General features: G+C 42.9%; 2 protein-coding genes and 1 pseudogene across 6 annotated transcripts; 1 reads left to right on the forward strand and 2 right to left on the reverse strand.

Moving 5' to 3' along the window:
- Positions 1-3,846: 3,846 nt before the first annotated feature.
- On the reverse strand, positions 3,847-123,459 carry LOC106565843 (prickle-like protein 2). Of its 5 annotated transcripts, XM_045691772.1 has the most exons (11): positions 123,269-123,459; positions 122,547-122,633; positions 76,488-76,592; positions 76,169-76,263; positions 15,224-15,407; positions 10,527-10,640; positions 10,233-10,370; positions 9,322-9,525; positions 8,410-8,596; positions 6,378-7,238; positions 3,847-5,363 (listed from the first exon to the last, which is right to left on the reverse strand). In XM_045691772.1, the coding sequence occupies exons 5-11, from the start codon at positions 15,353-15,355 to the stop codon at positions 4,441-4,443; spliced, it is 2,559 nt and encodes an 852-aa protein (XP_045547728.1). In that variant the 5' UTR covers positions 15,356-15,407; positions 76,169-76,263; positions 76,488-76,592; positions 122,547-122,633; positions 123,269-123,459; the 3' UTR covers positions 3,847-4,440. The 5 variants fall into 5 exon arrangements, with proteins under 5 accessions (XP_045547728.1, XP_013988904.1, XP_013988902.1 ...); XM_014133429.2 differs by lacking the exons at positions 76,169-76,263; positions 76,488-76,592; XM_014133427.2 differs by lacking the exons at positions 76,169-76,263; positions 76,488-76,592; positions 122,547-122,633; positions 123,269-123,459 and adding exons at positions 34,085-34,287; positions 34,382-34,577.
- A 33,504-nt stretch (positions 123,460-156,963) lies between these two features.
- LOC123725658 (piggyBac transposable element-derived protein 4-like) lies at positions 156,964-179,447 on the forward strand (annotated as a pseudogene).
- A 31,422-nt stretch (positions 179,448-210,869) lies between these two features.
- Positions 210,870-253,223, reverse strand: adamts9 (ADAM metallopeptidase with thrombospondin type 1 motif, 9). The gene is made up of 28 exons (XM_014133425.2): positions 252,832-253,223; positions 252,164-252,561; positions 249,686-249,848; positions 243,810-244,105; positions 243,175-243,258; positions 242,925-243,049; positions 242,443-242,483; positions 242,137-242,242; positions 241,241-241,387; positions 240,688-240,829; positions 240,181-240,285; positions 238,869-239,014; positions 238,525-238,706; positions 238,101-238,237; positions 237,372-237,489; positions 235,745-235,840; positions 230,717-230,883; positions 230,471-230,600; positions 225,452-225,578; positions 225,117-225,327; positions 224,863-225,030; positions 223,940-224,104; positions 222,341-222,460; positions 219,083-219,190; positions 218,817-218,984; positions 217,049-217,324; positions 215,798-215,959; positions 210,870-215,504 (listed from the first exon to the last, which is right to left on the reverse strand). Exons 1-28 carry the CDS (start codon positions 252,929-252,931, stop codon positions 215,316-215,318), a joined length of 4,377 nt encoding a protein of 1,458 aa, XP_013988900.1. The 5' UTR covers positions 252,932-253,223; the 3' UTR covers positions 210,870-215,315.
- Between the last annotated feature and the right edge of the window lie 35,135 nt (positions 253,224-288,358).

Below are 288,358 nucleotides of genomic sequence, written 5' to 3' on the forward strand. Positions count from 1 at the left end.
AAGGATTTTATAGAATAGCATGTCATATCACTTAACCCGGCATAGCCAAAGACGCGACAGCTGATAGCCTTCCATCTGGCCACTACCCATGATGTGCATACCTCCCAGTTAACCAAGACAGAGCTTAGTGTTCCCAGAACAGTCTCTGACACACTACAATAGAAAGATGTGTTCTGTGTTAACCGCTGGACAACGTGGTAGTTTTATTCAGTCATGGTCATGATACAGGAACAGCCTCTGGATTTCAGACTCTCTCTGTGTTTCATCCTATGAATCCCTGTCTGCTAACTTCAGCGTCATCACATGACTGAGTTCTGTGCATGCCTGGGCCAATGGAATGTCAGGAACATTAGTTAATTGGCAGTCACATGCTACAGACTTTCTATTTAGAATCATCTGAATGCTCTTCATGAGCCCTAAACTGGCCACGAGAGACAGTCAGTCAGAAGGACAAACAGATAAATTCAGCAAAAAAAGAAACGGCCCTTTTTCAGGACCTTGTCTTTCAAAGATAATTTGTAAAAATCCAAATAACTTCACAGATCTTCACTGTAAAGGGTTTAAACACTGTTTCCCATGCTTGTTCAATGAACCTTAAACAATTAATGAACATGCACCTGTGGAACGGTCGTTAAGACACTAACTGCTTACAGACGGTAGGCAATTAAGGTCACAGTTATGAAAACTTAAGACACTAAAAAGGCCTTTCTACTGACTGAAAAACACCAAAAGAAAGTTGCCCAGGGTCCCTGCTCATCTGCGTGAACATGCCTTAGGCATGCTGCAAGGAGGCATGAGGACTGCAGATGTGGCCAGGACAATAAATTGCAATGTCCGTACTGTGAGACGCCTAAGACAGCGCTACAGGGAGACGGGACGGACAGTTGATTGTCCTCGCAGTGGCAGACCACGTGTAACAACACCTGCACAGGATCGGTACATCCGAACATCACACCTGCGGGACAGGTACAGGATGGCAATAACAACTGCCCGAGGTACACCATGAACGCACAATCCCTCCATCAGTGCTCAGACTGTCAGCAATAGCCTGAAAGATGCTGGACTGAGGGGTTGTAGGCCTGTTGTAAGGCAGGTCCTCACCAGACATCACCGGCAACAACGTTGCCTATGGGCACAAACCCACCGTCACTGGATCAGACAGGATTGGCAAAAAGTGCTCTTCACTGACGAGTCGCGGTTTTGTCTCACCAGAGGTGATGGTCAGATTTGCGTTTATTGTCGAAGGAATGAGAGTTACATCGAGGCCTGTACTCTGGAGTGGGATCGATTTGGAGGTGGAGGGTCCGTCATGGTCTGGGGCGGTGTGTCACAGCATCATCGGACTGAGCTTGTTGTCATTGCAGGAAATCTCAATGCTGTGCGTTACAGGGAAGACAACCTCCTCATGTGGTACCCTTCCTGCAGGCTCATCCTTCCAGCATGACAATGCCACCAGCCATACTGCTCGTTTTGTGCGTGATTTCCTGCAAGACAGGGATGTCAGTGTTCTAACATGGCCAGTGAAGAGCCCGGATCTCAATCCCATTGAGCACGTCTGGGACCTGTTGGATCAGAGGGTGAGGGCTAGGGCCATTCCCCCCAGAAATGTCCGGGAACTTGCAGGTGCCTTGGTGGAAGAGTAGGGTAACATCTCATAGCAAGAACTGGCAAATCTAGTGCAGTCCATGAGGAGGATATGCACTGCAGTACTTAATGCAGCTGGTGGCCACACCAGATACTGACTGTTACTTTTGACCCCCCCTTTGTTCAGGGACACATTATTCAATTTCTGTTAGTCACATGTCTGTGGAACTTGTTCAGTTTATGTCCCAGGTTTTGAATCTTGTTATGTTCATACAAATATGTACACATGTTAAGTTTCCTGAAAATAAACGCAGTTGACAGTGAGAGGACTTTTCTTTTTTTGCTGAGTTTATAACACACATGCCTTTGTTAGCAGTCTCCTCAGTAACAGGTGGTCAATCACACTTCTTTTCACTCTGTTGACCTGCAGCAGTTTAGATTCATTTGAAATATGTGATCGTCATTAGCTTAGGCATGATCAACTCCATTCTGCAATTAAAATGGAAATTGAAAGACAAGCTGTTTTCAGGTTGGCATGCTTTGAATGTTACATACTTCGACACATTCAGTGCTTTTCACAAGCCCCATACAAACTCCATATGACAAACACAAGTATAGAAGTATTCAAACCACATTCCCATAAGAATGTACTGTGTAAATACATGGACCACAACATTCAGTGAGACAAATAACAAAGATGCTATTACCAGAGGGTAGCCTAGTGGTTAGAGCGTTGGGCCAATAACGGAAATGTTGCTGGATCAAATCCCCGAGCTGACATGGTAAAAATCTGTCGTTCTGCCTGAGCAAGGCAGTTAACCCGCCGTTCACTGGGTGCCATGGACATTGATTAAGGCAGCGCACCTCTCTGATTCAGAGGGGTTGGGTTAAATGCGGAAAACGCATTGCTCTTGAACACATTCAGTTGGACAACTGACTAGGTATCCCCCTTTCCCAGAGCCATATATGGGATGTTTGTTCTCTCCTGTGTAATCTTCCTGGAGTCAGCTGGCCCCCAGTGGACCAGACCACTGTCCTGCATCAACACAACTCAGGGATTATCTACTCCTCTACGGTGCAGCCCAGAAAGCATTTGGCTTACAATCTGTGGTGCCTCTCATCTCAGCTTTAATTAAGCACATGGAAAAGACACTTGCTCTCAGTGACACACCATTGACACACACTGACTGCACAACCCCTCTGTCCTTGGGTAAAGGCCTGCAGGGATGAGAAGATATGTAAACGAAATGAATAAATATATTTGTTGGGTTGATGAAGTAAGGCTGTGTGCTCTGATGAGTTTTGAAACAGTGTTCCGTTAGATTAATACACAGATGACTGGTGACAAAAGAGGGGGTTGTTTTTTCCACTACTCATTTCTTTGGTGACAATGTGCATCTCTGCGGGTATGACTTAATGGCAGTGGCCTAGGGGCTCAGTAAAACAGCTGTTTTGGTCATAACAGTCAACAAAATGAGAACTCCTTTCTCGCCCTTTGTTATTTGACCACAGCAAGACATAAGAACAATGAAAGACATGGCCTCTAAAGGAATCTACATAAACACATACTAATGGCCCCAACATGTCAGTAGCATTGGTCTTCAATCACTTTTAATCTAGAGAGTGTAGTTAAATACCTAGTTTTGAGACCTGCAGCAGAAGGGAGGGTGTGGAGTGGACACAGATTACGAGGGCCCGAGACCTAGCTAGCGTAATCCTCTGACCACGCTGACACAATCCAATTTATTGCCCTGATACTTCACCTTTCAAACACAAACTTAACCTTGATCTCTTGTCTAAGTGTAAATGTAGAAAACGGGAGAATTAAACGACAAGAGAGAAGTAAACTACTCCTGTCATTTTGGATGTAAAGGTTGTATTAAGTGAGGAGATAGCTTGTGAGTTACAAACTGCGCTTCACTGAAGACCATATGAATCCCATCAGCATAGCTTTTAATGCGTTAATCCATGGAGCTGTATCAGCAGCACATAACTTATCTGGGTTTATGATTAGCTCAGCTAGAGCTCACAGACATCTGTTTGCAAACAGTGCCGCAAAGGCCCATTAATCACAATATTTGTAACACTTGACATGACCTCATGGGGGTAATGACATTTACGGAGAGGTGACTTTTTAATCAGTGCTTTTGCCATGTTCTCATTCATTTTAGCATTGAGCAGATGGTGAGCGTGACTGTTCAGTGGTAGACATAGCTTCACATGAACCCACCAGTCTCCAGTGAGGGAACGGACACCTGTCAATCTCTCTCTGAAATGCTATTTTATTCCAATGCAGGACAACATCAGTACATTAACAGGCATGCGGTTTCTATTTCTACATTATAGATATTCAATACATAAATGATTCTATACAAAATATAAAAATATGTGGGACATCATTTACATACTATTTACATTACTTCCTTAATTTAGTGAATTAATTAATTTAGTTATATACAGCCTATAAACTTGAGTATAATGGTATACACCTAAATCACATTGCATGAAATAGCTGGACCTTACTAAACTGACTGTACCTTACTGTTGCTGAATGGAAATTACATTATTATTACGATTGCACATTGTCTTTGATAAACATGGTGACAGACAAGCAGAACGCAGAGTGAGAGTCAGAGAAATATAATCAGTACTCAGGATAACTTATTCTGAAACATTAAATGGATAAACATGCAAAACATGCTGTCAACGGTTTACCCAACTGCATATCAAACATTGTCAACCTCACAATACTCAACTTCAGAGGTGTGTCTGTTTTCTTTTCTGAACAGATGAACTATGTTAGTGTATACTGGGGAGGGAGGGCACATTCTCTTGACTCTTGCCATGTGGCGAATGTTAAGAGATTATGCAATTCTTGCTTTTCCGGCGTTTCCGGGTGTGCAGCTGTCCCCCTCTGCCGCTCATTTGGTGCGTTCCACCCACCCCCGTGGAGCTGTACTTGTGGAGGAGCTCCTGACTGCTCAGGTACCTGAGCTGCACGGGCCTGGGGATGGGCTCTCCCAGGAAGTAGCCCTCGTCCTCTGACTCAGACGATGAAGAGCAGGTGGAGCACCACTCGTCCTCATCCTCATAGTCGTCCCAGGAGTAGGGCCCGGCGAGGCGGCGGTGGGCACCCGGGTTCTGCAGGGTGAGGTCAGAGGTGGTGCGAGGGCACTGCCTGAATGGCTCTGGCCCCCTGTACCTCCCCCTTGCACCCCCAAACAGGTCCCTGGTGCCCCGGGGAGGGGGGAATTGGTCATAGTCCTCTCTGACTCTCAGCTGGGGCCTCTCCCTGCGCTCAGCGGCCAGGTGCAGGGCATTCTCCGAGCGGGAGCGTCTGGAGCGACGGGACCGGTGGTGGTGGTGTCTACGGCGCTGAGGAATGTCTTCAGGGGCAGCCATGCCCAGGCCCTCTCCTTGTCTCCGGGTGCGCTCGCTGATGGGCGGGAGGCGTGCAGCATTAGCGCTGCTCACCAGGCTGACCCTGTCCTCCTCCTGGTAGGTGAAGCCGGGGGGCAAGCGGCCCATCCCCATGCCCAGGCCTGGGGGCTCACAGTACTGCAGAGGATACTGCACCTGCACCGGGGGCTCCAGATCCATGTAGGGCTGGCCTGAGGTCAGGCTGCGCAGAGACTCAGAACTGTGGAACTGGACAGAGGAGTTGAGGGTGCCCATGTTGCTCTTCTCTGACACGTTCATGCCAGAGTCTTTGCTCAGGTCGGGCATGGAGAAACGAGACAGGTGCTCCTGGCGCTTCCCTCCTCCGTCTGCTGACGTTCCTTCAGAGAGAGAACAGAGGGATTAGTCAGTGGTCAACTTCATCAGTTGTCCTCATTATGATCATTAGGAGTGTGCTGACATTGCTATACTCGTATTCCTAATCGTATCCGTAAGTTGACAGTTGATAGTCGGATCGGATGGTACTCGTGATAGGAAAAACGGAAGTGTTTAATATACCCAAATAGATGTGGACAAAATACCTCCTTGCATGTTCTCACTGCAAGAAAGCTGCAGATTAGGAGCAGTGCGCAGAGGGGTGGGTGTGTGTGTGTCCTCAACTTGCAGTGGGCAGCCAAGTTTGCTGTCACTCAGTCAGAATGTGCATTAGCATTTCATATTTTACCCTACCCTTGCCCCACTTGTTAGATATTATGCACATTGATAGCTTGATAGCAAACGTCTTCGCCATGTGATTTATCATAGTAGCAGCAGAAATCTAAATGATCAGACTGAAAACATGTGAGAAAAAGTGATCGAGGGAAATTATGGAGCGAGTGGATGGAGAAATACAGCTTCACTCTATCCAAATCAGAGCAGCAGAATCAATGTACCGCCCGCCCTTCTCTTTACAGACAGGAAAACTAGCCAGTTGAGTTATTTAGAGCATGCACATGACTGACTCAAAGAGAGTACCGTATGGTTTAGAAACTCTGTGTTTGACTGACATGAGAAAGATGCTTGTTGGCATATTTTTTGTCTCCTGATCACCGATAATGACAAAAAATACTTGAATCATAATCGTATCCAGAAAATTGCCCATATTCGTTACGACACTCAATTTGTCGGACTAATTGGCACTCCCCTGAATATCATTACTACATCAAGAGAGTAGTAGGTTATAGCCATTGATATAATAGACATTACACTCTTATGTGAACGATAGTTGTTTCGTTAGCCCCAGATGGGTTGCAGTATTCTGTGAGAAATAAAATGTCCTGAGCAGTAAAATATATTGCTTCAAATATAATCACATGAATTCATCTTCACATGATGGTGAATTTTGAATGAGTTACCTGTAGCGTTGGACAGGGTGAGTGACTCCATAGAACCCCTGGGTGTCTGCTCTAGGGGAGTGAGCTGCTCCGTGAAGCTAAGTGCACTGATGGGGTTCCTGCTGCGCCCCATCTGGGGAGGCCCCACCTCCCTGTCCCTCTGGTTCTCCCTCTGGAACACATGCAGACTGACTGAACGCTTGTCAGAGAAGCCATTGTGGGCTGAGGAGCTGTGGGGTACGTCAATGCTTTGCTGGGGTTTCAGTTTGGGGGGGTAGTAGTTGACTGAGTCCTTGTGGAACCAGTTCTCATTCATAGAGTGGCCCTTCACGGCTGAGATGAGCGGCCTCTTGGGGACACCCGTCTCCTTGGACCTGGGGTTTGGTTGGCTGCCCTGCCCGGGGGAGGTAGAGTTATAAGCAGTCCTGACGTTGCATTGGCTGAGCAGCTGGAGTGGAGTGGGTGTTGCTGTGTGGTCTGATCGGCCCTCGTAGGGGTACGTGTCGCCTCCCTGTCCCTGGCTTTGCCATGCAGGCGGCTCACGGGTCAGACTGGGCGTCTGGCTGGACAGACTCAGCAGGTCCATCTGTAAGGAGAGAGGGTCCACCTCGCCCGAAAACCTCCCCGCCTGACCCCCGTTCTTCCCAGCCTTGGAGCTGCGGTGGGGCTCTCGAGTGGAGCGTGTGCTCTGGAAGGCGGAGTCTGAGGAGTCTGACCCGTTAGGCTCACCTCCAAGGCTGCAGGAGCGTGAGCAGAAGATTTGTCCCTGTTTGGGCAGGAAGGGGCGACCTAGGAGGGAGCACTTACAGCGGGCACAGCAGAAACAGCCCTCTGTGGCGTGCCAGTGCTGCCCGTCATACGTCATCTGGCCCTGGTCAATGCCTGCGGGAGAGAGCGGAAAGACTTGTTAGCATATAAGCCAAAATGTCCATGAAAAGGTCCCAATACATTTTACTATTTTGCTCTGTAATGCTTAGGGTCAATGCTTGCAACAGAAAACCCTCAAGACTAATCATTGCAGAAATACTGTTGCTGGGGAATGTGAAAGAGAAAGTGCTACAAGCAGCTAGGCAAATTGAGGCTAATCAAATACAAAACATGAGCTAAATATTCTAGAGGGAGAACTCATATCCGAATCAAAAGAAAACGATATCATCCCTAAACTGGAATTCTTTTAAGTAAAAACTGCAGTAGGAAATTATAAGTAAACTTGAGTGAACAAAGGCCTTGGGGCTACGACACCTAGCTGAGTTTAGGGTAAACTCATGTACCATGCCTGGCACTGTATAAACACATTGCATTTTAAGTATGTTTGGAATTGCCGGGGAGAATGGTCCTAGGCTAATGGCTGCCATCTGGTTTCAACATGTTTTCTGATGGTTTCAATTTATAATCAGTTTTACTCAAATACTTTCTTTATCCTGTATAACAAATAATTACAGAGCTGCATGTCTGTCTGTTGAGGGCCATGCCAGACCACAGCTGGGGATCCTGTTGAGGGATAAGCCAGCAGCTCTCTGGACTGAGAGGCACACAGAGCTTGCACTGGGCCAATTGGTGATACGGTGCTGGGTTTACCCTCCGAAATAAACAGTTTTCCTACTCAGAACAGGTTTGGTTAACCTACAGAAAATGATCTTGTGAAAATGTGTGAAACATGTATCTGCTGAATACATTTGAAATTGTATTGATTTCACCCACTGATCTTTTTCCCCTTTTTTGAAAAAGGTCTTAAGTTTCACATAGTCTGTATTTAAGGACAATATGGTATCTGCATGCCAGTGTTGCATTAAGTCCTACCCACGGTTACTCTCAGCTAAAAGCAGATAATCTCTGCACCGTTGCAAATTTCTCCCTAAAATGTTTCCCCAAGCTAAATCCAGGTCATTCCTCTGTTCTCTATTACCATTACATAAATCCTTCAGCTGAAATAGCGTCAGTGAAATGGTCTAGCTTTGCGTATGCCAGTGCTCTAGCGCTCAAGAGTAGGGTTCATGTATTGGACCTAGGACCCTGTGTTGGCTCTGATGGATGGGTTGGGTGTGTGGCATACCAATGTGCTCCCCACAGGAGTCACAGTACTCTGCATAGAGGGACTCAAAACAGCTGCAGCAGTAGGGCCGGCCCTCCTTCATGATGTACCGCTGGCCGCCCAGCACCGTCTCACACTCGAAACAGCAGAAGTGCTTCATGTGCCAGTGCCTGCCCTCTGCCTCCGTGCACTCGTCCGCAAAGATGATCTACAGACGGAGAGAGGGAAGAGGGATGGGGAAGGTATCATTTATCATGCTGCTTTTTCTCTGAGGCAAGGCCCTGCTCACCCAATTACAGAGAATGACAGGACAAAGACATCAAGGCCTCGCTGCCTGCTGCTGTAGACCTCTCCCTCCCGCATACTGACAGACACTGTATTACACCACTTTTGCAATCCACTCTTTGGGATCATGTGTATGGAGATCTAATTGAAAACAATGCTTAATTATTCCCATATTATAGCAGTGTATTTCAAGACAACACCATATAGGTCTCTTCTGTTTACCCATCTCTAAATCATCTATTGTGTTTTGCATGGCAGTTTTAAAAAAATGTTTTTTTATTTAACCTTTATTTAACTAGGCAAGTCAGATAAGAACAAATTCTTATTTACAATGATGGCCTACCCCGGCCAAATCCTAACCCAGACGACGCTGGGCCAATTGTGCGCCGCTCTATGGGACTCCCAATCATGGCCGGTTGTGATACAGCCTGGAATCGAACCAGGGTCTGTAGTGATACCTCTAGCACTGAGATGAAGTGCCTTAGACCGCTGCACCACTCGGGAGCCCAGTTAGTGTCATAGTATTCAATATAATATTTGCTTGGAAGGCCTATGAAAGGTTTAGTATCAGAGAGGATTGTGACTGCGTGGGTATACTGTATGTGTGTTTGTTTGCCGGTGGGTGTGTTTAGCGGGGTCTGCTCTCACTTCGTCACAGGCGGAGCAGCGTGGTTTGAGTCTCTCTGCGTGGTGCCGACCACAGTAGATCTTCCCTTCCTGGTAGAAGTAGATGAGGTCCACCAGCAGCTCATCACACATGCTGCACACGAAGCAGCCAGGGTGCCAACACACGCCGTGGCCCGCCCGCGACGCAAACACTGCAATGTCACCTCCGTTTATCTGCCCCCCACACTGAGAGACGGTCAGAGACAAAGATGGGGGAGGAGAGAGATGGGGGAGGGGAGAAAAAAGGGAGGAGGGAGAGGATAGGCAGGGGAGAGGAAGATTAGAGGAGAAGAAAGGTACAGGGAGTGGGAATGAGTGGGGGTAGACAGTGAGAGATGGTAGGGAGAAGAGAAAGGAGGAGATGGAGATGGAGTGAAGGAGACAGAGTGACAAAGAGAGAACGGTCAGGGAGTGCAGCAGAGATTTAGAGGGGTGGGAGAAAGAGGGAGAGGAGAAAGTTACAATCAGGTTATCTAACAGTCGGGGAAACACAAGACCCTCAAGTCTACCATTGGTGAAAGACAGGGTCATGACTTGAATGTGAGGCTCCATTATATGAGCTGCTTTTAAATGTCAGCTGAGCTCTTCACGTGGTGAATCACAATAAAAGTGAGAAATGTCACTGGGTACTTAAGATTCTGTCAGATTCTACCACAAAAGAGATGTGCATGTCCTTCACCTTCATAGTTATTTCCTTTGATAACCTGCTAAAGTTTTTTTCTTTCTTGTGAGAGATCCCTCATAGTGATGTGACTATACATGTATTTCTATCTCATCTCACCAACGATGGCCACCGATGTGTAATGTCTACCAAATGACTGTCCTGCCTCTGCCCTAGTCATCATGTGAGTGCCTGTGTGTGCACCAGTCCAGTCTCGCAGGAGTCAGTGTACCTGCTCACAGATCACTCCGGTCATCGTCACAGGAAACGGTCTCACACTGCCGCGGCCCAGATTCTCTCGTTTCCGTTGGTTACTGAAGAGTTTGAGCTCCCCCTTCTCCTCATCGTCCAGAGTGTTACAGTAACGTACCTGGAAAACACACACAGATTGTTCAAAAAATGGCAGCAGAGAAACACAAACTCTGTAGTTTGTTGTAATTAGAGACACACGTTACAATGTCACAGTGACAAATGACCCCTTTCCAACGTCTGTGTATCCGGGGGCCCGTGGGACAGGGGGTCTCACCTCATTGTCGTGGGGGGGCAGCTGATGGAGGAGCTGTTTGATGCGGTGCTTCTCTCCTGGGCTGTTTACATAGGGCACCTTGTCCTCAGGCAGGGAACTGTAGTAGTGATGAACCTGACGGGAGAGAAACACACTGGTCAGGCCACCACTACGGTCAGCTGTCAGAGCAGCTAACCCATCGCTGCAGCTGTACACAGCCCATCTGTAAATAACCCTTCCAACCAACTACCTACCTTATCACCATATTTGTTTTTCATTTTCTGCTCTTTTGCACACCAGTATTTCTACTTGCACATCCTCATCTGCACATCTATCACTCCAGTGTAAATTGCTAAATTGTAATTATTTCACCACTATGGCCTATTTATTGCCTTACCTCCTTACTTCATTTGTACACACTGTATATAGACTTTTTCTATTGTGTTATTGACTGTACGTTTGTTTATTCCATGTGTAACTCTGTGTTGTTTTTGTCGCTCTGCTTTGCTTTACCTTGGCCAGGTCACAGTTGTAAATGAGAACTTGTTCTCAACTGGCCTATCTGGTTAAATAAAGGTGAAATAAAAAAAATAAAAAAATACCAGTGACATGGTTCAAAGATTAGCCTACAAGTAGCAAATTAACATATTTTGGAATCATGTAGGCTATTTGAGAAAGGAGAACATTTAAATCTGCAGTGTGACCCTAACCCTACCACAAGAACACACATACATGCAGTACATACACACAAGGACACACACACATTTACAATCACTTTGATTTATGACCCTCCAATGCAGTATTAATGGAATCTGGCCTTTTACTCCCTCCCCGCATGTTGACAAGAGAATGCAATGCATTACCCCTCGCCATCACACACACACACACACACACACACACACACACACACACACACACACACACACACACACACACACACACACACACACACACACACACACACACACACACACACACACACACACACACACACACACACACACACAGCATGAATGAACAGTGTTTGTGTCAGACAGAGGATTAATACTAATCCCACTATTCAAAATGACTGCTACATTCTTTACATTATGCCGGCCAACAATGAACGTCATTTTGGTGAAATGTATTACAGTCTTTCCATTATAGAGTAACAGGGGGGCAGAACAGAATGGGGGCCAACGGTCTTCAATTGCGGTGATGTCAGGAGCATCGAGCACCAGAGGATGGAGCAAAAGAAGGCAAAAGAGAGAGAGCGAGAGAGAAGGGGGCCAGAGATACAGGAGAGGCAATCTATATGTGCTGAACACAAAGTCACAGGCAAGCCCATTTTAATAGCCTATCTACCCAATAAATTGATCTTTGGACTGGAACCTATCAGCTTTGTCCTTGGGTGCGGTACAAAGGGCCTGCTACCACAACAATAAGGATAGCCCTGTAAGAAAGTCTTCTGCATTTATTAAATACAAATATATACACTACCGTTCAAAAGTTGGGTCACTTAGAAATGTCCTTGTTTTTGAAAGAGAAGCAATTTTTTTGTCCATTAAAATAACATCAGATTGATCAGAAATACAGTGTAGACATTGTTAATGTTGTAAATGACTATTGTAGCAAGAAATGGCAGATTTTTTATGGAATATCTACATAGGCGTACAGGCGCCCATTATCAGCAACCATCACTCCTGTGTTCCAATGGCACGTTGTGTTAGCTAATCCAAGTTTATCATTTTAAAAGGCTAATTAATCATTAGAAAACCCTTTAGCAATTATGTTAGCACAGCTGAAAACGTTTTTTTTTAAATTTATTTATTAAAGAAGCAATAAAATTGGCCTTCTTTAGACTAGTTGAGTATCTGGAGCATCAGCACTTGTGGGTTCGATTACAGGCTCAAAATGGCCAGAAACAAAGAACTTTCTTCTGAAACTCGTCAGTCTATTCTTGTTCTGAGAAATGAAGGCTATTCCATGCGAGAAATTGCCATGAAACTGAAGACCTCGTACAACGCTGTGTGCTTGACTTGGAGTCAACATGGGCCAGCATCCCCGTGGACCTCTTTTGGTACCTTGTAGTCCATGCCCCAACAAATTGAGGCTGTTCTGAGGGCAAAAGGGGTTGAAATTCAATATTAGGAAGATGTTCTTAATGCTTGGTACATTCAGCGTATGTATGTATGAATGAATGAATGAATGAATGAATGAATGAATGAATGAATGAATGAATGGTGTGTGTGTGTGTGTGTGTGTGTGTGTGTGTGTGTGTGCATGTATATATAGCCTCTGGATTATCTATAATCTCTGATGTCGAAATGAATACCCAAACCCACTACAACATGTTCTATGACAGCTGGAAATAGTCTGTGACTCTTGGAAATAAAACGAGGTGCATGTTTATTGTGGGTTAGTCTTTTAACTTTTATGCATGTCCAGGGTGAAAAGTCCCCCTTTTATAAGTTTGTTCTGCTTTAAGTGCGACTCAATTCCTCTGGTTGTGTTTTGGTTGGCTTGGCTCGTGTCGGCAAGGGACAGGGAATCACAGAAGCGGCTCAGGCATCCTTGCATATTTCATGAAACAACAACTGTGGTCAAGCACTGATAAATCACTGAACACACAGACACACACCCACGGAGACTAAGCCCTGAGAAATCACTGAACACACGTCCAACAACAACAACTGGCCTATACACTCGAGGCCCAACACACACACTGTGGTAGAGATGTGTGGAGCAGGACACACACCCACACTCCCCAGAGCCAGTTAGGAGGAGCAGATTAGGATAATAATAGTAATCAGGGGCATGGAAACTAAATGTACTCAGATTAAATCTGCTTTCCAATTGTACAGAGAATGTATTACTTTTAAAGTGTAAATCAAATGGCAGGGTTTTGGGGTTTATTTTGGAAACCAACAGAACAGAGTCCTCCCCACACACCTGTTTTTCATCGCTGTTCACTGGCAAGACTGCCAGGGTTTAGGACACAATCAAAGACCAGTCCTGAAACATGCAACAGTGAGTGTTTATTGGACATACCATACTTTAACAAAACACCATTGCAACAGCCCATCACGCATGGGTAGGAAGGAAGGACTGGTAAAGAACAAGAAGGCCCGCACACTGTTAAAGCTCCCAAATCGCCACTTTATTGACAACAATATGATCCGAAACGGATCTTCGTCAGGTCAAGACGGAAGGACTGCCATTCCAAAGTACAATGAACGGTAACAGGCTGCCATTTCCTTCAACGTGAGTGAAGACATTGTCTTTATAGCTACAAAAACAATGAAATAGTCAAAGCTTTTTGGTTTAATTTCCTCTTGGATGAGCAAGCAGATTCTTCCTCGTCTCTTGTGACACAAGGTAAAAGCAACAGGAGACAGACTGCCTTTCCAACAGCAGAGAGACATCAGTAACGGCTGCTTAGTAACATATTTGGCCTGAACTTCCCTGTATCCTGGCAATGTCCTGACATTTTATTAGCTCTGACATCAAGGGAGAGAGTGTATATTGGCTGGACCTTCCTGAGGCCAGACCCAATAACTTCTCAGCACAGTCAATAATGGCAGTCTTATAAAAATAAGAATAAATATGAACATGTCTCTTGTAGTTGAAATGCAGTCGAGATTCCTTCAGTTTCAAATTACCAATACAATTTAGCTACATACATGAATCCAGGCATTCACATCATTGCAGAGCAAGGGGAGAACATGTTTAGTTATCCCGGAAACACTGTTTGATGGAATGGTTCCCACAGTCTTTGTGGAAAATATGTTACAGAATGGTGACTTGACACCAGTTGAGAGTGAATAGGATGCTCCTCTTCCTGACAGAGCAGTGGGACTGGGTCCCTGAGGAGAAACCTAAACCTATAGCTCAGATTCTACAGATTAACTGGTATTCATCATCTCTCTCTCTCTCTGTGACTGGGCAGGGCTGGGGTTGGGCGTTGAAAACATATTTCTATGACTCGACTGACTTGAATGTCAGGTTGGGAAAAGCTAAACCGTATACCTGGACACTCAATGTACAAATGTAACCAGCAGTAAATCCTGTAAAATATAGCCTATTCCCTCAATGCAAAGCCAATCCTATAACTGCAACACGCCCAGTCTTATTGCCCTACTGCTTTAGAAATCTATCAGTCAGTCTATCCTTGCCGTCTCCATTTTGGCAGGCTGGTGTTGAGCTGCTTTTAAAGGGGGGCATAATTGACTGGAGGTCACATGTGACCATTGGGGATGAAAAATGGCGGTGCTCAGCCTTGGGCGACTGAAATGGGAGACTAGTTAACAGAGTATTGACCACCCGATTGCACAAGCAATAAGGCTTCCTTTCAGTTCATCAAGAAAATGAAACTCACACCTATAAAAGGTTTTATTGTCCAATAACAAGCACACACACACACACGCACACCTTCGGTACACAAGAGCCTTGTAAAGATGGTTTCTTGGACGCTCACAGGGCATGTAATATATTTCTGCATATCCCAGCTTAACAGAGTCAACAACGGGCTTGTGAAATCACGAGTAAACAGTTTGCAAGCAGAATTAATGAGATATTCATTCAACCACTGGCATCATATAATCCTTGTAAACCTATCAGCTTACTTGAACACCACACACGCAATATAAGATGGCAAGTTCAACTTTAATCCAACACAGAGGAGATGGAATAGTGAAAGCAAACCGGTGTGTGTGTGGGCGTGCGTGCGTCTATCATACCTGTTCAGGTTTGAGCCCCGGGGGCACCCATGCGTACTCCTCCAGTGCGCAGCCTGAGTCGTCATCTGAGGTGGAGTTCCTCTGGAAGTCGTACATCAGCTTAGTGATGGTCTTCTCCATCTCCAGAGGCATGGCCGTCACCACATGCTCCTCACAGCGGCACTTACAGTGGACACAGATGTTCCTACAGGACACAGGGACAAAGCAGAAGTCAGTTATCAAAGCTTACAGTGGACACAGATGTTCCTACAGGACACAGGGACAAAGCAGAAGTCAGTTATCAAAGCTTACAGTGGACACAGATCTTTCTACAGGACACAGCGACAGCGAGCTGAGGTCAGTGATAAGATACCAAAGCTAACATTGAGTGGACATGTCTTTTCTTCAGGAAGAATAACAGTGAGAAACTGTTATCCATAGTCAAAGCTTAGTGATATAAAACACTTTCAGCAACCAACCAGGACTTATGCCTTGTACGTATGGCAAAATGTGGGTTGAGTTCAGACCTCTCTCGATGTCCATATTTGTTTTGAGGGGTTTCCATTGCAAAGCAACAAAGCACGTGAAATCTAATCTCCATGGCAACAAAGCACGTGAAATCTAATCTCCATGGCAATAAAGCATGTGAAATCTAAACTCCACACAGTTCAAGGGTCAGGGTTCACATGTTTTACCAAGAGAGCAGGATCTCAGAGACATTCTAGCTCCCACAATCCTCTAGGTAACGCCAGTGAGGACATAATGACAAACAGGTTAGGGAAATGATTCGCCGAGCTACTGACAGTGATGGAAAGCAGTACTGTAAATACACATTTCTCCTCCTGTCTTTACAAGGTTAGCGTCAAGCTGTTTCAGATGCTCAGACAGGATAAAAATCTGTTCTCATTAATCAAGAACCATGCAACAGATTAACACACCCACACAAGGTATCCGTTTGTTCGCATACAGAACAAGGATTGCAAATGTTTGTAAGAGTGTGGCGATTCCGTTTTTATGTCCTTTCCAATTTAGGTATAGTACATGTGACTAGAGCCTTTTTTCACCCTCACCCTTTAAAACAGAATAAACTAAAGTTGTGAACTAGGCTACACACACACACACACACACACACACACACACACACACAGTGAAACTCTGTCCAGGCAGCAGACCCTGTAACCATTGGACAGAGGGAGGCCCGCGGGTCATATCCACTGACTTCTGCTGCCCCTCAGGCAGCCAATCAAAAACAAATCAAAAGTTTATTGGTCACGTACACAGTTTAGCAGATGTTATAGCGGGTGCAAGGAAATGCTTGTTACTAGCTCCTAACAATGCAGTGAAATGTCAAATAATTACACAAATAATCACACACACACAAAATAAAATTACAAATTATTTTTTATCAAGAAATGTTGTAACTAATCCAATTAACAAGCCAAATAGCACAGTAACAGTAATCCAAATGCAGCCTATACGTATATACACCAGATGAACCTACACAAGATATACTAAGAATGATATGTACAGGAGTAGATATATTAGAGTGAGCTATGTCAAGAATCCAGTATATAAATAAATATGCGGTGTGAATAAACGGTGTAACTAAAACAGTAGAAATATTACAATGAGCAATGTCAAGAATTATTTCTCGACATATTTAAATACACAGTACAAAACACCATGGCAAAATGGTTAGAATTGCAGGAAATGAGCTTCCGGAACAGAGTCTGGAATATAAATGTGTGTAAATGGTGTATAGCAGTGGCGGTTGGTGCCGTTTAAGATGAGGGAGGATGATTTTTTTTAATGAACATGGCCTTTTTTCTATTACAGCACATTGGATGACTGTCATTCATATTTCTTCACCCTGTTCAATGTAACATCGATAGGTTTAAGCTACTACATGATACTAAACATTTTCCTATACCCATCATGATGTTGCTATAGCCTAGCCTATAAAATGAAAGTTTACAACGTAGGGGCACAAATCAAGATACATTTTTTTGTAATCAAGGTGACAGACAGTGACACATTCAATACCACCTTGCACACTATTGCCTGCATCTAGCTAATCTAGGGTGTAATTAGTCCAACAGTTGCAAATGAGAGTTTCTATTGGACAAATTCAGGTATGTTTATCCCCTTCGTTCCGTTTAAGAATCATTTTTCTACAGAATCGGTGGAAGGAATACACCCATGATCACCACAAACACAGTTCACTTTCATAGCAGCCTCATACAAACAGCACGATAATTTGCTTGTTGTATAATTCATTCTCGCACCTTCTCATCCTCTCACCTTTTCCCTTTGCTTGCGTACTTCAGTGCACAATACAACAGCTGTCTGTGCCCAGGCAAAAAAAAAACAAGCCAAACCTTCATACCATAACCGCTAACTGCTACACACAGCCAACATCGTTGTAACTAGAGGTCAACCGATTATGATTTTTCAATGCCGATACCAATTATTGGAGGACCCGAAAAAACCGCCGATGCCGATTAAATCGGCCGATTTATATATTTGTAATAATGACAATTACAACAATACTGAATAAACACTTTTATTTTAACTTAATATAATAGATAAATAAAATCGGCTTAGTCTAAAATAAATAATGAAACGTATCATTTTGTTTAAATAATGCAAAAACACAGTGTTGGAGAAGAAAGTAAAAGTGCAATATGTGCCATGTAAAAAAGCTAACGTTTAAGTTCCTTGCTCAGAACACACAGTTGAAGTCGGAAGTTTACATACACTTAGGTTGGAGTCATTAAAACTCATTTTTCAACCACTCCACAAATTTCTTGTTAACAAACTATAGTTTTGGCAAGTTGGTTAGGACATCTACTTTGTGAATGACACAAGTAATTGTTCCAACAATTGTTTAAAGACAGATTATTTCACTGTATCACAATTCCAGTGGGTCAGAAATGTACATACACTAAGTTGACTGTGCCTTTAAACAGCTTGGAAAATTCCAGAAAATTATGCCATGGCTTTAGAAGCTTCTGATAGGCTAATTGACATCATTTGAGTCAATTGGAGGTGTACCTGTGGATGTATTTCAAGGCATACCTTCAAACTCAGTGCCTCTACTTGACATCATGGGAAAATCAAAAGAAATCAGCCAAGACCTCAGAAAAAAAATTGTAGACCTCCACAAGTCTGGTTTATCATTGGGAGCAATTTCCAAATGCCTGAAGGTACCACGTTCATCTGTACAAACAATAGTACGCAAGTATAAACACCATGGGACCAGCCGTCATACTGCTCAGGAAGGAGACACATTCTGTACTTTGGTGCAAAAAGTGCAAATCAATCCCAGAACAACAGCAAAGGACCTTGTGAAGATGCTGGAAGAAACAGGTACAAAGGTATCTATATCCAAAGTAAAACGAGTCAAATATGGACATAACCTGAAAGGCCGCTCAGCAAGAAAGAAGCCACTGCTCCAAAACCGCCATAAAAAAGCCAGACTATGGTTTGCAACTGCACATGGGGACAAAGATCGTACTTTTTGGAGAAATGTCCTCTGGTCTGATGAAATAAAAATAGAATTGTTTGGCCATAATGACCATCGTTATGTTTGGAGGAAAAAGGGGGAGGCTTTCAAGCCAAAGAACTCCATCCCAACCATAAAGCATGGGGGTGGCAGCATCATGTTGTGGGGGTGCTTTGCTGCAGGAGGGACTGGTGCACTTCACAAAATAGATGGCATCATGAGGGATGAAAATTGTGGATATATTGAAGCAACATTACAAGACATCGGTCAGGAAGTTAAAGCTTGGTCGCAAATGGGTCTTCCAAATGGACAATGACCCCAAGCATACTTCCACAGTTGTGACAAAATGGCTTAAGGACAACAAAGTCAAGGTATTGGAGTGGCCATTACAAAGCCCTGACCTCAATCCTATAGAAAATGTGTGGGCAGAACTGAAAAAGCGTGTGCGAGCAAGGAGGCCTAGAAACCTGACTCAGTTACACCAGCTCTGTCAGGAGGAATGGGCCGCAATTCACCCAACTTATTGTGGGAAGCTTGTGGAAGGCTACCCAAAACATTTGACCCAAGTTAAACAATTTAAAGGCAATGCTACCAAATACTAATTGAGTGCATGTAAATCTCTCTCTCTTGCTCTCAGTTCATACTGCAAGAGCTCTGATAGGTTGGAGGACGTCCTCCATAAGTTGTCATGACTCCAGTGTAAGTCTATGGAAGGGGGCAAGAACCATGAGCTTCCTAGATTTTGTATTGAAGTCAATGTACACGGAGGAGGATGGAAGCTAGCTGTCCTCTGGCTACACCATGGTTCTACCCCAGAGAGCGCTGTTGAGGCTACTGTAGACTTTCATTGCAAAACAGTGTGTTTTAATCAATCATTTGGCGAGTCAATACTTTGTAGAAACACCTTTGGCAGCGATTACAGCTGTGACACCTTGTGGGTGAGTCTCTAAGAGCTTTCCACACCTAGATTGTGCAACTTTTTCCCATTTTTCTTTTCAAATTCTTCAAGCTCTGGCAAATTAGTTCCTAATCATTGCTAGACAACCATTTTCAGGTTTTTCCATAGATTTCAAAGTAGATTTAAGTAAAAACTAACTCAGCCACTAAGGAACATTCACTGTCTTTTTGGTAAGCAACTCCAGTGTTGATTTGGCTTTGTGTTTTAGGGTATTGTCCTGTTGAAAGGTGAATTCATCTCCCAGTGTCTGGTGGAAAGCAGACTGAACCTTGGCTCCATTCCATTTATTTTTTAAGTCGATTACAAGCATACCCATAACATAATGCAGCCATCACTATGTTTGAAAATATGGAGAGTAGTACTCAGTAATGTGCTGTATTGTTTTTTTTGCAGTATTACTTAAGTTCTTTGTTGCAAACAGGATGTATGTTTTGGAATATTTTTATTCTGTACATGCTTTCTTCCTTTCACTCTGTCATTTAGGTTAGTATTGTGGAGTAACTACAATGTTGTTGATCCATCCACAGTTTTCTTCTATCACAACAATTAAACTATGATACTGTTTTAAAGTCACCATTGGCCTAATGGTGAAATCCCTGAGAGGTGTCCTTCCTCTTCGTCGAGTTAGGAAGGATGCCTGTATCTTTGTAGTGACTGGGAACATTGATACACCATCCAAAGTATAATTAATAACTTCATCATGCTCAAAGGGATATTCAATGTAAGATGTTTTTACTTGTACCCATCTACCAAAAGGTGCCCTTTTGAAAGGCATTGGAAAATCTCCCTGGTCTTTGTGGTTGAATCTGTATTCACTGCTGGACTTTACTGAGGGACTTTACAGATAATTGTGTGTGGGGTACAGAAATGAGGTAGTCATTGAAAAATCATATGTTAAACATTATTATTGCACACGGAGTGGGTCCATGCAACGTATTATGTGACTTGTTAAGCACATTTTTACTCTTGAAATTATTTAGGATTGCCATAAAAGGGGTTGATTACTTATTGACTCAAGACATTTCAGCTTTTAATTTGTAAATTACCCCTTGACATTATGGGGTATTGTGTGTAGGCCATTGACACAAAATCTAACATTTTAAATTCAGGCAGTAACTGTCACGTTCGTCATAAAGATGGGACCAAGGCGCAGCTGGAATGTGTATGCTCATCTTCTTTATTGTGAAGAAAACCAAAATAAATACTTAAACAAAAACAACGAGGCAAAACAGTCCAGAAAGGCACACAGCTACACAAGGAACAACTACCCACAAAAACCCATGAAAAAACACCCCTACTAAATAGGACCTTCAATTAGAGGCAACGAGGAACAGCTGCCTCCAATTGAAGGTCAACCCAATAAACTACACATAGAAATAGAAAGACTAGAATGAACATAGAAATATACTAACATAGAACATTAACCACAAACGCCAAAACACATAAAACAAACACCCCCTGCCACGTCCTGACCAAACTACAATAACAAATAAACCCTTTACTGGTCAGGACGTGACAGTAACACAACAAAATGTGGAAAAAGTCAAAGGGTGTGAATCCTTTCTGAAGGCAATACAGTATATACTAGAATACAATATATACATATAAAGTGGGTAAAACAGTATGTAAATATTATTCAAGTGACCAGTGTCCAATGACTATGTACATAGGGCAGCAGTCTCTAAGGTGCAGAGTAGAGTACCGGGTGGTATCCGGCTAGTGACATGTCTAAGGTTCAGGGCAGGGTACTCCATCCCATTACACAGACTAACGCCCGGTGGGCAGCACAGGATAAGGAACAGGGCTTAGACTTCTTTGACGGAAAGAAAGAGACAGAGAGACTCTTACATGCAAACCTCACCGGCCACGTTGCGTGTGTGAGCGTTGCAAAATACATTTACACAAGTTATTCAATCCTTTCTCCCACACCGCTCGCGCACCTGAACGAGTGTCTGTGTAGCCAAGCCCTAAAATAGAACTTGATTATGCAAGTCCCCTCCTTATTGGATATCAGGAAGATACAAACCCACATGGATGCTTGAAAGACAAACGAGGAGAGCAACAGCTAGCTGGCTAAATGTCCATGAATGTTTCATGAATGTTTCAACCTGCCCCCAAATTAATATAATTAGTTAACAGTTGGTTTTGATATTTTAACCTGCGTGTCACATACAGTGCTTGATCTGGACTGAAATAGGGACTGGTATTCATTTTGGATGCCAGTATTGTTTACATGTAGGTGCATGAGCTCCACAATACTTTTGAGCTAATGTTCTATAAAAGGAATAGGAGCTCAAGCAGTAGAAAGTTGAGGTGCCGGTACTCAGCTCCGGTGAGCACCTGTCCAAGTCAAGCACTGGTTAAATAAACTAGTGATGCATGGCTGGGGACCACTAAATAAATCTGTGCTTCTTCACTACCCTTGGGCAAGGGCAATCTACCTGATCTCCTGGAGGCGATTGGCTTCTGCATGAATATTAAATCAACATATGAATGAATACTGAAATGCCAAGACAACTCATCTATGAATATTGATGGAGGCGGTAAGTAGTACATGGAGCCAGGCCTTGGTTTGCAGACTAAGTCATCAGCTCTCTGACAACCAGCCCGTCCGTACAGGAGGGGAGAATTAAACAGCCCATCCTAGCGGTAGGACACCTAGCCTGGGGCTACAGAGTCCTCTCATTACAATACAGCAGTTCTCCATCATTACTAATGGATGTGGGATTAAGAGGAGACACATGTACGTACACACACCGTACAAAAAAATCGAGTTGTTTCAACTAATTATTATTAATTTACTGATTCCAGTCTTTTTAGTTTCCTCAACTTTTCAATCAAAGTGTTTATTTTTTATTTTGATTGAACATTAAAACATACAATCAACTTGCAGTGAACATTTACATTACATTCAGTCATCAAACAGACTCCCTTCCAGAGCGACCCACAGAAGCAACCAGGGTCAACGCCCTGCCCAAGGGCACGTTTACAGATCTCCCACAAGGTCAAAACATGGACCCGAACCAACCACCTATCCGCCACATAAATCATAACAGCAAGGCCAACTGAATACGTTTGAGCGCATGTATGGCACTATTTACAAAGTAAATCTTAGTTCTGTTAAAAGTACACTCAAGCAAAACAATTGTATTTATCATAGTGATTAGGGATTAACATTAACGCAGAGTAACATGCCCCACTAACATTAGACAACTATACAGAAAACCTTTAAATTGCTGAAATAAGTCAATCAAATCAATAGTCAGTTAAACTGATAATTGACACAGACATGGTGGCGAAGCAGGAAGATCCCAGGTGAGGACGTGTTGAATATTAATTACTGTATACATGCACAATGTAATCATGCTGGTCAAATATGTAAGTTGAAAACATTGTATGTCAAAGCACCGTCTATGTGTGTAACTTGTTCCACAGCCATTTTTTTGTGAAGACACCCAAATAATAATATCTAGTTGAATGAACATATATTTTTTTATTTCACCTTTATTTAACCAGGTAGGCAAGTTGAGAACAAGTTCTCATTTACAATTGCGACCTGGCCAAGATTGTCACGCCCTGACCAGGTGAACTCGGGTATATTGGGTCAGGGTGTGTCAGGTTAGGTATTTTTCATTGGTTTGTGTTTGGTTTACGTTTTAGCCTTGTGTAGGCTCTAGGTGGGTTTATTTCTATGTTGGGTTCTGTCGATTCCCAATCAGAGACAGCTGTCGCTAATTGTCTCTGATTGGGATCACATTTAAGTTGCTGTTTTCCCCACGCTGTTTGTGGGGTGTTGTCTCTTTGTTTGAGCACGTAACGTATCTGCATTTTTCTTGATTTTGTGTACATGTTTAATTCCAGTGTGTTGAATAAACATGTGTTCGCTCCCAGCTGCGTTTTGGTCCGCTTCCTCGTCACCAGGCGATGCACGTTACAAAGATAAAGCAAGGAATTTGACACATACAACAACACAGAGTTACACATGGAGTAAAACAAACATACAGTCAATAATATAGTAGAAAAATAAGTCTATATACAAAGTGAGCAAATGAGGTGAGATAAGGGAGGTAAAGGCAAAAAAGGCCATGGTGGCGAAGTAAATACAATATAGCAAGTAAAACACTGGAATGGTAGATTTGCAGTGGAAGATAGTGCAAAGTAGAAATATAAATAATGGGGTGCAAAGGAGCAAAGTAAATAAATAAATAAATACAGTAGGGGAAGAGGTAGTTGTTTGGGCTAAATTATAGATGGGCTATGTACAGGTGCAGTAATCTGTGAGCTGCTCTGACAGCTGGTGCTTAAAGCTAGTGAGGGAGATAAGTGTTTCGAGGTATGAGATTTTTGTAGTTCGTTTCAGTCATTGGCAGCAGAGAACTGGAAGGAGAGGCGGCCGAAGGAGGAATTGGCTTTGGGGGTGACCAGAGAGATATACCTGCTGGAGCGCGTGCTACAGGTGGGTGCTGCTATGGTGACCAGCGAGCTGAGATAAGGGGGAACTTTACCTAGCAGGGTCTTGCAGATGACCTGGAGCCAGTGGGTTTGGCGACGAGTATGAAGCGAGGGCCAGCCAACGAGAGCGTACAGGTCGCAGTGGTGGGTAGTATATGGGTTTTGGTGATAGACTGCATCCAATTTATTGAGTAGGGTATTGGAGGCTATTTTGTAAATGCATAGCCGAAGTCGAGGATCAGTAGGATGGTCAGTTTTACGAGGGTATGTTTGGCAGCATGAGTGAAAGATGCTTTGTTGCGATGTAGGAAGTCAATTCTAAATTTAACTTTGGATTGGAGATGTTTGATGTGAGTCTGGAAGGAGAGTTTACAGTCAAACCAGACACCTAGGTATTTGTAGTTGTCCACATATTCTAAGTCAGTACCGTCCAGAGTAGTGATGCTGGACGGGCGGGCAGGTGCAGGCAGCGAAACGGTTGAAGAGCATGCATTTAGTTTTACTTGTATTTAAGAGCAGTTGGAGGCCACGGAAGGAGAGTTGTATGGCATTGAAGCTCGTCTGGAGGGTAGTTAACACAGTGTCCAAAGAAGGGCCAGAAGTATACAGAATGGTGTCGTCTCCGTAAAGGTGGATCAGAGACTCACCAGCAGCAAGAGCGGCACCATTGATGTATACAGAGAAGAGAGTCGGCCCAAGAATTGAACCCTGTGGCACACCCATAGAGACTGCCAGTGGCCCGGACAACAGGCCCTCCGATTTGACACACTGAACTCTATCAGAGAAGTAGTTGGTGAACCAGGCGAGGCAATCATTTGAGAAACCAAGGCTGTTGAGTCTGCTGATGAGGATGTGGTGATTGACAGAGTCGAAAGCCTTGGCCATGTCAATGAATACAGCTACACAGTATTGTTTCTTATTGATGGCAGTTAAGATATCGTTTAGGACCTTGAGCGTGGCTGAGGTGCACCCATGACCAGCTCTGTAACCAGATTGCATAGCAGAGAAGGTGCGGTGGGATTTGAAACGGTCGGTAATCTGTTTATTAACTTGGCTTTCGAAGACTTTAGAGAGGCAGGGTAGGATAGATATAGGTCTGTAGCAGTTTGGGTCAAGAGTGTCCCCCCCTTTGAAGAGTGGGATGTCCGCAGCTGCTTTCCAATCTTTGGGAACCTCAGACGACACGAAAGAGAGGTTGAACAGGCTAGTAATAGGGGTTGCAACAATTTCGGCAGATAATTTTAGAAAGAAAGGGTCCAGATTGTCTAGCCTGGCTGATTTGTAGGGGTCCAGATTTTGCAGCTCTTTCAGAACATCAGCTGACTGGATTTGGGAGAAGGAGAAATGGGGAAGGCTTGGGCGAGTTGCTGTGGGGGGTGCAGTGCTGTTGACCGGGGTAGGGGTAGCCAGGTGGAAAGCATGGCCAGCCGTAGAAAAATGCTAATTGAAATTCTCAATTATAGTGGATTTATCGGTGGTGACAGAGTTTCCTATCCTCAGTGCAGTAGGCAGCTGGGAGGAGGTGCTCTTATTCTCCAAGGACTTTACAGTGTCCCAGAACTTTTTTGAGTTTGTGTTGCAGGAAGTAAATTTCTGCTTGAAAAAGCTAGCCTTGGCTTTTCTAACTGCCTGTGTATATTGGTTTCTAACTTCCCTGAAAAGTTACATATGAAGGGGGCTGTTCGATGCTAATGCAGAACACCACAGGATGTTTTTGTGTTGGTTAAGGGCAGTCAGGTCTGGAGAGAACCAATGACTATATCTGTTCCTGGTTCTAAATTTCTTGAATGGGGCACGCTTATTTAAGATGGTGAGGAAGGCATTTAAAAAAAATAACCAGGCATCCTCTACTGAAGGGATGAGGTCAATATCCTTCCAGGATACCCAGGCCAGGTCGAGTAGAAAGGCCTGCTCGCTGAAGTGTTTCAGGGAGCGTTTGACAGTGATGAGTGGAGGTCGTTAGATCGCTGACCCATTACGGATGCAGGCAATGAGGCAGTGATCGCTGAGATCTTGGTTGAAAACAGCAGAGGTGTATTTAGAGGGCAAGTTGGTTAGGATGATATCTATGAGGTTGCCCGTGTTTACGGATTTGGGGTGGTACCGGGTAGGTTCATTGATAATTTGTGTGAGATTGAGGGCATCATGCTTAGATTGTAGGATGGCTGGGGTGTTAACTTGTTATGGATAGGGGGCAGTATTTTCACGGCCGGATAAAAAATGTACCCGATTTAATCTGATTATTACTCCTGCCCAGAAACTAGAATATGCATATAATTATTAGCTTTGGATAGAAAACACTCCAACGTTTATAAAACTGTTTGAATGGTGTCTGTGAGTATAACAGAACTCATTTGGCAGGCCAAAACCTGAGAAGATTCCAAACAGGAAGCGCCCTCTCTGATCATTTCTTGGCCTTCTTTGTCATCTCTATCCAAAACAGGGGATCTCTGCTGTAACGTGACATTTTCTAACGCTCCCATAGGCTCTCAGAAGGCGCCAGAACGTTGAATGATGACTTTGCAGGCCATGGCTGAAAAACAGTAGCGCATTTGGTAAGTGGTCGATCTGAGAACAATGAGACTGGCGCGCGCGTGCACGAGACGACTCCATGTTGACATTTTCAGTCTTTGAACGAAAACAACGACTCCCGGTCGGAATATTATCGCTTTTTTTACGAGAAAAATCGCATAAAAATTGATTTTAAACAGCGTTTGACATGCTTCGAAGTACGGGAATGGAATATTTTGAATTTTTTTGTCACGAAGGGCGCCGGGCGCGTCACCCTTCGTTACCCTTCGGATAGTGTCTTGAACGCACAACAAAACGCCGCTATTTGGATATAACTATGGATTATTTGGAACCAAACCAACATTTGTTATTGAAGTAGAAGTCCTGGGAGTGCATTCTGACGAAGAACAGCAAAGGTAAGTGAGTACCAAACTTGGTGGGTGTCAAAATAGCTAGCCCGTGATGGCGAGCTATCTACTCAAAATATTGCAAAATGTGCTTTCACCGAAAAGCTATTTTAAAATCGGACACCGCGATTGCATAAAGGAGTTCTGTATCTATAATTCTTAAAATAATTGTTATGTTTTTTGTGAACGTTTATCGTGAGTAATTTAGTAAATTCACCGGAAGTGTTCGGTGGGAATGCTAGTTCTGAACGTCACATGCTAATGTAAAAAGCTGGTTTTTGATATAAATATGAATTTGATTGAACAAAACATGCATGTATTGTATAACATAATGTCCTATGAGTGTCATCTGATGAAGATCATCAAAGGTTAGTGCTGCATTTAGCTGTGGTTTTGTTTTTTGTGACATTATATGCTAGCTTGAAAAATGGGTGTCTGATTATTTCTGGCTGGGTACTCTGCTGACATAATCTAATGTTTTGCTTTCGCTGTAAAGCCTTTTTGAAATCGGACAGTGTGGTTAGATAAAGGAGAGTATTGTCTTTAAAATGGTGTAAAATAGTCATATGTTTGAAAAATTGAAGTTTTCGGATTTTCGAGGAGTTTGCATTTCGCGCCACGCCCATCATTGGATATTGGAGCAGGTGTTCCGCTAGCGGAACGTCTAGATGTAAGAGGTTATTCAGCATGTCCCAGTTTAGGTCACCTAGCAGCACGAGCTCTGAAGATAGATGGGGGGCAATCAGTCCACATATGGTGTCCAGAGCACAGCTGGGGGCAGAGGGTGGTCTATAGCAGGCGGCAACAGTGAGAGACTTATTTTTAGAAAAGTAGAAGTTCAAATTATTTGGGTACAGACCTGGATAGTAGGACAGAACTCTGCAGGCTATCTCTGCAGTAGATTGCAACACCGCCCCCTTTGGCCGTTCTATCTTGTCTGAAAATGTTGTAGTTAGGGATGGAGATTTCAGAGTTTTTGGTGGTCTTCCTAAGCCAGGATTCAGACACGGCTAGGACATCCGGGTTGGCAGAGTGTGCTAAAGCAGTGAATAAAACAAATTTAGGGAGGAGGCTTCTAATGTTAACATGCATGAAACCAAGGCTATTACGGTTACAGAAGTCATCAAAAGAGAGCGCCTGGGGAATAGGAGTGGAGCTAGGCCCTGCAGGGTCTGGATTCACCTCTACATCGCCAGAGGAACAGAGGAGGAGTAGGATAAGGGTACGGCTAAAAGCTATGAGAATTGGTCATCTAGGATGTCCGGAACAGAGAGTAAAAGGAGCAGGTTTCTGGGGGCGATAAAATAGCTTCAAGGTATAATGTACAGACAAAGGTATGGTAGGATGTGAATACAGTGGAGGTAAACCTAGGCATTGAGTGATGATGAGAAAGATATTGTCTCTAGAAACATCATTGAAACCAGGTGATGTCATCGCATGTGTGGGTGGTGGAACTGAGAGGTTGGATAAGGTATAATGAGCAGGGCTAGAGGCTCTACAGTGAAATAAGCCAATAAACACTAACCAGAAGAGCAATGGAGAAGGCATATTGACATTAACTTCTTTGGGATAGGGGGCAGTATTTTCACGGCCGGATACAAAACGTACCCTATTTAATCTGGTTACTACTCCTGCCCAGAAACTAGAATAAGCATATAAAAACACTCTAAAGTTTCTAAAACTGTTTGAATGGTGTCTGTGAGTATAACAGAACTCATATGGCAGGCCAAAACCTGAGAAGATTCCATGCAGGAAGTGCCCTGTCTGACAATTTGTTGTCCTTCTGTTGGATCTCTATCGACATTACAGCATCTGTACTGTAACGTGACACTTTATAAGGCTTCCATTGGCTCTTTAAAGCCGCCAGAAAGTGGAATGGGGTGTCTGCTGTCTCTGGGCAAAGTACAGCAGCAGAGTTTGTAAGTGGTCAGCCTAGGGACAGTGAGACTGGAGATGCGCGGTCATGAGACTTCTCCATTTTTTTCTTTCAGTCTTTGAATGAATACAGCGTTGCCAGCATTTGACATTCTTCTAAGTACAGTAATGGAATATTTAGAATTTTTGGGTCACGAAATGCGCTCGTGCGTCACCCTTCGGCTAGTGACCTGAACGCACGAACAAAACGGAGGTATTTGGATATAACTATGGATTATTTGGAACCAAAACAGCATTTGTTGTTGAAGTAGAAGTCCTGGGAGTGCATTCTGACGAAGAACAGCAAAGGTAATCCAATTTTTCTAATAGTAATTCTGAGTTTAGTGAGCCCCAAACTTGGTGGGTGTCAAATTAGCTAGCCTGTGATGGCCGAGCTATGTACTCAGAATATTGCAAAATGTGCTTTCGCCGAAAAGCTATTTTAAAATCTGACACCGCGATTGCATAAAGGAGTTCTGTATCTATAATTTAAAAAATAATTGTTATGTATTTTGTCAACGTTTATCTTGAGTAATTTAGTAAATTCACCGGATGTTTTCGGTGGGTATGCTAGTTCTGAACATCACATGCTAATGTAAAAAGCTGTGTTTTGATATAAATATGAACTTGATTGAACAAAACATGCATGTATTGTATAACATAATGTCCTAGGAGTGTCATCTGATGAAGATCAAAGGTTAGTGCTGCATTTAGCTGTGGTTTGGGTTTATGTGACATATATGCTTGCTTGGAAAATGGCTGTGTGATTATTTGTGTCTATGTACTCTCCTAACATAATCTAATGTTTTGCTTTCGCTGTAAAGCCTTTTGGAAATCGGACAACGTGGTTCGATTCAGGAGAAGTGTATCTATAAAATGGTGTAAAATAGTCCTATGTTTGAGAACTTTGAATTATGACATTTTGTGGTTTTAAATTTGGCGCTTTGATTTCTCACTGGCTGTTGAATAGTGTGGGACGATTTCGTCCCACCTCCCCTAGAGAGGTTAAGGAGAGGCATGCTTGGCCAGGTTATCAAAAGGGTCCAGTGAGTAGTGAGGTCGGTTGCGGTCACGGCGATTCAGACAGCTAGCCGGGCCATGCGTAGCAAGTTGGCAGAAGATGGTCTGTTATTAGCCACCTTGTGCGTTTCCGTCAGTAGATTAGTGGGGTTCCGTGTGGTAGAGGGGACCAATCCAATTGGCAAAATAGTTATAGTTATAGTGGCCCAAGAAAATTGGCCGATAGACCTATTCAGATAGCAGCCGATAAGACAGCTAATGATTAGCTGGCTGCAGATGGGCGTTCAGGTTACGTCGCGACGGAGGGGCCAGTTGGATAACTCCCTCGGGCAGATAACGTCGGTAGTCCAGTGTGAAGGCCCGATGGGGCTCCGCATCGGCAGTAAAATGGGTCCGGATAGGTGACTGTAGCCCAGGAGTGGCTGATGGAACTCTTCAGCTGGCTAGCTCCGGAATAATTGATGTTAGCTCCGGGACCAACGTTAGCCAATAGTCACTCGGATAGCAGCTAGCTAGCTGCAAGATCCACGTGTAAATGTCCAGAGCTTGCGGCAGAAATCCGGGGATATGGAGAGAAAATAGGTCCGGTATGCTCTGGTCTGAGTCGCGTTGTACAAAACTGGCAATAGCTTTTCGAGCTAAGGGATAGCTGATGACCGCCAACCGTGTTTAGCTGAGTTCTAACATTAGCTAGTGAACTGGCTAACTTCTGGCTAGTTTCTGTTGTGGATTTCAGATTTGAGGTAAATACTAGTTTTTTTTAAATTGGTGAGGCGGGTTGCAGGAGAATGTTTTGAAGTTGAGTTTTTAGAGAGAAAAAAATATAAAAAGATATGTGAAGAAAAGATGTAAATATATATATACGGGCCACGACAAGACGAGGACAAAGGATGTCTGACTGCTATGCCATCTTGGATTAGAAATGTGAGTCAAGTTGAGCAAACACATCATTTTAAGTTAACTTAATTTATGCTGAAGTTCTCTCAAGTTGCAGTTTGTGCCAACTAAAAATGTTAAGTTCAGGTAACACTTTGACCGAAAAGTAGAACCAGTGGAACCAGTTACTTAATAATTTTACAGTATGCACATATATGCACACACACACAAACATACGTTAGAACACAGGAGAGAGGGTACAAAAACATGACAAATAAAATAGAAAAAAACATTACACACACATCTCCCACTACTTTTCATGCTAGGGGCTCAGTCTGCCTTTGGATGGAGAACAGGCATGGAGATAGGGGTTTAAATATAGCCTGGAGGAGTACATTGGGCATGGAAGAGAGTGTTTCACACTGCATTCCTGGTTAGAGTAGAGTGTCTCTGTTTTAAAATGATACAGACAGAGACCTTACAAACACCAACCCAATTGTTCTCATTGTCTTTGAACTGGACATGGGAGCACGAGGGTTGAGTCCCGTGGGACCCGTGAGCCTGTCTCTCTCCAGATGTATGGGGCCATCATCCAGTGATTCACCTTCCAAACATCTGATCTCCCTGCATCAGGATTGGCAGAGATATGCCCAGGGCCTAAGCCCCTGATTTACAACAAGGTGCACATCACTGGGATTTCTATTCTGAAACACTACCCCATGTTACACTGGTCATCTACATGACTTCAATACAAGTCAAGTACTTAACTAACGCCTTCTAAAAAAAACTCCACAAAGTAAAAGGTAGGGAAATGAAGTAAATTAAGTAGACTGGCCTTTCCTCTCCTGGGGCAGATAAAGCCTTCCATGGCCAGAGCAGAACACTGCAGGAAGCTTCTAATGACTGGAAGGTATCTGAGTGGACAGTAATCCCTGAGACTGTGATGTAAGCAGACAATCATTCACCACCACAGTGTTAATCATTGCATTGCTCCTCTACATCACCCTGGCAACAGCCAAGTTAAACAGCTACAGTCTGACACACTGCACAGTCAGTCAGTAGACACACCAACCGTAAAGACTCTGTCCACTGGTGAACCTAACGCCCAAGAAATGACTGACCCACACACAGACAAGTTCTTACTAGACTAGAGATACCTATTGTTTTGTTTTCAGTATTACTCACCACTGTGGAACTCTTAATAGCCACCTATGGACTGGTACAAATCCTCTGCCAACTCAGGGACATCTCAAGAGGTTGGGTTGAGTGGTGGTGCCATTCATTTAACTAACCCAATATTAACAGGTTCATTTGCCATAGGGCAAGGTGTCATCCAGGCTCTTAAACACCTCCTCTAAAGTGTTCATCACATCCACAACCCTTGCCTTCCTGAAAAACAGCCATGGAGCTGAGTGGGCTTGATGTGGTATCCGAAAGGAACCCCATTCCAGACTAATTCCAGAGCAGCTCCCAGAACCGCTGCTGCTTTTCCGTGTCATCATTCCAGACAGCATGTTTAAATGGCAGCTCAGAGGAGAGGAGAAGGAGAGAAGAGGTTCAGAGGAACAGCTGGAGGCAGGCAGCAGCCACATTTCTATTATTTCTGCTTCTTTTGTTTTCTCTGGACAGGCAGGGAAAATAGGGGAACAGATTATTTCTCTATTTTTTTTAAATGCCTTTTGTTCTGAGATCAGATGGGCATTTAGTCTTAATTTGTCCTAATTTGGTAATTTATTGAAGCAGACATGTTCAGCTTTAATCAGTGTTAAACTGGATTGCACTACATACCAAAGAGGAATCAAACAAAAAAAGGTGTTTATTAGTAGCTAATTACTGGCGACTCAATCCAATATGTTCAATCTAATGGAGATTAGGCCTGCACCCACCTACTGCAATAAATAAGTATTGTCCAACACACACACTCCATAAGATATACATTGACTGGACACTTTATCGCAGAATGTACTTCATCTCACGACACTGCATCTTTATGGAATTTGGAAAGGTTTAGTGTCAGAAGTGCAGGAAGTGAGAGAGGACTAGATATTTATGTAACATCTAACTGAGGATGGCAGCTTTATACCAGATGATCATGTTACTTATTCATAAGTGTTACTTGTTCGGTAACTGCTACTGGGACAGATGCATGGTATGTCACATGGGGGCAGGTTTTCAGGCTCCTGAGACCTCAGTCCCTATATGGAACAGTAGCTATGCTGTTCTCATGAGATATTGTCTAACTGTCATTGGGGAACCGATCTGTGCAAACGATCAGCAAGTTTGAAATGCTGACAAACACAACTAGTCTAAACATGGCTTAAAACAGTGGACCAGATTAAACAATTTCATGGTGTTGAAAGGGGATGGTCAAAAACCGACCTGACATTATTTTGCACATCAAGACTGATAAAATGGTTGGTTGCCTATGAGCCGAGGCTACCTGTAGTCTAAATGTCTGTTTCAGAGCAATGCAGCCTGATATCTCCATTACCCCTGGAGTCTCGGGCCAGCTGCTGGAGTGTCCCATTATTCATTATTCCCCCAAATCCGTTCATATGCTAATCCCAAATGACCTATCCTGACTCAATCAATCCCGCGGCCGGCCAGGTCCAGACCATAGAGGCAACACAACAAAGACTAATCCCACTGAAAAAAACTAGTTAGCTTGACCGCCGCGCCACGAAGAGTAGAAAGAGAAAATGGATAACAACACATCCATTACAGAGGATAGCCTATGAGTCAGTAAGGTGAAGATTAGTGAGACTATTAGTGCAACTATTGCGTGCGAGCAAAAATAATGTAACGTTCAAATAAAAAAAAATATTACAGAATAATCAGTGTAATTGCTTAGTAGTTGCAATGTAAATATGTTTGCCTAGTTCTAAATCATGAATAGGCCTACCTAGTCGTTCAAATACATTTCAACTCATACCTCATTGATGTTGATAGGGTTGAGTTTAAATCGAGCACACCACGAATGAGCCACATAGGCTACATTGTAGCACACATCTTGCAGTCAGGAAATATCAAACCCCTTTTAAACACGACCTTTCAACGGCAGTAAAAGTTCACTCAAACTGGCAATGTTGAGTAAACTTAGCCACAGTTTAAACCCTGAAATAGATCCTGTCTTGATGGTCCGGACACAACAGCGCGCAAAGATAGCCGTGTCAGCTGTGTAAATAACAGATTGATACAAAATAACGGAGCCCAAACGGTAAAATGTAGTCAATGCTTACCTTATTACCAAGTAGGTGTGAGGGAGAGCATGGCTATGCACCCGGTGATAATAGCTTTCAACCACACTTTCCTCATTGCAAGCCTTTTCATAGTCTACTATTCCTGCGACACTGCACTCTCACTCTCTGGTCAGTGCGAAGGCGCAATCTGTTCCTCTAGGCTACTGTCCTCTTCGCTCTGCGAGCCTTTTTGTCAAGCTGTTCTGCAAACACATTCACCAAGCGCAAGGATTGGTAAAGCGACACAAAACCCAATAAGCGGTTAAACACAAATACCCCTACATTTAGTCCACCTACATTGAGATAATGCAATAGCCTTAACTTCGTAGGTTACGTTTCGATCGAATCCAAAACAATAATTTACGGAGGCAGCAACAGAAAGCTAGAAAGTTGAAAAACGATCCATAGGGACTCCTTTACTGTATGCGCTTAAGGAGCGCTGAGCAGGGGACTTGCTCGCGCTGAGTGACTGGCTGAATAACGGAGGAGCCTGTCCTTGCCAGGACCACCGCCCCTCCCCTCCCGAATGCTAATGACCATCCGTGATGTCAGCAAGTCACCGTCCCAACACTGGTATAATTAGTGGCGTGAATAACTGGTGTTTTGGAGTCATTTGCATGCAAATTAAACAATTTCCCTGAATCAACTGCCCCAGGTCAGCCAGCTAGAGAGCGAGAAAGGGAATAGAAGGACCGTGCGGTATTGGAGGGATTGCCAAAGACTCCAGCCACCCTAGTCATAAGACTTCTCTCTGCTACTGCACGGCAAGCAGTACCGGAGCGCCAAGTCTAGGTCCAAAAGCCTTCTAACAACTTCTACCCCCCAAGCCATAAGACTCCTAAACAGCTAACCAAACGGCTACCCAGACTATTTGCATTGCCCCCCCCCCCTTCCATTTTTACACTGCTGCTACTCTCTGTTTATTATATATGCAGTCATTTTACCTCTACCTGCATGTACATATGACCTCAATTACCTTGACTAACTGGTGGCCCGCACATTGACTCTGTACCGCTAGTGTTAGAGCATTGGACTAGTAACTGAAAGGTTGCAAGTTTGAATCCCTGAGCTGACAAGGTACAAATCTGTCGTTCTGCCCCTGAACAAGGCAGTTAACCCACTGTTCCTAGGCTGTCATTGAAAATAAGAATGTGTTCTTAACTGACTTGCCTAGTTAAATAAAATTACAATTAAAAACCACAGAGGTGAACAATAGCTTTCACCTTTCAGCTCTTCCACAACAGTGAGCATGAGGGAATGGAGACAGGCAAGACAGTTATTGAACACTAGGCAATTGGAACATAGTTTTGTGACAAAACAATTCATATTGACCTTGTACTTCCATCATAAAACAACTTCCAAATGTAGAACCATTGACATACAGTATAAGCCTATCAGTTGTCAGAACTATAAACTGGGTCCTAGGGGTCTGTCGGTTTGGGACCAACATGAATAGTTACACTTTTGGAATGAAATCAGTGTGTCAAGTTGCAAACCAAAATATTAATTTGACTTAAGGATGTACTCTCTAACTTTTGTATAATTTCACTCAGTAGTTTTGAAAGTGGTGCTCACAAGCCAAAAGTGGTACCCGTTTTTTTGTGTAATTGTGTATCCAATTGTGTACTACGTCATCCATTTAGTGTGATATGTTACGAGTTTTGCCATTTATATTATATCATACACATTTAGCAATTTGTGTGATATGTTCCAAATCCAATTTGTGCTATATGTTTCAAATTGGTTAGGCTTTAGATCCCGGAGTGCATCTTTAACTATGGAAAGTCAATCAACATGAATTCTTCCATTTCGGATGTGATTTGGTATTGATCGGTTTATTTGTGGACTCAACCTGCAATTAAAAGTGACTAAATAAACAGGCTGATTGTTTTCTACTAGATTCATTCTATCTTGGCTATTTTGGTTAGTTGTAATTTACAAACACTTGCATGGCTCTAAGCCTGTAATGCCATCTGAGCTCCTTTCCAGAATCAGTGTTAGGAGTGTTTAACAATGTCTGACTGCTGCTGCTAATTTGCTTATTTGTCTTGCATTGAATGTGGTTGATTTCAAAGGGGAAACGGTGCAATGAGGGGGAGTTCATAATTAAATCAAGATGTGTTTATTTTTCCTCAAAAGCCTCTGCACTGCTTTAGCCAAGAGCCAAAAAGGAAAGTTAAAAAAACAAAACAACAGAACTCTTTGAAACAGTGGTTGAACGCTGTATAAACAGTTTGTGAAGCTGGTAAAACCAGCCGGTGGCTCTGAACGACCTCCACAGTTTGAGGAAAACGCAGTCTTCTTTCTGTTCTCCTTTACCTCCTTGAGTCAGCCTACAGCTTTTGCTCCCAATGCTGTGTCTGGCTTGGATTCCCTCTTCACACGTGGCAGACCGCTTCTCCCTGGTCTGCACGTCTTTTAGCCCCACACACAAGAGTATCAATTACCCCTCATCCTGAACTTAAGGCCTTTCCACATGATTTTATGAGGAACTGTAAGTGACAGCGTCCCCACTCCTCATAGCCGCAGAATGGATCAGCTGGTCTGGGGACTGTTGCTAACTTCATATGGGCTCTCCACTTTCTCAATAAACTTATCCAGGGCCTGTAACTGCTTTAATGCTCTAATAAAAATATGAGGCCAGCTTGGGGAACATGCCACAGATAACATTTACTTTACTGTAGGCATGCAGTGCCTCTGCATGGTCATTTTAGTCGAGGAGTACAGGTTTACTCCCTTCCAAAGCATGTAGGATCAAAGCACAAGATGAACGATAGTGTATACTTACTGCCCCGAGGGATGAACAAGCCATGTCAAATATGTTTTATAGTTGCACTTCCTGAGAGGATCTTATCATACACCAATATTATATAAACCTTACCAAGGAACGAACTAAAGTAACAACGAAAAGAATCTGTCACTATAGGAAAGAGCAATGGATCCAATGGCCTGAGTTGACCCACAATTTCATGTAACACCACCCTCTTCTCTCCTTTCATGTGGGAAATGGTGATGATGACTATCACTGAGTCAACACCAAGGCAGCTGAATCTCACCCCAACAGCTGATCACTAAGGAGAGAAGAGAGAGCAAGAGAGAAGAGAGATAGAGAAAAGAGATTGAGAGAGAGAAGGAGAGAGGGAGAGAGAGAGCAAGAGGAGAAAGAAAATAGAGAGAGAGAGAGAGCAACAGAGAGAGCAAGAGAGAGAGAGAAATAAAGAAAGAACATTCATTTTCTGGTGTGTATAGATAACTACATTCCTTTTTAGTGACTGGGCTGGGCTTGCATCAAAGCAGTTGGGACCAACAAGCAAGTTAGATTGATCCAACTTCCTTTCCCCCAGACTAGACATATTTACAGCCTCAGATAGGGATTTAGGGGGTTGGAGTAATTCCCCAAATCTCTGCTACCGCTTTTAGAAGTCTCTTCCAGCGGGTTTACCCATGTACTCTGTCCTTAGAGTAGAGGGTCTGAGGCTGTGGATGGATACAAAGCTCAAGAGCACTTCTACAATAGTGTTCACAGCAGATAAGTGACTATTACACACTCCATGTTGAATGTTAAATGGATTAATTCTACACGGTTTGAGGGGTGTAATTGTATTTTTATAGGGGGAGAGAAAAGTTTAGCCAGTTTGTTGAAATTCTAATTTTCTTGGGGGTTCGTTAACTGCTCTCCTCTCCATCTGTCTAGTGGCCCTGCTATAGCCAGGCTGTGGAAGTCATTAGGCCACAGGGAGAGAGTGTGTTGTCCTGCTCCAACTCCATTCATGGTGGGGCCCTCGGCTCTGGAGTGATCTTGAGGAGAGGCTCCTGATGGGTAGGCTATTTCTGCCCCTGCTGGCCCACTTAAAACAAGAGGTCTTCAGCATGGAGAAACGTGTAGCTAGGGCCCCATCCATCTCAAGCCACAGGAAGCCTAGCTTTCAGGGGCTGTGGAGCACGTTCCTCAGTCCACAGTACTCTACTCTACCCCTGTCTCTCTGTGAGTTTTCCCAGTCCTACATGCGGATTCTGATTGAAAACATAACTGGGTCACACTTTCCTCTGGTTGAAAAAGGGGTGGGACTTAATAAAGGTATGCGTAGATGCACAGGGAAATGTCGACTGATAAACATGAAAAATGTAGAAAGAAATGGTTTTACATCAACGTGAAATAGGAAAATTAAAAAAGGCCTCTTCAGTGAACCACCTGCTGTCTAAACCTCCCACACCAAACATCCAAGGGCAGTTTCATGACTAAGCTCCCATTCATCCACCAGCGGGAGGAATAATCCATAGTCATGTCGGCCATGTGGGTGTCAGTACCTCAATGGATGATCGCTCCCATTCAGTCAGACTGCAGGGTTCTGGAACACCACACAGAGTTCTATTCTAGAACTCTCTCCTCCTTAGAGCTCCGCAGCCCTCTGCATTCTCCCTGCAGTCGCCACAGTTGCCATGCGGAGGAGTGACCAGATGTTCATTAATAAAGGATATGATCACCCTCATTAGGGTGACCACAGCAGTGCAACAACACCAGCAGCTTGATACATTATTGCCTCATTCGGTTTGAGCGCATTACACCACACAATACCCATAGTGGACAGTATACTAAAGCCTCAGACATACTCTACAACACCACAGCCAGGTATGCAGAACAACAGTACATGCTGATAATGCATACAACTTGAGAGAAATAGAAGATGCAAAATTGAACACAATATGTGGTCTAGGACAGAGACGTAGACTTGTTTTCATGTTGAACATCAATAGAGAGAGAGTAAAAATCCTCAGGTCGGTCGGCCCAGTGATTTAAACACAGCCGTGTGATTATCTTCTTCTATTTAAGCCAATCACTTGGGTAGTGCTCCAGTTTCTCCAGAGGCTCCTGTAACGGTTTAAACTTGAGCCATCCAAACTTTTAGTTAAATAAACCCTTGCTCAAGTATGCCATGTTTAAATATTTAGTTTGAGAAAGACTGGCTGGAAGGAGAGAAGGATCAGTCAAACAGTGGTGGGTCTGATTGAGTGGTTCTGTCTGTCCATTCTAGTCCAGGACCAGGAGGGAGCACAGTGCTCTGCTTATGTCCACTTACAGCTCCGTTTGATTTGCAATTTGTTATCAACACAATTCAAGGACATGGCAGAACATTCCTCAGACAACTGTCTAGAAGAGACTTTTCCTCCTTGTTGCACGAATAAGAAAATGGAGTAGACTAAGAAAACAGAACATAAGTCATGCTTACTAAGCTTTTACAAATTACATTTTAAATCTGTCAGATGTAATTTGTGCCAAACTTAGGACGACAAGTAGCAATTAATGTGTACTGGCAAAAAATACCAAAAACGTCTCTTGCTTTCACTCACTTTTATTTTCTGAACCTTTATTTAACTAGGCAAGTCAGTTAAGAACAAATTCTTATTTACAATGACGGCTTACAACTCATGCAACAGCAGCCACACACACACACACAGTCTGGTAAATGTATCAGGGTTAGGGATCAGGGAGGGCGTGAATCAGAGCCCAGGATGGACTGATATAGCTTCCTGTTACAGGAGTGAGAGTGCGAGAGAGAGAGACCTAGAGAAAACCAGGATGCTCTTTTATTCATCTGTAGGAAGAAATATTACCATTAGCTCATGCTTTAAATACCTCTGCGATTTGCAACAGAGAATAGCACCTTTGAAAAATCTGATCAGTCCTTTCAGCCTGCAACATGCCTATTACAAACACCAAGCTCCAGTCAGTTTGATCGGTTGCTGTTGTCAAAATATGATTGGTTAGAAGCTTTCATACAGGCCCATATCTTGCAGCATTAGTAGAGCCAGTCTGCTACCGTCAAGCCCATCTTAACTCTATGTAGACCTACACAGGAATAGGAAAACAGACCGGCTTACTCACCAATCCATTTCCACCCTCCCCCTTTCACCTCAATAACCCTAAAGCGTTTCACTTACATAACTATCTCACAGGGGAATTATGCTTTTAGTACTACAGGCTATTTTGGATTAAAATTCATTTAATTGATGAGGTTTTTCAGAATAAAGTAAAAGCGAAGGTGTGTAGAGTCAGGATTGAATAGAGTTGTCTGATATGAACAGATGGCATTGGAGAAGGAGAAAAGGGGGATTTAATACACTGAATCTGATTTCAGAGCTTATCTAAGTGGCCAATAGAAATATAAAGCAGATTATTTCCTGACCACACAACAGAGGTTCTGTGAGGGGTGTCCTCATCCAATCAACAGTGTTTCATCTCAACCCACCCTGAAATAAAACAACCACCCATCCAATTCACCAACTACAAAAACAACCCCAGTTCACTTTGGTCAGGCCATTTATTCCACCCAAGGTCCATTTCATTATCAGATTCCCTGCAACGAGCTGTGATGACACACGCTCCATGTCGATATGACCACCGCTGCTTTCTCCACAGGGGCTGTCTTGCCCAGCTCCGGTGGCAATTATGGATTGGTAACTGAAGAGGGATTGGCATTCTAGGATCAATAGAGTATGTGTCAGGGTAGGGCTTTATCCAGATTTTCATACCACTTCCATACAATACCGGGGTATACGATATTAACGAATGTGCAAACAGGGGGTGCTATTTCACACACACACACACACACACACACACACACACAGTTAAAGTTGGAAGTTTACATACATGTTAGCTAAATACATTTAAACTGAGTTTTTCACAATTCCTGACATTTAATCCTAGTAAAAACTCCCTGTTTTAGGTCAGTCAGGATCACCACTTTATTTTAAGAATGTGAAATGTCAGAATAATAGTAGAGAGAATGATTTATTTCAGCTTTTATTTCTTTCATCACATTCCCAGTGGGTCAGAAGTTTACATACACTCAATTAGTATTTGGTAGCATTGCCTTTAAATTGTTTAACTTGGGTCAAATGTTTCGGGTAGCCTTCCACAAGCTTCCCACAATAAGTTGGGTGAATTCTGTCCCATTCCTCCTGACAGAGCTGGTGTAACTGAGTCAGGTTTGTAGGCCTCCTTGCTCACACACGCCTTTTCAGTTCTGCCCACACATTTTCTATAGGATTGAGGTCAGGGCTTTGTGATGGACACTCCAATACCTTGACTTTGTTGTCCTTAAGCCATTTTGCCACAACTGTGGAAGTATGCTTTGGGTCATTGTCCATTTGGAAGACCCATTTGCGACCAAGCTTTAACTTCCTGACTGATGTCTTGAGATGTTGCTTCAATATATCGACATAATTTTCAGTCCTCATGATGTCATCTATTTTGTGAAGTGCACCAGTCCCTCCTGCAGCAAAGCACCCCCACAACATGATGCTGCCACTCCCGTGCTTCATGGTTGGGATGGTTTCTTCGGCTTGCAAGCCTCCCACTTTTTCCTCCAAACATAACGATGGTCATTATAGCCAAACAGTTCTATTATTGTTTCATCAGACCAAAGTACATTTCTCCAAAAAGTACAATCTTTGTCCCCATGTGCAGTTGCAAACTGTAGTCAGGCTTTTTTATGGCGGTTTTGTAGCAGTGGCTTCTTCCTTGCTGAGCGGTCATTCAGGTTATGTCGATATAGGACTCATTTTACTGTGGATATAGATACTTTTGTACCCGTTTCCTCCAGCATCTTCACAAGGTCCTTTGCTGTTGATCTGGGATTGATTTGTACTTTTCGCACCAAAGTACGTTCATCTCTAGGAGACAGAATGCGCCTCCTTCCTGAGCGGTATGACGGCTGCGTGGTCCCATGGTGTTTATACTTGCGTACTATTGTTTGTACAGATGAACGTGGTACCTTCAGGTGTTTGGAAATTGCTCCCAAGGATGAACCAGACTTGTGGGGGTCTACCATTTTTCTTCTGAGGTCTTGGCTGATTTCTTTAGATTTTCCCATGATGTTAAGCATAGAGGCACTGAGTTTGAAGGTAGGCCTTGAAATACATCCACAGGTACACCTCCAATTGACTCAAATGATGTCAATTAGCCTATCAGAAGCTTCTAAAGCCATAATTTTCTGGATTTTGCAAGCTGTTTCAAGGTACAGTCAACTGAGTGTATGTAAACTTCTGAACCACTGGAATTGTGATACAATGAATTATAAGTGAATTATCTGTTGGTAAACAATTGTTGGAAAATGACTTGTGTTATGCACAAAGTAGATGTCCTAACCGACTTGCCAAAACTATAGTTTGTTTAAAAGAAATTTGTGGAGTGGTTGAAAAAGTCGTTTTAATGACTCCAACCTAAGTGTATGTTAACTTCCAACTTCAACTGTACACATGCACACGCACACACAAAACTATTTAGGCATTAGGGATCTTGATCCAGGAGGGGATTGAATGTCTCTGCTGTAACCAACAAGCTTGATCTTGACATCTAGCCACTTAGCTAGCAAGTTAGCAAACCAAATGCATAGCTGGAGCCCTGAGGTGGATATAATTTAGTTCACATCTAAGATTTCTAATACTTCTATACTTATAGTTATAAGCAGTGCCCCCCCCCGGAGCCCCCACCCCAAATATCTATATACATATATATATATTTTTTAAAGATTTTTGTATTTCAGAATATCCCAGTATAAGGTATAAACAGTATATTGCCCAAGCCTAGTATGTGTTATGTTGAGACTCAGGGCGTTAGCAACGCAAGGACTGATTGGAGAAGGGCTGAGATAGAACTAAGAAATAGATGACTCATTCAGCATCCACGTGTACTGTGTAATCATGAAAACTCAGCAGAACACACAAATACACGCACGCACACTCACACTCGAACAGTTGCAGACAATGCCTCTAACTTTTGTTGGATTAAGACACTCAGGAGCCCCTCCACCACCTTCCACAGAGCAGAAGACTGCAGTTACTGCTACTCTTCCATCTGTCTTTCCCTGCTACTCACTGTAGCTTCTATTACTTCCCCTTGTGTAGACTTTGGCCCATTAGAAATCAGTGAGAGAGCAACACCCTGAGAGTAACTAAATGACCCAGGCACAAGGCTGTTTATATCATCCCGGCCTGCCATTCGCCCCTGTTTATTTGAACTGCGAACACCACCATCCATGTGTGTGTGGAGGGGGAAGGCAAGGTCGGCTATTCTAAAGCATATCCTGTGTCCTGCCCCTTTCACACTCCTCCACGCTCTTAGCACGCTTTTCACAGCGCGTTTATCTCCCAGCAGGCGCCGGCGCTCCTTTGCTTCTCCAGGCACAGATAGTCCTCTGTGTGCCCAGCCAGGGTTGCACGGCAGAGAGAGAACAAACACCCCCCTGCCTTCCTGAAGCCACAGAGCACTGTGACCCACATATGGGTAGCACTCTTTCAGCTTTTGACCACTGCCTGCTAGGCCCTCTCCAGCTCCCTCCACTGCACAATGCCAGTGACTATGCATGGAGATTACTCAAAGCAGCCCCTGTGATGGAGACTGGAGGAATAGTGGGTTTGGGATGGGGTTGGTTGGTTGGTAACAGTGCCTAGGGGTAGGGGAGGATGAGAGAGTGTATTGTCAATGAACCCACTGTTTTAATCCACAGCCTGGAAGGACTGTGCCACCAAGCCAGATACTGTGAAATCTCAAAGAACACGCATGCGCACACACAAATAAATAGATGTCTGTACAATACTGAGTTAACTTTACGTAGTTTACTTTTTGTGGGTGTGAATGTACTAAGATGTAAAATAGCAGACATTTAGCTAGGCTGACATTTCTGAAGGACTGGTGGGCTGTGATTTTGCTGCTTACGGTTGCCATTTCTGACTCCCAACTATCCATGTGTGGGTTTCTCTAAAATAGCAACACATACATCAACGGCAAGAAATAGACTGTTCAGTATGATGTGGGAATATTGACCAGGAAAATCAGATAGCAATGCTGTCACATTTTACATAAGCCTACGTTATGAATCTAATGTTTCAAGCTCCACCCATTCTCAGTTACACGCTAGTTTTACACAGTGTATATGTGCAATCGTTAGAAAAATATAACCTAGCGAGTGAATGTCAGTTGAGGTCTGTTTTAGGTTCATGTGATTTTCCTTCTGAAGACTTCAATCATCTTTAGATCTCCCCTAAAGGCCCTTTGACCCTTTCAACTTGTTGACCATTTACTTGCGGGTGGAATGTTTAACTACTGCAAATGATTCCTTCTCACCTCTGTTGCTATGCCTAGCATCTGCAGCTCCCACCAGTCACTTTATACAGAAACACACTCACATACACACAATCAGAAATAAAACATACACATGACCAGCTGAGAATATTACGAATTTCCATCAGCTTCACTACACATATCATTTGTTTTCTTATTGTGCAATGCTTTTCTAGAAGAGCTTGGGATAAACTACAAAATAAGAACATTTAATGGATTGGAATTGGACACGGCAGTCTGATTTCAAAAAGCCCCTTTTACATTACGGGAAAATCAGCCTGAATTCCAAATCCAATTGAATGAATCCTTGTATTGAATTGAAGAAAAATGTGCTTGGTGCCGGCTCTGGTATGTAGGCCAGTGTACTAGTGGGCAGAGTAAAGCCTGCTGCTATGATACAGGCTGCAGTGCTACTGGTCTGCCAGCCAGAAGACAGCGCTGCCTGGAGTCCAGTTGAATCACCCTCAGCCTGCCCACCCAGCTTTAAAGAGGACGAGGAGGACAGAGAAAACAGACTGCGAGAGAAACTGCGAGAGGGAGAGAGAGAGAGAGACAGCGAGAGGGAGAGAGAGAGACTGCGAGAGGGAGAGAGAGAGAGAGAGAGAGAGACATACAGAGGGAACTAATGAGAGAGAGAAGAGAGAGAGTTAGCGAGAGAGGGGGAGAGGGAAAGCGAGAGGGGAAGAGGGAAAGAGAGTGAGTTGAAGAGAAAAAGCAGTGGAAGAGAAGTCATTCATCTGACATGGTGCCACCAGGAGTTGGGATTTGGCTGGCTACAAGTAATTAGAATACATTTTCCCATCGAGTTTCTCATCACATTATTGAAACCTTCCTTTGACAGATCATTCTGGTTTTCTCATTATAAGACTTCTGTATGTCCCCTACTGCTTTGAGAGGGAGGCCAATCATCTACACAGTGACACCAGGGGCTGGAGGGGTGAGGTCACTGACACGGACCAACCAATGAGAGTTCCTCTCTGTCTCACAGTGCATCATAAGTACAAAAAAAAAAAAAACGTCCTAAAACCCTTGGCCATCACTAAATCACCACCCTCAGTCAAAATGACTTCCTGTCGGCCCTGGGGCCCTCTGCTGTGCTGACACCTCCAGGTAGAGAGTAAGGAAAGCTTTGGACTATGTACAGACTCAGTGAGCATAGCCTTGCTATTGAGAGAGGCCGCCGTAGGCAGACCATAGGCAGACCTGGCTCTCAAGAGAAGACAGGCTATGTGCACAGTGCCCACAAAATGAGGTGGAAACTGAATCGCACTTCCTAACCTCCTGCCAAATGTGTGACCATATTAGAGACACATATTTCCCTCAGATTACACAGACCAACAAAGATTTTGAAAACAAATCCAATTCTGATTAACTCCCATATCTATTGGGTGAATTACCACAGTGTTGTCACAAGAAAATGTCAACCAGTGAAGAACAAACACCACTGTAAATACAGCCAATATTTAAGTTTATTTATTTTCCCTTCGGTACTTTAACTATTTGCACATCGTTTTAACACTGTTAAATGAAAATCCAAGATGGCGTAGCAGTCAGATGTCTTTGTCCTGTCGTGTCGTGTCCCTTGTATATATCTTTTTCTATCTTTTTCTTCACATATCTTTTTAAAATATTTTCCTAAACCTCAACTTCTAAATACTCTCCTGCAACCCGCCTCACCCAATGTGGCGTGGATCTGTTTTTCTTTTCTAAAGTATTTCTATTTTCTTCGGATCTGGAATCCCTCAACTGAAGCTAGCCAGCTAACTACCTACCAGCTATCAGTCAGCAAACCACTGCTAGCGGTCATCAACTAACCTTTAGCTCGGAAAGCTCTCGCCAGTTCGTACAACGTGACTCAAACCAGAGCATAACGGCTAGGGCTCTTGGGCTACCACTGAAGCCCACTCCTGGGCTACAATATCCAGACCCCTTCTACTGCCGGTACGGGGCACGAAACCCCGCCGATCCTCTACGACTGGAATACTGACATAATCTGCCTGAGGATTCCAACAGGCCCCTCAGGTGCGGCGTCCGCTGAAGGCCCATTCTGCTAACCGCGGCCTGCTAGCTACCTAGAGCTACTAATCCACAACTGGTCTATCGACGTCACTGCACGAAGAGGCAAAAACAGACTTACTTCCATCGCAACGTCCCCCAAAGGCCCTTCTGCTAACTTGCTAGCCCCGGTCTACTAACTGCTAGCTTGCTTGCCCCGGTCTGCTAACTGCTAGCTTGCTTGTCCCGGTCTGCTAACTGCTAGCTTGCTTGCCCCGGTCTGCTAGCTGCTTGCTTGCTAACCCGGTCTGCTAACTGCTAGCTTGCTAGCCCCGGTCTGCTAACTGCTAGCTTGTTAGCCCCAGCCTACTAACTGCTAGCTTGTTAGCACCGGCCTGCTAACTGTCTGAATCGCCATGTCCCCAGCCAGCCCAACCACTCACTGGACCCATATGTTCACTTGGCTAAGCATGCCTCTCTCTAATATCAATATGCCTCGTCCATTACTGTCTTATTTCACTGTATAGCCTCTAACCCTGCTCAATATGCCTTAACCAACCATGTTGTTCCACCTCCTACATATGCGATGACATCACCTGGTTTAAAGGTCTCTAGAGACTATATCTCTCTCATCATTACTCAATGCCTAGGTTTACCTCCAATGTACTCACATCTTACCTTACGTTTGTCTGTACACTATGCCTTGAATCTATGCTATCGTTCCCAGAAACCTGCGCCTTTTACTCTCTGTTCCGAACGTGCTAGACGGCCAGTTCGTATAGCCTTTAGCCGTACCCTTATCCTACTTCTCCTCTGTTCCTCTGATGATGTAGAGGTTAATCCAGGTCCTGCAGTGCCTAGCTCCACTCCCACTCCCCAGGTGCTGTCATTTGTTGACTTCTGTAACCGTAAAAGCCTTGGTTTCATGCATGTTAACATTAGAAGCCTACTCCCTAAGTTTGTTTTACTCACTGCTTTAGCACACTCTGCCAACCCGGATGTTTTAGTCATGTCTGAATCCTGGCTTAGAAAAACCACCAAAAACCCTGAAATCTCCATCCCTAACTACAACATTTTCCGCCAAGATAGAACTGCCAAAGGGGGCGGTGTTGCAATCTACTGCAAAGATAACCTGCAGAGTTCTGTCTTACTATCCAGGTCTGTACCCAAACAATTCTACTACAGCTTCTACTTCTAAAAATTCACCTTTCCAGAAACAAGTCTCTCACTGTTGCCGCTTGCTATAGACCACCCTCTGCCCCCAGCTGTGCCCTCAACACCAAATTATCAATGAACCAACCAGGTACAACCCCAAATCTGTAAACACGGGCACCCTCATAGATATCATCCTAACTAACTCGCCCTCCAAATACACCTCTGCTGTTTTCAATCAAAATCTCAGCAATCACTGCCTCATTGCCTGCATCCGTAATGGGTCTGCGACCAAATGACCACCCATCATCACTGTCAAACGCTCCCTAAAACACTTCTGCGAGCAGGCCTTTCTAATCGACCTGGCCGGGGTATCCGGGAATGACATTGACCTCATCCCGTCAGATATAGTCCTAGATATAGTCCTTGGTTCACTCCAGACCTGTCTGCCCTTGACCAGCACAAAAACATCCTGTGGCGTTCTGCATTAGCATCGAATAGCCCCCGTGATATGCAACTTTTCAGGGAAGTTAGGAACAAATATACACAGGCAGTTAGGAAAGCTAAGACTAGCTTTTTCAAACAGAAATTTGCATCCTGTAGTACAAACTCAAAAAAGTTCTGTGACACTGTAAAGTCCTTGGAGAATACGAGCACCTCCTCACCGCTGCCCACTGCTCTGAGGCTAGGAAACACTGTTACCACCGATAAATCCACTATAATTGAGAATTTCAATAAGCATTTCTCTATGGCTGGCCATACTTTCCACCTGGCTACCCCTACCGCGGTCAACTGCTCGGCACCCTCCACAACAACCCGCCAAAGCCCCCACCATTTTTCCTTCACCCAAATCCAGATAGCTGATGTTCTGAAAGAGCTGCAAAATCTGGACCATACAAATCAGCCGGGCTAGACAATCTGGACCCTCTCTTTCTAAAATTATCTGCCAAAATTGTTGCAACCCCTATTACTAGCCTGTTCAACCTCTCTTTCGTATTGTCTGAGATTCCCAAAGATTGGAAAGCTGCCGCGGTCATCCCCCTCTTCAAAGGGGGTGACACTCTAGACCCAAACTGCTACAGACCTATATCTATCCTACCCAGTCTTTCTAAGGTCTTCGAAAGCCAAGTCAACAAACAGATTAGGGACCATTTAGAATCCCACCGCACCTTCTCTGCTATGCAATCTGGTTACAGAGCTGGTCATGGGTGCACCTCAGCCACGCTCAAGGTCCTAAACGACATCATAACCGCCATCAATAAGAGACATTACTGTGCAGCCGTATTCATCGACCTGGCCAAGGCTTTCGACACTGTCACTCACCACATTCTTATTGGCAGACTCGACAGCCTTGGTTTCTCAAATGATTGCCTCGCCTGGTTTACCAACTACGTCTCTGATAGAGTTCAGTGTGTCAAATCGGAGGGCCTGTTGTCCGGACCTCTGGCAGTCTCTATGGGGGTGCCACAGGGTTCAATTCTCGGGCCGACTCTCTTCTCTGTATAGATCAATGATGTCGCTCTTGCTGCTGGTGATTCTCTGATCCACCTCTACGCAGACGACACCATTCTGTATACTTCTGGCCCCTCTTTGGACACTGTGTTAACTAACCTCCAGACGAGCTTCAATGCCATACAACTCTCCTTCCGTGGCCTCCAACTGCTCTTAAATGCAAGTAAAACTAAATGCATGCTATTCAATCGATCACTGCCCGCACCTGCCCGCCCGTCCAGCATCACTACTCTGGACGGCTCTGACTAAGAATACGTGGACAACTACAAATACCTAGGTGTCTGGTTAGACTGTAAACTCTCCTTCCAGACTCACATTAAGCATCTCCAATCCAAAATTAAATCTAGAATTGGCTTCCTACATCGCAACAAAGCATCCTTCACTCATGCTGCCGAACATACCCTCCTAAAACTGACCATCCTACCGATCCTCGACTTCGGCAATGTCATCTATAAAATAGCCTCCAACACTCTACTCAACAAATTGGATGCAGTCTACCACAGTTCCATCCGTTTTGTCACCAAAGCCCCATATACTACCCACCACTGCGACCTGTACGCTCTCGTTGGTTGGCACTCACTGGCCCTCGCTTCATACTCAGGTATATCTCACTTGTCACCCCCAAAGCCAATTCCTCCTTCGGTCGCCTTTCCTTCCAGTTCTCTGCTGCCAATGACTGGAACGAACTGCAAAAGTCACTGAAGCTGGAGACTCAAATCTCCCTCACTAGCTTTAAGCACCAGCTGTCAGAGCAGCTCACAGATCACTGCACCTGTACATAGCCCATCTGTAAACAGCCCATCTATCTACCTCATCCCCATACTGTATTTATTTATTTATTTATATTGCTCCTTTGCACCCCAGTATCTCTACTTCGACACTCATCTTCTCCACATCTACCATTCCAGTGTTTAATTGCTATATTGTAATTACTTCGCCACCATGGCCTATTTATTGCCTTAACTCCCTTATCTTACCTCATTTGTATATAGACTTTTTTGTTTTCTTTTTTCTACTGTATTATTGACTGTATGTTTTGTTTATTTCATGTGTAACTCAGTGTTGTTGTCTGTGTCGAATTGCTATGCTTTATCTTGACCAGGTCGCAGTTGCAAATGAGAACTTGTTCTCAACTAGCCTACCTGGTTAAATAAAGGTGAAATAAAAAACTAATAATATTTTATTGTTTATTTCACTTTTGTTCATTTCACTTGCTTTGGCAATGTAAACATATGGTTGCCATGCCAATAAAGCCCTTTGAATTGAATTGAGATTATACCTGGCATTAATGTGCCCTTTGATCAGAGGTATATTAGTATTCAGCTGGCCTGACCAAGCCTGGTCCCTCTGTGTCCCCTAAGGCCACGGACCTGATCAGCCCACTGTTTCATCTCACCTTAAACTCTATTGATTACTCATAAAACGCAGAGCCTTTAGTCTTTCATGTGGACATAGGGGAGGACGTCCATTTCCTTAACCATTTCCAATCAATACAGTGAGGGAAAAAAGTATTTAATCCCCTGCTTATTTTGTATGTTTGCCCACTGACAAAGAAATTATCACTCTATCATTTTAATGGTAGGTTTATTTGAACAGTGAGCGACAGAATAACAACAAAGAAATCCAGAAAAACGCATGTCAAAAATGTTATAAAAATGATTTGCATTTTAATGAGGGAAATAAGTATTTGACCCCCTCTCAATCAGAAAGATTTCCACTATTTGTGAATTTATGTAATGTGATTTTAAACTGTTTAATGAAGGAAACTCCAATTCCCTTTGGAGTTTAACTAAGTCATAGGCCCATCCATGAGCACAGACATTGATCTAGCGTCATGGGACAGCCCTTTCCTACTCTTCTGGATATAACCCCCACCTGGGAAATTTCCCTTGAGACCAGCTTACCTCGATTACAGAGAGGGCTAAGGTTTGAGTAGAGACCATGCATTCCTCATTGCTGAATTCTTAACCATACCACGTGGTTAAACTCTGAGACTATCGATCCGACAGAATAAGAGCTGCTCTTCGATACTAATTACTAGTCTGCAGCTAGAAATTATGTACCCGTGAATGCGAGGACCGACAACCGCCGAAACATCTATCTATAAGGACATTTCTGAATGGGACTCTGAAGTACCCATTCTAACCACGAAAGACAGGCTGATGAACTTACAACAGAAAGAAGGACGATTCCAACAGAGTTCACGACGACACACTGAGCGTAAATATATATATTGATTGCAATTATTCCCGAATGAGTGAGCGTTCATGTGAGAAGGATTAGCATTTCAATTGTTATAATTATCAACCGTGTAGTGTCTTTTGTCTTTCGCGCCCTTCTCAGTCCCTTTGTCTACCAAGCCGCCATGTCGGTTTCACCCACTAGGGCACATCCCCTATCATTTCCTTGTAACCATATCTACTTTGTTTGGTATGTTTATGCATTTCTGTGATTATTTAGTTAGTTAATAAATAAATGATTGAGACAATTGATGTATGGATGATTAATAGTGAAGACTGGGTTCGTGCAGATAACCAACAACTTCCGACATTTGGAATGAGACTAACGTGAGGTAAAGAATAATTATTTAATTAGAAGACTAATTGATCAGATATTAAAATATCTGAAAAGTTGTATTAGGAAAATTATAACTTTGCAATCTGAATATTTTCCTTGGTGCCCCGACTTCCTAGTTAATTACCTTTACATGATTAGAATAATCACGTAATAATAATTACAGAGAATTGATTTGACAAAATAACAGTCTTCATTTTAATGATGCCAAAGACACGACAGCCCCCTGACAACCCCTCCCCCTACACCCACTGAAGACAAACACAAACCACAGATTGTACTCCTTATGAACTATATAGAAGAAAATACATTTTTTCCCAAACACACAGTGTCTAAACTCTGGTGTCCAAACACCCAGCGCGCCCTAGACCTTCTGTCTGAGGACCAACTAGGGTCACCCAGCCACGTAATGCACACAAACAACTTGAGAGCACAGCAGGAAACGGTGGCCACAGCACTCAAGGGAATGATTGAAAAATCTTGTTCTACTTTCCCCAACGCACAAGTGGTTATCCACCCTGCTACCATGAAAAGTCTTCCACCCTGCTACCATACAGCAGGTAAACGCAAGTATTTCCCGTGACTGTGCCTCAAAACCAAATGTTTACCTGGCCCACCACTCTACCCTGGACTTGAACAGCATTTACGACCAGGTCCACCTATACAAGGCAGCAGTGCCCACCTTCGCTAGCACCCTAAAGGACATCGCCTACCTACATCCAGACCACAGCACCGCATCGCAACCAATCAATACCCCCCCAAACCAACCATGTCCACACCCCATATAGGCCCCCTCAGATCAGACCTATGCTGCTCCTGCCCACCCCATTCCCCCCACTCCTGTAAAGAGGGCCTCAACATGAAAGTCACACATACGACCAGGCAGTGAGCAGGCAAACAGGCCCAACCCCCACTTTTATACTAGCTCAAGCCAATGGCATGTACCAGATGCTCTGCAGGCTCTGCTCACACTTACTGGTATGAGGCCAAACCACACGATTAACAACATTGGACACTTTATGAAACGCAAAGCCTTCACTATCTCATCCTGGAATATCCAAGGCCTGAGGTCATCTGCCTTTAGGCCAAAGAGCAGGAACCTGGACTTCACCAAAGAAATCAGAAATACAGACATTGTCATCCTACAAGAAACATGGTATAGAGGAGATGGACCCACTAGTTGCCCTCTAGGTTACAGAGAGCTGGTAGTCCCATTCACCAAACTACCAGGTGTGAAACAGGGAAGGGACTCAGGGGGTATGCTAATTTGGTATAGAGCAGACCTAACTCACTATTAAATTAGTCAAAACAAGAACATTTTACATTTGGTTAGAAATTCTCAACAGAGAAAAATGTCTTCCTGTGTGCTAGCTATATCCCCCCACTAGAATCCCCATACGTTGCCTAGTTAAATAAAAGGTTACATTTAAAAAATATATATAATAATAATAATGAAGACAGCTTCTCCATCCTGGAGGGGGAAATCAATCATTTCCAGACCCAGGGACATGTACTAGTCTGTGGCGACCTAAATGCCAGAACTGGACAAGAACCTGACACCCTCTGCACCCAAGGGGACAAACACCTACCTGAAGGTGACAGCATTCCCTCCCCTATATGCCCCACTAGAAACAACTACGACAACATTTGATTTGATTTGAATCAACAAAAACGGGTCACAACTCCTGCAGCTCTGTCGCACGCTGGGTATAGTCAATGGTATGCTTCGAGGGGACTCCTATGGTAGGTAGACCTATAGCTCATCTCTTGGCAGTAGTACTGTAGACTACTTTATCACTGACCTCAACACAGAGTCTTTCAAAGCGTTCACAGTGAGCCCACCGACACCCCTATCAGATCACAGCAAAATCATGGTCTACTTGAACAGAGCAATACTCAATAATGAGGCATCAAAGCCAAAGGAACTGAATAATATTAAGACAGGAAGGAAAGTAGTGTGGAAACCTACTAAAAACAATTAGGCAACAACAAATTCAATCCTTTTTAGATAACTTCCTGGACAAAATGTTTCACTGTAACAGTGAAGGTGTAAACCTAAATATATTTGACCTCTCAGCTTCCCTATCAAATAAAAAAATGTAAAGCAGAAAACCTAAGAAAATGAACAACAATGAAAAATGGTTCAATGAAGAATGCAAAAAAACCTAAGAAAGAAATTGAGAAGCCTATCCAACCAAAAACATAGAGACCCAGAAAACCTGAGCCTACACCTTCACTATGGTGAATCACTAAAACAATACAGAAATACACTACGGAAAAAGGGGGAACAGCACGTCAGAAATCAGCTCAATGTAGTTGAAGAATCCATAGACTCTAACCACTTCTGGGAAAATTGGAAAACACTAAACAAACAACAACATAAAGAGTTCTATCTAAAACAGAGATGTATGGATAAACCACTTTTCCAATCTTTTTGGCCCTATAACAAAGAACAAACAGCAAAAACATATACATGATCAAATACAAATCTTAGAATCAACTATTAAAGACTACCAGAACCCACTGGATTCTCCAATTACATTCAATGAACTACAGGACAAAATACAAACCCTCCAACCTAAATAAGGCCTGTGGTGTTGATGGTATCCTAAATGAAATGATAACATATACAGACCACACATTCCAATTGGCTATACTTAAAAACTCTTTAACGTCATCCTTAGCTCTGGCATCTTCCCCAATGTTTGGAACCAAGGACTGATCACCCCAATCCACAAAAGTGGAGACAAATTTGACCCCAATAACTACCGTGGAATATGCGTCAACAGCAACCTTGGGAAAATTCTCTGCATTATCATTAACAGCAGACTCATACATTTCCTGAGCGAAAACAATATACTGAGCAAATGTCAAATTGGCTTTTTACCAAATTACCGTACGACAGACCACATATTCCCCCTGCACACAATGAAACAAACCAAAACAAAAGCAAAGTCTTTTCATGCTTTGTTGATTTCAAAAAAACTTTTGACTCAATTTGGCATGAGCGTCTGCTATACAAATTGAAGGAAAGTGGTGTTGGGGGAAAAACATATGACATTATAAAATCCATGTACACAAACAACAAGTGTGTGGTTAAAATTGGCAAAAAACACACAATTTCCTTCCACAGGGCCATGGGGTGTGACAGGGATGCAGCTTAAGCCCCACCCTCTTCAACATTCATATCAACGAATTGGCGAAGGCACCAGAACAGTCTGCAGCACCTGGCCTCACCCTACTAGAATCTAAAGTCAAATGTCTACTGTTTGCTGAGGATCTGGTGCTGCTGTCCTGAACCAAGGAGGGCCTACAGCAGCACCTAGATGTTTTGCACAGATTCTGTCAGACCTGGGACCTGATAGTAAATCACAGTAAGACAAAAATAATGGTGTTACAAAAAAGGTCAATTTGCCAGGACCACAAATACAAATTCAATCTAGACACCGTTGCCCTAGAGCACACAAGAAATGATACATACCTCGGCCTAAATATTAGCACCACAGGTAACTTCCACAAAGTTGTTAACAAGGCAAGAAGGGCTTCTATGCCATCAAAAGGAACATAAAATTCAACATACCAATTAGGATCTGGCAAAACATACTTGAATCAGTTATAGAACCCATTTCCCTTTATGGTTGTGAGGTCTGGGGTCCGATCACCAAGCAAGAATTCACAAAATGGGACCAACACCAAATTGAGACTCTGCATTCAAAATATGCAAAAATATCCTCTGTGTACAATGTAAAACACCAAATAATGCATGTAGAGCAGAATTAGGCCGATACCCACTAATTATCAAAATCCAGAAAAGAGTCGTTAAATTCTTCAACCACCTAAAAGGGAGCGATTCACAAACCTTCCATAACAAAGCCATCACCTACAGAGAGATAGACTTGGAGAAGAGTCCCCTAAGCAAGCTGGTCCTGGGGCTCTGTTCACAAAACCAGGACAGCAACACAATTAGACCCAACCAAATCACGAGAAAACAAAAATATAATTACTTGGAAAGAATCAACAAAAAAACTGAGCAAACTAGAATGCTATTTGGCCCTAAACAGAGAGTACAGAGTGGAATAATACCTGACCACTGTGACTGACCCAAACTTAAGAAAAGCTTTGACTATGTACAGACTCAGTGAGCATAGCCTTGCTATTGAGAAAGGCCGCCATAGGCAGACCTGGCTCTCAAGAGAAGACAGGCTACAGTATGTGCACACTGCCCACAAAATGAGGTGGAAACTGAGCTGCACTTCCTAACCTCCTGCCAAATGTGTGACCATATTAGAGACACATATTTTCCTCAGATTACACAGACCCACAAAGACTTCAAAAACAAACCCAATTTTGAAAAACTCCCATATCTATTGGGTGAAATACCACAGTGTGCCTTCACAGCAGCGAGACGTGTGATACCTCTTGCCACAAAAGGGCAATCAGTGAAGAACAACCACCATTGTAAATACAACCCATACTTAAGTTGATTTATTTTCCCTTTGTACTTTAAGTATTTGCACATAATGACATTTGAAATGTCTTTGTTATTTTGGAACTTTTGTGAGTGTAATCTTTTGTTGTTGTTAATTTCACATTTGCTTATTATCTATTTCACTTGTTTTGGCAATGTAAACATATGTTTCCCATGCCAATAAAGCCCTTAAATTGAATTGAACGAGAGAGCGAGACAGAGAGCGAGACAGAGAGCGAGAAAGAGAGCGAGAAAGAGAGCGAGAGAGAGCGAGAGAGAGCGAGAGCAAGAGCGAGAGAGAGACTGAGAGAAACCAACCAAGCAGGGATTCCATAACAAGCCCCTTCACACTCCCAGCATTCTCAGCTGCAAATTACCATTTTAGAGCAGAGGGGTGAAATGTGGCACCCCCTTGGCTGGCAAGCTGGGTAAACTTTATAGATCCTGTGTCGAACCACAAACACATCTCTTAAACTTGGGGAAACCCTCCATGGGCTCACTAACTCAGCACAAAACGAGCAGTATGGCTGGTGGCATTGTCATGCTGGAGGGTCATATAAGGATGAGCCTGCAGGAAGGGTACCACATGAGGGAGGAGGATGTCTTCCCTGTAACGCACAGCGTTGAGATTGCAGGCAATGACAACAAGCTCAGTCCAATGATGCTGTGACACACCGCCCCAGACCATGACGGACCCTCCACCTCCAAATCGATCCCGCTCCAGAGTACAGGCCTCGGTGTAACGCTTATTCCTTCGACGATAAACGTGAATCAGACCATCACCCATGCTGAGACAAAACCGCGACTCGTCAGTGAAGAGCACTTTTTGCCAGTCCTGTCTGATCCAGCGACGGTGGGTTTGTGCCCATAGGCGATGTTGTTGCCGGTGATGTCTGGTGAGGACCTGCCTTACAACAGGCCTACAAGCCCTCAGTCCAGCCTCTCTCAGCCTATTGCGGACAGTCTGAGCACTGATGGAGGGATTGTGCGTTCCTGTTGTAACTCGGGGAGTTGTTGTTGCCATCCTGTACCTGTCCCGCAGGTGTGATGTTCGGATGTACCGATCCTGTGCAGGTATTGTTAACACGTGGTCTGTCACTGCGAGAACGATCAGCTGTCCGTCCTGTCTCCCTGTATCGCTGTCTTAGGCATCTCACAGTACAGACATTGCAATTTAATGCCCTGGCCACATCTGCAATCCTCATGCCTCCTTGCAGCATGCCTAAGGCACGTTCACGCAGATGAGCAGGGACCCTGGGCATCTTTCTTTTGGTGTTTTTCAAAGTCAGTAGAAAGGCCTCTTTCGTGTCCTAAGTCTTCATAACTGTGACCTTAATTTCCTTCCATCTGTAAGCAGTTAGTGTCTTAACGACCGTTCCACAGGTGCATGTTCATTAATTGTTTATGGTTCATTGAACAAGCATTGGAAACAGTGTTTAAACCCTTTACAATGAAGATCTGTAAAGTTATTTGGATTTTTATGAATTATCTTTGAAAGACAGGGTCCTGAAAAAGGGACGTTTCTTTTTTTGCTGAGTTTATGTACATATTGTAAATAAAATAAAAACACAGACAAAGCCAAAGTAAACTTTATGGACTACAAGGACAATTTGTATGGACAGACCTAAGAAACGCACCGATGATCAAAAGTCACGATAACCTACAGTATATGATAGGAAGCCAAGTTCAATGTGTCACATACAGGCAGTCAAAGAAGTCAATGACATTGATTAACTTTCAACTTAAAACAGACAGCATTATTTTCTGTAAACCTCACTCTCAACCAATGTTCCCTCAAAAAAATGTTGGGCAAGGAGCAAATTTCAGGTCTGCTGAGCGCAAACTTGAACATTGTGAAAATTCTGTGCAACTTCCAGCGCGCGTTTACTGTGAACACTGAGGCTGTACCTGCTTTAAGTTACAGTTTTAATAGTGGCCATGTAGGCTACTGTGGCTATTTGGTCATAATGTAGGCCTATCGGAGTGGCCTACCATCAAAAACAATGGAGAAAATGCATCCCATAACATTTTAAAATGTAAATAGCTGTTCTATCATTCAGCCTACAGTAGCAGCTAATGTTACATGTTCAATTTAGGCCTACATTCCATGAAAAATGTGAAAAAAAGCAGGGCTTGCCATTAACCTGTTTATCCACTTGTCCTTCAGACAAGAAGGTGACTGAAAATGTTTTTACGCTGTTTGATGCAAAATAAAATACATTCTTATTCCCATACCATTATTATATAGAATCAGACAAATTATGCTAAACTCTGCCTATTGGCTACTTATCTTATTCAAGTCGGTCTCAAAATATAACACTTTCCCTTTAAGAGACAAAAAAGCTCTTTACCTGACTCACTTTTCAAAGATATCTAGAAATGTATACGTTTTGTGCTCCTGTAGGAAGCCATCACTCCCCTATTACTGACTACAAATGCTCTATAACAGGGCTAATAACTCACAAACCAGCAAAGGATATGAACAACATGTGTACGTGTCTACATGCAGCTCTCGCTTTGATTTCAAAACAACTGCATCTACTCACAACCGCTCATGCTGTAAACACAGTCCAGTTTAAAGTAAATGGCACAGATCCATATATGGCAAAGGTCTATTTGCATATAGCCCTTGTAAAAATGGTTGGCTGGTATGTGACCACCCGTCTGAGCGGACAGCTGTGAATGCCCTCACCCGAAAGTACAATTATACTGACTGTGATTTGGGTTCTGACCCTCCACAGGATGTCTGGTAAGAACAATGCTGTTGCTTCTCTTTTCAGGGTTTTTACTTAATTTTCCTCTTCACCAACACACATACACACTTTTGTCATATAACATGAATCTTGACAGGGAGTGAATCTTGGTGGAATAGTACTTATGATAATTCAAATGAATTCTGTTTATTTTGATGCACGCACCACATTCAGATATTCTTGTTACTGTCCACAATAAAAATTGTCCTCAGAAATGTGCATCTTCTTTCTTCCGATAACACTCTGGCCTGAGTGGGTGGGTGCAGAGTCCAGGTGCGCCTTTCCAAGCGCTCTGATTGGTTGGGAATGGCAGGGCTATGATGGCTGAGGGATAACTAAGGTAGGCTGAACAGCCAAACTAATGGGACTCAAGGGAAACTGAAGGGACTGTGAGGGAAAGCTAGGTAGAGAGGAGGGGAGCAGGATGTTTTTTTTTATAGGCCTACTGCATCTCTGATAGTTAATGCCACACCGGTCTGTGTAGACTTGAGTATGGCTGAGAAGTGCATGTCAATGCAATAGAATCCTACTCTGATGTGTTCTGCCTACAATAAAATCTCTTGCATATTTTTTTTTGGTTTCAGTATGTTGCATTGAAAGTGGCTAATATTACGTTGATTCGATCACAATTGCCACAGTAAAGGGAAACTTTGCCAGTGTTAACAGTGCAAGCATATAGATACACTTTCCTTCTCATTCATTACTGCTGCACTGCTTATTGTAGCGCTGAGTGGAAATTGGAAGAACGCGCATTTTATGGCTTATAAAAGTGTTGAATACAAAGTGTTGATGGCAACAGTTCGCCTAACTGGTTCACAGGGCAGTTGAATCGGGTGTACCTACCACCAAGAAATAGGAACACAATTTTCTTTACATAAATGGTTGGCGATCGACTAGAAATGCCTTGGAGATCGACCAGTCGATCGCAATCGAACGGTTGGTGACCACTGCTCCAGAAAGTTGAGTGAAATTCAATCTCGTGCTTCTTTCATTTGGCTAATATTTTTGCGCGGCAATCCTGGGGAGCTGGCGTGCGCTCGCAGCTTAGAGGGAACCCCAGTCTGTGTTTAGTGCAGTTGCTCCTCTGGGGCCATGTCTAGTGTGCAGGGGTTTAGTGGTGCCTGGAGAAGTGGGTATAGTTTCTTTTTGCCCAAAATCCTAAACAGCCTGCCTGACGAAGGCGCCACGTGTGAAAAATTGTTATTTTCAGGTTCAATCTTAATATCACACTTTTGTTATAGAAAAAAATTAAGAAAATGGATGTTCTAAGTCCACAGCAGTGCTTAAACCATATCAGGAAACAATGAGGTATGGGATTTTTTATTTTTATTCAGTTGAGCGCCTAGCAAGAGACCATTTGGCTAGTGGTGTTTCTGTACTGTACAACAATGTATTTGACTAAAACGTAATAATTTCAAACCTTGCTGACATTTGTATACAATGACACATCTCTCTATTATGTGTGGGAATACTTTGGAACAGCTTTCCAAAATTAAAATCACTTTGTGCTGGTTTCTACAATCTTTTATGTCCAACAATTAATTGTTTTTTTCTTTTTTAAATTATTATAATTATTATATATTATTATTATAATTAGATTTTTTTTTGCTCAGAAAACTTAGGGGGGCAAATAAATTCACCCATGGCCACCAGTTGGAGCTGGTGTAGTACGTGTTGGCAGAGTTTGCAAAACAAATACCCCCCCCAACTGATACAAACCAACATGATATTATTATGTCAGGTAGGCCTACTTTGTAATCAACATTTAATTGGGAAGTTTTTTGTGGAAAGCCTTTAGAAATGTTCATTTAAACAGTGCATGATGACTGAACTGCCCATCACAAATAGCTTACTAACCAAGAATCCGGACCACACTTTTCAATACCTGGTTTACTTACCCATTGTTGCCTTAGTTAGCATTTACTGGTAGATCTCATAAGTTGAAACGTCTTTCCTACCTACCCTACCAGCTACCGATGTCGTTTTTCTGTGAGCTGCTCCATATGCGACAACCAGATGAGAGCAGCATGCTCTTGCTGCCTGACAGATGATATACTGCTGAAACTAGACTGTGTGCATTTCACATTAATATATTTCATGTGCTTTGCATTTGTGTAGACTACTTTGTGCATCATTTCTTTATTGTTCTACATAATTGATACAGTGTGTACCTAGAGCGACAGGTAGCTTAGTGGTTAGAGCATTGGGCCAGTAACCCAAACGTCACTGGTTGAAATACCTGCGCTGACAAGGTGAAAAATCTGTTGATGTGCCCTTGAGCAAGGCACTTCGCTCTAATTTGCTCCAGGGGCTCCATACTACTATCGCTGGCCCTGTCAAACAACACATTTCACGGCAACTATCCAGTGTATGTGAAAATAAATCATGATTATATATTTTACTACACTACTTTGATACGCATCAGTAGGGATTAAGAAGTGAGTATACGCAAAGCTCACTGAAAAAAATGTGTATACGTCATATACCTGCTAGTGTGTGTGTAGTCGGTCTCTAACCAGCCACTGGTTGGCCTGTGAGGTGAGCCCACCACATCTGGTGTCCCTGTGGTGGGTGGAACCAGACCACAGTCCACGGTTCAGCCAAACCTCAGCCCAGGACATACTGTAACTACAGCACAACACACACCCAGAGGGACAGTCACTGATGGGTGACAGGTGTAGGCTGGGCTTAGAGAAAGTCCTATCCCACAGCAATAGGGGTAGGGGGATTCAAAGAGATGCATCATACTGTGTATCAACTACATTTGCATTTGAGTCATTTAGCAGACGCTCTTATCCAGAGCGACTTACAGTAGTGAGTGCATACATTTGCGTACTGTTTCACACTGATACTATTTTGTGCTGATTGTACATACAAATTGCACAGATAAAAATAAAGTTGTCCTCCATAGAATATGGACGTTGAAGGGTTAAAGAAAATCAACAAAATACAGGGAGAGAAAGCAGAAGTGTGGATATGAGACTAAGGGGCTGGGCTTTCCTGGTACCCACATCAAGGTCAGGTATTTCTGCTGTGTCCTTGAGAAAAGCTCTCTACCTCCGAATGTACCCAGCTGAATACATATGGCCAGCTAAAGCACTACATCAACCATAATGTACCATAACAACCAAGCAAATGCCCGTGGACTAAACAGCCCATAAATCAGTCTAATAAAACAGTGCAAGAATCAGAATGTGACGGGATCGATGCAGTGTGGTATGGACTAAGGGAGGGTAATTAGGTGGTGATTCATTCTGTGTCTCAGTGGTGATTCATTCTCTTTCATTGTCTGATCCCTGTATCACACTGAGAGGCAGCTAATTGCCTGGAGGTGACATTAACACCCAGCAGTGACTCACCACTGTCACTGTGTCCTGCCTGTCTTCCCATTTGAAGGCTCTCTCTCTGTGACAGGGACATACACAGCAGCTTGACAGGGACAGCTTTTACTGTACCAGTGTCACACCACACAAATGTGATGAGAAATGACTGAGAACATTACAATGAACTTTAGAGAACAAAAACTCAGCAGCACAAAAGGGATGGTGTGGATGATAGTGTCTGTTTTTTTGTTCTTACTTAGAAGAGGAGGCTTTGGCTGTGTGATACAATAATACAACACACACCCATGTTGTAGCATCTTTGTGTTGTGGACAGACGTTCCGCTAGCGGAACCCCTAGCCAACAGCCAATGGAATCGCGAAATACAAAAACAACTAAAATACCACAATTCAATTTTCTCAAACAATCAACTATTTTACACCATTTTAAAGATAAGACTCTTGTTAATCAAACCACATTGTCCGATTTCAAAAAGGCTTTACAGCGAAAGCAAAACATTAGATTATGTTAGGAGAGTACATAGACCAAAATAACCACACAGCCATTTTCCAAGCAAGCATATATGTAAATAAAACCCAAAACACAGCTAAATGAAGCACTAACCTTTGATGATCTTCATCAGATGACACTCCTAGGACATTATGTTATACAATACATGTATGTTTTGTTCAATCAAGTTCATATTTATATCCAAAAACAGCTTTTTACATTGGCGCGTGATGTTCAGAAAATGTATTCCCACCAAAAACTTCCGGTGAATTTACAAAAATACTCATCATAAACGTTGACAAAATACATAACAATTATTTTAAGAATTATAGATACAGAACTTCTTTATGCAATCGCTGTGTCAGATTTTAAAATAGCTTTTCGGCGAAAGCACATTTTTCAATATTCTGAGTACATAGCTCAGCCATCACGGCAATTCAGACACCTGCCAAGTTCGGGGCAAACTAAACTCAGAATTAGTATTAGAAATATTGTATTACCTCTGCTGATCTTCGTCAAAATACACTCCCAGGACTGCTACTTCCACAAGAAATTTAGTTTTTGTTCCAAATAATCCATATTTATGTCCAAATACCTCGAAAGCGCATTTCGAGACACAAAAAGTCAAAATCTTCCATTACCGTACTTAGAAGCATGTCAAACGCTGTTTAAAATCAATTTTTTTATGGTATTTTTATCATAAAACTGCAATAATATTCCAACCGGATAATAGTGTATTCATTCAAGGAGAAAAAGAAAAAACAGGGTGCTCGCAGGAACGCTCATATCCAATCCCTTTGTCCTCAGGCAGACCACTCAGAAACTGAGCTACTATACTCTGCCCAGAGACAGGAGAAGGCTCAATCCACTTTCTGAAGGCTTTAGACAGCCAATGGAAGCCTTAGAAAGTGCAACATAACCCCACAGATACTGTAGTTTCGATAGAGAATCAAAAGAAGAACTACAATTCTCAAACTTTCCACATCCTGCTTGGAATTTTCTCAGGTTTTTGCCTGCCATATGAGTTATGTTATACTCACAGACACCATTCAAACAGTTTTAGAAACTTCAGAGTGTTTTCTATCCAAATCTACTAATAATATGCATATTCTTGTTTCTGGGCAAGAGTAGTAACCAGTTTAAATCGGGTACGTTTTTTCATCCGGCCGTGAAAATACTTCCCCCTATCCTAAACAGGTTATGTGGAATGTGACAGATTTGGGTTATGTGAGATTTGGGGGAGGTGTGTGTGTGTGTGTGAGTGAGAGAATAGAGCAGATGATTACACGACATGACAAAGCCTGGAACATGATTTAAGGCGAGGCATCACATTAACGTGGTTCCAGCTCAGTGTCCTTCGTTAGGAAGGGAATAGTCCTGTCCGCAGACCAGCAGGGAACCACACAGTTCTGACACACAGCGATGACACTGGGGACAGGCATAATCACCTGCAAATGGAAGACCTTTATTCTGGGAAAAACAGCTGAGCGACAAAATAAGAAAACCGATGGGGCACATTTTCAACATATTGACTTGTAGCCAAACAGAATCACGCTGTGCTATTGCCGTCTCTTAGGGGGGTCAGCCATTGTGTACTGCTGGTTGCACATGATTGATTTCTTTGCTGTGGCACACCAAAAGGTTCCCCCAACCGCTTAAGAAGTGATTCACAAACAGAAAGAGAGGTTACTGGGTATATCGGTCTGTGTTTGCGTGTAGGGGGAAAGATGGTTTTGCGGTCGAAGCGATTCATTAATAGCATAAATGTGTTTTCTATTTTCTCTGAGTGTTTGTGGGCGGAACAGTTTTCAGCCTCATGCAGTGCTGTCTGTGGGGGGTGGGGGACGTCCACCGATGACATCAGAGCTCAGGCAGGAAGGAATTTTAAAGACCAACACTCAAAACCAAACCCAACCCACACTCCCTATAGCCCCCCCTCCCATCTCCATGGCAAAAAAAGTTTTTACCTCCCGACACACACTCACACACACACCTAAACCAATGTGCAGGAAGTTTTTTCGACCACCACAACGGCAAAGGGGTGTTTCAGAGAGCGACACGTTTGAGGTCATTGTCCAGATTCAAAGGAGGGCCTCTCTTTACGTGCTGTTTTATGACGCAGACACAGACAGACACCACAGGGTCGTCGTGGCTACAGTCTCCATGGGGTCAGAGATGGGGGAGAGGAAAAGCTATTTTTCACCACACACTAACATTGAACCAGAGCAAACAGTGGTCTCTCCCTGGGACCCGATGTAAAGGAAAGGCAGTTACTACTTCACAGCTTCATGTCACCTCATATTTCTTAGTGGTGGCTGATGTGGAAGTTGGAAATAAATACATTTGCAATACAACATCCGGAAAATTTTAAATAATGATATTGGCAGCTTTCCTATTTTATGTTCTTCAGGCTGTGGGAATTTCCAGGGGTGTTGTTCAGCTGTGTAATGTGTTTTTCCCAAATACAACATACAGTAAGAGATCAAATAATGGGGCTCAATCTGCCAAACACACCCACATGCAACACACACACACACACACACACACACACACACACACACACACACACACACACACACACACACACACACACACACACACACACTTAGTTCTGAAAGTCATCAGAATTCTCCCTAAACAGATCCAGTTCTTCCAATTAGGCTGCTTGCAGGTCTGTGGGCCCCTCTGGAGCCCCAGTGAAGCGTGGAACATTAATAATGGGTCTGGAGACAGGCCTTATCACTAGCTCTGCAGCACCAGCCAACCTCAATTACCTCATAAATGCTTAGCAAGTCCAGCAAAACAATACCGCAGGGGCGAGCAAGGCCACACTCACTGCACACACACACATGTACACACACACATGCACGCACAGGCACACACACACACACACACACCTCCCAAAAACAACAGTTTCAGCACTATTCACTAATAGGCTTTTAATACTCCGGTTGGGAAGTTCAGATCAAAGATACTTTGAGTTATGAGACTGATTGAGAATTTTAAATATAAAGAATAGGAACATAGACAGGATATTATGCTGCAATATAACAAACGCATCAAGTGCAGAAATATGTGCAAATATGTGACAGATTATGGTGGAATTGCTTTAGTGAGAAGACGAGGGATTGGGGTTGTAATTTATGTGTGTACATGCATCTGCTGTGTATTGTATGTGCATTTTTGTCTGTGTGTGTATACTCTGCCCTGTTATTCATTTCACACTGGACCCTCTAGTGTTTGATGGACAGGCAGTCTTCCCACAAGTGTGTGGACTGTGTAGGAAAGTGTTGAGCTCAGACACATTATAATTATCCTCAGCCTCACCAGTTCTTAACACGGTCACACAAACATTGACCTTTACAATGCCAGCCATCTCTCGCTTCTTTCTTTCTTGGTCCATCTCTCTTTTTCTACGGTATGCACTGTTTCTTTCTTTCACTTTATGTCAGTCTCTTTCTTGGTTTCTATATGCTTCCCCCTTTTCTTTGATTATCTCCATCTCTTTTTCTACATCTCTCTCGTTTGTTTTTTTCTCTCTCTCCCCATTTCTCCCTCTCAACACACGGAAACATACATCAACCACACACTGTATGCATCCTCCATTATGCATCCTCCATTACCCAGCCAGTATCTTAGGCCGATCTGGCTCTGTGTAACGTAGCAGCATATTGGGCTGAAGACAGAGGTTCAAGTGTGTAATAACCTTCCCCTGCATTCCACCCTTCTGTCCTAAACCCCGCCCACTCAGGATTTGGGAAAACAATTAGGAGGAGAGACGGATCACAGACTTCTTTAAATGACCCCATGAAACCATTTTCCTTGTCCCCGAAGTGGAGAGGAGAGGGGAAATGGAGAGCAAGAGAATTAGAGAGTGAGAGAGAGACTGCTGAATGCTAAAGGCTGAGTTCACCAGGCTGGAGCTTGTTTGTGTTGCTCTACTTCAGGGATGGGCAACAGGTGACCATGTAGCCCCCATTTGTAGGAACTCAGTCAGGGTCTCAACTTACTGTTGAGTTAGAATACAATATTTTATTGTCAAATACACTGTATAGATGCAGTGAATAGGGCCCCCAAAAGGCCAGGGCTGGCTCTGTGTGGCTGTGGGTACCGTGGACCCTCATGATGATTTCAGATTTCTTGTGGCCTCCACCTCCATCAAAGTTGCCTATCCCTGGTCTACTTCATGGTGAGTCAAAGCACATATACCCCCATCATCTCTACACTCTTAGAAAAAGGGTTCTGCGGCTGTCCCCATAGGATAACTGTTTTTGGTTCCACGTAGTGCCCTTTTTGGTTCCAGGTAGAACTATTTTGGGTTCCATGTGGAACCCTCTGTGGAAAGGGTTCTACATGGAATCCAAAAGGGTTCTACCTGGGACCAAAAGGGTTCTACCTGGGACCAAAAGGGGTTCTTTAAAGGTTTCTCCTATGGGGACAGCCGAAGAACCCTTTTTGGTTCGAGACAGCACCTTTTTTTCTATGAGTGTACCGCCATCACCACTATGACCCCCATCACGATAAGGCAGGTCATAGCCTGGTTCTGCTGGGCCTCGGCTACACGTGGATGGCTGGGCTGGGCTAGAGACACTTCTAGAGATATTTGAAAACAGACCCATATTGAACATGCTACCAAAGAACACATAGTCAATCTACAGTACTGGATCCCTCGCACAGTCACATAAATTTACTATCTTGCCATTGCTAAACATGGCAAGTTAGAGTAAAACTGTTTTACCCACACTGTGGTATCAGAAGGAAATAACTCAAATAACTAAAAGGTAGAGTGTTGCTGGGTGTATCCATACTATAACAGGTCTGCTCCTAAAGGCTTCAGATAGATGAAAGTCAGGGGAAGTCACAAACTGGGAGCTGCTTAGTGCTCTCTGGTGCATGTGGGGAAATGAGGTCATTCCTCAGCAGGAACAAACTCATATTCAGGTGCCCTACAGGGAACAGGGAAGCCTATGGGAATGCCGTATGCATGTAATGTATGTGTGTTTACAACTATATGCCAAGAATGGTTAGCATTCTGGGTGAGGACCACTTTATACCCTGAGTCCCTGCCATATATCTCTTAGAGGGGTGCAGTGGCATGGAGGGTGGGTGGCTAGGTGGTTGATGAGGTGGCAGGGTGAGAGAGACCCTGAATCGTGCACCAGCTAGGCATGTAGGAGTGGGCATGGCCCGGACTGCTGGCTGCCTGCTCCATATGGTCTTTACATTAGTGGCACACTGGGAAAAATCACACCAACACTGCACACTCCTCACTAATGTATGTAGGACACACAAAAAACACACGTACAGATGTATGATCTTAATTTGAGCAAGTTTGCTACAGCAGGAAAAGAATCCTGCAGCAACAGGAAATGTGAATTATTATGTGGATTATAACTAATGGACGTTTTTTGTAGGGGCTGATACAGTTTTTGTTATGGCAAATCAAGTCTGAAATTTTAAAGTGTAAATTACAAACTTTAGAAGCCTTTCTAAACATCTAATACATTACAAGTTTGCATTTCCTTCTGTGATGAACAATTCTCAGCAAAAAAGTGATCAAATTAAGATCCTATATCTGAATGCACATGTATACATACATGTACTGTAAACACACATGCACACACACATTATCCTTGTGCTACTTTCCAGTGAAAGTTTCTCCTCTCCCCTTTTCCACTGGGATGAAAGTGAGAAAGCCTCGGCCCACACAGTCACTGCAAACCTAAAATCTCCTCCCTCTAAATCAAATCAAATCAAAATGTATTTTCTGCGTACACAGTTTAGCAGATTTTATAGCGGCTGCAGCGAAATGCTTGTTACTAGCTCCTAACAATGCAGTGAAATGTCAAACAAGTGCACAAATAAATAAATAAAGAACATCAGGACAAATCCAATGAACAACCCAAATCGCACTACACAACCACTACAAAAAGTTCCTCTGACTCAAACATGTTCAGGCCTTCTATGGAATAGATGACAGAATGCCATTATGTTAAAGGAAAAGGCTCCAACAATAGGAGGTAAGAAGACAGAGACGCTTTGTGTCAATCAAGTGACACGTGCAGGCTAAGAGACAGATCCCATGTAACAGCAGCCACACACACACACACACACACACACACACACACACACACACACACACACACACACACACACACACACACACACACACACACACACACCTCCTGCAGCTCCTCATCCTAAGGAAGGCAGAGGGCCATGTCTCCCAACACGTCAGTGCTGTGTTGGCATCGTGACCTGGGTCCAGATAGGCAACTTAATTAACAAACACTCCCCCCATCCCATCACACACACCCTGGCCCAAACCATACTGATTGACACTGGCGTATGGAATTCACAGGAGGGTTCTATTTCTGGGGCTAGGTGCTGACACTAAGGGTTACACCTTCACTAGCCAAACGGCCACACCTCAGGTGCAGGAGAAAGGTTTGCTTTGGCTGCTGCGTGAGGTTTTCATGCTTTAATCTCATAGAACGCTGCTGACTCTCTGTCTCATCGTCTATCATGATATTATCTATCATCTGGTCTTTTAAAAATTCTCTTGCTTCCTTTCTCTTTATTTCTTCTCTCTCCCTCTCCCAATCCCTCCCTCTGTCTCTCTTTCTCGATCCCTCTCTCCCATACACACTGTTGTTATTTCACTGTCATCTTACAAAAATGCCTTACTAACGTTTTTTGCACACTTAAGATTCATTGTTATACATCTTGAGGATTAACAGAATAACATCTCAGTGAGAAAGTGCCACAACAAGCCACAGAAGAACCCCCATTGTTTCCTCCAGAGAGGTATTAACATGTGTTCTCTTCCATCATTCCCTTTGAAAAAACCACACTACCTTCGACATCACAGCACTGTCTAGGGTTGCAAAGGTACCAAAGTTACCGGAATCATCAGTAAATACTTGAATAACTTTTAAAGATGCACTGCGCAGAAATTGTTCCGCCATTTCCTGGTTGCAAAAATTCTAATAGTTCTCCTAATTTCAGTTTATGTGACAAAACATGCAAGTCTAGTGTAGAGAATCATTGTACCATCTAAATCGCTGTGAAATACACTTTCCATAAGCAAAAATATTGCATTTTCAGCTGTTTGAAGCTGGCTTAGAAAACAAAGTAAAAGAAGCAAAAACTTAAGCACGGGAAGCATAGAAATAGTGCACATAAAATAGATCTACAGCTTCTTAGACTTGCTTTCAATAAGAATGACAGATCTATAACTCAAATTTCGATGTGAATTTTGTCAGGTCACCCAAAAAGTTATATTGCAGCTTTAAAAAAATGTATTTATATAAAAGTATTATTTTTTTTTTTTATATCCATATTGTCCATTAGTTTTAGTAGATCTGGTTCTAGAGAAAATAGCCCAATGAATGAAAAAAGCATCTAATCAACAATTACATTATTTTCAATTACTTCTGCAACTCATCCAACTAATTACTTTTTTTTCACAAATGCCACCAGTTTGACGCCAAAACATTGACTACAAATACATATTGACAAGCAAAAACAATATAAAGGATATTCATGCTGAAACCCTCATATTAAGCACCAAAGGTATTCAATTAGTTGATCATGTTTTACAGCTTTTTCATTCAATTTTTTATTTTAAAATCATCTTATTTAATTATTTAATATATTTTACATGTGATAAGGCCAGAGATAATTACAGACACCTGTGATAATCTAAGGTACACAAAAAGGGTCACTAGATGTTTTGTGATAGATTACATAAAATCCTTGAAAGATACCAGAATTCTGGTAGTTTACTGGTAAAGTTTCCAGTAAAATACCCTCCCTTTGCAACCCTAGCCCTGTCACACTGAACAATGGCCTGCACAAAGTAACCCACCCTGCCAGGGCCAGGTAGGACTCACCCTGTATATGAGCCACACGCGCCGCACGTGATCCCGTGTGGCTCAGTTGGTAAAGCATGGTGTTTGCAACGCCAGGGTTGTGGGTTCGATTCCCATGGGGGACCAGTATGGGGGGAAAAAAATGTATGAAATGTATGCATTCACTACTGTAAGTTGCTCTGGATAAGAGTGTCTGCTAAATGACAAAATAAAATAAAATGTAAATATATATGGAGAGAATCAGAGCACACTTGATGCAGATGAGAGCTGTGTGTGTCTGTATGTGTTTCTCCATGGCGTGATACAGCGAGGCCTGCTCTGTGCGAAGGCTGCAGTTTTCTCCAGCCAGAGGGAGACGAGCACAGATACTTCATTATGGCCTCATTTATCACCCATGGGACATGTTGGCAGCGCTCCTCACTCCCACTCTCTCTCCTTTTCTACTTACCTCCCTCCCTAAATCTTTGTCCCTCTTTCTTTCTTCTCCCTCGCATACTTAACTCCCTATTTCTCCCCTTTAATGTAGTTACTTCCCTCCACCTATCCGGTCTTTTGGCTGTGGGGACGGAAGGTAGACTAGCGGTTAAGAGTGTTGGGTCAGTAACCGAAAGGCTGCTGGTTTGAATCCCCGAGTCGGCAAGGTGTAGAAATCTGTTGTTCTGCCCTTGAGCAAGGCAGTTAACCCCCAACAACAACTGCTTCCTGGGTGCCGATGACATGGATGTTGATTAAGGCAGCCTCCCACACCTTTCTGATTCAGGGTGGTTGGGTTAAATATGGAAGACACATTTTGGCTGAATACATTCAGCTGTGCAACTGACTAAGTATCTCCTATTCCTCTTTCTGTCTCTAAATGCCTCTCCTAGCTCCCACAACGTTCCCCCTCTCTGTTAACCCAATAATCCTAAACCTGTCAGGCTGTTTTCACTCCGGCACTCCCCCATTTCCTCCTCCTCCTGCTGCTCTCCGTGCCAGTGGGTGCCCTCTGCACTCTGCTTGCCTCATCTGTCCTCTGTGAGCATCGCGTGACAATTGGGAAATATGGGGAGTCACTGATGCATGTTCAGTGTGTGTGTGTGTGTATTGGAAGCCTGAGGGTGGTATCATTGGCACCTGGTGACGTCCACAAACTCATGCGTCCTGTGGGTGACACGTGGAAGAGGGATGGGGAGCACAGTGAGCATCAACAGCACCTGGTGGGTGGCACTCTGAAGTCTGTGCTTTCCTGGATCTCCAGTCTTCTGTGCATGTATATATACACACCTTAAGGAACGTTGCACACTGAAGCCATCTGCAATGCAGTCAGTGCACAGAGACCTGGGTGTCTACAGAGCCCCAAGTTCTGCCTCCATATAAACCAACCATCTCATAAAAACCCTGCCTCCCACCCACACCTTTTACCTCCCCCCTCCTCCCAAGAGCCCTGCTTGTAAGCTTTAGGACCACAGGGGTGGCAACCACCACTACCTGCAATAACATATGGATGGCATTCTGTCCAATTAGGGCTCAGTCGCTCTAGATGAACATCATTAGTCCCTCTGGTCCTGTATTTAACTTAGGGAAGCTTGACATTATAAACAGAAGATAAAAGGAGAAATATAACGACCGTAACGAGCCTGGGTCTGCTGTGATGCTGCTTCTCCTAAGAGACAGATGCAACTTCCCAGGATCCGTAGCAGCAGAGTTAAATGCCTAGGGGTTGCTACTCCACAGTGCTGTCATAAAGTGTGTTGTGGCGTGGCTGATCGCAATTTGACCTTCTGGTAAAGAAGCAAGCCCCACTTAACGTGACATCTGAATTCATGGCATGCTATTTTCCTCCCTCCTCTCAACAGAGCCCTGACCCACTGCTCTTTGGCATGTGGTGTGTGCTATATAGAAACCTTTAAAACAGCCATGTCTGATGCGTGTTGATGTCAGACAGCAAAGCCAATGGTAGAAAATTAATAGAACTCCTTTACATTCTCTGAAGACAGAAAATAGAACTCCTTTACACATTTGTTCCCGAATGAAACCAAGTGGCTCTCTCTCTGACACTGGTCACACTGACAGTTATTTTGTAAACATGGATTGCATCTCCGCAGTCCCACAGCTCTAGCTAGCTAACCACCACCATGTTCCAGGCCAGATAGGGAAAGGAAGATATACGCCATGCCTTTGGGATTTGCTCAATGTGACCTGACATATGACACAACAACATTAACACATGACCCCAGGACTCATTTGCCCAAAGCATTCTGCTAAAGCAGGCCTGTCACAGTCTGACAAATGAGCACCCATCATCCAGTCATTCCAGGTTATAGGCCAATCTGTGTGGAATCAAGACAGAAATAGGAAATGCAGATGCTTGAAATATTCTAGGAGCAGAATCACAACCACCAAACTGTTCATTTAGTCTACTTTCCAATGTAAACTGGTGAGCGTTAGGAGTGGTGTGCTTGGCAACTAGTATTCTGTCCCCTAAGCAAACATGACGGAAACACAAAGAATGATGGTTGGGAGTTAAACCCAATTAACAGAGCTTTAACACAATGGCTCAGTTGTGTGTCTCATCTTTTCATTAACTCAAGCAGAGAGATCAGAGGCTGCTCTCTCTCCAATGAAACTCCAATCTAGCCTTTCATGTTCTCTAATGAACCCACGGTCAGGAGTAAGGCCTTACCAAATTAACGATTTACAAACCACTTTCACCAGAATGTAAAGAGATGGCTGATGGAGATAGCTAAATATCTGCATCATCTAAGGCTTCTTCAATGACTGATTATCTACACTATCGCTCAGACAAAGAGAGATCATTTGTGGGTGTGTGCGCGCATGCGTGAGTTTGTGAGTGAGTGAGTCTGTGCGTGCCCGCATATGCGTGAGCAATGCAGTCTATCAACTAGCAGTCTATCTAAGTCACAACAGACGGACGTGACCATCCTCTGTAGAAAAGGCAGCACTGGCAGATTTCAGTTTCATCTCTGTCAGCACAACTATAAAGACGTTTCAGTCAACAAGGTAGAAGTAGAGGGGATGAAGGTCTTGAGTTCTGAGCCAACCATCTCACATTTACATTCCCCTGGGGGGAAATCTGCTAAGACTATTCTGTATGAAAGAAGCCCTCAGCAGAGAAAGCCCTATTGTAATGGCATTGGAGCTAGTTGGATTTGACATGATTTCCATGAGATTTTATGATAGTGTGTTTAATTCTATGAAACATAGTCTGGTTTAGCGAGGAAACAATCTGAAAATGAGAGGACTGGGTGAGTAGAGGGAATAGAAAAATGTGTTCTGGTTAGATCCATGACAGAGAGATGAGAGGAGAGGGGTGGTTTGGATGGCACATAGACAGAGGGTCTCACTCTCTTTATCCCTCCTTTCTTTCTCTCCCACTTTTCCTTCTGTGCCTCCACTCCTTTCCCCTCAATCTGGCCTCATCGTTTCAGTATCCCTTCTTTCTTTCTCCTTCCCCCCCCATCTCTCACTCAGCCCTCTCTCTCTGCACCTCACTCTTATCCCTCTCATTCAGCGCCTCCCTTGTCCTCTCCCACCCCATACCCCCAGCCTCTTTACATTTATCTCTCCCTCACTCCCCCTCTTCCACCCTCTCAAATCAAATTCAAGCTGCTTTATCCTCTCTCTCTCCCCCCTCTCTAGAGTTGTTGAAGGAAGGCCTTGTGTTTGACAGACAGGTCCAGAGTGCAGTCACCTCCCTGGCCTGTGCTATCAGATGGCAGGCTTGGAAGTACTGAGTGGCAGGCTGGTTAGTCAGCCCGCTTTCTTGGCTCTCTGGCAGATTCAAGTGTGGTGGGTGTCGAGCCAAATACTGGAGACAAAGATACTTTTGGCTTACCACACAAAGAAAATCTAATAAAACTTATGTTGGACATGTGTAATATAAACATACTAAATGTCACTCAGATGCAATTATTTGAAATTCCGTGTATAGATGGAATGAATTTGTTCATGTTGATGTTGGCGCACGCTTCTCTATTTTCCCCAGTTACAAGATGTAGGCCTACACTGTGACATCACCACAGAGGCAGTCTGCATTGTGAGCTCACTGAGGGGTCCCCGGCTCTGTTTCCATATCAATGTCGCTCATGTCGCCATTGTTCAAACTCTTGTCAGTGGACAGTTGACTGGCGTGATATTTGGTTATGTTGTTATACTAGAACAGGAAGAGCTACAACAGTAACAGACTCAAGATGGATGATTGGCAGCATTAAACCAAAGTGTCTGAGATTAAATATGATTAAAGATTAAATCTCCCCGCTGGTCTGACTCATGGCGAGCTGTGCCCGGGACATTGATCAGTATACAGCATTAGAGCAGGAAATGGGGCTGGCAGCACACCCACTCTTTAAATCAATGGGCACACTCACCACCTGGAGAGCCTCTAAAGATCAACACACCACATCCATCCAGCCCATTGTCTTTCACTCTCTCTCCCTCCTTTAATCTTCCCCTCCTCTGCACTCAGCAGAGCCCTCTTCCTGGGGGTATTGTATTGAAAGGAGGCTGTTTGTCCTGGGTCTGTGTGGATTGATGCAGTCAGCACTAGCCTTCAGTGTGTAGCTCTAAGTAAAGGTTCAAATGGCCAGTTGGAACCCAAAATGGGATTAACTTTCCAAGATTCCTATCTAGCTGACAGTTTTACATCTGCCCCAGTTGATACCACTTTCAATCAAAATATCTGTTCTATTTTTCCTGGTTTAACCACTGGCTCTAAATCAGTCAACATGGAGACCATTTTGGGGACAGAAAGGGCGTGTTCAGGAAGCCACAGCCTGTTATGTGTCAAACCCTATTCTTCTCCCTACTAGGCCTGCGCCAGCCACTCACACCCGGGTGCCATAAACATTGAGTGCAGCACATCTATGTGGAATGTACCTCGCGATTTATAGACACTCACACAGCCAATAAAGACGGCCGACCCAGCAGTGTATATCTCAGATATAAACTGTACTTTAACTTGTCATATCTGACATGATTTGAAGCATAACACACACCAAAAGCTTTTGATATAAATGCCTAGACTACCCTGATATTCACAGCCAACTACACACAACCTTAACGCACAACCCTAATACACTCACACACCTTGTCCACATTGCTGAGACAATAGTCTGCTCCCTGTCCCTGCTCTAGCCCCATATAAGTGGAGTTAAAAATAAAAGAGGAAGGTATGTCACACAGCTGTGAGATGCAGGGAGATTTGTGTGCTGTCAGTCCACTTAAATCACAACAGCTGAGATGACAGGAGACTGCTTTTACACTGCCTTTTCCCTTCTCTCCCTCTCTTTTTCTCTTTCTTCCCGCTGTTTCCTCCTTTTTTTTGCCTCCCTTTTTTTTACTGTATTCCCCCTTTCACTCTTTTCCAGCTCTCACTCTAAAGATAAAGCTACCCACTCCCAACACCTTACCTGGCAGGCTCTACAGAGCAGTGCTAAGAGAATGAAAGGACATGCTTCAAAAGATGTTTACATCACACATGTCACAAGCCTTTCATACATGACTGTAACACACACACACACACACACAAAATCTGAATCCCACAAAATGTCATGACAACAAAAGGCTTATAGAGACACAGACATGTATTTCCAAATAACCTAAAATACCAGTTGTGCACACATTTGCCTAAAGAAACACAAGTCAGTCAATCACTAAAGGTATTAGACATAACAGAGAGAAAAGCTAGGAAACTAACATGAGTGTATCCAGGCAGAGATTCCATGGCTGTCAGTTTGTGTGTGTGTGTGTGTGTGAAATGGCATGTTTGCTACAGTGTTGAATTAATATGTAAAAGTTACTCACCACTTCCCCTCCAGCTGGCTGAGCAGTGCAGGGACTGGGGATCATACAGTCAAATGACAGAGGCTCTCAGAGGATAATCACTGCAGCACGATAGCCTGAAGAAAACACTTTTAACGTTTATGTAATTGAAAAAGTCTGTTCCTCTCTCAGATGAGCAACCGGGAGAGAAGGGTGAGAGAGAGAGACTGACATGGAGATGATTGCCTTGTGTGTTGCTGACCTGAAGGGGAAGACTTCACTAGACTGCAACCAGTGGATCAACCATATGGATGCATGGAGTGAGAGGAGGAGGGAGAGAGAGAAGGAAAGAGCTGCTCACCAGAGGAATGTTATCAGGGCTGATCACCAAGCTAGGAGCTGAGCAGGCAGGCTCCTTAGCCAGGACCCCCAGTTAGCATGGAGGTTAGATTGCCACAGTGGAAAGCTAGGGAAAAGAGGATGAATCAACATGTTGTGCAATATAAAAGGACCTTAGAAGGTTAACTTCAGGTTTGATTGTGGTATGTTAGACTCTCCTCTACCTACTGAAAAGACTGCAGCGGTAGCAGAGTGGAGAAACTGGGTACTGCTACTGCCAGCATCTTTTCACTCGAATCCACCTCTACTTCCACACATCTGCCTGCACAGTACTGAACTGGATGGAAACATCTGCTATAATACTTTCTGTAGAGCCAGATCTTATGTGATGTTCAGCTAGTAACGCTCTATTGGTTTAACTAAAGAGAGCTACAGTTGAAGTCGGAAGTTTACATACACTTAGGTTGGAGTCATTAAAACTCGTTTTTCAACAAATCCACAAAATTCTTGTTAGCAAACTATAGTTTTGGCAAGTCGGTTAGGACATCTACATTGTGCATGACACAAGTCATTTTTCCAACAATTGTTTACACACAGAGTATTTCACTTATAACTCACTGTATCACAATTCCAGTGGGTCAGAAGTTTATATACACTAAGTTGACTGTGCCTTTAAACAGCTTGGAAAATTACAGAAAATTAGGTCATGGCTATAGAAGCTTCTGATAAGCTAATTGACATAATTTGAGTCAATTGGAGGTGTACCTGTGGATGTATTTCAAGGCCTACCTTCAAACTCAGTGCCTCTTTGCTTAACATCATGGGAAAATCAAAAGAAATCAGCCAAGACCTCAGAAAAAAAATTGTAGACCTCCACAAGTTTGGTTCATCCTTGGGAGCAATTTCCAAATGCCTGAAGGTACCACGTTCAGCTGTACAAACAATAGTATGCAAGTATTAACACCATGGCCATCATATCGCTCAGGAAGGAGACGCGTCCTTTCTCCTAGAGATAAACATACTTTGGTGCGAAAAGTGCAAATCAATCCCAGAACAACAGTAAAGGACCCTGTGAAGATGCTGGAGGAAACAGGTACAAAAGTATCTATATCCACAGTAAAATGAGTCCTATATCGACATAACCTGAAAGGGCGCTCAGCAAGGAAGAAGTCACCATAAAAAAGACAGACTACGGCTTGCAACTGCACATGGTGACAAAGATCGTACTTTTGGAGAAATGTCCTCTGGTCTGAGGAAGCAAAAATACAACTGTTTGGCAATAATGACCATTGTTATGTTTGGAGGATAAAGGGGGAGGCTTGCAAGCTGAAGAACACCATCCCAACTGTGAAGGACAGGGGTGGCAACATCATGTTGTGGGGGTGCTTTGCTGCAGGAGGGACAGGTGCACTTCACAAAATAAATGGCAGCATGAGGAATGAAAATTATGTGGATATATTGAAGCAACATCTCAAGACATCAGTCAGGAAGTTAAAGCTTGGTCGCAAATTGGTCTTCCAAATGGACAATGAACCCAAGCATACTTCCAAAGTTGTGGCAAAATGGCTTAAGGACAACAAAGTCAAGGAATTGGAGTGACCATTACAAAGCCCTGACCTCAATCCTATAGAACATTTGTGGGCAGAACTGAAAAAGCGTGTGTGAGCAAGGAGGCCTACAAACCTGACTCAGTTTCACCAGCTCTGTCAGGAGGAATGGGCCAAAATTCACCCAACTTATTGTGGGAAGCTTGTGGAAGGCTACCCGAAACTTTTGACCCAAGTTAAACAATTTAAAGGCGATGCTACCAAATTCTAATTGAGTGTATGTAAACTTCTGACCCACCGGGAATGTGATGAAAGAAATAAAGGCTGAAATAAATCACTCTCTACTATTATTCTGACATTTCACATTCTTAAAATAAAGTGGTGATTCTAACTGACCTAAGACAGGGAATTTTTACGAGGATTAAATGTCAGGAATTGTGAAAAACTGAGTTTAAATGTATTTGGCTAAGGTGTATGTAAACTTCCGACTTCAACTGTACATACATCTTAAATGGAGTGTAACCTCACCTTACCATAGGCCTCTCCATGCCAAACCTAAACATCTTCTCTCCCCAAACTGCCCCCTCTTCCGCCACCCCCTCTCCCCATGCCAATCACATGACCAATAAATATAGGAACAGGACCTGTAGAGCATGTGAGTACAGGTTAAAGCAGAGCCTTTTATCAGTAGAGCCAGAGTGAGGTTTCTGGACCTGTCAGTAGTGTGCTGTGGGTAGAATATGATTGGTTCTACAGCAGCGCTCTACACTGTACAACTACTGTGATTCATTCCCATAAATCCATATGGATTTCTGTGGTGGAGGACAAGGAATCACGCCAGGAGAGTAACACGCACTCATACCTGACAACTAGTGCCAGTGTTCTCTTTACGACTATTATCACCCTCATGTGCGGGCGCACACGCACACAGAGTATGATGCCAGGGTGAACAGCGATGAACATTCCCCAGCGACATGTGTGTATGCCACTTAACATTAATGTACTGTATATTAGCCCAGTACTAGGCAACAAGCCACACTCACCCTCAATAAATGTCTCAGATGTTGCTATTTTTTGCTACTATGGAGAGCTGCCTGCTAGAGTGGATCATAATTTATGCATGACACTGAGAAATACCTAATGTCCAAAACAAGCTTAGGATCACTAGTAAAGACTCAATTTTGGAAAATACTGGCAGCTGTGTTGATGTCTTAACTGGTGTTCGTAATATAGTCGAGCCACACGATAGTATGCATTGGTTGAAGCTCAATGTTAAATTCAATTCTCCCTGCCATCATATCTAAGCCAATATAACATCAATGTGGAATTCGCAAATCAACTTGACTGGAGGTACACAACACTCTCCCCACCTCTCGTGATGATCCGTCCGGCCTTTACCGAGAGCCACTACACCAGATTTTTTTTGTTTCCCGAACCTAGCTCAAATTCTAGACGTTGGATTAAAACATGGCTACAGCACTCATACAGTGACCAGTAATTAGACTTAGATCCATTGGACTGAATAAGTTTGTAGGTGCAACAGTTTTTATTAAATTCACAATTTACCGCTATCACGTGCACATTTCTGCCCAATATAAACCAACGATGTGCTACCTTCTTGTAGCATTTCTGACAACGCTAACATCTTTTCAGCCGGATCTTATAATTCTAAAACTGGGTATAACTCAGTTGCTGCGCAGCTAGCAGTAAAAGGCTAGCAGCTGTAGATAGATAGCTCAAATCAAATTTTATTGGTCACATGCATCGAATACAACAGGTATAGACATTACAATGAAATGCTTACTTACGAGCCCCTAACCCCTAAATACGGATAAGAATAAGAGATAAAAGTAACAAGTAATTAAAGAGTAGCAGTAAAATAACAATAGCGAGACTATATACAGGGGGGTACCGGTACAGAATCAATGTGCGGGGGCACCGGTTAGTTGAGGTAATATGTACATGTAGGTAGCGTTATTAAAGTGACTATGCATAGATGACAACAGAGAGTTGCAGTGGTGTAAAGTGGGCCAAGGGGGGCACTGCAAATAGTCTGGGTAGCCATTTGACTAGATGTTCAGGAGTCTTATGGCTTGGGGGTAGAAGCTGTTTAATAGCCTCTTGGACCTAGACTTGGCGTTCCGGTACCGATTGCCGTGCGGTAGCAGAGAGAACAGTCTATGACTAGGGTCCTGGATGGCAGGAAGCTTGGCCCCAGTGTTGTACTATGGCCAAGCTAACACCAGTTGGATGTGAAGCAGAAGGTAGCTAGCTAGGTATATTTTGCTATGGAAAGTTTTTCATGTGGCTTTCAGAAAACTGCTGACCTGGACACTTGCGTGTAGTCAGGGCACAAACAAATAAGCTCATGAATGTCCTTGGCTGAAGTTATAGCCAGTTATATACACCAAACTCTGGGAAAACTGTCACACTTCAAATTTATAATACATGCACACAGCAGAACAGATGTGTCGCTGTTAGAAGATCCAGAGCAAATTCAGTCCCTTACCATGTGCATTAATTCAGTACGCTCCTTCCTTCCTCAACACAATTTTTTCTTGTCATTATAATCCAAATTTGCACTGACTGATCAACACAGTGTCAAGTTACTTTACAATGTCTTCCCAAAAAGCATCCACAAAGCATCCAGGTAAAACAACATCATAATGATCTGGGGTTCTTTTCGCAATCTGTGCACAGTCAATAGAAAATGTCATGACTGATAACTTGGTTAGCTATGTAATAAAATGAAACCATTTTCAACACATCAACTGTTTGACTATTTGGTTTTTAACCAAGCAAGAGAAAAATGTACTCAGTACTGATTGAATGTTAACAAAAACATTGTCATCGCCAGACTGTCATCATCAGACTGTCCGTTTAATTAGTGTCAAGTTGACCCTCTATAATGGTTAGCTTCACAGCCCTGGGATTTGAAGGTCCTGTGTTTGCCTACCGGAGGGGATATTTTGACCCCCTCCCCACCTCCATTTCCCGATACACACACCAACGTTGTGTGCTTATTGTTATTTACTTGGTGTCTCTTAAAAGAGCCTTTGGGTTCGTTGGGCATCATTGAGTGGCAAGGGTCAGAGAGTGTGATGTGTACTAGTACTATTGTGGCGTCTTGCTACCATGGAGGAGAGAACAGTGGAGAGACCAGTTCTCAAACTCTCAAGGAAGTGGTCGTTGTCCTCATCTGTCAGATGCACGCCATCCCTACGGTACAAATGCACGTGATAAGTTGTACAGGTTGTAAATGTTTCTCCTTTTCAGGCACCACCTTCTGTCATTTGAGAAGCATGACATTTGTCAAGCGGGCCTATGTGGAGCTGACAAATGACTTACGCTTATTCACATGCACACTATCAGTAGTACTTATGCATGTTCTATTCCAAACCTGTGAGTACTCCCATCTGTTTGTTATATTTATACTACCATTTATAAATGTGGGAATGTGTGCTCTTTTACTGGAGTTAGACAGCAGTGTACAGCATTACTGAGAACGTTTGCAGCTAAAGGATTTAGAGCACCTATCCATTGTCAGATTTGTAAGTACGTATTCTTAAAAGTGTTTTGTACTTGTCTAATGACTTTGTATTTTACAGGTGCTTCTCAGCAGTTTGTCATTTGTTTGTTTTAGGAGTTACCAAATTGCTATTGACTAGCCACAGGGTTATACAGGCTTTTTTGTTCAAGCCCAGTGCTACCAGACCTGATTCTACTAACTGTTCATCAAGACCTCAGCTGTTCATCGAGAATCAGGTTTGTTAAAACTGGGCATGAACAAGAAAGCCTGCATAACCCTGGAGCTCTTCAAGACCAATTGTGGCCATCCTTGAATTCTATGTATAAAGTTTACTATATCTGATGAATATACGTTTGATTGTAAATTGTACAATTTTATACTAATTCACTATTGTTTACAGGTAATGTAGTACTAGGCGTTTCTTCAGTAAACTTTAAAGTACATTTCCATGTAAATAGTTAATGGGTAGATGATTATTTTGTGTATTTTACTGGAGCTTTCTTGATTGTCTTGTTAAGAGATCAGGGAACAAATGTCCAGTTTACTCCATATTGGCGTAAATGGATTTCAGTTTTTTCACTTCCCTCTGGAAAAACAGCTGTCAATATTGAATAAATACAAATAACTACATTATTTCTGTTGCCATTTGTCATTATTGTGTACTTTTACTTTACTTGTATTGCTTTGTTTAGCTGTATTATAATGTTGTATAATCACCTTCAGATGTAAAAACCATGGAAATGAAAAACAAAAAACTACGTTGGTCTGAAAAAGAAAATTCAGATGAGCACCACAATGCGTACTTCACCCATGCTCTACCAACACACAGCTTTGACCTACTACAGTAGCTATGTTGGTCTATTGTACTTCCAACAATGTGTAGGCAGATTGCTTAGGATTCAAACAGCTGAATTCATACTCTTCAGAGGGATAACTGACAATAGTGTCCTGCGATTAAAATAACACACACACACAAATGTTTTTGGGGTCACTTAGAATTGTCCTTCTTTTTGAAAGAAAAGCACATTTTCTGTCCATTAAAATAACATAAAATTGATCAGAAATATAGTGCAGACATTGTTAATGTTGTAAATTACTATTGTAGCTGGAAACCGCAGATTTTTTTATGGAATATCTACATAGGCGTACAGAGGCCTATTATCAGCAACTATCACTCCTGTGTTCCAATGGCACGTTGTGTTAGCTAATCCAAGTTTATCATTTTAAAAGGCTAATTGATCATTAGAAAACCCTTTTGCAATTATGTTAGCACAAAAACAAAGACATTTCTAAGTGACCCCAAACATTTGAACGGTATATATCATTAGGCTGTATGTATTTTTAGATATAGGCCGATTGTAAATGTGTATTATTGTAGCGTCATCATCTTTATTGCAAAAATAAATACAAATACCAGTGTTGTAGCACTTGAGACCAGTCTTGGTCTTGGGTCTGGTCTTGAAACCACATTGAGTGTCTCGGTCTTGTTTCGGTGTCGGATACATTTTTACTTGGTCTTGAGTCGGTCTCGGAAAGGGAGGACTCGTCATTTCTTCTAAAGACCAGCGGAGTAAAACAGACTCAGAATTATCAGCTTCCACTCAGTCAGCGCATAAAACCGCTTCGCCAGGCCAAATATATACACTCCATTCCTGAAACATGAACATTTTACTGCAGTGGGCTAAATCAGGATCACACAGAGGTATTCTTGGTAGTCTTAAACAAATATACTAAGAAACAAAAGTACAGTATACACCTCACACACATGGTTATGGGCTTAAAAAAACTAGACACCTGTACCATATCAGATATAGAGTTGACATTCATTCAATTTTGAGTTTGAATCCCAAAATTGCACTTATATATATATATATATATATCACATAATACTGAAATATAATAACACTGTTTGACAAACACCAGATTTTTTGTTGTTGTATATAAATATAATCTTTACTAATTATGCAAGTATGTAAATGTTAATTACATAAAGTAACAATGTTTATTACAGCAACAGGGTAAAGGACGGCAGGCAGGCTCAGGGTCAGGGGCAGGCAGAGCGGTCAGGCGGGTGGGCTCAGGGTCAGGACAGGCAAGGGGCAAAACCAGGAGGACGGGAAAAGAGAGACTGGGGAAAAGCAGGAGCTGATACAAAAAACGCTGATGACTTGACAAACAAGACAAACTGGCAGACAAACAGAGAACACCGGTATAAATACACAGGGGATAATGGGGAAGATGGGCGACCACTGGAGGGGGGTGGAGACAATCATAAAGACAGGTGAAACCGATCAGGGTGTGACACATGCAAGTTATTTTCAAAGATAAAAAAACTATTCCACCAACACTCTTGCTGTTGAAAGTTATTCTTACAAAGGGAGAAGCTAACAAATTAGCAACAACATTCTCTTCGATTCACCTGCTGGAGCCGCTGCAAACTAGCCTACAACAAAAGCTAGGGGATAATGGGGATGTCTAGACCGTGGGGAAACTACTGCTCACTATTGCGCAGTGTTTTTACGTTTTTGTGAAAACAGTCCCACCCATTTCAAGTCAAAAAGTGACTGGTTGATTACACTGTCACTCAAAAATGTTCCCTTAATATAGTTGAATGGCAGATGCCTTCTATCTAGCTTCTGAAGAGATTAAAATCAGAACATCATTGAAAAGAATAATAATAATAATATTTTATAAATCCTTAACCCTTCTCTGATGGCATAGAAGGCCCTCATTGTTCCCCACTGTGTTTGGGTTAGTAATAATTTGTAGACTGTCTCTATGTGCCCTCGGCTTACATTTGTTTTACACCATTCTGAATGTCTAAAGAATCCATACATTGTTCTGAAATATGAACACAGAAATACTGGATATTTTGAACTCTGTTATGGTGGCAATTTGACAAAATTGCCACCATGAATTGGACATTTTTCTGGTCTCGGATCCCTCGTCCGCCTCCCGGTCTGGACTCGGTCTCACCCCCCTCTGGTCTTGGTCTTGACTCTGACTAGATTTGCTCCGGTCTTGGATCGGTCTCGAACACAACACTAACAAATACACACATAACTTTAAGCTGCTACATAGTCATATGACAGAGGTAATGAACTGTCCATTGTTCAGCACAGCAATTGATAAAACAGGACCATGTTTGAAAAATATTACTCTGGTAAGCTAATGGTTACAGAAATGAGGAATGCAGAGAGGCTTTATAGACCTCTATATCTTTATGAGTGACTGTGTCAAATACACCACCTCCTGTTATGTTGGGTACCTACTGACCCAAAAATGTGTTATGAAAAATATGTATTTTTCAATTACATGTATTGTTAAAATAAATATTTAAGGAAATACAGGCAGGCACCACATTACTACAAGACAAAACAGCTCATTCAATCAAGCCTGATGGTGTTGTAAGTATAAAATTAAAGCTTGCTTTCATATAATAAAAAAAAAAGCTTGAGATGGTAGTGGGAGTGGGGTAATGTCTTAGTGTGGGGTGGGAAGAATGCTATACATTACCTTGTATCTGGTATAAATCACATTATTGTTGGAGAATCTCCTCTAAGAGTATGAATTAGGCTGTTTGAGAAGGTTTGAATCCTAAGCAACATGCCTACACATTGTTGGAAGTACAATAGACTGTAGGCTGGAAAACCTTGGTAGAGCATGGGTGAAGTACGCATTGTGTTGCTCATGTGAATTTCAGAACAATGCCTACTTCTCACTGAAAACATATTTTTTTGCTTTTAATTGCAACAAGGTTAGTGTATGTGGTCATGCAGAGGAAATGCTAAAGACGTGACTCTCCCCTCCTCCACCACATCCCTCCATCACCCATCCCCCTGCCCACAGAGAGGTTAACTCGTTGTCTGCCCCTCAGGACTAAATTAAGTGATCAATCAATTGCACAGTCTCACTGAGAAAGGGGAACATGGGCCAACAGCACACACATACTGTAGAGTGGTAGAGGCAGCTAACTGCCCAAGTGAAAGGAGAGTGTGTGTTTATCACAAGCTGTTCTGAGATACTCATGCGCAATCTGCCTTATAAGGGGACTTGAAAAAAAGACATGACTATCTATTATAAAATGCAAAAATAAACAGCATGGTACAATGTAATGCAAATTATAAAAAATGTCACAGACTACTCATGAAGAGTCTTTGATATACCCATAGTGCACCAAAGAATTGTGGGTTGGCAACTTGGCAAAGGTAATCAATGGTGACAGAAGAAATGTAGAGCTGGTACAAGATAGTTAGTGCCTACATATCTGAATCAATAGTGAAAAGAGAGAGCAAAGACGAATATAATACAATAACACGGCTGTAGCTATTAAAGCCATCTCTCACCTCCACAAAGTAAATGTGTCACGCAGAAAATGGGCTTTGACATCTCATACACCTAACAGAGAATAATCATGATTAAGAACTCTGCATCCGTCTCTTGCTGGGAATCTGCTTTCTTCTCTGATTCTGAAGCCATTAGAGAGACAGCTGGCAGACAGAGTGACATGGTACAATAGAGTATCAAAAGAACCCCAATCCTTCAGCCTACAGTATAAGCATGAGTCTAGACCGTAGTAGAGTATTAGGAGCTCATATAGAGCACAATCCTGTCTGAGACTATCCTGATGCAGAGCCTAACCACAGCAAGGAGTGTGCTAAGGATGGAAGCTCTGATCCAGGCTATCCACACTGGGCCAATTATGGGCTCGGACTGTCAGCTCACTGGCACATTACCATGCCTAGGTTAGCCTTTCAGACCCCAGAGGAGAGGCCTAAGGCGTCCTCATGCTTCCCATCCGAAACATTTAGAGCATATATTATGAAAACATTGTGACGTTTTTGTTCCTTTAGGTCTCCGGCAAGGTTTGTTTCGGCTGTTTGTGCACACAATTTCTTTGCTAAGGCAAGCCCAAGTTTGGTAACTGAAGTCTACGCCCCTTTGTCAGTGATTGATCAACAGTAGGGATTCTTCAATTAAGTGTTTGTTCGTTTGTTTTCATGCAAATGTTTTCACTTAAGAAATACTGCACCAAACATCTTAGTTAGATGTAAAATTGTGCGACTAAGACCTCCTTGGCAAAAACAACAAAATGAATTATCTTAGGTTAGTTCTGAGAGACAAAAAGTACTATTGCTGCTTTTTCCTTGTATATTCAAGGGAAAGTCTTTTAAGGGAGTAGGCGTGGCACAGACGTACACTTCGCCTAGCCATTCTGCATTCTCCTAGTACGCCTTTAGACCACAGGCTGACCGTCAGCCAAGATAGAGAGAGAGGGGTGAGGTGAAGAAAGGAGAGGAGAGAGAGACCAATCCCCTCCTCTCTGCACTGCCCTGGCAGTGAGCCCTTTGGCAGGCCCTCTGGTATCCATTGCGTCTGGGTAATACTGGGGGTGGAAGGCAATGCGGGAGGGTGCTGAAAGTCAGCCAAAATGTCAGATGAGGAGAGAGCAAGGTTAAACCAACACTGAAACTTTGGAACAAGTTTCATGCAATCCACTGAGAGACACAAAGAGAGAGAGATAAAGAGAGATATAGAGAGAGACAGAGAGAGAGAGAGATAAAGAGAGATAAAGAGAGATAAAGAGAGATATAGAGAGAGATAGAGCGAGATGGGGAGACTGAGATCTACAATATGACTGCAGAACAAAGTTAGCCGAGGTCAGAGAGAAGACAGATGTCTCTGACAGCTGTTTCCGATCTGTTTATTTTCAGAACGAAGGGAGATGAGAGAGGTTGAAATGACAGAGGTCAACCTGGGGAAACTCCACACTAGAACCCCTGAGGTAAAGAGTCATACTGTATATAGATAAACCACTGTATGTAAAGGCGATAAGTCCGCCCTGTAGTGCAGGGCTCAAGGGGTTAAAGTCCTCTGAGTTCCAGTGGTGTTCCTGCCACTTAGTTTCACAATGCCCAGCTGTTTGCCTCTCCAGAAAGCCAATGAAAATGCCAGGCTGCGGTTTAGACGTTCCAGAACACAGACTCCGGGGACTGGGATCAGAGCTGGGGATCAAGCCACTGCTACAGAAGGCTCAAGTCCATCCTCTCATCCCTCCCTCCACCCTTCTTAGTCTCCTCCGTCCATCTACTCCTCCTCTCCAGACATGTCCTCTCTCCAGGGATAGTTGGACGCGCGCACACACACAGTCTGTGACAGTAAAGAGGCAGCCTCTGTCCCAGACTTGTCAGTCAGTGTGTCTTTATTAACCACTGGCCGACTGAGCCACTCCCCTCCCGACAGAGAAAGAGAGCTCACAGTACACACAATCTAATGAGGTATACACAGTAATCGCCACACCTGTCAATCACACTCAGCACAGAGGCGGGGAGTCGCATAGAGAAATCAGTGTCTGTTTAAAACAATATAACGAACTGGTCGATTCTGGGGACCGTGTGCATTGTAGCAGTGATTGTTATTATGTTGATGAAAGTTTATCATTTTGTCATTTCAGTTAGTGGAGGAGACAGAGAGAGTGATAGAGAGAGATTGAGGGAGCCTTGACCTCATCCTAACCTTACTCCATAAACAGACAGTGATGATACAGCCTGGGTGTCTCATCTCATGCCCCCTGTCTACTGGCCACACGTTTCACTGGAAAGGATAGGTCAAAGCTATTCCAGATGGATAGCTCCATAACTATGTAGATGAAGCTCCAGAATACTGTTCTCTCAAGTGTAGCACTCTTTCAGATCTGTGGTCACCAAAGGAAATTAAAAGTCCTGTTAGAACCCTGATCTATCCATCGAGTTGGGAGTGTTCTCCCCACAGTGAACAGGAGGGGAGAGGGTCATGGGGCTGGGACTCCTGAGTCAGTTCCCGGCAGCCAGCAGCATCTGTAAGTCGTCCTCGGCGGGAGGGAGATACTGACTGCAGAACCACAGAATGCAGTCAGCCAGTCAGTCAGCCAGCCCATCACGGCTGAGCTACAGCTCTAGACCTCTGCTGCCACTGATTATAGACCGTCCATCTGCTACACATTCACAGGGTGGGCATTGAGCATGATCCATTTACTGCCTCATCTCTGCTGCATCCTTTAATGTACATCATGGGATTCAGTCAGAGAGGTTGTTAGAGACAGTGGCTCTCAGAAGGTCTTCAACCACACTGAGGTCAGATCCAGAGACACATAATCTAGCTACCCCTCCCTAACCTCTCTAACCTACAGCAGTGAATGGGTTATGCACTAAGTAAGCAAACTCTAGTTAGTGTGTTTGGATTATCTCTCTCTGTGTTAAGGGGGATGATGACGGTAAGTCTTCTATGAACAATGCTCTAATAATGTACACGTCTCCACTGAGAGTCATGATGAAAGGACAAGGATAAGAGGCCTCTGAAAGGTCACAAATCAACAAGACCCACTGGGAGAACGACCAAGCTTATTTCACTGGAGTGGGGCGGCAATAAAATACAGAATATGGAAAGATGATTTTTGCTTATGTGTCTTCCACACATTTGAGATGCCTTAGTTTGGCAGCCAGAGAGCGTGTGATGAGCTGTGGTAAAGACCACTGCCTCGCGAATCCTAACAATGTATTTTCTTCTGAAGTCCTGGGGGTATAAACAACACATGAAATGCTTTTTTGCTCATCAGCAAGCACATCTGAGAACAGCCAAACCAAACTCTCCAAACCCCATCTACAATGATGCAAAACACATGCTCCCTCCTTCCCTTCCTCCTCTCATCTAAAACACATTGCCTCCCTCAAAAGTGGCCCGAACAAATGCAAGTGGTCGCGACCATAAACAGTCCCATATAAAATTCTCTTAACATGAATTTCACAATGTGGCAGCAGGGCCAGTGGCTCTCTCATCCAGGATCACCAGAGTGTACCCAGACCCACGCGTGGCCCCAGCCCAACGACAGCTTCGCCTCTCTACAACCCCCCCCCCCCCGGTCACTGGGGAGCGGCACTGTGTGACACGATGACACTATCAATCAGCAGATATTGGCTCTATTGACAGTGTCCAGAAGAGTCCCTGATGTTACCACTCACTCTTCCTCTCATCCTCCTTCATGCTTCTCTCCCTAAACATTTCATCCTCTATCTTTGTCTCCACATCTTTCTCTTTTCATTTTCACATCATCTCTCCCTTCCTCACATCCTCACATGCTCAGTCTATAGAGCCTGTCTACTAACCCAATCAGACAGCACAAAATGATACTTTCCTTGGGGGCCACTGTGTATCTTATAAATATTTAATTTACTATGATTCACTTTCTGTGCATGCATAATGCACAGGTTAGCATTCTTTGTCATGAATCTTGTTCTTGAGGCAGCTCTGCAGAGTGGTCACAAGCTGGCACAGTCACAAAGTCATAAAATCTCATTTCAAACCTAACCTTAACCACACTGCTAACCCTAACGCCTAACCCTAACCTTAACTACACTGCTAACCCTAATGCCTAACCCTAACCTTAACCACACTGTTAACCCTAATGCCTAACCCTAACCTTAAATACATTTTTACAATGTAGCCAATTTTGACTTTGCAGCTGGCCTAACTAAGGGGAAAATCGCTCAGTTCTGCCTCCAGGACAAGACTCATGACAATAAAATGTCAACCTGCGCATAATGCAGTGACTGTTTAAAGAAGAGGGTATCAAATTAGGGAAAATAAGAAGCTAAAAAAAATAGAAAATGAGATCACAGTAGGCCGGTAAGGACAAAAAACCCTAGAAAAAAAAACAGATCTCTCTTTTGACAGAGAACTGCTAAGATGTAAGCAATGAGGGAGAGCCATTAGTGAGGCTAAAAGCTGAACTGGACAGGAAGCAGAGGGCGAAATTACACTCCAGAGGAAGACAGAGCCGTTTTACACACTATCAGAAGGATGGAAAAAGGCAATAAGCTCCCTGACAGCAACGTGTAAACTTCATGAAGCCAGTGTCAGCTCCTCTCCCAGTTACGCATGAGCAATTTTTATCTCTCCAAAAAGCACGGTCCTCCTCACGCCTATCATACTGCTCCCCGCCACCCCTCCGCACAGAACAGAGAAATACCGGTGAAGCATTTACATGTGCCACATGGGATGGCTAGAATCCAATTTCACACAGACAGATGTCATATATCAGACTCTCCAAGGAAGCCAAACATCCTTTCAGCCGAACATCCTTTTCTTTGAGAGAGAGAACAAACAGACGGAGAAAAGGAGTTAGGGAGAGAGCTAGAGCAAGGCCATAGACCTTCCCTCTGGTCTTTGGGGCAGGCATGTAGGAGAGGAACAAAGGGATGATCAGTGGGCCCTGGAAAGCAGGCGCTCAAAGGCTACCTTTGTCTGTGAAGTGAGGAGCAGGACAGCAGGCCCCAACACACATGAACGTAAAAAAGAACACAAAGCGGAGACCTCGGAATTATTTAATAATAAGCAATAGCAGCATCAACAGGGTGGGGTCACTTCATTGTAATGTGACCTGGCTACTGTAGCCATCTATCCCTCTTTCACAATTACACCAGCCAGCCAACCAGCCCCTTCTCCCTACAATTCAATCACTTCTCCAATGAAAGGCTATTAAATTGCTATTTTACTTTCTGGCGTATTTAAAGAACTTGGCACAATAAGTGGTTGTCAGATCAGCTATTACGATGTGATGGTGCTGACCTGTACAAGTCAGTTTGAAAGGAGAGGGCTGGATGGAAGATGGAATAGGAATATGTGTAATCAATTGAAGAGCTGGTCCTCAAAGACATGAGGGATTTGACTGGCTGCGGAACAAAAATCTGCTCTACATGACTACATAACCATTAACACCAAAACAATAGGATGTATTTTGTTTAATGATGTATACTATGTAGTCTAATATTTCAAGACAAATATTCGATACAGGAAACAAAAACAATATCACTATCTCATTATGCATGCACACTGTAGGTACACTCGTATAAGGACCCTCTCAAATAGGCGCCCATATCTGTAATGTCTGTCTTATATGTCAGCTGTGGGATGACAGACAGCAGGCGAGACACCACCAAGTGAGCTGACGTGAGGCATCTCTCTATGGACCTGGGGGATAGTGATCGCTCACGCACGAACGAACGCACGCATGCAAGCACACACATGCCACTCTCTCCCACTTTCCCTCAGTGCTGGTGTGTCCTATCTGGGTCCAGGTCTGGCTGTTCATGGTTCAGGGGTTCTAACTCTCTCAGATGAGCTGCTGATTCCCTAGTGGCAGAAAAATCTTATTAAAAAGTATAATCTGTTATCACCACCCTGGTGAAGGTTGAACGTGGGGAGAAACAAATTCAGGGAATGATTCATTTTAGATTTGGAATTCTGCCTCTCTGGCTAGGTCCTTCTACAGTACAGTATGTGCTGGTAGCACAGTGCGTACTGAAGCTATCCAAAAACTACAAAAACATGTGAGGGGAGCAAGATACATTTCTGGAGACAGAAAAGGTGAGTCAAACAAGTGAAAATCCAGAGGGAGAGAAAATAATATTAGGTAGGATTATCCTTACTTTACTTTCTCATCTCCAGATCACTCCATCTTCTCACTCACTCTAATTCCCTCTGTCTTTCCTTCTCTCTTACCCACACATCACTTGTTTAACCCTTAATGTCTTGAGGAAGGCTGTAGTGATCTAGCTGATAAACGAATGGACCTCTGTGTCTAATCATTTTCACCCTAACATTAGGACTAGGTCTGCCCGATCAGACCCTACAGAGCCTTATAAAAGTACACAGAGCATCTGATGTTTGAACATTGGATAAAAGTTTAAACACACAGACAGAGAGAGACAGAGAGAGAGGGAGGCAGGGATGAAACAAAGCTTTGTCCTGCCCTAAGGGAGTTTTACATATGACTTGAATGATTTGATGATTGGAAAAATGGATGAGTGGAATGAATAGTTCATTAGATATTTATATTGTTCTGCACATTCATGGAAGCTAAAAATACAGTATCAGGTGACGGAAAACACTACCGTCTTATCTCGCTTCTCCTTTTGTGCTGTTTAGATCACAGACTAGTCTTTTCTCCACATCTTGACAGTTTATACTGTACACACCAGACAAGTGATACTGCTGAAACCCACAATGTAGCACAAAGTATAGCTATCTTGGAAGATAAATCTATGCTTTCTCATGTTAAATACTGCATCTGTTTTCTGCCTGCCTGATGAGTATGAATGGACAGGAGCAGACAGGAGTGGTGAAAAGGGATGAGCGAGAGGGGGCACATGGGGTCAGGTTAGATAGCTGTCATTGTACTGTTCCTGATTCCTGAATCACGTCTGTACCATGGAAACAAGCATTCAGCATAGATTCACCGCTCTGCCTCATTCCTTCTCAGGCTCAATGTCTTCCCTGCCTCCTTCTTGCTCCAGGGTTCCATACTGCGATCAAAACAGTCAAATTTGTGACTGTTTGATTGGCAGTGCGATACACATCGACGTACAGGAGAGGTTTTGGAAAACCTCTGGGCCAGCCGCCAGTGAAAAAAATATTGTAATAATGCAATTTTTAATATAGGCTATATAATTGAATATAAAAAAAAAAGATGGATCCCCGAAGCTGTTCGTTCATTTTGTTGATTATTTATCACACGCGCTGCACATATATAGCCTATAGAAATGATAATAGACAGAGAGCTCGCTGCTCTCAAACAGCTGGTTGTTGCGTGGAGTGAAGACCGACAGCGGTAAGGATAGGGAAGCGGTAGAAATGATGTTCCAAGTTATGATATATACCAGTAAATGCTAAGGCAAGAATGGGTATGCAAAACAGGTATTTAAAAAGTTCAAAGTCACAGTTGAATATTTGCGATGTGCGAGGTCATCATGGAAAAACCTACCTTGAAAATCAGACATTTCCTCTAGGCGTTTCCATCCATAAAAAGTAATTGAAGTTACAGCACCTTCAGAATGTATTCACACCCATTGACTTTTTCCACATTTTGTTACAGCCCGAATTTAAAATGGATTGAATTGAGATTTGTTGGTCACTGGCATACAAGCAATACCTCATCATTATGTTTTTAGGCATTTTTACAAATTAATAAAAATGAAAAGCTGAAATGACTAGATTCAAAAAGTATTCAACCTCTTTGTTATTTTAAGCCTAACTACATTGAGGAGTAAAATGTGCTTATTAACAAGTCATAATAAGTTGCATGGACTCACATTGTATGCAATAATAGTGTTTAACATGATTTTTGAATGACTACCTCATCTCTGTACCCCACACATACAATTATCTGTAAGTTCCCTCAGTCGAACAGTGAATTTCAAACACAGATTCAACCACGAAGACCAGGGAGGTTTTCCAATGTCTCACAAAGACGGACATCTATCGGTGGATGAAAAGGTTAAAAAAACAAAACAGACATTGAATATCCCTTTGAGCAGGGTGAAGTTATTGATTACACTTTGGATGGTGTATCAATATACCCAGTCACTACAAAGATACAGGCGTCCTTCCTAACTCAATTGCCTTAGAGGATGGAAACCCCACAGGGATTTCACCATGAGGCCAATGGTGACACAGTTACATAGTTTAATGGCTGTGACAGGAGAAAGCTGAGGATGGATGAACAACATTGTAGTTACTCAACAATACTAATCTAATTGACAGAGTAAAAACAAGGAAGCTTGTACAGAATAAAAATATTCCAAAACATACATCCTGTTTGCAACAAGGCACTAAAGTAATACTGCAAAGAAATTGGCAAAGAAATTCACTTTTGTGGTATGTTTGGGGCAAATAAAACACATTACTGAGTACCACTCTCCATATTTTCAAGTATAGTGGTGGCTGCATAATGTTATGGGTATGCTTGTAATTGTTAAGGACTGGGGAGTTTTTCAGGATAAAAAAGAAACAGAATGGAGCTAAACACAGGAAAAATCCTAGGAAAAAATCTGGTTCAGTCTGCTTTCCACCAGACACTTGGAGGTGAATTCACTTTTCAGCAGGACAATAACCTAAAACACAAGGCCAAATCAACATTGAAGTTGCTTACCAAGAAGGCAGTGAATGTTCCTGAGTGGCCGAGTTACAGTTTAACCTGTTTAGGATAGGGGGCAGTATTTTCACGGCCGGATAAAAAACGTACCCGATTTAACCTGGTTATTACTCCTGCCCAGAAACGAGAATATGCATATAATTGTTTGATTGGAATAGAAAACGCCCTAAAGTTTCTAAAACTGTTTGAATGGTGTCTGTGAGTATAACAGAACTCATATGGCAGGCCAAAACCTGAGAAGATTGCATACAGGAAGTGCCCTCTCTGACCATTTCTTGGCCTTCTATAGCCTCTTTATGGAAAATAGAGGATCTCTGCTGTAACGTGACATTTTCTAAGGCTCCCATAGGCTCTCAGAAGGCGCCAGAACGGGGAATGATGACTCTGCAGTCCCTGAGCGAAAAACAGTAGCGCATGTGGATAGTGGTCGATCTGAGAACAATGAAACGGGCGCACGCGTGCACGTGAAGAGTCCATTTTACATTTTCAGTCTTTGAACGAAAACGACGTCTCCCGGTCGGAATATTATCGCTATTTTATGAGAAAAATCGCATAAAAATGGATTTTAAACAGCGTTTGACATGCTTCGAAGTACGGGAATGGAATATTTTGAAATTTTTTGTCACGATACGCGCCGGCGCGTCACCCTACGGATAGTGTCTTGAACGCAAGAACAAAACGCCGCTATTTGGATATAACTATGGATTATTTGGAACCAAAACAACATTGGGTGTAAACTAGAAGTCCTGGGAGTGCATTCTGACGAAGAACAGCAAAGGTAATCCAATTTTTCTTATAGTAAATCTGAGTTTGGTGAGTGCCAAACTTGGTGGGTGTCAAAATAGCTAGCCATGATGGCCGGGCTATCTACTCAGAATATTGCAAAATGTGTTTTCACCGAAAAGTTATTTTAAAATCTGACATTGCATAAAGGAGTTCTGTATCTATAATTCTTAAAATAATTGTTATGTTTTTTGTGAACGTTTATCGTGAGTAATTTAGTAAATTCACTGGAAGTTTCGGTGGGTATGCTAGTTCTGAACGTCACATGCTAATGTAAAAAGCTGTTTTTTGATATAAATATGAACTTGATTGAACAAAACATGCATGTATTGTATAACATAATGTCCTAGGAGTGTCATCTGATGAAGATCAAAGGTTAGTGCTGCATTTAGCTGTGGTTTTGGTTTTTGTGACATTATATATGTTAGCTTGAAAAATGGGTGTGTGATTATTTCTGGCTGGGTACTCTCCTGACATAATCTAATGTTTTGCTTTCGTTGTAAAGCCTTTTTGAAATCGGACAATGTGGTTAGATAAAGGAGAGTCTTGTCTTTAAAATGGTTTAAAATAGTGATATGTTTGAAAAATGGAAGTTTTGGGATTTTTGAGGAGTTTGTATTCATTCAAAGGCTGAAAGAAAAAAATGGAGAATTCTCATGAATGCGCATCTCCAGTGTCACTGGTTCCCAGCCTGACCACTCACAAACTCTCCTGCTGTTCTTCGCCCAGAGACAGGAGACACGTCATTCCCCTTTCTGGCGCCTTCTGAGAGCAAATGGAAGCCTTAGAAAATGTCATGTTACAGCAGAGATGCTGTATTTTCGATAGAGATGCAACAGAAGGACAAGAAATTGTCAGACAGGGCACTTCCTGTATGGAATCTTCTCAGGTTTTGGCCTGCCATATGAGTTCTGTTATACTCACAGACACCATTCAAACAGTTTTAGAAACTTTAGAGTGTTTACTATCCAAATCTACTAATTATATGCATATTTTCGTTTCTGGGCAAGAGTAGTAACCAGTTTAAATCGGGTACGTTTTTTATCCGGCCGTGCAAATACTGCCCCTTAGCCCCAACAGGTTGTTGTGGACTTAGAACATCCACTTCAGTTGTTTTCTTTTTTTTTTATGTGATTTTGAGAGCGAAAACCTGAAAAAAACGTGGGGAACAGTCCTTCTCCCCACCTTCTGCATTTTGGTGTCAGTATAATATTTTCAAATTCTGCCCTTTTCGCAGAAAAGAACACATGGCACTTTAAATTCTGCAATAAAATATTTTGAACTTTATTTTAACAGTGTATTTTCTTTGCTGTCACATTAAACCTATCCAAATAGGGCATGCTAATTTAAAATATGGCTAGTCATTATTAGACTGGTTCTGTTTGGAATGCATGCACATTACGGGACATAGGCCAGTTCATTATCAATTACAGATGTTTTTGTAAAAAAATTGTTGAGATCAAATCATGTGCTGATGCAACAAACTGAATAAGTTGGTAGCAGCAGTGCCACCAGTGGAAAAAGTTAGTGTAGAAACCCTGCCTTGCTCCCTCTCTCGGCCTCTCTTTCTCCCCCTCACAGACCTTCTTTCTCACCTTCACTCTCTTAATCTGCCCATCTCTGCTAACCCCTGGCTATACTCTCTATCTGAACAGAAATCATCAATAGACATAGCTATTTGGCCCCACATTTCACACACAAAGGAAGGATGACACTTTATTGAAAGTCTATTTCAGAGCTCAGACAGCCATAGACTGATGTCACAGGCCAAGTACCGCAGCACAGCTCTCTCTAAACAGTAGTCCATGATGACACAAAGTTACAGACTAATAAACTCTTAAATACGATGGCCCCATTTCACAAAATACACTAGCACTGCATATTTTTCACCTGAAAAAAGCCTGCCTCGTTCCTAAAAAATATAAACATTTTGGGAAATGGGAGCTCATTAGCTGGAAGTGAACTTGGCTTTCTTTTTGCACTACAAAGGTTAGCAACTAGCAGATGCAAATCAATGTGAGCGAGAGATAAACAGAAAGGGGGCACAACTTCAAAGTGTTGGCCTGGTGAGATAATGATTCCTTCTGTTGATCATGCAACAGGTCATCATAAATACCCCTTCCCATGGAGACTTACCCAGACTCTGCTGTAAGCAGCCAATTTACACACATAAATGTGCATATAGACACACACACGGAAGCGCAAACACGAATGCATGCACACGCACACACACCAGCAAAGCCAATCTTTTCTTCAGGAAGTAGCTAAAGTTAAGGGTTAAGGTTGCGAAATATCCAGAGCACCAGCTTTTCAAACTTTCAACGATGATTTAGGTTCTGCTCCCTTGGACCTGCAGTCAGAGTCCATTTCCTTCAGTTCAAAGCCGACTGACTGTGGCAGTGCGGTGGGTTCTGTTCTTGACAGACTGCATCTCCTCTGAGCCAGGTGGACTAATTAAAGATGACATTAAATAAAGCTAACACCGTCCACTTGGCATCTGCCTCTTACCTAGATCACACCCAGCCTCCCTGTTTCACCAGCCTCACCCAGGCTATCTGCCCTGTTTCTCCCAGGTTTCACACCGGGCTGCCTGCTCTCACACTCCAGGCAGCCCATCGGACCAGAGAGGAAGCTCAGAGCGGGAAATGGCTGATGCAGCCCACCTGGGTCATTACACCCAATATAATCAGTTTATGACTGGTGAAGGAGAACAGCCAACCTACACTGTACTTACACTCACACCAACATTGTGTTAACACAAATACACAGTCCATGTGGTGGAGCCGTTTTATATTAGCCACTTGGAAGGTAAACTTTTACAGAAGTGAGGGGTGCACACCGTTGGCTTATGCTGCTGCTCACAAACCCTGCCAGAGCAGCAGCATATGGGAGATACATTAGTCGCAACACAAATCACTAAGTAGTTCAGTCTGTTGAGCAGAGCTCGTGGCTTCGATGCTCCTTAACTCCTGGATTTGAACAATGCTGACGTCGGAGAAAGCTCTGTATACATCCCCAGACTGTACCCTTCATATCCTTCACTGTGTCCTAATGAGGTTTTAGGACAGAGGTATTAGGAATGGACTAGTTTTTCATTCATTACCATCTCTGTGAGAGCTTGGAAAGATCCACAAGGCTGGGCCTGCCAAAATGCAAAAAAAATAAAGTTAGCCTGACTTCCAGCTCGGCGCATTGTGTGCATTTGTGATACTAGTGCGTGTGTGTGTGTGCGCGTGTGTGTGTGTGTGTGTGTGTGTGTGTGTGTGTGTGATGGCACAGGAGTGGAACTCTGAAAAGCACATAGCATATCCAACACTATAAGGCCCATGCAGTGCAGAAGCCTGCCAGAGAATCTCTTTCACGACACCTTAACCTTTCTCCACAGAACCCCCTAGGAAAGATGTTATCCAACCATTTTGGAATAAAACAAGGTTGAGATGTGTTAGATGTAGAAAATCTTTCCCAGTATGATAAATCTCTATGTAGAAATGTCTCCCTCAGTCAAAGTATGAAAAGTACTATTCAGTCTGCCTCTAATGGATTCAAATGTTTTCTACTTAAAATAACCACAGAGAACAAGTTAACTAAGACCCCACTAATCCACCAACAATAAGACCAAGAATGCGGCTCGTAATGACCTCCTTCCATCTGATGTGAGTCAAACACACACTGCTCAGGCTCAGTGGGGAAAGAGCGAGCATGGCTACATGAATGTGTCTGATTGGCCATTGAGTAGGTCTGGACCTGGACTGGGCTGTAGAGGCATCTGATTGGTATTAGTAAGCAGAGCGATGCCTGGTCTTGATATGAGTGTGCTGTCATTAGACTGGGAAGTGAAGGCCACAGGGCGCTGGACAGGGGCTCACTGTAGGGTCCTACAGCCTCATACTGACTTCTGATTACTGAACTTGGTAGCCATTACCCAGCAGGCCAACGAGACGATTGTCAATTACAAATCGAAATAGGTAATGACTTTTCAAACATGTCAAATGGCTTAGGCCTATGTAAAATGATCTGTTGTCCTGCAAGCTATCCGTTAAGAGCATGCAGAGACTGAATGAAGTCCGTTTCCACCATGATTTCAGATAACTAATAATTTCTCCCAAACACAACACAACACTAAACATCACATCCTACATCCATTGCTACAGTGTGTGTCTACTTTGAAACCTGAGTATGTGCCCCCCCCTCCAAACACACACTCACACCAAAATAGCTTCCACATGTGGACCTTTGACTAGTGCTTGACCCTATTAACCCAAAACAAGGCCTACTAATGACACCTCACTCCTGGTCCCAGCTCAGCTGATTCACTGACTGATAGTCACACACTGACGGACAGACAGAGACAGCCAGTCAGACGGGGCCTATCAGAGCTGGTTCCTCATCCGCTCTATGTTGACCAGGAGGAGGTCAAACAACAGATGGTGGGCAAAGGATTACTGCAAACTCTGTCACAGTCGAGTTTAACCTGTTGGGTCTAGGGGGCAGCATTTGCACGTCTGGATAAAAAAAATGTACCCGATTTAATCTGGTTACTAATCCTACCCAGTAACTAGAATATGCATATACTTATTATATATGGATAGAAAACACTCTAAAGTTTCCAAAACTGTTTGAATGGTGTCTGTGAGTATAACAGAACTCATTTGGCAGGCAAAACCCTGAGACATTTTCTGACAGGAAGTGGATACCTGATGTGTTGTATTGATTTTAAACCTATCCCATTGAAAAACACAGGGGTTTAGGAATATTTTGGCACTTCCTATTGCTTCCACTAGATGTCACCAGCCTTTACAAAGTGTTTTGAGTCTTCTGGAGGGAGATCTGACCGAACAAGAGCCATGGAACGGTGATGTCCCATTAGACACCTGGCGCTACTTCATGTTGGGTACCCTCGTTCCAATACGTTATAAAAGGCTATGCATTCGTCCACCTTGAATATTATTCATGTTCTGGTTAAAAAAGGCCCTAATGATTTATGCTATACAACGTTTGACATGTTTGAACGAACGGAAATATATTTTTTCCCCTCGTTCATGACGAGAAGTCCGGCTGGCTTACATCATGTGCTAACGAGACGGAGATTTTTGGACATAAATGATGAGCTTTTTTGAACAAAACTACATTCGTTATGGACCTGTGATACCTGGAAGTGACATCTGATGAAGAGAATCAAAGGTAATGGATTATTTACATAGTATTTTCGATTTTAGATCTCCCCAACATGACGTCTAGTCTGTATCGCAACGCGTATTTTTCTGGGCACAGTGCTCAGATTATTGCAAAGTGTGATTTCCCAGTAAGGTTATTTTTAAATCTGGCAAGTTGATTGCGTTCAAAAGATGTAAATCTATAATTCTTTAAATGACAATATAATATTTTACCAATGTTTTCTAATTTTAATTATTTAATTTGTGACGCTGACTTGACTGCCGGTTATTGGAGGGAAACGATTTCCTCAACATCAATGCCATAGTAAAACGCTGTTTTTGTATATAAATATGAACTTGATAGAACTAAAAATGCATGCATTGTCTAACATAATGTCCTAGGAGTGTCATCTGATGGAGATTGTAAAAGGTTAGTGTATCATTTTAGCTGGTTTTATGGTTTTGGTGACCCTGTCTTTGACTTGACAAAACATTACACACAACTCTTGTAAATGTACTGTCCTAACATACTCTAAATTTATGCTTTCGCCGTAAAACCTTTTTGAAATCGTAAAACGTGGTTAGATTAAGGAGATGTTTATCTTTCAAATGGTGTAACATAGTTGTATTTTTGAAAAATTTGAATTTTGACATTTATTTGGATTCAAATTTGCCGCTCTTGAAATGCACCTGCTGTTGATGGAGTGCACCACAGGTGGCACGCTAGCGTCCCACCTAGCCCCAAGAGGTTAAGTTAAGCACAGCTCTCCAGCGCAATCACCAAGCTACTCATGCATTATTGAACTATATGCAACCTAGTATGTGCGTGTGCGCATGTGTAGAGAGAGAAAGGCAAAATCTGAAGAGTGACTAGTAAAAGAAACCCACCCAAATACAATGAAGAACTCTCTTCATGTAACCTTTTGTTTAGAGGACCCTAATCATACACTCATGTTCAAAAAACAAGGATCTGGGATCAGCAGAGGCTTATCACCTATACATATGATTTCAAATCATAACCAAACACCAAATCTGATCTACCCAAGCTATGGAACCCCTTATTACACAACGAAAAGCCTGAAAATCTACCTCAGAGATTTCAGAAAAAAATTAATTTGTAGCTCTTTAAGATTACAAATATTTTGATCCCCCTCAATTGGAGAGCATTATCACACCAGGAAGGAAGGGAGGCACAGGGAGGGAGAAGCCTTTGAACAGGGGAGAGGGGGGAATCATGGCGAGTCTGAAAATAGCCTGATAATCTGTGGTCTGACACAGAAGGCGTCTGATGTAGCGGGTGGATCCACAGCTCTGAACTCAGAGGAGAGAGAGGCCTCTTCAGAAAGACATCAATTCCAGGGTGCAGAGAGCATAGATATCCAACAGTCTCCGCTGGCTTGATCAACAGCACTAGAGGCTTGACTATAAACACACACAGGCCACCACAACAACCTGGCTTGCTGAGAATTATACCCAGGTCAATCAATACAAACGTCAGACTGAAGGATGTACAAATGAATAGCTCCCACCCAGGTATTGTGCAAGTACAAAAGGCCTCAACAATAGGTGGGTGAAAAGCTAGGAAACAACCTTTTAGGAATAGAGGAGTCAATTATTACACTTTTGTAATGGTTTTGAAATCAACATTGTCATACGCCCCATAATTTTGAACTAAGGTGCTAGGTAACAGAAAAACACAGACCAAACCATTCTAACAAGGTGGTATGGGAGCAAAAGCTATGTGTAGGAACATTTTGTTTCTTTTTACTTTTGTAATAGCTGCCATGACGCAGTACTGTGTCTTTGAAATCCCAGCGGTTCTTAGCCAAGCACACTGACTTCACTGACTTCACTGACTGGCTTGGCTAAAGACCCTAAAGATCACTTACAGCTGTCTGCCTGAACACAAACCCCTGAGAAGCCCCTCTGAAATAATATTATGATTGTGGCCCTTCGGGGCCCATTTCCAATACAGAAGGACTGTGGTATATTGGTCTCTCCCTCATTATTAGAACCTACTGGAGTTCACAGGTGCTGGCTGCTCCAAATCCAATTCTAGCAGGCCAGGCCTGATGACTGTCTCAGTGATGAGGGTGCCTGTACTGGGCCAGGGTGTAAAGACAGACTCTTTGTCTTTGGGCGGAAAGCCTGTCCACCGACCACTCAATTGTCTCACACCATTAAAATCAGCCGCGACAGTCCATCGCCTCGGGGTAATATATGCACTGGTTTCTTCTATGGCTAAGCCAATGAGGCGTGCACACATATACAGTTGAAGTCGGAAGTTTACATACACCTTCGCCAAATACATTTAAACTCAGTTTTTCACAATTCCTGACATTTAATCCTAGTAAATATCCCACTGTTTTAGGTCAATTAGAATCACCACTTTATTTTAAGAATGTGAAATGTCAGAATAATAGTAGAGATTCATTTATTTCAGCTTTATTTCTTTCATCACATTCCCAGTGGGTCAGAAGTTTACATACACTCAATTCGTATTTGGTAGCATTGCCTTTAAATTGTTTAACTTGGGTCAAACGTTTCAGGTAGCCTTCCACAAGCTTCCCACAATAAGTTGGGTGAATTTTGGCCCATTCCTCCTGACAGAGCTGGTGTAACTGAGACAGGTTTGTAAGGCCTCCTTGCTCGCACACGCTTTTTCAGTTCTGTCTACAAATGTTCTATAGGATTGAGGTCAGGGCTTTGTGATGGCCACTCCAATACCTTGACTTTGTTGTCCCAAAGCCATTTTGCCACAACTTTGGAAGTATGCTTGGGGTCATTGTCCATTTGGAACCCATTTGCGACCAAGCTTTAACTTCTTGACTGATGTCCTGAGATGTTGCTTCAATATATCCACATAATTTTTCATTCCTCATGATGCCATCTATTTTGTGAAGTGCACCAGTCCCTCCTGCAGCAAAGCCTGATGTTGCCACCCCTGTGCTTCACGGTTGGGATGGTGTTCTTCAGTTTGCAAGCATCCCACTTTTTCCTCCAAACATAAAGATGGTCATTATAGCCAAAAAGTTATATTTTTGTTACCTCAGACAAGAGGCAATTTCTCCAAAAAGTACAATCTTTGTCCCCATGTGCAGTTGCAAACCGTGGTCTGGCCTTTTTATGGCGGTTTTGGAGCAGTGGCTTCTTCCTTGCTGAGCGGCCCTTCAGCTTATGTCGATATAGGACTCGTTTAACTGTGGATATAGATACTTTTGAACCCGTTTCCTCCAGCATCTTCACAAGGTCCTTTGCTGTTGTTCTGGGATTGATTTGCACTTTTTGCACCAAAGTACCTTCATCTCTAGGAGACAGAATGCGTCTCCTTCCTGAGCAGCATGATGGCTGCGTGGTCCCATGGTGTTTATACTTGCGTACTATTGTTTGTACAGATGAACATGGTACCTTCAGGCGTTTGGAAATTGCTCCCAAGGATGAACCAGACTTGTGGAGGTCTACAATTTTTTTCTGAGGTCTTGGCTGATTTCTTTAGATTTTCCCATGATATCAAGCAAAGAGGCACTGAGTTTGATGGTAGGCCTTGAAATGCATCCACAGGCACACCTCCAATTGACTCAAATGATGTCAATTAGCCTATCAGAAGCTTCTAAAGCCATGACATCATTTTCTGGAATTTTCCAAGCTGTTTAAAGGCACAGTGAACTTAGTGTATATAAACTTCTAACCCACTGGAAATGTGATACAGTGAATTATAAGTGAAATAATCTGTCTGAAAACAATTGTTGGAAAAATTACTTGTGTCATGCACAAAGTAGATGTCCTAACCGACTTGCCAAAACTATAGTTTGTTAACAAGAAATTTGTGGAGTGGTTGAAAAACATGTAAACTTCCGACTTCAACTGTACACGCACACACACACACACACACAAAAGCCATCGTTTTTAAAGACTCCGTTGACTGACAAATATTGATCCTTGTTAGTAAAAGAAGGAATTGTCACAGTGAGTCACAGTAGAAGAGAAGGCCGGGGTTTATTCCATTCAAAACCTGCACCTTCTGGCCTATAGGCACTAACAAAGTGCACACACACACGCACATATACACATTAAACATTCTTCTTGTAGTCCAAATGCATTATTCACTGTAAAAGGGTTGAGCATTTACAATTCAAACAGGGCAGAGGCTGAGTCTGCATTGAGAGAGGCTGTGGCTCCAATCTACATACAGGACGTGCCTGACTTACCAGATGAAGAGAAGGTGAGAGACCCAGAGAAGAAGAGGGAGGGGAGGGAGATAGAGGAACAGGAAGCAAGAGAGAGAGAGGAAGAGGAGGGGAGGGATAGTGAGCAAGAGAGATTGAAATAGAAGGGAGCGAGAAATCATCTTTTGCTCGTGGTCTGCATAACTGAGGCTTCACATGATATGATGTCTGTCACATGATGTCCCTCGCTGACGTAGGCGGAGGCTGAGGCCTTAACAGTCACTAGCCGATTTCTCTGCTACCCTTACAAACCTGGACCCCTGGAACAAAGACACAGTCTCTGTGTATGTGTATGTGTGTGTGTGTGTGTGTGTGTGTGTGTGTGTGTGTGTCTACTGGGACATTGCAGTCTCAGCCATCAGTTGATTGAGATGAATTTATTTTAGATGTAATAATAAAAGGTCAACTTTGAGACACAGATAAGGCCACTGTTTCTCTCAGGAGGACCAGCTTCACATTTACACAACACAGACATTCATGCCCAGGCCAACAGTCCCTACAGGCCAGACAGACTCTCTGGGGCTCCCATAGACATCCATCAAAACACACTGAATTGGACCATATGAATGGATAGATACACAAGCTGACAGAAGACCTGTGTCAACCATCAACTCTTTAACAATTAAGATATGGAAACCCCCTCCTAATATGGAGGAACACACACACAAACCTTTGGACGTCCTTCTGTCATAGGACGAGATCAGTCATTGAGCACCTGCTCACACCCCCAGCCTGTACAGATGTAAGATCTTCATTTGAGCCAGTTTGCTGCAGGAAAATAATCCTGCAGCAACAGGAAATGTGAATTATTATGTGGATTATAATCAATGGACATTTTTGTAGGGGTTGATTCCTTTTTCATAAGGGAAAATCAAGTCTGAAATTTCATAATGGGAAAATACAAACTTCAGAAGCCTTTTTAAACCTCAAATACACTAGAAGTTCTCCTGCAACAGGCAGATCAAATTAATATTAACATCTGTACCCCACCCTATGATGACACACACATGCCACCGAAACCCCACCTGTCAGAGTGACAAAGAGAACACCTCGGACAGGAGTGGAGCAGGACGATGTCAGACCCCATGCCTATCCTTCTCCAATATACAGACACCTCTTCTGCCAACACAACCCATAATGACCCTACATTTAAACATAGAACTTTCACTCTTTTGTGTCCATCTGGAGTGAAAGGAAATATTTTGGACCGCTCAGCCCAGAGTGGATTCCAGTGCAGGAACATTTACACATGCATCATTGCTCTGTATCCAGAGTCATCATAGTCAGCCTCCCTAGTAAAACACATTAGGAGACAAGCAAACAGAGATTCTGATTCAAACCAGATGGCCAGATGCAGCAACAGAGCTTGGTGAACTGCACTGTGAAACCCATACGGGCCGGCTGAGGTTAAGTCACCGTTTATAGGTGATGTTTCTCAACACGACATGACAGTGACATGACAGTGGATTCCCAAGTCATAGGTCACAAAATGCCTTTTTATGGCTAAGGCGTCACCCCTGTTACCTAAACAGTTTACATTTTACTCAGCATACTTGTATACAGCATTCATTATATGTCTATTTGGCTTCAATCAGCAGACATTAAAGAGGCAAAAAGAGGAAGAGGAGGATTTGAGTAAATAAATAAATAAGACCAGGCCTGCTCGTTAGAATCAAACGAGAAAGAAATTACACCCCAAAAAGACTGTTAAATATGTGAGCCTTTGATCTCTGCCCTAAATGAGCAAGATCCAGTCTACAGAAAGGAATGTGTGCGTGATGATATAGACTGAGGCTTGCTTTACAGAGAGGGGTTTAACTGAGGTAAAGCTAACCTAACTCTAAAAGTATGCAGCACAGAGCCGTGACTCACGAGCACAGACCCAGAGACCAGGGAACTATTAGTCTGAACATTCAGCAGTCTAGGTGTTGACAGCTTGAGGAAACACTTCACCTCTACCGTATAGAAGAAAGTCTGATGAAGATTTAGTGGAAAGGTAGAGACATTTTGAATAACAAGGTTTAAACTAGCGTAAAGCACAAATAAGTGTCAATGCTTTTCATACTGTATCGTGCAGTAAAATATTGTCAGTATCATTCGGTATTTGTTTGTTATAACATTGGATTTTTACTGTATGATCAGGAGAATGGAGATCGGGATGGTTTTCCAATACTTTACTGAACAGAACGCCATGTTCGTCACTTGCTTTGTAGCTGAAGTAGTTATCGTGAAGCATACCACTGGATTATAGGTACACTAGACAACTATGGAACATTCACAACATTGCATGTGTCTGACAGGATCCAGCCTGGTGAAATGTAAACAGAGTCCCCCTGGCTTGGCCTGCCTCTCTGTCCACTGTCCTGTGTGTGAGAAGACCACAGAGCAGAGGATTATGGAGGGGAAATGGATGTTAGTTAAAAGCTGACCTCTGACATTGATACAACAGTCTTTTGATTCGCTGGATCAGGGTGTTCTGTTCTCTGGTGTGGGCTTTAAATGCAAGCTGTCACTTAAATAAAGTCATTATCTAGGTTTTGTCTGAGCGTCAACTCGATAAAGAGGGTAAATCCCTCCCCAATGTGATTCTGTATGGTTTGTTCTATTCGTGACAGAATGCCAAACAGACAGTTGTCAGATTGTTGGTTTGTTTGAAACTGCCAAAAGCATAGAAAGTGCTGTTCCACATTAGTGACACCACATCAGGATCCTGCGAGAGTGTGGTTTGAGAGTGATGATTTCACACCTACCATGTGTAATCCCTCCTCCATAATGTGCAATGATGTCTCAGTCCCCAGTGAGCCTGCAGTATTCTCCTGGTTAACTTTAACACATGACAACCTGCATATTCACCACATCACTCTCCTGGGTCAGTGGCAGTGTGGTGGTACTGAACTTACAATAACCTGTGATGCCATGGACTGATAGATTCTGGTCGTTAGATATGACATCTTGTGAATAGTCAAAGCTAATTTGAACACTTTCAACTTCAAACTGAGTGAAAGAAGAACGCTCCCTGCTAGCTCAAACTACAAGGATATCAGGTTGAGAGATAAATCACTGAGTGGCCTAAACATGAAAAATGGCCTTGACTTGTTAGTTATATAGTCTCCTATTTCACAAGACACAAGGTCCTAAACTTTTCAATTGCAAGGCATACTTTATGAGTTCAATAACTCTATGTGACTCTGCTACACTGAGACAGTCCAGACAAACTGTGGGTCATTTATTTACATACCAAACTATCAACCCCTCAACAGACCAATAAAGGGTCTGCTTTTCATTGTTAGATATTATTGCACTGTTGGAGCTAGGAACACAAGCATTTTGCTACACCCGCAAAAACATCTGCTATATGTGTGTATGGGACCAATCAAATTTGATTTGATTTGATTCTGCAGAGTCAATGACACATTTTAGGAGGGTGCCCTTACCTGATGTCAATTACTTGAAATGAAACATACACTATCCCTCACAAAGTGCTTCATTCTTAGAACTGTCTGGCTTATCTTAAAAAAGAAGGTCAAGGTTCGTTGAAGCTTATCTACATGAACTCAATCCAAGTTCCTCACTCAGCCTCAACTTTACAGCAATGCAGTGAGCTGGACCAAGCTAACGCTGAACAGCAAAACTGAGCTGTTCTCAGACGTGTAGTATGACTAAGCAGATGAATAGAACAAAACAAGGTCACTGGAGTCCAAAGCCAATTCAATTCACAAAATAGCTATTTTTCCTCTCTCTCCTACTGACTTCCTTCCTCTAGCTGTTAATCTGGTTGTGTTGTAAAGGCCCTGCCTGTTGGCTCTCTGACCATTGTCACCCTAATAATGGTAATGGCTATGTTATTCTGGGCTGGCCAGTTGTCAAGGCACCAACAGACACCAGCAGTCACTCACACACATCTACTTGGCAATTAGTCAATTTACACAAATAAACGTGTCCCTACAGAGAGAGCATCTGTGTTGTATTCAGATATGCAGTGCTATACGGAGTTGCTGGCGCAAGAGTTCTGGTTTCTTGTGCAATAATTCTCCTCTAGGAATGGAGGATTTAATAGGGTGATATTGGTAAGGCCTACTAAATGAACCCCACATGATGCTCATTCTGAAATATTCTTAGCGCTGCCTCCCATCTCCCTCTCGCTACCGCAGGCACACATGCACGTACACACACAGCCTTTTAGACATGTTACATCCATGAACATGGTGTAGAATAGTCTTAAAAGTTTCATGTTTTCTCAAGTTTCAGGTAGAAGACCATTACAGTGCCCAGTGGTGCCATTACTATCAAACGGAGTTACACTGGTTACACTATTCTTGTGGGAACCTAAAATCCCCAAATGGTCCCCACAAAGATAGTCAAATTCTCCCTTGTGGGGACATTTCCCACACCCCCATGAGGGAAAAAGGCTATTTTAAGCTTAGGGGTTAGGTTGTTATGTTTAGGGTTACAATTAGGATTAGGGGTTAGTGGTTAGGTTTAGGGGTTAAGGTAGGGTTATGGTTAGGGTAAATAGGTTTAGGGTTACGGGTTAAGGTAGGGTTATGGGTAGGGTAAATAGGTTTAGGGTTAGGGGTTAAGGTTAGGGTAAATAGGTTTAGGGTTAGGGGTTAAGGTAAGAGTTATGGTTAGGGTAAATAGATTTAGGGTTAGGGTAAATAGAATTTTGAATGTGTGTTTGTGTGTGAGGTTGTGAAGGAGAGGATGTGCGTATTTGTGTTGGGGTGTTCAGGATCTCTGGAAGCCGTACGTTGTCCCTTCTCTGATCACAGGAAGCTGGCAGTGCCTCAGACCTCCTATTAGAGGCAACTTCCTGACCTCTCCCTCTCCTTTCAGATGGATTGATAAGCAGAGTCCAGAAGGGCAGAGCGGCTACTCTTTCATCTGTGAAACACAGGGCTCACTAGCATCTTCTATTAATAGACACACACACACAAAGTATGGACACTTAAACACCTCAATATGCATAGCCAAGAGAAAAAGGCTTCTGTACGCACAGAATAGAATCTTTGGGACATCATAAAATGTTGACCGGTGATGAAGGATCTTTCTGGTCTCTATAATAATCCTCCTCTGTTTTGTTGTTGAGCTTTGACGATATCTGCGACTGCGTCACTCATGGATTCTGCTGTGTGCTTTGAGTCATTGTGAGCTGTGGATGTGATGGGGACCAAAATAACACTTCGCCCACTCCTCAGATGATGCAGAATACGCAATATGAAAAGCCTGAGCATGAGGGAATAGATGCAACACAGCCCGCAAGACATCTTGGGCCAGATACAAGCAAACCTACACACCAGAACATGTTCATTTTATCTTATAAACATTCATTTATTACACCACTTCAAATATGATTTAACATTTAAACAATGTGATATACCACTGTGTTGGTTAGATTGAATTCTACCTTGGTCATGCTTGCAGCTCAATATGCTACTAAAGGCAACCAATATCCAGTCAGTTGACTAAATCAATAAACCAATCAAATACATTAACACTGACTGTTGTGTCATCAAATCCATTTTTTGTGACTAAACAAATGAATACTGCTCCAATGGGATTCAGTAACATAATGAAAATAGGAAATGCCATAATTTTCCATCCCAGAGGGAAACATTTAAGTGAAAGTGTGAAAATGTCTATTGTTTTGTCATTTAGCCACCTGACTTGGGCCACTCTTCTGATTTGTTTGTTATGTTGATTATATACACACATTATATGGATACATTTTTTTTTTAAATAGAATCGACAGTGAGAAACTAACTTTCTGGCCATATTGATGATGAAAATGCCAGGCGATAACATCAGATACAAACACTGACCTCTGCTGGTGACTCTGGGCTAGAGCTGAAATCTATCCTAATACTTTAAATAACAACTAGGTGGTGTAACAGCAAACTCATCATCCTGCATAAAAGGACTCATCTGAGTTCACCAGCGCAGAGTAAGGGGACTGTAGATGAACAGAAGGTAAAAGTTAGACTGCTGAACATGCCAATAGTCACGGGAAGTGGAGAGGGGCTGGTAATTAGGTGAGGGGACAGAGATGAAGTTGGATACACCAGACACACAGCTGTGGCGGTATCTTAGCCAGTGTGTGTGACAGTGTGTCAGCGCTGGCCTCTGACCCTGGCCTAAGGGACACAGAGGTAATGACTGCATCTCCTGATGTTAACGGGAAAGAACATGTAAAGTGACATGAATGAACAGTGCAAACACTAACAAGTGTTGGCGGGTGGAAATTGTTGGCTGTGGTACATAGTGAAGTCAGTGTGGGGCTGACGGCTGCGAGACTCCCCCCTTTATTCCAGGTGACAGTTCATTAAGCCAGGATCAGCACCAGTGGAGATGCAGGCTGAATAAGTCCTCTAGATTCTAAAGCAGAGAAGAACACTGCCTTCATGGTTAGAAATTACTGGGGATGGAGCTCTCAGGCAAATCCAGGGTTTATTCACATCAAGGGGGAGAGTGCATTGATCCATTTATTTTCCTAATTTCTGAGTGGAACAAACATGTAAACAGCAACCACAAGGTCTACGAGCACTCGTAAGCAGCGACCCGCTGTAGTTCGACGTAATATTCCACTTCGCTACATTACAACGGCTTGATTTGTTTGATCTGAGCAATGCTACCTAGCTAGCTACATAGTCGTCTTTGATCATGTAAGATAATTGTGGTAGTTGAGTAATTAGTTATATCTACCACTCGTTAGCTAGCCAGCCATCGAGGTTAGCTAGCCAGCTATTTCCGTCCCCCGCGACGCCATTTTTCCTAACCTAGCCAACTATTACCGACGAGCAGCATTGTTGAAACTAAATACAATACAAGGAACGTCTTGATTAGTGTTATGTTAGCTAGCTAGCTACAAAGTTGCTTTGTATCATGACAAGGTGTAGTACTGAAACTACCGAGGTTACCTAGCCAGCTACACGTTCAAAGTCAACAACGCAGCCACTGCTAGCTAGCCTACTCCACCAGCCAGCAGTACTGTATCATTTTAGTCAATAACATTTTTGCAACGTAAGCTTAACTTCCTGAACATTCGAGACGTGTAGTCCACTTGTCACTCCAATCTCATTTGCATTAGCGTAGCCTCTTCTGTAGCTTGTCTACTATGTGTCCGCCTATCCCTGTTCTCTCTCCTCTGCACAGGCCATACAAACGCTCCACACCGCGTGGCCGCTGCCGCTCTAACCTGGTGGTCCCAGCGCGCACGACCCACGTGGAGTTCCAGGTCTCCGGCAGCCTCTGGAACTGCCGGTCTGCGGCCAACAAGGCTGAGTTCATCTCAGCCTATGCTACCCTCCAGTCCCTAGACTTCCTGGCGCTGACGGAAACATGGATCACCACAGATAACACTGCTACTCCTACTGCTCTCTCCTCGTCTGACTACGTGTTCTCGCATACCCCTAGAGCATCGAGCCAGCGGGGTGGTGGCACTGGAATCCTCATCTCTCCCAAGTGGACATTCTCTCTTTCTCCCCTGACCCATCTGTCTATCTCCTCATTTGAATTCCATGCTGTCACAGTTACCAGCCCTTTCAAGCTTAACATCCTTATCATTTATCGCCCTCCAGGTTCCCTTGGAGAGTTCATCAATGAGCTTGACGCCTTGATAAGTTCCTTTCCTGAGGATGGCTCACCTCTCACAGTTCTGGGTGACTTTAACCTCCCCACGTCTACCTTCGACTCATTCCTCTCTGCCTCCTTCTTTCCACTCCTCTCCTCTTTCGACCTCACCCTCTCACCTTCCCCCCCTACTCACAAGGCAGGCAATACGCTTGACCTCATCTTTACTAGATGCTGTTCTTCCACTAATCTCATTGCAACTCCCCTCCAAGTCTCCGACCACTACCTTGTATCCTTTTCCCTCTCGCTCTCATCCAACACTTCTCACTCTCCCCCTACTCGGATGGTATTGCGCCGTCCCAACCTTCGCTCTCTCTCTCCCGCTACTCTCTCCTCTTCCATCCTATCATCTCTTCCCTCTGCTCAAACCTTCTCCAACCTATCTCCCGATTCTGCCTCCTCAACCCTCCTCTCCTCCCTCTCTGCATCCTTTGATTTCCTCTGTCCCCTATCCTCCAGGCCGGCTCGGTCCTCCCCTCCTGCTCCGTGGCTCGACGACTCACTGCGAGCTCACAGAACAGGGCTCCGGGCAGCCGAGCGGAAATGGAGGAAAACTCGCCTCCCCTGCGGACCTGGCATCCTTTCACTCCCTCCTCTCTACATTTTCCTCTTCTGTCTCTGCTGCTAAAGCCACCTTCTACCACTCTAAACTCCAAGCATCTGCCTCTAACCCTAGGAAGCTCTTTGCTACCTTCTCCTCCCTCCTTAATCCTCCTCCCCTCCCCCCTCCTCCCTCTCTGCGGATGACTTCGTCAACCATTTTGAAAAGAAGGTTGACGACATCCGATCCTCGTTGCTAAGTCAAACGACACTGCTGGTCCTGCTCACACTGCCCTACCCTGTGCTTTGACCTCTTTCTCCCCTCTCTCTCCAGATGAACTCTCGCGTCTTGTGACGGCCGGCCGCCCAACAACCTGCCCACTTGACCCTATCCCTCCTCTCTTCTCCAGACCATTTCCGGAGACCTTCTCCCCTACCTCACCTCGCTCATCAACGCATCCTTGACCGCTGGCTACGTCCCTTCCGTCTTCAAGAGAGCGAGAGTTGCACCCCCTTCTGAAAAAAACCTACACTCGATCCCTCCGATGTCAACAACTACAGGCCAGTATCCCTTCTTTCCTTTCTCTCCAAAACTCTTGAACGCGCCGTGCTTGGCCAGCTCTCTTGCTATCTCTCTCAGAATGACCTTCTTGATCCTAATCAGTCAGGTTTCAAGACTGGGCATTCAACTGAGACTGCTCTTCTCTGTGTCACGGAGGCTCTCCGCACTGCTAAAGCTAACTCTCTCTCCTCTGCTCTCATCCTTCTAGACCTATCTGCTGCCTTTGATACCGTGAACCATCAGATCCTCCTCTCCACCCTCTCCGAGCTGGGCATCTCCGGCACCGCGCACGCTTGGATTGCGTCCTACCTGACAGGTCGCTCCTACCAGGTGGCGTGGCGAGATTCTGTCTCCGCACCACGTGCTCTCACCACTGGTGTCCCCCAGGGCTCTGTTCTTGGCCCACTCCTATTCTCGCTATACACCAAGTCACTTGGCTCTGTCATATCCTCACATGGTCTCTCATATCATTGCTATGCAGACGACACACAATTAATCTTCTCCTTTCCCCCTTCTGACAACCAGGTGGCGAATCGCATCTCTGCATGTCTGGCAGACATATCAGTGTGGATGACGGATCACCACCTCAAGCTGAACCTCGGCAAGACGGAGCTGCTCTTCCTCCCGGGGAAGGACTGCCCGTTCCATGATCTCGCCATCACGGTTGACAACTCCCTTGTGTCCTCCTCCCAGAGTGCTAAGAGCCTTGGCGTGACCCTGGACAACACCCTGTCGTTTCTCCACCAACATCAAGGCGGTGACCCGATCCTGTAGGTTCATGCTCTACAACATTCGCAGAGTACGACCCTGCCTCACACAGGAAGCGGCGCAGGTCCTAATCCAGGCACTTGTCATCTCCCGTCTGGATTACTGCAACTCGCTGTTGGCTGGGCTCCCTGCCTGTGCCATTAAACCCCTACAACTCATCCAGAACGCCGCAGCCCGTCTGGTGTTCAACCTTCCCAAGTTCTCTCACGTCACCCCGCTCCTCCGCTCTCTCCACTGGCTTCCAGTCGGAAGCTCCGACGCATCCGCTAGCAGTCGAAAACAAGCAGGGTTTGTATGCAAAACGAACAAAATCACGAGGACGAATGTTTTCCTACAGGAATGTAAAGTTACACTAACAATGACAGTCAAAGTTACAAATTGATTCAGAATACCAAATGCACTTCTCCAGACATTGGGATTCACTTGCCCTCTCCCTCTCTCCTACATACTGTAGATAAGCTGGTCTACATCACTATCTAGTGAGTCTGACTTCATCCTCTTCTCCAGTCTCTCTCTGGGTCAAAGAGGGATTTTGTGATGCCTATCTGTCTCTGTCCAATACCCAGAGTGCTTGGCACCTGTTCAGTATGACCTCTAATAACAGTATAGGAAAATAGATGGGGATACCCCCAGTCTGGCACAAGATTACGATATGTTTTCGTTCAGGAATCAGCTGTGGAACACACACAGTGCCATGAGGACCATCTCTCCTGGTTGTTAAAAACATGATGTAATTGCAGATCACTATTAAGAAATGATAACACAATAATAAAAGCTAGGTGACTGTTCCATTTTTAAACATCCATATTTGATATCTATCGCTGCAAATTAATTGCCCTTTAGGACAAAGGATATGTACTCCAGTCTAGTCTGTATGAGACATGTTCGCCTCCCTGTGGAAAAACAAAAGCGTTTCAGCACTGAGACAGTAAACACAAACAACTAAGTGAAGGTGGAGAACAAGGCTCCTCAGAGCTTAAAACAAGATTTAGTCCCATAGAATCAGAAAACGAGGAAAGTTACCCCCAACACTGAATAAAAGGTTTTGAAGGTCCCAGAATGAAAAGCACCTACTCAAAATGCAAGTCATCACAATGCCGAGTCAACACAAAGAGAGCCTGTTTTGGCTTGTGACTTCTGGGCTCTCTGATTATGTGGGTTTTCTGGCACTGGCACACGGCCACTCCACAGCGTCAAAGTCAGGGTAGAGAGACGACTTATGTTGTCTGCCCGGGCCAAGACTTTAATCAACAGCACTTCAATTTGGCTTTATGGCTGTTTAGAGAACAAGATGCAAGTAGATGGGTTGTAGGAATGTGAAGCCTTATACACTACCACAATTATAGTATAGTTAAAATTTGCACAGCATACACTAATGACTTCAAATATTGAATTAATGTTAGGGAGTAAACATTATTTATAATAAGGGTTACATGGATGGCCCTCCCATCAGCAAAATATATTGGACCTAAACCCTCCCTGAACGCTTGAAAAAAACTAAACAAGTGACCCTCCTTTATACCCTAAATAATAATTAAAACAAAGTGGATAGCAGAAAACAAGTCTACCGTTTACCCACACTTCTTGGACAGAACTGAGCCTTAGATATACAGTTTTATAAACTGTTCTTCATCCTGTAAGCATTACATGGCAACGCAGGAATTTTGATAGTGCACAGGGCTGCGGGCCAGAAGGTTGTGGGTTTGCAGACCACTGTGGACAAGAATAGGGGTGGAAAGATAACATTTACAGTAAAAACATTGTATGAATCTATCATCGTATTGCAGGTCCGAGAAAAAATTGCCTTTTATAAACATTTGATGCAATTCTACATAATTTTTCACATTAGCGGAATATTATTTTAACACCACACAAATTACTGAAATTACAGGCTAAGGAATGGACAGATAGCTAGGCCTATGTGTTCATCTTACCATATTTGTCCAATGGCAAATTAGTGTGTCTTGTTCGCCACGAAACTGTCCCTGTTGGCAAATAATTAAATTGAGACGTCATTAGGAATCTGATGATGGTACCAATGCAGAAACATTAAACTTTAATTTCTGGCTACTCTTCTTCCGTGGCTTAACCCAACGAGAGATCACAAGTGTTTCCCTAAAAGCTGTCTGGGTTTTAGGGCTGTCCCCAATTGGTCTAAATTTTAAATCATGTCTTAAATTTAAAAAAAAATCTATTTAACTAGGCAAGTCAGTTAAGAACATTTTTTTTTTACAATGTCATATAGACACACCCTATGTGTTTACATTACAGCCTTATTCTAAAATAGACTAAATAAAAAAACAAAAACAGAAATTCCATATTTACATAAGTATTCAGCCTCTTTGCTATGAGACTTTGAAATTGAGCTCAGGTGCATCCTGTTTCCATTGATCATCCTTGAGATGTTTCTTCAACTTGGAGTCCACCTGTGGTAAATTAAATTAATTGACATGATTTGGAAAGGCAAACACCTGTCTATATAAGGTCCCACAGTTGACAGGAATTGTCCGTAGAACCCGAGACTGGATTGTGTCGAGGCACAGATCTGTGAAGGGTACCAAAACATTTCCGCAGCATTGACTGTCCGCCAGAACACAGTGGCCTGGATCATTCTTAAATGGGAGAAGTTTGGAACCACCAAGACTCTTCCTAGAGCTGGCCGCCCGACCAAACTGAGCAATTGGGGGAGAAGGGCCTTCGTCAGGTAGGTGACCAAGAACCCAATGGTCACTCTGACAGAGCTCCAGAGTTCCTCTGTGGAGATGGGAGAACCTTCCAGAAGGGCAACCATCTCTGCTGCACTCCACCAATCAGATTCTCTGGTCTGATGAAACCAAGATTAAATTCTTTGGCCTGATTGCCAAGCATCACATCTAGAGGAAACCTGGCACCATCCCTATGGTGAAGCATGGTGGTGGCAGCATCATGCTGTGGGGTTGTTTTTTAGTGGCAGGGACTGGGAGACTATTCGGGATTGAGGCAAAGACAAACGGAGCAAAGTATAAAGAGATCCTTGATGAAAACCTGCTCCAGAGCGCTCAGGACCTCAGACTGGGGTGAAGGTTCACCCTCCAACAGGACAACGACCCTATGCACACAGCCAAAACAATGCAGGAGTGGTTTCGGGAGAAGTCTATGAATGTCCTTGAGTGGCCCAGCCAGAGCCCGGACATGAACCCGATCTAACATATCTGGAGAGACCTAAAAATAGCTGTGCAGCAACGCCCCCTCCAACCTGACAGAGATTGAGAGAATCTGCAGAGAAGAATGGCAGAAACTCCCCAAATACAGGTGTGCCAAGCTTGTAGCGTCATACCCAAGAAGACTCTAAGCTGTAATTGCTGCCAAAGGTGCTTCAACAAAGTACTGAATAAAGGGTTTGAATACTTTTGTAAATGTGATATTTCTGGTTTTTATTTTTAATAAATTAGCAAACATTTCTGCTTTGTCATTATGGGGTGTAGATAATAAAAAAATATGTTTTAGAATAAGGCTTTAACCTAACAAAATGTGGAAAAAGTCAAGGCACTGTATGCATTGAGCTTGTCTGATGCTTTATGCTCACTGTTTGATGAAATAACACTCAAATGACTCAAGAGGGAGCCAGAGATCAAGATCATATTTATTTTTTTACCTGACCCGACTATCCTCTTGCTCCTACTGGTTTTCGCAGATTCTGCCTTACTCTCCTGAAGTTGCCGGTAATAGGCTACATGAGGAGTCAGCAAACTTTCATGTGTAATGCCAATTTATCTTACCATTTCTACCGATCTGCGTGCCAGTTATGGTTTTCATATGTACATTTCTAGAACGGTTTAATTTCATTATTATAATAAAGTCTTCGTATCTCAAAATCACTGTCACGTGGTTAATCAAAATTCAATCTAAACAAACCTAAAAAGTAACTTCTATTTCCATTGCTAACTATGTATAGTTATACACGGCCTGTCTGCAACGAACTTGAAACACTGTATCAAGTTGGGTCTGGCCTGAAGCTTCTTGCAACATTGTATAACATATTTTGGGCCCTCAGAGTTACCTGAGCCAGTGAGCTTGCGTAAGGGATAAGAAGTAATCAGGTAGGCCTATTTTATGACGTTTCCACTAGGTCACAACACAGTCATCAGATTACCATAGTACAAATAAGAATACAAACACATCCGTCATGTAATCGTTAGCTTAAATGATGACACCCTTGTAACAGAAGACACACACACAAATTTCATCTCCCTGAGCAGCGTTCAGCATCTGTTACAGAGGTGTCATAGATAGCAGCATCATTACTACATGGATCTCATCCAGACTCAAGATATAATTTCCCCTCTCCAGGTAGACAAACACAGAAAGACCATAAAGAGCAGCGCTTACAACACAATATTTCAATATGACTGGGGATCAAAAGGAGAGCGCTGGATAGGAGAGACACTGAACTAATAAAACAGGCTCTTATCTGGGGAGGGGTCCTTCCACAATGACCTCTGTTCGCGTCACATGGGGTGACTTTTAGATGCAGCTAACTCTGGCTCATCTCAACTTTTAAACATGCCACTCCATTGGAATTCACGAGCCGTCTGATTGGCCCTCGGTGTCTCAGCGGGCTACCACATGCTTCCCTGTTTCCGTGACCACCATATCTAATGGAAAGTTTAAAAAAAATGAATTACAGCCAATCAAAGACAGCCTCTCCCTCTTGAGCCCATAGAGAAGCTTTCAGAGAAGCAACTGATCTTGACCCAGCCTTTGATGCAGAGAGAGACAGAGAGTAAGAGAGTAAGAGAGTGAGTAAGAGAGATAGAAAGGGAGGGGAAAAAGAGGGAGGATAGGCTCCCAAACCTGTCAGTGGATCTGTAAAGGTCAAACTATGATTAATTTCAGGGTTAAAGAGTTCTCTGGGTTTGTATTATTGCTGAGCAAAAACCCTTCGGCGCTGTCAAAACACAGGCGTTTAAAATTGGATCCTCTTAAACGACAAAGACAAAACATTAAATTTACACAATAAAAAGCCGCCACAACATCTCATTTGCCTCCTGACCTAAATGAGTGTTACCACGCGGCACAGATGTTGCTGCTTTCCACTTCAAAGGACACAGGGAGTGGAGTGGAGGAGATAGGGATTTGGTCCAATAATTACCAGTAAACCTCTTCAGGGCTTTCACTGGAGGTTGGCATCTATCTCCATGCCAATACTGAGACTACAGAGAAGAGAGGAATCATGGTAAATCCAACAGGCCTATTGTGTGGTGGTGGCCACCAGGTTCCCCCCCCCCCCCTCCTCGCCTTCGTAGTGCTGTGGCCTCTTCGGAACTAAAACGAGAGGGTCCTTTTTAAAGGGGCATTCATATGTCAAACCAGGCTGACAGTTTTATTTGACTGGGCTACTTGTTAACATGATGAATAGCAAGGTGGGTCTGTGTTATGCAGATCAGATCGGGTTACTGTGAGGACAGACGTCAGTGGGCTTTCAGGGCGCTCACTGAGGCCGGGTTAAAACTCAAACCCAAACACCCTCCATATCCCCTCTCCTCTGATTTTACTCCAACTTGGGTTTCAGCTTAGGCCAGTGGTGCATATAAGAGCAGGCTTTTTCCAAACAGTACTGCTAACCTACTGTACCATGTGAATTAAGGTACGGGCAAGAAGAAATTACTGCAAATGGGAACATTTTCCAGGAGTCACAGTAAAATTACTATAACCTGCCCTTGTGTTAACTACTGGTCAAGTGTTAACATTCAAGCACCATTATCATTGGCAGGGGTGCGCCAACATGCCTTGGCAGTGTTAGGTGAGTTATTGAACGCAGCTGTAAAACACACCGTGGAGAGTTAAGTGAGTCACACGATCAGGCTGATCAGATATCTGCTCTCACACAGTGCTCATGTTAATAAGCTCTGTAATGAGTCTCATTAGCACAAAGAAAATCAATCAAGCCAACGGCTAGCATTAATAATTCAAAGGAGCGCGTTGTGCAAGTTAAATCCACTCCTGTCTTCCCCTATCCTAACCTACCCTGCCTAGAGCTGCCAACTCTGGTTACACAGCTACACTGGCTCTCTGACACACTTGCAGTAGGGTTAGTAATGTGCAGCTACTCTTCATCAGAATATATTGGCATTATTGAAATGATGGACAGATTGAATTGTTCTGAAGCCAGAGGCAAATCAAACTAAGCCCCTGAATCAATACAACTAGGCATACAGCAGTCTATTCCTCCTGTAGTCTATTCCTCCTGTAGTCTATTCCTCCTGTAGTCTATTCATAAGACTGTAGTTCACAGTAACCCATAATATATTACTGTTTGCATACATTGCTTTTCTGAGAACAAATCATGTTATACAAAAGTGACACATTTTTATTGGAGTTTTCCTTTAGTCAATCTTTTTCAGAAGCCAGACTGAATGTGATTGGTTGGATGAAAGCTGAACAGTGGTCGGTGAAGAATCTGGTCAGTAGTAGACCTGAGTCATTTAAAATGGATGGCACTTGACTGGGCCTTCAATAGGGCATGAATGGGACCAGCCAACACAATAAAACCACTGCGGAAGAGTAGGCATAAAACTCCAGGACACCAGCTTAGCGGAAGCTTCTTTATAGCACGGAAGAAGGAAAGAAGAAAAAAACTGGCGCAAACTCTTCCTGAAATCTCAAGCTCCTGAATATTTAGAAAAGCGTCAATATTTTTGAGAATTCTGGAGATACACACGTTAAATTGTAGGGAATGGTAAGGGGGTGTGCATCTCAGCGCTTACTTAGCCCAGTCCTTTTTACTGTTAGTTATTCATTTCTGAGAGTTCAACCCAGTTCTTAAATGGCCTGGCTTTCCCAACCTCCTTGGCTTTCCTCCAGACTCACACAGTGCATGTCATCAAAGAGGGTGCTGTTGTGGAACTATGTCTGACATCAGCAACACTGGCTGTTTTAAGGCTGTTATAGAGAACCAGATTTAGATGTATTTATTTTATTTTAATAGCCCAGTCCCATCCCACATACACCATGACCATCATCAATAATTCCTCAGGGAGACAATTCAAGGTCTGATTTTGGCAGTCTTGCAGGTCCCTGTGTTGACTTAGTAGTTTTGTCACTCTTAGTTAATAAACAGCAGGGTTATATAGTAGCCTAGCTACAGTACTGTATATACTATGTACGCACCTGCCTTCTCCGATTACCTAATATCCAACACTGAGGTCAGCTAAAGTCCACATTCAAAATAAACCACCCATATCTATATCAATCGGCATGAAAACATGCTTTGCTGAGAACCAGAGAGGAAGAGACTGGTTGGAGTGTTTTCTTTTAGGAAGGAACAAAGGAGTTCAGTGATGTTTGTAGCCATAAAGTTCCCCCGTACTGTTCTAGCTTCTACACACAAAGCAGAGTTTTCAAGGCCGTCTGTAAGAAACGTCTGCTGTTGGGTTGGTTTGTCGGGAAAAGGTTTACTTTTATTGTGGCACTGCGAACACAGGCAACTAAAGGCACATTCCAGAGGTTGGCTGTTGCCCTGTAATAGTTTACAGAATGGAGACCTCTCTCATTGTGGACCCTCTTTTACAGACAGACCAGGCTTGGCCTTCATTAGGGCTGCTTACATTGCTGATAGAGAGGACGTGTCACAAAGAGAGATGTCTACTTTTTCTTCCAAGAAATGAAACCATCATGTAGAGGTAAATGTTATTGCTTTCAATAATCGATGAGTGCCCTGATTTAACACTGAATAGAGCTTTTGCTTGTCACACCCAGTTTTAGTAATAACTCTTGTAATACACTTTGCACACACACAGTTCAACTATTTTAAACAGTTCTGGAAAATTCATGTTGTCTTAATATATAGCCTCATAGTGAATCATACCTAAACACAATACAGCTTATAAGTGCGGCATATAAAAGACTACCCAACGCTCATTCCTTTCACTCTAAAACAAATACAAGTGGAGAGTGTGTGTAGAATGACTGCTTAAAATATCCCATACTGCATGAATGGCTTTCTTAAAGTCAACTTATGTTAGGGCACACAGATCATGAACAATGCCTTGCTGACTCTGATATGCATGGCTGAGTCCATTAAAAACCTTAACACATGAGGGCTTCAGTAACCCACAGGTGTCCTCCAGACCAGTGTTCTAGCAGAGAAGGAAGTATCCAATGGCTCAAACTGGAATAGAGATATGGTCTATACTATTCAAGAGCAGTATGTATTCAGAGTTTCCTCAGGATGTTTTCTCAAACAAGGAGCAAGCACTATTCCACCTTACCAACTACCACCACTGAATCTTTTAACTGATACTGACTGAAGTTTTTGGCAGGGAGGGAGTAGAGAGACGCCCTGCAAAAGTAAGGGTAAGTGTATAAAGAGAGAAGGAGACAGAAAGAGGGTCCCTACCTCCATTGGTGCAAAGTGAAGCCTGGTCACTGGTCTCCAACACACGTTACACAGCTGTTCACTCTCTGATTCCTCAAGGGTGTTCAGCTAGTGACAGAGAGAAGAACCAATCTATGATACCTCCTTGTATCACACATCTCTTCCTCAAACACATACAGTATGCTGTCTCTCACATGACAACAATTCACATTGGGACAGAGTAGGTTTACAGATGATCTCGAAAGGGATCGGAATATTGAGACATTACAATGACATAAATCCAGGTGCATTAGGCCTACTCCCGTATATGACCTGGGCCAAATTCCCCCAAAATATCACTGATAAAGAGAAAATATGTTGAAAAAAAGTTAGATTTCTGTGCCTCTTTCTATGAGTTCATAAATACAGAAGTCTCTAGGAAAGGTTTGACAAAGTATGCGTATTGGCGTAGAATACAAACCAACTATTCATCAACGGGCCAATTAATGTGAATTAATTCGTCTTTGATTTGTACTGGTGGATGCGTTATCTTTCCCGAGCAGATGTAAGTTCCCCAGGGAAACGGCGCAAAGAGGAATGCACTGCTTTGCCGATTGAGAAACACAGTCCACAGACTGCATTTACACAGCACAGTGTTTGTGGAAACTGGTAACTACACTGATGCCGTTGTCATGCAACATTGTTTTACTACATTTCTGCAAAAACGTGAGATCCTATGAAAAACGACAACTTGCATCACTCACCGTTCTACTGGACGCTCTCTTCTTGGAGCTGCGAGTGAACACGCCAGTCTTGTTCCGGGACAGTGGGATGAGAACGGAGACCAATAAAGCAAAAGGTACACTTGAAGAGCGTCCGCGCACCTTCGTAAACAAATCGTGGCGCTCGACTTTCCTCAAACAAACAGAGAGCCCTGCCCTCGCGTTTCATTCATCAATGAAGAAGCGCGGTTTCCGGATACTCCAGCTCTACCTTATTGCCTCCTATAGAAGTCGCAAATTCCGCAGACTATATTAATCTTGACAGCTAAATATTGCAAGTAACACTTTACACTGTCGTTATTAATTACATTTCTAAAAGTAAAGTGTTATCCATACTCACTACGTTCATTAGGCTACATAGAATCAAAATATAAGTGACATTACAAGTGAGTTGTCAGAGAGTATTTTTCTATTATATAGGCCTACTGTTGGAAAACTTTGACATTGCCTTTGAATCCATCATGAGTTTTCCTATGCTAATGTTTTACCATCAGACTGTAACCAAGCCAACCCAAGAAACTCCCCTTTTCAAACACAGAACTGAGGACTCACTTTACTGTATTCTCTCCAAGTCACATTTGGTCAGAAATTATACATTTTACCCCCATTTGTTTGATGAAGTGTCCAACTTTTTCCTCCCACTCTGGAATTTCCCATTTCAATTTCCTGTGAGGTATAGCAGGCAAGGTTGGCTCTTCAACAAGTGCTTGCCATTTACCACCAGAGAAAAGCTTTGCCGCATTACCAAGACAGACAGGCGGACAGACTCAATGCACTCAAGAGAGCTTTGAGTCCCAAGGCCTTTCCTCTCAAAGGAGAATTCTTCACAGAGAGCAGAGCCACGTTAAGAATATCTCTGCAATAATCTCCATGCTCAGGGCTCTATTCACTTTACTGGGCAATTTATTTCTCTTACAATTCATTCAAAGGATGGTATTACTGCCTAATATATTATACAACTCCTTGAATTCCCTCTTGGCTTTTCTCTACCTTCAACATGCTCATGTACCACTCAATTTACTACATTTCTATGTGCTTAGCTTGGTCACTTCCCACAATGTTCAGACATCTGTTTTCAACACTTTTGAATCTGGAACAAGGTTGCACTACTATGAAGAAGCAGCACTGAGGCACAGATGATAAAATAAAGATAGTCAGCGCTGTCTACTGTTTCTGGGTGAAAGCTTTGACCTTCAGACCTCCCCACACCTGTGGACTAAAACATCCACAATGTTCCACATCAGCAGGCTCTATACAGACAGAGAGACATCGAAAGAGAGAGAGAAAGAGGGGGTGAGAGATTGAGTGAGAGAGAGTCCTGCAGAGGAATAACTTAACCCCTGTCTCACGCACGCACGCACGCACGCACGCACGCACGCACACACACACACACACACACACACACACACACACACACACACAGGCTAATGAAACCTAGTGTCAGTTCAAAGCTGTGTGTAATTACCCAGGGTAGTGGTGATGGTGGTGGGGGCTGTTCTACAAGGTGTTTTATCTGCCGCTGGGTTTATGATAATCCTGATGTCATCTAAAAACAGGGTTGAGGATCATCATGGCTGAGGTGTCTAATAGTAGCCACCTGTATATTCTTCAAAAAGACACATGGACAAGTATTATACCAATGGTCACAAATTATTAGGGCTATGTTTCAAATCAAAGGAAAATCATATTTTTTCCCCCATACTTATTTTTCCCAGGGCATGCCATGAATTTTTACCTCACAATTTTCAGTGTTCAGAAATAAAATGTCCTTAGGATAAAGGGCACATGTGTTGGGAATGTACAGTAGAGCCCCAGGACCTATAAGGACTGAGGTCACTGCTTTAACCTGTGTGGGAAGATCTGGGAATATGTCTGATTTGAGCACACACAGGCCAGACGTAGACAGACGTAGACAGACACAGATGCAAGCACAGGTACAGATACAGACACAGACAACCATACACCCCCCCACACCTGATTTTACACGATGGTTAGATATAAACTGTAGTTCAAAATAAAAAATACAAACATGGAATAAGAATAGAAATTCATTCTAAATATTCACTCCAGTACAAGATGATGATATGAAACCGTGTAATCTATACTTAATACACACAAAACACATATTCCACACTGACAGGGGACTCCAACCACTCCCAGCCTTAAATGTGCTCTAAAAAAATATGAACATGCCGTCAGCACAGCTCCACGAGGTTAGATGAAGGAAACAGCTAAACTTGCTCTACTGCATAATTCAGAGGTAACTCTCTCTGCACTGCTGCAGGGGGAAATGTCAAAGCTTTCCAATGGAATACTGCATACTAAGGTGGCTTTAGTAGCAAACACACAAAGGGGTTTTCTGTCTGTTACCACTTCGTTAGCATGGCACAGGGCTCTGGTTGGTGATACAGGGTGCAGTGACGCTGAACTCGCCCGAAGGGGAGGAGGCAACAGTTCAGGTGGGACACTGCGGCTGCTCTAACCCTGGGCTAAACACTTTACCTGGATAACTATATCAACCCACTTATTTAGCAGTCTGTTCCAGATTGAGTATTGCCAGAGGATATGAGTGAGCATGTGAACAGCGGTTGTGTATGAATTGCTGATAAGGTTAGATTGAGCTCAAGTCAAAACATATGAGCACCTCATATAACTACTCATGAAAACAGATTCCATGTGATAAGGATGCAAATAAAACAGTAGATAAGTGTCCACTGAGAGATTGTAACTCATAAGCATATTAGAAAGTGATTGGAGAAACAAGTTCACCTATTTAAAAAATGACCCAGTTTACCTTGTAGGTGTCAGAGTAGTTGTTCGATCTTCTCCTTTTGACAGTGATAATTGAAGTTGGAGCTGTGAATGACAGTGGGATCCTAGCACCTGGGCTCCGTAGACTTACAGGTTGTTAAACAGAACATGCCTACGTGAGGAGGGATCCATGGAGATGGTAAACAGTAACCATACCAGGTGAGTTGGAGGGTGCGCACGCACACACACACACACACACACACACGCACGCACGCACGCACGCACGCACGCACACACACACACACACACACACTCATTCTACTGGCAGAGGTGTCGTTCTAAGCAACATAGCTACACATGCTTTTAAAACAATCAATAAAATGCTCATAACCATTACAGGTAAAGTAATCTATTTTTGTGGCATCATGTTAGTGCTGAACCAATGACCATAACATATTACAGAGGACCTACTTCCTACATTGGAAAACATGAGATTGAATGGGCTGTTTAATTTAACCTGAGGTCTGGGGGAATGTCCATACGTCTGGTCAATGTGGGCTGCTACAGTACATTGGATGTTATCTCTCTGAGGAATGATACTCTGCCAAAGACCAGTGGTTTTGTTTAGATAATGACATGGTCAGGGAACCATCCTTGTATGTTAGACCCACAACATACCTACAGAAGTGGCACATCACAAACTGTCTGGACACTAAAACAAATGGTTTCATTTTATTACATTGAGTGCAATATCTACTGTAGGCTACTGTCGTGTCTTTGGCATCATTAAAAGTGAAGTCTGTTATTTTATCAAATCAATTCTCTGTAATTATTTTTATGTGATTAAACTAATCATGTAAATGTAATTCACTAGGAAGTCGGGTCACCAAGGAAAATATTCAGATTACAAAGTTATAATTTTCCTAATATAACTCTTCAGATATTTTAATATCTGATCAATTAGTCTTCTAATTAATGAATTATTCTTTACCTCACGTTAGTCTCATTCCAAACGTCGTAAATTGTTGGTTATCTGCACGAACCCAGCCTTTACTATGAATCATCCATACACTAATTGTCTTAATCATTTATTTACTAACTAACTAAATAATCACAGAAATGCATAAACTGTCACGTCCTGACCAGTATTAGGGATTATTTGTAATTGTAGTTTGGTCAGGACGTGGCAGAGGGTATTTGTTTTATGTGGTCCGGGGGTTATGTGTAGTGTAGAGGGGTGTTATATTTATGTGTTCCGGGGTTTGGGTGTATGTTCTGGTTTTTGGTTGTCTAGGGGTTTTCCGGTTTGTGTATTTCTTTGTTGTCTGTGTGGCTCTCGATCAGGAACAGCTGTACTTCGTTGTTCCTGATTGAGAGTCATATATTAGGAGCTTGTTTTCACCTGGGGTTTTGTGGGTAGTTGATTTTGCACTGCTAGTTGTCATAGCCTGCAAAACTGTCTCCTGTCGTGTTTTCTGCATTTCTTGTTTTTTTTCCCATGTTCACTTTATCTAATAAAATATAAAGATGAGCATTCATATTCCCGCTGCGCCTTGGTCATCTCTACATTACGACTACGGTGACATAAACAAACAACACAGTAGATATGTTACTAAGAAAATGATAGGGGAGGTTCCCTAGTGGGCTAAGCCGATATGACGGCTTGGTGGACAAAGGGAAGTGCGTGTGGACTGAGAACATGCGGGAAAGACAAAAGAAATCACTATACAGTTGATAATTATATTAATTGAAATGCTAATCCTTTGCCCATGAACGCTCACTCATTCAGGAATAATTGCAATCAATATATATTTACGCCCAGTGTGTCGTCGTGATTTCTGTTGGAATCCGGTCCTTCTGCGGAGAGTCAGTTCATCATCTCTCTCTGCTTCCCTGAAGATCAAAGTCTTTCGTGGTTAGAATGGATACTTCAGAGTACCATTCAGAAATGTTCTCATAGAATAGATCTTTCGGCGGTTGTCTGTCTTGGCATCCCAGGTTGACATTATTTCTAGCTGCAGACTAGTAATTAGTATCTAAGATTTGCTCTTATTCTGTAGGGATCGATAGTCTCAGAGTTTAACCATTTCCACCCGTGTAGCCAATGCTCCACGTGGTATGGTTAAGAATTCAACAACCATTGCACCCTTAGCTTACACTGAGGTTTTTGTGGTCTGAAGAACATTTCCTCAAGAGGGGTTTTTATTTGTAACACTAGGAAAGGGCGGTTCATGACGCCAGATCATGTCTGTGCTCACGGGGGCGGGCCAATGACTTAGTTAAACTTTAAAGGGAATACAATTCTCTCACATTAAAGGTTTAACATCACATGACATCATTTCACAAATTGTTTCATCTTTACTCATTCATTTTATACAATAATTAGATGCAAACCTCATGATTTAGAAATGTACACATTCAGAGATATAGTTATGTGTGTTTCCTGTCCTCTCTGAGATCACCAAATGAAACACACTCATCATACCAGTTCCTTAAGTGTCCACGGACCATTCCCACAAGTGGACATTTTGTTTCAAATTCCCATTATGGAGATTTAGGAGTTTGCCATGTGAAATCCTTTGTCCTCTCTGTATCGTTCTTTCTGCATGGCCTGGGGGAGAGAGTCTCCGCCAGGAATTCATGGCCTGAGATAACAGAACCTGGGTGTAGGAGAAAGTGAGAGAGAGAGGGGGATGCCACGATCTACACTCAGAAAGGGCCACATCATGACACTACCTACCAAGAATAATTTCCCTGTGAGCATGAAATCTGTCATGTCATTTCAACAGCTCTGTTGAAACACAAGGTATTGTGGCATGGCACTGTCAGATCCTTCTGCTTGGTAGAATGATGACTTTCTCTCTCCCTCTTTCCCTCCTCACTTCTATGCTACTGTAGAAACTCTCTTGCATTTAATAGAGCCCGCTGGATCTGTTGACAACTAACAGCTACAGTGAGGGAAAAAGGTATTTGATCCCCTGCTGATTTTGTACGTTTGCCCACTGACAAAGAAATGATCAGTCTATAATTTTAATGGTAGGTTTATTTGAACAGTGAGAGACAGAATAACAACAAAAAATCCAGAAAAACGCATGTCAAAAATGTTATAAAATGATTTGCATTTTAATGAGGGAAATAAGTATTTAACCCCTCTGCAAAACATGACTTAGTACTTGTTGGCAAAACCCTTGTTGGCTATCACAGAGGTCAGATGTTTCTTGTAGTTAGCCACCACATTTGCACACAGCTCAGGAGGGATTTTGTCCCACTATTCTTTGCAGATCTTCTCTAAGACATTAAGGTTTCGAGGCTGACGTTTGGCAACTCGAACCTTCAGCTCCCTCCACAGATTTTCTATGGGATTAAGGTCTGGAGACTGGCTAGGCCACTCAAGGACCTTAATGTGCTTCTTCTTGAGCCACTCCTTTGTTGCCTTCGCCCCTTTGTTGCCTTCGCCATGTGTTTTGTGTCATTGTCATGCTGGAATACCCATCCATGACCCATTTTCAATGCCCTGGCTGAGGGAAGGAGGTTCTCATCCAAGATTTGACGGTACATGGCCCCGTCCATCGTCCCTTTGATGCGGTGAAGTTGTCATGTCCCCTTAGCAGAAAAACACCCCCAATGCATAATGTTTCCACCTCCATGTTTGACGGTGGGGATGGTGTTGTTGGGGTCATAGGCAGCATTCCTCCTCCTCCAAACACGGCGAGTTGAGTTGATGCCAAAGAGCTCCATTTTGGTCTCATCTGACCACAACACTTTCACCCAGTTGTCCTCTGAATCATTCAGATGTTCATTGGCAAACTTCAGACGGGCATGTATATGTGCTTTCTTGAGCAGGGGGACCTTGCGGGCGCTGCAGGATTTCAGTCCACGGCGTAGTGTGTTACCAATTGTTTTCTTGGTGACTATGGTCCCAGCTGCCTTGAGATCATTAACAAGGTCCTCCTGTGTAGTTCTAGGCTGATTCCTCACCGTTCTCATGATCATTGCAACTCCACGAGGTGAGATCTTGCATGGAGCCCCAGGCCGAGGGAGATTGACAGTTCTTTTGTGTTTCTTCCATTTGCGAATAATCGCACCAACTGTTGTCACCTTCTCACCAAGCTGCTTGGCGATGGTCTTGTAGCCCATTCCAGCCTTGTGTAGGTCTACAATCTTGTCCCTGATATCCTTGGAGAGCTCTTTGGTCTTGGCCATGGTGGAGAGTTTGGAATCTGATTGATTGATTGCTTCTGTGGACAGGTGTCTTTTATACAGGTAACAAGCTGAGATTAGGAGCACTCCCTTTAAGAGTGTGCTCCTAATCTCAGCTCGTTACCTGTATAAAAGACACCTGGGAGCTAGAAATCTTTCTGATTGAGAGGGGGTCAAATACTTTTTTCCCTCATTAAAATGCAAATCAATTTATAACATTTTTGACATGTGTTTTTCTGGATTTTTTTGTTGTTATTCTGTCTCACTGTTCAAATAAACCTACCATTGAAATTATAGACTGATCATTTCTTTGTCAGTCGGCAAACATACAAAATCAGCAGGGGATCAAATACTTTTTTCCCTCACTGTAAAAGAATCCACAAGCTCCCTACATTACACCTGAGATTTGGTGTATTGTTGGCTTGTACAAATTAGATGGAGCCTCAGCACACAACTTATTTGAATGCATTTTCATGGCACCCCATGGTCATAGCATTGGCTTTGTATTCCCAAGTCCCTTTCATGTATGGTTAGTAAGCTACAGTATGACAGACAGTCAACAGCACATGGTCACTGTACTGCACATCTTAGAAAAACCTACCAACCAGTAATTACACCTGGAGGACCAGGTGAGTGTCTAGAGCAGACCCCCATAGACAAACAAAGATGGGGGGGAGGGTTCATAGAAACATATGCACAGCGTAAATCTGTTCTTTATGGTATGGCGGGGAAAGTGCAATAATGTTAAAGTGACCATCATGAAAGCAATGAGCGCTTTATGGCAGAGGCATGTCTTCTCTCTTGTCTATTCATAGCAAGATCATAGCTATTATTACTGCTATTATTATGTGTTATTATGTTTCTATTATTTCTCTATTTTCTTTCTCTCTGCATTGTTAGGAAGGATCATGAGTAAACATTTCACCGTTGTTCTACACCTATTGTTTACTAAGCATGTGACAAATAACATTTGATTTGATATTAGACTTCATAGTGTGATACATCAAGGTTTGTGTATGAAAATTATGTATTAGCGTAAGATGTGCTCATAGACAAGGATGGGCTGTGTCAGTCATTTTATTTCCTCTGATTCTATTATCTCATCTCATACATAATTCAGACATTTCATATCGCAGCATTAAAACTATTTCACATATTATGCAGACATGACACACATATAAATATAAACATCTGCTGGGTGAAATGGTTTGCCTGGACCATCTTATAAAGAGGTATGTTTTCTTTAGGGCATAACTGCGTTACAATAATTTATGATTTAAGCCTATGTACATTGAAAAGAATAATAAATACTATCACAACTTAAGCAAATTAAACAAATGCATGTATATCATTTTTTATTATAATACTTTTAAGTTAATTTAAAACTACCAAAAACGTAAACAATGTGGCACATGTGGAATAAGATATATAAATTGTTACATAAATATACTGCATATTGTTAAAATAATCAGTTCATTTTAAAAACCTGAGAATACATGTAGAATCTGGATCGTCAGATATTAACAGTCAGACTAAAGAATCAATCTCTTCTGACTGGAAGATTTGGACAATAAAACATTTAACATTAACATTGAACATTTGAATTTAATTAAATAGGAACTAATAAGATTTTTTTTAACTCAATTTGAATGGCTATCAGATATAATGGTGTGGAATTCCTATTTAGCTGAAGGTTAGATGGAAACATGACGAAGTATAGGTGCACCGTCATGAAAATATCCTGCTGATATTCTCAAGGTATCATTTATAAAAAGGCTAATATGGCAAGTATGGCTTCGTCCTCAAAATCTGTCCCTCAATTATTATTGTTTTTCTTATTTTTGTCATTCATTTTCTATAAAAATCTATCAAAAATCTGATGGAAGGCATAGGTCACATAAGCAAACACCTTCAAACAGAAAGTAACCTGATTGTGAAAACACCCATATGAACACTGGAATGACAACATATCCATAACATCATATGGAAATAGAGAATTATGGAAATAAATCTGGATAGACTGTTGAAAGGAAATTAAATAAAGGATGAGAAACAAATGGAAGTTGTTTGAGTGGAGGTACAGTACAGTAAGCAGCTCCTACAGGCAGCATTTGGATAACTAAGACGTTTAAGGCATCAACTCTCTCAGTTGAGACCTCAACTTTAAAAGGATAGCTATATCTTTAACCTACTCTCTCCCATTCTTCTCTGCATCTGGCTCACCTCAGGGTTGTTCCTCTGTGGTAGTAACACCTGGCTGAGTCTGCGTCCGCAGCAGCTGCCTGTGATAGCCTCGGCAGCACCAGATCAGCCTGTCTTGCTATGCTTCACTACACCGCCTTTGTGCCAAAGCCGTGCAGGGCTGTCTCCCCCATTTGGAAGGGCACATGACTAATGTACCATCCTACTGCTCACTGCTGGTGACTGTGTGTGCTGCTTTAGACCAGGTAATTAGACCAGCCTAAATGGCCATTACATGAACTACAGCACAGGTAGGAACATAGCACTTACTACACTGCTCCATAAACACTCAGCCACTTAACTAGCTTGGACAGTGACACCACAGAGCATAGGAAAAACAGGGCTGAAGGATGCAGAGACTGTAATACAGCTAAGAGTGTAAGAGAGAGAGTATACACAAAGTGTGTACACATTCATACACATACCCAAAACTGACAGTCTTCTTCTGCCTCATTAGAGAAAGAAGAGCCAGGCCGTAACACTGCCATAATATGAGAGAAAAAACACTGCAAGAAACACAAAGCAGCTACAGTACACAGGACTGAATATGATGATTCATATTTCTAAGGCACATTTCTTTTGTTCTAGTGCCTTCAATCTCAACTCTTGACCTCGAAGCCAGTTCGACTGCGTTTTTTCATTGTTCCCCTCTAATCAGGGACTGATTTAAACCTGCGACACCAGGTGTGTGCAATTAGTTATCAAGTAGAACAGAAAACCAGCAGGCTCCGGACCTCGTAGGGTAAGAGTTGAATACCCCTGTTGTAGTGTATTGTGAAGGGATGTGGATAGGTACACAGTAAATACAGTACACTGTGTGGTGTTTGTTGGAGAAAAAAAAAAACACAATTCTAAAATGATCTTACAATGTAAAAATAAATATTGAGTATATTGTATAATAAATAAGTCATTTACCATGTTATGTACAGTACTTACACCTGTTATATTGACATATTTACACATTGGAGGGAATAGAGGTCATTTGGAGGATGGAACCCTCGTTACTTTAGCACCACTGAGAGGTTGGATATCTTGGCTTGAAGAGCAGCTGAAGAGAGCTGTGAAGAAAGGGAGTGATGCCAATACAGAGGGATGCCAAAACCACATACACTTAGAAAAAAAGGTGGTATCTAGAACCAAAAAGGGTTCTTAGGCTGTCCCCATAGAATAACCTTTTGAAGAACCCTATTTGTTTCAGGTAGAACCCTTTTGGTTCCAGGTAGAACCATTTTGTGTTCCATGCAGGGGCGAAAATCTGATATCAACTTTGGAGGGGACAATTACATTACATTTTCTCAAGAGCAATTCCTGAGGGGGACACCAAAAGTAGTGCTGTAACACATAGCCTACATTGTAATATGGTAAATGTATATTGAGGAACCAAAGAAATAAGGTTTGCCGTACTCCTAACTACCGGTACCCAAAACTACACAACTAATCACAACAGCAATACCATTGCCTTTGACAAATCTTAGTTCAGTCACCAGTTTAAGTTGAGAGTGGGGGTATCCATGGCATTTTCCAATTATGTTCCTATTTTACAAGTCAAAAAAATTGAGAACCTTTCATAATGTTGCCAAACAAAAACTCGACAAACTTACCTGAGACTCCCTGTCTCTGCCAGTCTGTCCCTGTATATCTGTCCCCAACTCTGCTGTCTGTGTGCCATCTGTTGCCTGCTCTGCCTAATGACATCATTGTGAAACATTTCCATTAGAATTGAATTTCTTTCTTATGAACATTTTATCAACTAGTCTTTGAGATATTAGGCTACTAGGGTTCTTACTTTGCGTTTTGGTGTACTGAAAAATACTCTGATGTCCGTCTTTTATTTTTCTGCCATTTTTCTACCTGGCTGGCTGGCTACACACACACACAGTGTGTAGGTTATTTACAGTAGGAGATGGGCTTCTATCATCTTATCTTTTATCATTCTATTTGGGCTTCGATCTAAAAGGTAGCTAGCAAATGTGAAACGGATTAAAATGACAAGAGTTGACAGCTGTATGAGTTCACCATTTACACAACATATGCTGCAACCTTTTGTAATTTTAATAGTTTGTTTCATATTGGCTGGCTTCCAACAATAGCTGAATTTGCAAAGCTAGCGAGCACCAATTCCGTTTCAGTGGTGTTTGCTATAATCTTTGCTACCCGGGTTAAATAAAGGTGAAATAAAATAAATAAATAAAAGTTCCCTTGCGACAATTTAGCTTTTGCAACGAGACCATTAAATATATTTAAGACAATGGTAGAAGAGAGTGTAGTTCTGTTCAGTTTGGACTTCAGTTTATCGCTAACCTTATCACAGGGACTTTGAAGCACTAACTTACATCATCTGCATGCTGATCTTGGAATAAATTGACGATAGCAAAGTTTCCATCTTTGACGAGGCCACATAAATTGAATAATTACTAGCTAGCTTAATAGTTAATATTTGCCCGCTAGCTCTGCATATTCAGCTAGTGTGTGTGCACGATTGACTGGATTAACCTCACGTCAGTTACGTTCATTGAGTGCCTTTCAGACAGTGGATACCACCCCTCTGTTACCTTGCCAACTAAGGAACTGGCAGTGGATCAAACCATTGTGAGGCAAAAGGTGGGGGGGGGGTCGCAATCTTTTGAAACTTAAAAACGCGCTATTAAGTGTCTATAATCAGCACAATTGCTTTCACTGTGTATTATTAATATTATTTAAATTACATAGTTATGTTTCAGTGATATATTGGGGGGGACAAATCATATTTTTCCCAGGATGGGGGGGTCGTGTCCCCCCCGTCCCCCCCCGGGATTTCCGCCCCTGGTTCCATGTAGAACCTTTTCCACAGAGGGAGCCCAAAGGGTTATTACCTGGAACCAAGAAGGGTTTTACCTGTTGCCCAAAAGGGTTCTCCTATGGGGTGAGCCGGTAAAACCCTTTTGGAAACCTTTTTTCTAAGAGTGTACTATGGATACAAACACAATACAGGTGACATGTTTCATGCTTGGATGGAAATAGTGGTACATATAATAATAGATTGGAGAGATAAAACATTATATAACATTATATATATTTCTAAAGAATAGTTAGTAATATACACACAGTTAAACGGTCAGTTTAGGCCACTGTGATGAGCAGACCAGAGCCAGAAGACGGAGTGCATTTCCCACAGTAACCCCGACACATTCATGTTACTCTGCTTCCATCCTGTGGACAAACAAGGAACAATGTTTACACTGCTATAATAAACAGGATACAGCATAGTTTAGTAACAGTAACACAAATCATGATGTATCCACTCATCTACCATGCCATCTCTTTTACAACTGGCCATGAGAAGAAAAAAACCCTGTTGAAGGTGGTTTTAGGCTCTGGCCTTTTGTGAGGCTCTCTGTCACAACGTTATAAAGGTATTAAACCAAACTGTAAAATGGGGCCGCTGAATGAATTACATATACACTACCGGTCCAAAGTTTTAGAACACCTACTCATTCAAGGGTTTTTCTTAATTTTTACTATTTTCTACATTGTACAATAATAGTGACGACATCAAAACTATGAAATAACACATATGGAATCATGTAGTAACCAAAAAAGTGTTAAACAAATCAAAATATATTTTATATTTCAGATTCTTCAAATAGCCACCCTTTGCCTTGATGACAGCTTTGCACACTCTTGGCATTCTCTCAACCAGCTTCACCTGGAATGCTTTTCCAACAGTCTTGAAGGAGTTCCCACATATGCTGAGCACTTGTTGGCTGCTTTTCCTTCACTCTGCGGTCCGACTCATCTCAAACCATCTCAATTTGGTTGAGGTCGGGGGATTGTGGAGGCCAGGTCATCTGATGCAACACTCCATCACTCTCCTTCTTGGTAAAATAGCTCTTACACAGCCTGGAGGTGTGTTGGGTCATTGTCCTGTTGAAAAACAAATGATAGTCCCACTAAGCTGAAACTAGATGGGATGGCGTATCACTGCAGAATGCTGTGGTAGCCATGCTGGTTAGGTGTGCCTTAAATTCTAAATAAATCACAGACAGTGTCACCAGCAAAGCACCTCCATACCATAACATCTCCTCCTCCATGCTTTACGGTGGGAAATACACATGCGGAGATCATCCATTCACCCACACCGCGTCTCACAAAGACACGGCGGTTGGAACCAAAAATCTCAAATTTGGACTCCAGACCAAAGGACAAATTTCCACCGGTCTAATGTCCATTGTTCATGTTTCTTGGCCCAAGCAAGTCTCTTCTTCTTATTGGTGTCCTATAGTAGTGGTTTCTTTGCAGCAATTCGACCATGAAGTCCTGATTCAGGCAGTCTCCTCTGAACAGTTGATGTTGATGACTTGAACTCTGTGAAGCATTTATTTGTGCTACAATTTCTGAGGCTGGTAACTCTATTGAACTTATCCTTCGCAGCAGAGGTGATTCTGGGTCATCCATTGCTGTGGCGGTCCTCATGAGAGACAGTTTCATCATAGCGCTTGATGGTTTTTGCGACTGCACTTGAAGAAACTTGAAATGTTCTGTATTGACTGACCTTCATGTCTTAAAGTAACGGTGGACTGTTGTTTCTCTTTGCTTATTTGAGCTGTTCTTGCCATAATATAGACTTGGTCTTTTACCAAATAGGGCTATCTTCTGTATAACCCCCCCATAAATTAACTTTTAAGAAGGCACACATGTTCATTGAAATGCATTCCAGGTGACTACCTCATGAAGCTTGTTGAGAGAATGCCAAGTGTGTGCAAAGCTGTCATCAAGGCAAACAGTGGCTATTTGAAGAATCTCAGATATAAACTGTATTTTGATTTGTTACATTTTTTTTAGTTTACTACATGATTCCATGTGTTTTTTCATAGTTTTGATGTCTTCACTATTATTCTACAACGTAGAAAATAGTAAAATAATGAAAAACCCTTGAATGAGTAGATGTTCTAAGGTAGAGTAAATGCACAGTAATCTTATAGCATTTGCATAAGCAATGATGTGGAACACTTTCAGCTTAATACACAGGATAATAAAATGCAACAGAAATCTATCCCACGGAATGAAAGGAGTGGCACCTCCTCTGTAGTTTGACAACACTTATTGTGAGTGCCCTCCACCGCACTTGACTTAAAACAACCGGTATTCAGTTAACCAGCCTTGAGTGTCCAGAGCTCCACTGGCTTTGAGTCAGATTCAGTGTCCTCAGCCTGATCTCCATTACAAAACCAGGAGGGCCCACTTCACCGTGCAGCTGCCCAATAAGGCTCCGGTCTCTCCAGGCACTTAAGGCACCAGAGGATTCTGGGATACAGAGCCCACTTGGGCCAATGCCCAGAGCAGAGAACCCTCTGGAGCCAAGAGGGAGGGAGGGAGGGAGGGAGGGAAGGAAGGAAGGAAGGAAGGAAGGAAGGAAGGAAGGAAGGAAGGAAGGAAGGAAGGAAGGAAGGAAGGAAGGAAGGAAGGAAGGAAGGAAGGAAGGAAGGAAGGAAGGAAGGAAGGATGGATGGATGGATGGATGGATGGATGGATGGATGGATGGATGGATGGATGGATGGATGGATGGATGGATGGATGGAAAGAGGGAGAGAGAAGAAAGGAGGGAAGGAGGGAAAGTGGAGAATGAAGTTGTCTGAAATCAGGAATGTGAAAAGCCTGTTGGGTAAAACACTGGGGTAAATCTCAGATGAAAACTCGCCATCATAAGTGACCTAGCATCAGGCTATGTGATGTGCATCATGTTCTTGCCTGGGATTTGTGTATATCAGCAGCTACATAGTTTCCTTGGGAGATCCACTTGGTTTCCTCAGCTAGCTGGAAGCCTGTTGCTGAGAGGTTGATGCTGAATCGACCCTGAGGACACAGGGAGGGAGGAAGGAAGGAAGGAAGGAAGGAAGGAAGGAAGGAAGGAAGGAAGGAAGGAAGGAAGGAAGGAAGGAAGGAAGGAAGGAAGGAAGGAAGGAAGGAAGGAAGGAAGGAAGGAAGGAAGGAAGGAAGGGAGGAAGAGAACGAGAGAGATAGAGAGATAGAGGGCGGGGGAGATATCAGCACTAGGGTTGCAAAATTCTGAGAACTTTAAATAAATTCCCTGATTTCCCCGAAATCACGGTTGGAGGATTCGCGGAATCAGGAGGGAATAACCTGGAAATCCGGATGTCTCCAACCAGGATTACTGGAAAACCAGGGAGTTTATTGAAAGTTCCCAGAATTTTACAACCCTTTCAGCGCCTCCCCCATAAGGCCAACAGCAGGGAGCAGTAGAGAGTAGTTCAATTACATGCCGCAGCTGCTTTTAAGTTTCATCAAAGCCCAGATTATATATGCCCCGCCAAAACCCAGCGACATATACCAGACTCTTTACAGCACAATCAGCTATAAACAGAGGTTGTCTCTTGGAACTCTCTTATGGAAGCAGAAGTATTTGTCAAGTTAACAGAGCATGGTGAGTAGTGTATTACTACTGTAAATGTGTGCATACGTTTTCTGATTATAAGGTGTGTTGTGTTAATGGAAATTAAAAACATGTTCAATAACTCTTGGAGTCCAATGAAATATTTATTTATTAGCCTATCAAAACCAACATGTTTTGCTGCAATAGTTTTCATTGGGGTCTTTTTCGGTCATTGGAAACACATGGCCTCAGCCACATCTCCTGAAATGATTGAAAAAATTACATTTACATGGGTTGGCACCCGTGTCTCACTGGGCCATGGCTCCAGCGAACCTGCTCTCACTTGGGGCCAAAGCCAGGACACTGGTACTTTTCAGCCTGCATTTACATAACAATGGTTAACTGTGAACTTTAACACATTCTTACAAAGCAACTGTTTTGTATATGCAGAGGTTGTTGATTCTGCTCTTCACAAGTCCTCACTGTCAGCCCTACCTATGGAAACACAATGTCCCCAGTTTAACATAAGGCTAGCGTAACACTGGAGTTACAGTTGAAAAGCAGCATCAAGAGGGGAGGGAAAGTGGGGGGAAAGTGGGTGAAATGGTGTCTTTGAAGGATGTTTCTTCCTGTTTTACTGGCTTTCCCTTGTGGTGGGCTGCAGTCTGCGACACTCTGGTGGAGACTTATCATATGTGCCGCACATTGGGAGCTGGCTGGGACTGTGGGAAAGGTGGCATATACACACATATACAGATAGAACCCATGCACTGGCACTGGCTGAAGCTCACACACACACACACACACACACACACACACACACACACACACACACACACACACACACACACACACACACACACACACACACACACGTGTGTACACATAGAAACATACATGCATGGACAGTACACACGTACGGTGCCTTCAGAAAGTATTCATACCACTTGCACATTTTGTTGTGTTACAGCCTGAATTCAAAATGGATTCAATTGATTTGTTTCCTCACCCATTTACACACAATACCCCATAATGACAAAGTGAAAAAATGTTTTTAGACATTTCTGCTAATGTACTGAAAATGAAATAATGAAATATCTCAGTTACATAAGTATTCACACCCCCTGAGTCAAAACATGTCAGAATCAGCTTTGGCAGCGATTACAGCTGTCAGTCTTTCTGGGTAAGTCTCAAAGAGCTATGCACACCTGGATTGTACAATATTTGCACATTATAACTGAAAAAATTCTTCAAGCTCTGTCTACTTGGTTGTTGATCATTGCTAGACAGCCATTTTCAAGTCTTGCCATAGATTTTCAAGCCGATTTAAGTCAAAACTGTAACTAGGCCACTCAGGAAAATTCAATGTCGTCTTGGTAAGCAATTCCAGTATATTTTGCCTTGTGTTTTAGGTTATTGTCCTGCTGAAAGGTGAATTTGTCTCCCAGTGTCGGTTGGAAAGCAGATTCAACAATGTTTTCCTATATGATTTTTCCTGTGCTTAGCTCTATTACGTTTCTTTTCATCCTGAAAATCTCCCTAGTATCTTAAAAAAAAAAAAAAAGTAACCTTTATTTAACTAGGCAAGTCAGCTAAAAACACATTCCTATTTACAATGACGGCCTAGACCGGCCAAACTCAGACAGCCCTGGGCCAATTGTGCGCCGCCCTATGAGACTCCCAATCACGGCCGGTTGTAATACAGTCTGGATTTGAACCAGGTTCTATGTAGTGACACCTCTAGCACTGAGATGCAGACCACTGCGCCACTTGGAAGCCCACATCTTTGTAGTGACTGGGTGTATTGATACACCATCCAAAGTGTGATTAATAATTTCAGCATGCTCAAAGGGAATTCAATGTCTGCCTTTTTTTATTTTAACTATCTACCAATAGTTGTCCTTCTTTGTGAGGCATTGGAAAACCTCCTTGGTCTTTGTGGTTGAATCTGTATTTGAAATTAACTGGTCGACTGAGGGACCTTACAGATAATTGTATGTGTGGGGTACAGAGATGACACTATTATTGCACACGGAGTGAGTCCATGCAACTTATTATGTGACTTGTTAAACACATTTTTAATCCTGAAATGATTTAGGCTCACCATAGCAAAGGGATTAAATACTTATTGACTCAAGAAATTTCAGCTTTTCATTTTTAATTAATTAGCAAAAAATTCTAAAAACATAATTCCACTTTGACAATTTGGGGTATTCTGTGTAAACCGGTGACACAACATCTAAATGTAATCCATTTTAAATTCAGGCTGTAGCACAACAAAATGTGGAAAAAGTCAAGTGGTGTGAATACTTTCTGAAGGCACTGTATACAGATACCCTCCACAGCCATATACAGGTGCACTCCCTCACACACTCCCCTGTCTCTGATAGACCCCAGATGAGAGGCAGACATTGCACAACATCATGCAGAGAGACATGGGGTTATTACAGTCTCACACACAGCATCAGTGGTGAGGGGAGAGAGTGGAGAGTGTGTGTGTGTGTCTGTGTGCCAGCCAGCCGCCTCCTCTCACAGGCGAATAGGATCTGCAGAGACTGGCCCAGGCAGGGAGTGTGTCCAAATCTCCCCTCAGACAGACAAGCCCCTCTGTCCTCAGGACATGTGTGTCTGCTCTGCTCGGTCCCCACTCACAGAAAACACTCCTGCTCTCTTTGTTAACAGTATCACCACACTCAGCACCTCACTAACCTCTTGAGCATGAGGTTCTGCTGGAACTTAGCACACATTGAACTCAACAGCACAGTTAGATGGTCAGACACTAGTGTTGTCACGATACACATCCGACCACAAGGGGCTACAGAGAGTAGTGTGTACGGTCCAGTACATCACTGGGGCCGAGCTCCCTTTCATCCAAGACCTCTATACCAGAGGAAGGCCCTAAAAATTGTCAAAGCCTCCAGCCACCCAAGTCACAGTCTGCCCTCTCTGCTTCCGCACGGCAAGCGATACCGGAGTGCCAAGTCTGGGACCAAAAGGCTCCTGAACAGTCTCTACCCAAAAACCATAAAACCTACTCAACAGTTAATTAAACATCCCCTACCTACATGTACAAAGTACTTCAATTATTGTGTTACTATTTTATTTTGATCTATTTGTTAAAATTCATATTTTTTAACTGCATTTTTGGGAAAGGGCACGTAAGTAAGCATTTAGCAGTCTGCCATTATCTACACAGTCTACACTTGTTGGATTCGGCGCATGTGACAAATAAAAATGTATTTGATTTGATACCAGTAGGAAGTAAGGAAGCAAAGGAAACAAAATATGAAGCAGACTCAATTTCTTGAGGAAAACAGTCCTAATGTTAGAAAAAACAGCTTTATGTTTTCACTCATAGTCAAATTTGTTTATTTTTCAAGCTATAACACACAATATTTTACAAAAGTACGTTTTAAAGGACCATGGAGTGAAGTCTGTTTTGTGTTTTCTAATTTGCCAAGGAAAATCTGGTATCATAGTATTGCAATTCTGGTATCGTGACAATACTATCAGACACACTGTCAAAGACACATCTAGAAAACAAGATTAACCTAGATTTGTGAGGTCAATAGAAGTCTTAAGTCCTAACCTCAGAACTCACAACCTAGTTCTTACCTGTGGACACCAGGGGGCAGTGTAGCCGTCTCCAGCTGTGGCGAAGGGAACTCTGTAGCTGAATGACAAGAGAGAAAAACAATGGCAGAACATATTAGTAGACACGACAAAGGCTTCGTAAAAATGAATCTGGAACATAGCTCAATCTTTTTGACTGGCCAGCATGGGTATGAAAACTCATATACCAGCAAAATAACAACGTGCATCTTCCAAAATGAGTACACTTTCACATAACCTAAATCAAACCTTGCTTTTAGGGTCACCATAATGGCAATATCAGTATAATTCCATCTACTTAGTGCAATTTAAACTGATCCCCCCAGGCCCTTTAATTGTGTGCTCCTAAATGATCCTAAAAGACATCTTGATCCCATTAACCCCACTCTGCTTGGACTTAATGAAATGTCTCTGTGAGGAGGGGGATAAGGAGGAGAGAAGAAGAGGCTCTTATTTCACAGCATGTTGTGGGAGTCAATCATGGTACTCTGACACTACGCTACATTCAAGTTAGCGTAATTAACTATGATGTAGTGTGTGTGTGTGTGTGTGTGTGTGTGTGTGTGTGTGTGTGTGTGTGTGTGTGTGTGTGTGTGTGTGTGTGTGTGTGTGTGTGTGTGTGTGTGTGTGTGTGTGTGTGTGTGTGTGTGTGTGTGTGTGTGTTGCAATAATTGACTATAATTGGTAGGGTAGTCTACATGGCCTTGCTGAATTGACCTACTCACTGATGATGTGCATCTTGCTGAGGTCATACACTTGTGAAGGTGGAGAGGCCAGCAGCGGTGTAGTCTCTACTACACTCACAGTCCCCTCTCATTGCCCTTGTAACAGGACACTGTGTGGGGTCTATCAGTCTAGAAAGGAAAAGAGCAAACATACTGTCTCAATCAAGTTCATATGAAATTTGTCCTCTGCACTTTTGACAGTTACATGATGATAAATGAAGTAATCCACAGCCCCATAGCTTGTTTTACCTGAAGCCAAATACTTCAGAGTAGTTCTCTCCCTCTCAGGTCGTCAGGGTGATGTACTCCCATGGCTTGTCAGTCTGCATTCCTGCACAGAAGACCTGAGGAGGAAGAGGAGCTGGGGAAGCACAGGAAGGAGGAAGAAGGGGTGAGGGAACTCGCCCAGAGATGTAATTTAAAACCTCTTCAAGATGACATGCTATTTCTAAGCCTGACCTGGGTTGGCCTGGTTCTCAAATGGACAGCCAGCCAGCCAGCCAGCCAGCCAGCCAGCCAGCCAGCCAGCCAGCCAGCCAGCCAGCCAGCCAGACAGACAGACAGACAGACAGACAGACAGACAGACAGACAGACAGACAGACAGACAGACAGACAGACAGACAGACAGACAGACAGACAGACAGACAGACAGACAGACAGACAGACAGACAGACAGACAGACAGACAGACAGACAGTCTAAAGAAGTTCCCCTCAGTCTCATTCATCTAAAACATGAGAAAATAACTAATGACCAGCCCGCTTGGGTAGCAACTTCAGAATGGAAAAAGAAATGTACTTGTTAAAATCAGGGGCTGGAACGGTTCAGGGAACAGAACCGAAAACAGGAAAATAAGGACATTTTTCAAGTAACATTAACAGAACCTGGAACCAAATTGAACCGTTATTTTAAGAGTAGACTGACCACATAGACTGACCAGGTGAATACAGGTGAAAGCTATGATCCCTTATTGATGCCATTTGTTAAATCCACTTCAATCAGTGTAGATGAAGGGGAGGAGACAGGTTAAAGAAGGATTTTTAAGCCTTGCGACAATTGAGACATGGTTTGTGTATGTGTGCCATTCAGAGGGCGAATGGGCAAGACAAACTATTTAAGTGCCTTTGAACGGGGTATGGTAGTAGGTGCCAGGTGCACTGGTTTGAGTGTGTCAAGAACTGCAATGCTGCTGGGTTTTTCCTGCTCAACAGTTTTCCATGTGTATCAATAATGGTCCACCACCCAAAGGACATACAGCCAACTTGACACAACTGTGGGAAGCATTGGAGTCAACATGGGCCAGCATCCCTGTTGAACACTTTCGACACCTTGTAGAGTCCATGCGACTCAAATTGAGGCAGTTCTGAGGGCAAAAGGAGGTGCAACCCAATATTAGTAAGGTGTTCTTAATGTTTGTACATTCAGTGTATGTACGTAGTAACTCAAGTGACTTGCCTAGTTAAATAAAGGTTAAATAAATAAAAGTGTTGTGACGCTGTTGGACAGTGTTATGGTGGTAATCCAAGTTTAGATGTTCTTTGGAAGGGCTTGAGAGGCCTTGCCTTGCGTCAGAAAACGTTCAGCTCTTACAACTGCACTCCAGCTGGTCTTCATCTACCTTATGCGTCCAACGCTGTCAAACAAATGAAATACCTGGAATTGTTATTGTGAGCTGAGCAGCCTTGCTGTGCCTTAGTGGAATTTAGCCTGTCATAGCACGCTGATGGGTTTGGGCTAATGTAAAACCATTCTAAAAGTGTTATTATAACAATTATAACATTATGACAACTATAACATTATAACTTTAACAGCACCAAGTAGCCTATACAACTATATTGGACAAATGGACAGAGGAACTTGCTTATAGTATGAAATATTAGAACTCCTAGCTATTAGAATGAGTGGCATAGCCTATGTTATGTTAATCTATGTTATGTTAATCTATGTTATGTTAATCTACGGTGAGAAAAACAAAGAACAGACTGCCACTAAAAACCTTTCCGCAAGCTTTCAGGTTAACTGACAAAGGAGGAAGGCAATATAACAGCTGGTCGATGAACTAGCTCAGCTCACAAAGGCATTAGACCTGAAAGGACAGGGCATATGGTACAAATGTACATGTGTGTAGCTATCAGAGCACAAGTTGGAGCTACCTTTCCAATACTTTCAGATCTGCATGAAGTGACTATGAGATATAGCAAATCAAATCACATTTTATTTGTCACATGCTTTGTAAACAACAGGTGTAGACTAACAGTGAAATGCTTACTTAGGGGTCCTTTTCCTACAATATAAAGTTAAAGTCTTTATGCATCTTAATGTGCTCTAATATCATAAGAAAATGTATTTGGGGCTAATTCACAACCTGATTAAGTAGAGACTTAAGTGGAGACTTAATCAGGTGGAGAATTAGCCAAACATACCCTCGTAAAACTGACTATCCTACCGATCCTCGACTTCGGCGATGTCATCTACAAAATAGCCTCCAACACTCTACTCAGCAAACTGGATGCAGTCTATCACAGTGCCATCCGTTTGTCACCAAAGCCCCATATACCACCCACCAGTGCAACCTGTATGCTCTCGTTGGCTGGCACTTGCTACATATTCGTCGCCAGACCCACTGGCTCCAGGTCATCTATAAGTCTATGCTAGGTAAAGCTCCGCCTTATCTCAGCTCACTGGTCACGATAACAACACCCACCCGTAGCACACCCTCCAGCAGGTATATCTCACTGGTCATACCCAAAGCCAACACCTACTTTGGCCGCCTTTCCTTCCAGTTCTCTGCTGCCAATGACTGGAAGGAATTGCAAAACTCGCTGAAGTTGGAGACTTATATCTCCCTCACTAACTTTAAACATCAGCTATCTGAGCAGCTAACCGATCGCTGCAGCTGTACACAGCCCATCTGTAAATAGCCCATCTAATCTACCTACCTCATCCCCATATTGTTTTCATTTAATTTTTTGGTCTTTTGCACACCAGTATTTCTACTTGCACATCATCATCTGCACATCTATCACTCCAGTGTTAATTTGCTAAATTGTAATTACTTTGCTACTATGGCCTATTTATTGCCTTACCTCCTCATGCCATTTGCACACACTGAGTATAGATGTTTTTTTTCTATTGTGTTATTGACTGTATGTTTGTTTATTCCATGTGTAACTCTGTGTTGTTGTTTGTGTCGCACTGCTTTGCTTTATCTTGGCCAGGTCGCAGTTGTAAATGAGAACTTGTTCTCAACTGGCCTACCTGGTTAATATAAAGGTGAAATAACAATTAAAAAAACTAAAAGACTCAAAATACATTAGCTAGATCCCTAACTCTAAAGATAATACCCACTCATAGTATCAGTGCATTAATCTAACAGTACATTTAATTTAGCAGTCTCAGGCTTGGGGGTAGAAGCTGTTCAGGGTCTTGTTGGTTCCAGATTTGGTGCACTGGTACCGCAGTGGCTAAACGGACTAGAGGCATGAGGAGTTCCAGCCTCCGGAACTTTCAGTGAGGCAATTTGACCCGCCAAACGTCCAACAGCAGCATGAGGTTAACTGCCATAATTACCTTCAGCTGTTTGCAGCTTGAGGGGTGCCAAGGCGGTATTTTCTCTCTACTAATTAGGCTACACTCTCATCTAAGTGCAGTGATTTCATGCTGCTTGTTGACCTAGATTTAAGGCTTCCTGAACATAAATAAAAAAAATACTACTTTAATGCATCCTTTAAAGACAAAACCCAACCAACATAGACTGATAACAGTGTGTATGATAGCCTGTTGATCAGAGCTTTTGGCTACCCAAAGAAATGTGTTGATGAGGTCAGATTGGGTCAAGATTTCATGTTCAATAAACATTTTCTTTAGAGTATGTCTCTCTCGCTCATATTCACTATATAGGCCTACAGTATTTGTAAAGGATTGGAATCCAGTGGTGTGTATTCATGAATGCCAAGGGAAGACAGCCTTCCCCAAAAATTAGACCAATAATAAAAAAAAAAAAAAATTATAATAACGTGTCTTTCACCTCTCTGTGTTTCATAATTGTCCTTCAATTCGCAAGTGGCTGAATGTATCCCACTGGAGAAAGCATCAGAGTGAGCAAAACAGTGCCCCTCTGTCTCAGTATGTGTGGCTAATCTATCTGATGCTGTCTGGTCAAAAAGAGTATGACATTGTTGCCGCCAGTAGCGTTGAATTCAATAGCAAACGAAGGCAGCGAGCATTTGGCCTCCCTTAATATATTTTTTTTATTATAAAAGAATAGCCAATCAGCGTTGAGCTAAACTCAGTGAGCACAACTGTGAATGTTCCTAGCACACCCCCAAAAAACGTGTGAAGGGAAGCTAATTTGGATTTGGCTTCACATCAATCACATCACATCAAAAGCAAAACGTCATTGACAAAAAAACTCTGAATTGTTGTATGTCGTTATGTCGTTGTCCTCCGGTGGCTAGCTAGCGAGCTAAAATCATCCCTTTCCTAAATTAGCCATGGATGGAGATATGGATTTGGACTTGGTGATTATAACGGTGATTCTGATCCATCCATAAATTCATACATTGTGCCTCTGGCCTGAGAGGATGGAAGTTCAATATGTCGCTAGATGTAGTAAGTTAACGTTAACTAGTTAGCTGGCTCATCATTGCCAATGAAAGTAAGTTATGCTAGTTAGCAAGCCCTTTAGTCAGGTAGCCTAGTTGAGGACAACAAAAACTAAAAGTGTGTAGGTAACTGCATGACAGTCAGAGAATTTTGGCAACATGAAAGAGAGGAGGACGGTATTAGTACAAACACACACACACACACACATGACACACACACACACACACACACACACACACACACACACACACACACACACACAGAAATCAGTATCATCGACAGCCACATGATATTTAGCTTAGGTGGAATGGACTAAATTGTTTTTGGTATCTTTTAGTTGTCACTAAGCATAGGTGATTTGATGATGTTGAAGTTGAAATGGTGCTGGAATGACATTAGCTAAGGCAGCTTCTGTTTTTTGTTGTTGTTGCGACTTGCGGTAAATCTCTGTGGTTCTAAATCAGTAGTTGTTTAGTAGTCCAAAAATGGCAGAAACATTCATTTGCTTGACCATGCTGTTTGTTACATGCAATATGCTTTGTGGACTTCACCGGATAGATGTTGCTCTCTGGTTCTCTTTTGTTTTCGTAACAGGTCGCCAAGAAACCTATGGGATCTCCTTCCCCTTCACATGATGTGATTGAGATGCTTAATATCAAAGATGTTACAGTCACGCCACACCCTTACTGTACCCATATGACCTGTCACCATAACTGGCAGTGTGGAGTGACATACTGTCTTTTCTTCACACCCCCGAGGAGGTGCAGTGAGTAGTTGATTTTATCTAATCTACTCCCCCTCGCTCTTGTTATTGTGCCGGCCCATTCTAGCGAAAGTTTATTGCTTTTTGTCAGGCATTTCCATCTCTGAGTCCACCAACACCGATACTGACAGTCCACACTTGACTGTGCCTGCCAGATAGCTTCATATAGGTGTGAGTTTCAAACATTGGTACATCTTTTTTTATATTTTACTTTTTTTTTTACTCCCGTTTGCTGCCAGCTGTGACAGAGCCTGGACTTGAACCAGGTTCTCTAGTGGCACAGCCTTAGACCACTGCGCCACTCGGGAGGCCCACCTTGACACATATTTAGGCGGGAGTCTCGACCCCAAAGCACTATGGATCGGAGCCAACGGTAAGTATAACATTCTCCCGAAGCATTTGAAGCTGATATCAAGGCATTTGAAGGATACGCCGAAACATATAGAGACAAAAATCTATATTTCTTTAGCTTTTTCTTGGAACACACTTGTGTGCTGTACATAGGATGTCATTCCACCCATGTCAACAGTTTTAAAAACAACTCCCAGCCTTAGATGAGGACACATTTTGTACAGTATAGCAGCTGTTGCTCTCACTGTCAGAAATTCAAACCGAGAGTTGAAATCTTGACTTGAGCGCTTTGGGTGCGGAGCCTCCGGATTCTCATCAGATGAGTCTGCCACACAGTCCAATGATCATTCCAAATGTACCAGGTCAAATGATGGGACTCACTCCCTTCATGATCCACCGCCAAATAAACGCCATCGCTCGTCCTTGCATGGCACAAATTTAGAGAGATACGAAAGGAGATTAAGTCACTGGACAGTCGTATGGAAACCCTTGAGTCTGCCCTCGAGAACATCCTGGCCAGGCTTCCCCCGCCGGTACCAAACCCAACCCCTACCTCTGAACGGAGCGTGGATGTTGAATCAGATGACACTGACGTACTGTCCACAAGAGCCTCCCACTCTTATGACAAAGTCTATGAGTACTCTGATGATGCTATGTACCACAGCTCTAGCATCTTCCAGTCCCAGCTTGCCAGCCTGGCAGTGACGGTCGACCAGAAAATATCCTTGTCTGAAATTTTTGAGAGTGCAAGCAGGAACCTCAATATGGAGCATGCATCTACTGCCACATCCACATCCAAGTTTGATGAACTAAGTTATTCAAAGACTGAGACATCCATTCTGTTGTTCGAAGACCTTGTGCGTGAGCAATGCACTTGGAGCACACCAACTGACAGAACCCCTGCCATGCCAAGCATATGCACTCGCTTAGCTACAGTTCATGGTGCAGATGAGAATGGATTTGGCCATTTATCCCATATGGACAAATACTTTGCTTCTCTTGTTCTTCTCTCCATCACAGTTCAGACCTAAAGCTGCATAACAAACAATGCAGGGTGTCATGTAATAATCTTCCCAGCATGAAATAGTACCCAATCATTCTGATTGTGTTGTGATTGTTGTCATAGTTCCTCTTGGCACAAGAGGGTGGCAGAGACTGCCCTAGAAACTTTTATTGGACTCACGTGTGTCTTATTATTTTGTGATGGTGTCCCTGTTAAAAGAGGTGTGTTTTCTGTGGTCCTTTACAGAAGCTTGAATTGTATACCGTGTGCGGTTGTTTCCTGAGTGAGGTCTCGAGTGTTTTTCTAGTGTACATTGATTCTGCTGCTACTGTTTCTCAGTAAAGTATTTATGTTTATCCTTAGCCACTGATTCCTTGTCTGGTCTCTTCTCTGCACCTGAGTCCAGCCTCACCACATCACAATTGTGACATCATGTTATAAAAATGTGCACAGCGAGAAAATGTTCCCAGTCAATAATTGCACGCGCGTCTCTTCTGTGGATGGCTGAGCTCGTGTGGATCTCTCACACCCCCCTCTCCATTATTAGCTGTTAGTTGGTCGAGATGGCATGTTCTCAGAGGTGTGCAGTTTTAGTTTGTTTGTATAGCTAAATAAACAAATATAAAAGCTAGGTTTTAGCTAAAGTATAAACAATAATTTCACATCTCCACTAGTTACTTTTGATAACCAAATGTATTGAGCTAGCTATCTGCATTCCGTGCATCACATGCTAGGCTACGCTAGCTAGCTAGAACAACTAGCTTGTGTTCACAACTAGCTTATAACTTTACCCACCGCCTCTCACATTACCTAAAGCCAACAGTAGCCTCTGCTGGAGCAATCCTTGAGTAGAAAGTAATTGGCAGCACTGCAAATAAATGCAATGTTAATTAGCGATAAAGCCAAATCAACTATCAACACTATTACCAAAGATTTATATAACTAACCCATGGCACTGAAATTTCTCCAAAATAATCTGTTTTTGCTGTCTTTTTTCACTTGAGTGGCCTCTACTGTCATAATGTGGAACTGAAGACTCAACTGTGTTGCGAGTGTGTCTTCTAAGTTTGTCACCAGAATATTTCCAAGGAGAAAGCAAGTCCTTGATGGCATGTATGGCCATATGCTTAATTCATAGATTGATAACAGAAATTGACAGTGAAATATTTGAGTGAACAGATTTTATTTCAGGGTATAAGAGGAAGAGATATTACAGGCTATCCAAAAGAAAACTATCATCCTCCCCCTGGCAGATATCAGACCAAAAGCAATAGATGTAAAACGTGCATAAACAAGTCACATTTCATTGAGCTGCTGTCTTATAGCAGGTATTTTACACTTTAAAACCTCTTGACGCACGTTAAGGCCAGGGGGCGCTATTGCGAATTTTGAAAAGAATACGTGCCCATTTTAAACGGCCTCCTACTCAAACTCAGAAGCTAGGATATGCATATGATTTGGATAGAAAACACTCTAAAGTTTCTAAAACAGTTTAAATGGTGTCTGTGAATATAACAGAACTCATATGGCAGTCAAAACCCTGAGACAAATCCTAACAGGAAGTGGAAATCTGATTTGTGGAATCACTTTCAAGCCTTTGGCTATGAAACTCACCGTGAGTTAGGATTCATTTAGCACTATTCTAAGGCTTCCACTATATGTCAACAGTCTTTACAAAGTGGTTTGAGTCTTCTCCTGTAAAAACTGACCGAACGAGAGGCCTGGAAAGTTTGTCATAGGGGGAGGGCCATTACTACTATGATGCGCATGCCCGTGGGTACTCTCTCGTTCCGAAGCGTTTAGTAAGACAATGCAATCGTCCGCCTTGAATATTATTGAAGCTCTGATTGAAAAAGGCCCTAAAGATTTATGTTATACAACTTTTGACATGTTTGAACGAACGTAAATTAAAAAAATTTGCACATTCATGACGACAAGTCTCGCGCGCCTCGTACATTATGAGTAGCCTCCAGAACGCGCTAACAAGAAGCTATTGGGACATAAATTATTAACTTTTTCGAACAAAACTACATTTGTTGTGGACCTGGGATTCCTGGAAGTGCCTTCTGATGAAGATAATCAAAGGTAAGGGAATATTTACAATAGTATATTTGATTTTAGATGGTTCCAAGATGGCGCTAACCTGTATCGCCTAGCCTATTTTTCTGAGCATAGCACTTCGTTTATTGCAAAGTGTGATTTCCCAGTAAAGTTATTTTTAAATCTGGCAATGTGGTTGCATTCACGAGTTGTTAATCTATAATTCTTTGAATGACAATATTATATTTTACCAATGTTTTCGAATAGTAATTTTGTAAATTGTAGCGCTGATTCACCGGAAGCATTTGAGGGAAAATATTTTCTGAACATCATTCGCCGATGTAAAATGCTGTTTTTATATATAAATATGAACTTTATCGAAGAAAAGAATGCATGTATTGTGTAACATGATGTCCTAGGAGTGTCATCTGATGAAGATTGTCAAAGGTTAGTGCTTCATTTAGCTGTGTTTTGGTTATTTGTGATGCATGTGGTTGGTCGGAAAATGGCGGTGTGGCTATTGTGTCGATGTACTCTCCTAACATTATGTAATGTTTTGCTTTCGCTGTAAAGCCTTTTTGAAATCGGACAACATGGTTCGATTCAGGAGAAGTGTATCTATAAAACGGTGTAAAATAGTCCTATGTTTGAGAAACAGAATTTATTAGATTTGGTTATGAATTTGGCGCTCTGATTTTTCGCTGGATGTTGATCCCGGTTACGGGATCAGCGCTTCAATTAATTAAAAAGCTAATCAAATGAGTAGATATGCCCCCCACCAAATTGAGATGCTGACCAACAAAAATAAAGTAATACATTTCTGTATACTTCCAACCATTTAGGATAATAGAATTAACCAAGGCTCAGCACTATGGCTGTTTTTACACAGGCAACCCAATTCTGAACTATTGGCATAAACAATAATTGGGCAACAGACCAATTAATAGGAAAACAATCAGAATTGGTGCTGCCTGTGTAAACGCAGCCTATGTGGTTTCCTCAACCCTTGCTGAAGAAGGTGCTGAAATGTTGTTTATTTCCATTAACCTGTTAGGGATAGGGGGCAGTATTGACACAGCCGGATAAAAAACGTACCCTATTTAATCTGGTTACTACTCCTGCCCAGTAACTAGAATATGCATATAATTATTGGCTTTGGATAGAAAACACCCTAAAGTTTCTAAAACTGTTTGAATGGTGTCTGTGAGTATAACAGAACTCAAATGGCAGGCCAAAACCTGAGAAGATTCCATGCAGGAAGTGGCCTGTCTGACAAGGTGTGTTTTATCTTGGCTCTTTTTATTGAAGACTGAGGATCTTTGCAATAACGTGACACTTCCTACGGCTCCCATAGGCTCTCAGAGCCCGGGAAAAAGCTGAAGGATATCGAGGCAGGCTCTGGCTGAAACACTTTATCGCTTTTGGCAAGTGGCCGCACAGAGTACTATGGGCTTAGGCGCGTGCCCGAGTCGACCGAATGCTTTCTTTTCTTTTGTCTGTTTACCTAAACGCAGATTCCCGGTCGGAATATTATCGCTTTTTTATGAGAAAAATGGCATAAAAATTGATTTTAAATAGCGGTTGACATGCTTCGAAGTACGGTAATGGAATATTTAGAAATCTTTTGTCACGAATTGCGCCATGCTCGTAACCCTTATTTACCCTTTCGGATAGTGTCTTGAACGCACGAACAAAACGCCGCTGTTTGGATATAACGATGGATTATTTTGGACCAAACCAACATTTGTTATTGAAGTAGAAGTCCTGGGAGTGCATTCTGACGAAGACAGCAAAAGTAATAACATTTTTCTTATAGTAAATCTGACTTTGATGAGTGCTAAACTTGCTGGGTGTCTAAATAGCTAGCCCTGTGATGCAGGGCTATCTACTGAGAATATTGCAAAATGTGCTTTCACCGAAAAGCTATTTTAAAATCGGACATATCGAGTGCATAGAGGAGTTCTGTATCTATAATTCTTAAAATAATTGTTATGCTTTTTGTGAACGTTTATCGTGAGTAATTTAGTAAATTCACCGGCAGTGTTTGGTCGGAATGCTAGTCACATGCTAGTCACATGCTAATGTAAAAAGCTGGTTTTTGATATAAATATGAACTTGATTGAACAAAACATGCATGTATTGTATAACATAATGTCCTAGGGTTGTCATCTGATGAAGATCATCAAAGGTTAGTGCTGCATTTAGCTGTGGTTTGGGTTTATGTGACATTATATGCTAGCTTGAAAAATGGGTGTCTGATTATTTCTGGCTGGGTACTCTGCTGACATAATGTAATGTTTTGCTTTCGTTGTAAAGCCTTTTTGAAATCGGACAGTGTGGTTAGATTAACGAGAGTCTTATCTTTAAAATGGTGTAAAATAGTCATATGTTTGAAAAATTGAAGGTTTTGCATTTCTAAGGTATTTGAATAACGCGCCACGGGATTACACTGGCTGTTGAGTAGGTGGGACGCAAGCGTCCCACCTAGCCCATAGAGGTTAAATCAGGTGTGTCAAACTCATTACACGGAGAGCCGAGTGTCTGCGGGTTTTTGCTCCTCCCTTGTACTTGATTGAGGAATTAAGGTCACTAATTAGTAAGGAACTCCATTCACCTGGTTGTCTATGTCTTAATTGAAAGGAAGAACCAAAACCCCACATACACTAGGCCAGGGGTTAGGCTGAAAACACGCAGGCACTCAGCCCTGCGTGGGATGAATTTGATACATGTGCATTGAATGATTAGAGTATACAGTGCATGCCTGACTTTATTATTATATAAGTAAACAAAGCTGTAGGCTACTTTAAGCTAAGAATAAGTGCAAACAACGTAACAAGAAGCAGACCCCTAAACAGTAAGAAGACAATAAGAAATATAGGCTATCTTATAAGAAAGCAAAACAGTTATGAAATCCTATTTACTTGACATGATGAGCGAGACATACCGTAATAACGATTTGCTGGTGTTACAATATGATGGTGGCATACATACAAAATAAAAAGCATACATGTTAATAGGGATGTGCATCTTTCCCTTTGAAAACGATTTGATAGATATCTAGCTAGATACATGGGCTTCAATACGATATAGGAATTATACGTTTTAGGTTAAACCTACCTAACCACACTGAGGATGATTACAGTTGAACACAATGTACAGCACCAGTCAAAAGTTTGGAACCACATACTCATTCAATGGTTTTTCTTTATTTTTACTATGTTCTATAATTGTGGAATAATAGTGAAGACATCATAACTATGAAATAACACATATGGAATCAAGTAGTAACCAAAAGCGTTAAAAAAAAGGTTCTTCAAAGTAGCCACCCTTTGCCTTGATGACAGCTTTGCACACTCTTGGCATTCTCTCAACCAGCTTCATCTGGAATGCTTTTCCAACAGTCTTGAAGGAGTCCCCACATATGCCGAGCACTTGTTGACTGCTTTTCCTTCACTCTGCAGTCCAACTCATCCCAAACCATCTCAAATGGGTTGAGGTCTGGTGATTTTGGAGGCCAGGTCATCTGATGCAGCACTCCATCACTCCCCTTCTCGGTCAAATAGCCCTTACACAGCCTGGAAGTGTGTTGGGTCATTGTCCTGTTGAAAAACAAATGATAGTCCCACTAAGCAAAAACCAGATTGGATGGCGTATCGCTGCAGAATGCTGTGGTACAGTGGTTGCTCAACTAAAGTTTTGAGATTATGCTGCGGGACTTAGAGGTCATTTGTGGTTGAGTACGGTACCCTGTGTCACTGCTTCATTGCTCCAGACCACCGCAAGGGGGAGTTAGAGCACGGATTATGCCTTTGGGTCCCATTTGGATAATAAAGCATTTAAAGGCTGACAGTTGATTTTATGCATTCATGAATTAAATCTCTTTAGGTGACATGTTGCAGTTCATCTGATAAAGGTGCACATGGGCCTATTTATGAATTCGGAGGGCAGAAAGCTGTACACCACATGGGTATAAAGATTGTCTTAGGGTCATATAAGCCGGCAGTTATAAAATCATTTACACACCACAAAAAACAAAAACACACACACACATGCACACACACATGCGCACACACACACAAACACACAAACACACACACACACTCACACACACACAATGAGAAATTGAGATTATGTTTGCTACTGATTGAACTCTGATTGAACTTTCTTGTGTGTGTGCAGCATCTCTCCTCCACGACCCCACACATGACTCAAGTTCACAGACAAAATAAAAACAATTTCAGACAAAATAAATATTTCTTGAAAGCATTGTTTACTAATGAGAATGCAGTCAGAGGCTATAAAGGTGCTGCAGATGACAGTCCCCCCAGTTCTCTCTTTGCTGAAGCCATGAGTGCATGTTTCAGTGCCCAACAGGTCGTAGATCAGATTTTTTCAGATGTCCAGGAGGAACAAGAGAACAATGATTTAGAAGAGGAGGAGGTATCTGAAGAAGAAGATGGGGAAAAATAGAACCCAGAGCACGATGCATCATCTTCAGATGAAGAACAAATTCCCCAAGCTGAAAGAGAGACATTTTTCTCAAAGAACAGCAAAATAACATGGTCTTGTCACCATATGACAACCAAGGCAGAATTACAGCACAAAATATCATAAGGATGACCCCAGGGCCCACAAGACATGCAGTTGCCCATGCCCAGGACATTGCCTCAACATTTTACATGTTCATCACACCAGCCATCGAAAAAATCATCTTGGAGATGACAGATTTGGAGGGTTTCCGTAAATATGGAGACAACTGGAAAAGGATGGACGAGATTGACCTGCGTGCCTACATACAGTAGGGCTGCCAATCTTAGAGGGTGTGTATAGGTCCCGAGGCAAGGCTACATGTGGTCTCTGGAATGCAGAGAGTGGAAGGGCGATTTTATGTGCCACGATGCCACTGAAAGTCTTTCACACTTTCTCAAGAATGCTACGATTTGATAACCGTGAGACAAGACCTGCAAGACGTGTGAGAGACAAACTGGCGACCAGAAGAGAGGTCTGGGAGAAGTGGATGGAGCATCTGCCATACCTCTTCAACCCTGGGCCGGAAGTAACAGTGAATGAGCAACTGGTTCCATTCAGAGGTACATTTTTATTTTCATATCTGTAATGTAAGTGATTTTCACTGTTAATTGTATTATGTATTGTTGTAATATCATTGATTTATGTGATTGTTTTCTGTGACACTGATACTAATTACTGATAGTAATCTCTTTTGTCAAAAGGTCGCTGTCCTTTCCGGCAGTATATCCCCAGCAAGCCAGCAAAGTATGGCATCAAGATATGGGTGGCCTGTGACGCACAATCCAGCTATGCTTGGAAGATACAAGTCTACATAGGGAAGCCGACCAGTGGAGGCCCGAAGAAGAACCAGGGGATGCGTGTTGTGCTTGATGTGACAGTTGGACTGAGGGGGCGCAATGTCACGTGTGACAATTTATTCACCTCTTATGAACTCAGCCAGCATCTCCTGAAGAGGAAGATCACCATGGTTGGCACAGTTAGAAAGAACAAGCCTGAGCTCCCACCTGCACTCCTCACAACAAAGGGTAGAGAGGCCTTCTCATCAAAGTTTGCCTTCACCCCCACCACCACTAGTTTCTTACCTCCCAAAGAGGAACAAGAATGTGGTCCTTCTGAGCACACTGCACAAAACGGCTGAGATCAGTGATCGTGAGGACAGGAAGCCAGCCATCATCCTGGACTACAACCACAACAAAGGAGGCGTGGACAACCTGGACAAGGTGATTGGACCAGTAACGGAGCCTCTCTATGGAGGGGGGTGTGTGGAATCAGCAGCAGGAGAGCAGAAGGGTTCCAGGAAAATCCACCGTTTATTTTGGCAGATCCGAAAAAACACAACGACACATACAGGGGAGAAACCTCAACTCCGTAATGCCTACAAGCAAAATGTCCACGGTAACACATACCGTACAAACAACTAACAACGCCCGTGGTGCAGGCACGAACCCCTTACATGTTGCATACAGCAAAATAATCCCGCACACAGCCTAACCTGCTGCGGGGAAATATAAAGCCACCGAAATCAACAAAACAAGACACAGGTGTGTAAAACCAGACAGAACTAAATGAAAGGGAAAATGGGATCGGTGGCAGCTAGTAGGCCGGCGACGACGACCGCCGAGCACTGCCCGAACAGGGAGAGGAGCCACCTTCGGTGGAAGTCGTGACAGGAACTTACAGCTGCAGGAGGATGACTGCCCGCTGGCCCCTGGTCATCTTCCATAACATCAGTGATGTGTCCTCATACAATGCCTACATGATATGGAACAAGATCAACCCTACCTGAATTCCCGATAAGCAGAAACAAGAGGAGGGTGTTCCTGGAGCAGCTGGGAAAGGCACTTGTAACCCCACACATTCAAAGAAGGGAGAGCCTCGCGCACACAGCAGCCTCTGCAGCGCTTGTGAAAGCTGTTCAGGTGGCTGAATCTTGTCCTGATCCACCTGAGGCTGCAATTGGGGCAGGCAAGAGGAGGAGATGCCAATTCTAACCTCCAAAGAAGAACTGTAAAACAAACATTATGTGCTGCACATGTGAGAAGTACATCTGCAAAGTCCATGCACACACACTTGCATACTGTCCTACATGTGCTAATTAGAGTTGATTGATTTATGTTCTTCACATTTTTGTTTTGTATCTATTATCTTATTTTATTCTTATTTATTGTTGTTTATACACCTTGTGGGTGGGGGCAATGGTTAAAAAATTGGAGAAGACTAGTATTTTGACTAGTATTTTGTAGTTGAATTCCTCATTGTACAGTATATAAGAATATATCATTTACATTTTACATTTTAGTCATTTAGCAGACGCTCTTATCCAGAGCGACTTACAAATTGGTGCATTCACCTTATAATATCCAGTGGAACAACTGCTCACTGGGATTCAAGTCTGGGGAACGGGCGGGCCAGTCCATAGCATGAATGCCTTCCTCTTGCAGGAACTGCTGACACACTCCAGCCACATGAGGTCTAGCATTGTCTTGCATTAGGAGGAACCCAGGGCCAACCGCACCAGCATATGGTCTCACAAGGGGTCTGAGGAGCTCATCTCGGTACCTAATGGCAGTCAGGCTACCTCTGGCGAGCACATGGAGGGCTGTGCGGCCCCCCAAAGAAATACCACCCCACACCATGACTGACCCACCGCCAAACCGGTCATGCTGGAGGATGTTGCAGCCAGCAGAACATTCTCCACGGCGTCTCCAGACTCTGTCACATCTGTCACATGTGCTCAGTGTGAACCTGCTTTCATCTGTGAAGAGCACAGGGCGCCAGTAGCGAATTTGCCAATCTTGGTGTTCTCTGGCAAATGCCAAATGTCCTGCACGGTGTTGGGCTGTAAGCACAACCCCCACCTGTGGACGTCGGGCCCTCATACCGCCCTCATGGAGTCTGTTTCTGACCGTTTGAGCAGACACATGCACATTTGTGGCCTGCTGGAGGTCATTTTGCAGGGCTCTGGCAGTGCTTCTCCTGCTCCTCCTTGCACAAAGGCGGAGGTAGCGGTCCTGCTGCTGGGTTGTTGCCCTCCTACGGCCTCCTCCATGTCTCCTGATGTACTGGCCTGTCTCCTGGTAGCGCCTCCATGCTCTGGACACTACGCTGACAGACACAGCAAACCTTCTTGCCACAGCTGGCATTGATGTGCCATCCTGGACGAGCTGCACTACCTGAGCCACTTGTGTGGGTTGTAGACTCCGTCTCATGCTACCACTAGAGTGATGTTAAATTTTACTGCTATGCGGATGACACACAGCTGTACATTTCAATGAAACATGGTGAAGCCCCAAAATTGCCCTCGCTAGAAGCCTGTGTTTCAGACATAAAGAAGTGGATGGCTGCAAACTTTCTACTTTTAAACTCGGACAAAACAGAGATGCTTGTTCTAGGTCCCAAGAAACAAAGAGATCTTCTGTTGAATCTGACAATTAATCTGGATGGTTGTACAGTCGTCTCAAATAAAACTGTGAAGGACCTCGGCGTTACTCTGGACCCTGATCTCTCTTTTGAAGAACATATCAAAACTGTTTCAAGGACAGCTTTTTTCCATCTACGTAACATTGCAAAAATCAGAAACTTTCTGTCCAAAAATGATGCAGAAAAATTAATCCATGCTTTTGTTACTTCTAGGCTGGACTACTGCAATGCTCTACTTTCCGGCTACCCGGATAAAGCACTAAACAAACTTCAGTTAGTGCTAAATACGGCTGCTAGAATCCTGACTAGAACCCAAAAATTTGATCATATTACTCCAGTGCTAGCCTCCCTACACTGGCTTCCTGTTAAGGCAAGGGGTGATTTCAAGGTTTTACTGCTAACCTACAAAGCATTACATGGGCTTGCTCCTACCTATCTTTCCGATTTGGTCCTGCCATACATACCTACACGTATGCTACGGTCACAAGACGCAGGCCTCCTAATTGTCCCTAGAATTTCTAAGCAAACGGTAGGGCTTTCTCCTATAGAGCTCCATTTTTATGGAATGGTCTGACTACCAATGTGAGAGACGCAGACTCAGTCTCAACTTTTAAGTCTTTACTGAAGACTTATCTCTTCAGTAGGTCCTATGATTAAGTATAGTCTGGCCCAGGAGTGTGAAGGTGAACGGAAAGGCTGGAGCAACGAACCGCCCTTGCTGTCTCTGCCTTGCCGGTTCCCCTCTTTCCACTGGGATTCTCTGCCTCTAACCCTTTTACAGGGGCTGAGTCACTGGCTTACTGGTGTTCTTCCATGCCGTCCATGGGAGGGGTGCGTCACTTGAGTGGGTTGAGTCACTGACGTGGTCTTCCTGTCTGGGTTGGCGCCCCCCCTTGGGTTGTGCCATGGCGGAGATCGTTGTGGGCTATACTCGGCCTTGTCTTAGGACGGTAAGTTGGTGGTTGGAGACATCCCTCTAGTGGTGTGGGGGCTGTGCTTTGGCAAAGTGGGTGGGGTTATATCCTGCCTGTTTGGCCCTGTCCGGGGTATCATCGGATGGGGCCACAGTGTCTTCTGATCCCTCCTGTCTCAGCCTCCAGTATTTATGCTGCAGTAGTTTATGTGTCGGGGGGCTAGGGTCAGTCTGTTACATCTGGAGTATTTCTCTTGTCTTATCCAGTGTCCTGTGTGAATTTAAATATGCTCTCTCTAATTCTCTCTTTCTCTCTTTCTGTCTTTCTCTCGGAGGACCTGAGCCCTAGGACCATGCCTCAGGACTACCTGGTATGATGACTCCTTGCTGTCCCCAGTCCACCTGGCCGTGCTGCTGCTCCAGTTTCAACTGTTCTGCCTGCGGCTATGGAACCCTGACCTGTTCACCGGACGTGCTTGTTGCACCCTCGACAACTACTATGATTATTATTATTTGACCATGCTGGTCATTTATGAACATTTTAACATCTTGACCAAGTTCTGTTATAATATCCACCCTGCACAGCCAGAAGAGGACTGGCCACCCCTCATAGCCTGGTTCCTCTCTAGGTTTCTTCCTAGGTTTTTGGCCTTTCTAGGGAGTTTTTCCTAGGGAGTTTTTCCTAGCCACCGTGCTTCTTTCACATGCTTTGCTTGCTGTTTGGGGTTTTAGGCTGGGTTTCTGTACAGCACTTTGAGATATCAGCTGATGTACGAAGGGCTATATAAATAAATTTGATTTGATTTGATTTGAAAGCACCGCCAACATTCAAAAGTGACCAAAACATCAGCCAGGAAGCATAGGAACTGAGAAGTGGTCTGTGGTCACCACCTGCAGAACCACTCCTTTATTGGGGGTGTCTTGCTAATTGCCTATAATTTCCACCTGTTGTCTATTCCATTTGCACAACAGCATGTGAACTTTATTGTCAGTCAGTGTTGCTTCCTAAGTGGACAGTTTGATTTCACATTTCACAAGTGTGATTGACTTGGAGTTACATTGTGTTGTTTAAGTGTTCCCTTTATTTTTTTGAGCAGTGTATATTTTTAATATATAATGTAGGCCTAGATGTTGTAGGTCTTTTATTTATTTATTTTGGTGCTACCCGTTCCAGGGTTAGGACTGTAACCACCAGAAGACTTGAAAATATTTTGGTGTCAGTGCATTTAAAATAAATGTATATAGCCTATCAATGTGTAGGCATAATGTGTAATAAAATCGATAATTGTGTACTAACAACGTGAATGTGTTTTACAGAGCATAAAACCATGCTGACAACCATCCGTGAAGATCAGTGGACAAAGGGCTGGATAACGGGCCACACCGAAAAACACATGGTTCCACAGAATACCAACTGGGATGGATCCCGAGGCAAATGTGGCTTCTTCATCAACATCTTCATGATTTTGTTCGTAGAATAATGATAAAATACTCTCGCCAGCTTTGATCCATGCCTGGGCCTGCAGGACGCAAAGTTCTTTGTCAGATGAATCACTGGGTCTAAACTACAGAACAGTACAAAACAAGAGAACACACGGTTAATGTTCTGAAAAAAAGTATATATATATAGGTTAAATTATATATATATTGGTCATATTGGTCATGGCCCCCGAGTGGCGCAGCAGGCACTGCTAAGGCACTGCATTCCAGTGCAAGAGGCATCACTCCAGTCCCAGGTTCGAATCCAGGCTGTATCACATCCGGCCGTGATTGGGAGTCCCAAAGGGCGGCGCACAATTGGCCCAGTGTCATCTGGGTTTTGCCGGGGCAGGCCATCATTGTAAATAAGAATTTGTTCTTAACGGACTTGCCTGGTTAAATAAAGGTTAAATAAAAAAAAATATATATATAATATGTCTTACAGAGCCTTTCCATTAGTCCACTCAAGTTTCTTCAACTGCCTTCTGACCATGATTAGAGCGATGTTGATGGTGTGCTGTGATGCCAGCAGATTCCAGACTGCATTTGCCGATCGCACATCGTCTTCAACCATCAGTGAGTCGATGGCTTGAATAGTCTCGCTGGAAATTGTAATGAAAAGCACTATACAAAGTAAATGTATTATTTATTATGATCTGACATGTCTGCAGAAATGTTGCAATTTTGTAATGTGTTTTGTTTGGTAAATTGTTTTGTAAATATTAATTCACATTTGTGGTGCCACTCAATAAACAATGAATTATTTAAATCAATATTGTCAATATTATTATTAGTAAAATATTTTTTTATAATGGAGGGTGGAGTTTAAAAAATGTGCCCCAAAAGGTTCTTAGAGGAACCATTAAGGGGTTATTCGAAGAACCTCTTTCAAGGGTTCTTCGAATAACTTATGAGTTCCCCCACAGTTTCAATTTGAAGAACCCCTAAAGGATACTCCAGGAACCTTTTAATTTTAGAGTGTAGGAGTAAATGTTAGCTGGCTTTTCATAGCCAAGCATTCAGAGGTCAAGACAGCAAGTGCATAAGAGAGAGAGAGAGAATATCGAAACACACACAGTAACGCATGTTAATGAGTTCCGAGAGACGATCTGTTTAACCTTTAATAGCCCGGCTACTGTGTGAAACCCCCCCCAACAAGCAGTAGCCTACTCGCGTGTTGTCAACTATTTCAGCACCGTTTTGCACTGCTCTGAGACAAGCAAGACTACTAAAAAAACATACATTTAAAACAGTTTTTTTTATTAACCCTGCATTATAAGTGTAAAAAGGCCCTTAGATATTAATTTAGAATCCTCTAAATTGAATTAGATCTACTACTGTACAATGACATTTTATGGATCTGCCAGTATTTTAATTTAGAGATTTCAGTAAATAAATGTATATGTAGAGGGGTAACTTTGTGTGATTAGCCTACCAGTTGGTGTAACTGTAATGTTAATTATCTTGAGAGGAATTTTGCTCTTCACTATCACAATATTAAAAACTTTCAAATGCATTCATGGATTAAATCGCTTTAGCCGACATGTTGCGGTTAATCTGATGAAGGATTGTCTAGATCTATACGCCCAGGATGATAGTAAAATGGGCAATAAGATACACAAGAAAGGGAACACATATATAACAGTAGAAAACGGTTGCAGGTCGGAGGGTCATCTAACAAGTGCAGATCGGAGGGCCCTCAAGCAAACAGACCAATGAAGCACGGGTAAACAGAAGGGAGTATCTATGACTCTGAGAACCCCTTCCCTACGGCGCGGGGTTCTGGCTTCGGCTCTTGCCTGAGCTCGGATCCCCGCATCTCCATACAAAAGCTATACGCGTCGAATATAGCAATAAGAATGTCCGTTTAATATGCAGTGCAGATCACCTCCTATTACCTTTCTCAGAGTTTTAAGAATTGTGTGTGTTCAGTTATTTGTGACATTGTGGAATTTAAAGCATATTGAAGATAGAAGCAATAGGATATGAAGCAATAGCCTACCCACGTGTGGTCAACTATTTCAGCAATGTTTCGCACTGCTCTGAGACAAGCATGGGGACTGGTCTTGATAAATCAATGAGATTTTTATTTTCACTGAATCTCCATTTGGGTATTGGTTAGACTACAATTAGGGTGTAGATATGTTAGGATTATTTTGCTCTTAGTACTGTAGCCTACTCCCGACCGGTCACGTTGTACAGCGCCATGAGGGTTTTGTTTTAGAAACACCATAATATTAATCAAATGAATTAAGCAACATTTCTTAAAATCAATCCCATACACTATGTTCTTACAAAAAAGGTTTTAAATTCTCTAGTACAGCCATATTAAAGACTGTCAAATGCTTCTCAAAGATGCCCTCTGGTGGTCAAACTAGCACTAATGGCAACAATGGCTGACACTTAAATAATGTGCCATATGAGGATGTAACGGCTGTTGTAGAGAGGGGAGCAAAGAGCAGCGTGTTGATTGCTCATGATGAATATTTATTTTAAGAAAAAATATCAAAGACAAAAAGAAAGCGCACAGTTCTGTCAGGTACAGAAAACTACCCACAAACACAGGTGGAAAAAAACCCTACTTAAGTATGATCTCCAATTAGAGACAACAAGGACCAGCTGCCTCTAATTGGAGATCATCCCAAAAAAACAACATAGAAATAGAAAACTAGAACCCAAAACATAGAAATACAAAACATAGAAAAACACAAAACACCCCCTGTCACGCCCTGACCTACTCTACCATAGAAAATAACATCTTACTATGGTCAGGACGTGACAGTACCCCCCCCAAAGGTGCGGACTCCGACCGCACCTAAACACAACAACCCCCCACCCCCCAAAAAACAAAAGGGAGTGTAGGGTGGGTAACTCCTGTCTATGGCGGCTCTAGTGCACTCCACATAACCTTATCCTCCAGCAGATCCTCCAGCAGAGGAGGCGGCTCCGGGGCGTAACCCCCGCTCCACCCGCTGATCCCTCTGCTTCAGTACCACCGGACCGTGGATCGTCGGAGGAGGAACCTGACTGTAGATCATCGTCGGAGATTCCGGGCTGCAGGCCGCCGCCTCAGGAGGTTCCGGGCTGCAGGCCGCCGCCTCAGGAGGTTCCGGGCTGCAGGCCGCCGCCTCAGGAGGTTCCGGGCTGCTGAGACGTACTGGAGACCTGGTGTGTATAGCCGGTATCACTTGTTCCGGAACTTCCACACACTTCTCAGGACGAGTACGGGGAGCTGACTCAGGTGGCACAAAACTGACGACACGTTCCTTTGGGAAAAACCCGTGCGTCCTCCACCAACTCAACAACTCTCCCATTTCTCTCTTCTCCAAATTTTCCCTCTTCTCCCGGATTGGCTCTGGTTTACTCCTCGGCTCCGCCAACTGCTCCATTTGGCCCCCCCCCCCAAAAAAAATAAATGTTCTTGGTTTTTCTGTAGCCTCTCGTGCTTTCACGGCAGGCTTCTGAATCTGTCCAATACTTGGCCCCAAGTCCAGTCTATCCTCTCTCGCCACTCCTCTAGAGACCATGTATCCATCTCCTCCCAGGCACGCTGCTTGATCCAGTTGTGGTGGGTAGTTCTGTAACGGCTGTCGTAAAGAGGGGACCAAAGCGCAGCGTGTTGATTGCTCATGATGAATATTTATTTTAACTCAGAGCACTAAAGAAAAAATAACAAAGAGAAAACGAAAGCGCACAGTTCTGTCAGGTACAGAAAACTAAACAGAAGACAACTACTCACAAACACAAGTGGAAAAAAACCCTACTTAAGTATGATCTCCAATTAGAGACAAGGAGGACCAGCTGCCTCTAATTGGAGATTATCCATAAAACAACAACATAGAAATAGAAAACTAGAACCCACAACATAGAAATACAAAACAGAAAAACACAAAACACCCCTGTCACGCCCTGACCTACTCTACCATAGAAAAGAACATCTTACTATAGTCAGGACATGACAGAGGATTCTAAATACAACTATGATGTCATACAAGCAAGCAAAACACCCATGAATCCAAATGTGCAGATTTCCATATCATAAAACTCATATCATACACAGTGTCATCGTTTATGATCAGTATGTTTGATATACAGTTACAAGATGACATGGCGCCATACCTTGGGTTATTCTGAACAGAATTAGCCTGTTTGTCTATTGTGAAGAAAAGTCACCGTGGCACACACACCTGAATGCACACATAATGACTAATTTCTATGAGCACCAAAATGAACCATTTCCCTGAATTGCATTGTGAAAGCCTAATACTAATATAGTATTTTATAACTTCGCTAGTCATGTTGGCAATAGGACAAGCTTTCAAATGATGCCTATCTGACCCAGATTGCGATTTATAATGGACTGTTTCTCGATTGCGGAAACAACAGTAATTGTGTGCTGGCGAGGATGCAGAGTTGTGTTCCAAACAAAACAACTACATGTGTGCTTGCTCTAGTTCCTCAATGGCAAAGCTAGGAGAGCTCAAAAAATCACTTATAGTTAAAAACTCTTATTTGAGTCATAAAAGTGCATTGAAATTACTTAGGAACTGTGCACACTTGGTAGAGGTGTGGTCACTTAGACATCAGTTAGTCCTCTCACTCTAACACTCCTTTGTTTTTTTAATGTTGCACCTACCCCATATTCTTATCACGTTACTCATTGTATTCAGAGTATTTTCAGATTTTTTAAATATTTCTGCTCCTGCTATTGTCGTGTCACCTTTGGTCTAATAATTTTCCCATAATCTCCAAACTGTTCCCTTTCAGTTGCTACCATGGTTATGCATATGCTTTTTATATTTCTTCTGTAAGAAACATTTCAATTTAACTCTATCCAAGGGTTAATATACTACAACCACAATTTCCCATGTGCTTTGGAATTGACATATGGAGAGGGTTGAGGTACCTCAACAAGTCCAGACCCTCTTACCCGATGCCTTGGCGGGAGCCCTTTGAGTCATACACTCTGATCTGCTTGGACGCACCATCGAAGACCTGTTGAATATATTAAATACAACCGTATCTCATGAGACTTCATGCGCCAGCCATTTTGAATGACATGGAAATTAGTCTTAAGCCTTCAAAGTGTCACATATATCATGTGGACACGCACAAAAAGGATGGTACCCTTCCTCAGGATCAAATCAAATGTTATTGGTCACATACACATGTTTAGCAGATGTTATTGCAGGTGTAGCAAAATGCTTTTGTTTCTAGCTCCAACAGTGCAGTAATATCAAACAATTCACAACAGTACAACAATACACACAAACCTAAAATTAAAAGAATGGAATTAAGGAATATATAAATATTAGGATGAGCAATGTCGGAGTGGCCTTGACTAAAATACAATAGAATAGAATACAGTATATTCATATGAGATAAGTAAAGCAAAAATATGTAAACATTATTAAAGTGACTAGTTTTCCATTATTAAAGTGGTCAGTGATTTCAAGTATATGTATATAGGACAGCAGCCTCTAAGGTGCAGGGTTACTTAACCGTGTGGAAGCCGATTAGTGATGGCTATTTAACAGTCTGATGGCCTGGAGATAGAAGCTGTTTTTCAGTCTGTTGTCCTTCATTATCTTCTTGGCCTTCCTGTGACATCGGGTGCTGTAGGAGTCCTGGAGGGCAGGTAGTTTTCCCCCAGTGATGGGTTGGGCAGACCGCAGCACCCTCTGGAGAGCCCTGTGATTGCGGGCGGTGCAGTTGCCGTACCAGGCAGTGAAACAGCGAAGTGGAGGTGTTGTTACCTACCTTCACCACCTGGAGGCGGCCCGTCAGGAAGTCCAGGACCCAGTTGCATAGGGTGGGGTTCAGACATTTACATTTACATTTAAGTCATTTAGCAGACACTCTTATCCAGAGCGACTTACAAATTGGTGCATTCACCTTATGATATCCAGTGGAACAACCACTTTACAATAGTGCATCTAAATCTTTTAAGGAGGGGGGGGTTAGAAGGATTACTTTATCCTATCCCAGGTATTCCTTAAAGAGGTGGGGTTTCAGGTGTCTCCGGAAGGTGGTGATTGACTCCGCTGTCCTGGCGTCGTGAGGGAGCTTGTTCCACCATTGGGGTGCCAGAGCAGCGAACAGTTTGGACTGGGCTGAGCGGGAACCGTGCTTCCTCAGAGGTAGGGGGGCCAGCAGGCCAGAGGTGGATGAACGCAGTGCCCTTGTTTGGGTGTAGGGCCTGATCAGAGCCTGAAGGTATGGAGGTGCCGTTCCCCTAACAGCTCCGTAGGCAAGCACCATGGTCTTGTAGCGGATGCGAGCTTCAACTGGAAGCCAGTGGAGAGAGCGGAGGAGCGGGGTGACGTGAGAGAACTTGGGAAGGTTGAACACCAGACGGGCTGCGGCGTTCTGGATGAGTTGTAGGGGTTTAATGGCACAGGCAGGGAGCCCAGCCAACAGCGAGTTGCAGTAATCCAGACGGGAGATGACAAGTGCCTGGATTAGGACCTGCGCCGCTTCCTGTGTGAGGCAGGGTCGTACTCTACGAATGTTGTAGAGCATGAACCTACAGAATCGGGTCACCGCCTTGATGTTAGTGGAGAACGACAGGGTGTTGTCCAGGATCACGCCAAGGTTCTTAGCACTCTGGGAGGAGGACACAAGGGAGTTGTCAACCGTGATGGCGAGATCATGGAACGGGCAGTCCTTCCCCGGGAGGAAGAGCAGCTCCGTCTTGCCGAGGTTCAGCTTGAGGTGGTGATCCGTCATCCACACTGATATGTCTGCCAGACATGCAGAGATGCGATTCGCCGCCTGGTTATCAGAAGGGGGAAAGGAGAAGATTAATTGTGTGTCGTCTGCATAGCAATGATAGGAGAGACCATGTGAAGATATGACAGAGCCAAGTGACTTGGTGTATAGCGAGAATAGGAGAGGGCCTAGAACAGAGCCCTGGGGGACACCAGTGGTGAGAGCGCATGGTGCGGAGACAGATTCTCGCCACGCCACCTGGTAGGAGCGACCTGTCAGGTAGGACGCAATCCAAGCGTGGGCCGCGCCGGAGATGCCAAACTCGGAGAGGGTGGGGAGGAGGATCTGATGGTTCACAGTATCAAAGGCAGCAGATAGGTCTAGAAGGATGAGAGCAGAGGAGAGAGAGTTAGCTTTAGCAGTGCGGAGAGCCTCCGTGACACAGAGAAGAGCAGTCTCAGTTGAATGCCCAGTCTTGAAACCTGACTGATTAGGATCAAGAAGGTCATTCTGAGAGAGATAGCAGGAGAGCTGGCCAAGGACGGCACGTTCAAGAGTTTTGGAGAAAAAAGAAAGAAGGGATACTGGTCTGTAGTTCTTGACATCGGAGGGATCGAGTGTAGGTTTTTTCAGAAGGGGTGCAACTCTCGCTCTCTTGAAGACGGAAGGGACGTAGCCAGCGGTCAAGGATGAGTTGATGAGCGAGGTGAGGTAGGGGAGAAGGTCTCCGGAAATGGTCTGGAGAAGAGAGGAGGGGATAGGGTCAAGTGGGCAGGTTGTTGGGCGGCCGGCCGTCACAAGACGCGAGATTTCATCTGGAGAGAGAGGGGAGAAAGAGGTCAAAGCACAGGGTAGGGCAGTGTGAGCAGGACCAGCGGTGTCGTTTGACTTAGCAAACGAGGATCAGATATTGTCAACCTTCTTTTCAAAATGGTTGACGAAGTCATCCGCAGAGAGGGAGGAGGGGGGGGGGAGGGGGAGGATTCAGGAGGGAGGAGAAGGTAGCAAAGAGCTTCCTAGGGTTAGAGGCAGATGCTTGGAATTTAGAGTGGTAGAAAGTGGCTTTAGCAGCAGAGACAGAAGAGGAGAATGTAGAGAGGAGGGAGTGAAAGGATACCAGGTCTGCAGGGAGGCGAGTTTTTCTCCATTTCCGCTCGGCTGCCCGGAGCCCTGTTCTGTGAGCTCGCAGTGAGTCGTCGAGCCACGGAGCAGGAGGGGAGGACCGAGCCGGCCTGGAGGATAGGGGACAGAGAAAATCAAAGGATGCAGAAAGGGAGGAGAGGAGGGTTGAGGAGGCAGAATCAGGAGATAGGTTGGAGAAGGTTTGAGCAGAGGGAAGAGATGATAGGATGGATGAGGAGAGAGTAGCGGGAGAGAGAGAGCGAAGGTTGGGATGGCGCAATACCATCCGAGTAGGGGCAGAGTGAGAAGTGTTGGATGAGAGCGAGAGGGAAAAGGATACAAGGTAGTGGTCGGAGATTTGGAGGGGAGTTGCAATGAGATTAGTGGAAGAACAGCATCTAGTAAAGATGAGGTCAAGCGTATTGCCTGCCTTGTGAGTAGGGGGGGAAGGTGAGAGGGTGAGGTCAAAAGAGGAGAGGAGTGGAAAGAAGGAGGCAGAGAGGAATGAGTCAAAGGTAGACGTGGGGAGGTTAAAGTCACCCAGAACTGTGAGAGGTGAGCCATCCTCAGGAAAGGAACTTATCAAGGCGTCAAGCTCATTGATGAACTCTCCAAGGGAACCTGGAGGGCGATAAATGATAAGGATGTTAAGCTTGAAAGGGCTGGTAACTGTGACAGCATGGAATTCAAATGAGGAGATAGACAGATGGGTCAGGGGAGAAAGAGAGAATGTCCACTTGGGAGAGATGAGGATTCCAGTGCCACCACCCCGCTGGCTCGATGCTCTAGGGGTATGCGAGAACACGTGGGCAGACGAGGAGAGAGCAGTAGGAGTAGCAGTGTTATCTGTGGTAATCCATGTTTCCGTCAGCGCCAGGAAGTCTAGGGACTGGAGGGTAGCATTGGCTGCAGACCGGCAGTTCCAGAGGCTGCTGGAGACCTGGAATTCCACGTGGGTCGTGCGCGCTGGAACCACCAGGTTAGAGTGGCAGCGGCCACGCGGTGTGAAGCGTTTGTATGGCCTGTGCAGAGGGGAGAGAACAGGGATAGACAGACACATAGTTGACAAGGTACAGAAGTGTTGTTTCTTGTATTATTATCTCTTGTGTCTTTAGAGAACTGTTTCACTTTGATATCCTTTTTCTTCTGTCCTGATTTTCTCTTTCTTTTCTTCTGTTAACTAGATATTCTTTGTTATTCTTTGTTAGCTAGCTAGCTTCTTCCAAAAGAGTCCCTAGCAACTGCTTAGCAACTGGTAAACAATTCACCTAGCTAAGATAACTACAATTTTATGAAAAATAGTAACTTTTTTCAAAAGCCTATCTTCTTTGTTTGTTGCTTGTTTTGTCTCCTATTCAGTCTTGCAGTTTTCTTTTGATTTTTTCCGATGTACTTTACTCTAAAAACCATGTAAACTTCAATATTTGTAGGAGCTTATTTTTCAGCTGCTGCTGCTCAATTTGGAACTCCGGAACCATACCCCAAGCTTAATGATGAGCTTGGAGGGTACTATGGTGTTGGATGCTGAGCTATAGTCAATGAACAGCATTCTTACATAGGTATTCCTCTTGTCCAGATGGGATAGGGTAGTGTGCAGTGCGATGGCAATTGTGTCGTATGTGGACCTATTGGGGCGGTATATTTAAGTGTGTCTAGAGTGTCAGGTAAGGTAGAGGTGATATGATCCTTAACTAGCCTCTCAAAGCACTTCTTGCTGACAGAAGTGAGTGCTACGGGGCGATAGTCATTTAGTTCAGTTACCTTTGTTTTCTTGGGTACAGGAACAATGGTGGACATCTTGAAGCAAGTGGGGACAGAAGACTGGGATAGGGAGAGATTGAATATGTCCGTAAACACTCCAGCCAGCTGATCTACGCATGCACGGGATCAGCTCCCACACACTGAGGAAGAAGGACCTTGCTGTTTCTCTGAACATCCTGTTCGGGTTTAAAGTTTATAAGGATTCAAATACCTTCGCAAATAAATTACTAACTATGAATCAGGAGAGGGCAGTCATTTCAAGAGGTGGTGAAGTAATTCAGTCAATCTGCATTTCATACCTTCAGGTAACAAGACAGTTAGTTCAACTGCACAACCAGAATATGAATGCACACACGGCAAGTGTTTTCACCTATTGCGATAAATGTACACTGTTAATGCATGGTGTCTGAGGGGAGATGTTTGCATTAGACATTAAATGAATTACTACATTTCACATTTTGTGTATAATCACATACTTGGTCTCCATTTCTGCTACTAGCTCTGTTTCTGCTTCTAGCTGGGCAAACATTGTGTCTATATATGGATCTGTTGTGCTGAAAAAAGTGAAAAACATAGCATTTGCATGGTTATGATTAGAAAATGTTAGACTTTTCATGACCAATGTTTGACATCATGGACAGTAAGACTACATGCATCGTTTGCAAACTCGCCTCCCCTGTCAGTGATAATGTTGTCCACAAGTCCAAAATCAAGAGGTTTGTTGCTGATAATTGAAGTGATCTCTGTTCCCGATTTGCCCTACAAGGGTTCAGCAATTAGCCATTTGCTGGAGAGGTCAGTCATGGTTAGGGCATATTGGTTACTAGCAACGGTTCTTTTCTCAAAAGGGCTTATGAGATAGATGCACAGGATAGACCATGCATGTCTAACTTTGATAGGATGCATCACAGGGGCCTGCGTTTTCATGTTATAGTAGAGTTGACACCGCACTCCTCAACCTTATAGAATGTGAAAACATAGCACAGTAGTGGCCAAAAGTTTTGAGAATGACACAAATATTAATTTCCACAAAGTTCGCTGCTTCAGTGTCTTTAGATATTTTTGTCAGATGTTACTATGGAATAGTGAAGTATAATTACAAGCATTTCATACGTGTCAAAGGCTTTTATTGGCAATTACATGAAGTTGATGCAAAGAGTCAATATTTGCAGTGTTGACCCTTCTTTAACAAGACCTCTGCAATCCGCCCTGGCAGGATGTCAATTAACTTCTGGGCCACATCCTGACTGATGGCAGCCCATTCTTGCATAATCAATGCTTGGAGTTTGTCAGAATTTGTGGGTTTTTGTTTGTCCACCCGCCTCTTGATGATTGACCACAAGTTCTCAATGGGATTAAGGTCTGGGGAGTTTCCTGGCCATGGACCCAAAATATCGATGTTTTGTTTTCCGAGCCACTTAGTTATCACTTTTGCCTTATGGCAAGGTGCTCCATCATGATGGAAAAGGCATTGTTCGTCACCAAACTGTTCCTGGATGGTTGGGAGAAGTTGCTCTCGGAGGATGTGTTGGTACCATTCTTTATTCATGGCTGTGTTCTTAGGCAAAATTGTGAGTGAGCCCACTACCTTGGCTGAGAAGCAACCCCACACATGAATGGTCTCAGGATGCTTTACTGTTGGCATGACACAGGACTGATGGTAGCGCTCACCTTGTCTTCTCCGGACAAGCTTTTTTCCGGATGCCCCAAACAATCGGAAAGGGGATTCATCAGAGAAAATGACTTTACCCCAGTCCTCAGCAGTCCAATCCCTGTACCTTTTGCAGAATATCAGTCTGTCCCTGATGTTTTTCCTGGAGAGAAGTGGCTTCTTTGCTGCCCTTCTTGACACAAAGGCCATCCTCCAAATGTCTTCGCCTCACTGTGCGTGCAGATGCACTCACACCTGCCTGCTGCCATTCCTGAGCAAGCTCTGTACTGGTGGTGCCCCGATCCCGCAGCTGAATCAACTTTAGGAGACGGTCCTGGCACTTGCTGGACTTTCTTGGGCGCCCTGAAGCCTTCTTCACAACAATTGAACCGCTCTCCTTGAAGTTCTTGATGATCCGATAAATGGTTGATTTAGGTGCAATCTTACTATCAGCAATATCCTTGCCTGTGAAGCCCTTTTTGTGCAAAGCAATGATGACGGCATGTGTTTCCTTGCAGGTAACCATGGTTGACAGAGGAAGAATAATGATTCCAAGCACCACCCTCCTTTTGAAGCTTCCAGTCTGTTATTCGAACTCAATCAACATGACAGAGTGATCTCCAGCCTTGTCCTCGTCAACACTCACACCTGTGTTAACGAGAGAATCACTGACATGATGTCAGCTGGTCCTTTTGTGGCAGGGCTGAAATGCAGTGGAAATGATTTTGGGGGATTCAGTTCATTTGCATGGCAAAGAGGGACTTTGCAATTAATTGCAATTCATCTGGTCACTCTTCATAACATTCTGGAGTATATGCAAATTGCCATCATACAAACTGAGGTAGCAGACTTTGTGAAAATTAATATTTGTGTCATTCTCAAAACTTTTGGCCACGACTGCACATTAAATATAACAAAGGCAAACACTCTCATCTTAATTTATAATAACTGCAATATGCACAGTTCTGAAATGAAAATGCACCGTTTGCTGTCATTTCAGCTGCTTGATGTGATTGTATTATGCTGTAACGCTGAATTCCCTCGATACGTATTGAATTGGCTAGCTAGCAAAGGAGAAGTAATGTTAGCTTGTGATTACTTGTGACTGAGAAAGATAGAAAGTTAGCACTTACCTAGTATATCATTTCCTTCAGCAGATGTTCCCAGGTGCTGTTTTGAGATGGCCGTCTTGAACAAATATGTGACTCGTTTCAAGAAACTAGGCGTATGTCACGCGTCACTACTTCACAGGAGAGCCATTTCAACATAAACTTTAAAAAATGTAATAAAATGGCAGAAATGCCTTCTGGAACATGTGAACTTTCATGTGCCTTAATAAAAAACTTGTATGCCATCTGTAAATATGAATACAATTGTTAAATTACGAACCTAGTTGGTTTAGCCATGGGAAAAGAGGCAGGCCAAAACCTTAGAAGATTCTATACAGGAAGTGCCCTGTCTGACAATTTGTTCTCCTTCTAGGGCATCTCTATCAAAAATACAGCATCTCTGCTGTAACGTGACATTTTCTAAGGCTTTCATTGGCTCTCAGAAGGCGCCAGAAAGTGGAATGAGAGCTCTCCAGTCTCTGGGCGAAAAACAGCAGGGGTTTTTGTGAGTGGTCCTTCTGAGAACAATGACACTGAGGCGCGCATGCACAAGACGACTCCATGTTTTTCTTTCAGTGTTTGAATGAACACAACGTCGCCCGGTTGGAATATTATCGCTATTTTATGAGAAAAATAACATGAAAATATATTTTAAACAGCGTTTGACATGCTTCAAAGTACGGTAATGGAATATTTTGAATTTTTTTGTCATGAAATGCGCTGGCACGTCACGCTTCGGATAGTGACTTGAACGCACGAACAAAACGGAGCTATTTGGATATAACTATGGATTATTTCGAGCCAAAACAACATTTGTTGTTGAAGTAGAAGTCCTGGGAGTGCATTCTGATGAAGAACAGCAAAGGTAATCCAATTTTTCTTATAGTAAATCTGAGTTTGGTGAGGGCCAAACTTGGTGGGTGTCAAATTAGCTAGCCGTGATGGTCGGGCTATGTACTCAGAATATTGCAAAATGTGCTTTCACTGAAAAGCTATTTTAAAATCTGACACCGCGATTGCATAAAGGGTTTCTGTATCTATAATTCTTAAAATAATTGTTATGTTTTTTGTCAACGTTTATCGTGAGTAATTTAGTAAATTCACCGTAAGTTTGCGTTGGTTATGCTAGTTCTGAACATCACATGCTAATGTAAAAAGCTGTTTTTTGATATAAATATGAACTTGATTGAACAAAACATGCATGTATTGTATAACATAATGTCCTAGGAGTGTCATCTGATGAAGATCATCAAAGGTTAGTGCTGCATTTAGCTGTGGTTTTGGTTTTTGTGACATATATGCTTGCTTTGAAAATGGCTGTGTGATTATTTTTGGGAGGGTACTCTCCTGACATAATCTAATGTTTTGCTTTCGTTGTAAAGCCTTTTTGAAATCGGACAATGTGGTTAGATAAAGGAGAGTCTTGTCTTTAAAATGGTGTAAAATAGTCATATGTTTGAAAAATTGAAGTTTTTGCATTTTTTAGGCATTTGTAATTCGCGCCACTTTATACCATTTGATATTGGTGAGGCATTCCGCTAGCGGAACGTCTGTCCCTAACTAGCTAGCTACAGTGCCTTGCGAAAGTATTCGGCCCCCTTGAACTTTTCGACCTTTTGCCACATTTCAGGCTTCAAACATAAAGATATAAAACTGTACTTTTTTGTGAAGAATCAACGACAAGTGGGACACAATCATGAAGTGGAACAAAATTTATTGGATATTTCAAACTCTTTTAACAAATAAAAAACAGAAAAATTGGGCGTGCAAAATTATTCATCCCCCTTAAGTTAATACTTTGTAGCGCCACCTTTTGCTGCGATTACAGCTGTAAGTCGCTTGGGGTATGTCTCTATCAGTTTTGCACATCGAGAGACTGACATTTTTGCCCATTCCTCCTTGCAAAACAGCTCGAGCTCAGTGAGGTTGGATGGAGAGCGTTTGTGAACAGCAGTTTTCAGTTCTTTCCACAGATTCTCGATTGGATTCAGGTCTGGACTTTGACTTGGCCATTCTAACACCTGGATATGTTTATTTGTGAACCATTCCATTGTAGATTTTGCTTTATGTTTTGGATCATTGTCTTGTTGGAAGACAAATCTCCGTCCCAGTCTCAGGTCTTTTGCAGACTCCATCAGGTTTTCTTCCAGAATGGTCCTGTATTTGGCTCCATCCATCTTCCCATCAATTTTAACCATCTTCCCTGCCCCTGCTGAAGAAAAGTAGGCCCAAACCATGATGCTGCCACCACCATGTTTGACAGTGGGGATGGTGTGTTCAGGGTGATGAGCTGTGTTGCTTTTACGCCAAACATAACGTTTTGCATTGTTGCCAAAAAGTTCGATTTTGGTTTCATCTGACCAGAGCACCTTCTTCCACATGTTTGGTGTGTCTCCCAGGTGGCTAGTGGCAAACTTTAAACAACACTTTTTATGGATATCTTTAAGAAATGGCTTTCTTCTTGCCACTCTTCCATAAAGGCCAGATTTGTGCAGTATACGACTGATTGTTGTCCTATGGACAGAGTCTCCCACCTCAGCTGTAGATCTCTGCAGTTCATCCAGAGTGATCATGGGACTCTTGGCTGCATCTCTGATCAGTCTTCTCCTTGTATGAGCTGAAAGTTTAGAGGGACGGCCGGGTCTTCGTAGATTTGCAGTGGTCTGATACTCCTTCCATTTCAATATTATCGCTTGCACAGTGCTCCTTGGGATGTTTAAAGCTTGGGAAATCTTTTTGTATCCAAATCCGTCTTTAAACTTCTCCACAACAGTATCTCGGACCTGCCTGGTGTGTTCCTTGTTCTTCATGATGCTCTCTGCGCTTTAAACGGACCTCTGAGACTATCACAGAGCAGGTGCATTTATACGGAGACTTGATTACACACAGGTGGATTCTATTTATCATCATTAGTCATTTAGGTCAACATTGGATCATTCAGAGATCCTCACTGAACTTCTGGAGAGAGTTTGCTGCACTGAAAGTAAAGGGGCTGAATAATTTTGCACGGCAAATTTTTTTTGCACGGCCAATTATTTGTTAAAAAAGTTTGAAATATCCAATAAATTTCGTTCCACTTCATAATTGTGTCCCACAAAAATTACAGTTTTATATCTTTATGTTTGAAGCCTGAAATGTGGCAAAAGGTCAAAAAGTTCAAGGGGGCCGAATACTTTCGCAAGGCACTGTACATGTCTAAACAAAATACTCCACTGTGCAAGTAACCATTTCAATAGAATCTTCATGATGTCACTGCGACAACTGTTGATAGCCAGAGTGAATTTACCAGCTATGTCTATCTACTCCGATTTCGTAGTACTGTTGCCTGAGTGTGCCAGAGCACAGATTAACTGATGAATTAGCTCAAAAAAGCGTAATTAAATTGTTACCAGCAGCACAGTTGCATTCACCAACGCTCTGGATAACATAAAAACAGCCTAACCAGCTCTGATAGGGCGAGTAAAATGGTCAGAGTGAGCTGTTCCCTCATTTGTGTCTGGAAGTAGCTAGCCAAAGTTAGCCAGTTAGCTTGGGTGCTTGACTGCTGTTGTTAAGTCAGAACACTCGGATCAACCCTACTACAAACACACCTGTAGTATAAACCAGCCTTTAGTCTTGAAATCTTTGGATGTTTAGTACATGGCCTCACATGTGAATCCTTAAAGAGATGGGTGGGGCTAAGGCTTTAGAGAGTGTGAACGATGCTGAATGGGTGTAGACAAAGAAGAGCTCTCCAGTAGGTGTACCAAAATATTCAAGGAAAGATTTCTCAAAAGTGAGGTTACAAGTTTATCAACTTTCAAAGCAGAATTACTTTCACATTGTTCCTCAACTGTAGTGTATGATATACCATTTTCTAGCTCTGAGTCTCTACTTTTATTCAATGTAAAAAACACAATTTCAAATGTTGCTACATAAGACCGAATCGAGTTGGTCGGTTACACATATGTACTATCAAGTCTTTGCAATCACAAAAAATCTCCTCATATGAACCCACAGCACTTTGGCGCGCTAGTGCGGATTTGCAGATGTAGCAAATGCAAGCACCCACAGAACAGGTTTTTGAGGTTGAGGTAGGATGAGAGAGAGACATTCACGCGAGCTCAGCCATCCACACAAAGAGACGTGCGTGCAATTAATTATTGAGCTGGGAAGATTTTCACGCTGTGAGAAATTTTACAACATGATGTTACAATCACAACAGAATCAGAATGATTGGGAACTATTTCCCGCTGGGAAGATTTTTTACATGACACAGGGCATCTGATCGCTTCCTACGCACGACACATGACAGCACCTCTTCAGCTGCTAGGCTTAGCAATTCAGCAGCAATACTGGCTTTTTATCAGAAGGAGCTGCAGGCATGCCTCTCCGCAAACTATGATGCTGACACTATGAAATAACTGTCTACAGTTACAGATCTGCTCATCCAATGCCTTCAGGGCAATGCTCAGATTGTTGGGAAATCATTGGAAACACTGTGATACTCGGTGCCACCGCAGTCCAAGCTCCCTGACAATTAGAAGGTTCCACTCCTAGGTGTACCCATATCACCTGGCCAGACATTTGGCCCAGCAGTGGCCCACCTTTTCCAAGTGTCTAAGGAGGACAGAGATGCACAGATGGAGCTTCAGCGCCTCATTCCAAAGCCTAGAATGCATCAGTCAATAAACCATTACTCCCGGGGGCCCAACTGGGATACCAAGAAACCAGCCTCTGACTCACGCTGCACCTGTTCAGGAGTGGAGGAACAGACACTCTCAACCCTACCGAAGACGTGGAGTGCAGCGTCGTCCAAGAGGTAGTGGCAGAAGTGCACCATATGCAGTCTGCATCCCCTCTGCACTACAGCATGCAGAACCTCGGTCCCGATGAAACCTACTTTCTAGTGCAACACCATTTCCTCCAGCACCCCCTTTCCAGCTGGAAAAGGTAAACGACCAACAAATGGGTGTTATGCACTCTAACACAAGGCTTCGTACTACAATTTTTTCAGTGACACCCACGCTTCAGGGCTGTCTTGGAAACAACAGCTCGCAACCCTGCTCAAAAGCAAACACTGCTCAGAAATCTCCTGGCTCCTGGAAAAGCATGAAATCGAAGAGATAGGACCAGTGAAACAAAACTGCGGTTTCTACTCAATCTATTTTCTGGTGCCAAAAAAAGACGGAGGCCTCCGTCCGATCCTGGACCTAAGGTGCCTGAATCGTCATCTTTCAGCACTTCCCTTCAAAATGCTGCCAATCAAAACCATCCTTCAGTCAGTACAACCAGGCATTTGGTTCACCCATATCCATGGTCTCATATCACCTTTCCGTGTTGCAACTAACAATGAACTTGGAAAAGAGTTCTCTGGTCCCCACTCAGTGTGTGCACTTCCTGGGCTTGACACTGGACACTCAAATCATGCGAGCAACACTCTCTCCAGAAAGAGTGGTATCATTGACAAATTGTCTTTCAACATTGAAACTGAGAAACAGGTGACATCACTAGAGAGTCAGAGTCTCCTAGGCCTCCTAACTGCTGCAGTCCATGTTGTACTGTTGGACTTTCTCCACATGCAGCCAATATAGATCTGGTACAACAGACACAATCTATGTCCCAGAAAGGAACAAACACAAAAAACTGACAATTTCAATTAATTGCTGGAGAGCAATACAATGCTGAAGCCGAGCACTTCAAACTCCCAGTGTAATGCTCCTTGGCGCAATTCACATGGGTGGCAGCCTTGGACCAGTCAGGGGTTCATGGTGTATGGTCAGCACCATGGACAACAGCTCACATCAACGCACTGGAACTTCAGGTGGTTCACCTTGCACTCCTCCACTTCCTCCCAGTACTGAGAGGACAACATGTACTGATACGGACTGAAAACATAACCGCGGTTGCACACATCAACCACCAGGGTGAACTGAGGTCAATGGCACTGCACCAGGTAGAGAGGGAGATACTGCTTTGGGCAAACAGACACCTTACATCCCTCAGAGCAATACACCTGCCTGGGGTGGAGAATCAGACAGCAGACCTTCTCTCCAGAGGAGGCCCTTTTCCTTCAGACTGGAGGATACATCCCACAGTAGTGGAGATGATCTGGGCGCAATTCGGAACGGCCATTCCTGATCTGTTCACATCACAAGACTCAACCTATTGTTCTATGTGGTTTTCCATAAAGGTTCCAACAGGCCCACTCGGGGTCAACGCCCTATCACACAGGCGGCCAAGGGGGCTGCTGTATGCATTTACACCAATTCCCTTGCTCTCTCAGGTCTTGAGGAAGATCAATCTCGAGAGCGCGTCAGTTTGCAGGGAAGTACCCATCTATATTGAAAGTGTATATGACAGCCATCTCTATGGGTCATGAACAGATTGCGGGTTCATCACCAGGGACGTACCCTCTAGTATCGCTCCTTCAGTACCCTCATGGGAGTTAGATATTGTCCTACGATCACTTATGACTCCAACCACCCTAGTCATAGACTGTTCTCTCTGCTACCGCACGGCAAGCGGTCCCGGAGTGCCAAGTCTAGGTCCAAGAGGCTTCTAAACAGCTTCTACCCCCAAGCCATGAGACTCCTGAACACCTAATCAAATGGCTACCCAGACTATTTGCATTGCCCCCCACCCCCTCATTTACACCGCTGCTACTCTGTTGTTATCATCTATACATAGTGACTTTAATAACTCAACCTACATATACATATAACCTCAATTACCTCGACACCGGTGCCCCCGCACATTGACATTGACTTTGTACCGGTACCCCCTGTATATAGCCCCGCTATTGTTATGTACTGCTGCTCTTTAATTATTTGTTATTCTTATCTCTTTTCTTTTTTTCCTTTTTTCTTCTTAAAACTGCATTTTTGGTTAAGGGCTTGGAAGTAAGCATTTCACTGTAAGGTCTACACCTGTTGTATTCGGTGCATGTGACAAATAAAATGTGATTTGATTTGATCCCACCATTTAAGCCCCTGTCTTCACTTGTGTGTTGTAAGCTCTCAGTCAAGACTGCCTTTCTATTGGCTATTGTTTCAGCCAAGCTTGTTGGAGAATTACATGCGCTTTCTACCAATTCTTCATGCTTTACTTTAGCAGAAGATGGATATAAGGCAGTACTTCAGGCAAATCCAGCATTCTTAGGTGCTTTACCTCAGGTGCTTTCATCATCACATACTAACCAGCCCTTAATCATAACGGCATTTTACCTGCCTCCTCACTCCTCACAGGAGAGTTGTGAGTTGCATACACTTTGCCCGGTTAGGGCGTTGAGTGCCTATCTTGCTGTAACAGCAACTATTCATCAAACAGAACAGCTTTTTGTGTGTTATGGGGAGCACAGGGGTACTGGCACATTGGATTACAAATGCAGTGTCAAAATCATACGTTGCAGCAGGTAGACCAACTCCAGACAGCTTGGTAGCACACTTCACCAGGGGTGTGGCCACTTCATGGGTCCTGTTCAGAGAGGCCTCCATGGACTATCTGTGCTGCTGCAAGTTGGGCAACACCCATGACTTTCATGAGGTACTACAGAGTCAATGTTATGTCTGTGGTTCTAGACACGGCACGCTCTCTCAACCCAGATAAGTGAGCGTACCATGAACGTTGTAATACTTACTTATCAACCATCAGGAAGATAGATGTTCTATACCTCTTGTTTTAAGTTCTAGCTTTCAGCTTGCTTGTTTATACGGTTGAATATCTCAGTTGAAATTCTGTGTTACCCTGTTGGGTATTATATTCTGTTGCATCTTGTGGTGGATACAAGGACATCCGAGGGACTAATCTGGATTTAGTTAAATGGTGAGTTATCCCACTCTGTTATACAAATTACCTCTTTGGTACAGCCTCTCCCATAGATTGTTTGGTGACTCATTACAAAAACGAAAGAGAACATTGGGTTATGGATGTAACCTTATTTCTCTGAGTAGAGTAACGGGTCACCAAGTATTTATGTTGTTCCTCCACCTCCATGGGGGTCCGAGTGAAGTAATAGACAGTATGTCACCCCACACCGCCTTATATAGTGACAGGTTACGTGGGTACAATAAGGGTGTGGCGTGACTATAAACATATTTGATATTAAGCATCTCGATCTGTTGTGTCTTTGGCTATGCCGGATTAAATGATATGACATGCTATTCTATAAAATCATTTATCTGTAATTAATATTACCTGATTAAGCTAATCAGGTAGATAATTAACTAGAAAGTCGGGGCACCACGAAAGAATGTTTAGAGAGCTGTTATCTTCCGAATAAACTCTAGTAATCTTTTACATCAATAGCATTCAGCATTCAATATTCAATCCTCACCTTGTTTAGTCTCATCTGAAAGTTGTAAATTCTTGGTTATGTTCATGAACCCTGGCTAACAAGTTGAATCAGCAATACAAACTTTGGTTTAATTATTTATTTACTAAATACCTAAATACCTGGTGGACGGAGCCGACATGATGGCTGGTTACACAAAGGAAAGGGGGTTGGGTTTGAGTGAAAGAGCAGGAAGACTGAGGAACAAAGGGAGAAGCTATGCTATCATAAATACAGTATCTTATGCATTGTAAATTACCGCCCATTTGGAAAAGGAAAATGCAATAAGTATTTACTCTGAGCTGCGCTTCGGTAGGTTGGTCGTAGATGCTGGGCGTGTTGCCCAATAGAGATCTTCCTTGTCCTCTGAAGAATGTCTCTGGTGGTAAATTGGATACGTTGTAGTATCGTCATGTGTTAGACTGGATCTGTCGTCCGTCCTTTCCTAGCCCACGTTTACAGTGGCAGCTGCTAACTCAACGGCTAGGAGGTATCACTTCTGTAGTGAATAAGAGTTCAAAGTTCATACCATTCGCAACCAAAGCTCACGCTGAGGTTGGCTTAGTTCTGTAGTTAACATGTTAGTCCTTTTAACCTCTCTAGAGTCGGCGGGACGAAATCGTCCCACCTACTCAACAGCCAGTTGAATCCCGTGGCGCGTTATTCAAATACCTTAGAAATGCTATTACTTCAATTTCTCAAACATATGACTATTTTACACCATTTTAAAGACAAGACTCTCGTTAATCTAACCACACTGTCCGATTTCAAAAAGGCTTTACAACGAAAGCAAAACATTAGATTATGTCAGCAGAGTACCCAGCCAGAAATAATCAGACACCCATTTTTCAAGCTAGCATATAATGTCACATAAACCCAAACCACAGCTAAATGCAGCACTAACCTTTGATGATCTTCATCAGATGACAACCCTAGGACATTATGTTATACAATACATGCATGTTTTGTTCAATCAAGTTCATATTTATATCAAAAACCAGCTTTTTACATTAGCATGTGACGTTCAGTACTAGCATACCCCCCGCAAACTTCCGGTGAATTTACTAAATTACTCACGATAAACGTTCACAAAAAACATAACAATTATTTTAAGAATTATAGATACAGAACTCCTCTATGCACTCGCTATGTCCGATTTTAAAATAGCTTTTCGGTGAAAGCACATTTTGCAATATTCTCAGTAGATAGCCCGGCATCACAGGGCTAGCTAGTTAGACCCCCACCAAGTTTAGCACTCACCAAAATCAGATTTACTATAAGAAAAATGTTATTACCTTTGCTGTCTTCGTCAGAATGCACTCCCAGGACTTCTACTTCAATAACAAATGTTGGTTTGGTTCAAAATAATCCATAGTTATGTTCAAATATCCTCTGTTTTGTTCGTGCGTTCAAGACACTATCCGAATGGTAAAGAAGGCGCATTTCGTGACCAAAAAATTCAAAATATTCCATTTCCGTACTTCGAAGCATGTCAACCGCTGTTTAAAATCAATTTTTATGCCATTTTTCTCGTAAAAAAGCGATAATATTCCGACCGGGAATCTGTGTTTAGGTTCAAAGACGAAAGAAAATAAAAACATGGGGTAGACTCGTGCACGCGCCTCAGCCCATTGTCCTCTGATAGAGCACTTGCCAAAAGCGCTAATGTTTTTCAGCCAGTGGCTGGAATTACATCATTCAGCTTTTTCCCGCCTTCTGAGAGCCTATGGGAGCCGTAGGAAGTGTCACGTTACAGCAAAGATCCTCAGTCTTCAATAAACAGAGTCAAGAAGCTCAAGGAATGGTCAGAGAGGGCACTTCCTGTACAGAATCTTCTCAGGTTTTTGCCTGCCATATGAGTTCTGTTATACTCACAGACACCATTCAAACAGTTTTAGAAACTTTAGGGTGTTTTCTATCCAAAGCCAATAATTATATGCATATTCTAGTTTCTGGGCAGTAGTAATAACCAGATTAAATCGGGTACGTTTTTTATCCGGCCGTGTAAATACTGCACAATACCCCCAACAGGTTAACGTGGAACCGTCGTCCTCACGTCCTCGGAACAGCTTATTATCTGAATCCTTCTGACATCGGACCGTCGCCCTAACGTACCCGGAACAGCTTATTATCGGAGTCCTTTTAATGTGAGGCTGCAGGCCTCGCGTACTCGGAACAGGAGGTTACATTTTCGTCAAGGGCTTATATAGTGGAGGGAGAGAAGGGTGTGTTTCATAGTTTATAACCAATGTCTCTTCACAGGGGCAGGCCACTGATTGAGCAGAGCTCTAACTTTATGAAAACCCAATTCTCTCATTTGGAAGTTAAAATTACATTTCATCTTTTCACAAAGAGTTTCATATTTAAACATTTAAATTGTACAACAATTCCATGTGAATCTCATAACTATAATGTGTAGACTTTCCACAATACAGTTTATGTCGTCCTCTCATTAATAAGAATGTCTCAGATGACAACCGAACTGACATCATATTCATTAAGTACCAACGCATATTTTCAACTGGTTGGATTACCGAAATATGGTTCCTTTCCCCCCACCTTTTGATGTTCCCCGACTCTCTATGTTTAACAAAGGCTTTTCAAGAGTCCTTCAGTAGAGTCAAGAGAGGAAAGGGAGAAAGGTATTTATGGTGTTCATAAACCTTACCCACAGGCCAACTCATGACAATCACATCACGGGAAGGAATTCCCATAGGTCGTTTTGCACCCCATTACTCTACTCAGAGAACCAAGGTTACATTTGTAACCCAACGTTTTGTGATGAAACAAACACGTTGTTGAATTTATTCTGCCCACCGTGTGACTGTTGTCTTCTTGTTATCTTGGCCTTATATATCACGGTGGCGTATGAACTAACAGGATATAAAGCAGCAAACAACACAGTTATCACAACACATAGGTTGTAGCCTTTTTTCCCTGGCTTCCCCATTGATTTTACCAAAACACTGCTTCTGTTTGAACACTGCAGGGGCAATATGATAGAGAGGGATTCCTTAGATTTTATCGCAGGCGCTGCTCTCCAATCCTTCCTCACACGCCTCTGCACGCTCTAGAGCTCCCTCGGCCCCCTCCTGACAGTGAATGTCTCTGGGACCAGCTCGAGGTTCCGCTGTCTGTCAGCTGCACTCTCACCTCGCTTAAAACAGAAGTACAAAATATCCACTCTCCAACTGACCTTTATTTTGGAGAACATGTGGATGAGTTTATCCAGAGAGCCGTCAAGGCTGCACTTACCGATTGCCACTTTCCCTCGCTCCACAAGTACAGAGAGGGGCAGTCAGTGACCTGGCAGGTCTGGCCGCTCTTGTACTCCATTGCTGCTTGATGCTGAGTACTGAAACAGAACAAGACAGAAGGTAGGACTCATTAAAAAACTATTCTCTTGCATGTTTGAAGTTTGCTTGATTGTCATAATGTCTGTGAATGATACCATTCCTCCCTACCTATTTTCTCCATCACCAAATAAGTTATTTGATTCCAAAGGGAGTTTGTTTTTGCTGGCACTGCAGATGGCTATATCGGTCCACTAGTAAAGGACTATTAAAGGCTATTAAAGCCTCCACTATTCTGGGAAGGCTTTCCACTAGATGTTGGAACATTGCTGCGGGGACTTGCTTCCATTCAGCCACAAGAGCATTAGTGATGTCGGGCACTGATGTTGGGCGATTTAGCCTGGCTCGCAGTTGATGTAGCAATTCATCCCAAAGGTGTTCGATGGGGTTGAGTTCAGGGCTCTGTGCAGGCCAGTCAAGTTCTTCCACACCGATCTTGACAAACCATTTTTGTATGGACCTCACTTTGTGCATGGGGGTATTGTCATGCTGAAACAGGAAAGGGCCTTCCCCAAACTGCTGCCACAAAGTTCGAAGCACAGAATTGTCTAGAATGTCATTGTATGCAGTAGGGTTAAGGTTTCCCTTCACTGGAACTAAGGGGCCTAGACCGAACCATGAAAAACAGCCCCAGACCTTTATTCCTCCTACACCAAACTTTATATTTGGCACTATGCATTGGGGCACTTAGCGTTCTCCTGGCATCCGTCAAACTCAGATTTGTCCGTCAGACTGCCAGATGGTGAAGTGTGATTCATCACTCCAGAGAACGCGTTTCCATTGCTCTAGAGTTCAATGGCAGCGAGCTTTACATCACTCCAGCGGAGACTTGGCATTGCGCATGGTGATCTCAGGTTTGTCTGCGGCTGCTCGGCCATGGAAACCCATTTCATGAAGCTCCCGATGAACAGTTCTCGGTAGTGAGGGTTGCAACCGAGGACAGACAAGTTTTCCGCGCTACATGCTTTAGCACTCAGCGGTCCCGTTCTGTGAGCTTGTGTGGCCTACCACTTCGCGGCTAAGCCGCTGTTGCTCGTAGATGTTTCCACTTCACAATAATAGCACTTACAGTTTACCCAGGCAGCTCTAGCAGGGCAGAAATTTGACAAACTGACTTGTTGGAAGTGCCACATTGAAAGTCACTGAGCTCTTCAGTAAGGCCATTTTACTGCCAATGTTTGTCTATGGAGATTGCATGGCTGTGTGCTTTATACACCTGTCAGTAACGGGTGTGGCTGAAATAGCCAAATCCACTAATTATAAAGGAATCCACAAATTTGAAAGGGTGTCCACATACTTTTGTCTATATAGTGTATATGGCAATACAAGTGTATCTCTCTCTCTTTAGTTTTAATTGTATCTTCGAATCACCTGTTCCAGTGGAACAATTAGCCTAGCCAACTACTTCCCACGTTACAAGTGTGCACTTGTTGAAACAAAATATGCAAATGAGGAACTCTTTAACATCATTATTAATTTCTATGTTCATTACCCTCATTTTAGACCTGTGTGTGGAATTCTGTTGAATTGAGTTCAGGCGGCAGTTGCAGGGAAGGTAGTGGCATGATTCATGGCTACACTATGCCTACCTTCCTTACTTTCCACAATAAAGACATCAAGTTTATAATGTCATTCTCGCACACTAGTTTAACTTACCGTGTGTTGAGCCTGGGTTAGCTAGCAAGTCTTTAGGTCTTCAATAAGATTATGTCCCTGCACAAGACTACACTATCAAGCAAACCACTTCAGTTACATGTGCCTGTGGAACTACATGTAGAAAGTTAATTAAATAGCATAAATCATTCTGTCATTTTGTTTGTTGATTATAAGACATTTGTTTGACTCACACCAGACCCCTCTGTGGTTTGTACTTTGTGTATGTAATGCATCTTGACTTAGACAACATGCTGCTTCAGGTTGAAGGACACAGCTTATTATTAGACATTTGACTGCTATACCACTATAATTTGAATTCAACATCATTCACTACAATTTGCTTCAATATCAACAGGAATACTTCTAATTAAAGCTAACACATCATAATCATTGCATAACATTATATTGTCTTATCAAAACAAGGATAGGTCTAGGAATTTGGTTCAAAAGCTCTAGCCACATGATTTTATGTGCAAGAACAATGTAAGGTTGAACCAAGGTTCTGTTTACAGAATGAAGACAGTTAGAGAGAGAGAGAGAGAGAGAGAGAGAGGAGAGAGAGAGAGAGAGAGAGAGTGGGGAGAGAGAGAGAGAGAGAGAGAGAGAGAGAGAGAGAGAGAGAGAGAGAGAGAGAGAGAGAGAGAGAGAGAGTTATCTCCACTAGACAATCAAGCTTGAACCCCTGCCTTGAGGACATTGCATATTTTGAATGTAGAATGTCTTGCTGATTTGACCATGTTTTTTCTTCTTCAAAAATGCAAGAAATGTAAAACATTTTATTAACTTCATTTACAGCTGTGCGCAACAGAAATACATCTGGAGGAAAATCCCAACATGTAAGTAGAAAGTATGATATTGGTTTGTGGGTAATGTTTCACTACTACCTGGCTTACCTTGCACATGTGCATATACAGCAGGCCTATCTAGGTATTTAAAAATACAACATTAGAAACATAGAGTTACATTAACAATGCAAATGTTATAATGTTTATATGTTTAATGTGTATGCTTATCATCTTTAAAGCCAAATTGTTACTTTCAATACTGTTAATCCTGAAAGTGTTTGTAATTACATTTTAATTGGATTTTGTGCACCAACAATAATTGCTAATTGTGCATTTTCCCAAGGGAGATTTTAAGTGCCAACGGCACATGAAGGTAAGGCCTTTCATTATTATGTGTGTGAGTGTGAGTGTGTGAGTGTGAGTGTGAGTGTGAGTGTGAGTGTGTGTGTGTGTGTGTGTGTGTGTGTGTGTGTGTGTGTGTGTGTGTGTGTGTGTGTGTGTGTGTGTGTGTGTGTGTGTGTGTGTGTGTGTGTGTGTGTGTGTGTGTGTGTGTGTGTGTGTGTAAACACATCCAGATGTCCATGCCCTCCTGAGGCTCAAAGAGCGAGAGAGGTGAGAAACTGCCTTGTTAAATGAATGCATGTAAACCATTAAAAGCGCCAATAGTCCCATCTCTTTATGCTACCTATCTTCTCTATATTTCAATCATTTGTATTGATTTAATTATCAAAACAAGAAATTCCAAGTGTGATTACTGAAAAAGCTAACATCAGATTTTTAAATTTCCTATAAGCTTACCTGCTTGAAGGAGGAACATTTCCCCTCTGAAATGTCATCATTTTCATAAGATTAAGAGCATTTAAGACTGTATTTGTAATTACTAATGATTTGTTGAATATCATATTTCATAATTACATTCAAAATAAAGCTGATTGTTTATGAAGGTACTACTCACTATGGCAGGGGTCCTCAACCGTTACCCTACGAGGTCCGGAGCCTGCTGGGTTTCTGTTCTATCTGATCATTAATTACACACACCTGGTGTTCCAGGTCTAAATCAGTCCCTGATTAGAGGGGAACAATGAAAAAATGCAGTGGAACAATAACTTGAGTTTGAGGGCACCATGGCTTCACAAGTGGGTACATGTGTGAATGCAGGTTGGCAGGTGTTAACATGTGGAGTATTTAGTTATTTTTATCTGCCAATTCTGGATGTAAAAAATGTGTGCATTTTGTAAATCTTGTGAAATGGTCCATGGCTACCATAGGGTGTTAAATGATTATGGTACAGTACATTCAGTGAAATCAGCTGTTTCCTGGTTTTAAGATTGTTTAGGGTGCTGTATGCAATTGAGCTGTCTGAGATAGAGGGCATATGTGTATCTCTTCTGGGCCCCTGATCAGTGGAGGAGGGGGAGAATGAGAAAGAGACAGAGAGAGGAATAGAGGGAGAAAGAGCACCAGACTCTCCAGCTGGGGAGGTGCATGTTGGGAATGTGTCTGGCCTGTTGTGGTAAGTGGATTGTCTCTTTGGCGGGGTAGAGGGAGAGGAGCCTCTGACACGTTTGGGAGGGAGGAGGGAGGGAGGGAGAGCAGCACAGGGAGCTTCATTCTGGCTAGAGTCAACCTCAGCCAGGCTCAGATGAAAGAGGAGGCATGACTATCCCTCCCACTGTCCCAGATAGCAGCCCAATATGGGATCGTGTCAAATTGCCAGAGTGATGAGCTACAACCTAGCAGACAGACCACAATGTGATGTGCAACAGGACACGTCTTACTGAGCAGTCATGCATGGTAGAAAAAATGCCAACTCACTGCCTGGCCTCAGAGCCATGCAAAACATACTTTATGTATTTCTGAGCACCTCCAAGATGTATGATACCTACTAATGGTCTAGTTACCTCAGACAGAAACGAAAGTAGGGAGGTTGGTCAGGGAGGATGGGTGGACGTAATCCAATCCAAAGGTTTTGTGTTCAAGTCGCGTAATTTTAGCTAACCCTTCTCCTAACCCTTATTCAAAACTTAACCTATTTCAACTAACCTGCTACATAAATTCTCCTAACCATAGTCGTTAGTTCCCCTAACTGCCAAAGTTAATTCTCCCTGTAAATCTCCTTTATTGTTACAGTGCAACAAGCAATCTGAGAGAAAGAAGTATAATACTATGAATCATCCAATTCGTATGCTATTATACGACCGGGTAAGACATATGATAATATACATCCTATAATTCATACTATATTTTACGACCGCTATTCCATTCATAATGTAACCTAACGTAACATTATATGTCATACTATATGGACTGTCACAGATGTATGTACAGAATAATACAAATTCCCCTGACACCACATTGCTCAGATACCCAGCTCACAGTGCACGTGCACACACACATATGCTCACACACCACCAGTGAATAAGCAAGTAAAAAAAAAAGAGTGCTGAACTTGGAGCGTGATTCGTGGTGGTAGTCAGTAGTGTTTTATTGCAGGTTTAAAGAGTACCTCTCCCCAGTTCCCTGTCGTCCACTTGGGGCAGCGATGCCCCCGGCAGCTCCTCTCTTTGCTGGGCTGGGTCAGGTGCTTACAATTGTCCTCTGAAACAGGTCGACATGACCGGGTCATACAGCTCACCTTACGGTTCTTCCATCCTTTACCACTGGTGGCAGAGCACTATAAGAGGAGGGGTTGTACAGATTACAAATACCAGAACAATGTCAAATACTTTATGACTTTAATGGGAATAGTTTAAATCACTTTTATCATTCACTTGATTTGTTTTTCAGTCTACTTCTTCTTGAGAACAATATCTCACATGTACAGGGCTTCAGAGTGCACAACAGGTTAGGGACATTTTCATTAGCAAATACAGTACGTAACATGAGATAGTGCATAAGATCATGAGAATTGGTTTGAATCCAAATAAACATAGATTGGACATAGACATTTCCCACATTTAGCACTTTGATATTTGATAACTTGAGATATTCATTCACTGACATTCACACAAAAAACATTTGCTACAGTGCATCGTTTTTTGCTTTTTGTGAAAGCAAGCGGAGCGTACAGAAATGTGCGACGGAAGCGGAGGCCCCTCAGTTAAACGGATGAAGTCCATATTAGAAGGTAGTGTCATTTAGAGGTAGTTGCTGCGCTGTGAGCCAAGCATACAGTACACAGTTAGCAGCCACGTTCACATCCAGGTTCATTGAGCAGGCCCAGGTCTAACTCTGTCTGACAGGCAGGCACCCCACACCAGCACCCCCCAGCACAGTCCAGTACTCCCAGGCCTGTGAGTTCAGTGGGGCTGTTGGGTTCGGGTTGGGTAATCAAAGCATCTCAGAGTGTGAGCTCCTGGGGCATTTAAGCCCTGAACAGCACCTGACAGGCAGTCCTGTCTCCCAGGCTGTGTGCTGCCCGGAAGACCAGAGCCAATCGCATGCAAGGAACAACGAGCCATCAAGCCACATTCAAACAGAGCCAGAAAGCTGAAGCCTGGAGGAAAAAAGGTAATATAGCTAGCACCTTTCAAAATGAAGGCAACTTTATACTGATATATAACTGATATTATATAAGACTGATTTGTTGCCGGGCTGCTTATCTAAATAGTCAGCTAGGTAGTCTTGTTAGCTAGCAAGCTAGCTACCCAACAAATAGGGGACATCATGAGGACATTCAGTGATGTTCCCATTAGGTTCCTTAAGGGTTTCGGTGCAACGTTATCCCACTAAAGTTTGGAGAACACTCCAAGAACATTGGGTGATGGTCCCATGGGAACGTTCTCTGGGGGACTTTTGTGTAGTTCCCTCTAAGTTACCAGGGTGTCACTGAGGACCATGCCAGGACCTTTTTCGGATGTTCTCAGGACTCATTTTACTAGTCCTTGGGACATTGCATGATGGTCCCAAGGGAATGTTCTCTGAGGCACCAATTTATAGTTCCCAGTTTGTCCCGAGGACGTTTTTAGGATGTACTTGGGACGTTGTGTCATGGTCCCCTGAAGTTCCCCTATATGTTCTTGGGACGTTGGTCCCCTGGAGGTTTTGTCTAGTTCACGGTTTTTAGAATGTTTCTTGGACGTTGTGTCATGGTCACCTGAAGGTCTCGTCTAGTTCCTGGTTAGTCCTGGGGACGTCCCGGGCTGGTGCTGCAGATGGATATATCCGCTAATACAGAACTATTAAAGGCCCAGTGCACCAATTTTGTAAAAAAAAAAAGGGTTTTCAGGGGTTGTTTGAGTACCGGTACTTCCCATGGCTATGACTCCTGAATCACTGGGCGAAAAGGGCCCATATCAGGGGATATCTTTGCATTACACGGTTTTGATATTTTAGAGAATACAGTGCATGTCCAATGCATATGATGAGTCTTTGGATATGTACTACATCCTGAAAACTTCTGAATCCAGATGTGTCTTTAATACATATGGTATTTTGAGATTACTCCGAATATCACACTTGGACATTTCCTATAGTCGGATATGGACTCATTCAATATCCTGAGATATGTGACATTCTATTTTCTCTCTTCATGTTGACAAATACTGACTGTACACTGTACATTGCATATCTGTGTTTTCTCAGCACATTCAAGATATTATGCTATATCGATTCCAGATATCCTTCTTCTGGCTGAGGTCCATATCAGGACCTTGATATGGTTTTTGATATGCTGAAACTAAGGATGATTTCAGATGCATTTCTGAGTTTTCAGCACATGCTCAATAATTGGACAAAATATGGAATCCATATTTTTCTTTCATGCACAAATTATTTTTGGATTGCCTCCTGTTATCATGCATGGTATGGCCAGATAGAGTCATTAGATATGCTGAGATAGGCCTATGTGACATCTTATTTCTCTATATGATGACAAATGCTGATAGTAGACATACAGTACCAGTCAAAAATGTGGACACACATACTCATTCAAGGGTTTTTCTTTAGTTCTACTATTTTCCACATTGTAGAATAATAGTAAAGAAATTCAAACTATGAAATAACACATATGGAATCATGTAGTAACAAAAAAAGTGTTAAACAAATCAAAATATATTTGAGATTCTTCAAAGTAGCCACCCTTTGCCTTGATGACAGCTTTGCACACACTCTTCATAGGTTTGATGTCTTCATTATTATTCTACAATGTAGAAAATAGTAAAAATAAAGAAAAACCCTTGAATGAGTAGGCGTGCCGAAACTTTTGACTGGTACTGTATGTTCTCAGCACATACAATGCATACTGTATGCTCTTGACTGAGGTCCATTTCAGGATTTTGATATGCACAAATAAGGACAATTTCTGATATTTATTTTAGTTTTTAAGGACATTCTCAATAATTTGACAAATATTAAATCCATATAATTCTTTCAGACACTACCTATAGTTTTTGTATTCCCTCTGCATAAAGGCATGGGCAAACTGCAAACTAAAAGCACTGTTACTGGTAGCCTAGCAACAAGAATAACTTATTTTCTGCCACGCAGTGCCAACTGTCATTTTTGCATTTGTGCGCCACAAATGAGTGTGTATAAGGTGTGTGGTCAAACTTACAACTGGAGAAACAAAGAAGTGAGAAGCTGTTAAGAAAATACCTTGAGTAGCTAATTTGAGATTTGCTATTTGGTATTTTATTAGGATCCCTGTTAGCTGTTGCAAAAGCAGCAGCTACTCTTCCTGGGGTCCACACAAAACATGAAACATCATACAGAATGACAGAACATCAACAGACAAGAACAGCTCAAGGACAGAATTACATAAAAAAAATGTAAAGGCACACATAGCCTACATATCAATGCATACACAAAAACTATTTAGGTCAAATAGGGGAGAGGTGTTGTGCCGTGAGTTGTTGCTTTATCTGTTTTTTTTAAACCAGATTTGCTGTTTATTTGAGAAATATGAGATGGAATGAAGTTCATGCAATAAGGGCTATATAATACTGTACGCTTTCTTGAATTTGTTCTGGATTTGGGGACTGTGAAAAGACCCCTGGTGGCATGTCTGGTGGGATAAGAGCTGTGAGTAAGTTGACTATGCAAATAATTTGGGATTTTCACCACATTAATGTTTCTTATAAAAAGAAGAAGTAATGCAGTCAGTCTTTCCTCAACTCTTAGCCAAGAGAGACTGGTATGCATAGTATTTATATCAGCCATCTGATTACAATTAAGAGCAAAACGTGCCGCTCTGTTCTGGGCCAGCTGCAGCTTAACTAGGTCTTTCCTTGCAGCACTGGGCCACACGACTGGACAATAATCAAGATTAGACAAAACGAGAGCCTGCAGAACTTGCTTTTTGGAGTGTGGTGGCAAAAAAGCAGAGCATCTCTTTATTACGGCTAGACCTCTCCCCAGCTTTACAACCATTGGATCTATATATTTTGACCATGACAGTTTACAATCTAAGGTAACGCCAAGTAATTTAGTCTCCTCAACTTGTTCAGCAGCCACACCATTCATTACCAGATTCAGTTGAGGTCTAGCACTTTATGGAATGATTTGTACCAAATTCAATGTTCTTAGTTTTAGAGATGTTCAGGACCAGTTTATTACTGGCCACCCATTCCAAAACAGACTGCAACTCTTTGTTAAGGATTTTAGTAACTTCATTAGCTGTAGTTGCTGACGCGTATATGGATGAATCATTAGCATACATGGACTCACATGCTTTGTTAAATGCCAAATAAAATTTTTAAATGTATTTTACCAGGCAAGCTGACTGAGAACACATTCTCATTTACAGCAACAGCCTGGGAAATAGCTACAGGGGATGAATGAGACAATTGTAAGCTGGGGATGATTAGGTGAACATGATGGTATGAGGTACAGCTTGGGAATTTAGCCAGGACACCATGGTTAACACCCCTACTCTTACAATAAGTGCCATGGGATCTTTAGTGACCACAGAGAGTCAGGACACCTGTTTAATGTCCCATCCAAAAGACAGCACCCGACACAGGGCAGTGTCACAATTTTTTTAGACCTGAGGAAAGAGTTCCTCCTACTGGCCCTCCAACACCACTTCCAGCAGCATCTGGTCTCCCATCTAGGGACCAACCAGGACCAATCCTGCATAGCTTCAGAAGCAAGCCAGCAGTGGGATGCAGGGTGGCATGCTGCTGGCAACATTGGTAAAAATAGAAAAGAGTAGAGGGCCTAGAGAGCTGCCCTGCGGTACACCACACTTTACATGTTTGTCATTAGAGAAGCTTCTATTAAAGAAAACCCTTTGAGATCTATTAGATAGATAGCTCTGAATCCACATTATGGCAGAGGTTGAAAAGCCATAGCACATAAGTTTTTCAACAACAGGTTATGGTCAATAATATCAAAGGCTGCACTGATATCTAACTTTACAGCTCCCACAATCTTCTTATTATCGATTTCTTTCAGCCAATCATCAGTCATTTGTTTCAGTGCAGTACATGTTGAGTACCCTTCTCTATAGGCATGCTGAAAGTCTGTTGTTAATTTGTTTACAGAGAAATAGCATTGTATTTGGTCAAACACAATTTTTTCCAACAGTTTGCTTAGAGCTGGCAGCAGGCTTATTGGTCTGCTGTTAGAACCAGTAAAGGCCACATTACCACTCATGGGTAGAGAAATTACTTTGGCTTCCCTCCAAGCCTGAGGACAAAGACTTTCCTCTAGGCTCAGATTAAAAATATGTCAGATAGGATAGATAGAGTCAGCTACCATCCTTAGTAGCTTTCCATCTAAGTTATCAATGCCAGGTTTGTCATTATTGATTGACAACAATCATTTTTCCACCTCTCCCACACTAACTTTACCAAATTCAAACTTGCAATGCTTTTCTTTCATTAATTGTTTTTTTTATGCATGAATACAATTGCTCACTGTTCGTTGTTGGCATTTCCTTCCTAAGTTTGCCAATGAAATAATCATACAAATAATTGGCAACATCAAATGGTTTTGTGATGAATAAGCCATCTGATTCGATGGATTTGAATTTGTCTTTCTGACAATAATTTTATTTAAAGTACTCCAAAGTTATTTCCATCATTCTTTTGTCACGACTTCCGCCGAAGTCGGTTCCTCTCCTTGTTCGGGCGGCGTTCGGCGGTCGACGTTACCGGTCTTCTAGCCATCACCGATCCACCTTTCATATTCCATTTGTTTTGTCTTGTTTTCCCACACACCTGGTTTACATTCCCTCATTACTTGTCGTGTATATAACCCTCTTTTCCCCCCCATGTCTGTGTGTGAAATTGTTAGTTGTAAAGTGTTTGTGCACTCTGACTGGTTCGCGACGGGTTATTTTGTACCCATATTTTATTGTTCTGGGTGCCGTTGGTTTTGCACATTAAACTGCTCCGGTTATTATCCAGTTCTGCTGTCCTGCGCCTGACTTCCCTGCAGCCAGTCATGCACCTCTTACATCTTTATATCATTGATCTTGGCTTCATAATAAAGTTTCGTCTTCTTTTTGTTGAGTTTAGTCACATAATTTCTCAATTTGCAGTAAATAAGCCAGTCAGATGGGCAGCCAGACTTATCAGCCACTCCTTTTACCCCATTTCTTTCAACAATACAGTTTTTCAATTCCTCATCAATCCATGGAGCCTTAATAGTTCTAACAGTCAGTTTCTTAACAGGTGCATGTTTATCAATAATTGGAAGAAGCAATTTCATAAATTCTTCAAGTGCAGCGTCTGGATGCTCCTCATTAATCACATCAGACCAACAAATATTTTTAACATCATCCACATAAGAGTCACATATTATTTATATTCTGACTGTTAGCACTTGGTGGCATATAGCAACACCACAAAAGAAAAGGCTTTAGATATGCCAAGTGAACCTGCAACCACAACACTTCAATAACACTTGACATAAGCTCTTCTCTAAGCATTACAGGGATATGTCTCTGAATATATACAGCAGCACCTCCCCCATAAGCATTTCTGTCTCTTCTATAGATGTTATATCCTTGTATTGCTACTGCTGCATCATCAAATTAATTATCTAAGTGAGTATCAGAAATGGCTAATATGAATGTTATCTGATGTTAGCAAGTTATTGATTTCATGAACCTTATTTCCAAGGCTACATATATTAATATGGGCAATTTTCAGCCCTTTCCTGGGTAGCTTATCAAAGATAGACATAATATTGAAACGAGCAAACAAAGCAAGAGAAAAAAAAAAATTCAGCAATCTGAGTTTGAGTTTATTTTATTTTTACAGGGACAGTGCACATTAACGTTAAAAATGGACCAAAAGATTAATGCTAAACAACATTTGACATGTTTGAACGAACATAAATAGATTATTTACTAGGTTTTTTTAGCTTTTCGGCGTGAATTTACACTCCCCCCACCACGTTTTGTGGGAGCATAATGAACGCTAAGTACTTGGTGTTATTTGGACATAAATTATGAACTTTGTCAAAAGAAACCACATTTGTTCCGGACCTGGGATGCCTTCCGGACCTGGGATGCCTGCCTTCTGATGGAGATAATCAAAGGTAAGGGGATATTTACAATGTTATTATCGATTTTAGATGATGCTAACTGTATAGCATAGCCTGTTGTTCTTAGCATAGCACCCCGTTTATTGCAAAATGTGATTTCCCAGTAAAGTTATTTTGAGATCTGGCCATTCGGTAGCAATTACGAGATGATAATATATTATTCTTTGAATGACAATATTATAATTTACCAATGTTTTCGAATAGTAATTTTGTTATGTTCACCGGAAGCATTTCAGAGAAGAAAAAAATCTGAATTTCACGCTACTGTAAAATGCTGTTTTTGGATATAAATATGAACTTGATGGAACAAAAAATGCATGTATTGTATAACATAATGTCCTAGGAGTGTCATCTGATGGAGATTGACAAAAGTTAGTGCATAATTCTAGCTGGTTTCTGCTTTTGGTGACGCCTGACCTTGAATTGAAAATGGATGTTTGTACTTTTGTGGCTATGTACTGTCCTAACATAATCTAACTTTATGCTTTTGCCGTAAAGCCTCTTTGAAAATCGAACAATGTGGTTAGATTAAGGAGATGTTTATCATTTAAATTGTGTAAAATAGTTGATTGTTTGAGAAATTGAAATTATTAGATTTTTGATGTTTTGAATTTCCAGCCTTGTTAGCAATCCCGGCTCGGGGTTCATTGCTAACCTGTAGCCCCAACATTTCAGTAAAAGTGCCGGTTTTAGCCAGCCGGCTAATTTTCAACCGCAGTCCCTGGGCAGGTTATTAAAAACAATTACAATATAGACAATCATTGAACAGTGAGCACACGCAGAGTAACATAGGACAAGCAAGACATAGCATACAGACAGAGCAACATAGGACAAGCAAGATGTAGCATACAGACAGAGCAACATAGAACAAAAAGCAACAAGACAAAATCCATAAAAACAACAAAGTGTTTCCACACCTCACAAGCTACAGACAACAGACAACATGGAAAGCGGCAATACACAGCTAGGGATTATGTTCACAAGTCTGATTGACCTTTAGCCATGTCTTCATGCATTTTGTGAAAGTGTGATATGTGGTGCAGTTATGTGTGTCTGATGGCAGTGTATTCCAGACATGGGAAGCTCTCACAGAGAAAGCAGATTTACTAAAGGTGCTTTTCCTTAAGGGAACTATACAGTCACCTCTCATGGCAGACCTTGTGGATCTGCTGCCATATGTTTGGGTTTTCTGTTTTACAAAAATACTGAGTGGAGGGGGAGCTAGGCCATTTAGGATCTTGAATACAAGACATGCGTCGGTGTATTGCACAAGATTTTCCCAACTCAGGAGCTCATGCTTTCTGAGGATGTAACAGTGATGATGGCTATTGGGCTTTCTATCGAGCACTTTGAGAGCCTGTTTGTAGACAGACTGAATAGGTTTTAATGCTGTATAGCAAGCTTGGGTCCAACTAGTCAAGCAGTATGTTAAGTGGGGGAGTATCATCGATTTGAAATACAGTTTTGCTACCTCTGTGGTCAAACAATTTCGTATAAATCGGAAATTAGCTAGGTTGAATTTGGTTATTTGAATTACCTTTTTCACATGCTTTTTAAAAGAGAGGTTGGAATCAAGTATGATTCCAAGGTACTTAAAATCAGATACCACCTGGAGCTTCTCCCCTGACACATAGACATCTGGCTCAGTAGCATCTGTTGCCCTGTTGCCATCTGTTGTCCATTAATCTATTGGTGTGTGTGTGTGTGTTTGAGATGTTTTATTTATCCTAGTAACTAAAATCAAGATTTTATGCTAAGTTTGCCAGCAGCCAGAAGGGCTAGATAATGAAACTGTCTTCACCGCAGGGAAAAACAGTTTTACCACCAATCAAACCTTAAGGTGACAGTTAACGTTTTAAAACAATTTAGGCTTATTTTTATTACATGTTAATTTAAGCTAGCTAGCTAATTAGGAACTTAAATTAGTTTTCTCATCCTGAATGGAGCAAGTAAAGTAGCTACTTTACCACTGCCATGTTGGATCTGAACTGCAAGGGACCTGCCCTGACGACCCAATCTGCACCCATCGCATCCATCGTCCATAACAAACGGCCAGTCAGGGGTATTGAGGGTGTGCAACTTTTATTTTCTGTTGAATAAATAAAATACTTTTTTTTTAGCAAAGATTGGCCTACATTGCTGATGTACATGATCCAGTGGGTGAACTGTATTGCTGCCAGGCTGATCAGATTCAATAGCAGCCTCAGAGATAGCAGAGCTCATAAGATAGGTTTCATGAAGATTTTTTTTAATATCCATATGAATTGGGTCAAAGCAATGTGGCATGTATTTGTGTTAAAGATTATGTATTTATATTCTTGTTCATACAGTGCATTCGGAAAGTATTCTGTCCGCTTGACTTTTTCCACATTTTGTTAAGTTACAGCCTTATTCTAAAATTGATTCAATTACTTTTTTTCCTCCTCAGTCTACACACACTACCCCATTATGACAAAGTGAAAACAGGTTTTTAGAAATGTTTGCAAATTTATTACAAATAAAAAACAGAAATACCTTATTTACATAAGTGTTCAGACCCTTTGCTATGAGACTCGAAATTGAGATCAAGTGCATCCTGTTTCCATTGATCATCCTTGAGATGTTTCTACAACTTGATTGGAGTCAAACTGTGGTAAATTCAATTAATTGGACATTACTTGGAAAGGCACACACCTGTCTATATAAGGTCACACAGTTGACAGTGCATGTCAGATTAAAAACCAAGCCATGAGGTTGAAGGAATTCACTGTAAAGCTCTGAGACAGGATTGTGTCGAGGCACAGATCTGGGGAAGGGTACCAAAACATTTCTGCAGCATTGAAAGTCCCCAAGAACACAGTGGACTCCATCATTCTTAAATGGAAGAAGTTTGGAACCACCAAGACTCTTCCTAGAGCTGGCCGCCCGGCCAAACTGAGCAATCAGGGGAGAAGGGCCTTGGTCAGGTAGGTGACCAAGAACCCAATGATCACTCTGACAGATCTCCAGAGTTCCTCTGTGGAGATGGGAGAACCTTCCAGAAGGACAACCATCTCTGTAGCACTCCCCCAATCAGGCCTTTATGGTAGAGGGGCCAGACGAAAGCCACTCCTCAGTATAAGGCACATGATAGCCTGCTTGGAGTTTGCCAAAAGGTACCTAAAGGACTGTCAGACCATGAGAAATAAGATTCTCTGGTCTGATGAAACCAAGATTGAACTTTTTGGTCCGAATGCCAAGCTTCACGTCTGGAGGACACCTGGCACCATGCCTACGGTGAAGCATGGTGGTGGAAGCATCATGCTGTGGGGATGTTTTTCAGCAGCAGGGACTGGGAGACTAGTCAGGACTGAGGGAAAGATGAACGGAGAAAAGTACAGAGAGATTCTTGATGAAAACCTGCTCCAGAGCCTTCAGGACCTCAGACTGGGGCGAAGGTTCACCTTCAAGCAGGACAACAAACCTAAGAACACAGCCAGGACAACGCAGGTGTGGCTTCAGTCTCTGAATGTCCTTGAGTGGCCCAGCCAAAGCCCTGACTTGAACCCTATCAAACATCTCTGAAGAGACCTGAAAATAGCTGTGCAGCAACAATCCCCATCCAACCTGACAGAGCTTGAGAGGTTCTGCAAAGAAGAATGGGAGAAACTCCCCAAATACAGGAGTGCCAAGCTTGTAGCGTCCTGCCCAAGAAGACAGCAGCGCCCTAGTCGATGAGACGAGGCAGGGGGTCGAAAAGGGGGAACGACTAGTCGCCCAGAGAGAGCAGAGAAGACTTAGAGGATAGGTATCCTCTCCTTTAGACAAGATGCTGGAAACCAATGACAAGACGTAAATATCTGTCAATTTTGTGAGGTGCTGCAACCTCTCTTTCTAGAAGCATGAAGAAAAGCTGTATTATAGAATCCTATCCTATCCCCTAACACCACTTATTGTATATTCATATGTACTGTTGTGCTGCTCTACAGGCTTATGTTGTAGCCCCAAACCCAGACCACCGTAAGGACTTCCCTGCCTTAGCTGTGGGGAGATGAGTTCTCTTACCAAGACTACAAAGGACTCCCCCAGTTTACATTTGCCTCCTGTTGAAAAGGGTTGCACCTTAACTCTTATTTAAGCATTGTTGTTTGTTTTTTGCTTTTCCAACTGGTGCTTGTGTACATTTTGGTGTTATTTTTCCTTCCGGCTTGTGTTCAGATAAGAAGCACTGTGGAGGCAATGTTGAATTCGTCCTGTGACAATAAATGCACTGTTGAAGATAATGGCTTGTCTCATCCAACTTTGTTCCCTATAATGGACACAACCGACCAACGCTAACATCGGTCTTGCACAGCTTCAGAATATTTGCAGCCATTTTCTGATTATTTCCCAATGATTCTACATGTTGAATGGCCACTGTTCGTCGACACCCAGCAGGTGATCTACTGCTCACAGCTGACGTTCGTGTTGGTCTGTTTTGTCCTTTACATACTTGAGTTATAGTTAAGGGATATTCTACATTATGTACCTCCGTGGTGACATCACAGATGTATAGCTGCAGACTCTGAACATTCAGATCACTCCCCACAGCACACAATATTTTGTATTTAACCTTTATTTAACTTATTTACAATGACGGCCTACCTACAATAGGGCTGTGTTTAAACAGGCAGCCTAATATTGGTCTTTTGACCAATCAGATCAGATCATTTGCCAATAATTGGGCAAAAATGTTTTATTGGGCTGCCTGTGTAAATGCAGTCTAAGACCATGAAAAATAAACTCTCCTGTGATCAGCAACCACTTTCCAGCTCCTGTTCTCAGTTGCTCTAATCTGGCACAATGAGGTGTACAAGAAAGTCATAAGTTGTGAATAGTTATAGCCAGGGGTGTCCCTGAACAGAATTCTATTTGTTTTTGTGTAGCACATGCACGGGACGTCAACATGCTTCGAGAAATGACAGAATCATAACCTGGTCCCAAGTAAATAACTGTCAATGACAACGGTCAGTATTAGTGGTGGTATTTATTTTAAAAGGCTGCTCTATTCCATGTGCTCGGAGCAGATATTTAGTGTATGATAATCATGAATGAAATGAGGCCCTCACCACCAGGGGGCGGCCCGTCAGAAAGTCCAGCACCCAGTTGCACAGGGCGGGGTCGAGACCCAGGGTCTCGAGCTTAATGACGAGTTTGGAGGGTACTATGGTGTTAAATGCTGAGCTGTAGTCAATGAACAGCATTCTTACATAGGTATTCCTCTTGTCCATATGGGATATGGGAGTGTGCAGTGTGATGGCAATTGTGTCGTCTGTGGACCTATTGGGGTGGTAAGCAAATTGGAGTGGGTATAGGATATCAGGTGATATGGAGGTGATATGATCCTTGACTAGTCTCGCAAAGCACTCCATGATGACAGAAGTGAGTGCTACGGGGCGATAGTCATTTAGTTCAGTTACCTTAGCTTTCTTGGGAACAGGAACAATGGTGGACATCTTGAAGCGTGTGGGCACAGCAGACTGAGATAAGGATTGATTGAATATGTCCGTAAACACCATACATGATTAAATGCATTACATTTCTATTGGCAATATTCTAAAAGATACTTTCAAAAGAGAATACCCTCTATAGTAGCCACTGTGCTTCTTCTAGAGGTCCAGTTTGAGATTGTTTTTTCACAAATTATTTAATCTACAAAACACCTCAACTCCCAAACTGGGCATGCACTGATCCATATCATACAAAGGTTAAGACATCTGCACAGTGCCTAGCTCAGAAGGACCTTCATCAACAAGCAGATTTACATGTTAGTGTTACAGTTCAGGATCATTCTGGGTTGCTATGGCATCTTTCTACTAGTAGGTAAACAAGCATGCAATGAGCATCTACATCTGAAATGGCTCTTTATTCCCACTACCTATGGCCAGGACTAGTTGTGCACTATACAGGGTATATAGAGTGTCATTTTAAGACACACACCCTTTATGTTATACTTTTGTTCCATGATATGAACAGTAAAATATAAAAAAGTGCCTTGTGATAAAAAGGGTTGGCAAATTTATTCCAAACTAGCCAAACATGGTTTACATCTCAATCATATCTTCCCATTCACAGTTAGAGACATCAATTTTCCACATCAACATCACTAGCAGAGAGAAGGGAAGGGGTTAAATGATTCAACATGGAACCAAGAATGGCAGCATCCTGACTTATGAGCCTCTGAGTCTGCTATTGAATCTGATCAGCCTGGCTGGAATAGCGCTCACCCACAGTGTCATATGCATCATATGAATCCCCGAGCTGATTGGGTGGAATGCATATTGGAGTGGGTCTAGGGTTTCTGGGATAATGGTGTTAATATGAGCCATTGCCAGCCTTTCAAAGCACTTCATGGCTACGGACGTGAGTGCTACAGGTCTGTAGTCATTTAGGCAGGTTGCCTTAGTGTTCTTGGGCACAGGGACTATGGTGGTGTGCTTGAAACATGTTGGTATTACAGACTCAATCAGGGACATGTTGAAAATGTCAGTGAAGGCACCTGCCAGTTGGTCAGCACCTGCCCGGAGCACACGTCCTGGTAATCCGTCTGGCCCCGTGGCCTTGTGAATGTTGACTTGTTTAAAGGTCTTGCTCACATCGGCTACGGAGAGCGTGATCACACAGTTGTCCGGAACAGCTGATGCTCTCATGCATGCCTCAGTGTTGCTCGCCTCGAAGCGAGCATAGAAGTGATTTAGCTCGTCTGGTAGGCTTGTGTCACTGGGCAGCTTGCGGCTGTGCTTCCCTTTGTAGTCTGTAATAGTTTGCAAGCCCTGCCACATAAGACGAGCATTGGAGCCGGTGTAGTACAATTCAATCTTAGCCCTGTATTGGCGCTTTGCCTATTTGATGGTTCGTTGGAGGACATAGCAGGATTTCTTATAAGCTTCCTGGTTAGAGTCCCGCACCTTGAATGCGGCAGCTCTACCCTTTAGCTCAGTGCGAATATTGCCTGTAATCGATGGCTTCTGGTTGGGGTATGTTGGTTGGGGTATATTGATAAAGCCAGTGACTGATGTGATGTACTCCTTAATGCCATTGGAAGAATCCCGGAACATGTTCCAGTCTGTGCTAGGAAAACAGTCCTGTAGTTTAGCATCTGCTTCATCTGATCACTTTTTCATAGACTGAGCCACTGGTGCTTCCTGCTTTAATTTTTGCTTGTAAGCAGGAATCAGGAGGGTAGAATTGTGGTCAGATTTAACAAATGGAGGGCGAGGGAGAGCTTTGTATGCGTCTCTGTTTGTGGAGTACAGGTGATCTAGATTTGTTTTCCCTCTGGTTGCGCATTTAACATGTTGATAGAAATGAGGTAAAACTGATTTAAGTTTCCCTGCATTAAAATCCACGACCACTAGGAGCGCCGCCTCTGGGTGAGCGGTTTCCTGTTTGCTTATTTCCTTATACAGCTGACTGAGTGCAGTCTTATTGCCAGCATCCGTCTGTGGTGGTAAATGAACAGCCACGAAAAGTATGGATGAAAACTCTCTTGGCAAGTAGTGTGGTCTACAGTTTATCATAAGATACTCTACTTCAGGCGAGCAAAATAAGGAGACTTCCTTAGAATTCATGCACCAGCTGTTGTTTACAAATATGCACAGACCGCCCCACCCTCGTCTTACCGGAGTGTGCTGTTCTATCTTGCCGGTGCAGCGTATATCCCGCTAGTTGAATATCCATGTCATCATTCAGCAACGATTTCGTGAAACATAAGATGTTACAGTTTCAGATGTCCCGTTAGTAGGATATTCGTGATCGTACCTTGTCTAATTTATTGTCCAATGATTTCACGTTGGCAAGTAATATTGACGGTAACGGCTGCTTTCCCACTCGCTGTCTGTGGATCCTTACGAGGATCCCCGCTCTGTGTCCTCTGTACCTGCGTCTCTTGCCAATGACGGGGATGTTGGCCTTGTCAGGTGTTCGAAGTACATCCTGTGCATCCTGCTTGTTGAAGAAAAACTCTGTCTAATTCGAGGTGAGTGATCGCTGTCCTGATATCCAGAAGCAATTTTTTGCCGTAAGATACAGTGGCAGAAACATTATGTACAAAATAAGTTACAAATAACGCAAAAAAGCCCCACATAATAGCACAATTGGTTAGGTGGCCATAAACTGCTGCCACTTCCGGCAGCAGTTGTCTTAATTTTGAAAGATACAAGCTATATTACCTTTTATCCTCTATGCTTCAGCTTTCTGGCTCTGTTTGAATGTGGCTTCATTGCTCGTTGTTCCTTGCATGCGATTGGCTTTGGTCTTGGGGGTGGCACACAGCCTGGGAGACAGGACTGCCTGTCAGGCGCTGTTCAGGGCTTAAATGCCCCATGAGCAGTGTAGAGTTGCAAGTGCAGATAGGATGCGACAGGCTCTCGGTTGAACGAGTACGTATCCCAGCATGGCGCACTGTACTGCTCAGTGAGGGACCGCGCCGGACAGGAACCCACGACAACCTTTCACCTCATTTAGGAGAGGGAGGGCGGGACTAAATGTCCCCAGGGTCCAGAGGACAACAACTGGAAGTTACTTCCCACCGGAAATTACTGTAGAAGTGAGCACGTTGTCAATGGATTTCTTTTATATGCATTATGCACTATTATTGGCATATCATTTTATATTAGCAAATGAAAACAAAAGCACAAAATGAAAAGGAATGACAAATCTAAAGTTACTAAAATCATTAAATTTAAAGCTGCAATATGTAACATTTTGGGACCACCAAATTCACATAGAAATTTGAGGTGTAGATCTGCCATTCTCTTTGAAAGCAAGTCTAAAAAGTATTAGATTTATTCTGTTTTGTTCAGTTTGGTACACCAGGATCCAACAGCTGAAAATACAATATTTTTGGTTATTGAAAATATATTTCACAGCGGTTTAGATGGTACAATGATTCTCTACACTTTGCTTGTTTTATCACATAAACTGAAATGAGGCGTACTATTAGAATTTTAGCATATTGCATCTTTAAGAGATTGATAGTGTACAGTGATGAATCACAAATTGTTTGCGATAATAACCACAGACACCAATTTCGCATAATGAACTTGATTGAGAATGACATGATCAAATAAAAAATTATGGCAAAACACCAACAATGTGTGATTACTCTCTGTACCGCTATACATTTGAAAATTTTTTGTTCTAATGAATTTCAATAAGCATAAGGGAGACCATTTTAATGTATGTACTGTAATGTATACATGTCTTTCTGTGAGGAGCATCCCATTACATTTTGGTGTTTTGGCTTAAGGCTAATTTCAATCAGATTGTTTTGGCGGTGTCGGAAGTGGAACTGCGTTAAAGCTGTCAAATTCACAAGCAGCTCGTTGTGTGACCTTATATAACGCCATCGGATGCAACAAAACCACACCTGACTATAATCCGACAAATCCTATGCAGCTGGGTTAAAGTTCATGCAGCCGTGTTACAAGTTCAAACACTTGAATTAGACTGATAGGCATAAATCCCCCACATCCAAATTAGCATGAAAACATGCATTAGCCTAACATCAATGGTTTGACATTTGAAAGTAATTATTTCTAACATCGATAGAGCCTACACTTTCTAGCTCCGTTTTGAGCTTCTAACACGGAAGGGATAATAAGGAAGGGTGTTTTTTTGCACACAAGAAAAGCCGCTCACCGATATGTCAGCTCAAACCACAGTTACACCTCCAACACCGCCAAAACATCTGCTATGCGGATGTCGGCCAACGTTGGTTAACGCTTAATCTAGGCCTTAGTCTCCAGATGTTCCTCACATGCATACATCTGTAAGAGGCTGTTATTGGGCCTAGCATTGCGAGGTTCTATTACCAGTTACAGTTAGCCCTCCTTTATAAGTACCACTTGAGGCCAGCCATCAGCCTGCATGAGGACTCTAAGAGCATGCAGGCCACTTCTACTTTTAAGGTGCACTTATTGCCCATCTATGGTGTTTTAGGTAACATTCAAAATGAGATATTATTGTTTCACCCACTGGCCAACGAGCAGGCATTACAGTGGTGTTTGGAATTAGGATTGAGGTAGACACAGAGACCGACACACAGGCTAGGATCATGGTACTGGAGGGCCGTTTAGGAGAAATAGTATACTGCTCAAAAAAATAAAGGGAACACTTAAACAACACATCCTAGATCTGAATGAAAGAAATAATCTTATTAAATACTCTTTTCTTTACATAGTTGAATGTGCTGACAACAAAATCACACAAAAATAATCAATGGAAATCCAATTTATCAACCCATGGAGGTCTGGATTTGGAGTCACACTCAAAATTAAAGTGGAAAACCACACTACAGGCTGATCCAACTTTTATGTAATGTCCTTAAAACAAGTCAAAATGAGGCTCAGTAGTGTGTGTGGCCTCCACGTGCCTGTATGACCTCCCTACAACGCCTGGGCATGCTCCTGATGAGGTGGCAGATGGTCTCCTGAGGGATCTCCTCCCAGACCTGGACTAAAGCATCCGCCAACTCCTGGACAGTCTGTGGTGCAACGTGGCGTTGGTGGATGGAGCGAGACATGTTGTCCCAGATGTGCTCAATTGGATTCAGGTCTGGGGAACGGGCGGGCCAGTCCATAGCATCAATGCCTTCCTCTTGCAGGAACTGCTGACACACTCCAGCCACATGAGGTCTAGCATTGTCTTGCATTAGGAGGAACCCAGGGCCAACCGCACCAGCATATGGTCTCACAAGGGGTCTGAGGATCTCATCTCGGTACCTAATGGCAGTCAGGCTACCTCTGGCGAGCACATGGAGGGCTGTGCGGCCCCCAAAGAAATGCCACCCCACACCATGACTGACCCACCGCCAAACCGGTCATGCTGGAGGATGTTGCAGGCAGCAGAACATTCTCCACGGCGTCTCCAGACTCTGTCACGTCTGTCACGTGCTCAGTGTGAACCTGCTTTCATCTGTGAAGAGCACAGGGCGCCAGTGGCGAATTTGCCAATCTTGGTGTTCTCTGGCAAATGCCAAACGTCCTGCACGGTGTTGGGCTGTAAGCACAACCCCCACCTGTGGACGTCGGGCCCTCATACCACCCTCATGGAGTCTGTTTCTGACCATTTGAGCAGACACATGCACATTTGTGGCCTGCTGGAGGTCATTTTGCAGGGCTCTGGCAGTACTTCTCCTGCTCCTCCTTGCACAAAGGCGGAGGTAGCGGTCCTGCTGCTGGGTTGTTGCCCTCCTACGGCCTCCTCCACGTCTCCTGATGTACTGGCCTGTCTCCTGGTAGCGCCTCCATGCTCTGGACACTACGCTGACAGACACAGCAAACCTTCTTGCCACAGCTCGCATTGATGTGCCATCCTGGATGAGCTGCACTACCTGAGCCACTTGTGTGGGTTGTAGACTCCGTCTCATGCTACCACTAGAGTGAAAGCACCGCCAGCATTCAAAAGTGACCAAAACATCAGCCAGGAAGCATAGGAACTGAGAAGTAGTCTGTGGTCCCCACCTGCAGAACCACTCCTTTATTGGGGGTGTCTTGCTAATTGCCTATAATTTCCACGTTGTCTATTCCATTTGCACAACAGCATGTGAAATCTATTGTCAATCAGTGTTGCTTCCTAAGTGGACAGTTTGATTTCACAGAAGTGTGATTGACTTGGAGTTAGATTGTGTTGTTTAAGTGTTCCCTTTATTTTTTTGAGCAGTGTATTATACAACAGTTTAAATAATTGAATAAAAGGCATTTACAACAGAGGGCAGGCAGCCAGACTGTGCTGCTTTTCAAATATCAGATCATTCCTCAAGGTTTTATATACTCTTTAACTGAGCTTTCCAGATATTTTACTCTGCTCCAATAACTTGCTATTACCCTGGATTTCAATCACTACAGCACTGTCACTAAGCACCAGTTAGTGAACAGAAGTAAATCACCCACCAATTCTCTATATCCGCAAATGATGTGGGTGTCAACTAGACACCTTTATTACATGCAGTTAGTTAATGTGATTCATGCGGAAATTTACCCCACAACCATTACATAAACTAGACACTATAGCCTTGTTTATACCTGTCACTACCAAGTATGTCTTGATCTTGTCCACTTTCTGATTGTGCCCACATCTTCAGAAATGCATGTATGCATGGTATTAACATGTGTCTTATCTGTTCACTGTTTCTGCATTGTGACCAGAGCTTCTGGTCTCTCCCTATGCAACTTATTTGACAGATATTTATTTATTTATTTATTTTAAGACACATATTGAAGCCTTAAGGCAGTAGTGCCACGTGTCAATGATTTTAGAGAACAGGATAATGATTTAAATGGTTTCACTGGCCAGATCCATCTACACTTGTAAGATTTCCAGACACAATGTGTGCCTGACAACCTTCAGAGATGGTCAGGAAGATCGGATCACAATCACAATGGGTCTTTCAATCGTCTAAACCTGTTTAAAAATGTGGGCACAATCAGAATCTGGACAAGATCAGGACAAAGGGAGTATTAAGGCAACCGTGTATAAATGGCCTTATATTTTAGCATACTCTGAGTGAAATTGATATATTGATATCAATGTAAAGTGTAATCATCACAAAACTACCTTTTATCTACAACACAACTCTCAACTATCACACTATTTTCAACTATCATGCAGTCAGACGCAATTCGAATGTACCATTCAAATCAGATGCTTTTATTTACAGTGTCAAATATAACAATGCCCCGGACAGACAGCAAGTTGTGCCTAAAATAAACCACATTCCAAAGCCTGCATTCCGTCCCGGAATCAAAGGCGACTGGGCCTTCCGGGCCCCCACAGACAACAGGGCTTTCCCGGCTTTTTTTCCTTGGATCACAGCCCTTTCCCAGAAGTCCATCCATGCTGATTAGCTGTACAGCGAAGGGGTCCATCCCAGATCAAACGTGACCCTTGTCTTTCTGACGGGCTTTCATTTGAGTCACTGTCACCAGCCCCCCACCATCAAAACAATGTCATCAAACCGCATTGGGCGAGGGGGGACTGGCGAGGGGCAGATGAGGGGGCAACGTAGTTGAAGAGCACGTGTCGCAAGGCACACAAAAAAAACATGCGAGGCATGAGGAGTGAATAAGCGCAGTAAGTGGGGGATCCATCTTGTCAGTGTCACAGAGAATAAAGATTTCCCTTGGTACAAAAGGCTTTGAACTTTGGCCGACAGAAAAATCCTGATTGCTCGAATAGGTCACTGGGGCCCTGACCTCATAAGACAAGATATTGCTCAGTGATTTGTACATTTTCATTCACTGAAAACGCCCCTTTCCAAACACCAGTTAGAGAGCTCGAGTAATGCTCTCTGTAGAGATAATTTCCTATTTAATCCATAGTAGGTCATTTGGTTCATTATAATGACCACTTCCACGTTCCTAGTGTAATTAGTGTAAAGTCTGAAGGAAATCGTCTTAATTAAAGCACAGATTTGTTGATTCGATTTTTAACAGGACTACAAGCTTGCCTGTGGTAGTGTAAGTGAATGTGTTTGCTTCACTCTTAGTGTTTCCTCACGGCAATTATCTCATTTAATGAAACTATTTTCTAGAAACCAGTGTCCCGGAGTGTACGTTTAGCAGTTATTCCCCTAGACACTAGTCCTCCTGTAACTAAGATGAGCTCAAGAGCGCAGATGTTTTGCCTCTCTACTCCATACAGATGTATAGAGTTCGCAACATTGTATCTGTGCCATTATGGCATCTGCATCTCCATTTAAAGTAGTCCATTTTCTTCTGCTTTGATGTTTGAAAAAACGTGTAAAGCTAATATTGGTAATTTACCACCACCTGCAGTGCTGGATTCTTGAACCAAAGCTTGTGTATCATGAATTTATTGTGGCTACTAGATGGCGGTCATATAGCTTAAAGCCATTTACAAACTAGGCTAACCAATTTGAAGAAGATAATGTTCTGATCATTGGCTGATCACTCCCAACCCATAGGAATCCCCACCCAGTTGACTACATTAAAATGGTGGAAGCCCTCAATGGCAATGAGGGCTTCCACCTATTATCTTCTCTCATATGAGCTTCATTTTTCACTTTAGACAGTCATGCAATAAAACTACCTAGCTGTATGCTACATAAACTAGAGGATAGACTTGAAAGACAATCCATATAAATTGATGTTTTGAAACTTAATTTGAGCATAAGCAATCGTTCGTGATAGTTCATGAACATGTTCTTTTACAGTAAATAAAATAAATGAAATAAACTTTTTAAGAGCACCTCTAGTTAATTTTAATCGTTACCTTTCTGTGAGCTAGCATAAATTCAGCACGTTTATATAACATTAAATATTGACATGACATTATAATGAAGTAGAAATAAATACAGATCATTATATAAATATACACAAATGTATTTGAAACCCGAACTGATACTGCCATATGGAATGAGAGGCATAGAGTACTTTATTTCTAGAGTCTGTTGGTATCAAACACATTGTAAATGCATCATCATGCATATACTGTATAACTGTGTTTTGCAATTTATTCTACAAATCAAATGATCGACAATTTCACAGTGACATGAGACTTATGTGCATGTGGAGTTGTTTCAAGTAGTGTAAAAAGTTACTCACACTCTTTTTGGATTCATCATAATCAACCCAAACCTTATGCTTCCTTTTCATTACTCATATTAGAGATAGTTAGAAATGATCGTTTTCTTTACTGAACAAGGTGTGGTGAGAAATACACTCACTGCCTGCTTGACAGCTGTGTTAACAGGCCCTTAAAATAAGGTGTGATGTTTGCAATGTATGCACAGGCATTAATGACCAGGAGGTAACAATTAGCCTTAGAAATGACTGGGTGGGCTCCAGGCAGAGGTTGCACCTTTACCACAGATCCAAGATCAGCTTTCACTACCCCAATTTCACTCGTAGCCATTGAGGTAGAACAAAACACAGACCCTAGATCATGATGAACGTGAATGAGGATGCAGCCCTCCGGCAGGAGATAATAGGTGGGTGGGGAGTGATGTTAGAAGAGAATGAGGTAGAAACATACGACTGGCTCAGAGGATGAGCTTCAGGTATATAGAAGACTATAAACTCTCCCTGTGGTCGCAGGCACTAACTGTGTGTTCACAAAGCTAGGACACGGGGCATTCTCTTTGAGCTCCAACAGACAGAGGTTTGGTGGTGAATAAATCGAACACACTTAAAAAATGATCTTTACCTTTTTAAAAACTACAACATATTTTCACCTAACATTACAATATTTTTGGGGGACAAAATCAATAATCAACTCTTTGTAAAAAAACATGACAAAAAAAAGAATATAAACAACTTCTCAAAACACCAGTTTACATACGTACATATCTCTATGTCACAATAAACCATTTATGACCTTAAGTTTGAAATAAAATACATAGTGATTCTTTGATGTTTATATCTCATTTCTCCCTTGTTTTGCAAAAGCACCATTGTAAGTATAAGTTAATGGCTAGTTGAGTTGTGTTTGTTCCAAGTGAGGTATGGTTGAGCATAGCATATTTTCACATGTGTATTGAGCACTGGTGATCGCACCAAAATAAACTATTTACAAAAGCGAATATATAGACATATCTAACATTACATAAATACACTCATATCAAACACCTTTTGAGCGGTGGGCCTTGGACCTACTGGTTGGGCCGGGTTCTTATGTCTGTGCTAGTAAAAAGGAAGGAATCTGGGTCAGGACTTCAAGCTGTGATAAAATGACTATTATCCCGAAGAATCACATAATTGATCAAATAATACAGTTATCACTTTATTCTACAGTCCTATTTCAGCTGGTGTTGACACTATTGTTTCTTTTTAAGAATTTAGCATAATTGGTAACTACCCGGCACTTACATTACTAAAAAGTAATTATTAGGTCATTATCATGTAATTACCATTTACAATGACATTTCTGAATTAATACCAGGTAAATAGAGGACTATAAAATAAGGTGTAAACATACGATGATTAGTAAATTCTCTATAAAAACTGCATGTGCCTTAAAGGGGCAATCTGCGATTGCTACATCCATTTTTTCTTTTACTTTTGTCATTCTATATAGCCATTGATTCTTGAAGAATGTAACTTATATTAACTAAGGAGCTTAGTTTAACTGTCTAACCCCATCAGAACCCAACATATAACCTTTATTTACTTCTTTGTTCGTAGACAATGTAATTGTAAACAAAACACTGTATAGCCTCAAAACATGGTTAAAACTATAATTTTCATGTCATGGATGGTCAGTCCTAGCATCCATAGCTCTGTCTATGCATTTAAGAGTGGTTACATTTATCCAGCCCCACCCCTTAGCTGTTTACTGAAACAGAGTTGGGGGGGTGGCGCTTTGTTATTGTTTGAACTGCATATTACACACTTTAAGACAAATGACATTTTTACAGTTATGATGGTCAATAAAGCTTTAGCATCAGAATGATGTATCCATCTCTAGAGTATATAAAAACCCATTTTCTTTGCCACATGTAAAAAAAAAAAGAGTATGAATAGCAACAACACTCGAGAATATGTCCATTCTTTGGGTGTTAACAAAAAAAAACAATGCATCTTAAACTCCTGATATACAGAAACATTGATCAATATTTGCATATGAACAACGAATGACTAAGTGTGCGAATACAAAGAGCAATAACAGAATCATTGGATGTCAATTCTATATACATAGGAAACGAAGAAGAACATCTCTTAAGTAATAAATTATCTTTTAAAACAATATTTTACAAACTATCTTTGATTCTGATACAAACTGATCCTGAATTTTTAACACTAAGACTGATAACAGGGAAAGTGTTCTTATGGTCACAACTGTCAATTAAGCTTTTCATACTTTTTGGTGTGTTGTGTGTATTGTGTGTGTCCTGTCTCTTATGTGGAACAGAAATCAATTCCCAACAGTCTCTAGAAGGATGACCAGTCTCAGGTGCCACGGGAAGGGTAACAGTGAAATGGAAAGTGGACTTTCCAGCATGTAAGCGCTACAGAAACAACCTGCTCTCTCAAGTTTGATTGTTTGTTTGTCAAACTCTGTGTGTAGTGAAATGAGAGGACTTTTAAAAAAGATGGTGGAAGAAAACGCGTATATTTACGAGCGTACTGAGCTCCATGGGTCTGTGCTCCAATGCGGGTTAGACGGGCACGCATGAGTATTGCACTGCTCACGGTCGGGCGGTTTGTCTAGAATCTCACAGCTCAGATCGTTAAAGCGCTCTCCGTTGGGCCTCTGACACGCCACCAGTCGTGTCTTTACTCCTCCCCCACACGGCTTGGTACACTGCAGGACAGAGCAGATGAAGGAATAGTGTGTAAACAGAGCCAGGACAGTTGATTCACTCCATTGTCACAATACAGTTATCTATGACCTCTGACCTTTAACCCCTCACCTCCAGCACAACCCAGGAGGTACATGATGACATACAGCCCAGCAAAGCAATTTCAGAAGAATGGAATTGTAGAATAATAACCGCTATGATAACGCCAAGGTTCATAACAATGAGATGATGCATTCAAAGTGTGACTAAACCCCCTCAGTGTATTAGTGCTGTAGGATGGCTTGGGTTCTCTCACCTCTCCCCAGTTCCCGTAGACCCACTGTGGACAGGGTCCGGATTCACAGGAGCGCTGCTCGATGGGTTTGGAGCGATCTTCACAGTTGTTGGCAGCATAACCATTCTCATCTTGGCATACCACCACACGCCTCTGGAAGCCACCCGCACACGTGCTCGAGCACTGACGTCACAGGGAGGAGAACACAGAGTGAGACAAACGGTTCACACACTCTCACATGTACAGGTATTTATGCACTAACTCAGAGACAGGCAAGTAGACATTCAAACACTAATACGCATACATTCATGAGCATGTATGGACACAATAACAAAAACATGTTCAAACACATACATGAAAATGTATGGTGCTCATCTATGCACACATAACTCACTGAGACAAGGGGATCCTGCAATAATACATTTACCCAGAGTCACAGTGTCACATATTGTAGACCTTTGCACATACAGACATCAGTTACAATGAAACAAGCGCACATATAAACACTCACTCACCATAAACAAATACAAACACACCAACCTACAGTATGTGAAAAAAGGTCCCCATTGACAGACAAGTATACAAAAACACACATACATCATTCTGGCAAAGGTCCGATTGACCACAGAGACTATGTGCTTTGGGAAACTGGATGGATAATGCACTGCTATATTAAAACACATATCCTCAAGAAGAAAATAATTTCCCATGATCCATTAAATAACACCAGCTATTTGGGGACACAGATTGTTGTGCAACTATAATAACCCAGTTTTTAATAACAGCTGTACAATAGGCTATTAACCGCCAAAGCCATCAGCACAACTCATTGACCTTAGTCAGGGGTAGGCAACGAGACTCAGCCGATGGACAATTTTTGTTGGAGCAGATGGTCAGGGGACCGGAACATAATTATAATAATTTATACACTGCAAATTGACCACAACTCAGCCCAAAAAGGGATTATATTTGAAAATAACAATAATTTCATACCTTGATAACATTGAGACACGATCACGTGATTTTTTTCATTTGTTAGAATACTTAGGAACAGATTTCTTAAATTAAACACATTTTTAAGTAAATTCCTGGTGATTTTACAGTCTTTTTTGACCAAAAACGAAAATCTATCCACTCCCAAAAATCAGTAAGAAACTTTTTTTGTCCATCGGGCCACCTGTTGCCGACCCCAGATATAGGTTGTATGCATTAATTCAATGTTAAGAACCCTAGGACTGCAAGATGATTGTAAATGGTTAATAAGAAATTCACCGCTCCCCAGGGTCCTGTCCTCCATTGGTGGGCCTGGGTTCGTCCTCCGCTGCGCCCATCGGCAGCCGTGGGCAGGTTGTTGCGGACGCCCCCGCTGGGCGAGGGGAAGGGTCGAGAATCACTGGAGCGGAGAGCAGAACACTGGGACATGGCACACTCCTGCTCTGTGGCTGGACGGTCGTCAGGGTCACACTCCACCACATCCACTATCTGGTCACTGAGGTTCAAACACACCACCTGGCGAGTTGTCTTCCCCTGCCCGCAGGATACAGAGCACTGCGTACACACACACACACACACGCACACAGGCACACACAGTAAGACAAACAACATACAAACAACATACAAACAATGTCGTAGCAGCTTAGGTCAGTGTCTTGTCACTTTAAACATGGCTGACACAAACAGATAGCGTAGTTACAGTACTTTAAGGGACCCAGTTTGTCAGATCATTGGAACTTTTAACAGGCACCGTGTATGCGCATGTACAAGCTAAAACTAGAACACTGAGGCTGCTTTAATAGTTGGGTCTCATAACGGTAGAACACAGTCATTAAACTTCATGAACTAACTGGCCCATCCATCCGCCATGCCATTCTGTAGTTATCACCCCCTCCATCATGGGTTCATTTCCGGTTCCATTCCATATCAGGAGTGTCTAAAGGGAACTTTCAGAGTCAGATCCGTCTCTTTCTCTGTGCTTCTGTTTGCTGTGGCCTTGGGCTGAGCTGCTTCCTGTCTGCCTGGAGGTCACTGAGTCGCTCTGGCATAAATAAGCAGTCAGGAAGACTCTCCCTGTCACAGCCTGTATATATCTATCTATGTGTGTGTGTGTGTGTGTGTGTGTGTGTGTGTGTGTGTGTGTGTGTGTGTGTGTGTGTGTGTGTGTGTGTGTGTGTGTGTGTGCATGGTGGCCATAGCTGCAGCATGGTGGGAGTATGACTAGTGATCTCTGTCTGATGAGAAAAATCTGTAAACCACAAGGATCCTAGCCCCTCTCTACAGCCCCTCGTCACTCAACCCTCCCTCTATCCCTCACGCTTCCCTCCATCCCTCACGCCTCCCTCCAGCCCCATGCCTACCTCCATCCCTAACGCCTCCCTCCACCCCTCACACCTCCATCCCTAACACCTCCTTCCATCCCTCACGCCTCCCTAGACCCCTCACGCCTCCCTCCACCCCTCACGCCTCCCTAGACCCCTCACGCCTCCCTCCACCCCTCACGCCTCCCTCCACCCCTCACGCCTCCCTCCACTCCTCACACCTCCCTAGACCCCTCACGCCTCCCTCCACCCCTCACGCCTCCCTCCACCCCTCACGCCTCCCTAGACCCCTCTCGCCTCCCTCCACCCCTCACACCTTCTTCCATACCCCTGCCAACCTTCCAAACACCCCTGAGCCTGTTTTATCACCTCCTCCCCTTGGACCAGAGAAACACCCAATCACACAAAGTCATTATGAATTGTGGTCTGAAAAGCACAAACCACAGCTAAATAAACTTCAGATATTATAGGCCACTGAGCTGGCTAGAAATACAAGTTAATGAACAGTGCAGAGAGAGCATATAATGGTAGACAGATTTCCCTCTAGAAGAACTGTTCACAAAGGTTAAAGGCTATAGCAATGGAGGAAAACACCATATCCGTAGCCACAAGACCCTCTAGTAATGTCAAATATTAAGTGGATATTGTATACATTCAATATATTTTAAGTGTACACAGTATGTGCATTTAACATGGTGGTGGATTGAAAGACAGTAGTTACTTACTGATGTCCATTCTAGGACCTTCCACTGTCCGCAGTGGACTACAATGCACCAGTCGCTGGCCGGGGGCTTGACCAGGTGGGAGCAGGCAGAATCCTCTGCAACCCCACCCTGGATGTCACGGCAACTAACGTAGCGCATCCGGGTCCCTTTGCCGCAGGTGGCACTACACTGTGGTGAAGAAGGAAGAAATCAGTACAGTACAGTGCAACACACACACACAGTATTTAATAGCTACAGCGAGTGGTAGTGCAACCAATAAAACCAACCTGTGTCCAAGAGCCGAACCTCCACTGGGTTTTGTGTGAAAGGTGTGAGGGGACTTTGGTCCCAGGGGGAACTGGGTGGCTGACAGGACACTGGGCCGGTTCACAGTCCTACAGGGACAAACAGACACATCCATCAAACCAATCACACTGACAGAAACACACCACACAGTACTACACTTTCATCGACTTACTGGACACAACCTAGACAGCTCTGACAGAAGGGTACTCACCAGACTAAAAGTAACAGTGTTACTCTGACAGATCCCAGAAACACACAACGTTAAGCCCCTCCACATGAGGCCAACCTTCTGAATAACCTGACGCCTGTCATAACGTGTCACAGTGGAGTGGTATCCCAGTCTCCAATGCCAACACTGGGCTCCTTCCCCACCTTCCGCCCTGCTCTACTCCATGGTGCCCTCTCATGACCTTTGAACCCCTAATTCTGGGGTGAGCAGAGAGGGGCCTAACTCAGGTTTAGCAGGGCCATAGAGGGCTCCACATTCCACACTCTGAGTCCTCTGAGTGGAAACAAACAGGACCCTGGCAGCCAGCCAGCCAGGCAGGCAGGCAGGCAGGCAGAAAGGCAGGGGGAACACAACCTCCACAGCCTCACACTCACGCAGTAAAATACACCGTAAAACATGCAGTAAATGGTTGTGAAGGTGGTGGGAGAAGAAGAAGAGAAAGAACGAAGGAGGTGAAACATGAGAAGGTACTCTGGTTCTAAAGGCAGCCAAGGCCTGTCTATGACACTGTGGGTGTGTGTTGATGTACGTTGTGTACACGTCTGTGGGTAGGTGGTAGGAGGCAAGTGTTAAGTCGTCGTTGTGTATTTTTTGGTTTTCTCCTTCTCGTTGGTCAACTCAGGTAGAGATAAGCTCCATTCTTTTCGCTTTCCCCCTTTTCCAGCCATGCAGTAGTTTAGGGTGGGCGGTCTCGGAGCCGACTTCACGGATGACTGGCTGGAATCACAGGGAGGTGAAGTGACTGATTCAGGGTCACTGGGCCTGACGGCTGAGTCGGGAATTAAGGCCGGGACCAGGGGGGCCTCCCTGGGACCGGAGTCTCAGTCTGCGTTTATGGCCCAGCCCAGCCCAGCCCACCACTCCACACCCTACCCTGGCCTGCCCACCCCATGCCCCAGGAAAACAGACCATTCTGCCTTCCAACTATTAGCGTGGAGAGAGAAAGAAACAAGCCCTAATAAACTAAACTGATGCATGGGGAGAGGTCCATAAAAGTAGAGGTTCATGAAATGTGTGACGATTAGTCAGCAATTGTATGAATGTGAGTTTGTGTTGGTCATTTTCGACACAGCAGGAATTGTTTTACTGAAGAGGTTTTTCAGATAGGTTCACATAAGGTGGAGAGAACCAGCCTACACACATTCCATCTTGTTCATTATAGACCGCATAGAGCCACGAGTTGATTATCCCTTTTATGAGTTCAACATCCACTGAAGTAGCTAGCAAGTTTACTAGATAGAGACAGCAGTTGCCTCGGTAACCAAACAAACAGACTTGCTAGTTGAGCTAACCAAACTATTCATCCGAGCTTGTTATTATGAACATCGAATTCAACAATGCTAAAAAAAAATCTATTTGACTTTTGCTTTTAAAAGCAGCTCAAACACAGTAAGAATGAACTATAGCCTTTGAATTCTACCGTGCAAATATACCGTGTGTTATATGGAAATAATGCACGCTCTAGAATGCCCTTCAAGTCAGTCAGAAACGAGTATTCAACAATGCCATGGTATAAACTACAGTACAGGACTGTTAACATATCGACATTAAGGTGGGAAACTACACTATTACACTACAGTACAATACTGTTAACATATCGACATTAAGGTGGGAAACTACACTATTACACTACAGTACAATACTGTTAACATATCGACATTAAGGTGGGAAACTACACTATTACACTACAGTACAATACTGTTAACATATCGACATTAAGGTGGGAAACTACACTATTACACTACAGTACAAGACTGTTAACATACCGACATTAAGGTGGGAAACTACACTATTACACTACAGTACAAGACTGTTAACATATCGACATTAAGGTGGGAAACTACACTATTACACTACAGTAAAAGACTGTTAACATATCGACATTAAGGTGGGAAACTACACTATTACACTACAGTACAAGACTGTTAACATATCGACATTAAGGTGGGAAACTACACTATTACACTACAGTACAAGACTGTTAACATATCGACATTAAGGTGGGAAACTACACTATTACACTACAGTACAAGACTGTTAACATATCGACATTAAGGTGGGAAACTACACTATTACACTACAGTACAATACTGTTAACATATCGACATTAAGGTGGGAAACTACACTATTACACTACAGTACAGGACTGTTAACATATCGACATTAAGGTGGGAAACTACACTATTACACTACAGTACAAGACTCTTGACAGACAAACGATACCCCTGGCAGACTGTAGGTGTGACTTACATAATAACCAAGGTGAGGACAGTTTCCAAGAATAATCCAGGAATGTTTTGCACCATCACCAGCCCTGCCCCATGGCTGGGTTTCTGGGGTTAGAGCCAGTTCCCCCTCCCCCTCCATCACCCACCCCCAGAACCCCCCTGCTCCCTGACAGGAGCTTTCGTGCGCCCCCTGCCGTGGAAAGGCCCCTTTCTCCTGCTCCTTCATGCTTGGTAAGGAGGCGGACGGCTGGAGGGAGACAATCCCAGCTATGTGTCTCCGTCTGGGGGTAAACGCGGCCGGACACAGCCCCCCACTGACCCCCCTTTAGACAACAAGGCTTTATTGAGTTAAGGTGATAATGGACTGGGTCACAGTGTGTCATTGACTGTACCTGTGTCGCAGCCTGCACAGGAAAAACCCCTTTCCTCACTATAAAATGTAACACCATTCTACAAATGCAGGGGAAGGGGAAAGTCACATGGTCAGCTCACAACTAAGCATTTAAGTAGTGTGTCAGGAACGGATAAGGGTGTTTGTGTGTTCTACTGAGTCTGACAAATCAAGCCCTGAGTGGTCTAATACTGAGAAAATTGCATGTAGGCCTCACTACAAGTTATATCCTCACAAATGTCACATGAAAACTGAGTAGTATACAAGGGCTGTAGCCAAAGCATCCACAAAACTGCTTTCACTTATCCCATGTTAATTCTCCAGATCTGTGCAGAGGAGATGGGGAACATATAGAGATGTTGAGATGGGTCTTAGTGGACTGTGTCCTTACCTGAGTGTCAGTGGGCCGTGTGGCCGCGTTACATTCAGTGTCGTCCATGACAGACCCATATGACCCCACAACGCACTTCACTGCTCGCATCTGGTAGCCTGGTCCACACGAGGTAGTGCACTGTGTTCACCAAAGAGAGAACAAGAGAAAAGAGCGATATAAAGGAAGAGAGAGAAAGATTAAAAAAAGGGACAAAGAGTAATTCAGAGAGGGACAACAAAAAGCCAACATTGCAAAAATGACTAACTAAGGTGAAAAAGTACACTCCCTTTGAGCCTGGTCAGACTAGTGCCAGCAGATGACAGGCTTCATTACCATAATGCATGAGTAATTCATCTACTTTCCATTGCTTTTTTTCCACTGTATCCAAGTCAGTGGGTAGACACACCACACTCTTTTCTACCTCAGTGACTCCAATGAAACAAGGTCAAACTTGTGTGGCAGCAACTTTAAACAATCTTTATTAAGAGCTGTAATTTTATTGTGAGGAGCTGTCATTTTATTGTGTGGAACTGAAGTTTTATACAATTTATTTTCTGTTTTGGCCAATTCCATGGTATAGGAACACCTAATCTCCATCACACATGTAGGTTTATAGGCAGTTTGAACACACAAGTTGATTTATAAGAGCCTAGTTTTGATTTGCAAAATGTTGCAATACCTTTCTAGACTAGAGTCTAAGAATTGCTACAAAGCAGCTGTTTTTCATCCTCAGAGATCTACACTGATTATGCTTTAGCAAGCATAACGATTGTGTACAGATTTTGTGTGCTTATTTTGGTATGTGAATGGGGGATAGACTAAATGAGTGGCTTAGATTATCTTTCTTCTGTCAATGCTCTACATCTGGAGAAAGCATAGTATAGCATTCCACATAGCTAAAACTCTGAAGCAAAATGGGCTTATTATGGAATATACAGTAGTATAAATAGGTGATCCATTGGGTCATATTCTAATATTTTAAACAGTTGGACACATTTGGAATAACACAATATGTTCACAAGACATGCCACCAGAGATCTCTTCACAATCCCCAAGTCCAGAACAGACTATGGGAGGTGCACAGTACTACATAGAGCCATGACTACATGGAACTCTATTCCACATCAAGTAACTGATGCAAGCAGTAGAATCGGACTTAAAAAACAGATAAAAATGTACCTTATGGAACAGCGGGGACTATGAAGAGACACACACACACACACACACACACACACACACACACACACACACACACACACACACACACACACACACACACACACACACACACACACACACACACACACACACACACACACAGGTTCAGACACACTCATACGCACACACACACGAGCACACGCACTCTACACACACGTACATTGTAATATTGTTGTATGGTGGTATTGTACCATTTGTATTGTAGATATGTAATGGTGCAATAATGTTAAATGATGTACTGTTTTATATTTTGTTGTATGTGTGATGTATGTGCCTTAATGTTTTGGACCCCAGGAAGAGTAGCTGCTGCCAAGGGGGATCCATAATAAATACAAATACATAATCATCACCACTCTCATACACATGTCACTGTACGGTTTGTCAACAGGTGTGCCTCACCTGGCCCCAAGGTCCGACCTGCCACGAGGCACAGTCCTGCTGCTGACATGTCTGGACCGACTCAGGCTTGGACGCAGAGTCACAGAAGCGGTCGTCCCGTCGGTCCTCCGCAAACTGGCACCATGTCTGCCGGTGCTTGTACCCTTTCCCACACGTCACCGGGCACTGCAACAACAGTCAACAGGCAGAATGAGAAACATGGGGACACATAGCATAAAGCCTCTGGAAAGTACGCTCAGAATGAGGACAACAGTGTGTGTGCAATTAACAGTAGCTTTGACATGTACAGTAGGTTACTATGTGTGTACAGTATGTGTTTGTTTGGGATATTTAAGCAAGGCCGAGGTGTGTAGTATATGGCCAATATACCACGGCTAAAGGCTGTTATTAATCACGACGCAACGCTGAGTGCCTGGGTACAGCCTTTAGCCGTGGTATATTGGCCTTATACCACAAGAGGTGCCTTATTGCTATTATAAACTGGTTACCAATGTAATTAGAACAGTAAACAAGTCATTTTGCGTCATACCCATGGTATATTGTCTGATATACTGTACCACAGCTTTCAGCCAATCAGCATCCAGGACTCAAACTACCTGGTTTATAATATAAAACATTTGTGGAATGTGACACATAGCCTTTTGAGCTGCTTGGACAGAATGTGAAAACTATGCAATAAAACTAGTTATTGCACCACATACTGCACTGTACATGACGAGATATAACAAGGACACTAACTATCAACATTTGGATTTGATCTTTGACCCACTTCACAGGCGCTCTGTAATTTTTACATCTTTAACAACAAACTAGACGTAGCATAAAAAGGCCATCTGGGTTCTAAATTCATCAATTCATCAATTAATTTCAAGTGATAATCAACATTTCCAAAGCGTAGTCCAAACATTCTCCATGGAACTGACCTCAGACCAGTCTCCAGTCTTCCACGCAGGACACAGGAACTCATTGCAGTTCTGGGCGGTGGTCAGCTTGTCTCTCTGGCTGCACTTACTCTCATCACTTTCTGCCTCAGAGGACTTCCCACACACGGCTGCACGACGCCGGGACCCTCCGCCACAGCTTTTGGAGCACTGAAACACACGCACACGTATTAAACCTTTGTCTTTCTGTTTTGCCTTCTCTTTTTCTTAGCCCACCCAAAAACAGGTGGTCTCACCTCTGACCAAGAGGAGTACTCCCAACCGGCCGGGTTACAGTCTCCATGGCAACTCTCCTTGTCCTCAGGTTTACGTTGACTGCTGCAGTAACGCTCGTCCACCTTCTGGGTCTTTCCATCGGTACGGCTGAGTTTGGCGCAGTAGATCTCCAGTGTACGATATCCCACTCCACATGGGACTGTACACTCACTCTTCCGCGCTACATGCCACCTGCACAGACAGGAAAGGTCATAGGTGAGAGACGCTGACAGGAAACATACAGATCGCATATATAAAGACTGACAGTGATGAAGAATCTGTGATATGGACAGATGGAGAGTGGTTTAGGCAGTACCTGATTTCACAGTCTGCATTGCAGGGTTCTGTGACCATGGCTGGTCTGGCAGCCCCATGGCACCTCTGGTCTGAGACCACCACACGGTCCGACTCTCTACTACACAGGATCTTCCTCTTACGCTCTCCTGATGGAGTGTGAGAGAAGGTTTAGTTCCTTGGTCATGGTCCTGCTGCTTTTGGTTTCTCCCTGGGATTGAATCGATTGGCTAGAAAGTCCATGCACGCTTGGATTCTTTGGAGTCTAAATCAGACACTTGTCAAAAGGCAAGAATGAAAACCAGCAGGAGTGTGTTCCTCGAAGAGACAGGTTTGACGTCCATGGTTTAAATCATTGTAAAATCGTTCTTATTTCAAAAAGCGTTCCCAGAAACCTTGCTCTTAAAGCTGGATCTTCCACCTATACCTTCTGTTCTCAATTTTTATAACCAAAGATTAAGAGCAGTAAATCAGTAAAACTGCCAGTAAATCTACATGGATAAATAGAAATGTGTTAGTGAAGAAAGACACTACATCTTCAGCCCTTATTCTCTTTAGCTATTTGTGACTTTGCCACTGAAGAGCGCCTGTGACGTCGACATTTCACTCCATTGCATATTTACATGTAAAATCTTTGTCCTTTTTAGCACTGGCCAAGTACTTCAACTCCTAGCCAATTCATAGACGCTAACTACCTTTAGCGCCTATTGACGATTGTATCGTCTTGCTGGGGGGGTTTGTTAAGAGCCCCGACGCTTGCTCCTAACCCTTACAAAAAAAGTTATACAGGAATCCTGCAGGAATTTGACCCTTTGTGAAGTAATTGTGCAGGTGTCCTACAGGAATCATGTAGTACATTCCTGCAGGTATCCTGCAGGACCAAAACCTGCAGGATTTTGATATTCCTGCAGGATATGGTAAACTGCTGAAGGAGGAGATAAAATGTATGTGGACATGGTGCAGATGTATATAGCCAGCTAGTTTTCTATTCCAAAAATATGTATTTTTAACTCTCCTTTACAATTTACAACAAGAAGATGAACAGTTATGTGACATATTGGTCACCATAGCAACAGTTGATAGTTGGAAGTTGAGGAAATGGCTGCCAGTCAGTTTAGCTAATTCAAGTACTGCTAATATTAAAACAAATGTTGACAGGTAAGGGGTCAGAGAAACATACTAAAACTACAACAAATGTTTATATGAACATGTTAGGGGGTGGCATAGTTAGTTTTTAATGTGTTGTGTTTGTATAACATTTTGTATAAATAAGTTAGCTAGCTTAGCTAACATGTTCTCTACCACTGGCTGCTAGCTAGCTAGCTTTGACAAAAAAAAACATTTTAAACTTTTGTTTCCATGGAAAGTGACAAATGAGATTTGATACTTTAGTACTGTTGTCGCAAGATAGGCTATAACTTTTAAGTGTTTTGAAACGGATGGTGATAGATTCTAATTTTGAATGACTAGGCTAATGGTTCCTTGGCAAGCATTTGAAGACAGTAACCAAGTCACATGACCGATCATGACCTGTCATAAATAAGGACGTGATTGCATTTAAATAGTAAAGAGGGGTTTAAAACATTGTTTATCTATGAAATATCACATTATTTTCACTGAAATAATAAGGTCACAATTGAATAAACAAACAGTTTGATTTAAATAAAAATGAATAATTTTAACATCACTTTCTCTCTGTTTTACTTGTAGCTTGCTTGGATTGTTTCCCCACCTCCACCATGTGAGTTCTCTTCTTTTCCCTTACAGCTTAGACTACAGGGAGCACAGAAAACACACACACTATAATTATTTGCCTTGTATATCTAACAGTTTAGCAAAAGGCCACCACACCACAGAGTTGGTCAGTGCATGAGAAAACAATACATTTACTAATTCATCTGTTTCTTTGTCTCATTTGCAACTCCATTAGTCCCAGTTGTCTACTAGTTAAATTTTCTGAAGGATGAGGTAGGGATCCAGCAGGTTGTCCTACAGGAAAATGGATATATATCCTGCAGGATTCCTGCATAATTTTTTGGAAGGGAGAGTTAAAACGCATTGCTTGTGGTACGGTTTTGAAAACATAAGGAACGTATAATTCATATCAGCAAGAAATAATAATACAAAAAAAAGGTTAAACTACTACACATGTTTATAAGGTTAGTGTTCCCACACGGCCATATTTCCATGTTACAGCGCTTGTTTACAGAAAACAGACGGAAGACAGAGGCGACTCTGTGATAATTAGAGTAGTTAACATCTATGAATGGGAAAGTCTGCGCTCAACTCTGTGGAGGAGTTAAGGTACTTGGCTATTTTAGTGCCAAACTCAGATTGTAAATGTTTGCTAATGGTTGTAGGTGTTGCTAACGTTTTCAAGCAAATTCCTATCGCTAAAGATGTCACACCGTTGTTATAGAAAAGGTCACAAGCTAATAGGGTTGCAAAGGGAGGGTATATTACTAAAACTTTCTAAGTTTACCAGTAAACTACCAGAATTTTGGTATCTTTCAAGGATTTTATGTAATCGATCACAATACATCTAGTGGCCCTTTTGGGTACTTCAGATTATCAGAAGTGTCTGTAAAAATCTCTGGCCCTCTGTGTGGCCTTATCACATAAAATATATATATATACACAATTACTTAACCAGGTAGACCAGTTGAGAACAAGTTCTCATTTACAACTGCGACCTGGCCAAGATAAAGCAAAGCAGTGCGACAAAAACAACAACACAGAGTTACACATTGGATAAACAAACGTGCAGTCAATAACACAATAGAAAAATCTGTAAACAGTGTGTGCAAATTAAGTAAGGAGGTAAGGCAATAAATAGGCCAATAGTGGCGAATTAATTACAATTTAGCAATTTACACTGGAGTGATATATGTGCAGATGAGGATGTGCAAGTAGAAATACTGGTGTGCAAAAGAGCAGAAAAACTAAAACAAATATGGGGATGAGGTAGGTAGTTGGTTAGATGGGCTATTTACAGATGGGCTGTTTACAGCTGCAGTGATCGGTAAACTGCTCTGACAGCTGACGCTTAAAGTGAGTGAGGGAGATATAATGCTCCAACTTCAGTGATTTTTGCAATTCATTCCAGTCATTGGCAGCAGAGAACTGGAAGGAAAGGCGGCCAAAGGAAGTGTTGGCTTTGGGGATGACCAGTGAAATATACCTGCTGGAGCGCGTGCTACGTGTGAGTGTTGCTATGGTGATCAGTGAGCTGAGATAAGACAGGGCTTTACCTAGCAAAGACTTATAGATGACCTGGAGCCAGTGGGTTTGGCAACAAATATGTAGCGAGGACCAGCCAACAAGAGCATACAGGTCGCAGTGGTGGGTAGTATATGGGGCTTTGGTGACAAAACGGATGGCACTGTGATAGACTGCATCCAATTTGCTGAGTAGAGTGTTGGAGGCTATTTTGTAAATGACATCGCCGAAGTCAAAGATCGGTAGGATAGTCAATTTTACGAGGGTATGTTTGGCAGCATGAGTAAAGGAGGCTTTGTTGTGAAATAGCCGGTTCTAGATTTAACTTTGGATTGGAGATGCTTAATGTAAAATATATGACATCATTTAAAAGGATGATTTAATAGGAGAAAGCTGTAATCATTATCCTAAATATAAACCATAAACTTAGTTGAGCATGAAACGTTCTTTATATTTAAAAAAAATTATTATGTCAATATGTAATTGTTTTGTCGTCAACCTGGTGGTAGTTGTGAAAAAAGTCACTAGTTGAAGAGTTGCTGTTAATTGAAAATAATGACATTATTGATCAGATGCTATTTTCATTAATTAGGCTATTTTCTCTTAAACCAAATGTTCTATCTACTAGAAACTCATGAACAATATGGAAATAGATATAATAAATGAATACGGTAACCATTTATTATATCTATTTCCATATTGTTCATGAGTATATATAAGTTATTCAAGCATAAATTACCAAAGAATCTTACTGAAGATTCCGATAACCTTGGTAAATTACCGCTAGCTTTGCAACTATACACGCGAGTAGAAATGTTTAACATTGTTTATTAAGAAGTTAAGTTCCATTTGTATCCCTGAGCTGTACTCACCACCGCAGGTTGCTTACTGATTTGGAGAGAGCGCGCCGGCCGCTCACATGCGCCAAGTAATTACAATGGGAGAATCTCAATAGCATTTCCTTGATTCCTCTGAACTCCTCATCCAATGTGTTTTGAGGAGGCGGCGGGGAGAGAGCACCGGAGGAATCAAGGAAACACAATTATGATTCTCCAAATCTTTTATGTCGAGGGGTGTTTTCCTAATAATAGCCTATCTACATTGATAAGACAACTATTGAGAAGTATTGATTGTAAAGGGAATTATTAGGCTAATAATAATTGATGAAATACCTGTTTAGGTGCATTTTGTATTATCTCAGTGTTACAGGTTGGGCTTCAGGTGCCCATTTTCAGGAGAGCATAGGCTGGAGTGACATGGAGTGACATGTTATCCAATGCTCTAGTCTAGGCCTACTAAACTCAGCTGTGTGCAATCATTGATGCTTTGTCAAAGTTATAGGAGCTCTGCCTAGTTTAAAGGTGCTCTGTCTTAGAAGCTAATTGAAGCTTCAGTATATTGGCCATTTAGTGTATCTGTATAAGTCAGAGTCTGTCAACATCTTGTCATAGATCCAGCTCACCTTCTGCACCTGTTAATAAATATCACAATTTTGCACCTGAATTCCATCTGACTCCTGATGCTTCACACACCCTGACAAGAACGTAGAGTCCACTATTCTATACAATTTAAAAAGAAATGTCTACTTTTCAACTTTCTATAAAACCCTTGGTTGCAGGAGCTTTTTTCGTGTTGGCGACTATAGACAAGAGGACTTCATGGTGGTCAGATACAACCACATACAGCCTCAACTCCTCTCTCCCCCGACCTTTCACCTCAACCACACCTCCTTTCCCACACTCCTCCACTATCTTCTCTTTACCCCCATAACCCCTACACCCCCTCTCCTCCGTTCCCTTCACATCCCTCCCCCAGCCCTCACCTTGGCAGGGCCTGCTACACTCCTGCCAGGGCCCGTAGGCGTCCCAGATGAACTGCTGGGGTTTATCCTCGATGGGGATGTTATAGGAGTACCGGACGTCTGGGTTGTACAAGTTACCTACAGAAAGCACCTGCGGAGTGAGAGGGGGGCAGAGGAATAGAACAATAGGTACAGTTCCTCTGTTCCATTTGCATCATAACCATTTTACTGTGTCACCTTCTCAACAGTCAGGTAAGGAATTGTTACCTGGACAATGATCTCCTCTTCGATGCGGTCAGTGCAATTGATTCTCTCAATGATGTGGTCAGATCCGCTGTACTCGATGATGGTGTTGCCCAGTTTGATTTCCCTTTTAAACATGCTAACCACAAACTCTCCATTGAGCAGATACTCCCCTCTGATGTTTGAAACAGCTGCACATAAAGAGAGAGGAGATGACACTGGCATGAATAAAAAGGATGGCATAGGAGTCTGAAAGTACAGTATGGGACAGGGTGAGAAAACACACGTGTCTTTGATGAGCTCAGCTACTCTAAAGTCATTTTTCCTTTTGTTGAGGAAATCAAACAGACTGTTTACATGGACATACTGTAGAGTTGGCTGAGTGTTTACATGGACATACTGTAGAGTTGGCTGAGTGTTTACATGGACATACTGTAGAGTTGGCTGAGTGTTTACATGGACATACTGTAGAGTTGGCTGAGTGTTTACATGGACATACTGTAGAGTTGGCTACACTGAGAGTCGGTCAACTGTAAACAAACTCTCACTTAACTCAGTGATAAAAAAAGAGCCTCAAAACAGCTGATGTTTTCATTTACAACAAGGCCTGCAACAGAGAACAGATAAACCTAATTGGGGTAAAATAATCCTGCATTCCTCCTGGAGGAATCTCATTCCTCCTGTTCTGTTCATCAGTTTGTCTGCTGCACACATTCACACTAATGCGATTATGGAGCTAATTTCCTGAGTTACTTTCCTCGCCATTTCACACATCATAGTTATGTGGCCGCAGAGACCGGCCCACTTCCCGCAAGCCCTCTTACCCCCTGTTCCTCCTCAGGCCCCAGCTCAACCGCAGAGACAGTCACACACACGCACACAAACACACACACAAAGAAACACAAACATAGTGACCTTTACGAGTAGCACAGAGAGAAGGCCCCAGACAGTCACACATGCACGTACGCACACACACACAAACAAGCACGCACACAAAGAAACACAGGCATAGTGACCTTTACGAGTAGCACAGAGAGAATGAAATGGCCCACAGAGGGCTATATGAGTTCTGGATCATTAACGCGTTAGCACGTGGGCCCTAAACTCTCGTACAGGCCAGGTTCAATGGGCCCTTCAAAGCTCTCAGCTGAAGACAAGCAGAACACTACTGTACAGTAGAACCACCAACCATAAATCTAATCAAATAAAATCTATTTTATTTGTCACATGCGCTAATTACAACCTTACCATGAAATGCTTACTTACAAGCCCTTAAACAACAATGTATTATTAAGAAAATATTAACTAAATAAACTGAAGTAAAAAGAAACTAACACAATAAAATAACAACCATATACAGGGGTGGTACCGAGTCAATGTGCGGGGGTACAGGTTAGTCGAGGTAATTGAGGTAATATGTACATGTAGGTAGGGGTAAAGTGACTATGCATAGATCATACAGAGTGAGTAGCAGCAGTGTAAAAAAACAGGAAGTCAATGCAAATAGTCCGGGCAGCCATTTGATTAACTGTTCAGCAGTCTTGTGGCTTGGGGATAGAAGCAGTTAAGGTGCCTTTTGGACCTAGACTTGGCGCTCCGGTACAGCTTGCCGTGCAGTAGCAGAGAGAACAGTCTATGACTAGGGTGGCTGGACTATTTGACAATTTTTTGGGCCTTCCTCTGACACCGCCTGGTATAGAGGTCCTGGATCGCAGGAAGCTTGGCCCCATTAATGTACTTGGCCATATGCACTACCCTCTGTAGCACCTTGCGGAAGGAGGCCGAACAGTTGCCATACCAGGCGGTGATGCAACCGGTCAGGATGCTCTCGATTGTGCATCTTTAGAACCTTTTGAGGATCTGAGGACCCATGCCAAATCTTTTCAGTCTGCTGAGGGAGAATAGGCATTGTCATGCCTGCTTCAATACTCTCTTGGTGTGTTTGGACCATGATAGTTTGTTGGTGATGTGGACACCAAAAATCTTGAAGCTCTCAACCTGCTCCACTACAGCCCCGTCGATGTAAATGGGGCGTGCTCAGCCCTCCTTTTTCTGTAATCCACAATCATCTCATTTATCTTTCTCACGTTGAGGGAGAGGTTGTTGTCCTGGCACCATACTGCCAGGTCTCTGACCTTCTCCTCCCTATAGGCTGTCTCATCATTGTCGGTGATAAGGCCTACCACCGTTGTGTCGTCTGCAAACTTAATGGTAGTGTTGGAGTAGTGCTTGGCCATGCAGTCGTAGGTTAACAGGGAGTAAAGGAGGGGACTGAGCCCCTGAGCGGCCCACGTGTTGAGGATCAGCGTGTCAGATGTGTTGTTGCCTACCCTTACCCCCTGGGCGCGGCCCGTCAGGAATTCCAGGATCCAGTTGTAGAGGGAGGTGTTTAGTCCCAGGGTACTTAGCTTAGTGATGAGCTTTGAGGGCACTATGGTGTTGAACGCTGAGCTGTAGTCAATGAACAGCATTCTGATGTAGGCGTCATCTGTGGATCTGTTCGGGGCGGTAAGTGAATTGGAGTGGGGTTTCTGGGATGATGGTGTTGATGTGAGCCATGCCCAGTCTTTCAAAGCACTTCATGGCTACAGACGTGAGTGCTACAGGTCAGTAGTCATTAAGGCAAGTTACCTTAGTGTTCTTGGGCACAGACACTATGGTGGACTGCTTAAGACATGTTGGTATTACAAACTCGGTCAGGGAGAGGTTGAAAATATCAGTGAAGACACTTGCTAGTTGGTCAGCGCATGCTCGCAGTACATGTCCTGGTAATCCGTCTGGCCCTGCGGCCTTGTGAATGTTGATCTGTTTAAAGGTATTACGCACATGGGCTACAGAGAGCGTGATCACACAGTCGTCCGCAACAACTAGTCCTCTCATGCATGCTTCAGTGTTGCTTGCCTCGAAGCGTGCATAGAAGTAATTTAGCTCGTCTGGTAGGCTCATGTCACTGGGCAGCTCGCGGCTGGGCTTCCCTTTGTAGTCCGTAATAGTTCGGAAGCCCTGCCGGTGTAGTAGGATTCAAACTTAGTCCTGTATTGACTCTTTGCCTGTTTGATGGTTCGTCAGAGGGCAAAGCGGGATTACTTATAAGTGTCCGGGTTAGAGTCCCGCTCCTTGAAAGAGGCAGCTCTACCCTTTAGCTCAGTGCGGATGTTGCCTGTAATCCATGGCTTCTGGTTGGGGTATGTACGTACGGTGGGGACGACGTCATTGATGCACATATTGATGAAGCTGATGACTGATGTGGTATACTCTTCAATACCATCAAATGAATCCCGGAACATATTCCAGTCTGTGCTAGGAAGGCTGTCCTCTAGCTTAGCATCTGCATCATCTGACCACTCCCGTATTGAGCGAGTCACTGGTAATTCTGAGTTTTTGCTTGAACGCGTCTCTGTGTGAGAAGTAAAAATAGTGATCTTTTTTCCCCTCTGGTTGAACATGCTGGTAGAAATTAGGTAAAACAGATTTAAGTTTTCCTGCATTAAAGTCTCCGGCCGCTAGGAGTGCCGCCTCTGGATGACCATTTTCTTGTTTGCTAATGGCCTTATACAGCTGTCACGCCCTGACCTGAGAGAGAGGGTTTGTTTCTCTATGTGGTTAGGTCAGGGTGTGGGGTGGACATTCTATGTTTTTGTATTTCTTTATGTTGGGCCGAGTATGGTTCCTAACCAGAGGCAGCTGTCTATCGTTGTCTCTGATTAGGAACCATACTTAGGCAGCCTTTTTTTCCTTTGGGTTTTGTGGGTAGTTGCTTTCTGTTTAGTTGTAAGTACCTGACAGAACTGTCGGCTGTCATTTTTGTTTAATTTGTAAAGTGTTCATTTTTGCATTAAACGACAAAATGAACATATTCCACGCTGCACCTTGGTCTACTCATTTTGACGCCTGTGACAACAGCTCGTTAAGTGTGGTCTTAGTGCCAGGATCGGTTTGTGGTGGTATATAGACAGCTATGAAAAATATAGATACAAATTATCTAGGGAAATATTGTGGTCTTCAGCTTATCATGCGGTAATCTACCTCAGGCGAGCAAAACCTTGAGACTTCTTTAATATTAGATTTTGCGCACCAGCTGTTATTGACAAATGGACACAGACCACCACCCCTTGTCTTACCGGAGGTAGCTGTTCTGTCTTGCCGATGCATGGAAAACCCAGCCAACTGTATATTATCCATGTCGTCGCTCAGCCACGACTCGGTGAAACATAAGATATTACAGTTTTTAATGTCCCATTGGTAGGATAGCCTCGAACGGACCTCATCCAGTTTATCCAGTTTATGCTCCAATGATTGCATGCTGGCCAATAGGACGGATGGTAGAGGTGGGTTACCCACTCGCTGGCGAATTCTCACAAGGCACCTGGATCTTTCCCATCTTTCTCAGTAAAGAAAGAATCTTTGTCCAGTTCGAGGTGAGTAATTGCTGTTCTGATAACCAGAATATCTTTCTGTCATAAGAGACAGTGGCAAAAACATCATGTACAAAATAACTTACAAACAACGTGAAAAAACACACAAAATAGCACAATTGTTTAGGATCCCGTAAAACGGCAGCCATCCCTTCTGGCGCCATTGAACCATCTCATATCTGCTCAAGAAGAGAATACTAAACCTTTCGACACCTCTGAAAGGTAGACATGTGTCACGTTCGTTTGAATGGACGGACCAAGGCGCAGCGTGATTAGAGTTCCACATCTTGTAATAAACAGTGAAACTTCTACAAAACAATAAACCAACAACGAAACGTGAAAGTAGTGGTGCTACATACACATACACAAAACAATATCCCACAACCCAGGTGGGAACAATGGATAACTTAAGTAAGATCCCCAATCAGAGACAATGAACATCAGCTGCCTCTAATTGGGAACCATACCGAGAGCACCAACATAGAAATGAAAAGACTAGAACACCCCCTAATCACGCCCTGACCTACAACACCATAGAAAACCAAGGGCTCTCTATGGTCAGGGCGTGACAACATGTTTAAATCCAACAGCCAACAAGACCCTAAAATAGTGTTTTGATAGTGAGTCTGAGTCTTACCGAGGTAGTTATCGTCTTCTGGTTTCCCTGAGTAGCTGTGTTGACGAACATCAATATTTGTAGCACCACTGGGTATTCTCACCACTTCGTTGTATCCTGCAGCACAACAAGCAGAAGAGAACTCAACGTCTCTGAGTGGACATGACTAAGTTAGTGGTCATTATAAGCTGGGTGGTTCGAGCCCTGAATGCTGATTGGCTGACAGCCATGGTATATCAGATCGTATACCACGGGTATGACAAAACATTTATTTTTACTGCTCTACGTTGCTCTACGTTGCTAACCAGTTATAATAGCAATAAGGCACGTCAGAGGTTTGTGATATATGACCAATATACCATGGCTAAGGGCTGTATCCAGGCACTCTGCATTGCGTCGTGCATGGGAACAGCCCTTAGCCGTGGTATATTGGCCATATACCACACCTCCTCAGGCCTTATTGCTTAAGTGTACATTACTGTTCAAAAGTTTGGGGTCACTTAGAAATGTCCTTGTTTTTGAAAGAAAAGCAAATTTTTTGTCCATTTAAATAACATAGAATTGATCAGAAATACAGTGTAGACAATGTTAATGTTGTAAATGACTAATGTAGCTTTTTTATGGAATATCTACACAGGCATACAGTGGCCCATTATCAGCAACCATCACTCCTGTGTTCCAATGGCACGTTGTGTTAGCTAATCCAAGTTTATCATTTTAAAAGGCTAATTGATCATTAGAAAACCCTTTTGCAATTATGTTAGCACAGCTGAAAACTGTTGTTCTGATTAAAGAAGCAATAAAACTGGCCTTCTTTAGACTAGTTGAGTATCTGGAGCATCAGCATTTGTGGGTTAGATTACAGGCTCAAAATGGCCTGAAACAAAGCACTTTCTTCTGAAACTCATCAGTCTATTCTTGTTCTGAGAAATGAAGGCTATTCCATGCGAGAAATTGCCAAGAAACTGAAGATCTTGTTCAATGCTGTGTACTACTCCCTTCACAGAACAGCGCAAACTGGCTCTAACCAGAATAGAAAGAGGTGTGGGAGGCCCCGGGGCACGACTACAGTTTTCAGCTGTGCTAACATAATGATCAATTAATGATCTGATGATCAATTAGCCTTTTAAAGTATTAAACTTGGATTAGCTAACACAACGTGCCATTGGAACACGGGAGTGATGGTTGCTGATAAAAAGTTTGAGGTCACTTAGAAATGTGTTTTTGAAAGAAAATCACATTTTTGTCCATTATAATAACATCAAATTGATCAGAAATACAGCTGATAATGGGCCTCTGTATGCCTCTGTAGATATACCATAAAAAATCAGCCATTTCCAGCTACAATAGTCATTTACAACATTAACTATGTCTAATGTTGTAAATGACTATTGTAGCTGGAAATGGCTGATTTTTAATGGAATATCTACAGAGGCGTACAGAGGCCCATTATCAGCTGTATTTCTGATCAATTTGATGTTATTTTAATGGACAAAAATGTGCTTTTCTTTCAAAAACAAGGACATTTCTAAGTGACCCCAAACTTTTGAACAGTAGTGTATAATGGGCTAATGAAAAGCTTTCAGTGACCCTTTTCAGTCATTGTGATGATACATAGTTTGAACACCACGACTGGCCCTAGGCTCACCGTAGCGCACCATGTTGAAGGTGCCTGCCACGGTCTTGCACGAGGAGTTGTCACCGCCACACACACCACACTTATCTCTCCTCGCCTTGGAATTCAACACATGGTCACATCCCGCTTGCTGCACAGGTATGAGAAGGAGAATGGAGAGGTGGTTAATGAGGAAAAGGAAGTCGAGGAGGAAGAGGAGAAGGAAGTGGAGGAGGAAGAAGAGGAGAAGGCAGATGATGAGAGGGAGGGAAAGGGGGGTATAGGACATGAAAGGATAAATATCCAACTTGTGCTACAACATAAAAGTCATCTGCTTGGCAGATTCTCATTGATACACATTGATGCAGCTAGGATTTTAGTATTTGTGAGATAATGTAACTAAAGTAGTGGCATTCTAATGAAATCCTGTACTGTACTCTGCAACACTCTGCTAGCCTGCAGGGATAAAAACCATATGACCTAAGAAAATAGTTGCCTAATACACAGAACCTAACCCGGTTAAGTGTGTTAAGTCCATATCACTGTACCACATCTGACAGGAATTCTCTATCGTAAACAGCACCAAAGTGAAACTCTATTCTGATATAGTTGGGTTTAGTTCAAGTTCCCTCTAATAGGGACCTCTGTGATCAATATTCTTCTCATTTTAAAACAATGTCATTATTATCTTATTACTGTTATGAATGATATATTAAGTTAGCTGTCAGACTGAAGCTGTTAAAGGCTGTGTGTCAGTCTCACCCTGCACAGGCCCTGCACACAGATGTCGTTGGTGTCGGGGCCACATGGCGTGCCGTCGATGACCCGATCCCTGAGCTGATAGTAGGCGGTGCTGCCAGCCACCCTGCAGAACAGCTTACAGCGATCCTTCATCTGAACTACAGGACAGGAGAGGAAAGGGGAATGGTGAAAACAGTCCACTGACCACATTAAAGGGGCTAATGAATTCAACCATATGGATGCTCTAACAAGTTTACTTAGCGTCCTCAATCTGGATCACATTGATTCACAGAGCACACAGAGTGCTTTGAGCACATCTACAGGAAGCCTTAGTTTACTTACAGCACCATTTCTAAAGGTCTAAACAGTCCAGTACATATAGAGATTTTTCTATGTGTTAGAAAGATGCAAAAACCAGGTGTCAAGAGAGAGAAGATGTTCTTACTTCCGCTGTACTTGGGTACCCAGCGCACATTAGGAGGTAGACCGTTGATGTTGAAGTGCCGGCCATCAAAGGCCGCACACTGCTCCTCTCTGAAGTCTCTCTTCTGCTTGGAGCAGGGCTCTGAGTTACATGAGCGGAACTTCATCCTGCGCCCCACACAGTACTTCCCCCCGTTCTTGGGCCTGGATAAAGGTGGTAAATAAATACATAGTCAAATCTTGTACTTTCGGATTGATATGGAAAGAATTCATTTAAGGAGGCTTGATGGTATGGTACATTGACCACGGCAGCTCCAAGGGAGACACAGTCCAGTAGATGTGCATGACTACAAAGGCTGTGCTTACATGGGTTGGTTGCACTCGCGGTCGGCGATTTTGATGCCCCCGCCACACGTCCGCGAGCAGGAGCCAAACGGAGACCAGCCTCCCCACGCCCCCTGCACTGGCGTGGCATCGTGCTCTTTGGTAATGCACTGGCCATGTTTACAGTGCTGTGGAGAGAGAGAGAGAGAGAGAGAGAGAGAGAGAGAGAGAGAGAAGAAGAGCATGAGATAATGAAACCTTAGCCTGCACACTGGCAACACATCTATCTGAAAGTACTTCACAACCTCCTTTGATGTTAATCTGGGAAAAATTACAAAACGAATGGAAAAAGACAGAACCCAAAAAAGACATCCATTATAAATGTGTCTGTCCGAGGGTAAGTGAACTCAAAGGAGAAGATATGTTTCAGGTTATAGCGGAGGATCCATTTTCGTTGGCAACAACAACTGCATTGTAAAAGTCGGCAGCCTCAGTGTTGAAGGGTTGAGCAGGTTGGTTGGTTTGTGTGCAGGAATACAATGTGTAAACAGAGCAGGCTCTGAACATGTGTGCTGTGGGACCTCAGCTCTTTTATGTCAGACAGACAGCCAGGAAGTGAAGAGTTTGGTAGAGGGCCTAATTAGAAGCTACACTAAACCAGTAATGGATAGGGCAATCTCCACAAGCCTCTATTCACACCATAAGCAAGCCTCTATTCTACCATAAGCCTATTACTGCCTCGTAGTAATACCAGCTCTGGAGAAAACAAATCCATCCTAACCCAAGTTGCAAATATGTTTGAACAAATGGAGGGATTTGGAGCAACTACCACGTGTGCCCCACTCATGTTCAATTATGAGTTCATATCGAGTTGTCATTGGTAAATTGATTTTGTGGCAGGCTTCTCTGAACTTATTTTTTATTTTGTAATTTGTGCTTTTGATGAAATAATAACAGATTTTATAGTCATGAGTCATTCAAATAGCAGCAGAAACAAAGAAAGTTCAAATCAAAGTTTCCTTTGTGGTTATTTATGGGGTGTTTTTGACAGTTCATAACATTGAACATTTCCAGTATGCTCCAGCATAGTGATTAAGCTGGCTTGGGGTGTATGTGAGTGTGTTTGTATGTTCATGCACAGGCAAATTAAACTATTTGATTATATCTGCCGCTCTCTCTCTCTCTCTCTCTGTGTACACACAACATAAGTATCTGGTGCTAGTCCCTTTTATTTTCCCACTTTTAATTTGATCTTTCTCTTTATCTCACCCTCTCCAATTATCACAATCTGTTCATTTTCGTCCTTCTCCCTGTCAGATCCCTATATATTGTGGTAGATCTCTCTGCTACTTACCTTTCCTGGAGAGCACTCTGTTCCGTCGGCCCAGGGCATGTGTTGGGTCCTGCAGCCCCTCTGGGCCCCCTCAGGGCTGGTGCACCACAGCCTGCGGCACTGGACCTGGAGAACACACACTGTTACCATCCCCCTGCCTGAGCTCCATCCACAAACACAGACACAGTGCTGTATACTCTTGTATTTCTTACAAGGTGTGTTACCTTTAAACAAAAGCTGAAACTAATCCCTGAGAAACATCAAGCCCAGTAGCTTGCAGGGCTTCACAGGAGGTGTAGCATGTAAACAAAATATTGAACACATGCAGAAGGCCTAGCTGAGAGCCAACTGGGACAGCAATTGGATATTACATAACAGATTAAGGTGACTCTAGTATTGAATGTCTGGAGCCATAGACTACATTAATGTAGGACTAGACAGTGAACTGAGTGTCTGGGTACTTTTTCGTCTTTGACAGACCAACGTACAAAACATAACATTTTAATACCGCATGGTGCATTCTCTTACCATATATGGGCACACCTGTGTTCCCGGCCCAAATATCAATTCACATTGTTTATTGACATTGTATATCCGTCCAGGCAGCTGCTGTGACAGACTGTATGGCCTAGAAATGGGCTCATCAAGTAAGCACTCGCCATACCCTGTGCTATTAAGAAATAAAAATAAAATGACTTAAAGAAAAAACAAAAAAAACAAAGACACAAACAGACAGAAAACACACTCAGTACAGGTGGACAGGCAGCATTCTGTACAATAACAGAACCACTACTGTAATGTATGTACAGTACTACAAGGCTATTGCTATGAAAACAATACCTGGCGCTCTACAAACAAACATATCTGAAAGTATTACAAATTCCAAACATACACTCACAACACAGAAGTAATGTTGTTTCCCTTTAACCCAGAAATGTCCAGATACCAGTTTTGATTGAATAGTTGACTGGTCATTTAACCCTTACTGCGATAAGAGCCTGGTGCTACTAACGCTAACGACAATAACACTTCTCCATAATGACATGAATGTCTATACTAGAAAACAATGTCCTTTACATACTCAAGGAACTCTGTGATGTATTTCCTGCTACACTTGGACCACATCCAGGGGTTAGTGTAGTGGTTGAGTGTGGGTGCCATCACATGCTGCTGTATTTTAACCCCCTCCTCTTTGCACTTGTTGCTGTCATCATGGGGCATGTTGAATCTGTCAGGAGGCCAAACCACAAGTGAGAACATATATTCACCACAACACACAGGTCTAACCCTCTAACCCACCATCAATAAACCTACATGTTGGGCTGATTGCTAAGCTAACTACTAAACCTCATCCTTTAGGCAGCAGAATGGTAACACACAGGGTTAACTGACTGAGCTGGTTGGGGTTAACATTACAAGCTGGTCTGTGCCGGGGCCAGTGTCTGGGATAGTAGGGTCAGAGGGGATACTTATTATATAGTACGGTAGTTCTCTCCCATGGTACTGTACTGTACTGTATGGCACCTCTATGGTACAGTATGACAGGTACTGCATTCCACAAGCATTGTCGCTAAGCAGACTTCAGCAGCGGTGTCACCGCTTGACGCCAGTAAGAATGGAATTCAACAATCCCACCTTTTGTGTGTGTTGCGAAAAAATTGTATTTGTCTTAAGACACAGGGGTTGTTAAAGTCAGTAACAGTCTCCAATGTAGCGGCCTGGAGTTGTTTGGCCAAGCTGGATGAAGGCTGGCTGGCGCATGCTGACTTGGGACTTTTTACATGCTGACTTGGGACTTTTTACATGCTGACTTGGGACTTTTTACATGCTGAATTAAGTCTTGGATCTTAGAAAGATTTTGAGAGCAAAACCAGGGCCATACAAGACACTTGTCTGAGATAGCATGACAAACTAATACAGCTGCAAAATTGTGATTACATGAAATCAATCAAAGAATAGAGAGCATGCTGTACTCACACATGGCCCAGTTCATGGGCGATAGTAAACGCAGTGCTGAGTCCATTGTCCTCACTAATACTGCAACTTCTGTATGGATCACACACTGTACCCAGCTCTGCAAGCCCTGCAAACCAAGAGTATAATCATCATCATATTTGTTATTAGAGCATTGTCATCACCATCATCACCTTCATCATCATTACATTGTCATTAGCACCCTAAAAAGCAGCATCATAATAAGTACATCAATATTATTATGAAACTGTCACCAATCAAACGTTATGTTGCAGTCTTTATTGCATGTGTCTAGAGAGCTCCTCTTACCTAATGTGTCACACTTGTCCCGCGCTCGACAGATGTCCTGCCTGTGAAGAACACACAGATGGAAGTTATGTCACTGGTTTCACACCCCAGAATCCCATTGCACTGTGACACCAGAGAATAAATAAAAGACAACATATTATAGCGGATTTTGGGGGTAGCCCCAACCGTGGCTCGAAGCTAAGACTGTCAACACAACACTTTAGCCGTTACTCCGAGAGATGGTGATGAGAATGGCTGTGTCGTGGTAGCAGTGACAGTGTACCTGGTGATGAGAATGGCTGTGTCGTGGTAGCAGTGACAGTGTACCTGGTGATGAGAATGGCTGTGTCGTGGTAGCAGTGACAGTGTACCTGGTGATGAGAATGGCTGTGTCGTGGTAGCAGTGACAGTGTACCTGGTGATGAGAATGGCTGTGTCGTGGTAGCAGTGACAGTGTACCTGGTGATGAGAATGGCTGTGTCGTGGTAGCAGTGACAGTGTACCTGGTGATGAGAATGGCTGTGTCGTGGTGGGAGTGATGGTTCTCATCTTGGTGATTTTGCCTCTGTTGCCAGATACAGAAGTTCTTTAAAGTGGTCTGTGCATTGAAGGAAATGGTAGGGCCATCCTACAGTAGAGAGAACAAGGGAGAGGTTTACAGTACTGTACTGTGCTCACGGGGCTTATGAATGACTCAAATGCATTGTATTTCTCTGAAAAGGATTAGGATTAGAGTTAGTGTTGTAATCTTACCAGCTCATTGTTGATTATGACTAACTTCACAATCACAATGTTAATCAGATTTCCGATGCTGGGATCCTTGTAGATGGAAGACACCTGAAGGAAAAGATTATAGACAGAAAAATCAACCGTTTTTTTAACATCAATACATTTCAGTATCCAACATTCATCAAACCCTTTAGGAGTGTACTCAATCAGTGGTTCAGACATTCAAAATCAACATGCAGTTTTATGGGGAAGAAAACCTGGTCTCATTGTCTTGTTTGAGAGGTTTATTATGGCTGTACTCAGATCCTGTAGCGAATGCAGACTGCCAAGATCAGAATATAGGCCAGGCTAGCTACCCCCTAGGTTCTCAGCCACAGACTCCAGAGGAGGCCTTTATATGAAGTGGCCAGGAATATGCCGTCTATGTGACATACCTGAGCTCATTTTTTCACTTTCATCAAAGCTGTCAGACAGGTAAACCTCATGCTGCCCCTCTCCTGACCGTTTGAACATTTTTGTTTACTCCTGCCATGGGCCTTACCCTCTGAGCTCTCCGCCTGCTGCCCATGGCCTGGGACACAACAGAATACAGCCCCACTCCCCTACAATCAAAAAGGCTGGCTGGCCATTGGGCGGGTGGTTAACTGAGCAGAACTTACAATGGACATTAACGTGAGAATGTAGTGCTGAAGGTTGCTCCCGTGATGTTCCACCATCTTGCTGTCTGCCACCACCATGACTTCTACAAAGCGGGGATAGGAGAGGAAGCGCTTTGATCTCCTGTGAGGTCCTGAGTCACCGCTGCTTTCATTAGCCGGCTGTCTGCTGCTCTCTCTTTCTGATCTGGAGAAGGGATCGGCAGACAGGCTCTCCAGGTCATTCAGCATGCCGCTGCTGCTGGCCATCGGACGTCTCCTCACCTTGTCCCTGTTCCTTTTGTGTCTGTGTTTATGTCCTGGAAAAGAGATGGTCATGAATATAATACTCTCAATATAAAACACAAGCTTATACTGCAAGCTTGTATGAAAGGCTATTACATTTATCAGACAATAAACTGTCATTCTCTTCCTAGAAAGTAGGGTTAAGTGGTATCAGTTCCTGTCCCATACTGGGATCTACTGTATTAACGGCAGTGCACACAAGAGGCGGTATTTCTTTCCAAACAGCAGGGATCTTGATCCAAGAAGGACTAGATTGTCTCTGTTGTAACCAATAAGCTTGATCTGGCAAGCTTGCCACTTAACTAGCAAGTTAGAAAACCAAATGCATAGCTGGAGCCCTGAGCAGGAGATCACTTATTTGGAAAATCTTAGATAGTTAGTGGTGTAGTACGCATCCCAGAGCTTTAAGGGCCCGCAATAAATGTTTGTTTTTTAAATCAATTGTTTTGACGGTATTGAAAACCGTAACGTCAGTATTTCAAAGTACCCCGATATACAGTATATACAGTATACCGCTCAAGCCTACTTGAAAGCACAGTTGTTCTGCTACTGCCAGGGGATGCTTGTGAATGCATACAAAGGGAATATGCTACTGCTCTTTGTATATTATTGCTGAAAGAATGAGACAAAACAAATGTGTTGACGTCCAAGGGCCTGGAAAGTGAAGGAGTGGGGAGGAGAGGAGGAGAGATGAGGGGGTGGGTTGCGTTCACTTTAGGTAAGTCTGGCACTCGGCCAAGCACCAAAGATGGAGAAAAGCCCCAACATCTCAAGGAGGAGCACCAAGGATGACTCAGGGTGACTTCTGAGTATGATTTTAATCTTGACATGACAACCAAATGTAATGGAGTAGCACAAATACCCCTCCACTCTTCTTTTCGACCCCGTCTCTAGCACAAAAGTTGAGCTGTTTCTGCTACCCATGATTCTTATCAGACTGAAAGATATAACCTTTTTGAAAATCCAGAGCTACAAAGGGTCTTTGTAAAAGCTTGCACAATGTCTTATACAGTGCCTTGCAAAATTATTCATCCCCCTTGAAGTGTTTCCTATTTTGTTGTATTACAACCTGTAATTTAAATGGATTTTTATTTGAATTTCATTTAATGGACATACACAAAATAGTCCAAATTGGTTAAGTGAAATGGGAAAAAAATAATGAAAAAAACCCCCAGAAAGGTGGTGGGTGCATATGTATTCACTCCCGTTGCTATGAAGCCCCTAAATAAGATCTGGTGCAACCAATTACCTTCAGAAGTCACATAGTTAGTTAAATAAAGTCCACCTGTGTGCAATCAAAGTGTCACCTGATCTGTCACATGATCTCAGTATATATACACCTGTTCTGAAAGGCCCCAGAGTCTGCAACACCACTAAGCAAGGGGCACCACCAAGCAAGCGGCACCATGAAGACTAAGGAGCTCTACAAACAGGTCAGGGACACAATTGTGGAGAAGTACAGATCAGGATTGGGTTATAAAAAAATATCTGAAACTTTGAACATCCCACGGAGCACCATTAAATCATTTATAAACATTTTTAAAGAATATGGCACCACAACAAACCTGCCAAGAGAGGGCCACCCACCAAAACACACGGACCAGGCAAGAAGGGCATTGATCAGAGAGGCAACAAAGAGACCAAAGATAACCCTGAAGGAGCTGCAAAGCTCCACAGGGGAGATTGGCGTATCTGTCCATAGGACCATTTTAAGCAGTACACTCCACAGAGCTGGGCTTTACAGAAGAGTGGCCAGAAAAGAAAAAAGTAAGCAAACACATTTGGTGTTCACCAAAAGGCATGTGGGAGACTCCCCAAACATATAGAAGAAGGTACTCTGGTCACATGAGACTAAAATTAAGCTTTTTGGCCATCAAGGAAAACGTTATGTCTGGCGCAAACCCAACACCTCTCATCACCCCGAGAACACCATCCCCATAGGGAAGCGTGGTGGTGGCAGAATCATGCTGTGGGGATGTTTTTCATCGGCAGGAACAGGGGAAACTGATCAGAATTGAAGAAATGATGGATGGTGCTAAATACAGGGAAATTCTTGAGTGAAATCTGTTTCAGTCTTCCAGAGATTTGAGACTGGGACGGAGGTTCACCTTCCAACAGGACAATGACCCTAAGCATTGCTAAAGCAACACTTGAGTGGTTTAAGGGGAAACATTTAAATGTCTTGGAATGGCCTAGTCAAAGCCCAGACCTCAATCCAATTGAGAATATGTCGTATGACTTAAAGATTGCTGTACACCAGCAGAACCCATCCAACTTGAAGAAGCTGGAGCAGTTTTGCATTGAAGAATGGACAAAAATCCCAGTGGCTAGATGTGCCAAGCTTATAGAGACATACCCCAAGAGACTTGCAGCTGTAATTGCTGCAAAAGGTGGCTCTACAAAGTATTGACTTTGGGGGGGGGGTGAATAGTTATGCATGCTCAAGTTTTCAGTTTTTTGTCTTATTTCGTGTTTGTTTCACAATAAAAAAATATGTTGCATCGTCAAAATGGTAGGCATGTTGTGTAAATCAAATAATACAACCCCCCCCCCAAAAAAATCTATTTTAATTCCAGATTGTAAGGCAACAAAATTGGAAAAATGCCAAGGGGGGTGAATACTTTCGCAAGCCACTGTTTTCATCCCCACATTTTCAAAAACATATATGAACTCAAATAAATGTTCAGGTCATAAAATCTGAGCTGTAACACACTCAAAAATACACACACACACACACACACACACACCTATGAGCAGTGAAATGTCTTGCATATTACTCAACATCATTCAGATTTATTTTCATAGTAATTAATATTTAAATGTTTGAAGTTGGCATCACTTTCCTACAATAGAATTTACACAGTGTCTTCATGGTAGTGTGCCTATCGTGTTTTCTTATCAAATGATCACAGGAAGTACAAGAGTCAACAGGAACTTTTAGAAATAAACTGAGATTTGGCGATACTAGGAAGAACTTCCAAAATGGTTGTCCTGTGCATGAGCTGAAAAAGTACCCAGTTACAGGAAATTAGACGTAAAATGCATCAATATCCTGCCCCTTGCACTTGAAAACTTGAATAACCTCTGACTTTTTGGACATACTGCTTTGTGGTGTGCATAGCATCTGCATACAACTCTGTGCAATCAGTTGTTCATGTGAAATTGCTGTGCCACAATGTGTTTGACTGAAGGATGGTGAGATCATAAGAATGACTGGTTACAGTTACATTGTCTTTCAGATACTGTATGTCAGTCACTAAAGAACCACTCATAACTTGTTATATCTGCCCATGAAGGAACTTCATTGGACTTTATGCAAACTGGAAACCATATATCCTGAGGCTGCATTTATTGTAGCTGGGGATTTTAACAAAGCTAATTTGAGAACAAGGCTACCTAAATTCTATCAGCATATCGATTGCTGTACACGAGCGAGTAACACGCTCGACCATTGCTACTCTAACTTCCACAATGCATACAAGGCCTCATTTTGGCAAATCTAACCATGACTCCATCTTGTTGCTCCCCTATAGGTAGAAACTAAAACAGGAAGCGCCCGTGTTTAGGTCTATCCAACGCTGTTCTGACCAATCGGATTCCACACTTCAAGATTGCTTCGATCACGTCGACTGGGATATGTTCTGGGTTGCCTCAGATAATAACATTGACGTATACACTGACTCGGTGGGCAAGTTTATAAGGAAGTGTACCCACTGTGACTTAAAACCGTGGATTGCATTCGCGCAAAACTGGAAGCACGTACCAGCGCATTTAATCATGCCAAGGCGACTGGAAATAAGGCAGAATACAAACAGTGTAGTTATTTCCTCCATAAGGCAATCAAACACGCAAAGTGTATAGAGACAAAGTGAAGTCGCAATTCAACGGCTCAAACACGAGACGTATGTGGCAGGGTCTACAGACAATCACGGATTATAAAAAGAAAACCAGCACCGTCGCGGACATCGACGTCTTGCATCCAGAAAAATTAAAAACGTATTTGCGTGCATTGAGGACAATGCAGTGCCACTGACGCGGTCTGCTGCCAAAGACTGTGGGCTCTCCTTCTCCATGGCCGACGTGAGCAAAACATTTAAACGTGTTAACCCTCGCAAGGTTGCCAGCTCAGACGGCATGTTTAGCTGCATCCTCAGAGCATGTGCAGACCAGATGGCTGGTGTGTTTACGGACATATTCAATCAATCCCTATCCCAGTCTGCTGTCCCCACATGCTTCAAGATGGCCACCGTTGTTCCTGTTCCCAAGAAAGCTAAGGTAACTGAACTAAATGACAATCGCCCCGTAGCACTCACTTCTGTCATCATGAAGTGCTTTGAGAGACTAGTCAAGGATCATATCACCTCCACCCTACCTGTCACCCTAGACCCACTTCAATTTGCTTACCGCCCCAATAGGTCCACAGACGATGCAGTCGCCATCACACTGCACACTGCACACTGCCCTATCCCATCTGGGCAAGAGGAATACCTATGTAAGAATGCTGTTCATTGACTACAGCTCAGCATTCAACACCATAGTACCCTCCAAACTCATCATTAAGCTTGAGACCCTGGGTCTCGACCCCGCCCTGTGCAATTGGGTCCTGGACTTCCTGACGGGCCGCCCCCAGGTGGTGAAGGTAGGAAACAACATCTCCACTCCGCTGATCCTCAACACTGGGGCCCCACAAGGGTGCGTTCTCAGCCCCCTCCTGTACTCCCTGTTCACCCATGACTGCATGGCCATGCACGCCTCCAACTCAATCATCAAGTTTGCAGACGACACAACAGTGGTAGGCTTGATTACCAACAATGACAAGACAGCCTACAGGGAGGAGGTGAGGACCCTCGGAGTGTGGTGTCAGGAAAATAACTTCTCACTGAATGGCAGCAAAACAAAAGAGATGATCGTGGACTTCAGGAAACAGCAAAGGGAGCACCCCTCTATCCACATCGACGGGACAGCAGTGGAGAAGGTGGAAAGTTTTAAGTTCCTCGGTGTACACATCACCGACAAACTGAAATGGTCCACACACACAGACAGTGTGGTGATTTCCAACATTCATTCACAACTTCAAACAGTTTTTACTGTGTTTCCTCAGTTCTATGAGCAAAATGATGCCACTGCTTTACACCAAAGTCTAAACAAGCGCAGTAGTATGGTCATTGGTCATGACTGTAATAGTAAAATGACTATAATAAGTTCCTATTGCAAATCATATACTGGAGTTTTGGGATATAATACTGTAATTGAGAGACAATGATTATCCTTCCTTGCTTATGTCTGTGTGAACTTGTTAGGCTGGATATGTTATCAGGCAGACTAAGACACACACACATACACATTTGTTTACACATTTAGCAGCTCTCAACAGGGAGTCCCATCCTCTCTCTTCTCCTCTCCACTTAGAGCCATCAGACACCAGGTGAAGGCTGACTCTGTCAGCTGATAAACTGGCTTACGTAATGAAACTGACTCAGCTCTCTCGCGCTCTGCTCTCGCTCTCACGCTCTCTCTCTCACAAAAAAAACAACAAAAAAAAGCATCAGAACAAAAATCTCCATTGCATCTCTCCTCGCATCATTTCATTGTACCTGATGTGTCACAAGCAGTGTCCTCCCTGGCTGCCTCTTTCTTTGGGGCCTTCTTCCTGTACACAATATGAGGTTTGGTGTGTTCTTCTTCATAGTGTTCTCCATTGTAGCTGTGAAGGGGCTCCACAAAAAACTCCCCTTCTGATGACCTGAAAGTGCCAAGCTGAGGGGGATAAAAAAGGAGGAATCAGAATTGTTTGAAATAACTGCAGTAACATTGGAGCGTGGATTCGTACTGCATGGACACAGTCCAAAGCAAAGATTAGTTGAAATGGTCCTTGCCAGGGCCCCATTGGCTAGGCTTTTTTACACAGCTATTCATTTGATGAGAATGTGTTGAAATGCATGTATTTGCATGCATATTAGTAAAATTGTCCCTGAAAAAGATAGGGAAAAGGAGAAGAATGAGGCATATGATGCCTATCAGAAAACAATGCAACTATTTTTGTTTGTTTCTTGGCACAGTTGGTAGACTTGGTGGAAGCCTTGTTGCATTTCACAAAGCACAGGCTGCACTACTAGCGAACTTGGAGGTCAAAGATACACCAGACAAGCAAAGTACAAAGCTAAGCAATGTGGAAACAGCACTCATTTCTAATTTAGATTGAGTTGGAGAATGCTGCACTGGGTAATGCTACCGACCAATAGGGTGGCCCAGAGTGAACCTTATTATCCATGAAAATGCATTTCATTGTTTATGTATGAGATTGAAACCACCTCAAATTAGGGAAAAGGGAATCTCATAAATATACTGTAGTATGCTAAATGTAATGACCATCGGGAATATTCACCATTGTGCTCACATGCAAACAAGATACTATATAATGACAACACTAAGTATTGATTTAGTTGTGGGAGCCACTCTCACTATGACCGAGGATGATGACTCATGTAATATTAAAATGCAAAGTGGAATTGAAATGAGAAAGTGGTTAATTCATGGTAAGTGGATATGATTCATAATTTATCAGTGTGCATATACCTACTTCTGACTGTTTCCCTGTGACTAGGTCCAGAGCAAGTTACAAGTCCTTGGATGTATGAATAAATAGATACATATAAATGCTTCATCATTTTCACCTTTTAACAGTGCATTGTATTGGCCTGAATCACACCCAGACCAACATTAACTTTGCTTTCTTTCAATGTGAAATGATATCCACAAGCATACCAACTAGGCCTACGGTGCAGGCAAGTCCCATTTGTTTGATTTGTGATGACCTCAATGATGTTCACATCAGGCAGTTAGTTAATAACTGTATCAATCTGTAAGTATCCCTAGGGGACTTCTCCTCAGTGGTGTAAAGTACTTATGTAAAAATACTTTAAAGGACTACCTAAGTCGTTTTGGGGGGTATCTGTACTTTACTTTACTATTTATATTTTTGACAACTTTTACTTTTACTTCACTACATTCCTAAAGAAAATTCTGTACTTTTTACTCCATATATTTTCCCTGACACCCAAAAGTACTCATTACATTTTGAATGCTTAGCATGACAGAAACATTGTCCAATTCACGCACTTATCAAGAGAACATCCCTGGTCATCCCCACTGCCTCTGATCTGGCAGACTCACTAAACATGCATGCTTTGTTTGTAATTAAATACAAAAATAAAATGGTGCCATCTGGTTTGCTTAATATAAGGAATTTGGAATAATGTATACTTTTACTTTTGTACTTAAGTATATTTGGGCAATTACATTTACTTTTGATACTTAGGTATACTTAAAACCAAATATATATATATCATTTTTAATCAGCCTTTATTTAACTAAGCAAGTCAGTTAAGAACAAATTCCTATTTACAATGATGGCCTTTTAGACTTTTACTCAATTTGTATATTACTGGGTGACTTTAATTTTTACTTGAGTAATTTTCTATGAAGGTATCTTTACTTTTACTCAAGTATGACAAATGGGTACTTTTTCCACCACTGCTTCTACTCCACAACGTCATGGATGCATGGAGATTATGTTCGGAGTCGGACTGTGAATCGTGATGACGTCAACACCACTGGCGCTCCCTCTTCACTATTGTGCGTAGGACGTCACCAGCGACCGGAGGAGCATGCATTGCAGAGTGAATGATGGATGAAGTGGATGAGCACAAGAGAGAGGACTTCTAGGCTCGACGTTATTTATCTTAGAAGCTCGTTTTAGATTGTCAGGGATACAAGAGCTAACATAATGCCTTATTCTCACTAACAGTCACCAATTGCATTTTGAACACAAATCCACAAAGCTGGAAAGGCACGCTTTGTGCAGAAGTAGAAATGCACTCCGTTGCCAGGGAAAGGTTCCCCTAATGTTCTCATGTTGCCATAGTATTATTATGTGAACAGCTACATGGTAAACAATTGGCATTCCAGTATCATATCTAGTCATACAACATGTGCGCCTATCATAGTGCAGACTAGAGAAACATTCTTGCACACTGTATCAAGGGAGGGCTACTCAAAGTGCTTGGACTCACCAATCCAGAGCAGAGACTGATGACTGCGGTGTGCTCCGTTTGAGCATTCACATGTCCTTTATAGAAGCAATGCTGATACTCCGTATCCTCCTCCGCCTCCACCTCCGGTGTGAAATCCGTTATGTTACTATCGGTAAGTGCTCCTAGTACTGTCACAGTGTATAGGGGAGCAATAAATCCGGACTCGAGTGTCAGGTTGAGGTGATAGCTCTGTCCGAAAGCAGATATTTTGTAATGGATTGTTGGAGAGTCCCATTGATCAGAGGAGTTGCCAGGGATATCGTCCACACTCCGCCGTTTTCTTTTGAAGTGCACGCTCGTGGGAAAGTTGTCACCGGCTTCATTCACTCGCGCCGGAGTTACAATCTCGTATGCGCCAAGCTGCTCAGACACTTTAGCTGGTGAAGAAAGCCATGGTATAACGGCTATAGCATAAGCAATGATAATAAATAATAATAATAACAATAATAATAATATTAATGTTAAATTAGTTAATTACGTTTGCCCTGTGAAATGAAGCCATTCAAGAAACATAAGACCATTATACATGTATTGTAAGTCATGTGCTTTGCTGATGCTGAAAAAAAGTCATTCATTCTCCGTCTGCCGGTTACAAAATAACACATCACAGGGTAAAAATGTTTTTGGGGCAGGTCGAAATACTTTACCTTTTCTTGAATTCAATAGCGATTTCTCCGTGGATAACACTACATTCAAATCGTCAGGGAGAAATAGCAGAAACCCTAGTCCCCAAAACAGCACATGCATGATTGTCCACGTTAAGTAGAGAGCAGCACCCCCGAATACAAGTATTCCTCTTGCACACAGCTGCTCCGGTCACTCTGGCTTTCCAACGTATTCCAACTCTTAAGTGCTTGCGCATCTGCCACATCCAAATCGATTATGCTTGACTCTTGGTTGCTGGGGGGTTTCTCACCGGTAACGTGCGTTGGGTCGTGAGCGGTTCGCGGATCCCCTGGCGAACATGCATACTGCAGAGAGAGGGGCCGGTTGTAGACTACAGACAGACAACTATGGTGGGCTACACTGCAGGCACCAGACTGCCGATGTTGGGGCGGGTTTAGTGAAAAGGTAGGTTACATTACTGGAGCACGCCCCTCAACCAAGCCACTCCCGTTTCTTAGAGAGTGACTTGACAGACATAATTGACTTATTATTGTGGTATCACTGCAATTACTTGAGAAACATCTTCAATTATGATTGCTGGCGGTGGTGTTGCAGTTCTCCATGAAGAAACCATGAAGTTAGTAGCTGGATGAGCAATGAGAAATGTCAACATTTGAGTTAAAAATACATTATAATGGCATCGTTTACTGTTACTGATAGTCGCTTTATTAGGCTACATCCTCCTCCTGACTTTAGCCTACATTGGGTTTTTTGTATAGACACCGCAGTTAAGCTCAAAGGGCTTCAAGCTACTCCACATTTAGGCTACGGGCTATTCTACGGATTCTACCTCATTCACTGTGTCTTCACAAATGAGGATTGGAGTATCTTTACATTTAGAATTGAAAGTCATTGAGTTCCTTTAAATGTCATCCCCAACTCTCTCTCTCTCACACACACACACACACACAGACACAGACACACACACACACACACACACACACACACACACACACACACACACACACACACACACACACACACACACACAGACACACACACACACACACACACACAATCATATTATGCAAAGACACAGTTTGTTCTTCAACATTATCATACGTGAAAGATAAGTAGCCTAGAAGGCTCTGTCAATAAAATAGGATATGAAGAAATACGTTTTCACCAGGCAGTCATATTCTTGAGATTAAAAGTAGTCTAAATATCCTTGTTACAACATAAAGCAGGGCTAGAAGTAAGCATTTCACTGGTCTCCTCCTCAGAGACCTTACGTAGTGATAAATGTTAGCAGATGGGACGTTACAGCTCATTTCTTCGGTACAATCAACACACATGACCATTAGAACCATTAACATGGTTTGCAGGTGCCCACCTAAAACAATAGCCCCATAGGAAATGGCTGTGGTAGGCTCAGAAAAACACACATTAAAGCAAGGGATGTTTAAATGGAAAACAGGCAAACAAAATTATGATAGCCAACCAGCTTGTACAAGTTCAAGCCTCTATTGATTCATTTTATAAATCATTACTTGTTGTCTTCTAAATGATGACAAAATCTGTTTAATTATCTGACTCAATAGATCTCAACTTCCATCATTAGATACTATGGATACATTAGATACATGCTTTGCTAAGCCAATCTGGGACCAAACTCAAAGGCATTTACATGTACATAAACTCAAAATAAAAAGAAACGTCCCTTTTTCAGGACCCTGTCTTTCAAAGATAATTCGTAAAAATCCAAATAACTTCACAGATTCATTGTAAAGGGTTTATCACTGTTTCCCATGCTTGTTCAATGAATCATAAACAATTAATGAACATGCACCTGAGGAACGGTCGTTAAGACACCAACAGCTTACAGACAGTAGGCAATTAAGGTCACAGTTATGAAAACTTAAGGACACTAAAGAGACCTTTCTACTGACTCTGAAAAACGCCAAAGAAAGATGCCCGGTGTCCCTGCTCATCTGCGTGAACGTGCCTTAGGCATGCTGCAAGGAGGGATGAGGACCGCAGATGTGGCCAGGGCAATAAATTGCAATGTCCGTACTGTGAGACGCCTAAGACAGCGCTACAGGAAGACAGGACGGACGGCTGATCATCCTCACAGTGGCAGACCACGTGTAACAACACCTGCACAGGATCGATATATCCGAACATCACACCTGCGGGACAGGTACAGGATGGCAACAACAACTGCCCGAGTTACACCAGGAACGCACAATCCCTCCATCAGTGCTTAGACTGTCCGCAATAGGCTGAGAGAGGCTGGACTGAGGGCTTGTAGGCCTGTTGTAAGGCAGGTCCTCACCAGACATCACTGGCAACAACGTCACCTATGGAAACAAAAAAGTGCTCTTCACTGACGAGTCGCGGTTTTGTCTCACCAGGGGTGATCTTCGGATTTGCGTTTATCGTCGAAGGAATGAGCGTTACACCGAGGTCTGTACCATGGAGCGGGATCGATTTGGAGGTGGAGGGTCCGTCATGGTCTGGGGCGGTGTGTCACAGCATCATCAGACTGAGCTTGTTGCTATTGCATTCAATCTCAACGCTGTGCGTTACAGGGAAGACATCCTCCTCCCTCATGTGGTACCTTTCCTGCAGGCACATCCTGATATGACCCTCCAGCATGACAATGCCACCAGCCATACTGCTCGTCCTGTGCATGATTTCCTGCTAGACAGGAATGTCAGTGTTCTGCCATGGCAAGCGAAGAGCCCGGATCTCAATCCCATTGAGCACATCTGGGACTTGTTGGATCGGAGGGTGAGGGCTAGGGCCATTCCATCCAGAAATGTCTGGGAACTTGCAGGTGCCTTTGGTGGAAGAGTGGGGTAACATCTCACAGCAAGAACTGGCAAATCTGGTGCAGTCCATGAGGAGGAGATGCACTGCAGTACTTAATGCAGCTGGTGGCCACACCAGATACTGACTGTTACTTTTGATTTTGACCCCCCCTTTGTTCAGGGACACATTATTCAATTTCTGTTAGTCACAAATCTGTGGAACTTGTTCAGTTTATGTCTCAGTTGTTGAATCTTGTTATGTTCATACAAATATTTACACATGTTAAGTTTGCTGAAAATAAATGCAGTTGACAGTGAGAGGACGTTTCTTTTTTTGCTGTTGTTGACGGCAGATTTTTTGAAATACCTACAATCTCTCCAAACATGCAGTAGTAAGACAGGAACCATGATCCCTCTAGATCTTCTTGCTGTGTTGGACTTATGAACAGACAGTAAAACACACTATTATTAAAATGCACTGTGGGCCCAGTACAGTGGTGGATCCTACATCCAGTAACCTTAACCCTTTAAATGTAACCCATCAGTTACAATTATCCCTTTCCCAGAACTCTCCATAAACCTTTTTACAACAGGGGTCTTGGGGAAGATACAAATATCTATATTGCCACAAGGCATCACATTCAGCTTTAAATACAATGGTGGTGGTGCAGTTGACTTGATGGTTGGTAGTTGACTTGGTGGTTGGCAGTTGACCTGGTGGTTGGTAGTTGACCTGGTGGTTGGCAGTTGACTTGGTGGTTGGTAGTTGCCTTGGTGGTTGGTAGTTGACTTGGTGGTTGGTAGTTGACCTGGTGGGTGGTAGTTGACCTGGTTGTTGGTAGTTGACTTGGTGGTTGACAGTTGACTTGGTGGTTGGCAGTTGACTTGGTGGTTGGTAGTTGACTTGGTGGTTGGTAGTTGACCTGGTGGGTGGTAGTTGACTTGGTGGTTGGCAGTTGACTTGGTGGTTGGTAGTTGACCTGGTGGTTGGCAGTTGACTTGGTGGTTGGGAGTTGCCTTGGTGGTTGGTAGTTGACTTGGTGGTTGGCAGTTGACTTGGTGGTTGGTAGTTGACTTGGTGGTTGGTAGTTGACTTGGTGGTTGGCAGTTGACTTGGTGGTTGGTAGTTGACCTGGTGGTTGGCAGTTGACTTGGTGGTTGGTAGTTGACCTGGTGGTTGGTAGTTGACCTGGTGGTTGACAGTTGACTTGGTGGTTGGTAGTTGACCTGGTGGTTGGCAGTTGACTTGGTGGTTGGCAGTTGACTTGGTGGTTGGTAGTTGACCTGGTGGTTGGCAGTTGACTTGGTGGTTGGCAGTTGACTTTGTGGTGGGTAGTTGACTTGGTTGTTGACAGTTGACTTGGTGGTTGACAGTTGACTTGGTGGTTGGCAGTTGACTTTGTGGTTGGCAGTTGACTTTGTTGTTGACAGTTGACCTGGTGGTTGGCAGTTGACTTGGTGGTTGGTAGTTGACTTGGTGGTTGGCAGTTGACTTTGTGGTGGGTAGTTGACTTGGTTGTTGACAGTTGACTTGGTGGTAGGCAGTTTTTGTATTTGCATTTATTAGGGATCCCCATTAGCTGCTGCTGATTCTACTGCTTGCATCAGTTACCTGATCTGGAATAGAGTTCCATGTAGTCATGGCTCTATGTAGTACTGTGCGCCTCCCATAGTCTGTTCTGGATTTGGGGACTGTGAAGAGACCTCTGGTGGCATGTCTTGTGGGGTATGCATGGGTGTCCGAGCTGTGTGCTAGTATTTTAAACAGACAGCTTGGTACATTTAGCTTGTCAACACCTCTTACAAAAACAAGTAATGATGAAGTCAATCTCTCTTCCACATTGAGCCATGAGAGATTGACATGCATGTCATTAATATTAGCTCTAAGTGTACTTTTAATGGCCAGCCGTGCTGCCCTGTTCTGAGCCAACTGCAATTTTCCCAAGTCCCTCTTTGTGGCACCTGACCACACTACTGAACAGTAGTCTAGGTGCGACAAAACTAGGGCCTGTAGGACCTGCCTTGTTGATAGTGTTGTTAAGAAGGCTGAGCAGCGCTTTATTATAGACAGACTTCTCCCCATCTTAGCTACTGTTGTATGAATATTTTTTGACCATGACAGTTTACAATCCAGGGTTACTTCAAGCAGTTTAGTCACCTCAACTTGCTAAATTTCCAAATTATTCATAATAAGACATAGTTGAGGTTTAGCGTTTAGTGAATGATTTGTCCCAAATACAATGCTTATAGTTTTAGAAATATTTAGGACTGTCTTATTCCTTGCTACCCATTCCAAAACTAACTGCAGCTGTTTGTTAAGTGGTGCAGTCATTTCAGTGGCTGTAGTAGCTGACGTGTATAGTGTTGAGTCATCCGCATACATAGACACACTGGCCTTACTCAAAGCAGGTGGGATGACGATAGTAAAGTTTGAAAAAAGCAAGGGGCCTAAACAGCTACCCTGGGGAATTCCTGATTCTACCTGGATTATGTTTGAGAGGCTTCCATTAAAGAACAGCCTCTGTGTTCTGTTAGACAAGTAACTCTTTATCCACATTATAGCAGGGGGTGTAAATCCATAACACATACGTTTTTCCAGCAGCAGACTATGTGAAATGTGAAAAGCTGCACTGAAGTCTGACAGGTTGACTTGGTGGTTGGTAGTTGACTTGGTGGTTGGTAGTTGACCTGGTGGTTGGTAGTTGACTTGGTGGTTGGTAGTTGACCTGGTGGTTGGTAGTTGACTTGGTGGTTGGTAGTTGACTTGGTGGTTGGTAGTTGACCTGGTGGTTGGTAGTTTACCTGGTGGTTGGCAGTTGACTTGGTGGTTGGTAGTTGACTTGGTGGTTGGCAGTTGACTTGGTGGTTGGCAGTTGACTTGGTGGGTGGCAGTTGACTTGGTGGTTGGTAGTTGACTTGGTGGTTGGTAGTTGACTTGGTGGTTGGTAGTTGACCTGGTGGTTGGTAGTTGACTTGGTGGTTGGTAGTTGACTTGGTGGTTGGTAGTTGACTTGGTGGTTGGTAGTTGACCTGGTGGTTGACAGTTGACTTGGTGGTGGGTAGTTGACTTGGTGGTTGGCAGTTGACTTGGTGGTTGGCAGTTGACTTGGTGGGTGGCAGTTGACTTGGTGGTTGGCAGTCAGTGGACAGTCACTGAGGTCAATGGAGCCTGGCCTGGCCTGCAGGGACAGTAACAAGCATCTGACAGCATACAGAGGACAGCCTCCTCATGACAGTGTAAACTTCACTTCCCCTCCAGTTCTGATGACAGGCGATAAGGACTGGAAAGCTTGAATGGTGGCTAAATCCTGGCCTGGGGTTTCAAAGAGAGAAACATAATTGCTATGCTTTTAACATCCCCTCCCCTTATGACTAACGTCCTTGGTGTACTGAACTTGTCTTCATTATTGGGAGAGGTCCATGTGTGCTGTTCTTTTTTTTTTTTTACTATTATTTAACTAGGCAAGTCAGTTAAGAACAAATTCTTATTTACAATGACAGCCTAGTAACACTGGGTTAACTGCCTTGTTCAGGGGAAGAACAACATAATTTTACGTTGTCAGCTCAGGGATTCAATCTAGCAACCTTTCTGTTTCTGGCCCAATGCTCTAACCACTAGGCTACCTGCCGTTGTGATTTGTCATCCATAGTATTCAGTGCTTAGCAGTTCTTCTGTTCTTTGGTTCTATACAAATAGGGCTGATAGGAGAATATAGACTTTCTATTCACATGCATTGACAAATGGCTATATCCTGCTGCCTACATTACATCTTTGTATGAGGCACAAGGCTCTAACCTCAGTGGCCTCGTTGTCCTTTCCAGCTGGGATCCTGTCAGGGGACAGTTGTTGAGAAATACACTGGTCTCTCTTTACTACTGTGACACACCGGGGGTATTGACTTTTTCACATAATATTATTCTCTATGAGAAAATGGTAAATAGCCTTTCCTCGGAACCGCCGCAGTTGAATGGAAAGGAGTCAAACATGGTTTCCAAACTTTCCAAATGTTCGATGTGTTTGATAACATTAAATGTATTCTGGTCCAGCCATTACAATGAGCCCGTCCTCCTATAGCTTCTCCCACCAGCCTCCCCTGGTCTGGACACTGCCCAAGTAGTAGTGCAGTGCTCAGGGGGTCTTACCTAAATTTTAATGCTTCCCAGATATCGAAGTTTCCTATGGATTGGCAACAATAGCAACATGCCAAAGCACATATTTAAAAAAAAAATGACCATGTAATTTCAACAACAAAAAATCTATGAGATGGTGTTATATCAACATGGTAAACTGATTTAATTTGCATAATGTCATGAACTTAAGGGGATTTCTTCTTTTTTCACAAAACTTTTAACTTAAATCCAATGACATGGTGACATTTGATGTTGATTTCACGTTGAATTCAATTTAGTTGACAACTCAACCCAATGTAAATTAAAGCTAGACGTTGAAACTACATCTGTACCCAGTGGGATTGGATGTGCAACACACTAAGAAAGCCTCCTGCTGTGTAGTCTCCAACTTCCAAAAACCTCTCAACACTTCCACCAAATCCTCTGTTTACATGTCCAGTAGAGCAAATGAAGACTTAGTGAGTCATTCTTCTCCTGCTGAAGGTTTCAGAGGGCATGTATTATTTCATAACATCATAACATGGACACAGTGGACTGTGGAGCTGTGGTGTGGTGGTGGTGACAGGAGGTGGGGAGGGGTGTAACACCGCAGTTTGGAGACAGCACATCCAAGCACCCCGTTTGACTCAAAATGGATGTGACAGACCACTTTGGGGAAAGTAGTAGTATCAGTTCTGTATGTCATCAGTTAGCAGCACTGGGCCTGTTCCCCCTCTCACTTGTCGTCCCATGCTTAACAAAAGGACAACACGATGACCTAATCACTCTCAGCTGTGAGAGAAATTGAAAAGATAACCTAACACCCTTTCCAGTCCAAGCCAGTGTATTGATATGAGGCAGCTGGAGAAGGAGTGTGAGTGTAAGAGAAAGAGAGAGGGAGTAGGGGGAGGCGTGGGGTTATCAGCACCTTTACTCTAGCTCAAATACAGCCTTTATTTTAGATTCCTTACTCCAAAAACGCTGGATGTCAAGAGGAGTAAAAGGAATACAGCAGAAACAGTGTTATTTTTCTCTGATCCTTTGATTGGGCTCCAAACATGGGACTGCAGATGGAAATTAGCTGCTAGCTAAATCTTCTCTCAAGTGTACTGAGACTAATGTTTTTGTCCCTGCTCAAATAATTGTCCCTGCTCAAATAAACTTAATAAATCAATAAAATAAATACAGTGTGATAATTTGTCCTAAATGAATTATCGTTGTGAGCACTGTGTGTTCTGTTTCTCATGCCAGGTCTGCTCCCGAGTGACGCAGCCGTCTAAGGCACTACATCTCAGTGCTAGAGGCGTCACTACAGACCCTGGTTTGATCCCGGGATGTCTCACAACCAGCCGTGATCGGGAGTCCCATAGGGCGGTGCACAATTGGCTCAGCGCCGTCTGGGTTAGGGGAGGGTTTGGACTGACTTGACTAGTTAAATAAAGGTTCAATAAAAATACGTCAAAGTAGGGTAGTTTATAGGACCACATCATTCTTATCCTCAATAATTTAACTTCATAATACAGAAGTGATGCTTCTAAACTTTAAAAATGCATTGTAGTGTCTAAGACATTTTAATTCCATGGTCTCTTGAATGACCTTTACTAGATGGAGACAGTGCAGTGTCTAACACATCATTTTAATTCCATGGTCTCTTGAATGAACTTAACAAGATGAAGACAGCACAGACCTAAACTGAGCATCACAGTAAACAGGGTGTGTACAGTACAGGAGCGGTTGGAGGGGCAAAGGGTTCTCTTTAAACCCACAAATCCTGCTTAATTTTTCCCCCCCGCTGCTCCAGCTGCCTGGGCCCTGCTCCTTTGTCATATTAGATATAGTTTAGTGTTCTGGGTCAGGGGCTCTATTCTGTAGCTGTCAAGGCCTGGAGAATAAGCTGGCCTGGGTCCCGCTGGCAGCCCCACTGTGTCAGAGCCCGAAAGGGACCGCCAGGGGCCGACAGGGACCACCAGGGACCGACAGGCTTACTGCAGATGACAGTTGCACAGCAGTGTGCACGGGGCCCCCGCTGGATGGGAGGGAACAAAACACAATAGAAATGATGACCTTTCCAAGTCCAACCAACGCTCATGTCACACTTAGAGTGTTCACTTAAAAGTAGGAAGAAAGTAGAAAAAAAGTTTCCGGTTTGTAGTATAGCTGCACATAAACCATTTTCACTGTTGATGGCTTGAACACTTTTGACCTTGTGCAAGACTTGTAATTGTAGCAGTCATAACAGTCTTAAAAAACAACATTGAGTTCAATAGTGTCAACTGGATGGGAGCCATTGATGGGAAGAGTAGCCGCATAGACAGTCTGTTGAAGTGGGCAGGGATACCATGTCTTAGCCTAATCTTTCAGAGCGCCCACTGGATCTGCTGAATTACTGCTCACATAGGAACGTCTCTTTCCCAAATCAGACTTTTTGAATTCAATGTGGCCTGATAATGTGATTATGGTATTAAACCCGCAGGGTGAGCGGCACCAAGTGACGGCTGTGACTGACAGCGTGAAAGCTCCCAAACGTGTTACTATCACATCCAACCGCATGGGCTGCCAGGAACCTGGCCCACTGTTAATGCTGTAACTTTAATGCAATTTCTTTACAGTTAAACAGACTAGAATTAAGTGAAACTGAAGTTTGGCACAATCACTTTGAAATTGTGTCCGATGGCAATGCAGTGATGCAAAGTGGGGGGTCATTGTTTCATTGGCTGGAAAAATTGATAAGAGAACAAGGATGCTATTGATCAAAACCATGCAGTATTTGAATGTTAAACAGTTTTTCATTCCATGGAGGTGATGAACCACAGATATGTAACTCTTAAACTATAAACAGTAGAGCTTGGCATATACAAAAAGAATAGCATTTTGGCCTGTCCCAGGCACATGCACAGATACAGATCTAGGGGTTCCTGAGCACCTGCCCTTTTGCCCTCCTATGAGAAAGGTGCCCTTTTCGATTTTACTTTTGGTCAAAAAATATTATCTTATTTTAAATGTTAAGAATTGCCCTTCTAGCTACTTTCTCATTTTTGAATCTAGGAAAATCCCCCAGAAAATTCCCCTGCAGGGTTTTTAACCATTCAAACACAGTGGTGCTAATAACACAAAGTTTGGTTTGATTTGATTTAAAGGCCACATCACCTAACTGCTGTCACGTCTACTCCCGCTCCTCCCCTCCAGCGTTCGAAGTCGCCGGCTTACTAACCACCGGTCCTGGCATTTGTCATTACACGCACCTGCACGTCATCATTAGGCACACTCCATCACTTCACGGATTACCTCCCCTATATCTGTCACTCCCTTAGTCAATACTGCCTGGAGAATGGCACTATGTGTTTCATGTCTGTACGCTACTCGTGGTTCAGGTCCATGAGCCGTTTATTATTAAACTCACCACTTGCTTCCCAGCGTCCACGTTACAGAATATTGCCTCACCAAATGGAAGCAGCAGGAAATCCGAACATCTCCCAGATGGTCGACTAACAGGATACTTACTTCGTAAGTACCATGACCAGCTGCATGCACTGGGGTCGGCTATGGAAGAGGTTCTTCGCAGTCTTCAATGTCTCGAACATGCCCGTTGTTCCACTAGCGGAGGATACTCTTCCACCAGTCGACCCAGCGAGCCAGCACATCAGTCCATTCAGCAGTCCGCCCAGGTCAGTGATGCCCGTTTGTCCCTCCCGGATAAATATGAAGGAACCCCATCTAAATGTCGTGGCTTCCTACTGCAGTGCTCAGTCTATTTAGATGAGAGCCCCCACCACTGAGAGGTCCAAGGTTGCCACGGTTATTTCTCTGCTGACTGGGCGTGCGTTGGAGTGGACTACGGCCATCTGGGAGAGAGGAGCTGGCTTCACATGAGGGGTTCATAGCTCTGTTAAAAGACGAATCTAACATTCCTGCATCCCCAATAACATTGTCACCGTAGAGGGCTAACCGAGGAGGGTTTGCAGAGGGCCGTCTCACACTGCTGAGGTGAGTTATTTCCTGACAATGCACTCTCTGTGTTTATGCTTTCATATTGTCTCTGTGCATGGTGCAGCGCAGTCACCTCTATAACCACTTCAGGCTGAACTCAAACAAAGCCAACACATCTGAAATATAGTACAGGATCCTACCTCTGCCTCTGTACTGTACCTGGCTGCCTTCATAGACCTGCATTCATTTTATACTCAGTGAGAAACGAACTTGAGCATCATACAGCAAAACATCAGAACTCCATCCTAAAGCATTGTAATGCTAGGGGGCAGTATTGAGAATTTTGAAAACAATATGTGCCCATTTTTAACTGCCTCCTACACCAACTCAGAAGCTAGGATATGCATATTATTAACAGATTTGGATAGAAAACACAGCATTTTCTAAAACTGTTTGAATGGTGTCTGTAAGTATAACAAAACTCATATGGCAGGCAAAAACCTGAGAAAAATACAACCAGGAAAGTAGAATTTTGTGGCTGTACTATTTTCGAGTCATTGCTAATAGATCACACAGTGACAAAGGATTCATTTCGCACTTCCTACGGCTTCCACTAGATGTCAACGATCTTTATAAAGTTGTTTGAAGCGTCTATGATGAACAGAGACCAGATGACAACGAAGAGAAGTTGACGTCCCTGGGATGTCGTCACTTCATTATTGCGCGCACCTGCGCGTGCATGTGAGGCGAGACATTTTTCAAAAACGGTTTTCAAGACACAGGAGAGGTCGGGTTGAAATATTACTGATGTTTCACGTTAAAAATGGCCCTAAAGATTGATGCTAAACAACGTTTGACATGTTTGAACGAACGTAAATAGATTTTTTTTTAAACTTTTCGTCGTGACTTCCCCCCCTACATTTTGAGGAGCCTACCGAACGCCTAACAACATGGAACAATTTGGAGTTATTTGGACATAAATTATGAACTTTGTCAAAAGAAACCACATTTGTTGTGGACCTGGGATTCCTGGAAGTGCCTTCTGATGAAGATAATCAAAGGTAAGGGATTATTAACAATAGTATTATTGATATTAGATGGTGCTAACCTGTATATCCTAGCCTATTGTTCTTAGCATAGGACCCCGTTTATTGCAAAGTGTGATTTCCCAGTAAAGTTATTTTGAAATCTGGCAATGCGGTAGCATTTACGAGATGTTAATCTATAATTCTTTGAATGACAATATTATAATTTACCAATGTTTTCGAATAGTAATTTTGTAAATTGTAACGCTGATTCACCGGAAGCATTTGAGGGAGAAAAAAATTCTGCCACTTTAAAATGCTGTTTTGTATAACATAATGTCCTAGGAGTGTCATCTGATGAAGATTGTCAAAGGTTAGTGCATAATTTTAGCTGGTTTTCTGCTTTTGGTGACGCCTGTCCTTGAATTGAAAATGGATGTTTGTACTTTTTTGGCTATGTACTGTCCTAACATAATCTAACTTTATGCTTTCGCCGTAAAGCCTCTTTGAAAATCAAACAATGTGGTTAGATTAAGGAGATGTTTATCTTTTAAAATGGTGTAAAATAGTTGATTGTTTGAGAAATTGAAATGATTAGATTTTTGATGTTTTGAATTTCCCACCTTGCTAGCAATCCCAACTGGGGGATTAAGGCTACCCTCCATCCCCAACACGTTAAACAATAAAACTTTACTATAGAGAAAAAGGCCAGTCATGCAATATGTACTGTAGGAATTGGAGGCAGCAGTCCAGTTTCAGCCACTGCCTTGCTGAGGTATTGACTTGTGGATTTAAGTTGAAAACACAGCTGTGAGGAGGAACAATGTCTGCATTGGTGCTGTGCTCTCGTTCCCCCGCGCTCCCAGAGGCATTGACATGCTGACCACAGCTCCTCTTCTGTATACATTTCTGTTTAGGAATGGATGGCTTAGGATATTTCCTGCACCTCCGATGTCAGATGGCTAGGCATCCCTTTCACTTTTTTCCACATTTGGATGATTTAACATTGGCCAGGGTATGGTATGGAAATCCCTGTTGTAGTTTCAGCTCAGAAGGCAGAACCTACTGTAGGTTGGATTGAATCAAATCCAGCAATTGTGCAATAGACTCATTCATATTCACACATAATATATCAGTATCACAACATAACAGATCTACAATGCATTTCAATCAAAATACCCTTTGCAAGGGCATCTACTCTGTGTGTTGATCCAAACATTGAATACAGGCAGGTTAGTTCTTTAGTGAGCACTGTTTCTAGGAAAAGTCCATGCCAGGTCAGTGGCATGTTGTTATGGCATGGCATGGTCAGAACCCCCAGGAAAGTACAACATAATACCTGGCATTCTGACATGTGGGAGAGTGATCAATCTCTAATACTTAGCGTGCCAAACAACAGAAACCACATTCATCATGATTGTCTCTGGTGGCACCTCGTTGTTGATCATATCCATTCAGCCTTCTGCTGGAGAACAGGTCCTGTTCAACAAGAATGTTTTAATACGACAGGAATGCCAACCCTGGCATTTAAAATATAATTTTTTTTACCTCACGCTTTGGGATGTATGCGTCAATGTGAAGTTCATACATGCATAATCTGTGAGCAGAATTTCTGTTTTGCCACAAAATCCCTAGTTTTTAAGCAACTGTTTCTCTGGAAGCTGTGCTGTGTCATTTCCCCCCCAAGTGGGACAGCCCCTAGCAATTTGAGTTCAACCAATGAGCTTCAGTCGCTCGCCATATATTCTGACCCGTTTCAGGAAACTAGGTGTAAGTCACGACTTCACAGGAGAGCCATTTGAATGTAAAATGTTTTTTATCAAAATGCTTTTTTTTGGGGGGGGGGGGGGGGGGCAGAAATGCCTTTTTGAACATGTGAACTTTCATGTGCCTTAATAACAAACTTTTATGCCATCTGTAAATACGAATAAAATTGTTAAATTACGAGCCTAGTTGGTTTAGCCAAAGAAAAAGGGAGGAACCTTCCCGCTAGCCATGATTGGCTAAGTGTGCTGGACATGCCGAGAGATGCGTTTCAGATTGGTCTGCGGTGTAGCATCTTGTGTCTCTAAAATGAGCTGCTCGTTATGCGTAGATAATCCTTTGTACTGCAGTTTTTTTCAAAGGATATAACGTTGGCTATGGAAAACTACAAATATGTTGCTATCGCTTCCAATAACATTGCTGCCCTGAATTTATCAGGCGCTTTCGACAAAGGTCAGTGGGAAAAAGTTGATGGACTACTTTCTGGAGGACGATCTCTGATGAAAAACATTTTAATTGAAGACACTGTCTTCTGATGCCAGTGATGGGGAAGAAACGGAAATCAACAGTGTTGTCATGGAAGAAGTTGACCGAGTTTTGAAATCAGTGGAATGTCTGTGCAAACTAAATGAAAACAACACAGGATGTCTTATTTAATGGAAGGGGTTGCAGTCTGCTGTGACGCTTTCATCCATGTATACGGGTAAGGGTCTAGCTACAGATTCAGATATTATACATTTCTAATTTTGTCAGAATGTTTTCATTGCAAGTTTAAGCTTGCTGTTAGCTAGCTAGCTGAAGTTCGATCGCTGGTTTGCTAGCTAACATTGAACCTATTTGGTTAACTTTAGCTAGCTTTCACAATGTGTTTGTATTGCTAGTACTCTATGGATTGGGATTATAGTTCCTTGTTTAGCTAACTGACTTACATGCTAACTAACATTATCTTACGTTTATGAACTGTGTAACGTTAGGGGTGTTTTCTCAGAATGCCATTTCGCATGGCTAGTTATAGCCTAATGTTAGCTAGCTAACTAGCAACATTGAACCTATTTGGTTAACTTTAGCTAGCTATGCCAATCGGTTTCTATGCTAGTACTCTATGGATTGGGATTATGGTTCATTGTTTAGCTGGCTAGGTAGCAACATGTCTAAACAAAATACCCCAAGTTAAAGCTTGCTGTTAGCTAGCTAGCTGACATTAGATGGCTGGCTTGCTAGTTAACATTACGTGTATGAACTGTATGTAGTGATATCTCAGAATGCCATTTCGCATCTATTGTATAATGCTAACATTTTTGTACCTGGAATTAGTCTTTCAGCAACAGTAGAACACACCTGACTCTCCTCCACCAGTCACACAAGGAGAATGGTCTAATGCCTCCCATCAAAAAGAGAGCTGGCCCAAGCAAGTACAGGTTACACCTGAAGCATGGGGACTTGCAGCGAGTGGTGAACTTTATCAACAAATACGCAGAGGACAATGACATAGTATTGCCAGAACGACACCAAGGACACAAACACTTTGGAGGCAAGCTACTGCCATCCCATGTGGCAAAAGCAGCAGTGTGGCGTCTCACCAAGTGTTGTCATTGATTCCTTGTAATGTAAAGCATAAACACATTTTGATTATTTAATTGACCTCCAACATGATTGGCACTACTTTTATTGATCTCACATTATTTCTGTATTTTCCAGATGTACGTGTAGTCGGGCTGTCTTCCTTCAGGAATCTATGGAGAAAATTGCAGCGCCACAGCTCAAGCACTAAGCCCAGGACAGACCTGTGCTGGCAGTGCCAGGGGAACAACTGGCAGATCTGAAGACCTGATAATCTGCCAGAAGCTGTTTAATTAGTCAAGCTGAAGAAGCAAGAGCAGCATCTCCTGCTTGTTCAGTGAGCGATCTGTCTACCAGAAGATGGTTGCTGACTGCAAGACCACCTGTCAAGACTTGCAGTTGTCTCTGGGTTTGCTCAACAAGTAAGCAACATTTCCTCCTTTATACTGATTTAAGGACATAGATGGATAGATAGACACACCCATATATATACTGCTCAAAAAAAATAAAGGGAACACTTAAACAACACAATGTAACTCCAAGTCAATCACACTTCTGTGAAATCAAACTGTCCACTTAGGAAGCAACACTGATTGACAATACATTTCACATGCTGTTGTGCAAATGGAATAGACAACAGGTGGAAATTATAGGCAATTAGCAAGACACCCCCAATAAAGGAGTGGTTCTGCAGGTGGTAACCACAGACCACTTCTCAGTTCCTATGCTTCCTGGCTGATGTTTTGGTCACTTGAATGCTGGCAGTGCTTTCACTCTAGTGGTCTGTCAGCGTAGTGTCCAGAGCATGGAGGTGCTACCAGGAGACAGGCCAGTACATCAGGAGACGTGGAGGAGGCCGTAGGAGGGCAACAACCCAGCAGCAGGACCGCTACCTCCGCCTTTGTGCAAGGAGGAGCACTGCCAGAGCCCTGCAAAATGACCTCCAGCAGGCCACAAATGTGCATGTGTCTGCTCAAACGGTCAGAAACAGACTCCATGAGGGTGGTATGATGGGCCCGACGTCCACAGGTGGGGGTTGTGCTTACAGCCCAACACCGTGCAGGACGTTTGGCATTTGCCAGAGAACACCAAGATTGGCAAATTTGCCACTGGCGCCCTGTGCTCTTCACAGATGAAAGCAGGTTCACACTGAGCACATGTGACAGACGTGACAGTCTGGAGACGCCGTGGAGAACGTTCTGCTGCCTGCAACATCCTCCAGCATGACCGGTTTGGCGGTGGGTCAGTCATGGTGTGGGGTGGCATTTCTTTGGGGGGCCGCACAGCCCTCCATGTGCTCGCCAGAGGTAGCCTGACTGCCATTAGGTACCGAGATGAGATCCTCAGACCACTTGTGAGACCATATGCTGGTGCGGTTGGCCCCGGGTTCCTCCTAATGCAAGACAATGCTAGACCTCATGTGGCTGGAGTGTGTCAGCAGTTCCTGCAAGAAGAAGGCATTGATGCTATGGACTGGCCCGCCCGTTCCCCAGACCTGAATCCAATTGAGCACATCTGGGACATCATGTCTCGCTCCATCCACCAACGCCACGTTGCACCACAGACTGTCCAGGAGTTGGCAGATGCTTTAGTCCAGGTCTGGGAGGAGATGCCTCAGGAGACCATCCGCCACCTCATCAGGAGCATGCCCAGGCATTGTAGGGAGGTCATACAGGCACGTGGAGGCCACACGCACTACTGAGCCTCATTTTGACTTGTTTTAATGACATTACATCAAAGTTGGATCAGCCTGTAGTGTGGTTTTCCACTTTAATTTTGAGTGTGACTCCAAATCCAGACCTCCATGGGTTGATAAATTGGATTTCCATTGATTATTTTTGTGTGATTTTGTTGTCAGCACATTCAACTATGTAAAGAAAAGAGTATTTAATAAGATTATTTCTTTCATTCAGATCTAGGATGTGTTGTTTAAGTGTTCCCTTTATTTTTTTGAGCAGTATATATATATATATATGGAGGCAGGCAAATACCTTTCACTGAGCTGTGTAAAGACAGACTGACTGAGACAATTCATTGTAATTCGTAATGTTCTTTTGTTGTTTGCAGGTGCACTATCCTTCTGACCCTATGAAGCCAGGTGCCATCTACTTTTAACTCCTCGCAAGTGTGGCTTGTTTGGTGTCTGCTGTGAAGGAATACCACAAGTCGACTACTTGATTGATGAAGGCATGTCATACAGCAAAGGCAGTAGTGTAGTCATGTGAAGAACAGCACTTTGACAGGGGTCAACACCCCACAGCTGGTTGGACTGGAGGATGGTACGGTGCTGGTGGAAAGCTATGGCTGGCAACAACACCTGACTCCGTACTTCAGGCCGCTGCCACAGATCAAGCAGTACCAGCACTTCAGGTGAATATCATTTTCATTGCATTGTATGAGATTATCCTTATCTAAACTTGGGAGGTGAATTGATGTTGTAATGTCTTCAAATTTTTGTTGTTGTTATTTCCTATTTTACAGCTTCAGACAGACCAGTCATTAGCACTATCTGCAGTGCTCTATTCAAATGACTCTATCCTAACACACACGCCATACATTGCTGCTAGTATTTATTTTTTTATCCTGCTGCTCACCCACTTTACCCCTGATTGTATGCATATAACTACCTCATCTATCACTGATATCGTTATTGCTCTTGTACATACTGTATATTTTATTTATATTGACATTATCTATTTCTGGTATTGCTAGTACTTTTGGCTGTAGTAACCATTTGGCTGTACCGTTTACACCTTCTGTAGAGACCCATCCAATTAGCAAGATGTGGCCAGTGGTGTAAAAGTACTAAACTATTTTGGGGAGGTATCTGTACTTTACTTGACTATTTATATTATTGGCAACTTTTACTTCACTACATTCAGAATTTAAAAAAAAAAGTTTTACTCCATTCATTTTTCCATGACACCCAAAAGTACTCGTTACATTTTGACACACAAATTGTCCAATTCACACACTTATCAAAAGAACATAATTCACACACTTATCAAGAGAACATCGCTGGTCATCCCTACTGCATCTGGCAGACTCACTAAACACAACTGCTTAGTTTGTAACTTATGTGTGAGTGTTGGAGTGAGCCCCTGACAATCCGTCAATAAAAAATACATTTAAAAAAAGCAACAATTTGTGCCGTCTGGTTTGCTTAATATAAGGAATTTGAAATTATTTATACATTTACTTCTAATAGTTAAGCACATTTTAGCAATTACATTTACTTTTGATACTTAAGTATTTTTTTTAAACCAAATACTTTTACTCAATAATTATTTTACTGGGTGATGTTTACTTGAGTCATTTTCTATTAAGGTATCTTTTACTCAAGTAGCATAATGTAGTACTTTTGCCAACACTGGATGTGGCTGGGGTTATAGCATTTCTTTCACGTGGCCCATCAATTTGTCTGGGTAAGCGTCATCTAATATTTTTATCTGGACACTTTCTGTTTATGTGGAATTTGTCCTTATTGTAGGCTACTACTTTTACCACTTTTAGTCTTAATCTTTACTACATTACTCACTGTTTAGCACATGACCTCACATGTGAATCCTTAAAGAGATGGGTGGGGTTGGCTTAAGAGGACGTGAACTATGCTGAATGGGTGTAGACAAAGGAGAGCTCTACAGTAGGTACCAAAACATTCAAAGGCCATTTTCTCAAAAGTGAGTTTACAAGTTCATCGACTTTCAAACCATTGTTCCTCAAATGCAGTGTATGATATACCATTTTGTTGCTCTGAGTCTCTACTTTTATCCAATGTAAAAAACACAATTTCAAATTTTGCTACATAAGGCCAATTTTGAGTCGGTCGGTGACAGCTAGCAAGAGGCACATCATTGACGCACAACAGAGTGAGAGAGCGCGCAATGACGTGGTGCACATGTCACCCGTTTCAGGAAGCTAGGCGTATGTTGCAAGTCACTACTTTACAGTAGAGGCATTTGAACGTCTTTAGTGTATATATATTTTTTTGTGTGTTTTTGGGCAGACATTTGTTCTGGAGCATGTGAACTTTCATGAGCCTTAATAACAAACTTGTATTCCATCTGTAAATACGAATAAAATTGTAAAATTACGAGCCTAGTTGGTTTAGCCATGGAAAAAGCTGGAACCTTCCCGCTAGCCATGATTGGCTGAGATAATGGATGGCCTGGACATGCTGGGAGAGGAGTTTGGATTGGTCTGCCATTTAGCATGCTTCTGTTTATAATGTGAGCTGCTCCATATGTGTTTATAATCAGCCATCGAGAACTAGAAAGGTTTTGAAAGGTTTTGCCCACAATTTAACAGGCACTATCGACAGATCAGTTGGAAAAAGTTGTGATGGGCTACTTTGTCACGTTCTGACCTGTAAAGGTGTTATTTGTTAGTGTTTAGTATGGTCAGGACGTGGCAGGGGGGTATTTTGTTATATGTTTTGGGGATTGTTAGTCTATGTGTATAGACAAGGGGTGTTTGATTAGAGTGGTCTAGAGGTTTGGTATATGTTCTATGTTAGGGCATTTTCTATGTTTATTCTAGTCACTCTGTTTCTATGTGCAGTTTTGTTCTTGACCTTCAATTGGAAGCAGCGGCTCCTCGTTGATTCTGATTGAAGGTCCTATAATTAGGGGTTTGTTTGAATTGTGGATTGTGGGTAGTTCATTTCTGTTTAGTTATACCTGACAGAACTGTTTGGATGTCATTTTCTTGTTTTGTTCAAAGTGTCTCGATTACCATTAAATATGAGCACTCAACACGCTGCGCCTTGGTCTACTTCTTCAGACAGCCGTTACAGAACTACCCACCAGACCCGGACCAAGCAACAGAAGAGGGAGCAGCCAAGGAAGCAGGATGATTACAGGGAATCGTGGTCATGGGAGGAAATCCTGGTGGGAGAAGGTCCGTGGCGAAGGAACGGTGAGGACCGGGAGAAGTACGTTGGGACACGGCTAGCAAGGAAGCCTGAGAGGCAGCCACAATATTTTTTTTGGGGGTGGGTGGCTGGGCAAAGGATGCCCCTGAAGCCAACACCTCATGCTTATTATGGGGAGCACATGGAGTGGAGAGCGCCGAAGTACGAAGAGGAACGCAAGATCTCGCCCATGCGCACGCACAGTCCGGTGCGTGTGATCTCAGCCCCAAGCAAAGGCCGTGCTAGAGTGGGTATCCAGCCTGGAAGGAGGATGCCAGCCCAATACGTCTGGCCACCAGTACACCTCCGAAGTCCAGGCTACAGGACACCTCCTCTATGCACGGCGACCATTAGGCCCCTGCATAGCCCAGTCCGCCCTGTACCAGCACCCCGAACGTACAAGGCTACTACTGCCATTCAGCCAGGACGGGTTGTGCAGGAGGTGAGCTCGAGACTTCCAGTACTCACCCAAGGCCCGGTTTATCCTACTCCTGCTCCTCGTAGAAGCCCTCAGGTGTGTGTATCCAGTCTGGCTCCTCCGAAGCCAGCACCGCTCACCAGGCTTCCCGAGCGGCAGCCTAGTCCAGCTCGACCAGCTCGACCTATCTCTGCTCCCCGCACAAGCCTACAGGTGCGTGTCTCCAGTCTGGCTCCTCCGAAGCCAGCACCAGGCTTCCCGAGCGGCAGCTCAGTCCAGCTCGACCTATTCCTGCGCCACGCACAAGCCTACAGGTGCGTGTATCCAGTCTGGCTTCTCCGAAGCCAGCACCGCGCACCAGGCTTCCCGAGCGGCAGCCTAGTCCAGCTCGACCTATCCCTGCTCCCCGCACAAGCCTACAGGTGTGTGTCTCTAGTCTGACTCCCCCGAAGCCAGCACCAGGCTCCCAGTGCGGCAGCCCAGCCCAACTCGTCCTACTCTTGCCCCTAGCACTAGCCCTGAGGTACGTGGGCCTAGTCCGGCGTCCCCTATGCCAGGCCCACATACCAGGCCTTCAGTGCACGTGCCTTGCCCAGATGGCACAGCGACAGCGTCTTGCCCAGAGTGCCCAGCGACAGCGCCTAACCCAGAGTGGTAGACAACAGCATCTCAGTCAGAGTGCCTGATGACAGTGCCTCAGCCCGAGTGTCCAGCCCCTATGCCCGAGAGAAGTGGCCCACAGTCCACGGCCAGAGTCACACGAAAGTCCAGGGCAACCAGAGTCTGCCAAGAAGAGGGGTGAGCAAGTGGCGGAGCGAGGGATACGTCCCGCTCCAGAGCCACCTCCGTAGGGATGAGTATGCGGGAAGGGGGGAGCGTTGCATCGGTGGCCGCCCTCCCTTCCCTCCCATATAAGCTGTGAATTTTTTGTTTTGGGGTTTATTTTTGTATTTTCTTTTTGTTAGGTGCATCCGGGGTTTGGGGGGGGGTGTACTGTCACGTTCTGACCTGTAAAGCTGTTATTTGTTAGTGTTTAGTGTGGTCAGGACGTGGCAGGGGGGTATTTTTTTATGTTTCTGGGATTGTTAGTCTATGTGTATAGACAAGGGGTGTTTGATTAGAGTGGTCTAGAGGTTTGGTATATGTTCTATGTTAGGGCATTTTCTATGTTTATTCTAGTCACTCTGTTTCTATTTGCAGTTTTGTTCTTGACCTTCAATTGGAAGCAGCGGCTCCTCATTGCTTCTGATTGAAGGTCCTATAATTAGGGGTTTGTTTGTATTGTGGGTAGTTGTATTCTGTTTTGTGCTTATCACCTGACAGAACTGTTAATGTCGTTTCCGTTAATTGTATACGTGTTTCATTTGTTTCTCCTTCTTCAATATTTAAAAAAAAGATGCGTATACACTTCCCTGTTTCATCTTGGTCCTCCACACACGACACGCGTTACATACTTTCTGCACACGCCACAGTCAGTGTGAACTGGAGTGACTTGACAATGCTGGCCAAACAATATTTAGCTACAAACAAAATGGAGTTAAATGGTTCCAATCAGATATAAGTTTCTACTTTTGTCAAATTCGTTTTCATAGCAAGTTAAAGCGTACTATTAGCTAGCAAACATTAGCTTACTGGCTCGCTAACATTACGTGCATCGGTGTAGTAATATTATTCAAATCAGAACCATTTGCATTGCTAGTTATGGCCTAATGTTAGCTAGCTAACATTGAACCTAGTTGGTTAGCTTTAGCTACCTGCAAATTCATACTACAGCTATGAAAATCAGTTTGTATTGGTGGTAGTAGTATGAATTGGGATTATTACATTTACATTTTAGTCATTTAGCAGACGCTCTTATTCAGAGCGACTTACAGTAGTGAATTCATACATTTTTATATATTTTTTTTTATACCAATTATCTTGGTTCATTGTTTAGCTAGCTACATGTCTAAACAATACTCAACTTTGCCAGATGATTACATGACCTATCAAGTTAGCCAGGTGTATCTGGGGGTGATTACAGCCATCAATTGTATTTCATGACAATAGTGACCCATCTACTTAGCTAGAAGTGGCTGGTGGGGTGGTTATAGCATTTATTTCACATGACCCATCAATTTAGATAAGTGTGTCTGGGTAAGCGTCATCTAATAATTATAGAATATTTATACAATAATTTTATCTGGACACTTTTTCTGTTTTTGATATTTGTGTTATGCAAATATGTAAGTAACCATTTCACTGTACCGTTTACACCTTCTGTATCCTGTGCATGTGACAAATAAACTTAGACGGTAATGTGAAGAACAACATGACCTGCATCAAAGTCAGATTAGGATAAAGGCCAAGGACTAGATAAAGTGTATTTTTACCTTGAGTTTTTCCTTATTGTAGGCTACTACTTTTACCAATTAGTCTTAATGTTTGGTTGTTTACTACACAACTCACTCTGTTTAGCACATGTGAATCCTTAACCTGTTAGGGCTAGGGGGCAGTATTGACACGGCCGGATAAAAAACGTACCCGATTTAATCTGGTTACTACTCCTGCCCAGTAACTAGAATATGCATATAATTATTGGCTTTGGATAGAAAACACCCTAAAGTTTCTAAAACTGTTTGAATGGTGTCTGTGAGTATAACAGAACTCATATGGCAGGCAAAAACCTGAGAAGATTCTGAACAGGAAGTGGCCTGTCTGACAAGTTGTTGTTCATCTTGGCTCTTTTTATTGAAGACTGAGGATCTTTGCTGTAACGTGACACTTTCTACGGCTCCCATAGGCTCTCAGAGCCCGGGAAAAAGCTGAATGATATCGAGGCAGCCCCAGGCTGAAACACATTATCGCGTTTGGATATTGGCCGGTCAGAGTACTCTGAGACTCAGGCACGTGCACGAGGGCACGAGATGTTTTTATTTTCTCTCTCTTTGTATGTATACACGCTTTCCCGGTCGGAATATTATCGCTTTTTTACGAGAAAAATGGCATAAAAATTGATTTTAAACAGCGGTTGACATGCTTCGAAGTACGGTAATGGAATATTTAGAATTTTTTTGTCACGAAATGCGCCATGCTCGTCACCCTTATTTACCCTTTCGGATAGTGTCTTGAACGCACGAACAAAACGCCGCTATTTGGATATAACGATGGATTATTTGGGACCAAACCAACATTTGTTATTGAAGTAGAAGTCCTGGGAGTGCATTCTGACGAAGAACAGCAAAGGTAATAACATTTTTCTTATAGTAAATCTGACTTTGGTGAGTGCTAAACTTGCTGGGTGTCTAAATAGCTAGCCCTGTGATGCCGGGCTATCTACTCAGAATATTGCAAAATGTGCTTTCACCGAAAAGCTATTTTAAAATCGGACATATCGAGTGCATAGCGGAGTTCTGTATCTATAATTCTTAAAATAATTGTTTTGTTTTTTGTGAACGTTTATCGTGAGTAATTTAGTAAATTCACCGGCAGTGTTCGGTGGGAATGCTAGTCACATGCTAGTCACATGCTAATGTAAAAAGCTGGTTTTTGATATAAATATGAACTTGATTGAACAAAACATGCATGTATTGTATAACATAATGTCCTAGGAGTGTCATCTGATGAAGATCATCAAAGGTTAGTGCTGCATTTAGCTGTGGTTTGGGTTTATGTGACATTATATGCTAGCTTGAAAAATGGGTGTCTGATTATTTCTGGCTGGGTACTCTGCTGACATAATCTAATGTTTTGCTTTCGTTGTAAAGCCTTTTTGAAATTGGACAGTGTGGTTAGATTAACGAGAGTCTTGGCATTAAAATGGTGTAAAATAGTCATATGTTTGAAAAATTGAAGTTTTTGCATTTTTGAGGTATTTGAATATCGCGCCACGGGATTACACTGGCTGTTGAGTAGGTGGGATGCAAGCGTCCCACCTAGCCCATAGAGGTTAAAGAGATAGGTGGGGTTAAGGCTCAATAGGGTGTGAACGATGCTACATGGATGTAGACAAAGAGCTCTCCAGTAGGTGTACCAAAAAAATCCTAGGGCCATTTTCTCAAAAGTGGGGTTACAAGTTTATCAACTTTCAAAGCAGAAATACTTTCCCAATGTTCCTCAACTGCAGTGTATGAAATACCATTTTCTAGCTCAGAGTCTCCAATTTTATCCAATGTACAAAACGATTTAAAATGTTGCTACATAGGACCGAATCCAGGTGGTGGGTCACATATCTGCACGTGTGACATTGCGCAAATTTTGGGGACCACTTTTGGTTCGTGAGGGCTACTTTCAGAACTATTGGCTAAAAAGCATACAGAAGTACTGGTCTCTTTAAAGGGCAGATGATTGGGGTGAATTAAGGGTGGTGAAAAACGGCACACTTGGGCATTCTTTTTAATGAGAATGTTTACATAATACCTAAATACTTCACATAAATGTGATTCAGATGGGTAATTATCAAATATTAGACCAGGGAGAAATACCACAATCAACTGATGTTGGTCAAATATTGATTGGCTTGTAATCAGAGAGGAATGACAAGTCTGTGTTCCACAGTTGGGCTTCCACCATGCCTAGCTCTGAGAATGGAACAACTCAACCAGGCCATTGTTGGTGGAAAATGAGCAATCCAGTCTGCCCATATGAACTCAAGGCAGAGTGGATACATTGCTGCAACATATAGTTCCTTTAAATCCATGTTTATTTGCTGTATACACTTCTGTCTACTGTGTTACCTATTGTAGAAACAATACAGATATTATAGAAACAAAATCAAGACTTTCTCTCTCCATGTTTGTTGCAGACATTTCCCACTTCTTGTTTGGAGTCTATTGGACGTCCTGTAGTGCTCACACTTTATTTTAGCTCCTTTCACGAGGGAGCACTGACCACGGACTGCCTTTGTAGTTTGTGAACCAAAGACACGGCTGTGCGCAGACTGAGAGGGATCCCTTTTGGCCCTGCGGTTTCCTGAAATTCTCCATCTGCAACTGTTCCATTTTCAACATGCTCTGGAAAAAAGACAGGAAAGAATGGATTCATATATTCTTCAACACATTCAATGTATTTTGTCATTCTGGAGAGTATTATTTCAACAAAAGTGTTCTTTTTCAGCACATCAAACTTAACATCTCTTAATATTTTAAACCTGAAGTATTTTCTTTAACCTAAATCATTGGTCTATCCCAGCGGTGTGTCTGAGTTAAGAGACCCTGGGTAAATGAAAATAGGTATTTCAACAATTCATACTTAACAAGTTTCAAAGGATTTTCAAAGCTTCTCTTTTCCTTCACCATTCCCCCATCCTCTAAACTCCATGACCGGATTGTCTAGATGACGAGGGTAGGGGGAGGCCGCAGCTAAATGACATGAGGCAGTGACCTCAACGGAAGCTACTGCAGCTGATAAAGGAGTGAAAAAAATGTTCTCTCTTATTACGCACCGCTATCGTGTTCAGTGGGTCCTATTGGGACTCCATGGCAAAGGACAATGGCCAACCAGGGTGTTCCTAATCTCCATCTGGAATACTAACCACTGGCAGGGAGGTTGGCCCACAGAGCAGCCGGAACAGGAGAGTGGACAGAAAAGAGGGAGGGAGACGGAGGGCGGAGGAGAGGTAGGGCGGGGGAGAGGGAGGGTGGGGGAAAGGGAGGGCGGGGTGGAGAGCAACGGTGGGGAGAGGGGGGGGCAGCAGATAGTGAGGGAGGAAGAGATGGAGGGTGGGGGATGTGGAGGGAGGGCAGGGAGAGGAAGGAAAGGGAGGGCGAGGAGAGGGAGGGAGGGAGGGTGGGGGAGAGGGAGGGCAGGGGCGGAGAGCGAGGGTGGGGAGAGCGGCAGATAGGGAGTGAGGAAGGAAGAGATGGAGGGTGGGGGATGTGGAGGGAGGGCAGGGAGAGGAAGGAAAGGAAGGGAGGGCGGGGGAGAGGGAGGGAGGGATGGCAGGAGAGAGGGAAGGAGGGCGTGGGGGAGGAAGGGCGGGGTAGAGGGAGGGCGAGGGAGAAAGGATGGGGATGAACAGAGAGAACCTCTGCTTTTTTCCAGGACTTGTGGCTGCCATACAATTTTTTTCCCGAAGTGTCTTAATGCAGTAGCAGTTGGTAACGGCTCTATTCAAAACCAATATCAACTGCAATCTGTACATTCTCAGACTAATTTCTCCTGATTATGAATGTATTATAAAATCAGTAGTAGTATTAGTACTACTACAAGCATGCATGACTTCCAAGTGTTTCAGCACAAGAAGATGTATTATTACCATCTGAGCGACTCTTTATGAGTATGAGAAAGCATTTGCCATTGACAAGATACATTTCCAACTCTGACATTCCCCAATTACTAGATTACTAATAAAGTAATACTTTCCTTCACAGACCACATGGATATATGGCTGTAGAAGCACACATAGGTTACAGATAAGATTAAATAAATATAGCACCCTACATCCGATTTGGATCAAACTTTTTCCTGCCAATGAGTAAGACTTGAGGATCCTAAAAATTGTCAAAAGCCACCCACTGACCAGCCACACCCCATGGCAATCCCAACCGTAACAACCAGACCGGCAGGTAGCCTAGCGGTTAAAAGCATTGGGCCAGTAACCGAAAGGTTACTGGTTTGAAATCCCTGAGCCAACTAGGTGAAAAATCAGCCAATGTGCCATTGAGCAAGGCACTTAACCTTAATTACTTCTCTAAAGTGCTCTGGATTAGAGCGTCTGCTAAATAACTAAAATGTAAACCAGTATCCAGTATCTGTTTGACAAGTAGTATGAAGCTGTGGCTTGGAGTATTGCTTCTCCATATTATGTAATGTATTCCCTGTGAATCTGATGATGTTTTTCCCCTGTTCAGAGATATTTGTAATTGAAGTTGCTTGCATTATTTACCATAAAGTAGTGTGAAAGTACCACCTGTGTGTTATCCTCGCAATTTAAGCTAGTCCTCCATGAAAGCAAATCAATTTATTCTTCTTCTTTTTATGCCTGATCTGTGTCCAGGAAATGGCCCCTTTGTATGGTTTATTCTCTTCAAAAAATATCTGGATTAGTTACTGTTAGACTATTCCTGGTGATCAAGGAAACCATTAGGCTACAGCAGTTATACTAGTTTCAATGTTATGGTCTCTAATGGGCTTCAATGGTAAAAGTCCCAAACACACACTGTATAGTGTTTTGCAATTGTAATGCGTTTAATGGTTAATGTCACTAATCACAATACATATAGAGATGTTTCTTGACAATTTTATTAAAAAAGAGAAGACTGCCATGTAATTCATTATTTTATTGGGGTTGTCACGACATTTTTGTCCTTTTCTCCATCAAAGTTTTGGGCTTGTAGGAAAAGTCTTCATATGAGTTGCACTATAGGGATAGTCCTCTCAAAGAGTGGCCACTTTTTGGACTATACAACTAGAGTTGGGTTGAAGCGTTAGATTGCAATTTGGACAAACTGAATTGCTTTCATGGAGGCTTGGCTTAAATTGTGAGGATGACCACACAATTTATTTTCATAATGAGACCAACCTATTGGTTTTCTACCCAAAGTTGCAAAGGAAAATGCTGTGATCTATTTAATAAATACAAGAGACCATCAAATGGATGAGTGTGGCGGTATAGCAGGGACAGCGACACCTAGTGGTCAAAACCTGGTACTTTCACACTACTTTATGGTAAATAATGCAACATCACCAGATTCACAGGGAATACATTACAATCTGAGATGGTGGGGGTCGAAATCATATTTTTGTGCTTTTTGAGGCGTAATGACCCTCCACTGTTTATGTATTTAAGGAAACAATCATGATTATTGCAGCTGCCCTTTGACCTGGAAACCACTGTTTGCCCATCAAAACAGGACTGGGATCTGGTTTCTATTCCAAAATTACACACCCTGTCATTTTGTTATTCTTAGGGTTCAAATTGAGAATTATTTGAAAACCGCAGGAAAACAATTCTAGTTTATAAAAAGTACATACCAACCGTCTAACTGCATTTTAATGCTATGGCTCTCCCCAAATACTTCTGTTGGTGTTCAAATCAAGAGGGAGGACATTTCAATAAACCAGCATATGATTATATTGAATTAAAATGACAGAAGCATAAACATGTTGACTATGTTTCTCAAGGTATGCTAGAAATAGTCACAAAAAATAAATTTCTGTTACACTGGCCGCCTAATCTTCCAGAGGAGCTCTGGTGTGGTTTTAGAAGAGACTGGAAGATATGTTTCTGTTACAGAATGTCCATATGCTCAGTCCAGCTCTAGAAATTGTTCTGATAAAACTGTCCAATGTATTGCACCCACTGTATTGGTTATATGCTCGAAGTCCTTCATATTATACTAAAAGCTCTACCAGAACAAAATCATTTTACACCAGAATTGGATTACAAATGAGCAACAGATGAATATCCTTAAACATAATTAGATCATTTCCATTTCATTAGGCTGTAGTTTTTAAATCTGATGATTTCGTCAGTCCATTTTACTTATCTCTGAGAAGATCCACTGAGATACACGGTTAAGTGAGGTTTTTTGGCCCACTACCCTTTAAGAGTATTATCTATCTGAGGTTTGTCTAGCTGTGTTCAAACAGTAGGTTACCATATAAAATGTGCTACATTACTGTGTTCAAGTTTCTCCCAAAATAACGCTGAGCTTGGATTTCCAGCATTCTATGTTGTCTTTTGACTCTTGATGGGAAGCATGGCTGCATTTTGATGTGTGCTTTTTGAGGCTTCCTGTTGCAAAAGAAACTAGTCTACCCATGCTTTAATTCATCCAGACTATCTGGTTGAGTTTGGATTGAGACCACGGGACAGCGCTGTGCGTTACATGAGGATGCTCTACCACAGATAATGGTCTAGTTACTGTTTTCACATTCTCTTTCAATACATTTGTTTCCCCAAACTAGCACTGCATGCAACTCTGGGAAAGACAGTTTTCCAATTAACTTATGGTCAAACCATATGTTTTCAGTCACCACTGTGGAATAAGCATGCTATTATAGAGATACAGTATCATACTTAATAATATTATAAAAATGCTGCATGATGGATCATGTGTAAACATGTGAGGGTACAGCCTGGACGATTGTAAAATGACATTTACATTTAAGACAGGAACATGCTGTTTCAGGTGATAATAAAACATGTTTCTTTTAGTTAATTACTTTCTAGCAAGTCAAGCTAGCTTGGAGCAGCTAGCTCTCAACCTAGGCTAAAACTAGCTTGGATACAGCCATGGATTGTGCACCTTCCATTATTTAATCAAATAAAATTGTATTTGTCACATAGACGTGTTTAGCAGATGTTATTGTAGCGAAATGCTTGTGTTTCTAGCTCCAACAGTGCAGTAATATCTAACAAGTAATATCTAACAATTTCACAACAATACACACAAATCGAAAGTAAAGGAATGAAGAATATATACATATTTGGACGAGGAATGTCAGAGCGGCATAGACTAAGATACAGAATAATAGAATAGAATACAGTATATACACATATGAGATGAGTAATGCAGAATATGTAAACATTATTAACGTGACTAGTGTTCCATTATTAAAGTGGCCAGTGATTTCAAGCAGCTGTCTCTGTGTTAGTGATGGCTATTTAACAATCTGATGGCTTTGAGATAGAAGCTGTTTTTCAGTCTCTCTGTCCCAGCTTTGATGCACCTGTACTGAGCTCGCCTTCTATATGATAGCGGGGTGAACAGGCAGTGGCTCAGGTGGTTGTTATCCTAGATGATCTTTTTTGCCTTCCTGTGACATCAGGTGCTGTAGGTGTCCTGGAGGGCAGGTAGTTTGCCCCCGGTGATGTGTTGGGCAGACCGCACCAACCTCTGGAGAGCCCTGCAGTTGCGGGCGGTGCAGTTGACGTACCAGGCGGTGATACAGTCCGACAGGATCCTCTCAACAGTGCATCTGTAAAATCTTGTGAGGGTTTTAGATGCTAAGCCAAATTTCTTCAGACTCCTGAGGTTGAAGAGGCGCTGTTGGAGAAGGGCCCACAGTCTTTGTACCATGGAGGAGAAGGGCCCACAGTCTTTGGTAGCAGGCCGTGTCGGTGGCACTGTGTTATCCTCAAAGTGGGCGAAGAAGGTGTTTAGCTTGTCCGGGAAAGCAAGACGTCAGTGTCCGTGACGTGGCTGGTTTTCCCTTTGTAGTCTGTGATTGTCTGTAGACCCTGCCACATATATATTGTGTCTGAGCCGTTGAATTGCGACTCCACTTTGTCTCTATATACTGATGTTTTGGCTGTTTGATTGCCTTATGGAGGGAATAACTACACTGTTTGTATTCGGCCATATTCCCAGTCACCTTGCCATTTTTATCCTCTATGGGCTAGGTGGGATGCTTGCGTCCCACCTACTCAACAGCCAGTGGAATCCCGTGGCGCGATATTCAAATACCTTAGAAATGCTATTACTTCAATTTCTCAAACATATGACTATTTTACACCATTTTAAAGACAAGACTCTCGTTAATCTAACCACACTGTCCGATTTCAAAAAGGCTTTACAACGAAAGCAAAACATTAGATTATGTCAGCAGAGTACCCAGCCAGAAATAATCAGACACCCATTTTTCAAGCTAGCATATAATGTCACAAAAACCAAAACCACAGCTAAATGCAGCACTAACCTTTGATGATCTTCATCAGATGACACTCCTAGGACATTATGTTATACAATACATGCATGTTTTGTTCAATCAAGTTCATATTTATATAAAAAACCAGCTTTTTACATTAGCATGTGACTAGCATGTGACTAGCATTCCCACCGAACACTTCCGGTGAATTTACTAAATTACTAATGATAAACGTTCACAAAAAACATGTCAGACCAGAGTTGAATAGTCTTTAGCATGGGTACTTCCTGTTTGAGTTTCTGCCTATAGGAAGGGAGGAGCAAAATGGAGTCGTGATCAGATTTGCCAAAGGGAGGGCGGGGAAGAGCCTTGTAGGCATCCTGGAATTTGGAGTAGCAGTGGTCAAGTGTTTTAGCAGAGCGAGTACTATAGTCAATGTGTTGATAGAACTTCGGTAACGTTTTACTCAAATTTGCTTTGTTAAAATCCCTTGCTACAATAAATGAAGCCTCAGGATATGTGGTTTCCAGTTTGCACAAAGTCCAGTGAAGTGCTTTGAGGGCCGTCGTGGTATTGGCTTGAGGGGGAATAATCACGGCTATGACTATAATCGAAGAGAATTCTCTTGGGAGGTAATACGGTCGGTATTTGATTGTGAGGTATTCTAGGTCAGGTGAACAAAAGGACTTGAGTTCCTGTATGTTATCACAATCACACCATGAGTAGTTAATCATGAAACATACACCCCCGCCCTTCTTCCCGGAGAGATATTTATTCCTGTCTGTGTGATGAACTGAGATCTCTAGAAGGAAATCCTCGCCCTGAGCTCATCAACTTTATTACCCAGAGACTGAACAATAATGAGTAATATACTCAGAAGTGGTGGGTGGTGTGTGCACCTCCTGAGTCGGACTAGAAGTCCACTCCGAGTACCTCTTTTCCGTTGGCGGTGTTTTGGATCAGCCTCTGTAATCAGTTAAATTGCCCTGGGGGGTACAAACAAAGGATCTGATTTGGGAAAGTCGTATTCCTGGTCGTAATGCTGGTGAGTTACCACCGCTCTGATATCCAAAAGTTACTCCCGGCAGTATGTAATAACACAAATTCCACACAAATTCTGAATTGTGTAATTCAGCTGGAATTTTCCCAAACTTGTAAATAAAAAAGACTCCTAATGTTCATGTTATTGTGTAGTGTAACAGGATCTCAGAGGCAGGGGAAGTATTTTCCAGTGAGGCTCCTTGTAGGGCTGCTGATACTGACGTCAGCTCCTCTCTGGTTAGAATGAATCGGGTGAAATTAAATCAATAGCACACACTCAAATATGGGTCCCTTCCCTCCTCCCGTACTCTTGTGAGAGAACCTGAGGCATCTGTTTTCAGACACATTATCAAGCACATTTAACTCTCAGTGAAGATGGCTTGTGTTACCATTGTAAGATATCATCATAGATATTATTTAATAGAGGTTTTATTCAGAGCATACAGCTGCTTAAAATACCATGATGAAAAGAAGGAATGAAAAAGACAGAAGTAGAGAGCAAATACCTTTAAGATTTTTGTGATAGATTTGGTCCAAAACAAAATAATCTTAAACACAGTTTTGTAGAGTGTGGGAGCCAAGATGGTGTGAGCAGTTTGTTATAGACCGCTGCTAACAATTGTAAAACAGGACTGCTGTTTGAATGACCAGACCAGACACAGTTGTACTGTTGATTTCTCTTAATATTTTCTCTTCAATTGGGATGTGGTCTGATGATAAAACAAATATGAATTAATAACATTTCCTAAAAACCAATAATTCCGCTGTTAAGATGATGTCCTGTGCTATCTGTTTTTCTTTCTCCTTTGTTCTTTCACAACACTGTACTCCTGTCTTTTTTATGTGTAAAACCAGAGAGCCATTTTCAGGACATTTAATTAGTGTTTATAAAGAGCCAGCTTGACCCTGATATGGGTGGGATGTCTTACCCCAGGGAGAAGGGGACTGGCACCCTCCCATCCTGCCCAGTGAATGAAAATCCAATGGGAGATTACATCTTCAAACGCTGCCAAATATCATTCTACTGCAACTAAGATCTTTAGCCAAATGAACTCCACACCTAGAATCCTTTCACTGGAGTAGTCCAATCTCAACCCCCTCTTCCTTCTGGCATGAGTGACGGCGCTGCCGGTGAACAAATTGTTTCCAGCTCAGGTCACATACGGGATGTGTAATCTGAGGGAAGTCCAGATGTGTGCCACACAACCACAAGGAAGCAGTGCCTCTTTTGTTTATGATTATTATGATTTGCTTGGGCAGCTCAGAAACTGGCTCTCTGAGGAAAGCAAACGTGCTACACAGACTTCAGATCAATGACCTCCAAGTGATGCACCAGCAAACAATGAAAAATAAACAACATACATTTCACCGGTGTGGTCAGGTAAATCTGTTATGACCATTGTCACATTTTCAATGGCAAAATAAATACAACACAATCAACAAGATTAATCTTACCATTGTGAGAAAGGGACCTATAGAGCAGTATACATGTTGCAAATCTTTTCACAGACAAAAAAACAAGTCTGCCCTTACACATATTTCTCTGAGAGAATGGAGCAGTTTGTCTGGAATGTCTTCACTCACTGTTTTAGTAATCTCTGTTTTAAAAAAAAATGTTTCCCCTGTTATCAGCTCAGCAGAGATAGAGGGAGTGGCAGAACTTGCTGAGTAGAGTTTATATCCTGGGCTGGCTGAGGTTTCTCAGAGCTGAGCTGTCTCTGTGTGTGTAAATGGACTGGGATGAAGTCACCGCCGAAAGTCACTGCCGTTATGACAACAGAGCCCTGCAGCCTTGACAAGACCCCAGAATTTGGGTCTTGCTCCACCCAACACACACAGCTCACTCATTGTGTTTATGAATTCACCTTCTCGTGAATTTGCTATCTAAAAAAACACAACATTGTTGACTCACCCTGTTGCAGGTGGTGCAGAAAGACAACAGGTTTTCATTAGATTCTGAGAAAAGGCAAAACCAAAAATTACATTCCAGACTAACCTTTTGGCAGGTTTATGGCAGCAAGAGCCATGCACAGTGTCCTCTTATGATAACACCGTTCTTTCATTGTGTAAATCCTACCTTTACCCAATTAATACTGAGCCCTGCAGACCCAGGTTACAACAGTTTCAACAATCTGTCATTCAGACCAGCTGTTCAAGCATTAACAAACACCCTAGACCTTGTTCAGGTCCTATTTAAACATGTCCAGTGATACCTGACTGCAGTCAAAGAGGCTATGTGCTTCTTGGAAATGGACTCAACGGTTCTTACATGGAATCACATGACCATGTGGCCTCCCAGTTGGCACAGTGGTCTAAGGCACTGCGCAGTGCTAGCTGTGCCACTAGAGATCCTGGTTCGAGTCGCCAGGTGTACGATGTTTCCTCTGACACATGGCTTCCGGGTTAAGTGGGCATTGTGTCAAGAAGCAGTGCGGCTTGGTTGGGTTGTGTTTCGGAGGACGCCTGGCTCTCGACCTTTGCCTCTCCCAAGTCCGTACGGGAGTTGCAGCGATGAGACAAGACTGTAACTACCAATTGAATACCACAAAATTGGGGGAGAAAAAGGGGAAAAAATATATATTTAACAAAAGGAATCACATGTTCATAGTGTCACCAGATCAAATTGACACTTCTGACATTTAATTTATCTTAATTGAGAGGCTAATATGTTCAATGTGAGCTATTGTGTGCGCTAGTGCACGACGGAGCACACACATGCTGTAACAAACGTGCATAAAATAGCCAGGAATAAGAGATTCTGGAAGTTGGTCAGCGCAGTAATAATAGTGTATTGATAGGAAAATCAAAGGGGTTCATCATCAGTGGTGTAAAGTACTTAAGTAGTACTTTAAAGTATTTTTACTTAAGTCATTTTTTTGGATATCTGTACTTTACTATTTATATTTTTGACAACTTTTACTTTTACTTTACTACATTCCTAGACAATTCTGTACTTTTTACTCCATATATTTTCTCTGACACTCAAAAGTACTCGTTACATTTTGAATGCTTAGCAGGACAGAAAATGGTCCAATTCACACACTTATCAAGAGAACATCCCATGTCATCCCTACTGCCTCTGATCTGGCGAACTCACTAAACACAAAAGCGTTGCTTTTAAATTATATCTGAGTGTTGCAGTGTGCCCCTGACTATCCATAAATAAATAAAAAAGAAGAAAATTGTGTCGTCTGGTTTGCTTAATATAAGGAATTTTAAATTATTTGTACTTTTACTTTTGATACTTAAATATATTTTAGCAACAACATTTACTTTTGATACTTAAGTGTATTTAAAACCAAATACTTTTAGACTTTTACTCAAGTAGTATTTTACTGGGTGACTTTCACTTTTACTTGAGTCATTTTCTATTGAGGTGTATTTACTTTTACTTAAGTATGAGAATTTAGTACTTTTTCCACCACT

Source organism: Salmo salar, chromosome ssa12 (genome assembly GCF_905237065.1).
Source record: "Salmo salar chromosome ssa12, Ssal_v3.1, whole genome shotgun sequence".
Taxonomy (NCBI): domain Eukaryota; kingdom Metazoa; phylum Chordata; class Actinopteri; order Salmoniformes; family Salmonidae; genus Salmo; species Salmo salar.

Coding starts and splice junctions, on each gene's coding strand:
- LOC106565843 (XM_014133429.2), bottom strand. CDS start 15,355: ATGCCTCTGGAGATGGAGAAGACCATCACTAAGCTGATGTACGACTTC. Junction 10,641..15,223: donor CGGGGCTCAAACCTGAACAG/GTATGATAGACG, acceptor CTCTCCCGTCAG/GTTCATCACTACTACAGTTC. Junction 10,371..10,526: donor TGCCCCCCCACGACAATGAG/GTGAGACCCCCT, acceptor TGTGTTTTCCAG/GTACGTTACTGTAACACTCT.
- adamts9 (XM_014133425.2), bottom strand. CDS start 252,931: ATGCATGTGCTGTTTTGGGGACTAGGGTTTCTGCTATTTCTCCCTGAC. Junction 241,388..242,136: donor GCCCATGAACTGGGCCATGT/GTGAGTACAGCA, acceptor GCCTCCTGACAG/ATTCAACATGCCCCATGATG. Junction 240,286..240,687: donor CACAGGTGTGCCCATATATG/GTAAGAGAATGC, acceptor TGTGTTCTCCAG/GTCCAGTGCCGCAGGCTGTG.